The 288358-nt window shown below is 40.0% G+C and overlaps 2 protein-coding genes and 2 pseudogenes across 8 annotated transcripts; 2 read left to right on the forward strand and 2 right to left on the reverse strand.

Annotated features, from left to right (window-relative positions):
* Window positions 1-31498: 31498 nt before the first annotated feature.
* On the forward strand, window positions 31499-164247 carry TMEM178A (transmembrane protein 178A). Of its 7 annotated transcripts, none has more exons than XM_055326939.1 (8): window positions 31499-31573; window positions 53310-53367; window positions 89681-89764; window positions 112862-113162; window positions 113619-114020; window positions 151112-151225; window positions 153664-153801; window positions 163253-164247. In XM_055326939.1, exons 4-8 carry the CDS (start codon window positions 113126-113128, stop codon window positions 163492-163494), a joined length of 933 nt encoding a protein of 310 aa, XP_055182914.1. In that variant the 5' UTR covers window positions 31499-31573; window positions 53310-53367; window positions 89681-89764; window positions 112862-113125; the 3' UTR covers window positions 163495-164247. The 7 variants fall into 7 exon arrangements, with proteins under 7 accessions (XP_055182914.1, XP_055182915.1, XP_055182916.1 ...); XM_055326940.1 differs by lacking the exon at window positions 31499-31573 and adding an exon at window positions 50063-50100; XM_055326941.1 differs by lacking the exons at window positions 31499-31573; window positions 53310-53367 and adding an exon at window positions 58890-58946.
* LOC129510862 (MICOS complex subunit MIC13-like) lies at window positions 32754-33164 on the forward strand (annotated as a pseudogene).
* Window positions 57044-57837, reverse strand: LOC129510741 (microtubule-associated protein RP/EB family member 1-like; annotated as a pseudogene).
* A 16763-nt stretch (window positions 164248-181010) lies between the features above and the next one.
* Window positions 181011-218971, reverse strand: THUMPD2 (THUMP domain containing 2). Its single transcript, XM_055327547.1, has 10 exons — window positions 218841-218971; window positions 209908-210043; window positions 207915-208318; window positions 207025-207102; window positions 204730-204782; window positions 202926-203013; window positions 195507-195578; window positions 194915-195029; window positions 185196-185304; window positions 181011-181836 (listed from the first exon to the last, which is right to left on the reverse strand). The coding sequence occupies exons 1-10, from the start codon at window positions 218964-218966 to the stop codon at window positions 181509-181511; spliced, it is 1509 nt and encodes a 502-aa protein (XP_055183522.1). The 5' UTR covers window positions 218967-218971; the 3' UTR covers window positions 181011-181508.
* Between the last annotated feature and the right edge of the window lie 69387 nt (window positions 218972-288358).

The raw sequence follows: 288358 nt of genomic DNA on the forward strand, positions 1-288358 counted from the left end.
CCAGGATCACGCCCTGGCCTGAAGGCAGTGATAAACCGCTAAGCCACCGGGGCTGCCCCAATTACTTTCTTTTTTAAAGATTTTATTCATTTATCTGAAAAAGAGACCACAAGCAGGGGAAGCAGCAGAGAGAGAGGGACAAGCAGGCTTCCCACTAAGCAAGAATTCTTATGTGGGGCACCATCCCAGGACTCTGGGATCATGACCTGAGCTGAAGGCAGACACTTAACTGAGTGAGCCACCTAGGTGCCCCTATTTTCTTTAATTGCTTTGGCTCTCTCTTCTTTTGGATGTTTCATCCAAGCCCTATCCTTTGTTTAATTATTGGGACTTCAATTCATGGATTTGGTTTATATATCCAGTGCTGCTGGGCCTACTTCCTATTGTTGGTAATGAAACCTATGAGATCCTGTATAGCCTTTGAATATTTCCTCCTTTGTAGCATATTTAACTCTCCTGAAATAATTTTGTTATTATTTGGATTCTGTCCACTTCAGGCTTAGATAATGAGTGTACCACCTGAGGAAAGGTGTCTTCCATCTGGAACAATCAGATCATGAAATTGAGAAACTCTAACTAATCATGTAGTGTAATTTCTTAAAGCAGAAATCCTTTCCATATGACTCATGATAGATAAAAATAGCTAATGTTTATTGAGCATAGGTCAGTTACCGCCTTAAGAACATTTACATTTATAACTGCATTTAGCCCTTAACAACCATATGGGAAAGTACAATTTAAGTACAGTTACCATAATGCATTTTATATAGATGAAGAGACAGTGGAATGCCTAGCTAAAGTCATATGAGTGGCAAATGGCAAAGTTAAGATTAAAACCCATTCAGTTTGGCAGAGCCAGAGCTTTTAACCACTGTGCTATGCTATGCCACTTGTGTAGTTAGCCAACATTTACAAGGACATTTTCAGGGATAGGCACTTACTCCACTGTGTGCTGGATACTTGGCCTAAGGTTGTCTTCTGTAATTTCAAGACACATTTCCTAGTTTCACCCTCTAAAACTATACAGAATAGTCTGCTCCAACTTCCATAGACAGCCATTTAAATATTTTCAAATACTAAGAGTAGTTTTTTTTCTATTCATAAAAATAACTTATGCTCATTGTAGAAAATTTGGAAAATTCAAATAGCATAAAGAAAATAAGAATCATTCATAATCAAGGAGAAAACAAATGTTATCTGCCAAGAATCAATTAGGTTTTTGTTGTTATTTTTAACATCCACGGAAATTCATCAAGGGTCCATGTAAAACCTGTGGCCAATCAAAACACCTGGTTCTCAATCATACATCCTTCCATTAAGCCAGATTTTGTTTTTTGTCTTATATAGAATCCTAGATGTAGAATTTTACATTTATCCCTTACAAGCTATATTTTGTTGGTTTGATTTTTTTTCTTATGCCTTAATAAAAACTTTTTGAATCCAGATTCTGCTATCTAATATGTTAGCCTTCCAGTTTTGTGTATTATATATTTTATATTATATATTTTGTATATGACTTTGGTGACAAGGCTTTCTAAATATTTATCTGGACATTTATAAAATGCTGAGTGGGAAAGAGCCCTGCAATACACCCTTAGGGATCTCATGAATCTATTCAGGTTGACATGAATCTATTTATCAACCATTTAGTATGGTTGCTCAAGAAAATTAAAATCCATATAATTTCATTTTCATTGAACCCACATTTTTCCCCCACTACATCTATGACAATTTCATGACTTAATTGAATACATTGCTAAAATTTGGGTACATTTCATCTATGGCATTTCTCAACTTCACTGGTGTAGTAAGTAACTCTACAAGAAAAAGATGTCATATATATATATATATATATATATATATATATATATATATGAAGAGACATATGGAACGAAAGAGAAGAGACATATATATATATATATATATTTTTTTAAGTGAAACTAGGCTGATTCTGAGTGATCACTTCTTAATTTCGAAGTGCTCACAAATCATCATTTAAATACTCCATTCTAGAACTTGCCTGGAAATCACTGGAAGCCAATCTGTTACTTCAGACTTTTCACTGCAGATGAAGTAGTAGCTCTGTGTAGACAAACTGGCCCTGAGTAATATTTAATGGGGTTGAAGAAATGATCCTGTGGGTATATATTGTCTTATTGTTTCTACTTCAGAAGATCAGCTTCCTGTCAACATACAGGAAACTAGAAAGCTGTGGTCTAATAATATAGCCACTGACAGGAAGATTGTTTAGATTGCTCTTCCAGATTTCTCAATTGAATAATGTTGGTGAAGAGTGACTGCTTCTTATTTTATTTATGACTTTGGATCAACTACAAGGCTACCTGATTTTATGTAGCAGATGTGCTGCTTCAATGTTGCATATAAATTGTTTTTTTTTTTTTTTTGCAAGTCAAGTTCTACCTAAATTGTACTACTATGGGAGTTTACTTTTTAAGGCCATCTTGTTGTGAGACATTTGATAAAGTCAAGAATTCTTCCGTGATTTTTCTGTTTGGATTTAAAAACTCAGGGTTGCTTAAAGCAAAGCAAAATTACACTATATTTATTTACTTTTAGAACAGAAACCTAATAAGATTTTTTGTGACTGTCACCCTGAGCAAATAGGATTTGGGAAATCTTGGGACTGTCAGACAGCTAATGCATAAAACGAGAGCCTCTACCCTCAGCCACATTCTCTGGGGCCACCCCTGCAGATGGAAGACTGCTTTCTTTTGATTTTTCCTGACTGATATTTTTCTCATTTTTCAACTCAAATCAATAATGCGAAGAGGATTTTATTGATTCATCTTCTCTGAGTCCTCTTGTCACTCAGGTGGTAGGGGGTGGGGCTGGTGGCTCACTGCTGAGGCTTCTGTCATATCTCTGTGTCTATCACTTGCTTGGCCTGGAGCTATGTGGAGGCCAGAACCTTAATTTAGTCACCTGTGTATCTCTATAAAACCAGCATGCCTCTTGGAAACGGCTGTTCACCACACATTCAATGATTCAGTGGTGACTCCTAAACTTACAGAACCCTACAGCAGGTGATATCATGGGGTCCACCCCATTGCCATCAAGGGGATCATAATGGTTTGGACTGGCTTCCTGCTTCCTGTGATCCCCACCCCTAAACTCCTACAACATTCTGTAACTCCGAGGCTCATTGGCCCTTCACCAAGACTTCCTTCTTTTGCTCTTGTGTGGGGGTGTGGGTGTGGGTATGTGTGTATATATTACTTATAGACATGAATAGTCTGTCTAGATTCCAGGTCAGGTAGTATGCCTTAACCTTAATCCTAACTCATAACTTCATTCCTGACTTTGATTCTACTCCTAAATCTGAAATACTGGAGTCTAGCAAAGACCCCCAATCATAGTGGGCTTTTAACAAATTTTTTATTGTGAATATTATTATGATCTTGACATAGTTAAGAGAGCCAGAAACTAAAACAACCACACATTTTCTACGTCGCATTTCTCAATGAGAATTATGGTTTAGAATGAGCATCCCTTGGCAATGAAAGAGCCAGAGGATTCAAATACTTTCAGTATAAATATTAGTGTTCAGTATGCAACTCAGTATCTTATTGCTATGACAATTAGTCTACATGGAGGGAGTTATGCTAACCTTATCAGTTAATTGGAGCAGCCAATTGATGAAGGCCACATCATTTGCCAATATAGCATATTTACTTTAAAGTGTGTGCTTTTTCTAGTTTTTATCCTCTCATTACTGATTTCATAGGAATTTTATAGACAACTTTAAGCAAAATAAGGTAAATGAATCAATTATTTAACTAGAACCACTAATACCCTTCCTTTACTTTCAGAACCAGTGACATCATTTGTGGGGCCAAGACAAAATGAAAATGCGATAAAGTTCAAGAATTTCAAGATGGTGACAGCAGAGCATTAAACCAAGTGAACACCTATAAAGCCAGCCCTTACTGCTTTCCAGATAGGGGAACTGAGGTCTAGAAAGGCACAGCAAAATGCTGCCAAGGTCATAGCTGATGAGGGCTGGCAAAGTGGCTCAAACTCTGTCACTGGAAGCTTGGTGACTGCTCTCTGTTTGGCTTCCTTGGGCTTCTCCCACTGCCCAGCATCACCACGATGTGGCAGCTGGGGGAACATCACCTGTGCTGTGAACGGGAAGGTCTGCTTTTGCCATTTTTCTTTGGTTGTCCGACCCTTAGCCTGCTGTCTTTCCTACCTCCGCACCTGAGCTTATTTGCATATGCTATTCCTCATGGTCAGCATGACCTCTTCCAATGGTTTTCTTGAAAACTCTGGGGAGAAAATTTCTGAAATGCTGGTGGAGTGAAAGCTAAGTGGGGACTTTCTGCAGACTGGATTGCTCTCCTTGGCTCCGTGCCAGAGAGGCCGTGTTTCTTCACCCTGAGTTCTCCCTTCCCAAATCCCAGCCTAGACGAAATTCTAAGGGCAAGCCTAAAGGTCTTTGCTAAAGCAGCCTTATCAGAGGCTCCTAAGTATGCTGTATGCTAAGAAAGAGGGGGGAAAATTCCATTGTGAGAATTTTTCAAATAGAAAATACCATTCCGGGATCCCTGGATGGCACAGCGGTTTGGCGCCTGCCTTTGGCCCAGGGCGCGATCCTGGAGACCCGGGATCGAGTCCCACATCAGGCTCCCAGTGCATGGAGCCTGCTTCTCCCTCTGCCTGTGTCTCTGCCTCTCTCTCTCTTTCTCTCTGTGACTATCATAAATAAATAAAAAATTTAAAAAAATATTAAAAAAATAAAAATAAAAATAAAATTCTTAAAAAAAAAAAAGAAAAGAAAAGAAAATACCATTCCTTCCATCCTTAGGAAACCAATTCCCAACCTCCTGCCCTACTTTACTTCATCCCCATCGTGAATTGAACATGGCTGTGCCAGAATTCCGAGGACTTGAGAATTTGATAAAGAGTTCTATTTCCTTCTTTCTCTCCAGAGGGACTCCACAGTCAGGGGTTAAAGGAATTCAGACCTCTTTAGTGTGCCAAATTCCCCCAAGCCCTAGACATTGCATTAACGGCAGAATGTGGCCAAGCCAGTCCTTTTGAGGAGGCCCTGCTGCCTTGAGCCCCACAGCTACACTGACCTAGGCTTGCATCTAGCCCACTGTTTTTTTACTTTATTAGTAAAATTCAGGCAAGTCTGAAGAAACCCTTGATTCAATGAAAACAAGAATAGCTAGTTATTATTTTTTTTTAAAGGAGAGGGAGGAGGGGGAATTTCACATTATCCCTACACAACAGATAAAGAAACAGGTTTAGGGGCTCCTGGGTGGCTCAGGTGGTAGAGTGTGTAGGACTCTTGATTTCGGCTCAGATCACTATCTCAGGGTCCTGTGATTGAGCCCTGAGTCAAGGCCCCCTGCTAAGGAGGGAGCTTGTTTCTTCTCTCTCTGCCCCGTCCCCGCCCCCACGCCCTCCTACACTGCTTGCACTCTCTCTCCCTCTGCTCTCTCTCAAATAAATAAAATCTTTAAAAAAAAAAAAAAAAGGACCTTATCTAGAAGCAGGTAGATAAAATAAAGGCACACTGGCAGGCATAGGAACACTTTAATAATAATATAAAACAAGCTGATAAGGGCCAAATGCAAAGTACAGACTGCTTCTTGTAGCAATGAGTAGAATGAAAGGATCAGGTCAGTTAACCAGGGAAGCTTCCTGTAGGAGGTACCTTTCAAAGCAGGGTTTTGAAGGTGGTCTGGGGGAGGGGAAGTGCCAGGGGAAAAGGAAGGAGGCAATCCCTCTGGGGACTGAGAGGATGATTTGGATTATCTAGTCAAATCTTCTTTCCCCCTCAATTATTGTATTTTATCTTTCACATGTATTTTTGGCTATAGTTTAAATGATTTAGACCTCTCTGTCCGCATACATCTGATCTCTGAGGTAGCCTTGGTTGGTTTTGCAGGTATTTATAGTTACATTATAAAATATCTTAAAAAAAATAGAGTTGGGGCTGTATAACGTGAAATCTTAACTCTGGATAAAAATGCCAAGATGTGAACTCTGCTGCCTCCTTTTAGTAATTACTCATTTCTGGCAAAAAAGCAGATGGCTTAATTTACCCCGAGGACAACTTAAAAACACTATTGCCAGTTAATTCACTCCCAACCCTGTTCCCCAAATAGTTATTTCTCCTTTTCTCATTTGAGTTCTCATTTAAAAAATTATCAGTCTTTTCTGATTCGTGGTGTGTAGGCATTTTCTTAATCTGGATAAAGTTAACCCTTTCCTCTAAAGGCATATGTACTTTGTTCTCTCTGGGAATGTCATGCATGGAGAAGGCCAATAGATTACTCTTTATAAGTGGACAAATTACATCTGCATTCTGTGTATATCTTGATCAGTACCTTCTTTATAGGCAAGCAAAAACCTTTCTGTATCTGTTGATACGTACATCAGTTAAAGCAGGAATTTAGATAAATGTTCACGGGATTAGAAGTCATTGAGCTTCACAGATCTGATCCGTAAGAGGGGGTGGAGGAGACCTCCTCTTGCTTCATAGAATCCGATTGCTCCTATTCCATATCATCTTTCTAAGAGGATTTAAAAGTTGGTTTCAAACAGCTGTCAGAATGATTCCCCCCTTTCTTAAGGCACTCATTAGAAAATAAAACCAGATATAATTAACAAACAAACAAACCTATCTGCCTGCTGTTCTGACTTGTTATAATAAGTGTTATTTCTACTTACAAACAGTTTCCTGTCAGCATCCTGCTGTTTCTTTAATAAGACTTCTGCACTGGGGAAGAAAAAAGCTCTGCATTAAAATTAAGCGTTGACTTGTCGTCACTTCTCTTCCTGCTCATCTGCGTTGAGATTCAATTTGCTTCGAGGTTGAAAGGAACTAAAATGTCAAAATCATCACGAAGAGAGAAGAGAGACCTCTCTGCTCCTAGAGTTGGCTGAAGGATGGGGCTGCCATCAGGCTCATGATAAACACCCTGTTGCTTCACTCCTGGGCTTGGTGGCCTCTGGGGCCCCCAGAGTATGGGAAAATCTTTTCAGGTTCCTGGGATTGGTTTTCCAGATGGATGATGACGTTCCAGCATCCTTGAGCAAGTTCCAGGGGCCCATGTGAGTGGGTAGATCCAGAGGGCACTTTGACCCTGAAACTGTGGGTTTGGTCAGACTAGGAGGCTGAATGGAAATAACTGGAAAGTGGTTGAGGTGGCCAGTTCAGCAGCAGAGATAATGCTATGTGGTCAAAATGTCGGGTATTATGGATTTTCCAAACTAATATTTTTAATTCTAAGAAATTGTAAACATATCCAAAGAAGGTAAAATAGGGTAATGAACTACCATAGATCCATCACCCAGTTTCAATATTTATTCATGCTTTGTTTAACTGATACCCCCACCAACTTCCCCTCACTGTATTATTTTTGAAACAAATTCAAGGCATTATATCATTTCATCTATAAATATTTTAGTTTGTCTCTCCAAAAAATAAAGACTCCTTTAAAAAATATATATATATAACCACAGTACCATTAGCATACCTAAAAATAATTAACAATTTCTTCCTACAGTCAAATATCCAGTGCTTAAATTTCAAGTTGTCTTATAAATGAATTTTTTAAATAGTTTGGTCAAGATTCAAATAAGTCTTGTTTGATATGTTTATTAAGTTTCTCTTTCTCTCCTTTTTAAAATAAATTGTTCATTTTGGAATAATTGCAGATTTACAGAAAAGTTGCAAACATAGTACAGAGAGTTCTCATGTACTCTTCACCCAGTTTCCACTAATGTTCACATCTCACATGATTACAGTGTATTTGTCAAAACCAAAAGAATAACACTGCTCCATTACCATTAACTAATCTACAGGCTTTATTGAGATTTCCCTAAGTTTCCTCCTAATGCCCCTTTCCTGTTGAAGGATCCAATCTGGGATGTTACTATGTGTTTAGTCATCATATTCCTCAGACTCTTCCAATTTGTGACAGTTCCTCCATCTTGTTTTTTATGACCTTGATATCGATCAAGCATTTTGTAGGAAGTCCCTCAGTTGGGATTTATTTGATGTTTTCTCACTATCAGACTGAAGTTATGGGTTTTTGTAAAGAATACCACAGAGGTAAAGTGTCTGTCTCATAGGCATTATATATCAGTATGACTTCAAGTCTTTTTTTAGGGGGCCTCGGTGGCTCAGTTGGTTAAGTATCCAACTCTTGATTTTGGCTCAGGTCATAATCTCAGGTTCGTGATATCAAGCCCGACAGCAGGCTCCCCACTCTGTGGGGCATCTGCTTGAGATTCTCTCTCCCTCTGCCTCCCCCACTCTCTCAATAAATAAATAATAAATAAATAAATAAATAAATACATCTTTAAAAAATATGACTTCAAGTCTCTTTTTAAATTTTTTTTATTCATTTCTCTCTCTCTCTCTCTTTTCCACTGCAAATTACTTGCTGAGAATCTGTAAGTTTTTGGGTTTGTAGCTGTTGTTTTATTTTGTTTACAATAGAGGGCATGGCCACTTTTTTGGCTGAGTGATGGAGGCTTCTGCCCAAAGCCCAGGCTGCTTCCCAACCAAACAGTTGCCATCTCAGCTATTCCTGTTCATTTCCTTGTTTTTTTTTTTTGTTTTTGTTTTTGTTTTGTTTTAAGATTTTATTTATTTATTTATGAGAGACACACAGAGAGAGAGAGAGGCAGAGACACAGGCAGAGGGAGAAGCAGCTCCCTTCAGGGAGCCCAACGTGGGACTTGATCCTGGGTCTCCAGGATTACTCCCTGGACTGAAGGTGGCAATAAACCACTGAGCCACCTGGGCTGTTCTTCTGTTCATTTCCATCCATAACATCACAAGACTGGGTTAAATAAAAGTCTGGGTTACTCTGCTGATTTTAGGTAGATGCTGGAGAGAAGGCCTGAAGAAAAAAAGACATCCTTAGCAGGAAATATATTAAAAAAAAAATTCATTGAAAACTATTTCCTGTATCAGTGAAAAATTTAGATAAGCAATGCACACACACCACACACACACACACTAGAAGAGGTATACAAATATATTATTGTTATTAAGAAAGAGAAGAAATACAACCAAGTTTTAGATAATGCTTATAACGAACAGCCATTAGAATATACCCAAGATGATTGAAATCTGGTTGACATTGGCGCTGGCCAACCAGAGTCCTCAAGTTTTCCTCTGGCACGATGCTAGCACAAGTGAACAAAGAAATAATAATTGTCTCCCTCTTGAACACAGAGCTTTCCATTTTACCACGTGTCTTTGCTTGTATTACTTAATGTCATTGTGAAGTCTTTGCAGGTCAAACAGGAAGCATTGCCCTTCCCCAGATAAGGAACTCACACAGCTGAGAGAGACCTTGTGACTTGGTCACAGGCTAGTTACAGATGGAAATGAGATTAGAAAGCAGGTGTCCTTCCTTTGCATGCTATTATCAGGTAGATTTAGATTAATGTCATCCAGGATTGACCTTGGAGGACTTTCTACTGTGGTATCAAATATCTCAGTATGAATACTTAAAATTAGAATTTAAAATTAGAGCCCCCAGTTTCTCATCGTGAACAGTCCAAATGTTGATGTAGAGCACCAGATTTGTGCTCTAAATTGGGTTTAGTGTTGCTATATTGATAGATATCTTACTAGTAAGCCTGGGTGGGCCGGGGAACATGCCCCATTTTACCCTGACTAGAGAGGGTCAGGCGGTAGCTCTGGAAGACCAATTGCTGACAATGGATAGGGGAGGTATTCCTAGGTTCTGAGCTTCCCCAGGGCAGGGTCACCTTGGAGCCCACATACCTTGGCTTCCTGGGAACAGAAAGATCCTTCTGAATCCAGCCCTTGGTGGTCCCTGTGGGCTCCCATCACAAATATGAAAGGAACAGTTGCAAAGCATAGAAGGCAAGGGGGTGGTGAAGTAGAAGAGTGATTCACTAATGCCCTCCTGGAAAGAAGAGCTAGCACTTAAATCTTACATATATCTAAACATCTCAGACATAATTTCTGCCTCTGGTAATGACGATGCTAACACCAAAGTACTATGGGAATGGTGGCCCCTTGTTAATAGAGAAGTGACTATAATGAGGGTGCCCGTAGGTACAACTGTAGTTTCACAAGTGGGGCTCTGTTGCTCTTTTGTCTTGCTTGGTCCATGGGCAGTGCAGTTTAATGATGCTTCACACTGAGTATGCCTCAACCATGGTATGGTATTTCAAGAAGATTCTAGTTGGGCTTCTGGATTCTTGGGCCATTAATATTTTTAATGGTGACAATAAAAGCTGGAGGAACTCCAGTCTCAGCAAGGGTTTTGGAGAGGCTGTGTAATAATGAGGCATGCAGAACCCTGGGTGGTAGGGCCTCCGGGCTCTTGCTCTGCTCTTGGCTGGCTCTGTGTCCTTGATCTTGCCACTTAGCCTCACTCTCTGCATTCCAGTGGAATATGCAGATAAAGCTCTCCTTGACCTGCCTAATAGGAAAGTTTTCAAAAACAGTTGATTGGGAGCATGGAAGGTGGGGGAAATTTGAAAGAAAGAGAAAAGGGGAAAAAATTACATTTTGGAAACAAATTACTTAATAACAAGCAGCGACAGAATGCCTGCACATTGGAGTTTTATAGTCAGAGTGAAGATTTATTTGGCATTTTGAATTTGTTTTCTCAGTGAGCAGAGGCTATTTGAGGGAGTTGAGAGAAAGGAGAAATGGGAAAGAAATTTAAAATGCCAAGAATAATCTGTGTAGAGGTCTCTACCAAAAATTCTACTGATGCACAAGTCTTCCTACTAATAGAAAAAAAGATCTTTCTATTATGATTACTCACACCATGTCTGCTTTCCACGTTGTTTTACAATTTGAGTTTCTTTTCCCACCACATTCTCCCAGCAATTGTCTAAAGCTCAAAAAGCAAAACTACTTAGACTGTTGGCCCTCTGAAGCCTTAGAACCATGGATGACCTAATTTTTTCCTAAGTCCTATTACTGAGCCTGGGTGTCTCAGCTTTTTAACCTTCCAAACCCTGGCTTATCTTGGGGACCTGATGAAACACTGTGCCTAAGAATAACTTGGTGGTTTAAAAACAAACAGACTAAGTCCTGTGTAAGCCACCCATGAAGGGCATTTCTAATTCTCCCTTGGAAGCTTGATCTTGGATCAGAGTCACTTGTATTTCGGGGTCACCTGGTGAGATTAGTTTCCCCTCCACCCCCTTTTGTCAGAATCTTGCTTTCTCTGACCTTTCTCCCAGTTTCAGAGGTCACTTGAGTCAGGGCAAAATGTGGACACCCTGGTGAATCTGGCCAGAGAATGTTGGTCTCCCTGTAGCTCCAGGTACTGAAGGCTCTTGGCTGGAAGAGAATGCTGTTAACCTCATAAGGACCAGAGGGACCATAATTGCTCCTTCCTCTCATAGACTAAGCCCAGATCTTGCTGGGCTCAGTGGTGAATACATCTGCAGTATCTTAACAATTGCCCCCTCTCAGTGTTGCTTGTTCTATTATTGCTTTTGAGGACACCGTCTCTGACTAGTCCTGCCTTGTCCCACTGGAGGTGCAGTGGGCAGTGTGAAGACTGGAGAAACATTCTTGGTCATGGTTCTGCCACCAGACCAAGGCCTGTGTCTGTCCCCAACTAAGACTTTAGTTATAACTTTGTTCCTAGTCCTTGGCAGGGTTTCTGCTCACTGACAGGGCATTTTGCATGAGTGGTTCAACTTTCTAGAAGATTCAGTGGTGACATGTTATTCCCATCTTGAATCAGTCTTAGACATTTCCTCTTGGTTATACACGTGCTAAGGAAGTGGCATGGAGAGAGAAGGGTACTGGAGATCGGGGCTCTACACTAACCTTACCACCTGCTTAATGACTTAGGAAATATGCTTTAAGTTCTGAGAATATTATTTTTCTTGCTTGTAAATTGAGGGAATTACACTAAGATGATCTCTAAAGCCTATGTTATAATAAATAGAAAATTGATTTGGTAAAAAAAAGGCTAACACCTGTAGTATTCTGGTAATATGCTATATACTATGTGTTCATGTGCAAATATATAGGTCTGAGAAACAAGAAATTGATAGAAGCAATTTCTTACCTATTTTTTCTTCTGCCATTCTTACCTTTATTTTATTTTTCTTTAAAGATTTTGTTTATTTGAGAGAGAGTGAGAGCACAAGCAGGGAGAGCTGCAGAGGGAGAAACAGGCTTCCTACTGAGCAGAGAGCCTGATGTGGGGCTTGATCCTGGGACCCTGGGATCATGACCTGAGCCAAAGGCAGATGCTTAACCGACTGAGCCACCCAGGCACCCCAGAAATCGGTTATTATTGATGGAGTTTGCCTACTTAGTATACTATAAGGAGGGAAAACTCTTCCTGTGTTGGCCTGCTGGGTTTAGGTTTCTCAAGCCCACTAGTGACTATTTTATCACTTCTAAGTGAAATCAACATTGAAAATTGAGTGCTCCAACCATGGTGATTTGTAAGGGGTCAGCTATTATTAAACATTAGTGGCAATTTACCAAAATCCTTTCTTTCTGAAAATAAGTTATACAAAACTGTTATTTATTTATGAGTTTAAGATAGAAAAAGAGATGGAAGTACTGCTTTAAACCAGACGGAGTGTGGGCAGATGCTGGCCAAGATTTCCTTCCATACACGGCCCCTTGCAGACTAAGCATCCAGCCTCTGGGGCAAAGGCAGGCAATTGTGTTAAATCATGCAAGATGGAGTGGCAGTCTGGTGAGGCACGTAAAATGAATTGAAAGCAGAGAACTACTTATTTGTCAGTAGCAATCCATCCCAGACATGAAGGCTGCAATGATAAAGAATGAGGATTCATTCTTATAATATACTCTCCTACTTCAAAAAACTTTTTTCAAGAAGCACAACACACATATTTCAGCTTTTTACAATTTTCTAATTAGTATTAACTCATCAACACAGCACGAGTGAGTTTGGAGTTTTCAGCCCAGCAAAAATGCAGTTGCATGAGGATCTTTATAAGCCTCCTGTAATCTCCCCAAAATGTCCAAGATTACCTTTCTCTTCACTTTAATTAGAAAACTGGGTTGCAGATCAGAACAGGGATATAAAATTGACTTTGTCTCTCTTCCTCATTTTGTCACCTGGAACAAGTCAGTTAATCTGTTTGGACCTCAATTTTGGTAACATACCATCACACGTTTACATCTGTAAAAAATGTCCTCACTATTTCCTTAGGTGGGAAAAGCAGATATAAATAATTTATTTATTTATACATTAGGCAGCTTTGCTACAGAAACAATGGTCCCCAAATCTCAGGGGCTTACAATAATAATTTATTCCTCTTTCATATATATGTTAATGACTACAGGAAGCTGCGTTTTGGCTCCTATTTCTTCTTATTCTGGGACCCAAAACAAGACTGGCTCTGATCATTTTGAATCCCTACTCCTGGCAGAGAGAAAGAGTAAGTTCACGGGAACATGCAATGGTCCTCAAACTTCTGCTTGGTTGTGGTGTATGTTATGTCTACTCATAGGCCATTGGCCACGGTAAGCAAAGCAACATATTGAGTATTATCATGCGGTGGGGATAGGTAGCTGCTTACCACAGAAGGCATGCAAATAATTTGGCAACTGGCTGATTGCCTACAGAAATCATTTCTCCTACAGTAAAGAGGAATACATAAGAACAATAATATGATATATCACCATGTATTTATCTGTAAATAGATATATGCATAAAGTCTGAGATGTTATTCATTGAAATACTCTTAGACCAGAAGATTTGAAAACATATGTTCACACAAAATCTTGTACATGAATGTCCACAGCAGGATTATCACCCCAAAGGGGAAACAATCCAAATATTCATCAAAAAATGACAAATGGGTTGAAAAATGTAGTATATCTATACAGTGGAATGCTTTTTAGGCATAAAGAAGAATGAAGTACTGGTACATGCTACAATGTGGATGAACCTTGAAAACATGATGATGAGTGAAAGACTCAAGTCACAAAAGACCACATATTGTAAGATTCCATTACAATGAAATGTCTAGAGTAGAGCAATCCATTGACAGAAAGTAGGTTAGTGGTTGCAGGGGCTGGGGGGACAGAGGATAGGAAATGACTGCTGATAGGTAATGGGGTTTCTTTGGCATGATGAGAAAGTTCTGGAACTAGATATTGGTGATGACTGCACAACCTTGTGAATATACTAAAAACCTCTTAGTTGTTCATTTTAAAAGGTTAGATATTATGGTGTGTGAACTATATCTCAATTTAAGAAGATTCACAGAAATTATTGGATGGTGAAATTGTAGAGAATTTTCACTTCTTCATGTGTTCATTCCTAGACAGCCTGAATTTTTTATAATGAGAAAATATTATTTTTATATTCAGAGAAAAAGAATGAAGATATTCTAATTGGGGAAAACACAAAAATATCAGTTGCATGAAATAAAGTTCCCTTGCATGCAATTGATGTACCCTAATCTCAAGTACTTGCAAGTTTAAAATGTAAACCATCCATGAGTTAAGCACTTAAAACAAATTCATCACCTTTTTCTATAATTAACCTGGAGAGATGTGATAGCAATGATGGAAATGTCTAAAATCAGAAAAAAAGTGAAAATTGGATTAATAAGGGTTATTTGTGGTCAACGTCAATCTACCTCATAGAGAAAAATGGTTTTCCAAAGGGTCAGAGTAGGTCAGGAGCACAATGATCTCCATATTCTTGCTTCTCTGCTGGGGAAAAATCAAAACCACAGCTTCACCTTTTGGTTCTACCATTGGAAAAATTACAAGTTTAATTAAGTCTTTTGGCCAAGGGTCCATTTTATTCTTGAGTACATATGAAATGAATACCCTAGACAAGAAACAATTTTTTCAGGACAGAGATCTGGTGGTAAGGGGTTTCCAGAGTACTGAATTAGAGACTCAACTCAAAATGTTCAACCAGACATCCAAGTGTGGGATGTCATCCAGCAGGTGAGTATGAGAGAATAAGCCGTATTCAGTGCCCAATATTAAGATCAAGCTGAAGGATGCAGATGTGTGATGCAAGCATCTCGTTTACCACCCCCCCCAACAGGAATTCCTCCCCAGACTCAGAAAATGCCATTGACCCTGTACATCCAAAATCGTCTGGAGAATCAGTGGCAAGCATGTCTCCTGTAGTCTGTCATTCTCAGTATTGAAGGAAGTGAGTGAACAATAATCAAAAAGCCACAAAGTCCACCAGCTCAGCAGGCATGAAATATATCCTATTGAACAGGCAAGGCCTCTGCCCGCAAGAGATTTATAGTACAATATGGCAGACAAGAGAGGCCAACATGTAATCAGCAGAAAACTAGTACTCAGAAAAGTTGTACTTATATGTAGTGTGTATGAGCACCTATTTCTAGAAAGTCCACAGCTTAGGTTCTTTACAAATAGTACACCATAAATGTAATTCAACCAAACATTACTGTTAGTCACAGCTTTGATCTGAAAGGTCAAAGGAAACCGAAAAAAAAAAAAAACCCACAAACCCTGTGACTTAACAGAATTTTGCTAAGTGTTCTTTGGCCAGGAGCAGTCATAAATGATGTGGTGATGTAGCCTATTACTCATGATTTATAATTTGAAAAAGGAAAGGGCAAAGAAGTTGTTCTTCCTTATAATTCTGGCAAGAAAATACAAGGTCTTGCTATGCCCTTCCTAGGGCAATTTCCTGAAGAACAAAACCAAAACCACAAATAGCGCTGCAGCTCAGACCATTTTTACTGGCATTACCCATAATATTATGCTAATTATAATCTGCAACGCAGATTACATTAGCAAGGTGTAACAAGAAGCAATCAATGTTTCTAAAGTATGTTTTCTCCTTAGCCCTGCCTGACACTGTGCCCCTGAGCCTGCCTAGAGCTCTGGGTCTAACATTAGAGATGGCAGGCAGGGACTTAATATGTGCCTGATTGCCAAAGCTCTGCTAATAAGCACCAATACTCATCTGCACAGAATCTGTATCTTATATTGTGTATGAAGTACAAGTCTTTGGATTTTGATACTAATCTGAGAAAGTGTATCATCCACAGCTGGGAGAGTACATGCTGATTTTATTCAAGCACCTTGAGCTGTGCCCAGCATATAACAGGTTCTCAATAAATGTGTATTTTAAAATGATGAATGAACTACTACTAGGGCGCATTATATTAGAGCTCTCCAGAGAGACAGAACCAATAGATTGTGTGCATGTGTGGGTGTGCATACATGCCCACACATAGTATATATTTAATACACACACATAGTATATATTTAAATATATTTATATATAGTATGTGTACACACATACATATGTGTGTGTATATATATGTGGTATATATATATATATATATATATATATATACACACATATAAATTAGTTTACATGATTATGGAAGCTGAGAGAGAAGTCCAGACCAGGAGAGCTCAAATATAGTTCTGATCCAAGTCTGAAAGCCTTGAGAAGCAGGAGAGCTGATGGTGTAAGTTCCATTCCAAGTCCGAATCTGAAGGCAGAAGATCAATGTTTCAGCTCGAGGGCAGTCAGGCAGAGAGAGAAAATTTGTTCTTACAAAAGCTTCTTTTGTTATGAATGACATGCATCTGTGAGGTTCAAAGTAAAATGTGTGGCCTGTGGCCACAGATCAGAATTTCTTGGGCATGAAGCTAATTGTCACCAAAGGATTGACTTGGTGTTCTGACAGCATTCGGTGCCTGCCTGATACACTTGATCAGTTCCCTTCATCATCAGCCACCCTTTAATACATGGATAATCAAACCGACATCCGAGTGTGGGATGCCAGGACTCACACAGCAGACAGGCAAGAGGTGGCATTGGAGCATGCAGGCTACATCAGAGAGCAGAGAGGCAGAGTGAACAGGAGGCCAGGGTTAATGGGTAGCATCTCAGCTAAGAATTTTCTTTTCTTTTTTTTTTTTTTTTAAGATTTTATTTATTTATTTGACAGAGAGAGATAGAGCACTGCAGGCAGAAGGAGAGGGAGAAGCAGGCACCCTGCTGAGCAAGAAGCCCGATGCAGGGCTCGATCCCAGGACCCTGGGATCAGATGCTTAATCACCTGAGCCACCCAGGTGCCCCTCAGCTAAGAGTTTTCAATTAGAATCACCTGAGAAGGTTCAAAAACTACCCATGCTTGAGACTTTCTCCTGACCAATTAAATTAGAATCTCGTGGGAGGTGGGAAATGTTGGAGCCAAAGCGCAAGTATTTTTTTTTTATTATTCATTTATTTAGTCACAGAGAGAGAGAGAGAGGCAGAGACACAGGCAGAGGGAGAAGCAGGCTCCATGCACCGGGAGCCTGATGTGGGACTCGATCCCGGGTCTCCAGGATCGCGCCCTGGGCCAAAGGCAGGCGCCAAACCGCTGCGCCACCCAGGGATCCCGCGCAAGTATTTTTAAATGTTCCTCACATGATTCTAAAGTGAAGCCTGGATTGAGAACCTCTGTTCTGGGCTGTCCAATCACTTCTTTGTTATAATAAACTGCAATGGATTTTACTTGGGAATACCTGTTCAGAATAGAGGTTCTTAAACACGTCTGCATGCTGAAGTTGCCTGGGAGCTTCAAAACACCTATTCCTGGGTTCCACCATCACAGGTTGTGTTTGAATGGGTCTGGGGTATATAGCCTAGGCTTTGGGATTTTAAAAAGATCCCCCATAAATGCATAATCTCTAGCCCCACTCCAGATTTACAGAATCAGAATTTGTATTAAAAATAATATGATTGTGGTAAAATATATATAACATAAAATTTATCATCTTAACCTTTTTTTTTTTTTTAAATTTTTTTTTTTAATTTATTTATGATAGTCACAGAGAGATAGAGAGAGAGAGGCAGAGACATAGGCAAAGGGAGAAGCAGGTTCCATGCACCGGGAGCCTGACGTGGGATTCGATCCCGGGTCTCCAGGATCGCGCCCTGGGCCAAAGGCAAGCGCCAAACCGCTGCGCCACCCAGGGATCCCTCATCTTAACCTTTTTGAAAAAGTTTTGAGAGAGTAAGTGGGGGGAGGGGGGACTGTGGAGCCCTTCACCCGTTCTTCCCAAGACCCTGAGATCATGACCTAAGCTGAAGCCAAAAGTTAGATGCTGAACCAACTGAGACACTCAGGTGTCCCCAGTCATAACCATTTTTAAGTTCACAGTTCAGTAATGATTTAAGTACACTCACACTTTTGTGCAACCAATTTCCAGAACTCCTTTCATTTTGCAAAACTGAACTCTATGCCCATTAAACCACAACTTCCCATTTCCCTACCCACTCTACTCCCTCAAACCCTGGTAATCACTAATCTACTTTTCCTCTCCATAAATTCCAGGTACCATGAAATTCTGTGTAAGTGGAATTATATAGTATTTGTGTTTTTGTAACTGGCTTATTTTACTTAGCACAATGTCCTCAAGGTTTATTCGTGTTGTAGCATGTGTCAGAATTTCCTTCCTTTTTAAGTCTGAACAATATTCCATTGTATGTATAGACCACAGCCTGTTTATCCACTCATTTATTGGTGGGCATCTGGGTTGCTTCCACCTCTTGGCTTTTGTGAATAGTGCTGATAAGAACGTAGGTATACAAATACTTCATTGAGACCCTGCTTTCATTTCTTTTCAATATATCCAGGAATGACTCGCCATACTGTTTTCCATAGTGACTACAGCATTTTACATTCCCATCAACAGTGCACAAGGGTTCCAACTTCTATCTTTGCCAATGCTTGCTTGCTTGCTTTCTTTCTTCTTTCTTTCTCTTTTCCTTCCTTCCTTCCTTCCTTCCTTCCTTCCTTCCTTCCTTCCTTCCTTCCTTCCTTCTCTTTCTCTTGTTCTTTTATTGTAGCCACCCTAAATGTGTGAAGTGCAGAATCTGCATTTTTAAGCAATATTTATTTGAGGGGGGAGAGGGAGAGAGAGAATCCTGAAGCAGACTCCCCACTGTGTGCTGGGCCCAACCTAGGGCTTGACCTCATGACCCCGAGATCATGACCTGAACCAGAAATCAAGAATCAGATGCTTAACAAACTGAGCCATCCAGGTGCCCCTGGAATTTGCATTTCATCCACATATGCAGGTGACTGTGGTTATAGTTTGAGAAAGTGCTCTACTGCCCAGGCTGGTTCCCTGGCTAGCCTCCCTCACTATGCATTTGCTTATATTTTGTACCATTGACCATGGTCTTGTGTTCTCAATGTTTATTTGGCTTTCCAGTTTTCTACAAGTAGCCATCATGGCTTAAACCTGTTCAACCTCTATTGTTCATTGGCAACTTTGTAAAAAGTACCCTTCTGGCTCAGATATAGAGAGTTTAAATCCAGGGGGAAGCTGAGTTCTGTTCCTGAGGTCTCATGTGGTCCAATATAAGGATACAGAATATGAAGAAAGAGTCCAAGTAGTCCAAAGTAATAAAAAGGAAGCCTAATCTTACCTTATCATCACCAAACAATATAAAAAGGAATCAAGACCAGAACACCTAACAGCATTTCTTAAATCCCTTTATCTTTTCTCTCCAATTCATCCCAATTTCTTTCTTTTTAAATATTTTATTTATTTATTCATGAGAAACACAGAGAGGCAGAGACATAGGCAGAGGGAGAAGCAGCCTTCCTGTAGAGGGCCTGATGTGGGATTTGATTCCAGGACCCTGGGATCATGCTCTGGGCCAAAGGCAGACACTCAACTACTGAGCCACCCAGGTGCTCCATCATCCCAGTTTCAAAGTACTCCCCCCCGCTCCTCCTCCTCCATCTCTCTCTCTTTTCTCTATCCTGCTCTCCAGTCCTCTACTTATTGGTACATCTGCCTAGTCCCTTTTGTAAGCAGATCCCCTCCTTAGGACTTTATCTTTTCATTTTCCAAAACAGCATCCCCAAGTCCTGGAACTGTCTGGGAAAGCTGCCTAATTCTTCAAGGGTCAGGGAGGAGGCAGTGGGCAGAGAAAGATGGCATTTTCCATGTAGGAGGGAGGAGAGGTGAAGACTGGAAACTCTCATATGTTAATGGCTAACTTGCATGTTTTTCTTCTCTACTGGATTGTGAATTCATTGAGGACTTTCTGTTTTCCCACGTGTATCTTCTGTCATAGTCAAGTTTCTGATTCACAGTGACCATTCAGATATGCATGACAGCTGACTTCTTGGTGACCTAATCCATGTGTAGGGGAGGAACAAAATTCTCTTTCTCCCTAAGCACTTAGATTTTCTGGCTGGGGCTCTGCAAATTAGACTGACAAAAGAAGGATTAACAAGAGAACACAAACAGAAGTTCACTATCATGCATTTGCATATATGTGGGAGCACTCAGAGATGAATAACTCAAAGAGGTGGTTAGAACTTGGGCTTATATAGTATCTTTTTTTTTTTTTTTTAAGGAAACTTTTCTTTTTTTAGAGAGAGTGAGTGTGCATGTGCATGAACTGGGGGGTGGGGGAGGGACAGAAGGAGAGAGAGAGAAAGAGAGAATCTTTTTTTTTTTTTTTTTTTTTTTTTGAGAGAGAGAATCTTAAGCAGGGTCCACCCTCAGCATGAAGCCTGATGTGTGGGGCTCAATCTCATGACCCTGAGATCATGACCTGAGCCAAAAAGAGTCAGATGTTTAACAGACTGAGCCACCCAGGCACCCTTGTTTTTAGAGAAGTGATAAGACAAAGGAAAGGGATTTTGTGTTTCTAGGGCGGGGGGACACATTGTGGGAAGGTAAATATATAGGGGAACTAATAGAAGACAAGGGCTGGTTAATAAAGTTTGTTATATGGATCCTTCTCCTGGCTGAGAAGGGCCTAGAGCTGGCTCCAGTAATTGAATTCTATCTTTTCTGGATGAGAGGGAAGGGGGGTGTCTTTATAAATTTATGTCCTACTTTTAGACAAATAGGGGAAGGACTGAGACTTTTCTTGTATTTACTTCTTCTTGATTGCCTTTAGCTCAAAATAATATGTCAAGTGGCTTATTTTGAGATGGCATATTCTTTCCACGGATAACCTACAGGCCAGGTGTTCATTATGCTGAAAAAGAGTTCCATGATACTCAGGTTATAATATCACCTAGGATTTACTCCCTTCTTCCCTGATGCCACAGAAATAGAACTTCCCAAGGGCCCTAATTGCTCTTGTAGCCTCCAGTCTGTACCTGACATTCTCAACAAGACTCTTTGATGGAGGTGATATTTTGAAAATCCAGAGACCAGCAGGTCCCTTTGGAAGTGGTATTTCACTGCTGTTTTCTCATCTGTAAAATCAATGCTTGTTTCACCCAGAGCTGGGTACAGATCTTCTCTCTTATGCATAAACAGTATATTCTCTAAATTGATTCATCACTCTACACCCTGGCTCCTAATGACAGATGGCAGTTTTTCCTTGTCTTTCTTGCTTTTGAACATGGACATTAATCTGTAGACTAAATATTATGGAAAGTGCATGGACTGTCTCTGCAGCACATGTGTGACCTTCTCCTGTGGTCTCAGGAAGCTACACCTAGGAAAGAACTTTAATATTCACCGCCAGAGTAAGCTGTAAATCTCACACTGTTGCTAAACTTGTAACATTAATCTTTCTGTGGCTCTGGGCATAAAATAATAAGGAAAATACCACAACTTACTACAGCTAGTCAATGGGCTGATAAGATGGATGCTGTTGTGTTTCAAAATTGTGCCAAGTTTATGTTGATAAAGTGACTTTCTTTTGGGAATCTAAAAAACAGTGCCTATGGTTCTAATCCTATATGACTCTGACTTTGTCTTAGATTTACATAAAATAGGAAATTGGCCCAATATGGCCTCATTCATCTTCATAATTCCTCTACTGATGAAATTTATGGGGAATGTAGTATTACTATTCTTTCACTACTAAGGTCTAGAGAGCTTAGGCTTTCAGTCAAACTAGCAAATTCTGTATTGGTTCCAGAACTAAAAGAAAAGGAATTGGCCTGTGGCTATACCTACATAAAAACAACAACAAAAACAAACTTTAAAAAAATTGCTATTGCATGATTTTGTTTATCAAAGGCAGTTGAATCTCACAGACTTAATCTATTCAGGGATGTAATTAGAATTGACTTGTCAGTCCCATGGAACAAATGGTCAATTCATCCCAACCACCACTTTGGTGGATTTAAAAAAAAAAAAAAAGAAAACTTAGAGGAGGGGATCCCTGGGTGGCGCAGCGGTTTAGCGCCTGCCTTTGGCCCAGGGCGCAATCCTGGAGATCAGGGATCGAATCCCACGTCGGGCTCCCGGTGCATGGAGCCTGCTTCTCCCTCTGCCTGTGTCTCTGCCTCTCTCTCTCATTCTGTGCGACTATCATAAATTTAAAAAAAAAAAAAAAAAAAAGAAAACTTAGAGGAATGCCTGGTTGGCTCAGCACTTAAAGCGTTTGCCTTCAGCTCAGGGGGTGATCCTGGAATCCCAGGATCGAGTCCCACATTGGACTCCCTGCATGGAACCTGCTTCTCCCTTTGCCTATGTCTCCGCCTCTCTTTTTCTCTCTCATGAATAAATAAATAAAATCTTAAAAAAATAATAAAAAAAAACCTTAAGAATGTTTGATTCATCTACTAACTTGACTGCATGTGGACCAGCAGCAGGTGATTATAATTAAGGTCTTTTTAATAGTCTTTGAGAAAATCTAATTCTAAATTGTGATTCTTGGTCATTTATTAAGTAGGAAAGGCTCGAATATCCCCCAGTCCTTTCCATATCCACTGACTATGGTATGTATTTTGACATGGTCCAGATTTCTGTTGGGAATTTTGTTTAGCCATTAATGCAGGAGACCTGAAATACTAATAATACACAAGATAGAAGTTCATTTTTCTCACCTGTAAAAGACGCAGAGCATTGATATAGCTCAGAGGCAGGACATGGGGTGCTGTCCCTGTCTGATGAAAGCAAATTGCTTCTGGTATTTTAGGCTTATTAGGATGAGGAAAAAAAACATTTGTAGACATAGTAAGTGCATATTAGATGGTCAGAATGGTGTCAATTTGCTCCAGGACAGATAACTCTAGGAAGAGGAGCAGGAACAGAAGTTAGTAATTAAGATTTTGATAATTCACTATCATGCTCTAAGATCCATCTGTTCACTGCACATGTTAAGCAGGTGAATTAAATGGGGACATAATAGAAATCACCACCCTTCAATTTTCTTTGATGATGACACTAATTCCCAGAATTCTCTTAAAAAACACAGCATTGCTTTTGGGTTTTTTTGTTTTGTTTTGTTTTTTAGGTGGGGGCAGTCCCAATAGTGCTTAATTTAGATCAGGAAGCCACTTTGAGGATTCTGCTATTTACTAAACTTCTCCATTCATACTGTAATTCAGGAATGGGGGCAAACAACCAGGGGTTGGATCAACAGAAACTTTGTGCCCATCATGAAGTAGACTTGGACTCAAATTCCATTATAACTGGATCCCTCAAGATAAGGCTCCGCTCTGAGTTTGTGTGTATGTATGTATGTACAGAAACGGTGATGTTCTGGATCATTGGGGTTTAGCACAAATTCAAGGCCATGTCCAATAATTTGTGAAAGGTGTAGGAATTTCCCTTTCTCTAGAATACAATTACCCTGGTAAATGTGTGCAGGCACTTTTGGTGAAGGGGTAGAGGAAGATTTTTCTTTCTTTTTTTTTTAAAGGTTTTTATTTATTTATTCATGAGACACACACACACACACACACACACACACAGAGAGAGAGAGAGAGAGAGAGAGAGAGAGAGAGAGAGGGAGAAGCAGGCTCCATGCAGGGATCCTGATGTGGGACTCGATCCTGGGACTGGATCCCGGGACTCGAGGATCACTCCCTGGGCCAAAGGCAGGTGCTAAACTGCTGAGCCACCCAGGGATCCCCTAGAGGAAGATTTTCATAAAGGTTTTTATTATGTCCTTCCTCAAAGTTTCTCCCTTTTATTTACTGAATTGAGAGTATTGATATTAGAAGACAGGCCATGCCTCTCTAGTGGTGATTTAAGCTGGATATGATTACTTAAATCTAGGTTTTTTCAGTTATACAGGTCAAGTACATCTTTCATAGGTTGCCCATCCAGTTCAGTTTTAGAAATACTGTGATCAATTAGCCACTACCAAAATATCTCTGCAAGTCAAATCATTCTTTTTTTTTTTTTTAAAGTAAGCTCTAGGGATGCCTGAGTGGCTCAGCAGTTGAGCATCTGCCTTCGGCTCAGGGTGGGATTCCTGGAGTTCCAGGATTGAGTCCCACATTGGGCTCCCAGCAAGGAGCCTGCTTCTCCCTCTGCCTATGTCTCTGCCTTCTCTCTGTGTGTCTCATGAATAAATAAAATCTTAAAAAAAAAATCAAATAAGCTCTACACCAAATGTGAGGCTCAAACTCAGGACCCCAAGATCAAGAGTCCCATGCTCCAGTAACTAAGCCAGCCAGGTGCCCCTCATTCTGTTATAATCTCCGCATCAAGTCTATTTCTGGCAGTTAAATCCTACTATGTAGTGTCTGTTTTTCTGGGCATCCACTAACCCTACTGAAATTAGGGAACTTTTTCAATAGCAGTATCTCCTACCTTCATCTCTGGAGTACAGAAGAAATTCAACAAAGCACCCTTCGAGATTCTGGTTCTCTCTTCATTAATGTTTTCCTCAATGCCTTAAAAAAGGGAGTGTTCTTCAGACTTAATTTGGGTGTATGTTAGATGTGTGTGATAAATCCACTCTAACATTCTTATCTCTCTGAATCTCTAGAGTTTACATTTCAACTTCCTTCAGCAATAGGCCATATAGTAGGATCCAGGTTTCAGTCAACTAAACAGGTTAACAACTGTCTTGAGCTAAGAAAAATGAATCTAGAATCTCTAGTTTAGTATAACTGGGCCAATAATTTGGCCCATAAAATTATGTTTCTGGTGGAATACCCAATATAGTCTCCAGATTTTTGTCAGTACTAGTTTTAGCAAAATCTTTCAATTCTTTTGGCATGTGAATCTTTCCCTTCCATGTTTGACTTTAAATTGGCCCATAGAAACATGCTTGATCTGGAACTAATTTTAAGTCAGGTGGGAATGAAAGGTCACAGGTGTAGGGCATGAGGAGAGCCAGAATTCCTGTATAAGATAATTGCCTCAAATGAGGTTAATATAAGGTCTTCAAAAGGGCTGGACTAGTGTCTTCAGCTATGGGAGGTCGGGGAGAGAGACTGCTGCTTTCAGTAAGGGAGATGTAATGGGGTTTGAGGGTACTCAGAATCATCTAGATCTTCCCAAATGCCCTCATTCCCATATAATACCCTGACTTTCATATCAGGTATGTAGTAGGGATATAGTTCACCTACATTGAAATTCAATAGCTGGCCAAATCTTACTCTGCCTTTGCTTTTTGGCCATGCCAGTCCTGTAGCTATGAGATAAAAAATTATTTTAGAGGAGTCCAAGAAACTCCCTGTTTCTCTAACAATATCTTGGTCTGAGAATTTTTATTCTTTAAAGCCTGTCTTTCCTTTTAGAAGATCACCCATGGTAATTGAGGCAGCCATCCCAACCCATACTTCTTTTATTCCTTAGCACTACATAATGGTGTCTGTGGGGAAACAATCAAAAGGGAACCCCAAACTTTGGCTTCAGTAAATACTTATTCCAAATGACAAAAGGTAATCATTTAATTTGCTGTTCTACTACTTCATATATCATGGGTTACTAGGGTCCTGTCATTTAATAATACTCAAATAGGGGATCCCTGGGTGGCACAGTGGTTTAGCCTTTGGCCCAGGGCGTGATCCTGGAGACTCGGGATTGAATCCCATGTCAGGCTCCCGGTGCATGGAGCCTGCTTCTCCCTCTGCCTCTCTCTCTCTCTCTCTGTGTGACTATCATAAATAAATAAAAATTTAAAAAAATGTTATAATAATACCCAAATACCTCAACCTGACTAGGTCAGATAGCCAATCTAAGCTTCATGTCCTTGAAGTTTGTTGTTCGCAATCACTTTCAGTTCAATTTTTGTATTGGTCAGAGTTCCTTAGATGCCGTCAATAAATTTACTCTGTTTACTTTGAGCAGAAAGGAATTTGTTAAGGGATAAAGAGCTTAAAGAATCATTACAAAGGTTAAAGAAACAGACTCTAGGTAATCTTCCAGGAATAACCCTTGTGTGCACTTCCACATTCCAAAATAACCTTCCAAGGGAGCTGTAGCATCTGCTATAATCAGGAAGCCACCATCGTGCTGGTTCCAGTTCATGCTAAAAATATGAGTCGAAATATGCCCTGCCTCTTTCCTGTATAAACTTTAGTTCAGAATCAGTCCAACACAGGTGCATCTAATTGGTAGAACCTCAATCACCCCAGGCACCGTAGCACAAGGAAGACTGGGAAGTACAACCTTTTATTTATTTTTAGTTTATTGTTGAGAAGGCAGGATCTATAGAATGGGGAACTACCAAAATGTTAAAAAAAAAAAAAAGGGCTCAAAATATTTCTGGACATCTGGTAAGGAGGCTGGATAATAGAAAGGGGAGAGTGATAGTAATCTTCTTGGGTTGGGTGATAGGTCCATGAGTATTCATCATTTCCTACTTTATAATGAATGCATACATGTATTAGTTTGGGTTCTCCAGAGAAATTTACTGTAAAGAATTGATTCATATGACTATGGAGGCTGAGAGTTCCCAAGATTTGTGGTTGGCAAGCTAGAGACCCAGGAGAATCAATGATGTATTTCCAGCCTGAGTTTGAAGGCAGAAGACTGATTTCCAGCTCAAAGAAAAGCAAGCAGAGAGAAAGAATTCTTTTACTTTACTCAGATCTTCTAGTGGCCCACTCACAAGGAGGAGGGCGATCTGCTTTACTCAGTCTACGGATTCAAATGCTAATCTCACTCAGAAGCACCTTCGCACTCCTGGAAATAATGTTTAACCTCGTGACCCAGTCAAATTGACACATAAAACTAACTGCCACAATATATGTTACCTACTTTTTAAATGTAGTATATTAAATAATGTTTTTTGGTGTGAGATACAAAAAATGATTTTTTAAGTACAAATGATTGATATTCACTATAAAACTTAAGATTTTGATTGAATTTAAGTGCAAATGACTGAAAAGAGTAGTTCTTTAAGTTGCTATTATTTGGATCTTGGTTTGAAGGAGAATGAGTGGGTTGTTGAATGAAGTTTGGAGAGAGCGAACTTCATTCAGGTGTTTGTGAAGCAGAGAGATAAAGAAAAGAACGGGGTTTTGCAGCTCTAAAACAGATTTCTGCTATTTCACATTTTGCTTGGAACTGCTCAAACTCCTAGCAGTTTGCCTGAGACCTTTTTCCTTTTCATTCTTCACCTTGAGGGATATTGGAATTTTCAGGTGCCTAAGAGATTGTTAGTTTGTTGTGTATCTATCACTATGCCCTCTTTTCATTTTTTAGTATACATGGTAGGACTCTGAATTAAAAACTCACCCTTCCGAGCCCCTCTTTCTGGTTCTCTGGGTATTAGTTCACACAGTGTAAAAGCACAAGTCGGGTTGTGTACTTCATTATCTGCTGCTATTTATTTCAATCCTGGATTGGAAGAGTCAATGAGCAGAAATTGCATGAGGGAACTTTCTTCAAACCTACAGTTTATGAATAATGCATAATTCTCTGTGACTCATCAAAAGCAATGGTAAACAAAACCCAAACAGTTGGCCACCTCCTCAGCAATCCACAGACAGTGGTCCCACCCCTTACAAACTGTGAATAGCAATATTTGAAGGTAGCAATGGAAATCAGTGGTGCTAGTTTATCTTTAGTATCGCCCATATGTTTATTGGCACACAGTTAAGTCAGAAAAGCAACTGAGCGCAAAGACAAAAAGGTGTCCCGACGACTAAGGTATCTAGAGTTCACAGGATGTTACCGGGATCATTCCCTACTGCACCCCACATAGATAATTTTCCCTTGATCTCTTCCAGCTAATAAATTGGAAGCAACACCAACTTTGTAGTCAGACAGTCTTGGGTTCAAATTCTGCCTCTGCTACTCATGAGCTGTATGTCCTTGGGCAAGTTACTTAGCTTCTTTCATCTTAGTTTCTTATCTTCCATTCACTTTGGTCTCCTTTCAGTAAGAAGGGAGAATAGCAATCCTTAATTCTAGACACTCAGGGCTCTTAATTATAAGCAGCAGCAGCTGACTCTAGCTCATTAAGCAGAAAGGATATTGGGTGGCTCCCAGAGCAGGTGAGGGGGGAGGCAGGCTTGAAGCTAAGCTTCTGGGATCAAGGCCTGAAACTGCTGTAGGAGTGACCCAATAAGGAAGCTGCTGACCCTTATTTCCCTAAGAGCACAGCTTGGCTGCCAGGAACTCACACTCTGCTGCAACTCCGCCAGCACTGATATTTCCAGGCCAGGAATCTATTTTATTTTATTTATTTTTTATTTTTATTTTTTTAAAGATTTTATTTATTCATGAGAGACACAGACAGAGAGGCAGAGACACAGGCAGAGGGAGAAGCAGGCTCCATGCAGGGAACCTGATGCGGGACTCAATCTTGGGACTCCAGGATCAGGCCCTGGGCCGAAGGCAGGCACTAAACTGCTGAGCCACCCAGGGATCCCAGAATCCATTTTACAACAACTGGTACTGGAGAAAACTGGGTGCCTCTGCCACCACCCTTGTCAGCAGATGGGTTCCAGGCATCACCTCCTTCCTCTAGTTCATCAGTTCTGATTAAACTGTTGCCTGGGCACATCTTAGTGATGGATCCTAGGCTTCATGCCTGTGTTCTAGCTGCCAAGGTCTTTGGGGAAGCAAATTTTTCTCACTTGACTTTAGGGAGGCAGAGCTCATAAGGCAGGGAATTCTCCAAACATGGCAAAATGCATAAGAGATGTGAGAGAACTGGAAAACATGACATATATTATCTATCAAAGAGTTGTGAAAATTGAGTATGTTAAATGTCTGGTCTGCTTCTGGAGTTCAATGATTTGTTTGTTTGTTTCCTGTTCTTCTTTCTTTATCAGAAATATCTATTGGCTCACTGGCTAAACTCCCAGGTTGGGTTCTACCAAGGCAGGATTTGTAAGTAAAGTGAAATGGAGCCTTTGACTTGGGGTGGGGTCTCTATTTCCTAGTGCTGCTCCCTGGATGGACCTGACCTCTTTTTTTTTTTTTTTAAGATTTTATTTACTTATTCACGAAAGACCCAGAGAGAGGCAGAGAAATAGGCAGAGGGAGAAGCAGGCTCCCTCAGGGGAGCCTGATGTGGAACTCAATCTCAGGACCCCAGGATCACGACTTGAGTCAAAGGCAGACACTCAACCACTGAGCCACCCAGGGGCCCCTGGACATGACCTCTTGACCTTACCTGCCCTGACCCTTACCTTCCCTGACCCATGGGAGCTGCTCATCCCTTGGTTACATTTGACCTTTCAATTCTTGTATCTTTTGCTTGCTCATGACCACAGCAACCCAATGACATTCTCCACCCCACCTCCCATTTTGTGCTAATATCTTGGCCTCTTGGCTCACAGATTTTTAGTTGATAACGAATCCTGCTACCAACTGGATTCTTTCCTTGTCCTGACTTCTGGACAGTTAACATAGCATTCTTACATATTTTTTTTGATCATTGAAGGAGACTTTCTACAAAATATTTGGATCTTTTAAACAGTTCTTTTAGGTTCATATGAAATAATTTTCCTATCTCTAATGAATGAGAAATGAAGAAAGTCTTGAGTAGGAATGCAAAAAGACAAAAGAAACAGTTACAGAATGGTTTCCCTGTCACTCACCCCAGTTTTGTATTCTTCCTAAGAAGTAATTCATTAGTACTTTGTATACAGAGGGGGAAAGAAATCCAAAACAACTTGTTCCAAGACATAAGCTAGTGTCTTTCTTACTGATAAATTTCCCCAAACCTTCTCAAGGCAGACTCTGCTTTCTCTTTCATGCCACTGCACTTGCAGAGTTGCCAAACTTCTTTCCAACTAAAACAAAGGGCAGCATTCTCCACATTATCAGCCTGGCATCTGGCTATTGGGACTCTGTGGGCTAAGAGAATGCCTTGAGGAGCTGGGCAGAGAGCAGTATGATCTTGTTCTGCCATCATGGCTCAGGGAGCCAGGAATTATTTGTCTACAGTTATTTATTCCAATTGTCCTGGTATCTCACAACTTCATTTGACAGTCTGGGAAATGTTCTGCTTAATTGGCTGGAAATGTCCTTAGAAGTCCTTAAGCCCTTTGAATCCTGGGATATGATCTAGAGAAGTATATACAAGCTAGTATGAAAGATGATTATTGTTCTGAGTTGTCTTAGCACAGTGACTGGCCCTCAGGATAAAGGCAATAGAAGTTATTCACTATTTTGCATCATAGATCTCCTATGGCGAGCCAAGAATTCCACCAGAGAATGTTGCAAAGACTTATGAGACTTTTCTTGCTTAATTGCATTCTCAAAATAACATATTGTTAGAGACAGAGAACATCAGATAAAAAATGCTAGCATATCTTTAAGAAAAATATCTCTAAATGTGGCCCCATCCATTCACAATGGTGGGATAATTGGACCTAGAGTCAGACCACTTGGAATCTCAGTTCTGCTACCTTTAGAAGAGCATTTTGGATGAGACCTTGGTTCCACTATTATATAACTGCTTTATTCTATAAAAGTGCTTGGGTGGCTCAGTTGGTTGGGTGTCCAACTCTTGGTTTTGGCTCAGGTTATGATCTCAGGGTTGTGGGAGTGGCCCTGGGTCAGGCTCCAGCTCTGTGGGGAGTGTGCTTCTCTCCCTTTCCCTCTCTCTCTGCCCTTCCCCTACATGAGTGTTCTCTTTCTCTTTCTCAAGTGGATTTTTTTTTAAAGTGAAGGACATAAAGTGCTGAAGTACCAGAATCCCTTTCTAGCACCTAAATTAACTAAGATTCATTAGCTTGTTGGCAATAAAGGCCCTGAGAAAATAGGAGAGACAAAACTCCAAAGAAAGAACATGGTTCCAGAAAGGTCTAGCGAATAATAGCATGGAAGTGGCAATTCCAGTCGCGATGCCGAACTTGTGGTATTCTGTTGACCATGGAGCAATAGGAGGTAACTGGCATAGACAAAATTATGGGATCCTCAAAGAGAAATGAAAAACATCTCTCAGGAAGACTCCATCTACTATTAAATTTTGTCTACTACTCTCTGCCTGCTTAGCATATTTAGTTAGGCAGTAGAAGTACTAGTGGCAGATACAAAAAAAAATATGCTATTGATGGGGTAGGAATGAACAACAGGTTTATTTACAGCTAGTTGATATTATGCTGAAGGTTTCTGTATCACAGTCCTGTTGATGAGGGAGGAAATCCCAGACTTGCTGCCAAGTTTCATCATGGGGCATATGGACCTTATGCTTTCAGGTTCAGTGATCTTGGTCCAGCTGCAAGAATAACTTATGCATGAATTAGCAACAGAAACAGTAAAGCTATTGGCTGAGGACCAGGTGGATGGCAAGCTCTCTGCCCCTTGATACATATCTTGTGCTTGTAGTGTTGGTCTGGTTAATTTGGGCAAATCTGTCTCTGGCCTCCTGAACTCAGCTTCTAGAGGCTTAAGGCGCCTGTTCCATTCATCTTGCTCTGGGTCTGTTTCTGACAACCAGATGTAAGTACAGTCAATGACTGGTCAGAACTCTAATGCTGTGTTGGGAGTATAGGTAAGATAACTGCATTATTATGTTGTCCTAGCAGAGAATGGAAGAACAGAAATTAGCTTTTTATTCACCAAGTCCATGAGAAGGGTCAGGTCCAGAGAGGGGGTGTGAGTTACCCAAGATCACTTGAAAGAATGTCTGGCAGAAATGGGAACTTTCCAAAAAGGAATTAAAAATGAACAGTGGGCATGTTTATTACCTTTCACCATCAGATGGAGTTTGTTCACTAAACTATTATTATTAAAAAGGGAATAATTATCTTCCAGATGTTTCCAGGTTTAACCCACTGAGCGAAGACCATATTGCCGATATGCAATTTTACAGAAGTTACGGCAGAAAGATACTTATTTTACTAGTTTAAGACAGTGCTAGATTTTAGGGAAATACCATTTTGTTTTGAAGGGACAGTGACGGTTGTTTATGCACAGCAAATTCTTGCACCCTGAAATACTGCTTTGTACTTCCTGACTGTCTTCTTGGGCTGCCTGTGACTCACAGTATAAGAATCCTTTAATTATTCCGAAAGTAGCTGGCTAGCGGCTGTATTTTTTTCTTCTGTCTTTCCATTTCTCTCTCTCACAGGGTGTTGCTTCTCCATGTTGGAAGCGTTCTTTTCCATTAGCTTCTCCCATTCCATACAGCCCTTGGAGGTGTAGACATAGGGCATGTTTCTTTGCCTGGGAGCAGGGCGATTGTTCCTCTGCAGATCTGAGAGGGAGCTCCAGCCTTATTCCCAGTCCTCTGCTAGGATGGGGCCATAAGAGAAAATGAACTAGGGCCAGGCTGCACCTTGGTTGTGGCTTTTATTAGCTAACCTTTGTCTTTTTTCCTTTAAATAAAGTCCATTTTGGTTTATCTTTGCTTTTCGGTTTTTCTTTTCTCAATAAGGATCCATTTTGAGACACTGTTCTTTTAACCAAGAAGATATAGTTCTCTGGCAAATCAGACTTCCCATTCTTGACAAAAGGGGCCAGACCCTTCCTTTCTCCTTTCCTTATGTGTCTTCCTCTCCTAGGCCAGGCAGATTTACAGAGAACTCGATTGGTTCTCAGGAAACATTCTTTCATTCATTCAAGAACCACTTACTGAGGGTGGCGAGTCAAGTGTCCTCATGTGCAGAGCACAGTGACCATGGTGCTCTGAGTGTGGTCGCTGATGAGGTTCCTCATTAAGGGCAGTATGGCTGGGGGTGCCGCTTACCTGGTTTATGACCAGGAGTTGCTGGGGCCAAGCAACAAGAGCTAGGCTATTCTTCAGAAGGCTGAGGAGATAGTCCCTCCAGGCATGTACCTGTTCAGCCAGTATATGTGTGAGTAGACTGGTCTGAAGATACCCTAGCACCCAGCTCCTCCAAAATGTAACTTTCACATTTGCGACACCTGGAATTCAGGCATCATTACAGTGATGTCGGCTCTGTCGGCGGCCCCCTCTAAGGCCTGTGAGTACTTCAAGCAGGGCTGGGACCACCTGAAAGAGGGAGCCAAGGAGCCTGTCAGAGAAGGCCACCTGTCCCAGTCAGGAACAGGGGCAGGGGCAGCATAGACCTAGAGACTCCAGACTGGGACTGGGATTCCACTCCCAGGGCAGTTCCTGGCCTTGACATCCAATAAAAGACTTTTTTTTTTAAGACTTTATTTATTCATGAGAGAGAGAGATTGAGAGAGAGAGAGGCAGAAACGTAGGCAGAGGGAGAAGCAGGCTCCATGCAGGGAGCCTGATGTGAGACTCAATCCTAGGACTCCAGGATCATGTCCTGGGCTGAAGGTACGCAGTAAATTGCAGAGCCACCCAGGCATCCCCAGTAAAAGTCTTTGGAAGTGCAACCCCTCCCCCCCAACAACAACAATAACAAAAAATCCCCCCAAACTTATTGAGGGTCTGCCTTAAGTAAGCTTAAAAAATGTCCAGTTTACCCAAGTCTGTCCAGGTTTAGAACTTAAAGTCCTAGAATGCAGGAAACCCCCAGTTTTGGGAAAACTCGGACAGCTGGTCACCCTAACCCTGAACAGAGCACTGTCTAGGAGCTTGGTATATAACTCGCCATCAGCTTCTCATGTACTCAGCAAAGATGAGAGTTTCCAGATTCTTATAGAGGAAAGCATTTAATTAGAACTGAGGACCCTGGGCCCTGGGCCCACTGCAAAAGGGGCAGAGCTTAAGGGCAGATCACTGAACTTCCGTTTCCTCCTTTGAAGAGTAGAAACATTGGATTTGGTGTTCTTTGACTTTTTTTTTTTTTTTTTTTTTTTACAACCCAGATTCTACAATTCTATTTCTAAAGGAGTGTGATGAACCAATTCACACTAATTCGTAGTCCAAGATATGAGGCAATAGGTAATAAGGTTTCGTTGACACTTGCTGATGATGCTAACGTTTACAAAGTCCTTATTCTGTGTCACATACATCCATTATTTTACTTTATCCTCACAACTTTTTAAAGATTTAATCTATTTTAGAGAGAGGGAGGGAGGGAGGGAGTGAGAATGAGTGAGCAGGGTAAGGGGCAGAGGGTGAGGGAGAGAGAATCATGAATAGATTCCAAGCTGGGTGCAGAATCCAATGAGGGGTTTCATGAGGGGCTTGATCTCATGACCCTGAGATCATGACCTGAACCAAAACTGAGAGTTGGAGGCTCAACTAACTGAACCACCCAGGCATTCCAAGGTAGATGCTTTCTTTATTTTCATTTACAGATAAGGGGCTCAAGGCCAAGAGAGGATAAGAGCATGCCCCAAATCACACAGAAAGTTGTGCATCAAAGATCAGAACCTGGGAGGTCCAGTTTCCCAAGCCCAAACTTGAACTCTTGCTCTCACTGGGTAGGGATGTGTCAACAGTTGAAATGAACAGGCTAATTGTTTCCCCTCGAGGGACTGGAAAGAGGAAACGGTGGCTATTTGGAATGAGGTCTTCCCATTTTGGGCTCAAAAGGTTATGGTCCCCCAGAATAGAGCATGGTATTTGAGAAATTAGTGTTCTTAGCTCATAGCAAGGCCCCTCCATGTTCTTTAACACAAAACAAAGGGTGGTAGAACGAGTGGAGAATTAGAGCATCCCCATGCCCCACTCCTCCTTTCCTATTTTTGGAGGCTTTAGGATGGTTCTACTCCTTATAGGCTCTTGGTGAAGCACTTAAAGTGCTGTTAGCAAGGCTCAGAGGGTCACTGTCAGCTGCTCCCACTGTTTCTTACTATTGGTCTGGAAAATGATTCTGTTTAGATCAGGCTTGCCTAAAAGTGTGTGTATGGGTGGGGAGGAGTGTAGGAACATTCTTAGTAGGCATGCTTCTTCCCTTTCTTTAGAAAGGATGATTTGAAATACAAACAAAGTAAGTCTGTGGGGTCACATTCACAGCAGCTGGCAGAGTTTCACTTAATTAAACTACTGTGATTGCTTTATTCAAACATTTCACTTGCCCCATTCCCTTCCTCTCTGACTCCTTATGAAGGCAATGCTATTTCATTGGTGGGGGTGGGGTGGGGATTAACTGCTGTTAGTCTTTAAGACCAACACTAATTAACAACATTTATTTTACTGTGGTTGTCTATGTGAAAGTATGCAGAAGTAAATTTATATTCTGAGAATGTGACCGCTTTGGACTGAAAAAATGCCATTAAAGGGAATTAACAGTTCCTCCCAACTCACCATCATCTGTTCTAAATTCCCCGGCGAGTTGTGAAGCACCAGGACTGGGGGCAGGAAAGGAAAACAAGGGCCAAAAGCTATGGCCAATTGAGCTGCCAGCTACCAGCATGATCATCCTAAAACCCAGCTCTGGCCCACTTTCTCTCCTGCTGTAAAACCTGGGACAGGTATCCTGCCTGGTGGGTCAAGGTGAACTCCATAGGCAGGCACAGAGAACATTCCACTATCTGGCTCCATCTCCGTCCTGTCCATCCCCCTGCACTAAGCACCCCATGTCCAGGCTCCAATCCTAGTTGCCCCCATCATTCTTTCCACACTGAGGTTTTTCGTAAATGATTCCCTTTTCCTTGAATGCCTTCCAGACCTACCACACCTCTGCTACAGGTGACTTCCTTTCATGCTTTTAGTTAAAGACTGAGGCTTGCCTCTTTTATGAAGCCTGTCTGCATTCCCCCTGATTAAGTCTCTCCCTTCCTTGTTCACCTGTATTATTTTGTACATTTTGATTTGAGCATTTGTCAAATGTAATCTTTATTGGCATTGCTGTCTCCTCCATCAGACTGTGTCTTATTTATCCGTGTTATCCCCTTCTAATTGCAGAGTCTGGCATAACATTGCACATAGGAAGTACTTAATAGATGCTTATTGAATGAGTACATAATAACTCTTACAATTTTATCGGTTAACACTGTGTGTTTACCATGTGCCAAGCATCGTGTACGTGTTGCATATGCATGTGTTTTGAAAGAGAGAAAGTGGGATGCCTGGGTGGCTCAGAGGTTGAGTGTCTGCCTTTGGTTCAGGGTGTGATCCAGGGGGCCCTGGGATCGAGTCCCACATCGGGCTTCCTGCATGGAGCCTGCTTCTCCCTCTGCCTGTCTCTCTGTGTCTGTGATGAATGAATAAATAAAATCTTAAAAAAAAAAAAAAAAGAAAAGTTTGAACGATCTGGGTCATGGTCCTTCAAAAACCGTAATATCCTGTGTGAGACAACGAGTTAAAGAGCAAAGCAGAAGAAGCACTGCAGAGATACAGGTACATGGTTCTTTAGAGGAATGGCAGTTGCACTGGGGCTGGAGTGGGAAGGAGGCACCACAGACCGAGTGGCATACGAAAGGACATTGACAGACATGGAAATAGTAGAAGAACGGGGGCATCCAGGCTGAGGGAACAGTATGAGCAAAGGAATAAGGAATAAGGGCATAGTGATTTCCTGGGAACAAAGGTTCTGAAAGTTTTGTTCTCACTATATGGGGACTGCACACTTTTAAAAAATCTGAAATAGGGATCCCTGGGTGGCGCAGCGGTTTAGCGCCTGACTTTAGCCCAGGGCGCGATCCTGGAGACCCGGGATCGAATCCCACGTCCGGCTCCCGGGGCATGGAGCCTGCTTCTCCCTCTGCCTGTGTCTCTGCCTCTCTCTCTCTCTCTCTCTCTGTGTGTGTGACTATCATAAATAAATAAAGATTTAAAAAAATCTGAAATAAATCCCATTAATATCAATAAGTGCATTTTCCCTAGTTGCCCAGATTTGCATTCTTTAAGCAGGAGTGGTGATTAATCATTTCTAAATTGCTCAAGGATATGAAGCAGGGTGCTCAAAAGTCTTTAGCAGCAGGAAATGCTTGTTGCAAATAAACTGTTTACAATTTACTTTGTGAGCATCATTTTTGTTGGGACCACGCAGCAGATAACAGTAGCAGGAGGTGTAAACCCAGTTCTAACGGAAGCCCAAAGTAAATGTTCATAGCCATTTCCTGTTGCAAAGTTTTAATAAGCTTGGCTGCAGTTCTAGAGACTTTCAATATAGAGTCAGGAAACACAAAGTTGGATAATACAGTTGCATTTTTAAAATAAGAAACAAAAAAAAGAAGAAACAAACTGAAAATTTGTCCCTTAGCATTCCTTTATGAAAAGAAACATTTTAAAATCAGATACAATACTAAAACCTACCAGAAACTATGCTTTGTCAGTTTCTAGTTTTAGGATGGAAGGTCTTTCTTTCTTTCTTTCTTTTCTCTTTCTTTCTTTCAAGATTTTATTTACTCATGAGAGACACACAGGGAGAGACACAGACATAGAAGGAGAAGCAGGCCCCCAGCAGGGAGCCTGCTGCAGGACTCAATCCCAGGACCCTGGGATCATGACCTGAGCCAAAGGCAGATGCTCAACCACTAAGTCACCCCGGTGCCCCAGGATGGAAGGCTTTACATTTCCTAAGTGTATGTAGTATGTGGCAGCAATGACCAGTTTACAGATAGACGTTAGAGTTTACATTAAAAAGTTTTTTAAAAAAATATTTATTCATTCATGAGACACACAGAGAGGGGGTGGGGCAGAGACATAGGCAGAGGGAGAAGCAAGTTCCACACAGGGAGCCTGACGTGGGACTCGATCCCGGGACTCCAGGATCACACCCTGGGCCAAAGGCAGGCACTAAACTACTGAGCCACCCAGGGATCCCAAAAAGTTTTAAATTTTATTTGGGACCCATTATTTTCAACAATATGTATGAAGTCCCTGGCTGTTAAAATATGCTGCTTATAATATGCAGCCTGTTTAAGCAGTATTTGGTAGATATACTTCCTGCATTCTAGATATTACTGTTAGACTCTGTGGGGTTTATGCATTCAAGGATTCGCAGGTGGAAAAATAAAGATGAAGAGACAATAATGATCTCTTCCATTTTCTCTGCACCCTTTAAAAGTCAACATACTTTCATATTCATGTTTTCAGTTTTCCATAATCTGGTGAAGTGAAGAGAACATGAAAAATGATCCTCACTTTATAGATATGGAGACCTAAAGGCAGAAATGATAGATAAATCTCAACCCATACACAACTGGTTATTGCCATGGAAAGAGCCAGAACTCTTGCCTTCTGACTTCTTGTACATTGCTACACTATGGTGCTCATGAATAAACTGACCCCATGTAGAGTGTTGTAGAGATGCGGAGCAAGAGTAATATCTAATTGCCATGGAGACCAAGGTAAAAAAGATGACAATTCCATGGTGGAAAGCAATGAGTCAGAGGAAGCCTATAGTTCATCCATAAGGACAGAGGCTCCCTACAATCAATATACCTGATGCTCATGCAATAGACATATTCTCACTAAAATTTGGATTTAAAAATCTCCTTGTCTTTCATAGGAAACCAAACAGCATCACATACCCAAGGCGGTAGATAATAATAGTAATAATCATAATGAACAGCTGTAGAGTGCTTGATCTATGGCAGGGACAGTGTTAAGAGCTTTATAGCCACTGTGTCCTTTATAACAAGCCTGTGAGGAAGGTGCTATTACCGCTCTTGTGTTACAGAGGGAATCGAAGCTGACGTCGTTTGTCAAAGTTCCACGACTCATAAACCACAGAGCTGAGAACTGAACCCAAGCAGCCTACCCCCAAAGCCCACATGTTTCCGTGACATTATTCCAACTCCTACATGTCAGCTATGATGTCTCTGGGGTGAGGGAATGAAAAATATGCAGGAGTGGGGGTTGAATCTGACCCTGAAGATTGAGTTCAAGTGTCAGATAACACCTGAAAAGGGAAGCCCTCCATCACAGGATCTCAGAACCAACCAAGGCTTCTGTCACTTGGGTTCTCACTCTAACACTGTGTCTCAGTGAACAAATCTCTTACCAAGCAAGTAAAGAGCATCAAAGTGTCAAGGACCAAACTGGTTCAAATGTTTTCCCACCTCTGTTTCCTTTTGTTCTCTAGGAGTTTATTTCTACTTCTTTGGTTCTGTTTCAGGGGTAATTTTCTAGATCTTGATTTGGCTGCCAGTAGAATTAGGTTTCTATCATCTTGAATCTTTAGCATGTTTTTAAACTTTTTTATTCTTTAAAGATTTTATTTATTCATTCATGAGAGACAGAGAGAGGCAGAGAGACACACAGGCAGAGGGAGAAGCAGGCTTCTCTCAAGGAACCTGATTTTGGATTTGATCCTGGGACCATGGGATCACGTCCTGAGCCGAAGACATATGCCTAATCACCGAGCCACCCAGGCGTCCCTGTTTTTTAACTCTTAAAGAATCACTCCTTTTGAGGAGGCAAAGAATGTATTCCTTAAATATGAGTGTGATGGACTGAATGTTTGTGTCTTTCCAAAATGTTTGTGTTGAAACGCTAATCCCAGTGTGATTGTATCTGAAGGTAGAGGTCATGAGGATGGAGCCTTCAGCAATGGGATTAGTGGCCTTTTTTTTTTTTTTAAAGATTTTATTTGTTTATTCATGAGAGAGAGAGAGAGAGGCAGAGACACAGGCAGAGGGAGAAGCAGGCTCCATGCAGGGAGCCTGATGTGGGACTCAATCCCGGGACTCCAGGATTATGCTTTGGGCCAAAGGCAGGTGTTAATCCGCTGAGCCACCCAGGGATCCCGGATTAGTGGCCTTTTAAGAAGAGCCCAGAGAGCTAGTTAGCTTTCTTTTCTGCCATGTGATGATACAATAAGAAGTTAGACATCTGAAAACTAGAAGAACACCCTATCAGGACCTGGCCATCCTGGCACTCTGATCTCAGACTTCCAGCCTTGAGAACTATGAGAAATAAGTTTCTGTTGTTAAGCCACCTAGTGTATAGTATTTTGCTATAGTTGCCCAAACTGTCTAGGCAGTCAGATATGTAGGACCTTCTTTCTCAGAGGGGAACACTTTCTGTTCATCTCCATATCCTGCCTCCTTTCCCAAAGCTTCTGTAAGAAGCAAAGCCAAGCTGTCCTCCTGAGAATCCATCATTTACTCTCTAGGGACTTGACCTGTTCCTAGTGAATCTCAAAAGAAATGCTATGCAGCAGCCCTTTGAAATGAAATGCTTTTCTATTGAACCAGAAAATAATCACATCCTCCCATTTACTCTTTAGGGTACAAATTGATCTGACTTGATTTGTCAGGGAGCCAGAACTGCAGGCAAATAGACGCCAGAGAAATCAACCAATCTTTTAAGCCAGCAGTAATTGTTCCTCCTGTCGGCTGGCTAAATGACTTGTATCTGGAGGAGATGCTCAGAATGAATCAGAATGCCCGAGGTGACAGAAACACAGAGCATTCCAAAGTGGGCTTTAACAGAGTAAGTGTTTCTTCATGTCTTACAAGGGTTTGGTTTTGTGTTTCCACCCTCTTTACCTCTTATCCTGCCTCCTGGGGCTAGTGTCATTGGGCAGAAATCAGAGGCAATGCATGTATATAATAGCAAGGAAAATTATTTTGTATGAGGATGAGAAGACATGAGTAGTGGCGTTTAATCCGAGGATGTGTTTTCTTGTATCTTGATCATGAACAAACCCAGGAAGTTCCTTCAGAACAGGTACCATAGCAGAGGGGATTGAAGTCCCTTTGCTGGTAAGCTGTCCATTATCTTTAAATTAAAAAAAAAAGGGGGGGGGAAAGAGTTTAAATACACAAGGGAACTGTGAAGAATATAACCAATATTCATGTGCTAGTTACTGAGATTTGCCATTTTCCCATATTAGCATTGGTTCCCTACCTCTCTCCTTTCCTTCTTCCTTCTGTAGAAATAAAGTGTAGCAGCGTAGCCAAATCTCCGTATTTCCACTCTACTGTGTTATTCTTTTCTCTTTCTTTCCAGAGAGAGCTGCTGAATTTATCTTTCTTGTTTATTAAAATTACTTTTACTATGTAGAATATATACAGAAACAATATATAGTCCTCTTTGGGGATGAGCCTTTAACAGTACTCTTGTGGTTTTCCTATAAGCATCTTTTAAAAACTTTTTTATATTTGATGTTATATTGCAATTTATCCATGCTGATATCAATAGATCTAGTTCAATTATTTTAACTGCAGTATTGTATTGCTTCCCAAATTTATTTCATATCTCTTCAGTGTACATAACCTAAGAGTGGAATCGCAAGGTAACAAGGTAAGCTTTTCTTCAATATCATTAGCTATTGACAAATTGTTGACCTGGCACAGTTTGTATGGCATTCTCGTAATGGTAGACTAAAAAGGAATAAGCCATAGGAAGTCAATATAACAAGATGTAACAAAAAAACTAGCTGAATCGGGCCAACTGGGTTTATTCTCTGTAATGTGATCCATGATATATATGGTTATATTTCCCTTCTTAATTTTTTTTATTTATTTATGATAGTCACAGAGAGAGAGAGAGGCAGAGACACAGGCAGAGGGAGAAGCAGGCTCCATGCACCGGAAGCCCGATGTGGGATTCGATCCCGGGTCTCCAGGATCGCGCCCTGGGCCAAAGGCAGGCGCCAAACCGCTGCGCCACCCAGGGATCCCTCCCTTCTTGAAATAAAAATATAATACAATCTGTATCCTACTTGAGGTAAAATAGTGTCTGGATTAGCATATATAGATATTCTCTCTAGATCTATATATGATATTTCTATATATTCTATCATGCATAGAGAGTAGGCAAGTAGCTAGATAAGAAGTCCTAAATTACCACTCTGAGCTCCAAACTTTCACTCCATATCTTGACCTTCAAACGTAGTTGAAACATCTACCCAGCTTGGGAAATAAGCTTCATTTTGCACATAACCTAAAACACCTGTAGAAAACCAGCTCTTCAAAAAGGAAGGATGTCAAAGCACCTGGATGAGATCAGAACATCTGGTGCAGGTCATGGGACTCTAACAATCAGGAAAAAAAACCTGAAAAAGGTCTTAATTTCATTGTGTAACCAGACTGTGAATCCATGTTCAGACATATTCCCATTGATGGTACAGATGGAGCCTCATCTGCTCACACTGGACCTCAACTCCTCCCCAGAGGCTTCCCTAGTTATCCTGAGGAGGCCCCAAAGAGATGGCATATCTTGGCCACTCATTCTGTGCATTGACTCTTTTTCAGGGGCCCTTACCCTTGTGTTGAATGGTTGGGCTCCAGTGAGAATGGGACCCTAGTAAGCACAGCCATAGGTTTCCCTTCTGAGGAAGACAAAGCTGCTCTGTCTGCATGCCAGAGTTGGGGCAGGGTGAGGAAGAGAGGAGAGCACTGTCCCCAGCTCTGTGTCCTGGGCTCTGAAGCAGCATGTGTGTGCCTAGATTTCTTCAAGTTCCTCCTTCAGCTTTTGGCACTGGTTTTTTTTTTTTTTTTTTTTTTTTTTAGAATCAAAATGAGTCCTTTGCAATGGGTTTGAAGTTAAGAGTACAGAGAACACTGCCCCATCCTTGCCATTGTCACCTTGCTTTCCTTTCTCTTCTCTGAGGCATCCCATGGCAGCATTCTAAATCCCAAAGCCTGCAGGCATAGTGCTTCATGACAGTGGGGAGATGGGACCTAGCTTCAGTACCTTCGAGCATACCAAAATCTTTGTTCTAGTACAAGCAAGATGCCCTGTTATATTAGTGTCACTAAAGATCTGAAGAGGCCTTGGGTGGGGGCATTCATTGTTTTTCTCACATGGCAGGTAGCAACAGAAGCATGTGCAGAAACCAGACTTTTGAATGGAGAACAGAGCTGTAGACACACAGAAGAAAAAGCTTAATTGAAATTAAATCAACTCCCTACTCACCCCCGCCAACATTACTTAAAATATGTAATCACATTTCAAGAGTCTTTATCTATTCAGGCAGCCCACCTATTTTAATTATCTCATATTGTATAACAAACCATCTTGAAATGTAGTGACTTATTATTTCCCACAATTCTGGGTTGGCTATGTGGCTCCTCTGCTGTTTTCACCCAGACTCACTTATGTGGTTGTATTGGACTGGGGGACCAAGGTGGCTTCATTCATATTCTGGCAGATGGTCCTGGCTGTGGGCTACAGTGGCTTATTTTTCTCCATCCAGCCTCCCCTCCTAGTTGGGCTAGACTGGGTTCTTTACATAGTGTTCTTAAGGCAGTGTTTCAAAAGGGAGGAAGCTGCAAAGGCTTCTTGAGGGCTAGGCTTTGGAATTCCTCTGCCACATTTGATTGGTGAAAACAAGACACAGGGCCAACCCAGAGTCAAGGCAGAGAAGCAGCCTCCACCCTTGAAGAGAGTTGTTACACAGTATTGTGGCCGTATTCTTCAATTTACTATATGACTCAATCCTTGCTATGGCATCTCTGTTATTGTTCTACTTGAGTAAGATTAGTGACGGGGTCCTTATTTTTTCCTGAGGCAACCTGCTTCATATAGATGACCCATAGTCTTCTCCCTTTAGATGAATACCCTCTTGGTTCAAACTAAGCATCAGGGTCCCATGCTTCTTTAGCAAGTACTGGGGAAACAAAATATTTATTGGGATGAGTAAAAGGAAATTCACATTTAGGATATATAGATGGAATGACTTTTTTAAAATCTAAGTTCTATTTGAGCAAGGTATGCCTTTTGTGAGAAACAACCTCATTCTGAAGGGCTAAATTGGGCCATTGTGGGGCTGAGGGGAAATAAAATTAATGAGCTGACTGGGGCTGTACCTGGCTTAGTCTTGAAAGGAGAAGGATAAAGAGGGCCCTCGAGGATTCTAAGTTGTTCAGCTTAGTTCACTAGAGCAAGACTGAACAGATAAATTAGTTGAGGAGAAAGTCCGAGTCAGGAATAAAGTGTACCCAGGGCTATATATATATATATCTCAGGAAATTAAGTATTGTCATAAGTAGTTACATGGCATGAAGACACAGGAGAGGCAAGAGGATGCCGACATGGTTTTGGTCTAGTGCCTTGTTACTCCTAGTGTGCTTACTGGGCCACCAGGAGAATCTTGAGCCCACCCTAAAAACCACTGAATCAGAATCTGCATTTTAACAAGATCATCAACTAACTCATATGCTCATTAAAGTTCAAGAAGAGTTGGCCTAGAGTCTTCCTGATACCATTAAGTCATATCCCATGTGAGGCCCCACATAAAGCTGACCTTTCTTCCAAAAAAGAACCATGTTTGGTACTAACCAAGGCTTTCTGGGAATAGAGAGGGTCCAGTCTTACTATGGGCATTCACAACATATGACTCTTTTCTGTAATCCATTGAAACTCTACTGGAAGCCATGGACCCTCTCCCCAGAATGTACACACACAACCATATACACCCAGAATTTCATCAAATTTGTGACTTCTCTGAAGCTTTGGTCTTGGGAGCCAGGATCAAGAACTTATGCTCTGCAGCGGGTGAGAAAGGGTAATTATTGCAAGCAGGTCCTGATCTGGTTTGAGTACCTACTGGCAGAAGGGGTGGAACCATGGAGGGATGGGTCATGCAGGGTTCTCACCAAGGTGGAAAGTGGCTAACATGAAAAGCAAAGGACAGGCACCAACTGTTTACAGAGCTAAAGAAACTGTGTTTATAACACATAGTTTGCCAAGGAGGTGAGAGTGAACAGATGTGTCATTTGCAATTATTCCTAAAGATGTTAATTATTGCAAATGAAATCTCTGATTAGGGTTCTAAAAAAAGAACCCCATATATTATGGGGTGTTAGATGTGCACAATCAAGCATGCTTGCTGACTGTTCCTCCAGGTAATCACTGTTGGTGCCAGACTCCTCACCTGGGGCCCTTGTTTTAAATGTGGCACCCTGAGAGCCGGAGAGGGGTTCTGTGAAGCACTTTCCACCTGCAGAATGTTAAAGCTGGAGGTGATCTCTGCGATCATGGAGTACAGCTCTGTCCTTGTAAAGAAACAGAAACTGAGGCCCAGAGAAATGTTGTGACTTGTCACTAGTAGAGGGAGGATCAGAGCCCGTCTTTTACATCTTTCATTTGCTTTTCCGTGCCTTGTTGTGTCAATGGGGACATAAATCAATTACCAATTTTCTAGTCAGAGTCTACTCTGTGAAGTGAGGGCCAAGGGAATGAGATGAACAAAATATCTCCCTAACCCACTCAGGGTAGGCATGTAAGCAAGTGCAGAGGGAAGGGGAAAGTGAGTAACTAGAATAATGGAGGGATTTATATTTTAAGGTGCACTGTTCAGGAGAGGAGCCACTAGTATTCTGCAACTCTTAAAGTTAAAATTAAATAAAATTCAGTAACATTTAAAATTTAGTTGCAGTAGTCCCATTTCAGATACTCAGTAGCTACTTGTAACTAGTGCTTCCCATACTGGACAATGCAGAACATTTTCATTACTGCAGAGAGTCCTATTGGGTAGGGCTTTCAAGAGCCTAGTGTCAGGTTTTCTGAGTCTGAATCCCAGTTCTACCACTTAGAGTAAAAGTTTCTGTGTGTTATTTAATATTTCCAAACCTCAGTGTCCTCATCTGTAAAGTGGGCACAAGCATAATATGTGCCTCAGTGGTTTGCTGTGGAGATCATGAATGTAGAAGAGACAATGTGTGCCAAGTGCTTAGCAAAAAGCAGCTTCTACTTATTAAGCACTGAATAAATGCCATTATTATCCTCATGAAGCATCTCTGGATCCTACATGATCGCCTGTGTTTGGGGCACCTGGCTGGTCGGTCGGTAGAACATGTGACTCTTGATCTTGGAGTTGTGAGTTCAAGCCTCATGCTGGGTGTAGATATTACTTAAAAATAAAATCTTAAAAAAAAATGCAAGAAGAGGCAACTTGTTTCCTGGTAGAGAAAAGCTTGCTTGCCCAGGGCACTTGGGACTCCAAGAAGCCTAAGTAAGTCATGGTTGGGGTCATAGTGGAAGGAGGTCAGGAGCATGGAGGTGGAGGCTGGGAGAGGGTGGGGTGGGGTGGGGTACGGGAAGGTGATCAGGGTTCTGGGTACAAGGAGAAGACGATGTGGTGTGATTTGTGAGGAGTGGCAGGCAGGGAAGATCACTCGCTTGGTAGAGTTGTCAATGTCTGGCCCCGCAAGTGCCACGTGTGGCAGAGGCATCAATCAGGTGATGCAGCTGTTTCCAGACTCGTGGCCTCCTCACAGGCATTGTACTAACTGCGCGCCTGCTTGTCCACAAGAGGGAGGCAAGGGAGAGGAGACAAAGAAATCCTAAAAGTCCAGCTGGTTCTTTGCCAGCAGCTCTGGTCAAAGGTTGGCTGTGGAGGAAAATGAAGTTCCTGATTAAAATAAGACTGCCTCTCGTGAAAGCTAGCAGGTCTCAGCTGTGTTCTCCTGGAACCCCTTACCTCAGGAGAGACGCTTTTTCCCCAAAGGTGGTCGGTTACTCAGAAAGTCCTACTTCATGGCCTCTCTGGAGGGCTGGGACCATTTTCACACATGGCGGGAGGCCGTGCCAACTTCCCAGCAACCCTGGAGACGGCCTCCCGGGGCAGGACGCAGGACGCGTGAGAGAGGTGGCAGTCATCCAGGGACCTTAGCCACGTGGCCTGCCACTCCGCAATGTCGATGGCGCTGCCAGGGCTCAGAAAGCATTGTGTGAGGCCTGGGGCGAAGGCATTAAAAAATAATTCTCTCTGCCCGAGGGAATTTTCATCTAATTCAGGAGCTGGTGAGCCAAGGGACAAAGGGGACTTCGGGTGGCCAAAGAGAAAGAGCATGGCGGCAGGACCAGCAGGTGTATTTTATTCCCTGGCCTGCCATTAATTAGCAGCATGACTTTGTGCCAGTTACTGCAGTTCTCCGGGCCTCCTCGCTCTCATCGTGAACCAGAGTAAGCCGCCGGACTGCGTGATTGTAAAGTCCTCCATGTCTAGACCTCTGGGCTTCCAATTCAGGTGGGGAGTGGGGGTGTCTCTGCCATGAAGGGAGAGGTCTTCCACTAGGGTTGGGATTGACCAGGTAAAAGTATAGAATGTCCAGTTTCACATGAACAATAAATTTCTTAGGGTGTGTCCCACGCAATATTTGGGACATTCTTGTACTGCAAGGTTATTTGTTGGTTATTTGAAACCCAAATTTGACTGGACACTCTGTATTTTATTTGGCAAACTGCCTTTCACCAAATATGTCTGTCCCTCTCACTGTGTAAGGGGTTGTTTCTGCCTTTCTCCATCCTCTTACGGGGAGCTCCTTGGCCACTGAGTGATGATAGCCATGACTTGTGATAGCAAGACCTTTGGCTTCCACTTAGGCGTTCGCTGCCTGGATAGAAGAGCTAAGGGCTCTCTTCCCCTCCCTCTCTCTTGAGCAGGGGAAGCAGCACCTCTCCCTTTTCCTGCTGCCTGCTGCAGACCTCCATCCTTCTGATGGCTGAGAGAGTGGACCTGCTGTCAGTTCTGAGGGCTCGGGCCCAAGGTTTGGATTCGGGATGGGAGCAGAGGCACCCTTTGTCCTAAAGTTTAACCTTTTCCCCCTTTTTTTCTCCAATCTAGCTTTTACCAGTGAACTCTGCATTTGGGGTATTATTGGGTGCTTGGTGGCTTAATAATAAGCTGATGCTTCCCTTCCAACTGGGTCAGTGCATTTCTATGTTCTCCTATTTGACCTAAGAGGGAGGAGCTTTGGGACTTAGGTCCCAAGCCCCTTACATCATTGTTGTATCTATGAATCGGACTTATTGGCCTATTGAGATCCAGCCTCATTGATGGTGAAAAAGAAAAAGCGAAGTGGATGACATGTGACATCATTAGGCTGTGGTAGAAGGAAAGGATCAGATATAGGTCATCCTGGCATGTCTTATTTACGTATAGAAATGATCTGAGAGATCTATATTGTAAATGACAGCTTGCTGCATCAAAGAAGGTGGGGAGGGCTTTAGGCTGGTTACCCAGTCCTGATGTTTTAGCTACAGATGTTTACCTGAGATGGTTATCAAAAGGTACCTCTTGAGATCCTTCACCAGCGGAGGCTGTTGTTATAGCACTGGGATTTTCATAGGTTGGGCTCTTATTTCTTACCTGGACCTTTGCCACACAGCATTGTAACTGCATGCCTCCTGTACTTGGTTTTCTTAAACACAAATCTAATTATGTTACTATGCTGCCCGAATCTTACTCTTTTCTACAGAAGCAAGTCCAAGCTCCTTAGCATGGTACACAAACCCTTCCCAGGCTGCTATAACAGTATTTGAATCCCAACTTTTCTCTAGCTACCATCTCCCCGCTCCCAGGTGCTCTGGGTTGTAGCCCAGATAAACTACCAGCTGTCTCCTGAACATTCTCCTTACATCTCCAAACCTTTGCACCTTTTGGACCTTCTACTTCTAATGCCCTGCCTCTTTTCTCTCTGGTGAATGTTGTCTTTTGAGAATTAACTCAAATGTCAGCTCTCCAAAGCTGTCTCGAGTTTCTCCTCCCCAGCCAAATATCCATTCCCTTCCTCTGTGGTCTCAGACTCGACCACGTGGCATTACAACCACTGGGCTGCTGGGTGTCTATTTCTCCCTCATGTCTAGGAGCTCCAAGAGGGCAAACATCTTGTATCATCCATCTTTGTATCTCCCTTCAATGTCACAAGCCTCTCCTATTTCCTGTATGTGACAGTGCCTGTCACAGAAGGGGTGGGGCATTCAATAAATAATCATTTCATGCATAAGAACAATAGGCTATGGCTCACAGAGCTGATGTTTCAGTTGTTTTAATTGTGCGATGTGTGTGAATTGTCAGACCAAATAAATCTTCAGGGTGGAAATGACTGCATTGAAAAGTTAGTATAGGAACATACTGCAGCCCATAAAAATCCAATAGATACAGTAATTTAAATGAGGGATATTAAATCTTTATCTCAAGGCACAAATCAGAATAGAGCCACAGCATGATACACTTTTAATAGACTAACATTAGCATTAGTATCAGCATTCAGTAATCCTTCTTCCTTTGGGGTAGAGAATGCCTATTTTGGTATCAAACCACATCTCATCAACATATACATTGTGAGTATGACTTACAGAAGAGATTTTTTTTTTTTTTGTCATGTGAGATCCAATGGATCGGCAAAACATCTCTGTTGGCAAGTACCTCGTGAGAGGCTGTGAGACTGATCCGAGAGTAAGGGGGTATTTATTTGGTACTTTGCCTAAATGAAATTTGGAGTGACACTTCTAACACTTTATTTTCTTCAATACACACTGCATAAATTTAGCTTTCAAAGTCTGAAGATCTTCAGGGGAATCAAATTCTGAAGATCTGCAGGGGAAAAATTAACAAAGCTAGAAGCACTGTAAAGAGCACTGGACTTGGAGTCAAGATTCTAGTCCCAACTCTGTCACTAACCAGATGAAAGAGGATGAGGAGGGCTTTAGGCTGGTTACCCAGCCCTGACATTTCTAGTTATAGATGTTTATATGAGATGGTTATCAGAAAGACCTCTTGAAATCCTTTGCCAGTGTGTGGCAAATGTGGCAATGAGTGTGGTCCTGGGGAAGTGACACAGCCTCTGAGGACCTTAGTTTCCCAATCTTTATAACACAGGGGCTGTACTAGTGACCTTTGAAGACATTTCTCTGCTCTGTCATTTTGATCCTATGTGGTCCTCTACAGGGACAGGTTGACCATGAACTTAATGAAACTTAAGCTTCAGGGATCTTTGCTTGCATAGTTCCTTCCAAAACCCCCAGGAGGGACCCCATCAAAGTTTTTACAAGGCCACATATTTTTATAAAGTTTCAAAAGTAAGATATTTTGACTGAAATTGGTTATAACAGCTGTCTTTTTCTACACCCCACCCCATCATTACAATTCCCTAGTGTTGGGGGGCCTTGAAGTGACAGCAGGCATTTTTTGGGATCCAGATAAAGGGAATGTTGGGATATGTTGATTTTGAGTTTAATGATACGTCTTTATATAGTCTGTAGTTACTTCTGGATATAGTTACACTGTTGTTTGCCATTCTCATGTAGGTATAGCTTCCAGAAATATTTCTACCACCTACTGTGCTGATTTAGTCACCACTGTGGCATGAAGATGCAAAGCCACACACAGTGTCATGGAATGAAGTGATTCTACAATACTTGACACTGGAAGCATGTGGGGAATGGGAAGAAAACAATGTGCAGGGCTAGAAGCTAGTCTGCTGAAAATTCTTCCAATAATCAAATATCTAAGGTAAATAGAGAATTTGGTGCTCCCCCCCCCGCCCCAGAAATGTTCTTCCACCAAGAATATACTTAGTAATGCAGCATATACCATTATAAACACACAGTTTTCTCTCTCTTTTTAAGTGCTCAAAATAGAATTTACCAGAATGCCTGTGTATGTAGGAGCAAAAACCTTTAATAGTACTACAAATAGTAAGTCTGTGATGTTGCAGGTTTTATGCATCTCAAAAGGAGTCTTAGCATATCTGACTTATCTTGTCTAGGTGAAGTCTGCTGGCTTCAGATGAAATAGCATGTAATATTGATACAGTGCACTAAAAAGCCCCAAAGAGACAAAGGTTCTAGTGACAGAACTCCTATATTTATCAGTAAGGCAATTGATATAGTAGAAGAGTAATTTGGTTATCTTGTTACATAGTTCAATATATTGTAGAGACGTAATTTGGTTATCCTATTATGTAGTTCAATATATTATAGAGACAATTTAAAAATGTATTTGACATACTCTTGTGGATGTCTTAATTTCAGATTAATTTTGTTATTTTTTAAAAAAGATTTTATTTATTTATTCATGAGACAGAGGAGAGAGAGAGAGAGAGGCAGAGACACAGGCAGAGGCAGAAGCAGGCTCCAAGCAGGGAGCCCGACATGGGACTCGATCCTGGGTCTCCAGGATCAGGCCCTGGGCTGACACTAAGCCACCCAGCTTGCCCTAATTTCAGATTAATTTTGTGTCAATTTTCAGAATGGTTGATTATACTAAAATTCAAATATGAAGGAAAGAATGTATACTATTGGAAACTGAAAATCTAAACCATGAGGGAGAACACCAACAGAGACTTCAAAATGTTTCTTCTTTTATCACCACAGAAGCTAAACATTTTGATACTTAAATCATAAAGACAAGGGGCACCTGGCTGGCTCAGTTGAAAGAGCATGCGACTCTTGATCTTGGGGCTGTGAGTTTGAGTCTCACATTGGGTGTCAAGATTCTACAGTAAGTAGATAAAGAAGAATAAAAAATCATAAAGACAAATAGGAGCATGAGAGCAAAGAAAATATAGATAAAATGATAACAGAAGAAGGAAATTTATGTGAATCAGGACATTCCAGACAAGGAATAGAAAAGCAGAAGGAAGATGAAGGTAATGGTCACCACAAGGACACGGACTACAGAAAGGTTAACAAGTGTCATTGATACAAAGGGTATTTAAAATTAGTGACTGCACAAGAAACCTGAAATGCCATGACTCTTCTAGCTCACAACTGAAGAAAACTGGATAGAGCTTATCCCAGATTTCACAAAACTCTAAAAATTTGACATGACATTGTAACAGGTTGGAAGTTGAGAAAAACTTTTCTAAGCGATCAATAATTTGGTCCACAAGAAATGTTTTTTTAAAATATTTTTTTGTCTCCCTACAGACAGAAAGATGATAGGAAACATTGTTTAGCATATAATGAGACAGCTAAAAATTAAAAAAATATTATAGATGTGTGTCATCAGTTCACTGGTAAACATCTTTTGTCATTCCCACCCCCCCCCCCCCCCCCCGCTTGCAATCCTGTGATGTTTGCGATATTTTCAGCACTGGGAAATTAGTATTTTATTATGATTCCTTCCTTCCTTGTAAATAAATATTCAATTTGCACTCAATATTTGTTTGTGATTTTATATTCTCTTTTGGTGTAAAAAAAAAAAGTTTTCCCAAATGATACAAGCTTTAGGAACCACAAAACCTGGATCTGTTGTTCCTCATCTGACAGCATCCTTTATAGAGAGCAGTGCTTCTCAAACTTTAATGTGCATGTGAATTCCATGGGGAGCTTGTTAAAATGCAGCTTCTGAAATTCTGCATTTCTAACAAGCTTCCAGGTGTGATCTAGGGAGCTCACTCTGGGAATCAAAGATCTAGAACGTGTTCTTATCTGGCTCTGCAGATCTCTTGTGCTGCTCTTTGAAAACATGGGTGCCCAGGCCCCTACCCCTCTAGATTCTTACCCAGAAGGGCCTAAATTGGGGCCCTATGGTTGTATTTAAAAAAACAATGATACATTCCACAAGGAGAGAAAGAGGCCCTTTCATACACTGTTGGTGGGAATTCAAATTGATACAACCATTTTGGAGGTTGATTAGGCAATATCTTCCTGGAAGAAACCAAAAGGAAGTCAGCTGGCAAGGCTGTCTGGGAAAGGAGGTTTATAGATTCCCACTCCAGGATCACAAATCAAAGTATGGACTGATTGGCTGTGAGCAATAGATATATGACTAACACAGGGTACACTTCCTGTGATCTTGTAGTTCTAGGAATTTATCCTAGTAATATTTATATGTATCAAGATACATGCTTAAGATTGTTCAATCCTATATTATTTATGATAGGGGAAAAAGGCAGCCACTTACCCCTGCATCAGTAGATCACACAAATTATGGAACACCTGTACAATGGATAACAATAGTTAATATTAACTAAACAATTACAATGTGCCAGACATTGTTCTAGGTTATTTATAAGTATTCACTAAATTAGCCTTCACAACTATCATGTTTCCATTTTACAGAAGATGTGATTTATATGTATTGAACACAGAAAGCTGTCCAGGGATATAATAGGCACAAAACATGTAGCAGAATATTAAGTGTAATATATTATGCGTTGCCAGCATAATGTACTAACAACAAAAAGTAATGCATTCCATTCTGTTGCACACTCCCTGGGAGATAACTACTGATCGAGCACAGAAATAAAAGGATATTCAGTTACATCAAACAAGCTGTTTTCGTGCAATTTGGTTAACTGGTAACACTCTCAGAAGAAGACAAAATTAAAGCGATTGGGTGGATTGGATGTTTTAGAGTATTCTATTGGTCAGTGGTCAAACAGGTAGGCATCATGGGTGATCGTAACATTAGGGATGACAGGAAGAACTGACCTACAGATGTCCCTATATCTTGTTTCTTTTAGTGCACGTACCAGGGAGACCTCTCTGGCTTTTCAGCTCACCTAACTCTTTGCATTATGCTGTTTCACCAGTGACTCCAATTCCTTTTCTTTTAGTCCACAGCAAGTTTTTTGTTTGTTTGTTTTAATATTTTCAGCACTTTACAATGGGAATTTTCAAACAAACAGAAAAGACAAAAGAAATTTACAGGGGACACTCATACATCTGCCACCTAGATTGGATAGTTAACATTGTACAACTCTTGCTTTACAGTTCCTGTTTCTCTCTATGCATCTGCTGATCCACCTGACTATGGGGATGCATTTCCAAAGTAAGTCACTGACCTGAGTCTGTATACTTGCCCCTAAATACTTCTGTGTGCATATCAATTGGTATAGTTTAATATTTGTTTATAGTTCTTTTTCTTTCCTTTTAAGGTAAAACTGATACACACAAAAATGCAGAAATCTAACATGTACCATTTGATGATTTGTAACTAATGCCTACATTTGCTTAACTCAAACCTCTATCCAGAGAGAAGTTTACCATACCTGAGAGTTCCCTCTTGTCTCTTCCCTGGGGCACTTCCCCACCTCTGTATTAATTCCTTCCAGGCTCTGTTTGCTCTGATTTTTTCCCCCACCACCCTTGGCTATTCTAAAACTTCTATGAATGGAAAGAAACAGTATGTCTTTTACGTAACACTTCTTTCTCTCAGCAGAGTGTTTTTGAGATTCATCTATGTTCTTGCTTGTGTTTATAGTTTGTTCCTTCATGCTATTCAGTAGTATTACATTGTATAAGTGTAGCACAGTTCATTTTCCTACTAATTGATACTTGGGATCTTTCTGATTTTTTGCTCTTGTGATGAAAGCTGCTCTCAATATTCTTATACAAGTATTTTTGTGGACACTTTCATTTCTCTTGGGGAAAATACCTAGAAATGTAATTCCTTGGTCAATAGGATATATATGCTGAGTTTATGCATCCTGAGCAATAATTTTGCAGAAATGATGCTTGTTCTTCCCAAAGCCTCTCACCAGGAGACATGTCACCTCTTCCCACCACTAACCTAGACTCGATCATGTTGTTGTTGAGTCTCTCCACCTTAAAGTCAACATTCTGGCTTTGTAATTGATTAGTGTTTTATGGGGACATATTCCAAGATTAGTCAATATTTTATTCTTTATTAAATTTCTAACTACCTGCCTTAGCATCCACCATTGACTGAATTGACCAACTTTATGAAGGTTGCTACATAGTGAGTCGCTATTTCCGACATTTCTTCCATTTTTATTAGTTGGCATTCTAGTAGAAAGCTTTTCCCTCAACCATTCATTCATCACGTATATGAAAATGCATGCATGGATTCCAATTTTATTAGTGGGTTGTAATCCATCACTACTATTCTTGTTTAAGTGTTTACTTGCCCGAAATTTGACCCTGTCATGCTGGCTCCTGTGTTCTTTTGGCATATCCCCATTGTTCGTTGAGCATTTCCTTATTTTCTGGCATAAGATGATATTTCAGGTTCAACTTGAATTTTTTCTGTTGTAGCCCTGGAATCAGCCATTTTCTCAAGGATATCTAGTTTCTTTTAATAAAGGACATTTAGATACCAAGATTTTGGCACTCAATGTGTTAATTGGTAATGGGGTGTCACTGCTTTTAGGCTTACTCAGTGGACACAGATAGTAAACATATACTGTAATATATAAATGTGTGTATATGGATATATATGTATACATCAGTTTCTATTTCTATATCTGTGTATCTGTATATGTTTACATACACACATGCACAATAATAAAAACATAGGTTCATACTGATACCTCAATTCCAATCCAACACCTCACAGTTCTTTCTAAACTTCCTGTTTCGATGTTTATAAATATCTTCTCTGGCCATGAGAATATTGGCTCATATGATACTCAGTGTACTTACCTATTTGCTCAATCTCCCAACCACACCAGTTGTCTCTTCTGCTCAGCAACCCCACATCCCACACCCTTCTTGCCTGGGGCCTCACCCCTCCCTGCCCTGAATCTTTGGTCTTGGGGCTACCTGTCCATGCCTCTGTATGGCTTCCTAAATGCTTTCCCCCCCCTCTGACTTCAGTCACTCTGCTGACTTTTCCATGCTGGGAGTGGAAGTGAAAGGAACTTGGTACACGTTTTGGAGGTAAAAAATGAAAACGAACAAACCCATCCTTGTTGCATGTGCAGTAGTTCTCTATTTCCTAGCTCCTAGTCCTGAATTTTTGGTCTTTTAAACAGTAAGGGAAAGATTGAATGTAGCAAGTTACAGTTTTATTTAAGGTCCCAAATAAAAGGCTTTATATCAGGCTATCAGAATTATAACCTGTGCCTGCTGTGGAATCAGCTCAGAATCATCATGGTATTGCCCAGCGGGGGCTAATGGTGTTCTGTAACAAGAGAACGTGCTTATGGCCAACAAAGGGGTTAATCAGTTATAAGGAATATCAGTGGAGGCCTCCATTTGTTGAAGTGTTGGCTGTCCTTGGGTGAGCACAGCAGAGGAGGATCCCAGCTATTCCCACCAGTCCTCGGCATCTGCGAGGTCTCAGCTGTGACAAGCTCACAGGCACCAATGTCAGGCTTTCACCCCCTGACTGGAGCTTCATGGGTGCTTTCACATCAGTCTTTGGTTATCACCTTAGGGGAGAAACACTGCAGTAGTTAGTTTCACATTTTTTTATTTTATTTTTTTTTTTAGTTTTTTTTTTTTAGTTTCACATTTTTAAGTCAGAGAAATAATCTGGCTTTTGGGAAACAATCTGAAAGCACTTTCTGGAAATTGCAGGAGGTAAGCACACCTGAGTGCACCAAGCACCATGCAGGTACTGGCTTTTTCATTTCTAGCTCAGTGTTTACTCATTGCCCCCACTGCATTCCCTGCACTCACCAGAAAGCATAGATTTTTAGCTTCGTATAGATCAGATTGCATGAAGCTGAGCACTCTCAGGGTCTGCCTTCATCTCTTGCCACACACTCCCCAATAACCAGGGAACCCCCTTAATCAACTCTGAGGTATGCTTCATTTCCTGACTTGAGGAAGCCCATGACCTAAGATATGGAGGGCAAATTTGTTTCAACACAAATACCAGCTCTGATTGTTAGTATGGGCCTGAGAGGGCTATATGGTAAAGAACTTTGATGCCTTTCTGGGGCTCAATAGGAAAGAGTGCTATAATTGATTAGTGATGTCTGCCATGAGCATGGAAGGGAGGAATGGGTGAATGGACACCATATTTGCCATGTCTCTCCTAGGATTTAATCTTGTATAGCAGAAGATAGGTAAGATGCTCCTGCCCAAGGGAGTTAGGAGTAATTTTAAAACTGATTGGTATTATGTCATGTTTATCAACCCTGTTTATTTATTAATATTTTAACACATGTGTTCTCTGATTAATCACAAGAAAAGAGAGGAGAAAAATAAATATTTATTGAGCATCTACTAATTGTCAGTTACTTCTTTTAGGAGCTTTATTAAATATATCTCGCTATATATCTAAAGCAATTTTTTTTTACTCTTAAGGCATTTATTTATTAAAATGTTCTCTGCCAAGATTTCACATTAGCTTAAAATTCAAATTAATCTTTACATTTCTCTGTTGAGGACTCCACCTCAGTGTATGACATAAAAGCACCTTCTCCAGCAGTGAGTGTTACCAGCGTCCACACAGTGAGCCCCACAGTCAGCCTCTCTGTTCCCCGGGTGACCCAACTAGATGTTAATACTGCTCTGCTACAGGGTAAAAGCTCCTAACTCAAACTCATTGGAAAACGGGTGAATATCAGTGGAAGCCTCCATTTGTTTAAGTGGAAAAAGGGTGAAGCTTCTGCAAGGTGCACTTTAAGAAGCGGTACTGTTTACTCATGAAAAGAAACCAGTGAGTCCTCTAAGAATAATAAAAGGAGACATTTTACAGTTAAGCACATGATTTGGAGTGAAGAATTCGGATGTTGCTCTGCTGGACCAGGCTGTTAATACTCTTCTTGTTCCTCCTGTGGGCCCCCTTCATCAGGTATCACAAAGCCTTTGTCTGTGGCATTAGAGAATGTCCACGATCCTCTGCAATACAGGGTTGTTTTCCCCTTCGTTCTCCTGGCAAATCAATTCAATGTTTCTTAGTTTTCCAAAGTAGAAATCTCTTCCTCCAAGTCTTTGACAGTAAGTTTCAATACATTGACCTGCCGCATCAATTCAGCTGCTTTGTCATCCCCTTTGTACACACCAGGATTCTTTGGCACCACACCCGGCCAGCCTTTAGGGTTGCAGTAATTTTGTGTGTTGCAATGGGCCTCTATGGGGCTGCACTGCTAGAGCTGAGAGGTTTCTTTGGTTTGTTCAGAACTAGAGCAACAAGGGAGGGAGCCACTGCAGTTTTTTGACCTTGTCTGGCAGCTACAGGGTCATAGTCTTTTCCATCATAGTTTGCATCAAAAAACTTGAACCACTGAACAAATTCAAAATTGTCCTGAAACTTTCCTTTTACTAACTTGTCCACAGGAATTATTTTGTCAACACCCATTCTCTTAAAACCTGCTTGTAGTATTTTAAAGTTCTGGAGGTATTCATGCTCTAGTTTAGCCTGGAATTTCACTTTCTTCAAGGCAATGGAGCCAGGGATCAGCAGGACCACAAACTGACAATAGGCAACCCCTGAGCACAACTGTTCTTTGTCAGATTCAGCTGCAGAGACTCATTGATACAGGCCAGCATGCCATGTCGACTTGTTATCACTGGTGATGGATGCTGAGTGTATGTTCACTGCCATCTTCAGCTCTCAGTGGAACCGCGTCTTTCAATTCCATCTTTGTCCTATTTAAAGCAATCCTGTAAAGTCAGAATATTACTCCCTTCCTAAAAAAATAAATTAAGCCTCAGGGAAGTAAAATATTTACCCTACACCACAATAGAAAATTTTGAATCCAAGGATGACCCTTATTCTGATATACTTGGGCAGTGGTTCAATATTGGGAATTTATTAGAGTCTCCTGGGGAGATTTTTTAAATATTTGAAAATACTGATGACCACATCTCATCCCCAACGAGTTACCTCAGAATCTCTGAAGTAGGGGAGGCTCAGGCATAGGAATGGTTTAAGAAATTCCCCAGGTAATTCAATTCTGCAGCCAGTGGGGAGAACTGCTATGCAAAGGGTGTAGGAAGCAGGATAATTAACATTTACAGGATGCCCACTCTGAGCCCAGCTTTTTCTTTTTTTCCCCAGACTCTAATTTAACTCTCATATAATTCCTTACAGGAAGCATCATTAGCCCCATTTTATCTATAAAGAAAACCGAGGTTCAGAAAATCTAAGGAAATTACCAAAAATCTTGTAGTAGAACTGGAATTTGAATGCAAATCTGTTTGCTTCCAAAGCATTTGCTCTTTGGTTAGGTTTCTTAATCCAGGCTTCACCCTTAATCTAGTGTTGAGCAAATCTGGATACCATGTAGCTTTCAAATTTGACTGCAATCTGTCATTCATAGAATATGAATGCTGAGGAAGCATTCATAGTCTTAGCATTGTTTTCTTTTTCTTTTTTTTTTAATGTTTATTTATTTATGATAGTCACACACAGAGAGAGTGAGAGGCAGAGACACAGGCAGAGGGAGAAGCAGGCTCCATGACCGGGAGCCCGACGTGGGATTCGATCCGGGGTCTCCAGGATCGCGCCCTGGGCCAAAGGCAGGCGCCAAACTGCTGCACCACCCAGGGATCCCTTAGCATTGTTTTCATGGTAGAAAATGCAAAGGCCCACCCTAAAGTTACTACTTTTTATCCTGTAGGCTTTGGGCAGCTCAGGCTGAGGCTGGTTCCAGACCCAGAGGTCCTTTGTGGTGACCTTGCCTCCCTGAAGGATCTCTGTGTCTAGGTCAGGTAAGTTTGCAGTCCCCTCTTTCATCCCTAGGCAGATGGAAGAGATGCACTGTGGCCTGAACTCCTAAACCTGTGAGTCCTGGGCACCTGTGTTTCTGTTTTGGCTATTGTGATGTCACACTGACTTTAGCTCCTTTGGTTAGAATCATGTCTCTCCATGGGATAATTAAGCAAACCATCAGAACCTTAGATTGAAACAAACCTCCAGCTTGATCTAGTTCCAGCACCTTCTAAGGCAAACATGTCCTCTGTGGCTCCATCCTCAGAAAAGAATGCAGATACTGTCTAAATGCTTTCCAGAGGGGCACCTGAGGGCCTCAGTAGATTAAGCATCTGCCTTCAACTTGGGTCAGGATCCCAGGGTCCTGGAATCAAGCCCCACATTGGGCTCCCTGCTCAGTGGGGAGTCTTCCTGTCCCTTTGTCCTTCTGTCTCTCTGCCCTTCTCTGCTCATGCTCTCTCTCTCAAATAAATAAATAAAATCTTAAAAAAAAAATGCTTCCTGGAGATGAAACAGCTCTGTGCTCTGTGATTCACTGGCACGTTGTTAGGCAGCCCAGCAGCTCAGAAACTCTTTCAAAATTAAGCTTATATATTGCTGTCTATAATTTTCAAGTCCCTCTGCTGACAGATTTTCCTCAATCTTATCAAAGACTGATTTCTATCAGGCTGATCCATCGACAAAGTCGTTTATGTGAATTAGGACAGCCTGAGCAAGGTTAGTTCCAGGCAAACATAGGAGTCTCCAGAGAAGCCTGTTTTCAATGTCCCTAATCATGCTTGCCTTTAGGGGACTGTCCTACTCACTCTCTCCAGTCAAACTTTTCTTCCTCCATCAGAATCCCTGTTGTCAGGAGAAATCTGGAAACTCAGCCACCATTAGGTGTAAGTGATGGAGAAAGCATGACTGCCCCCTCCTCAGAGCATTTACCATTCAGTAAGGATGAAGCCTTACAAGGTTTGATGTAAAGAAACAAATTCAAGATGAACTCTAGTCATTAGACAGTTCGAGGGAACATAGCTTCCCAGAGCTTCTGATACCCTCTCCTTTTTTTTTTAAGATTTTATTTATTTATTCATGAGAGACACACACACACACATACAGGCAGAGGGAGAAGCAGACTCCATGCAGGGAGCCCGACTGGGACTTGATCCCCCATCTCCAGGATCCGTCCCTGGGCCAAAGGCTGCGCTAAACCGCTGAGCCACTGGGGCTGCCCATATATCCTGTAGGTGAGTCTCCACCTGGGGGCTGCTGTCTGGCCCCACGCTGCTCTCTGCTCTGTGAACACTGGTTGGTCTTGTGGGAAGTTGGAAGGGAGCATAGGTAACTGTGTTATCTGAGATCAAAGTGCACTAGAAAGTGGGCAGTTTGCTAAACTTAAAGCCTGGTGGGATTTGAATAGCACCCTGGGTTTGACCGATGATCTGTTTTAATTCTCTTCTCAAAGATGGTCCCTCCAAAAGTGCCGGTTGCACTTTGCCATTCCTGCTGCAAAAACAGGAGCCAGCGATTGTTTGGAGGGCAGTCTTCTTCAGAACACGCGGCTGTGTCTCTTGATGCAGGCAGAGACATTCCTTAGAGGGCTTTCCGTTCCAAACAGACAAGGCCCCAGCCTGCCTTCCTATCAGATGAAAATCTCAGCCTGCAGTGGTTGAGGTACATGGATCCTTAGCCCCGAGGTACAGAGATGGGAGTGTGCGTTTTATTTATTATTTACCGAGAAACCTGTCCAAATACTGCATTTTAGGAACTGGTAGGAAACACCAATGAAAATAAGAGCACCAAAGGCATAACAGAGCCTTTGAAAGCAGGACAGACTTTCCTAAGAGCCTACCTGGAGTCTGTGGGTAAGGCAGTTTGTATGCACTACACTCTCATCCTCACGAATCAATTTTTAAACTCGGTTTAGACTCTGGGAAGCAGTGAAATTGGGGATTTCAAATGAGCCTTGCAGTCCAGATGTGTCCATAATAGAAACCACTGGGCAGTGGGGCATAATTAACAACCTCTCCTTCATTGAGACTGCAGAATGGCATTAATTTTGCCAACTGGGCTTGACGTGAATTGGCTAGAATGTCTGAGTAGATTTCCAGCTGCTGCTCATGTAGCTCTGGCTTCCAGCACTATCTGCATTCCAAATAAAACGAGGCCGGAAATAGATGTGCGATACATGTTCAAAGCTATTTTTAATCAATGATCACTTAGTTCGCTGTGAAAGATTATCAGCAGGTCACAATCCATTTCGGATTTTGCTGTGTCCTGCAGAACTGATCTAAACACACAGTGACTTCGGTTTCCCCTGCGGTCCCTGTGCTCCAACAGCTCTGGGGATGGGGTGGGAGGAGGGCACTGGCGTGGACAGCAGTCACATAGATGTGTTCACAGTTACAAGTGCCACCGCTGGAGGGCCATTTACTTGGGCTAAGGCCCTGTATAAGTTTGCCCTGGTCCCATGAGAAATTTTGTCCAGCAATCATAAGCCCAAGGATTCTTTCCCCTTAACATCCATCCTGACACTCCTCATGTTATTGTCCAACCAGCCAATCAACTTCAGTTCATGGGAGAACTCAGAGAGAAATGTTTATTTCTCGTTGCTAACCCCTGTCTAGCTGGGGGGATGCTGAGAGCAGCGTACAGTTCTTTATAGATACTGGAAGCTCGAGGCTTCTGCAGGGGTGGCTGCCAATATCATCCACGAGCTGTTGTTGTTGTTTAAATAATAGCACCTTAACATTTATTCAGCATGCTTACTGTTTGCAAGCAAATCTATAATCTCATTTGCAAAAGGCATTTACATAGTATGAATACTTAAATACTTATAATTGGGTATTAATTTTGTTTAACAGAATATGCTAATATTATTTTCCCCTCCCCTATTTCTTTCTGTTCTTTTTCTATAATGTGTCCTTTCTGATCCAGCTCTTCTGACATTTTTTTTTACACCTGTGTTGGCAACTGTATTTCAGTTTATCCCTAGGACTGTTAGTCTTGGTGCTTTACCTTACTATTTAAATAAAAAACCAACCTCTGTCTTTTACCCATAATATTCATTTTCCCCCTCATTTTCCATCTGCCCCAAATATTAATTTGTAGTTTCCCAAAATATTGCCATGGCTTATTTAGAGTTTAGATGTGACTTCATCTCTTTTCAAATAAGTTCTATTAGTTATATTTCTTTTCTACTTTTTTTTTCAAGATTTATTTATTTATTTGGGAGAGAGGGAGAGCATGAGAGAGAAGGCAGGTGGGAAGGGCAGGGAGAGACAGTGAGTGTTAAGCTGACTCCCCGCTGAGCGCTGAACCTGATGCCAGGCTCAATCTCACAGCCCCAAGATCACAACCTGAGCCGAAATCAAGACTTAACTGACTGGCCCATCCAGGCACCCCTCTTTTCTATTCTTGAATTTTATAAGGATTGATCTGTCCATCTATCAAGAATGTTTGATTGTCATGTCCCCAAAGGAAGTGGGTAGGATCCTGGAGGTGAAACTGGATTTCATATATACTTTTAAAAAGCCATAGGGTGGCCCGGGTGGCTCAGCGGTTTAGCGGTGCCTTTAGTCCAGGGCATGATCCTGGAGACCCGGGATCGAGTCCTGCGTTGGGCTCCTGCATGGAGCCTGCTTCTCCCTCTGCCTGTGTCTCTGCCTCTCTCTCTGTGTGTCTCTCATGAGTAAATAAATAAAACCTTTAAAAAAAGCCACAGGTAGGGTTACTTCCTATCTCAGTTGCCTGGGACTGTCCTGGTTTTAGCACTGAGCATGCCAAATCCTGGGAAAACTGACAGTCCAGGGAAACTGTGATGATTGATTGCCCTAGCTCCTAGGGTGACCTCCATCAGAAAAGGAGAAAATGCAACTGATCAAGAAGACAGATTTGATGCCTCTAGTGCCTCTTTGTGCCTCAATTTCCTCGTCTGTCAATTTGAGTTCATTAGTTATTGTGAGGATAAAGTCAGTTATAACTGCTGAAGAGCTTAGAATGTGCCTGGCACTTGGTCAGGGTTTCACTGAATATTAGCTATTACTGTGCTGTTTATCTTTTCTTTTTAAGATACTATTTATTTACAAGAGAGTGTGAAGGCATAAGCAGGGGACAGGAGCAGAGGGAGAGGGAGAAGCAGACTCCTTGCTGAACAGGGAGCCTGATGTGAGACTTGACCCCAGGACCCTGGGATCATGACCTGAGCCGAAGGTAGAGGCTTAACCAACTGAACTACCCAGGCACCCTGTTGTCTTCCTCCACCAGAACATAGGCGGTATGAGAGCAAGGTTTGTGCTGAGTGCCTTCCTTTAGCTCCTTCAGACCCACACTGCCTTCTCCAGGCTACACACTGACCCAGCAGAGTGGCCTATAAGGACTCCATCAATAGTGCTTGCTTCTGGCTGCAGGCTGGGTCTTGCCAATGTGGAGCGCCAGCATGAGGTCAGAGTGAGGGGGAGTGAGTTGGGGAATTTATTCCTCCGACTTCTTCCGTGGGGTGGGCGGTCACACCAGGATGACTGTTGACTTTGATTGAGAATCACAAGCCTGTTAGGTGGCCTCTCCACAAGCTCTCTCTCCAGGCTCCACTAACCACTTCTTCCCTTTGCCTCTTCAGGTCCAGTGGTGTCCACTGTGACCATCCCCTGCGGTTCCTCTACACCCTGCCTCCACCTTCTTAAATCATCCTTGTGTTAAAGTCCCCTCAAATTGTCCAGTGTGAACGTGTCATCTGATTTCCACCAGGACCTTGAGGATAGAGGGCCCTGGTTTGTTCCTGTCCTTCCCCAGAGTCCTGGCAGAAAGTAGAAGCTCAATAAAGTTCTGTGGTGTGAACGGAGTCAATGAATGAACACACAAACAAGTGACATCTGAAGGTTGAGAAGGTGGTAGCCTGTGCAGTAAGGTGGAGGAAAGAGTTCAAGAAAGAGACAGTATTGAAAGGTTGGGCAGAGACAGGAGGGAGCGTTTTCAGTAAGTAAAAGACATGACTTATGGCCGAATTGGGAGGCTGTGAGTGAGAGCTGAGGCTGAAGATGAAAGAAAGGGCAGGTTCTTGCAGCCCTTCTTTGTGTTGAGGACTCACAACCTCTTCCTGAGGGCAATCAAGAGGGAGGAAGAGAGGAAGGTTATATGATGGGAGGTATAATTTTTTTTTTTACAAAAATTACAAACAGATGGTATGAATCTTTTCTAGAAGCCCATTGTTTTTATAATAAAAGCATTAATGCAAATCTGAAAAATATAAAGAGAGATATGTCACCTGAGGTTCTAAAACCAAATGATAGTCTTTGTGTGGTTTGTAGAATAGTGACCATCACAACAGCTGTCTTTGTTGTAGTGCCTGCTAAGGGCCAGGCACTTGGTGGGTGATTTCTGCGTAATGACCCATTTAGTCCTCATGGCAAACCCGGGGCATGCAAAGTATTAGGGCCATTACGTATCAACATTTAAAATACAGAAATTCGGGGCACCTGGGTGGCTCAATCGGTTAAGCGTCTGGCTTCAGCTCAGGTCATGATCTCAGGGTCCTGGGACTGAGCCCAACATTGGGCTCCCTGGTCAGCAGGGAGCCTGCTTCTCCCTCTCCTCCCCACTTGTGCTATTTCTGTCACTATCTCTGTCTCTCTCAAATAAATAAATTCTAAAAAAAATAATAAAATAATAGAGGAATTCTTCAGAGGCACCTGGATGGTGCAGTCAGTTAAGCACCTGCATCTTGGTTCTAGTCCTGTCATCAATTCCAGGTTGTGAGATTGAGCCCCATCCCTCTCCATGCTCAGCGGGGAGTCTGCTTAAGACTCTCTCTCCCTCCTCCATCCCCTCCATCCCCTGCATGCTCTCTCTTTAAAATAAATAAATACATCCCTAAAAGTAATAAGATGTAGGAATTATTCATATTTCTCATCTGTTAACCTGATAGTGATGTTTTATATGACTTGGTCTTTGAAGAAACGCAAAACTTTTAGTCTTTCCAGCACAGCGAACAGTCTAAATATTGGTAACAAATGTCATCACTGAATGACACCAACTATTGTTTTCAACTTTTTGTTTTATAAAATTTTATTTTATTCTTTTACAAAGATTTTATGTTTGAGTAATCTCTACACTCAATGGGGGGCTCAAACTCACAACCCCATGGTCAAGAGGCACAGGCTCCACTGACAGAGCCAGCCTGGTGCCCCTAACTCATTGTTAGCAGCTTAGACTTACAGAAAAATTATGAAAATAGTGCAGAGACTTTTCATATACTTTTCACCCACTTCTGCTGATGCTCACATCTTACATAACCATGATACAATGATCAAAACTAAGAAACTGACATTGGTATATCATTAACTGAATTGCAGATTTTATGCAGATTTCATAATTTTCCCACTGTGTCTTCTTCCTGGACCAGGAGCCAGCCACTAATTCATTGCATTTAATCTTTAATGTGAGAGTTTCCCAGCCTTTCTTTGTCTCCTATGACTTTAATAGTTTCAAAGAATCTGATCAGATATTTTACAGCCTGTCCCTCAGTTGGGGATTTCTTCATGTTTTCTCATGATTAGATTGTGATCATGCATTTTGGGAAGGGGCCTGCAGGGATTATATACCTTTCTCAGTGCACCATATTGGTGGGTACATGAGTCAATATATTTGATTACTAGTGATATTAACTTTGATCACTGGGTGAAGGTGGTGTCTGCCAGTTTTCTCTACTGTAGAGTGACTATTTTCCCCATTGTAATTAATAATCAGTGGACAATATTTTGAGACTATATGAATATCCTGTTTCTCTTCACTTTTACCCACTAATTTGGGCATTCATCAGAAGATCTGGTCTGTAGCTATTACTATTGTAGTGTTCTAATGGTGATTTCCTATGCCCCTGATTCCTTAAATATTTTTTATTTGGAGTTCTTTATTTTTTGTTAAAGATTTTATTTATTTATTCATGAGAGACACAGAGAAAGAGGCAGAGACATAGGTAGAGGGAGAAGCAGGCTCCCTACGGGGAGCCCGATGCAGGACTCCATCCCAGAATCCCAGGATCATGATGTGAGCCAAAGGCAGATGCTCAATCACTGAGTCACTCAGGTGCCCCTAATCAGAATTCTTCTATAAGGAAGAATTGTCCCTTCTCTTTTTACTTACTTATTTAATTTATATACATCAATATGGACTTTTGAATATTTACTTTATTCTTTGGGTTATAACCCTATACTATAATCATTTATTTTGTTATGTAGGTTGATCTAGCTTTGGCTACTGAGAGCTCTTTTAGATTGGCTCCTGTGTCCTTTTGATATACCTACATTTTGTTTTTGAGCACTTCCTTATTTCTGGCACCAAAAGATACTTCAGCCAACTATGTTTTTTTTTTTAATTATTAACCTTTATTTTTTAGAGTAGTTTTAGGTTTATAAAAAAAGTGAATAAAAAGTCCCATATGTCTGCCTCAGTTTCCCCTATTATTAACATCTTAATTGATATGGTGTATTTGTTATAACTGATGAACTAATGTTGTTCCTGAAGTCCATAGTCCCAATTAGGATTCACTCCGTGTTGTACATTCTATGAATTTTGACAAGTGCATAATGGTATTAACAATTACAATAACACACAAAGAAGTTTCACTGCGCCAAAGTCCCTGTGCTCAATCTGTTCGGTCCTCCCTCTCCCTACTCCAAACTACTGATTACCATTGATCTTTTTACTGTCTCTATAGATTTGTCTTTTCCAGAATGTCATATTGTTGGAACCATACAATATGCAGCCTTTTTAGACAGGCTTCTTTCACTGAGGAATAGGCATTTATGGTTCTTCTATATTTTTTCATGGCTTCATAGATCATTAAGAAGTTTTATTTCATGAAATATATAGATTCTTGCATGTCATGCAACATTTACAAAAACTTTCCATGTACTGGACTATAAAACAAGTCTCAATAAATTTCAAGAATTGGTAATCTACAGACCACATACTTTAAGTACAGCACAATCAAGGAATAAATCAATAACAAAGGATAGCTAAAGGGAAGATACCAGGCTGGAGGAAAATGAAATATTAACTAACAGTATTTCTGAGAAGCTGTAGCTATATTGAGACAAGCTCAATATCTTTGGTTGTGCTTGTGGGCTCATCTATATAACTTGCCTGATCCTTGATCAGGAGTTCCCTGAACTAGGCTAATTTTGGCCCTCTCCCAGGATTTCCCATAACTTAGGCAAACTACCTAAAGGTGACCCTTCCCTCAAAATCTCTAAATTTCAGGATTTTCTTTTCTTTTACAAATTATCCTAATATCCACATCATTTTACCTTCCCGAAAGTAGCTATAACTATTGGGTCCTCCAAGCTTGTTCTGGTCAGACTGAATCTGGGTAGTCCTTGGGCTGTTAGTGGTGTCCTGAATTTAATGTAATAGCAGAAAACAGTTCACTGGGTTATACTGGTCAAGGTGTCAATGACTTGTACTACTCTGCTGTGTGGCCGGGTCAGAGGTTGTATTACAGAAACAGAAATGTAACTCATTTTTTATTGCTGTGTAATATTCCATTGTATGGATGCACCACAATTTATCTGTTTACTTACCAAAGGACATCTTGAATGCTTCCAAATTTTGGCAGCTTTGAATAAAGCTGCCATAAACATAAGTATTCAACTCATTTGGGTGAATACCTAGAAGTATGAATGCTGGATTGTAGGGTACAGCTGTTTAACTTTGTGAGTAACTGCCAAGCTATCTCCTAAAGTGGCTGTATAATTTTGCATCCCCATCAGCAATGTAGGTGAATTCCTATTGCTTCACATACTTGTTAACATTTGGTAGTGTTGGTATTTTGGGGTTTTAGCCATCCCAATAGCTATATACCAACTGTAATATTTAACCAGTCAAATCCAATAACACAGGCCATCTGAAATGTATGATGAAGTATGTGACTTGAGAATTAGATTTCTAGAAATTAGGAAAGAAGCCAAGCAAAATCAAGGTTGCCAAAAACAAAAGGAGGAAGAAGGTTCACTTTAGGATGACAAGATCAATGTGAAAACACAAATAAAACTTAATTCCCAATCCTAAGGTCAAAAGTGAGGAAAGGGGCTACACCAGTATTTTTTTAGTATCTGGACATCTCCTTTATTACATCTTAAATTTGGTTATTTGGAATTCTTCAAGTACATTTTTCAAAAATAAATGGATAGTGTATTTTATGATCCTATGAACATTGGGAATGCCCTCAAGCATCAAAGACAAGTATTTCATAATGATGGAAAATCTGTTGTGTTTTAATGCTCAGTGTCATGATTTTTTTTTTGATTGAGGAACATTTACTACCCTAACCCATGTATTTTTGGTGCAATTATCACTTTAGAGGGAGTACACACCTAGACCTGGTTAGTTGTGAAAACTTGTCCACAATGATTGATGCAAATGGTGGGCCCCAAATAGGGCCAATCAAAGCCCTTGAATTAAGTTACATGTATGGATTTGAGCCATATGGATGTAGGGTTGGGATGCTAGTGGCCATATTTCCTGTCATGTGAATAGTCCATCTATAGCAAGACAGAATGAAATCACCATAAATAAAATGAAACAAGCAGGTCTGAGAGATAAAGGGAAAGAGACAGAAAGAGAACAAGCTGGAGGGAAAAGAATGAGAACCCAAGAAGGGTCCAAGTGAATTGTTTGAAATCTTTGATCTAGTTATGTTTGAAGACTAATTCTTGGGTTTTCCAGTCACACAAAACACAAATTTCCTTTGTTTGTCTTAAGATAGTTTGAGTTGGTTTTTTGTCTTTTATAACTATAAAAAGACATAGAATTGGTACTAGAATAAGCTATTGCTAGGTACAGGTCTACCATAAGTGGCATTGGATGGAGAACACCCTCCGTACCTAGGGCTGGAAAGTTGACAATCTTTGCTGTGCTCTTCTGAAACATATGGTTAAAGGGTCACTTGTTATTTCTTTTGACTCAGACGACATGTCTGCTGAGACTGAAGCTTTAGAAGAGTCATCAAAATTTTAGGATGTTGCCTGCTTCTTGCATATCTTTCAAGAAAAGAAAAAGCTTAAGCATAAATTGGTCCCTCTGAAAGAAGGAAGGAAATAGTACATAACTTTGTTAAGAGATGCCTTTCCCCTATTTGGATGTGAGTGGTAATCTAAGACTGCTGTGGGTCAGATAATCAGGCACCACATGGAACTACAAAAGCCAATAACCCTGCCCCAAGCTGAAGTTAGTGTTGGCAGAAGTGGGGAGATGGGAAACAGTAGGGGATATGATGGGACTCTGGAGGAATTTGAGAAATCTGGAAGCGTGATCCTTCAAGCCCTTCTCCCAAACTCTCCTGCTGAGCATTTGCTGGTGGTGAAGTAATAGTTCATTCCCTAGTAAACAGCAAACCAATGGCTTCAACTTGGGCACAGCACTGATTAGCTATCACTTAGCTGAGGAGTCGTTTAGATGAGAGCTAAGACCTGCTGCTAAGGGACAGATATGCAAAAGAGTCTATTCTGTAATCAAGGACACAATAAGACAAGATTTCTGGTTTTCACTTACAGAAGTAGGCTCCAATAAGTAGATGACTAGGGTTTAAAAAGTATTCAATTGCCAGAGAAATGATAACCTCAAAGAGCTTGGGATTGCTAGGTTTTAAGGCAATCCCCAGGTCCTTGTAATAACATCAAACATAAAAGGGACACTAAGGGGCAGGAACTCCAGAAGAATTTTTGTCTTGTGTTCATTTCAGGCATGCCTTGGAGAATGATGAATTTGGGTGATCTGTCTACAGGGCAAAGCCTGAGCAGTCAGATTAGTTTCACTGTCAAAATGTAAGTTATTTTACAGCATATGGTACATGCTGTGGCACATGTCATGTCAGTCTTTCTGAATAGACCTTTAATTGAAGATATGATATTCCTTTTACTCTGTAAAGGAGGTGTAGGGGATCATTACATGGATCATTTAAACTGCAGGTTGTTGGATCAAGAGGAGCCATATCTGGATGTCAGAGATGTGTGCATCATCCAGAGTTCCGGGACATGAAGATGTGATGCTGGCTTGTCTCTCTTGGGAGTAAATGTAATGTCAGTTATACATTAGTTGGACAAACATTAGGTGGAGGCACTTTTGAAATTATAAGTACAGAAAGCAAATGAATAAATAAATAAAATGCAGAAATAGACCAATAAATACAGAGAACAAACAAACTGATGGTTGCTAGAGGGGAGGGAGGTAGAGGAATGGGCAAAATGGGTGAAGGGGATTGGAGGGTACAGGCTTCCAATTATGGAATGCATAAGTCATGACGATAAAAGGCATAGGGAATATAGTCAGTGGTATTGTAATAGCTTTATATGGTGACAGATGGTAGCTACACTTGTGGTGAGCATAGCATAAAGTATAGTATAGAGGTTTTTGAGTCACTATGTTGTACACCTGAAACTAATATCACATTGCATATCCTTAATCATTTTATACATTTTTTTACATTGTGGAATGAGAATATTTTGGATATATTGGTTAAATAAAGTTTATTATTAAAACAAATATATGGGATTAGATGGGCAGTTTTGTGTCTCTTCTTGTCAGTTTAATTTCTCTTTCTACCCACTGGGTATGGGGATGCTGTGTTCTTACACATTTTAATTGCCTATCTATTACAAAATACATTTATGTGATTTTGAAGAGAAAGTGATGATTCATATAAGAAGAGAATGTGAGAGTTTAAAGGGATGAACTAGTTTAACCCACCATCTCCACTTCCATTCTACTGTTAAGGTCACAGTGCTAAGTAGGACTGGGGCAGGAATAATAATAATCATAATGATGAAGACCAAATAGTACTGGCAATTTTCACAAACACCATTGCATTTAGTGTTCACAAAGATCCTCTGAGCCTCCTGTTATTATTATAGCCTGTTTACCAGTGAGGAAATTACATTTTAGAAATGTCAAGGTATTTGTTTAAAAATATTATATTAAATCTCTAAACTTCCAATCCAGTACTTCCTCTATTACTCAAAGAAACCTCACTGGTTTTTGTCCACTCAATTGAGTTCTAATTAAAAATACTTTCCAAATTTGTATCTAGGATTATCTTTTTAAAGATTATGGTGAAATGCGCAGATGGTATCTAGCACCAAGATCTGATTTCCTATATTTCTTATAGTCTATATCACAAGTGATATTTCCCATGCTCCTTGATATTACACTGCCACGTGTTATTGTTGTCTAGTTTGTGTGTAGTCTGAGCAAAACCTTTTTCCCTGCCCAAATTCTAATAAATTTCTTTTGTGCCCCCTCTTTGTGACTTCTCTTAAGTTCACCCAAACTGTTAGCTCTTTCCAGCCTCTCCCTGGCAGATTGTCTATATCATGCCTTTGGCTGTTCTTGTCAGCCATTGCAGCAGAATTTGTGCAAAAATCTTGTAAACAGTGTCTTACAATATCATGGCCTCTGCTATTAATGCCTTCCTTTTTTTTCCTTTTAAAATGATGTTCAGACCCTTTGTTTTATGGAGTGGACCATTTTACCTTTCTTCTATGTGCAACTAGGCTTTTTTTCATGAATTTACTAGGAGTCAGCACTGAAATTTTCACAGTCAAAGGTGCTGTTTAAATCCCTTGTTCCTTTGGTTTCCATTAGGATTCCTAATGGGAGCTGTGTAATGTTGAACATCGATCATGTCAAAGAGTTTGGGCCCTGCCATTTTCCAGTTGGGTCACCTGGGGCAAACTTTTCCAACCTCTAAAACAGTATCATATTGCATATACCTACCTAGCAGGATTGAGAAGATGGAATTAGATGAGAAACCAAAGTGCCTAGAATTGTATTTGTTAAAACAAAATGTTGGTTTCCATTTTTATTATTTCTGTAAATAATTCTTTCTTAGGTTGCAGTTTCTCTTTGTTGTCATGTTAACTACTTAGTCACATGTCACAAACTCACCAATGTCTTCTCTCTTTTGAAGCATTTTAAGTCACCATTTTGTTTGTGCCTAAGCTCTGTATTTCTTGAGCATCTTGATCCATTTGTCTTTTTAATCATTTTTCTTCATTCTTTTTCTGAGAGTTTTAGTCTCTGGCATCTTTAGATTGGAGAAATGGTCTCTGCAGGCCACTCCTCTACCATTTGTTGCATTTCATATTGTAATAGTACTTGGCTAACTCCACATATCATCTGATACATCAGTCCCCAAAAAGTCATTTTGTTAAGATAGTGGAAAAATTGATACCCATCACTTTATAGTGATATGTTCTATTGGCTTATTGCCTGTTTTTCACCAAGCTCTTAGAAAAATGCATTCACATAAATATTAAATTATGTATAATTTATACTAACTTCATAGACTTTGACTGATGATTTCTTTTTTTTTTTTTTTTTGACTGATGATTTCTAATCCCATTCTTTTTAGTTGTGGGGTGATCAAGATCCTCTTCCAATTCTAATGCTTTTTTTTATATTCAGGAAATTCACCATTTAACAAATATTTATGTATAATAACAACCTTTAACAAATGGTGGTATTCAGGGATGCAAAGATAAATAAGATTGTCCATCCTTTAAGGAATGCATAACAAGTAAGTTGTCCCGTCCTTAGCTCTTTAAAAGATATTTATATTCTCCCAAAACTGAAACAGTAAGAAGTAGAAAATTTGAACAGACCAATCACCAACAATGAAACTGAATCAGTAATTAAAAAAACTCCCCAAAAAACAAAAGCCCAGGACCAGATGACTTCACAGGTAAATTCTATGAAACACTTAAAGAAGAGTTAATGTTTATTCTTTTCAAACTATTCTAAAAAATAGAAGAGGAAAGAAAGCTTCCAAGTTAATTTTATAGGGCCAGCATTACCCTGATACCAAAACCAGATAAGGACATGACAAAAAAAGAGAACTACAGACCAACACGTCTGATGAACTTAGATGCAAAAATTCTCAACAAAATATTAGCAAACTGAATCCAACAATACATTAAAAAGAATCATTCACTATGATCAAATGGGATTTATTCCTGGGATGCAAAGGTGGTTCAATATTTACAAATCAATCAATGCGATACATTATATCAAGAGAAAAGATTAAAACTATATGATCACTTCAATAGATGCAAAAAAAGCATTTGACGAAGTACAACATCCATCCACAATAAAAACCCTCAGTGAAGTAGGTTTAGAGGGAAGATGTCTCAACATAATAAAAGCCATAAATGAAAAATCCATAACTAACATCATACTCAATGGGGAAAAACTGAGAGCTTTCCCCCTAAGATCAGGAACAAGGCAAGGATAGCCACTCTTACCGCTTTTATTCAACATAATACTGGAAATCCTAGCCACAGCAATCAGACAAGAAAAAGAATAAAAGACATCCTGACTGTAGCATTCCAGCTGTTCTCTCTTTAAATCTCAGACCGAATTCGTAGGTTTTCAGGATGATTTGAAAGTTATCTAGGTAAGTTGGTGGGGACAAGTGACTTGGGGACCCTACTCTTCTGCCATTTTGCCCCACCCCAAGACATCCTAACTGGTAAGGAAGCAGTAAACTTTCATTATTTGCAGATGACATGATACCATATGTAGAAAACCCTAAAGACTCTACCAAAAAACTACCAGAACTGTTAAATGAATTCAGTAAGATCACAAAATACAAAATCAATATGCAGAAATACATTGCATTTTTATATTCTAATAATGAAGTAGCAGAGAGAGAAATTAAAATGATCCCATTTATAATTACACCAAAAAGAATAAATTCCTAGGCATAAACTTAACCAAGGAGGTGAAAGACCTATACTCTGAAAACTATAAAACTCTGATGAAAGAAATTGAAGATGACACAAACAAATGGAAAGATAGTCACGTTTATGGATTGGAAGAACCACCGTTGTTACAATATCCATACTACTCAAAGCAATCTACAGATTTAATGCAGTCTATATCAAAATACCAACAGTATTTTTCACAGAATGAGAACAATCCCAAAATCTATATGGAACCCCAAAGACTCCAAATAACCTCCAGTTTTGTTCTTTTTCAAGATTGCTTTGGCTATCACAATTCCAGACTTCAAGATATACTACAAAGTCTTAGTAATCAAAACAGTATGGTACTGACACAAAAATAGACACATCAATCAACAGTACCAAATGGAGAGCCCAAAAATAAACTCACGATTATATGGTCAATTCTTTAACAAAGGAAGCAAGAATATGCAATGTGGAAAAGACAGTTTTTTTAACAGATGGTGTTGGGCAAACTGTACAGCTGCATGCACAAGACGGAAACTAGACCACTTTCTTACACCATATGCAAAAATAAACTCAAAATGGATTAAGGTCTTGAATGTGAGACCTGCAACCATAAAAATCCTAGAAGAGAGCACAGGAAGTAATTTCTCTGACATCAGCTGTAGCAACATTTTTTAGATGCCTCTCCTGAGGCAGGGGAAACAAAAGCAAAAATAAACTACTGAAACTACCTTGAAATAAAAAGCTTCTGCACCATGAAGGAAACATTCAACAAAACCAAAAGACAACCTACTGAAAGGGAGAAGATATATGCAGATGACATATCTGATAAAGGGTTAGGGTCTTGGCACAACTTGACACAAAAAAACCCCAAATAACCTAACTAAAAAATGGGCATAGGACATGAACAGATATTTCTCTACATGAGACATACAGATGGTGAACAGAGACATGAACAGATGCTCAACATCACTCATCATCAACTAAAAGCAAATCAAAACTACAATAAGCTATCATCTCACACCTGTCAGAATGGCTAAAATCAAAACCACAAGAAACAAGTATGAGTGAAGATGTGAAGAAAAAAGAACCTTCATGCACTCTTGGTGGGAATGCAAACTGGTGCAACCACTGTGGAAAACAGTATGGAGGTTCCAGTATGATCCAGTAATTTCAGTATTTACCTAATGAATATGAAAACACTCATTCAAAAATATATATGCACCCCTATGTTTATTGCAGCCTTATTTACAATAGTCATATTATGGAAGCAGCCCAAGTGTCCATTGATTGATAGTCATATATATATATGGACTTCATATATCTTCATATATATATACACACACATATATATATATGGACTGTGATATATATGTGATATTCCATTATATAATGGAATATTACTCAGCCATAAAAGAATGTGATCTTTCCATTTGCAATGACATGGAGGGATCTAGAAAGTATAATGCTTAGTCAAGTAAGTTAGTCGGAGGAAGACAAACCTCATATGATTTCACTCAAATGTGGAATTTAAAAAACAAAACAAAGAGAGACAAACCAAAAAACAGACCTTTTTTTTTAAAGATTTTATTTATTTATGCATGAGAGACATAGAGAGAGAGAGAGAGAGAGAGAGAGAGAAAGAGAGGCAGAGACACAGGCAGAGGGAGAAGCAGGCTCCATGCAAGGAGCCCAATATGGGATTCGATCCTGGGAATCCAGGATCACACCCTGAGCCAAAGGCAGATGCTCAACCACTGAGCTACCCAGGTGTCCCCAAAAAATAGACTCTTAACTGTAGAGAATAAACTGATGGTTATCAAAGGGGAGGTCAGTGGGTGGATGGGTGAAATGAGTGAAGGGAATTAAGAGTACACTTATCATGATGAGCACTGAGTAATGTATAGAATTGTTGAATCACTACATTGTACACCTGAAACTAATGTAGCGCTGTATGTTAACTATATTGGAAACTAAAATTTTAAAGTGTAGTATATTCTTTTATTTTTTTAATCGTTAAACTTGGCTTCTTACATAAATGATTATATAATCCTACATCCTTGGAATAATTTTCCCCATCAGGATTATCCTAAGGCTTATATATTAAAGTGAAAAAAAATGATTAGTGGGTTCCCAAAAGAAGTGGCTTGTGGTTTGGGTATAATTTGCTTACAATTTACATGAGCCTATTTTGAAAAGACTTCTTGGTTTCAGGTTAAAACACTTTGACTATAATTGAGAGTAGATTACTTGCTTTATGTCTGGCTGCCATAATTTATATAGATTGATTCCTCCAGAAACATAGAGCCAGAAGTGAGTTGACAGTTAAATGGAACAGAGAAGAGAAAAAAAAAGTCTCAAGAAATCTTTTAAAATAGTAGTGGCCCCCATCTAGAATAGTCCTCTCCTCTGCAAGAACTTTTGCAGTTAGTTGGAGTACAGTGTGACCAGGGGAGGTCTAGTCTGTGAATTGACAGTTACTCCAAGTCTGCTCCTTGCTCAGTTATTTCCTTTACTGGTCTTTGATCTAGAACACGGAAGAACCCCTTGTCAAAATAGAAAAGTTTAGCCACAGAATTGCATGGCTGTCAGGGAAATACAAATCAAAACCACAATGAGATACCACCTCACACCAGTGAGAATGGGGAAAATTAACAAGGCAGGAAACAACAAATGTTGGAGAGGATGCGGAGAAAAAGGAACCCTCTTACACTGTTGGTGGGAATGTGAACTGGTGCAGCCACTCTGGAAAACTGTGTGGAGGTTCCTCAAAGAATTAAAAATAGACCTGCCCTACGACCCAGCAATTGCACTGTTAGGGATTTACCCCAAAGATTCAGATGCAATGAAACGCCGGGACACCTGCACCCCGATGTTTCTAGCAGCCATGTCCACAATAGCCAAACTGTGGAAGGAGCCTTGGTGTCCATCGAAAGATGAATGGATAAAGAAGATGTGGTTTATGTATACAATGGAATATTACTCAGCCATTAGAAATGACAAATACCCACCATTTGCTTCAACGTGGATGGAACTGGAGGGTATTATGCTGAGTGAAGTAAGTCAATCGGAGAAGGACAAACAGTGTATGTTCTCATTCATTTGGGGAATATAAATAATAGTGAAAGGGAATATAAAGGAAGGGAGAAGAAATGTGTGGGAAATATCAGAAAGGGAGACAGAACATAAAGACTCTTAACTCTGGGAAACGAACTAGGGGTGGTGGAAGGGGAGGAGGGCGGGGGGTGGAGATTAATGGGTGACGGGCACTGAGGGGGGCACTTGATGGGATGAGCACTGGGTGTTATTCTGTATGTTGGTAAATTGAACACCAATAAAAAATTAATTTATTAAAAAAAAAATTGCATGGCTGCAAGAGATCTATCTTAGAGACCATTATACCACAGAGGTTCTTCAGCCTTTTCAAATGCTAGAACCCCTTTTCAACCTCAACATATCTTGGAATCTCATTCAGTAGGACTTACATTATAGCAGCCATGGATCAGAAGGTACATAATGACAATATTCTCCTATGAATTCAATAATCATTTACATGAATTTAAACTTTATTAATCAGAACAGCAATTACAAATATTTGAAGCAAATAACTATCCCTACATGAGTGAAGCATGCAGTTTATTTCATCTAGAGTGTACAAGGTGGACACATGGAGGAGAGCCAGGGATTTAGAGGCCCCCCAAAGTGAGACCTGAGTGTGTTGGCAACCACTGATCTTTTTTTTTTTTTTTTAAGATTTTATTTATTTATTCATGAGAGACACAGAGAGAGAGGCAGAGAGAGAAGTGGGCCCCTCGCAGGGAGCCTGATGTTGGACTCGATCCCAGATTCTGGGATCACGCCCTGAACTGAAGGCAGACACTCAACTGCTGAGCCACCCAGGTGTCTCACCACTGATCTAATCTAATCACCTTTTAACAGACAAAGATAAATGTGGTTCATGGATATTAAGTGACTTTCCAAGAACACAATTAGCTGGTAGCAGAATCCAGTTCATTGACATCTTTTCCACTCTACTGCGACTACCTTAAACTTTTCTGGAATTATCATTCATCCAGATCAGCAGAGAGAAATGTCATAAATGAACTAGTTCAGTACCATGCACAGAAGGACATGCTCCTATAACTTAAGAACAGCAACAAAACACCTTTCAGTTTATTGGATTATGTATAGAATTCTTGCATAACGTGTCTCGCTTCACAAATATTTCTCAAGGGTTGCAAGGAAGTCGAGATCTGTGTTAGGTACTTTTTAACGATAGAGTAAATTTAGGAAATATTGAATTTCTGGCCACAGATAATACCCTCCTCCAAAAGCTGAGAAAATTTTAAAAATCTTAAATATTGTGGACTTTTGGCAAGGAACAGGCCCAAAAATCAGCAAAAGTGGACATCCTCAACTTCTGCCAACTAGGGAGAAGCAGTTCTGGATGCCGAGTTGAGAAAAGAAATGAGAAAATTCACCAGCCAAATAATGCACTACATAATTGGCAGACTGAGGAGGAGGACTGTGTCAAAGATATTAAAAAGCCATTCAATGTTAGAATGACTTGATTCAGCTGGGAAAAAATGAGAAGAACAGTCAATATTTCTTAGATATTTTTAATATTTAGATACAGAGAGTGTATCAAGAGTAGTCTGGTTTCTCTGAAGCCCAAGTTTTCTCTGAGAGATTGATAGGAGGAGGTGAAAGATGCTGAACTGCACACAGTTTAAATCCATTCTCTCCCTGGATGACCTCTTACTGCCAGTACTGCATGGTTTAGAAAACTGTTGGGTTCAATAGATTAGCTTTGGGCCTTTCCTGATCTGAAAGGCCTTGAGGAGTCTGAGTAAATTCTGATTTCCGTGATTACTTGGGTCATCTTGGGGGTAGATCTTGCATGGTCCAAACATATCCGTTGTGTGGATACAGTAATGCAGAGAGAGTTCATTCAGTTGGATTCAACAGTGTCTTAGGGAAGGTCAAGACTGCTTACCTAGATGTTATTACATGTGTCTATTTTCCATAGACAGAGCATCTAATCTTATGAGAAGAGGTTGCCCTCCTCATCCTGAGTTAATGATTTAACACTGTGAGTTTCATAAAGATTCTTAGGGGGAATAGATCTGAACATGAACAAATCCATTCCCACCACTGGAAGCTGTAACTCAACCTGCATGTCTTTGGGGGGATGGCACATCTGAGTCCTAGAGAAGCAGAGAGTAGATATAATTGGTGTCGACAGAAAAGCGGTACAAACAGATCACAATTAATTCTGTAGCCTCTGCAGCTGATTATAATGAAACTAGGGTCCGGGAAAGGCCGCTTTGCAGCCACCTTCCCCTACCCTGTCATTCCCGAGACTCTCTGGGGTTGTAGGGAGGAGGGGCCGGTGTTTGCCTGTTTGCAGAATCCTTTCTCTCTTGCGGTTCACCCTCCGTCAGAGCTGCAGTGCTGGCAGCCGTCCTGGGAAGGGCTCTGCAAAGTGGGCTGGGGAGCTGGAGCATTCTCACCGCAGGCAGCTTCGGTTGCCGTGGTGAAGTCCCCACGCAGCTGAAGACTGGTTCATCTGCTCCTGGCTGGGGAGCCCCGGTGCTCAGCCAGGCGTGGCCCCTCACGAGAAACCGGGAGCACTAGCAAGCCGGTGCCCGCTTAACTGCGGACCCTGAAGAAGCAGCAAACAAAATAGATGGTTGTATTCCCATCTCCGGGAGGACTCATTCTTGCAAAAAGAAAAAAGAAAAAGCAGTCACAGGAGAGTTTTCAGCGTCAGGGCCCTGGGGCAGGAATGGCAAGTTAGGAAGCAGAAGGGCAGAGGGAGAGTGGAACAGAGCCAGGGGATGGGGGGCAAGTGGGGAGACAGATCCTTAGCAGTTGCCTTGGGTGGAGACAATTGTCTAAAAAAGATTTTAAGGATGTAGCCTTATGCTGTGCCAAAACCTTTCACCCCGCTCCTTTATGAAAATCACTAAATATCTATATTCTGTTCTTACCAGAGTAAGAGCCAGGAGCCACAGGCAGATACTGAGCCACTGAAGCGTGGCTGGTCCAAATTGAAATGATGCCTGGGATTTTGAAAATTTTGTATGAAAAAAAGACTATAAAATACCTGTGTCATGGATAACTTTTTACATCAAATACTTGTTGAAGTGATACTATTTTTCATATATTGGATTGAAGTACATTCTTGAAATTAATTTTACCTGTTTCTATTTTTTTTTAAACATGTAGCTACTAGAAAATTTAATGTTGCTTCTGGGGCTCACATTATATTTCTTTTTTTAATAAATTATTTTTTTATTGGTGTTCAACTGACCAACATACAGAATAACACCCAGTGCTCATCCCGTCAAGTGTCCCCCTCAGTGCCTGTCACCCATTCACCCCCACCCCCCGCCCTCCTCCCCTTCCACCACCCCTAGTTCATTTCCCAGAGTTAGGAGTCTTTATGCTCTGTGTCCCTTTCTGATATTTCTCACACATTTCTTCTCCCTTCTCTTATGTTCCTTTTCACTATTATTTATATTCCCCAAATGAATGAGAACATACACTGTCCTTCTCCGAATGACTTACTTCACTCAGCATAATACCCTCCAGTTCCATCCACGTGGAAGCAAATGGTGGGTATTTGTCGTTTCTAATGGCTGAGGAATATTCCATTGGATACATAAACCACATCTTCTTTATCCATTCGTCTTTCGATGGACACCGAGGCTCCTTCCACAGTTTGGCTATTGTTCACATTATATTTCTACTGGATACAACTGATCTACATCATCCTTCAAAGCTTCTGGGGTTAGATTTGCATGTACTTTGGATTGGTATGGGCGGTGCTGCAGGGCTGTTCAAGCAATCCCTCACATCGGTGTCTACGGATGACCAAGGTGGAGGGTAGGGTGGGACTCCATACTTCTCAGGCTCCAGAAGGAGCGTTTGTTGGCAGTCTTTGGTAGGCACGCATGTGTGCTGAGACTAGCAGGCACTGAGAAAGATTCAGAATCAGAGAAACATCCAGGAGAAATGGTGCCTGACTTAAATACGTCAGAAGGAGTCTGAATTTTCCTGCAAGAATGGAACCAGGGTTAACAGAGAAAGCTCAGAGGTCAGGGGGTCAGAAACAGAGGGGATGTCAGAATGAGCACTGGAGAGAAGACGTGGCCTTTTGGGTGAGTGTGACCACATGTGTCATGCCTCAGTGAGGACAGCTGGGAGGGAGGAGGAAGAGGGAAAGAGAGCAAAAGGAAGAAATAGAACTGAATTGAGAAAAATAGCCGGACAGGACTAGACATGGCTTGTGTGGTTTCTAATCGATGTTGTGTTTGAAACAGCTTGAGAAATGACCGCCCCACGGAGCAGAAATCTAAAACCACCACAATCTAAAGAAAAACACAGGTTTCCTAAATGCTCCGTAGTCACAGCCTTGAGTTTATGTGTTTGGGGAATGGCTTGGAAGCTGCCCTAATTCTTAAGACAAGACTGAGGAGGAAGGAGCGCTTGAGTAAGGGGTGAGGAAAAATGACTTCTTAGAGTCCTCAAGGTCTACAATGGAAGTTTCCTTTAGCGCTCTCCAAAGAAGGTCAGCCAGGGGGGCCTATGTCAGGGGGCCCTGGCTACATCCCTGGCCAGGTATTGGTACGTAGCATTGTGTGTAACTCAGCTGTGCAGAGCACAACTAGGCCCTTCACATAACCAGAAAAGCGTCCTTCATTTCAGTTTACTGCAAGAAAGGCACTCATTCCAAAGACTTAGTAGAAACACATAAAACCCTTCAATGGAGTTCAGCCTATGCTCTGAGTTTGAACAAATTCAGTCCAATTTCTTATCCTATAACTCCTGTGTCTATGGAACTGGGCAATGAAAATGAATGTTCTAAATAATGACCCAAGGCGCTGCGAAAGCCTGAAGTGCCTCACAAATCATCAAAGGAAGATTAAATTATGTCCTGTACTTACCAAAGCCAAAAAGTGAACTAATAATATATTTTAGAAACAGTCGCTCTGAGAGCTGAAACTGAAAGTGTGGTAGTGATTAACCTCAATTTAACTAGAACAGCTACGTAACCAAAAGGCTCCACTATTAAAGCTTCCCAGTTAATTGATGATTCTTTTGCATATTGATAACAGGTATGTGTTAAGTTTTCTTTGAGGCAGAATTGTTAACACCACCAGCCCGGCTGGACCAGTTGCTTTGGTTTAGTGGGACTAGTTAGAAATCCAAATTCTCAGGTCCCATCCTAGACCTACTGAATGGAATTAGCATGTTAGCAACATTTCCAGGGAATTCACAGGCATACTGAAGTTTGGAAAGCACTGGTGTAGGGGGTGATGCTAACTCTTAGAAGGGGAGCAATCTTTCCTTAAAAGGAGCTACAATAAATGCTTATTTTAGGTTCTAGGGGCTATGCTAAGAACTTTACATGACTCTTCTAGTTTTAACCTACTTCAACAGCTGGATGGATGGTAGTATAGAAATTAATCCCATTTTACAGATAGGAAACTGAGATACAAAACTATTGAGCAATTTGCCCAACTTGCACATACTATGTCTTAGAACAAGGATTCACATCTAGGCTACTACTTGTTGGCTTTATAAGTATAGGTCATTATTTTGTCTTTCTTAGGTTTTGAGCCATCTATCTACAAGGTGGGCATATATGGAATTCTGTTGGTCTGACCCCCATAAGTTTTCTTTATCCTCTTTAAAAAGCCTGGAATTTTTCTGCTTGATGTCCCCATAGAATCTAGACAGTGGAATGACATTCAGTACTCACTCAATTAATGGTATAATCCTGGCTGGAGTGCAGGCTTTCATATTACAATAAAAAATACATATCGAAAAGCAAAAGTGAGATAAAAAATTGATCTGAAATCCCATCTTTCAGAAATAGTATGTTAAATTTGGAGGTTTATTCTTACATGACTCAAGATAGCTTAACTAAAGGGGACTTACTTGGAAGTAGGGAGAGGAGGGAGACAATGAAACCCCTCCTTCTACCCATCAAAGTCATGAAGCACACATTCTGTTTCCCTGTTCTATTCCTCTTCTTTCTGCAGACAAGGCTCTCTGCTTCCTACTCCATTGGCAGGCGAATGAAGATGGCCAATAAGCCCTGATTTGACAACCAGCCCTTCAGTTCATATGTCAGCAATCATTTGTGAACGTGGTCTTTGTGTCTCTTCTAAATTGCTAGTTAGAGATTCTAGGATATTAATTGGGTTTTCACATAAATCAGCCAAAGTCAAGTTGTTATTAAAACAAGGCCACCATTTGGGGCACCTGGATGGCTCAGTGGTTGAACATCTGCCTTTGGCTCAGGTCATGATCCTGGGGTCCTGGGATCGAGTCCCACATCAAGCTCCCCACAGGGAAACTGCTTCTCCCTCTCTCTATATCTCTGCCTCTCTCTGTGTCTCTCATAAATAAATAAATAAAATCTTTAAGAAAAAAAAGAGATTATATTGAATTTTAAAACACCACCAACATAAACATGCTAGTATTTCCATAATAATTACTTATTTAAAAAAACCCAAAACAAAATGAAAAAAAAAAACAGGGCCACCATTTAAAAGGGATTGATAGGGATTGTCAGTGGGGGGTTAATTCCAAATCATGGATCATGGACTAAGCAACTGTGCCCAAATATGTCTGATAATTGTTTGATCTGAAATGAGATCATGCCTCCTGTAACTACTTTTTTCACTTAATATTTTGCCAACATATTTCCCTGTCTATAAATATTGTTGTACCTCATCAGCTTTACTGATAGTACAGCATCCAGTGTATGCATCTGCCTTAGTTTGCTCAACTACTTGCTGTTGCTGGGTATTCTTTGCTCCATGTATTTGCCATGAACATGAATGTTGTTATGAACACTCCTGTCAAGAATCTTTTTTTAAAGATTTTATTTATTTATTTATTTATTTATTTATTTATTTATTTATTTAAGACGCAGAGAGAGAGAGAGAGAGAGAGAGAGAGAGGCAGAGACACAGGCAGAGGGAGAAGCAGGCTTCATGCAGGGAGCCCGAGGTGGGACTCGGTCCTCAGGTGTCCAGGATCACACCCTGGGCTGAAGGCAGCACTAAACTGCTGAGCCACCTGGACTGCCCTGTCAAGAATCTTTGTGCCCATTCTTAATTATTTTTTTATGATAAATTCTTAAAAAAGCACAATGGCTAGGTTAACAAGCATACATTTTTTAAAGGCTTAAAAACACATGCTCAAATTACTTTCTGGGGAAATTGCACTAGTTCATACTCCTACCAGCAATGCAGTATACCTTCTTGCACCCTCACCAGAACTGAGAATTATTTTTTTTTATCTTTGCCAATTTGATAGGCAAAAACTAAGCTCATTGTTCTTTTAATTTGTGTACTTACTGAGGTGTAACAATTTTTCATATATTCATTGGCCTTTTGTAGTTCTTATTTTGCAACACCCTTCTTATAAAAAATTTAGCTGTACTTTATGAAAAAGATTCTAGCACTTGTCATTAATTGTTGCTTGATCTTACTCTAGCTGTAATTAGCGGTCTTCTTTATTTGATTACCCCCACTTGAAGATAACCTAGCATCACATTTTCTCTCTTAGGATAATATTATTTGAGTCTTAAAATAATACATAAAGCTAAGCCTGTAGTTTGCTATACATCACTGTCCCATCAATCCTTTTTTTAAAAAAATATTTATTAATGGGAGATAGATATATAGAGAGGGAGGCAGAGACACAGGCAGAGGGAGAAGCAGGCTCCATGCAGGGAGCCTGACGTGTGACTCGATCCCAGGACTCCAGGATCAGGCCCTGGGCTGAAGGCAGCGCTAAACCTCTGTGAGCCACTGGGGCTGCCCTGTCCCATCAATCCTTTATGGAAGTGAATTGATCTTCCAATCTCTGTGATAAAATGACTGAGACCAGAATCCCCAGGTGGTTTGTAATGGTGGCATTGGAGTGAAGGGAGAAGTGAGAGATGCCAAGTTCATCTACTCCCAAGGCAGTTAAAGTTATTAAAGGAAGAAAGTTTTTCTTATCACTCTAATCTCTAAGGATGGAGAAAGAAATCTGTATGGAAACCTATGTCTTTTTCCTAAATCCTTGCTTTACATCTGGCATTGAAAGAATGCCTCTTCCTCTTCCTCCTCCTCCTCCTGCTCTTCATTCTTCTTCTTCTCCTCCTCCTCCTTTTCCTCCTTCTCCTCCTCCTCTTCCTCCTTCTTTTCCTCCTCCTCTTCCTCCTCCTCCTTCTTTATCTCCTTCTTCTCCTTCATCTTCTTTTAAGTAGGCTGCATGCCCATCATGGAGCCCAACAGAGGAAATCCGGAAATCAATAGATCAAGACCTGAGCTGAGATCAAGAGTTGGGTTCAGCTAATTGAGCCACTCAGGTGCCCCTAATTTTGAGTCTTCTTAACAATTACCTCCAAAGACTTTGAGATGACTTGGGATAGAGGATTCCCAAGATATCTGACTGTGGAGAGAGTAGGCTTATTGAGAATCATAGGCCAAGACATTTTGAGAATGACTTGTGGGATGGTAGAGCTGGATGCACAGATCAGAGATGTCCTTCTGTATAGGAAAGATCCTCTGTGGTTTGAGTCAGCAAGGGTTCCCAAGCATCTCTTATGATAAAGACCTGATGCATTTACGACAGATAGACAATTGCGGGTTCTATCTGAGATCCATTGATTCAGACTTTTCAGGTGAATATTTGGATGATTCCACCAACAGGGAAGTTTGGAAAACACTGATTTAGAGGGTCTGAAGGAAAATCTCTTGTAGGAGATAGTTTTTAGGATGCCCATCCAGATTATAAGATACCAACTAATACAACTCCCAACCATAAGTGGGACCCTAGAATTCATGTTTGAGCTATGTCACCCCCACATCCCTGGCTATGAAGGGAGCCAGGCTGTGCCAGTCAGATTTTCTCTCCACAAACTAGAAGTGGTTTTTAGGGACATGTGGTATGTCTCTAGAACTGTAACATGGAGTCTTAAGAACATCAGATGACTTTATTCTTCTGTGTGAATAAAGAAGCAGTTAAAATGGTCTATAGGGAAGAGAAGATGAAACACAGAGTCCCTTTTGTCTTGAAGTAGCTTGATTTGCTTTCAACACTTGCATCCCAAGACCAAGATGTTCTAATATATATACTTTAAAATCACCTACACCTAACTAAAATTTTAGCATTGAGAATCAATTGGAGTTAGTTAATGGCTCTTGTATTTTAAAAATGCACATGTTCCTGCAAAGATTAAGGCTCATAATTTAATATAAATTACTTTAACTAGATTACTGCAAACTGAGGGATTAGGAGTATTTTTTGTGCATAGGGAATGCAAGTGAAGTGGGGAGGGGCAGACTAGATGAGGAGCCCCAGTACCAGTTTTAGAGACCAACAAGGGAATATGAAGATTGGCTCTGGTCATTTCTATGTGCCATTTACACCTTTTCTCCTCAGGCTGGTGAGTGTGCAGGTATTTCCAATTCAGCTGATCTGTCCACCAGCATGGATGTCAGGTGGTATTTAGGATCTGTCAGATTTAGATTTCTGTGGCTATAAACAATTTCTGGTTAGGATTTTTGAATTGAAGCTTAAAAACATGAATGGGTTATTTGAGGAGAACTCAACATGTTCGATAGAATTAATTCAGTGTTCATTCCGCTAGTCAACTCATTGCACAACTAGTCATGTTTAGTTCTCGCCCAGAATACAAGTGTAAGACAAATTTTTTCCTCAACAGGGATTTAGCAATGGTTCCCTGACTCCTAAAGCTGGGTGCATATCTCTCCTGGGCATCATGATCTATTGCTCCCCTTTGTTCATCATGGAAGGACTCATGGATTCCTTTGGGAAGCTGTCTCAGTGTTCCGTTACAATTACAATTTCTAGACTTACCTATGGAGTCAATGAGTTATTAAACCACGTGAAAGTTCTCTTTTGCTTTCTGAACATTTAGTCTTCTTTGATTCGACCGTTTCCTGTTTCCCCCACTATTTTCCTATTTATTATTTTGTGTATGGAGCTTGTAGGAAGGGAGCTCTTTATTATCTTCCAGGAAGGCTTGCTGTTGTAAAAGGAAATACTTGATTTCTCAGGATTTCTTTGAGATCCCTCATGCTGCTCCTCTTTAAGGGAAGTCCCAAATGCTCAGAAGGAGGTGAAACCACTGAAAGTTGAGATGTCTGCAAACTTCTTAGGATCTGATGCACTTCTGCCTTTAACTTTGAATTGCCGCCACAGTGATTCATTTTGTTGTTTTAAAGGTTTCCCTTCCTTTGCCAGGGAGGTCATTTTGAATTTTACTAGAGGGTCCTGAGGAGCTACAAGTGTGAGCTTAGTCTAGGTTATTTGATATTTACATTTTAAAAAAGATTTTACTTATTTATTTGAGAGAGACAGAGACAGAGATAGAGATAGAGACAGCAGAGCAAGAGAGAGAGAGCATGAGCTGGGGGGGGGGGAGTGGCAGAGGGAGAGGGAGAAGCAGGCTCCCCACTGAGCAGGGAGCCTGATGAGGGACTCTATCCCAGCACCCTGGGATCATGACCCAAGCTGAAGGCAGACACTCAACTGACTGAGCCACCCAAGCATTCTGATACATTTACATTTTTATCTGATGATCTGGGAAAAAGATTTAGAAAAGGAGTGTCTGAAGGCTGGTCCTGGAAGTCCACGCCTAGATCCCTGGCTGAGTTCACAGGGAAAGCACATGGCAAGGAGGACATAGTGGATTTCTCAGAACCAAAAGGATCCTGAGGCTGCATTCTGACTGAGAATGGCTGGCTCTGGCTCCCTGGCACTAACTCTTCAGCTGAGGGCTGGGAAGGCACACAAGAGTGAAGCTCAGATAATCTGTGTTTTCTCATTACCCTCTTAATGTGGGGTATAACGTAATGTGTGATTTGCATGTTTAATAAATTCCTTTTTCTTAATTCTTATGTAGGTTTTCAGGGTTCTTTGCAAATATGAACTCCCAATCTCACTGCATCTGAATGGTGTTTCTCCTATTTATGGTTGGACAAACAGAAGCATAAAGACATACAATGGCTTGTCTGAGATCACCAAGTTAGGGAAATAGGTAGAGCTAATAGACTGATCATCTTTTAGTGCATGCCTTGCCCTGCCGGTCTACCCTCACTCTCAGTCTCAACATGACAGCTGCCGTTCACAGCTCCTTAGAAAAAGGGAAATTCAAATGCAGATGAAGGAAAAGGAAATTGTTTCAGTCCAGCATTCTCTTTACATTTCATCCAAACCTGGGCTGTTGGACTAGCAGCACCCACGTGATTTAATATAGCCATGATTAAACTAAGTCTAAAGAAAAGAGTGTATGCACAGTAAACTAACACTAATGCATATTTGGGGAGAAAACTGCTGACTTCAGTGAAATATACATTTATTTCAACCACATGAACTTAGAGGGACTGCTGTTTGTTTCTTTCTGTTCACTGAGGGATTAAATTGAGTTTAAGCAGCCTGGAACAGTTTGATGACTCTTCCTTTCAGCCATGGAAGGTGCCAGGTGTCCTGCCTCTAGAATCTGACATTCCCATCGGTGAGGATAACAACCCACAACTGAGATCCTTTGGTTCTTTTTAGGCCCGTCTACAGACTGATTTATGTTAGAGTTGTCAGTGACATGAGAAATAAATCAGAATAATGCAAAGCTAAGAGCATGAGTTTTGGAGACAAATGGTCTTAGGTTTGGATTCTGTTACTTAGTGGTGATGTGATTGGGAACTCACTGAGCATTACCTTTCAGGTGATGACTAGACAGTGTATAATAGGTGGGTAATAAAAATGATAGTAGTAATGAGGATAATTATTAGAGCAGCTACCATTAAATGAGTGCTTACTACATACCAACCACTGCGCTAAGTGAGCTCACTTTATCCTCTCAACAGGAGATGGGTAGTGCTAATAAATAGATACTTTACCAATGTCAGTTGCTTTCTTCCTTCACTGAGCAAGTATTTACTGAGTGCTGGTTACAGGCAGACATTGTAGAGGTGTTAGTGATTCAATGTCAGCCTGTGACTGCTTCTCTCAAGGCGCTCTCATATTCCTGGGGGAATGGAGAAGAAAACAAAGGAAATACAATGTGACAAGGACTATCAGGGAAGCAGATGGAGAGGAGAATATAAAATAGACTGGGAGTCAGGGAAGGCTGGACCCTCAAGGGTGTGTGGTCAGAGAGGTGGCTGGATCACAAGAGGTCATATGGGCTTTTAAGTTCAAGTCCAGCACCCTCTGTTAATCCCTGTTTCCTAGTCGGGCATCTTCATTGAGACAAGGCTCTGGAAACCTTCCCAAGGAAAAGACTGCTTTAAGAAGAAAAGAAGATATTGAGAAGTTTTCAAATTCACACAGATAGAGTAGAACAATAGACCCCTTTGCCTATCCCCTAGATTCAACAGTTATCAACATTTTGCCACCTTAACTATGTGAAAAGGGCAATTTTAATGGGATGTGCTTCTGTCACAGGCTCAGCTGATGATTCCAAAGAGACTGAATAGATCCCATGTACATTGCCTCTTGTTCTATATCCCTAAACTGGATCCTCTCCTTCCTCTCTGGGGAAGACAGCCCTTGATTCTAACAGGGATGTGAGATTGGGACCTGTCATGGCGATGGTACTCGGAGAATAAAACAGCTTGTACATATGCTGGAGTAGCAGCATCTCCTTGTAAACTAAAAAGAGCATTATTATTGCTGTGATCAGATTTGCCTTCTACATATATGGTGCCTCTTTTTTTTTTTAACATTTTTTAACATCAGTCCTAATGCCTGGTTTGGTGAACAATGCCTAATCATCACATGGTCGGTGTAGTACGGCATCTTTAACACCAAGATTGGACACAATGGGCATCTTAGTTAAGATGCTAGACCTCATCAGGTAACTGTTGTCACCCACATCTATTACTTTGCAATCTTCTGGTGAATGCTAGATCTGATTGAGAAAATAGATTTGGACTTTGTCTTTTCTTCTCTTTTTTTTCATTTGTCAGTCTTGGTCCCTGGAATGGAGTCTGTGACAGGCTGCATGCCCTGAGTGGCGATTTTGAAGGCAAGAGAAACAACAACAAAAAAATGTGAGTGCTTCGACTACTAACCTGGGGGATTTATTTCGTGGTGCATTTTTTGGATTATAAAAGAATTGATTGAGCTTATGAAATAAGAGAAAGTCATTCTGGAAGGGAAATTCTTTTTAGCATTCAGTAAAGAGATTGACAGAGGTTTACTTCAGTTAGAGTAGGACTGCTTTTGTTAAAAAGGTAGTGATTAGGTACAGGAGAAAGCATTTTGAATTGTCAGATAAGAATCTTAAGTTTATGTCCCAGGCTCTGCCTTTGAGGAACCAGGTGTTATTTGGCGAGGCACTTCACACCTCTGGTCTCAGTTTCCTTACCTGTAAAATATGCAAGATCCTTTTAGTCTCTGATATTTTGTGGTTTTAAAAGAGTTTAATGCAGTGCAGTGCTTAAAAGCAGGGTCTTTTGGAATCAGATAAAGATGGGTTTCAGGGCTATGTCAGCTGCTTGTTAGCTGTGTGATCCTGAAAAACGTACTTAACTTTTCTGTTCTTCATTTCACCATCTGTAAAACTGGTACAATAGTAATAGCTACAGCTCAGACTTTTTGTAAGATTAAGTGTATTGTGCTTAGCTTAGAGCCTGGCACATTTAGACTCTCCACAAACGGAAGTTATTACTATTATGTGTCTTTGTTACCCTTTGTATCCTATTCTACCTAAATAATCAGAGATCCAGAAAGAAAAACAAAAGCCCTCAACAAGATATTACAGAAAGATGAAGCAAAATACTTGTCACTAGCTAGCATCATTTTCACAAGTATTTTGCCCTGATACAGTGCCAGCCTACATGAAGAAAGGATGCATTATTAGCTCAGTGTCAAGTATATGGTTTGTTTTAAATCTCATTCATTGCAACAACCTGCCAGAAATTCAAGCTGTGTTACCTGTTCATCATGTCCTTCTTTCCTTGTGCTTTGCAAAAATCCTCTCAGATTTGGAATTCGGAGGTTGGTGCCAGTTTTTAAGGTTGCCCTAAAGTCAGGTTTCTCTGTGATCTTGTTTGGTTCCGATGTGTCCACACAACCTCAGATTCCCTGTGGTGAAGTCTGTAATCAGTACAATTCTCCTTTTTCTAAAAAAAAAATTTTTATTTGGAAGACTGTTTGAAACTGGGAAAATGTGCAGATGTTTGGATAGTTACTTGAAACAAATGAGCAAGCAAACAAATAAGAAGAGTAAGTAGTCTGGTTTCACTTTAAAAAATAATAAACTCGGTTAACTTATGCTGAATGCCCACTATGTGCCTGGCAGTGCTCTAAGCTCTGTGTGTGTAATAATTCATTAATCCTCACAACAGCCAGGCGAAGTGGATTTGATGCTGATTCCTGCTCTGCTGGTAAGAAAAACCAAGGGACAGATAGGTTGAGTAATTTGCTAGTCAGACCACTAGTACGTGGCTAAATTGGGACTTAATCTCTTTCAGCCTGACCCCAGAACCCAGTTCATATCCAGTAGTTTTTGAATAGCACAAGATACTTGTAATAATTTTCTATTGTTTTATTAAATATTGAACTCAAGAAAATTAAATCACAGCAGACTGCAAATATAATTCAAACTTTTATTAAATGTCAGAATATCTGATCCTTGGGTACATTTTACTTCAGGGCAATTATCCAGGTTGGAAGCATATATCTAAGTATTTGCTGCCCCGGTTCTTGCATTGATGTCGAGTGGCATGTCAGATTCCACAGCAAGGAGAACTAACTCACTGACACACACTCCTGGGAGGATGCCTTGAGATGTGGATGTGTGGCTGCAGATGTTACCTTCTAACCAGGGGACCTCTTCAAGCCTGGATGTTGCCTTTGGTTGACCTTCCACTATTGAGAAAGTTGTCATCTGACTTGGGGCTTGTGAGTTCTGAAACGGAAATGGATTCTTTTTCCTTTGGCAAGGTGCAGGCACGCTGAAAGAAAGTAGATGCATCTGGTTTGTGAGTAAATTTAGAGCTACTCTCATAACCATTTTCTGTTTAGTTTGGAAAAGCTAAAATTTATAACTACGCCACCTTTTTTTCTTCTTAAAAGTTCTCTCAAACACAATTCGTTTTAGTGGAAATAGAAGATCTTTCTCTGCCTGTCTTCCTGTACTACAAATAGTCATTTTTCAAGTCTGTGTCTCCTCCAAGAAGTATCTATATCATTTTCTTCTTGTGACCATCTTTTTTTTCTTCTCTAGCTTCTTCCTCCTTAACTCCTGAAAGCTGGCTTTACTAGGGTCTCCATTCTACCCTCGTGTCTACCTCAATTCCACAGCCAATTCTGGCAGGAAGTGTCCTGGAACTAGTTCCCATTCCCAGCCTTGGTGTCCTATGACATGGCCACAAACGCGAAGCCCCAAGCTCTTGCTTATCATCCCAAACCCACTAGCCTCCTCTCACCTCCCATCAAAACTGGGGTTACCCTAAGAATCTCTTGCTACAGGTTCTTCCCTTTGGGCTGAAGCTCTGTGTATCCACAAACTCTAAACCAGGGATGACTTCACAATCTCTTTTGACAACTGTGCCTCAAGCCTGAGTCTGATCCTTTCTAAGCCCAGAGCCAAAGGCAAAGTATAAGCTTGGGATGATGGACTGAATACTGTTGCCTGTGGGGGAAGTTATGGGAGTAAGTCCTGAAGACAAGCTTAAGGGTGCATGATGCTCATGATTCCAGAAAAGCAGTTTAAGCATCTTCAAAGGAGGAGGAAGAAGAAATGCCATCAGCCTAGAGGTGAGGGGTGGGTTACTGTGCAAAAATACAGATGTACAGGGTGCCCAGGTAGGAACTGGAGCTGAAATGCATGGCTGGGAAGCACCCAGGGCAGGCAGGGCTCTAGCAGAGTGTGTGATGGGAAGAGGGGATCTTGCAGGCCCTGGGGCCCCTGTACCTGCCGTGGAGGGAGCACTGTCACACTGGACTCAGAAACCTCGAGTTTGCAGCTGGTCTGGCTTTGACTCTGCTTCACGATGCCCATTCCTGCCGGTCCTTTGCTGCCAAGGCCCCAGCAAGCCTCACTGCCTGCCTAAGTCTGGGCTCTGTCCCATTTTCAGTTTAATAGAATTGATGTTACTCAGCGCTCCCAAGACACATGGCATTGCTCTGTTTGGCTCAGGCCCTGATTTCAACAGAAGGGGAAAAGAAAAGAGAACTGCCAACAAGGCCATTTCCTTCAACTGCAAGTACCACTGTACTTCTTGCTTCTTCTGAGTGACAAGCCTGAAGGATACTGAGTAGGGTTTTTGAATTCAAATATTTTATGTTCTCAATCGATCACAACATATCAATAGTAAAGGGAAGCGATCATCTCTAATTAAAGTCAGTAAGTGTTTGTCAAACATCTAGTGTTTATCATTATCACTTACACATCCTAACCTAGTTATAAAAGTCATGAAGGCTCCAGATTATGCCATTAAATCATCTCTTGGATCTAGAAACCTAACTAATACTCCAGTATGGTTCATGGATTTAGAAGTATAATGACTCAAATTATGCCAACTGAAAAGAAACTACACAGAGAACCTTTATTGTAGTCTTACTTTCCAGCACCTGTCTTTCAAAGAATTCTAACTTTAAGGTTTCAAAGTTCTGGGAGTACTTATTGTTATAACTAGTAATGAAATCACATGCACATGGGTGCATATGCACACACACGCACGCCTCTACCTCATGTTACTAACAAGTTGGATCAGACAAAAAGCTAGCCAATGAAGCTGGCTGACCAGCCCATACACTGTTGGGCAAATTGGATCAAGCCACAGAAAAGTAGTCTCAAATAAAGTGCATGATTTAACATAATTTACTTTCTCATAGTGAGAGGCTCTGTTGAATTTTCACACCCCTGTGTCTGATGTCTGTTCATGAAATATATTAGTCTACTTCTCAAAACTTCCCTGCTGGTGAAAGACATGCATTTATTTTTTAATACACTCTTAATTTTGGGTCTATAGGAATAAACTATGCCTCTGGGAAAGAAATGCATTGCATGGATACACTTTGTGAAGGTAAACACACAGAGGCATTCTGCTTTCTGTTAATTAATGATAGTGATGCCAAGTTTTTATAGGAAACCAATTTTGCTTTTGAACACCAGGGAAACCTTTGAGCATAAGAAGCGTTTCAATTTAGCAAAACTGTAGCATAGCCCAAAGTCCAAATGTAACAGGTGAATTATAGTTGATCTAGAAAATTGGATGCATTAGGAATTTGTCCATGAATGTCCCATAAATACAACTGGACTCCTGAAAATATTGCCTTGAGACCGAAGATAACTCCAAAAATTGGGATTTGTTCCAGCATTTTCTCAGAAGTTGAAGTTCAGATGCATAGGCTGGGACTGTGGGAGCTGAGAGAAGCTGTGTGGTGAATAGTCCCCTGAGTAGAACTGTGCCCTGGGTGTGCCAGAGCCTCACCTGGCTGATGAGGAGATCAATAGTCCACCTCCAAATGGTGAATGAGTCTGACCTTATTGCGGAGTGGGAGTTTTGGTGTCCTCTTGATTTTATTCATTAGGAAGTTATTTATGAATGTTCACTAACTATGATGTGACCTCCCTGGTGTATTTAAAGCAACCCTAGGCTGCTGTTGTCAAAAGCTTTATTATACACACAGATGCCTTGAGTCGGCAGGAACGTGGAGTTTGACAGGGACAGGCACATGATATGAGGGCTGAGTCACTCTACAGAGCACGCCAGATAACCCCTCTTATGCAACGGGCTCTATTCTAGTGCTGCTACCAACTCTGTACCATCTAGACTGCATCAGCCTCGGGCTTGTGCACAATTGTCTGCCTGGAGGCGTAGCTGGTGAAGAAGGAAAGATGAAAGTCAAGACGGTTACTTAAAGCAAAACCACAAAAGTCTGGGTTCTCTGATTCCTCCCAAAGGGTTTATCCTTTGACTTACAGGGTCAATTTTACAGAGATACTCAAACAAATGTCCACAAATAGATATACCGTGAAGCTAATTATGGAATCATGTGTAGGAAGGACAAATTGGAAACAAACTAAACGAGAGGAGGCTGCAAATGATGCTGTAGCCATGCAGTGGAGTACTATGCAGCTGTGAAAAGCAAATATACATGGAAACAGATGTCCATGTATATTTTTTAAAAATGTGTTTTATTTTAATTCCAGCATAGTTAATATACAATGTCATATTTGTTTTGAGTGTACAATATAGTGATTCAACATTTTCGTATATTACTCAGTGCTCAGCAAGATAGGTACTTGCAAATGGCAAGATTTCCTTCTTTTTTATGGCCGAATAATATTCCATTATGTACCTCCTCTTCTTTATCCATTCATCTGTCAATGGACACTTGGATTGTTTCCATAATTTGCTATTGTAAATAAGGCTACAATAAACAGGAGTGTATATATCCTTTTGCTTAGTGTTCTTATATCCCTCAGGTAAATACCCAGTAGTGCGATTACTGGATCATATGGTAGTTCTATTTTTAATTTTTTGAGGAACCTCCATACTATTTTCCACAGTGGTTTACCAGTTTGCATTCCCACCAACAGTATGCATCCTCACTCACACCTGCTGTTTCTTATACTTTTTATTTTAGCCCTTCTGCATGTCCACCATAGATTGTTGAAGGAAACATACCGAAGGACATATATACATATGTATCATATGTATGATTTGACCCTATTTCTGTGTCTTAAAAACTATATGCTTATAACAGTGCTGCCTTTGGGGTTTGGAGCTGGGGAAGGTGAGGTAGGGATGATCACCTTAGCTTTCCGCATTTCTGTATTGCAGGAAAGTTTGCAATTAATATGTATTACTTCTGTACCTAAATACATATTTGTAAAAAGAGATTAAATAATTTAAAAGGTTTTCAGTCAAGATTCCCAAAGTAATCCTGGGATTACATAGTAGCCAAAAAGAGTAAATCCATAATTACAAACAGAGGTTCTACAGTCGCTCCAGGCTACTGGTCGAAGCATTTCATCCCAGTGTGTTTCTAGAATGAGAGTTCTGTTTTCTGAGAGAAGATAGAACTATAAGTCTAAGCTCTTTATTGATCTGCCCCCTTTATTCTCTCAGCTTAATGATACTATTAATAATATACATTATTCATTTCCTAGTTTACAGTTTACACAGCACTTTCCACTCTTGAATAATTCAACGAAGCTGGGAAGGGATACTATGATCCATATTTTCAGAAAAAGTAGTTGAGGTTTAGGAAAGTTAGTTGACGTGCTCTAAGTCACACAACTAGTTTGAGCAGAATTGCAGTAGGAGTCAGATTGGGATTCTATCCCGGGTCAGCCATTAATTCTAGATAAATCACTATTTTTCTAGGTCTCACGTTCCTCAACCAGAAAACCATGTTGGGGAAGTGTTCAATGTATAAAAGTATACCATGGGGATCCCTGGGTGGCTCAGCAGTTTAGCACCTGCCTTTGGCCCAGGGCGTGATCCTGGAGTCCCAGAATCCAGTCCCACGTCGGGTTCCTTGCATGGAGCCTGCTTCTCCCTCTGCCTGTGTCTCTGCCTCTCTCTCTCTGTGTCTCTTGTGAATAAATAAATAAAATCTTAGAAAAAAAAAGTATACCATGACTTAAATGAAACCAAGTAAACACTTCTATTCCCCACCCCAAATTAACTCTGGAACAACTCCATGGATATGTTCAAAGATACTTCTGTTATAAAAAATGGCAGACATTCTTTCTCTTAGCATACTGAGGTATAAGTAAAGATCTATATATTTGTGAAGAGATTTTTTTAAAGATTTTATTTATTTATTTGAGAAAGAGAGAGAGAGAGAGAGTGAGAGAACATGAGTAGGGGGCAGGAAGAAGGAGAAGCAGGCTCCCCGCTGAGCAGGGAGCCCAAGGCGGGCCGGATCCCAGGGCTGTCTAATTAATTAATTAATTAATTAATTAATTAATTAATTAGGAAAGGCTTGTTTATATTTTTTTTTCTTCCAAGACCACAGCCCTGTGAAAAAAGACTGGTATGGTGAAGCCAATAGATCATGAGATGACTGCCATTGAAAAGATTGTTATTGGCAGTTCCCAAGAGGAGGGGTTATGCCATTCCATGGGGGTGGGGGCATAGGGTAGCACCAGGGCCAGTCAGGAGGTAGAGGGAATGAGGGGAAAACACAGCTTTTATTATGGTTTCCACTGGAAGAAACAGGTGAGGCTGGATAAAGGAGTTTAGGATTGGCTAATTGTAATAATTCCAGTGAGTCTGGGGTAGAGGGGCTGTCCCTAGTTGTCTGGTACCTGGCTCTGGGGTGATGAGGGCAGGGGAATCATGGCTCACCATGTGAAAGCCCAGTAAAGAAGATGGTTTAGGTATGGCTTGGCATTGGTTGGTCTGCCTATGAAAGGCTGGTGAGGTTTTTACTCTCTAGGAACTGGTTAGCCCCGGGAGGGGCAGTCTCTTCAAGGTCAACAAAGCCCCAGAGGTCAAAGCATCAGAATAAATATGTGCTTAATATAGACTGATATAAATTAGGTTAACCTCTAAAACAAGCAAAGAATTGGCAAACAGGAGTGCTGATAATATTAGATCTGTAACATATCACTCTGTATAATGTGTGTTAACATATTACTCTTTCATTGCAGATCACTGATTTGGCATTAGTAAATATGGGAAAAGCTTATTTATTTACTTATTAATTTACTTGGAAAGCCTTGTTTATATGTTTTTTTTTCTTCCAAGACCACTAGATTACTTTGTCATGTGAGATAGCTTGTTTTTTTTTTTTTTTTTTTCAGTTTTCCTGCAATCAATACAATTTCCAGGTGGCGGTGGTTTCTTAGTGGTGGGATTTTTCTGGCCTCTCCACTCCACCCCCTTATACATACTCACATACATTAACTCACCTGTCTAGATGAGAGGTAGCATATATTTATAAATGTATGAGAGTGTGTGCAAGTTGATATATATACACACCTCTCACTATCTACCTTTTATCCAGGTACCAAAAGATAAAATATAAACCTTAATATAAGTACCATGGAATTTCAACAAAAAATGCATCTTAAAGTTGCAAAAGATTTATCACATTATTGCCCCTTTGCCCTTGAGCCCTCGCCCCTCCACTTATCTCATTAGAGAGAAAAGATCCCTGAAAAATGCACAAATAAACACACATCTTTATTTTTTTAGGAATGACTTATGTAACAATATGATCAGGATCAATGAATTTGTTTGCTGTAACTTGTGGTACCCTTAAGCATCAAAAATTAGCCCACATTTATTGTTGAACATTGGTTTCATTTTTACAATGAATGATTAATGCCACTGACTCTATTCTCTTCGACACCCACCTAGGTGGTACATTCTCTTGAACAATAGTGAGTCAGGGTAAGTCACAGAGCATGAGGGGTCACCTATTCACCCCCACCCCCCGCCCTCCTCCCCTTCCACCACCCCTAGTTCATTTCCCAGAGTTGGGAGTCTTTATGTTCTGTCTCCCTTTCTGATATTTCCCACACATTTCTTCTCCCTTCCCTTATATTCCCTTTCACTATTATTTATATTCCCCAAATGAATGAGAGGCCAATACATTGGTCTATGTATTGAGGATTTACTTCCACATAGACTGGCAAAACAATGTTTATATACAAACACCCTTTTTAACAACACCTATGCCCATTTTCTGGTTCAGTCAGAGAAGCATCAGGTTTCTGGGCTCTCTCTGCTGGAAGAGTTCAAGTTAATCCTAATTTCTTTCTTTCATGACCTCATTTATGGCTACACAAACACCCTTCTTCCAACCCCCTACTCAGATCTCCTCTCAAAATGGTGCTAATTAGGCACATGTAGCCCAACTTTTAATAACTAATATACTTTAAAAAATTTTTTTTAAAGATTTTATTTATTTATTCAGAGAGAGAGAGAGAGAGAGAGAGAGGCAGAGACACAGGCAGAGGGAGAAGCAGGCTCCATGCAGGGAGCCTAACGTGGGACTGTTTCCTGGGTCTCTGGGATCACGCCCTGGACTGAAGGCAGCGCTAAACCGCCGAGCCACCTGGGCTGCCCAATATACTTTTTTCTTATCACAACATCATTAACAAGGGAAATAAGTCCTAATGCCTGAGCAACAGAGACCAGGCAGGTATAATTTAGTTTCAGTTGAATCCTCCTATACTCTATGACTAAACCCCAATTGTGTTCCTGACACTTTTCAACTTTTTTAGTGTTAAGAATATAAACATTCTTTGGTTTCTCCTTCCTATTTTCTTTTTTTTTTTAATGATAGCTTTTTTTAAAAGTTTTAATTATTTTTTATTGAAGTATAGTTGACATACAAAATTTTATTATAGGTGTACAACATGGCTATTTGACAGTTACAAACATTAGGAGATACTCACCACAGTCAGTGTAGTTAATATCTGTCACCATACAAAACTATTTCCTATTTTGTTTTTTGTTTTTGGCTGTTTCTCCGTAAAAAATTCATGATCTGTCCACATTCCCCTGGGTTTATTAACTTAGCTCCTTTTATTTCTACTGGTTACCCTTGATGTCTTTCTTTCCTACTGTACAATAAATTCCTCCTCTGGATCAATACTGCTCACCCAGGATATACCTGCCTTGTAAGTAATTCTCAAAAAACTTGAGTTCTTTTTTTGAGTCAATGTGTAGAGTCCAAATGCAACTGCTAGGGCCTTGATAACTTGGGTTTAGGTAATTGGAGCAATAGTTACATAGGCTTCATTCTGTTAAACACCAGGTAGAAATCCATGATGATTGAGTTCAATGTGAAGCTGAAAGGAAAAAAAAAATCCTCCCAGCTGTTTGAGATGGGAAACAGCTCATGGTTCTGTACACATCTCAAGAATTCACTGGATGCATCTTTCCTGTGATAGTAACGGACAATTGTTTGCACTCAGATTTCTCTGTTGCTTTCTGGAGCATCGGCTATCTTTACTGTCAAACCTCTCCTCTTCCTGGATGGCAGTGAGAGCACCACTTTGGGGGAGGGAAGGAGTACTTAGCCAAAATAAATGCCTGAGAAAAAGGGCTGCCTGGAGCTCAGGGGGATTGACTCAGACATTCAGGCTCCAGCTGTTAGGAATTTTAATTGTCATCTCTTTTGGACTTCAGTAGACTCTTGGAGCATGGTCAAAGAGGAATCTGGGTAAAGGAGGAGAGGAAGAGGTGGTGAGTCCTAGGCTACCTGTCTGAAAACTGTATTAGTTTCCAGTTGCTGCTATAACAAATTACCACCACTTGAAGGATGCAAGACAAAACAATTTGTTATCTTACAGTTCTGTAGGTCAGACATCCAGAATTAGTCTTGCCAGGCTAAAAAGCCAAGTCATTGGCATGGCTGTGTTCCTTTCAAAAAGCTCTGGGGGAGAATCTGTTGTGCCTTTTTCAGCTTCCAGAAGCTTCCTGCATTCTTTGGCTTGTGGCCTACTTCCTCCGTGTTCAAAGCCAGCAACAACACATTTCTCTAACCCGACTCTCATTGTACACATCTCTCTGATTAAAGCTGCGAAAGGTTCTCTGGTTTTAAGGATGCATGTGATTAGATGGGACTCCGTTGGATAATCTAGGATCTCTCCCTATTTCATGATCTTTAATCATGTCTGCCAAGTCCCATTTTCCACGTAAGGTAACATAATCATAGGTTCAAGAGCAGGGAGAATTACTCTGTTCTACCAAATCTCAAAGTTTATGTCTTCACTGAGATAGAAAAAGGAAGCTTCTACCTTTAGACTTCTTTTTTGTCTCCCTCAGGCCTACTGGGGTATACATAGATCTAAAAAAAAAATCCTCTATTAGATCTCAGATCAGTCTGTGACAAATTAAATTTTATTATAGGCAAGAAATAACAATATTAATTATACCACTTTTTCTTTATTCAAATTATCAATTTAATTTCCATCTTAGGGGTAACTCTGGTCTCTCCTTCTCCATGTCTTTCCTTCAAACATACATGAGCTTTGTTTACCTTCAAAAACTTTAACCTTTCTGACCTCTAGTTATAGAATGATTCCTCTCCCTCCTTTGACTGCCAAAGTTCTACAAAAATTAATCAACATATGTTACCTCCCCACCCTCAACCTCTTCAACTTCTGTTCATCCTTCAGACCCCAGAAGTTTTATTCCTGCCTTAACCTCTCTATTGACACTAACCTGCTGAAGGCCCCAGGGATAATGTCACTGAGGCCCCTTTTCTCCCTCCTACCGACTGCTGGGTGTTTCTGCAATTCTTGATACCACTGAGCAGGCCCTTCTTGAAATTCCCTGTCCTTGGCTTGTGTGACTCTCCTGATTCACTCATAGCATGCTGCCAGACCCTGGTTCCTTGTCCTTTATCTCTTCTTGGCCTCCAGACACAGCCCCTGCTCTCCTTGTCTACACCACCTCCCACAGATTTCTCAGCTTAGTCACCTCTAACTGGATACCTGCTAAATCTACTTGTCTAGCTAGCTGGTGGACATTTCCATACAGATATTCTTCTGTCCTCTCAAACTCAAAAGGCCAGAGCTTAGGCCTCCAAATCTATTCTCCCTTCGGATTTATTTACCTACTTGCTTAGTTAAATGTTGTTTATTTATTTTAGTCAACAGATCCATCATTGTCCTTGTCATCTTGGCTTGAATTTCTAGCATTTGTGTCTCTTTCTTTCCCCTTTGACCTATTCACCATTTTCATTCATAATGTTTCTGGCATCTTTTCCTTTGTGTCCATTGCTACCATCATGACTCTCGTCATGCAGGCCTGTGGGATCTAAAGTCTTCACTATTTACTTCACTGCCAGTGCTAGAGTAATTCCTAATCTCCCTTTTTCATCAATCATTCTACTTGTCTTCATTGCCTAAGATCTTGGTTTTGTTTAAAGCCTCTACAGTCTGAATCTAATCAATATTTCCAAATTTATCCTAAACTTTTCATCACAAACTTTCCATTTTAGCAGGACCAGGATGCTTACTGTCCCAGAAACATAACCTTGTTCGTTACTATATCTGGGTGCACGTGGTTTTCCATCCCTGAAATATTCTCTTCCTCTCTACCAATTTACTCCCATAGATCTTTCAAAGCTCAAGTCCCAATTTCCTCATCAGTACTTCTTTGGCCATCTCTATTTATAAGATTTCTCCTTCCTCTGAACACATTAACATTTTCTGAGCATAATATAGATCAGCAGAGAACTTCCATAAGGTCCAATCATCCACCCACCCATCTTCCTGCAACTGTCATCTTGTCCTCAATTCCTTCCACTGTTACTAGGGATGAACTCTGCATTCACCTACCTAAGACAACCTCTCCACTTATCTACTATAGGCCATTCACTGACTTTACACCAGCAATTCTGCTTCTCTTTTCGGTATCAATTTCTCCATCCCTCCTGGATCATTTCCATCAGCATACAAACATGCTGTTATCCTCTCATCTTTAGTAAAACAAACAAATTTTCTCTTAATCCCTCTTCCACCTCTCTTAGTATCCATTTTTTTTCCCCTTCACTTCATGGCAAAATTCTTTGGAAAAGTGATCTATTCCTGGCCCCAACTTCTCTCCTAGTCTCTCTCAAATGCATACCACTCAAGTTTATATCTCCATCACTCGGCTGAAATTTAAGGTCCACTTTATTAAGCTTTATTAAGGTCACCAAAAGCGTCCATTTTGCTAAATCCAATGCTCAGTTCTCTTTTTCCATCTTGCTTGTCCAATCAGAAGCTTTGAGATCTTGGTGACTGTCCCCTATTTGAAACTTTCTTCACTTAGCTTCCAGGACTCCACACTCTCTTATCTCTCTAGCTATTCATTTCAGTCTCCTTTGCTGGCTCCTACCCATCTCCTTGACCTCAACTTGTAGCAGTTTTCCCTTCTCAATCCTTGACCCTCGTCTCTTTTCTCTCAACACTCCCTACCTGGGCAATATCATCCAGCCTCATGGTTTAAAAGTACCATCAATATGTGGATCCTGCTGGCTATCAAATTGGTATCTTTAGGGGTGCCTGGGCAGCATAGTTGATTAAATATCCAACTCTTGATTTCAGCCCAGGTCATGATCTCAGGGTTGTGAGATCAAGGGGGCATTAGCTTGGCACTCAGCATGGAATCTGCTTGAGATTCTCTCCCTCTCCTTCTGCCCTTCCCCTGCCCCCGTTCATGCATACTGTCTTTCTCAAATAAATAAATACATATTAAAAAATTTATATCTTTTGCCTGAACTCTTCCCCTGAGCCTTAGAGGTGTATCTTTTAGTTGCTCACTAGACATCTCCACTTAGATATCTAATGGGCATCTCAAACTTAGTGCACCCCAAACTGGGCTCCTGAAGTTGTCCCTGTTCCAAATTGTACTTTCCATAGCCTTCCCCATGTCTGTTGATGACAGCTCCACCTGGTCCCTTTCTCACACCACACATCCACAAATCCTTTTAGCTCTACTTTCAATATCTATCCAGAATCATTCCACCACTTCTTGTTCCTCTACCATTATCATCTATTCCAAAACACTGTCATGTCTCTATTAATGATACAAATAATAGTTAAGAGTGCAGGCCCTGGAGTCACACCATGCAGGCTTCAGTCCTGGCTCTGCCACTTACTAAGGGTACGACCTTGGGACAATTTTTGTCCCTACTCTGTGTTTTAATCTCCTCATTTGTAAAATAGGGATAATGATAGTACTACTACTACTACTACTAATTATTATTATTATTATTATAATGACTAAATAAGAAAAAAATATAAAGTGCTTAGAAAGTATCTAGCAAATAATATGTGATCAACAAATGTCAGATGCATACTATTATTCTATAGATCTTTATGGAACTCCATGATAATACATAGAAAGTAGTAAGCAAGGGGCACCTGGGTGGCTCCATCAGCTGAACCTCAACTCTTGATTTTGGCTCAAGTCATGATCTCATTGTCCTGAGATTGAGTCATAGGTCAGTTTCATGTTCAGAGTGGAATCTGCTTGAGATTGTCTCCCTTCCTCTGCCCCTCTCTGACCTCTAAAATAAATAAATAAATAGAATCTTAAAAAAAAAAGAAAGAAAGAAGGTAGTAGGCAAGAAGATCAGGGAATTGTGGAACTGGCCATTCTCCTAAACATGAGCCTTCCAAATCCTTAAATACCTGAACCCACCAAAGCTTGGGAGTTATTGTTCCAATCAACTCTGACCTGTGCCTACTGCTTGGTATGTTGCTTATTTTGTGCAGCTTCTACCTACAAATTTTTAGCATAATAGTACATAGATAATATTTCTTGATTGTTTACTATTTGTTATTGCCCTCTCTTTTTCCTTTGTCTTGAGAGCAATTTCTATAGTTCCTCTTCTTCCAAACTTCATTTTAATTGCCAGGAACTGGACAACCCCGGTGGCTCAGGGTTTAGCACCACCTTCAGCCCAGGGCGTGATCCTGGGGACTCGGGATTGAGTCCCATGTCAGGCTCCCTGCCTGGAGGCTGCTTCTCCCTCTGCCTGTGTCTCTGCCTCTCTCTCTCTCTCTCTCTCTCTCTGTGTGTGTGTGTGTCTCTCATGAATAAATAAATAAAATCTTTAAAAAAATAATTGCTGGGCACCTTAGATAGTGGTGCCCTTAGTTCTGATGCTGGCTATGTTCCGGGTTGATCTCCCCCTTTCGGGATTCCATGTCTCGTTTGCTGTCATTGCTACCAAATATAACATTTTAAAGGGTGTTCTACAAACCCAGTTAACAATTCTGTCATGAGAGCCATTTTAAGTTCTCATTTTATTGACACAAAGAAGCTGAGCTTGGTGAAAGTGACTGATATGAAATGGAAAACGGTAAGGTGCTGAGTAAGAGTGGGAAAAGTAAGTAATTAAAACTATCTCCACAAAATTCGGGACCAAGAAAATAGACTGTAAAGGAAATTGTGAAATTAAAGAATTTCCCTAAATATCCAGAAAGCAACTCCTTGAAATTGGACTAAGATTCAATGTTTAAAAAACTTCAGGAGTTTCTTTTAGCTAAATACCAGAATTCTTAGGAGACAGTCCCTTTCTGTTGTGTTTTTGTTTCAGTGGGATTCACAAGGGCACATGGTAAGCTGGCTGGAAAACACTAAGAAACATCCCCCCTACTGCCAACCCCCTCCCTGACTTGCCACTCACATAATCCAACGCTCTTGATCACATACAGATTGCAGACACCAAATAAATTAGGCAGATGGAACTCATACATCAAAGCCACCTACTTGGATTCCTTTTTGGCCATTGGTGCATTTCCTCTCTCTCTTTTTTAATCAGCCTCATAAATCTGACCCTGACAAGGTCCTTCCTCTCCATACCAGTAGTTGGAGGTGAGATGGTAATTTGTCCTCAAGCTTTCATTTGCTTCTCCACTTGAGTGACCCTCAATGCCACGTGGCATCCATTCATTACAGGGGCTCAGGTGCAGCTATGGGGAGGTATGTGCCAAGTCCTACCAAACTGGTGACTCCTTCCAAAAGCACAGGATGGTTCTCCAAGCACCATGCACATCAGATGATTACACTCCACAGTGTAGGATGAAATCCTTGGCATACTGACAGCCATAAAGAATACAACACAGTGTTATGTATTCTTCAGAGTATCTCATTCCTGATAGCTATTCATGGACTGGCTAATGATTACCTGGACCCAAATAACTCTCTCAAGAGGTTTATCCAAAGCAAGAATTAAAGGTAAAAACAGAGTTGTCCAGGATGGTGGCCTCTCTGAGGTAGAGGTAAACTTGTGCTAAATTCACCATTTTCAGGAACATTCAACTCAATCTTTGTCTCCTGGTCTTGAGAGTGTGAATTTGGAACACTGACCTAGCTCATGTGTCCAAGTTTGGATTTCTCATTGTTTGTGGAGAACTTCCTTCTGACTTCTAGCAGCTGCATGTGGCTGAGCCTTGAGTTCTGGAGTCTTTGCTTTTTTCTCCCTGTCCTTATAAGGAGTCTGTCTCTTTTATTTCTCTCCTCCAGATGCTATCCACAGCTGACTTAGTGTCCCCTTGCCCTCTCTGGGTTTCCTCGGCCCCTTGCATAGGGAGGGGAAAGTCCAGACACTCCCTGTATTCTCCTAACATGATTGGTACACATAGAATGCAGTAGCCATGGGCTGTCATTTCTACAGAGGCATTTCTATCTAGTCCATTTAAAGACCTTGAGAAATGGAGATACCTTATCGTACTCTGGCAGCTTATTTTGGCTATTCACAAAATAGCATTAAACCTCTTTTATGGGCTCATAACAAAAGAGTCTATTGAAAGAGCATAATGGTTTCTCATACTTTTGAGTGCCCATTATTCCACCAATACTACAGACAATTTATGTTTTTAGGGGTCTTATAGTAGGCCTCCATTCTTTTCATTAGGGCACAATCCTTGGGAGAGTGATGGCCTGTACTATACCTAGGATTATGACTTGCAAATGTGAGCAGCCACCAAATATTATTGTTGGAGATGATAAATGACAACAGGCACCATTCATATCTCGAGCATTATTAGAAAGACTTTACATTCACTAGGTTGGCAAGTGTTTCATATTCCTTGTGGAATTCATTCCTAGAGCAGCCCTAAGAATACTACTACTTGGTTCCCCATTGCACAGATGAGGAAACAGAGGTTTGGGAGGCTAAGTAAATCTCTCTTCCTCACACACAAAAAACACGCTAGAATTTGAACCTGAGTTTTTCTGACTCCACATCCCAGAATCTGTATTATCTCTCTTTGTGTCAGCATAGCATGTCCCTGGACTCCCCTGCTTTGGTAGGGAGACATGCTTTGTCTTGGTGCTTGAGCACCTAAAAGGAGGCTTTGACCCAAATCTCTCAGTTCTTCTAGCTACACTTTCCCTGAAGCAATTTCATCCAGTCCTGAGAATTTAAATATCAACATACATATAACACCTACATGCTGACATCTCTAAAATCTAAATCTTCCTTCCAAAATCCTTTCCTTCCTCTCTGGCTCATATATCCGACTGAGATTTCTAAATGGCATCTCAAACCTAACAAGTCCAAAACAGAATTTTGCCTGACTTCTCGTACATGATATCACGGTTCACGCAGACCAGAAACGGAGGCATGGTTCTTGATTTCTCCTTTCCCTCCTCTGGACTCAAAATAATTTTGTGGCCTCAACCTCTACCCACTTCTCTGTTCTACTGCTGACTTTTTAGTCTAAGCGAATAATACCCCTTGTCTGGACTATTGTAACAAACTCCCAATTGGTTTCCTTATTTTCGTACCTGCCACCCCCCAGCCCCAATTCATTTTTCACATAGCCTTCTGAGTGACATTTAAAGCATGAATCAACTCATGCTCTTCCCTGCTTAGAACTCTTCAAGGGCTTTCTTTCAACTAAAGTCCAAACTCTATAGCATGGCCTTTAGGACTACATACAATCTGGCCCTTGACCAACCTGCGCTGAATCTTCTACCACTCACTGCCTTATTTCCTGCTCTTAGCTACAGTGGTCCCTCTTCAGTTCCTCCGTGGTACAAAGCTCTTTCATGCCTCTGGACCTTTGCATTTGCTATTCCCTTCACCTGGAATGTTCTCCTCCTGGCCCACGGGTACTCAATAAATGTTAACTGAACAAATGAGAACAGCAGATTGCCTCTCCTACAAGAATAATATATACAATGTGAAAAAAAAATCATGTCATTAATAACTTATTTAGCCGTTTGTATTTATGACATATAAATTATATGAGCTTCATATAATTTGGTTATGGGTTTTCTGAAGCACATTTATATATTATACGAATGGAGTAGGGAGAAGGGAGTGGGCACAGGGGTGGAAGAAAGCATATCTAACATGTAGTAGTCATGAATCCTGCAGAGAAGATGTTCATATCCATGTTTTTCCAAACTTAGGTGATTTGGGGAGGTTAGGAAACTGGCTAAGAGTTAGCAGGTAGGAAGCAGTAGTCTGGAAATTATAGGTGGTCTGACTCCAGCACCTCTGTGTGGTTCCCAGATCCTGGGGCCTTCGAATAGACACAGCTGAGAGAGGAGATTCAAGGGTAAGAAAAAGGGGAGACCCGTGGAAACGCTAGCTTTTTTGTTCACGTGGGCAGCATTACAGGCTGCACTGAACCCCATGAGGAGACTGAATATCTCAGATATAGCCAAGTCTATGCTGGTTGTCAAACATGGCCTGAACGAGCTGCATTAGACCTCGCCTTCAGAACCTGGTATCCACACACACAGATAAGGCGGGGAATGCAGTTACGTATGGCAATTAATAAGCCACCATCTGCTAAAGCATCCCACTCCGAGTGGGATTTAACATGGTTATGGGTTTCTCTGAATGTGTGTGTGTGCGCGCTTTTTCCCACCATATGTGTTTAAAGGCTCCAAAAAGGAAACAGCTTAATCCAGGAATGTGAAAAAGAATGGTGACATTCTGTGGTGTGTCACTGAAATGAAAAACTTATCAGGCACCATCTATTTTGGGGGTTTTGTGGTATTTTGTGGTTTCAGGCTTCGAGTTAGTGACAAAATGGCACTGCCAAGATGACTTACCACATGCGTGGGGGAGAGAAGAGCACTGTGGTAGGCGCTCCTTCTAAAATTTCCTTTTGGCTTTGCCCTGGACTGAGTTGACACACATATAGAAAATATCCTTTTTCCTCCAAGGCCTAACTGAGAAAGCATCTATTCTACTTGGCTTACCTATATTCTTCCCAATGGAAATTAATCCCTCTGTACTACGTTTTCCTGTGGGAGTCTCTGTGATCGCACTCATCCCAGGCAATCCTTCCTGGTAGCCTCTTGCGTTTCTATCTTCCTCTTCTGCTGACCTAAAGTTCCCTGAGGGTTACAGGCTATGCTTTTTTTGTTTCTGCATAAGCCAGTGGGACCTAGCACAATTACTTACTTTGGAGGTACTCCATATACGTTGTTGAATGAAAATAAAATTGTTTCAAGGGAACAATTTAGGATGGTGACTTTAACACAAGATACCTCAGTCATCTGCAGAAATGACATATTGTAGATTAACAACATAATCGACTATGTCCTTCCATTAAATGCTAAAAATGTGTGATATTATTAAAAAAATAGCCCCATTTGTTATGAGAGCTAGGGCATGGTTTTGCTTAGACCACACATGGTGGGAATGTGAAATGGTGCAGCCACTCTGGAAAAACTGTGTGGAGGTTCCTCAAAGAGTTAAAAATAGACCTGCCCTACGACCCAGCAATTGCACTGCTGGGGATTTACCCCAAAGATTCAGATGCAGTGAAATGCCGGAACACCTGCACCCCGATGTTTCTAGCAGCCATGTCCACAATAGCCAAACTGTGGAAGGAGCCTCGGTGTCCATCGAAAGATGAATGGATAAAGAAGATGTGGTTTATGTATACAATGGAATATTCCTCAGCCATTAGAAACGACAAATATTCACCATTTGCTTCAACGTGGATGGAACTGGAGGGTATTATGCTGAGTGAAGTAAGTCAATCGGAGAAGGACAAACAGTGTATGTTCTCATTCATTTGGGGAATATGAATAATAGTGAAGGGGAATATAAGGGAAGGGAGAAGAAATGTGTGGGAAATATCAGAAAGGGACACAGAACATAAAGACTTCTAACTCTGGGAAATGAACTAGGGGTGGTGGAAAGGGAGGAGGGCGGGGGTGGGGGTGACTGGGTGGCGGGCACTGAGGGGGGCACCTGACGGGATGAGCACTGGGTGTTATTCTGTGTGTTGGCAAATTGAGCACCAATAAAAAATAAATTTATTATTAAAAAAACCACATGGTCTAAATTCTCTGGAATCTAAATGTTTAAAATAAGGGAGGATATTGCTTTTGGTCTCAGCACTGGGGCAAAAAAAGGGTTGAAAGCTTTTTAGAATATTCATGGTTAGCATGGGTCGCTTAGCATAGGTATGCCAATAAATCATTGCCACAGCTCTGTGATAATTGGAGATCTCTGTGTGTGTGTGTGTATGTGTGTGTGCGTGTGCATGCACAGACATTTTATAAGGAAATATTTATTTAAGAACTTCCTGTCAAGAGAAATAAAATGAATGTCACAAAGCACCTAGATATTATGATAAGTGTGTTTGCAGAAGACAAAAGTATTTTGTTTTCTAAATATTTAAACATGGCCAGCATGTCAGTTGGGATGTTTAAATGTTATGGGAATTAAGAAGGACTCTAGAGTGATGTAACGGATAATTCTCTCCAACCTAGAAAGGAGAGTTGGAAGCTGAAGGATGACATAATCAAAGTAATATTTGAGAAAGAGGCATTTGGCAACAGTATCCAGGATAACTGCAGGCAGGGCTGCTCCTGGAACCACAGGGGCAAGGGGAAGCTGTAAGAATAACCACATGCAAGGCGGTGGAAGCAGAGCCATGGCAAGTGATAGAAATGTGGAGGAAGGATTCGGTCTGAAAGACAGTTCAAAGGAAACCCCCCCCCCCATTATTTTTGTGAATGTGATAGATAAGTCTAAAATCTTGAGTCTGGGTGACTTGAATGACCTGTCAACACCCAGAAAGGAGAAGTGGGGAGGGGCAGCTGGATGTAAGGAACTACAAGAATTTGCTTTTGGACATGCGGAATTCAGTAACGCGGTGAGACATCTGGATGGCAATTCCCTGTCTCCGTCCCTGTCCTTTTTGGACATGGTGGTTTCCTGACAGATGCGCTGGGGCTATCAGATCTGGAGATGGCAAAGAGAAAATTTAAGACAGGAGAAGAGTCAGCTAAGTTTGAAAACATTGAGGTCACAGCACAGCCATGGCTGAGACAGGCCACTCTGTGCCGGTTGGATACCTCACCTCCTATCATCCTGACTCTCTGCCAGCCTAAATGCCCTCCCTCATACACTGACTGGATTCGGGCTTACGCTTCTGCTTCTAGTCATCTGCAAGCGTTTAGCTTGTCATCAGGCATTAGAACATGTCAGCTTTATGATTTAAAAATGTAGAAAAAAGTTCTTATTTTACAGTGACCCAAAATATTAAAGCCTCCAAGCTTGTGAAGTAGATATATACATCAAAGAGGTATATTCTGACTGTAATGCCAGTATCTCTGATCTAATCCTCTTGGTAAAGTTTAACTCATCCTTTGGAACTAACTCAGAAGTCTCTATGTAGCCTGCCTGCCTCCCCAGGCTGTTAGTTTTTTCATTGTCCACGTTCCCACAACACTGTTCTTATTTCTGCTAGAGCACATGGAACAGTTGATGTGACTGTCTCTGGCCACTAGACTGCGAGCATCTTGAAGATGGAAACTATTCACTCATCCTCGGATCCCCACTCCCCTAACAGAGTGGGGGTCAGTGGGTGATCCTTCATTGTCGGAAATATCCAAAAGAGAAATTTTAAGAACATGGATGGTGCAACGTGCAGTTGCCGTAGCAAAGCCTGTGTACACATCATATGTCACATCCCTGCCGATGCTGTTAAGGCTGCACCAGCAGAGGCAGTGCTCTCATTACATGCTGCTGGCCCATATTTGTAATGTGTGACATTTTTTATGAAATACTATCAAGGGTAATCCATCATAGAGTAACCTTTAGATTATATGCTGAGACTGATCTTAAACATAGACATAAATGAACTTCAAAAATAATGCTATTTTCTAAGAAGGGTATGATCAAAGAGTTGTGGCTAGGAAAATAAAGCAGAACATTATGCTCTTTAAAGTCAAACGAAAGTGCCTGAAAAAGAGGTTTCCTTCTGTCTACTCCAGTGGGGGACGGGGTTATTGTGTGAGGATAAGCAGGTGACTCTGAAATGTGGCGGACTATTTCTTGTAGGACAAGTGTATGAAAATGTAGATGAGTTCTCACCAAAGGTTTGATCACCCTTGGGGCTTGCAAGGTTTGTAATCACTTTGTCTCAAGAAGTGTTTTTTGTTGTTGTTGTTGTTGTTGTTGTTGTTTTTTAAATAAAAGGACACATGACACCTTGAGTGAATTTCAGATGTCAATTGTTGGCTTACAGTTAAAGGCATTTATCTCTGCATATCCATAAAGATCTAGGATTTTACACACATTTTATAGGGTATAAATAAAAGAAGGCTTCTAAGTCTCATCATTTTTGCGTAAATCCAGATAAGACTCCTCTGATGAGCTTAGCGTTTCCTGTTAAGGAAAAGCTTATAGGTGAGAGAAACACTAAAATTATAATTCTTTGTCTTCCTTAATTAGACTAGAGCTCCCCATAGATCTTGCTGAAGCTGTGAGAAAATCCAAGCAATAATTCACATTGTCAGGTCAGCAGATATGGGCACAGGGGTCCAACATGATGGAAGGATTTGCTTAGGTGACCTATCCATGAATGGCTCAGAAGAGGTACACAACCTTCACTGGAAATATATGCTCTGAAGATGCCGAGGCCAAACAGCAATGAAAATAAATCCCAGCAAGGTTCTTATTCCACCTTTACAGATGTCATTCCAGAGGAAGTGTATAAATCCCATTAATACCAATTGATGTGGGGCACTAATTAATAAGTTCCATTAAATCATGGAGTAATGACATTTAGCATCTAATGAATGCCTCATAATCTCTTGATCATTAATATTTTATAGCATAAGAACACAAGAATTGGCATTGTGGGCTCATGCAGCATGGTTTTCTGTCTCTGACAGGGCCCCAAGGGCATTAAGTGGCACAAGGGTATTGCCCCTGTGTTGTAAGACTACACAACATAAACGGTTGAATCTTTCAGTGACCCTGAGTTCTAACATTTCCTCATTTTAGTAAATGCGAATCTGTCATTCTCCTAATTAACATCTGTGGACTGCTAGTGCCCTGGAAGAATAGAAGGGAGCTAAGATGCAGACTTTGCTGTGTAGCATTGCTTTCTTGTTGACCCTCCCATTGCATGCAAGAAACTTGCACGGGAGAAAATCATTACTTTGACTTATTACCGGGGGCTTTCTTTATTCAAATGCAATAATCACCTCACAGAGCAGGTGCCATTGCAAGGGTTTATTGATCCTCTGCTCTTCTAGAAATTCCAGGAGGCCGTCACTCACTCCGCCGGGAGACAGAGGTGGTCAACAAAAAAGAACTCAGTCTCAGAGAAGGCTGAAGGGAAGTGGGAGAAAACCCCTGTCCATCGTCGTCGTAACGGTCCGATCCGGTGACATTCGGTGCCTTTTTTTTTTTTTTTCCTCTTCTTCTTCTTTATTTCTTTTCTTTTCTTCCAGAAGAGGGGCTGGAGGAGAGACAGCGCTTAGAGGCTGCAGTGGGCAGGAGGGAGAGGGAGAGAACACCACAGAGAGCTGGCCCAGGGGTCTGGGAGGCTGCGTCCTTCAGGCGTCCAGAGAAAGGGTCTGCGGCTCCACATCACGGTTCCCAAGAGTTAAATTTCACCAGCAGCCGGGTCTGGATGGGATCGCTTCTGGGCGCAACACGGGACGCTGATCACAATCAACTTGGACAAGTGACAAGACCGAGTCTGATGCCGATGGATGTCTTTTAAGGTCGTTGGAGGCAGCGAGCTCAGGGGTAGGTGGAGAGGAGCCTCGAGTCCAGGGCCGGGCTATAAAGGGACGCGGAGTCGGCGAACAGCGAGACAAGCCCCGAGTGGGGGCAAGAGAGGAAGGAAGAGTTGGAGAAAAGTAGGGGGAAGTGGGGACAGGGTTAGGGCAGAGAGGGGAGAGGAGAGAAAGTGAGGGCGGCGGGGAGGGATTGAGAGGAAAGGGGGCTCGCGGGAGGGAAGGGCGGGCGGCAGGCTCGGGCGGTGCAGGGGAGGCTCGGGCCGAGCGGTGGGGGGCGCCGGGAGGCGGGCGAGGGGCTGCGCGGGGGGCGCTCGCGGGGGGCGCGGCGGGGGGCGCGGCGGGGGCCGCGGAGCGGGCCGGGGCGGCGGGCGCGGGAGGGCGGCGGGGGCAGGTGGGGGCGCGCGGGGGGAGCGCGGCGCGGGGCCGAGGCCAAGCGCATTGTGTCTGGCGGCGGCGCGGGAAGCCATGGAGCCGCGGGCGCTCGTCACGGCGCTCAGCCTCGGCCTGAGCCTCTGCTCCCTGGGGCTGCTCGTCACGGCCATCTTCACCGACCACTGGTACGAGACCGACCCCCGGCGCCACAAGGAGAGCTGCGAGCGCAGCCGCGCGGGCGCCGACCCCCCGGACCAGAAGAACCGCCTGATGCCGCTGTCGCACCTGCCGCTGCGGGACTCGCCCCCGCTGGGGCGCCGGCTGCTCCCGGGGGGCCCGGGGCGCGCCGACCCCGAGTCCTGGCGCTCGCTGCTGGGGCTCGGCGGGCTGGACGCCGAGTGCGGCCGGCCGCTCTTCGCCACCTACTCGGGGCTCTGGAGGAAGTGCTACTTCCTGGGCATCGACCGGGACATCGACACCCTCATCCTGAAAGGTGAGCGGCCGCTGCGCCCTGCGCCCTGCGCCCTGGGCGCCCCGCGGCCACCTCCCCGCCGCGGCCCCGCGCCCGCGCTCCGCTCCCGCTCCCTCCTTCATCCTTTCTTCATGTCCCTCCCCTTCTTGCCTCTCTTGCCCTTCTTCTTTCCACGACGCTCCTCTTCCCTCCTTATCCTGCTCTCCCTCTCCTCCGCCTCTCGAGTCCGGGCTTTAGCCGAGCCCCCCGCCCCGGCCCCCAGCTTTTGTCCGCTCCTTTCCTTCCTTTGACTCCTTTCCCCCTCTTCCCTCTCTCTCTCCCCGCGTCCTCCTCTGTCTTTGTACACCTGCCCGACCTGGAATGCATGTGTAGATTTTCTTGACGCTGCTCCCCCACGGAGGGTGACAATAAAAAAAATTAAAAAAAAAAAAAAAAAAAAGACCAGACCTTTCCCCAGCCGGGCACCTCTCAAGTTGTGCTTTTCCTTTTAGAAATACCTTTGGAGGAAAAGCAGTGCAAGCCTCCGAAGAGGAGGAAAGAGGCTTTTTCTTGTATTGTGCAGATGTTGGGGTTAGATGGGACTGGCCTGGCCATCCCAGCCTGGCCGGCTAATGGGAAGCTAAGGAGGCCCCAGACCTTCTTCCCGACCCCAAAGTGCAGGGTTTCCTGTCGATTAGACGTCAGATAGCATTATTTCATTGGTGAGGCGCTTGAGCACAGGTAGGACTTGCTTCTAACCTTCCTGATCGCTCCACCCACCATCCTCCGTTTCTAGGCACACCGGGGTGAGGGCAGGAGCGGACCTGCCCAGGCCCTTTAAAGCACAGCTTTCTGGATTTGGCATAGAGTCTCTCATGTCTGTGATACCTTGTAAGGTGGCTTTTTGTTGTAGTTGTGGTTTTTGGTACTGAGTTGTAGAGCATTAGTTTGCTTTTCGGAAATCTGTGCAACACCTGGCTTCCATGCATGTAAGCAGAAGTTTGATTTTTTTTTTTTTGTAATCTCATTCATGTAAAAATATGCAAGTGACAATCCTATTGGTGAAGTTTCCTTCTAACTTTCAGAGCTCCACTCTTATTATAAATTATTTTTCTCTGAAAGGAAAAAAAAACCCACCCTCTTTCCCTTGGACTCATTATTGCAAAAAAAAAAAAAAAAAAAAAAAAAGAAAAATCACTACATTTTAGTATTTAGTAGCCATTTAGAAAAGCCAACGAACAGACTTGTGTGGAATTACAGCGTGGAATGGAATTACATAGAAAGGAGGGGGTTAATAACATTTTGGCCTTCGGAGTCTTGTTAGTTGGCATATTCTTCATTTCTCATACATGTCAACTTCCTCCTTCCCATGGCTAGCTCAGCTGGGGACTGCCATCTGAAATCTGTCTGTGCATGGAAGGACTCCAGCACTTTTGGGGAGGAATAAGATACAGTAACCTTCCTTTGGGAAGTACATCTTCTTCTTTCTTCTCCTAACTCACATCCAAATCTGATTTCACCTCATGAAGATGCTGCATAATTAATTCTGATAGTAGCATAGTACATGAACAAACTGTAAAAGCTGGATTTGGAGGCTCAGTTATGGAATGCTCATTTAGGCAAGGCAATTTTGAAAGCTAAGCAGCATAGTCTGTCTTTGGAAGCGACAGAGCTGCATTGCCTTAGACTCTTTCTATGCCTACAGTAGTTGATTGCACGTAAATTGCATATAGTGGAATGCCTGAAACAGCAGGGCAGAGCCTAACCCAACAACAGGAGAGGGGCCCCCACAGGATACTGCACATTCCCCACCTCTGGAAGTGCCCTGGCTAGCTGAGGTGCCCAGCTCCGGGGTAATCCAGAGCCAAATATCCTAAAAGTAAACGGACTTTAGAGGCCATTGAATCCCGTCTCCCACCTATTGTTCAAAATCCCTTCTACATTCTTTCTGGCAAATGTTTGTCCAGCCTAGCACTTCTATAAGATTTCTATACTAATTAAAATTATAATATATTTCTTGTCATGAACACAGTGTTTTAGATTAAAACAAAATCACCTTTATAACATTGGTGGTGTTTAGCTAATCCTTTGTGCAGAACGGTAAAGGGTTCTAGGCTATAACCAGAAGACATGGACTCCATTGCTGGCTCTACTGCTCAGATGCAGTGTATCCTCCAAGAAGTGTCCAGACCTCATTGGCCTTCGGTTTTCTTATCTGTGGTATTAGGAAAGCTGACTATTCTTTAGGGAATTTTCTAGTTCTAAAATTTAACATTGTTATAATAATAACAGTGTAAATTTAGCTTTCTGGGAAGTTAATGAGCTGACATTATTACGACATGAGGAGTTGGGAGAAAATGACAGCTATCAGTAGATGATAGGATCATCATTTGTTGTTTGGGAGACGGCCAAAAATGCTTCAAGTACTTTCAACGTTGCAACTAACCTACCTTGGGCTAGTTACATAACTCTTCTGGCTCTCCATTTCATCACCTATGAAATGAAGGGGCAAAATGAACAGCTTAAAATTCTATAATTCTACAAATAGTTTGATTTTGGCACCCGTATTAGGTAAGCATTATTACCTTTGTTTTGGCATCTGACGTTCGTGGCTGCGGCGTGAATTTCTTAAATGAGTCACATGTATCTAGCAGTTGACATCACATCCAATTTAAAAATTTAAAGAACTAGGGTCTTATGGTCTACTTTTACTTCCTTCTCTTAATTATTTTGTTGATGAGTTTTAACATTTAGAAATCGTAGTCATGAGAAATGAAGAAAAATAGACTTAGATGGGGGAGGTAGGTGGGGAGTGGGGTGGGGTGGGTACGGGCCGCAGAACCACCTGGGATATTTAGTGAGCTTTGGAGAGAAAAAGAGACGAGCTGTTCCTCATAGGACTTAGAAGGCAAAACCCGGAGGTGAGTAAAAGTTGCAGAGAAGAAAGTGTGAGTTGATAATATGGAAAACATTCTCACTGTTGGAATTGTTTGCATTTCCTGTTACTGGAGGCCAGGCAGGTATTTCTGAAAGATGTAGAGGAGACAGAAACAGTCAGTCTAAACGATGAGAAATTAGTTTTGAAATGGAATGTATAGACTATCTCATCTTGATCTACTTAAGGAAAATCACAGAAAAACATTGATTTCGATGGGACAACTATTTGGGAAAAAATCACCAAATTCTAAGTGTCACTCTTCATTATGACTCTAGTTCACTGCTAGCCCCAGAGTGACCCTAGGTCTAGACTGGACCTCCAAGCAGGACCTTCAGTAAGAACAGTGGTAAATTTCTTGATAAATGCCTTGAAAACCAAGACTAGAACCCCGTGCTCCTCTGCCAGGCTGACAAAGGACTTTTTGCCAGCCCAGTTTGACTACAGTTGTTTTTCCAGCTGCCAGGCCTCTTAACTAGCATTGCATTGGCCAGTCCACATATCTCTCTCTTGCCCACTGGGATAACTTGCAAAGGCTTTAGAGATTTTAGGTTCATTCACTATTTCCATCGTTTCCTATCCAGTGCAGTAAATGCCAATTGCAATAATGTGCAAGGTAATGAGGAAGACGTGGCATGTGGGGTTCTTTTGGGTTTGAGTTGGTCAGTTGACGCTAAATTATTCTTCCATACAATTCCTTCTTGCAGCTGACTTTTGCTGCTAAAGAAGCTGTACTGGTCAAAGTAAGTAGTGTATGCAAATGAAGTCATCCTCCACTTAGCAATTAGAAGGATAGAAAAGTTGAGAGAGCCTAGTTACAGGAACTTGAAAGAATGGACTTAAAATGTAGAGCTTCAGGCCTCCCTGTGCCACTGGGACTGTTAGAGGTTTGAAAGAAACTGCACATATAAAAGTCACAGAAAGTCAGTAAAGCGGGTGGACGTGGCGTGGATCACATAAGAAGCCCAGGGAATGAGAAAAAGGTGACCTAAGGATAGGTTCTCCATTCATTCATCTGATTTATTCACTCAACGAATACATATTGGGTGTCAGGTATTGCTCTAGGTGTAGAGGATACAGGAGTGCATACATGGACATAAGTGTCTATCCTCCTAGAATTCATATCAAGTGGTGGAGGAGTTCTTTTCTAGTGGGTTACATGGGAACCACCCGTAGTAGGTTGTGGGAAGAGCGCTTGGAGAGGGCTGCTAGCACTGGTAGGCAAATGACAGAGAATACGGTGCAAAGTGATGGAGTGCTCTGCCCTTTGGGGGACGCCGGCCCTTCTGTTCCAAGTACAGCTCTTCTGTTTAAACTACTGGATGAACATTCAAATAGGAGGACAGATGGAAGGAGACTCAGTTGGAAACATTATATAATGCTTCTCTCAGTTACTGAAAACACTGATTTTAATAAATAAACATTGATGAGGCTTGTGAATACATTATGTAGAACTTTGGAGAAACTAATTTTGAATGGGAATTAGTCATTGAAATTATATCTTAAGTTCCAACTGTTCTTACTAGCCCTCCCTTTAATTTTCTAAATTTTTTAATTAAAGTTTTTCATTAAAAACCATTAACATTACATTTCAAGTATATGTACCTTGTTGATGTAAATCAAATTTTAGTATTATATATTGCCTGCAGTAAACAAAAGGAAGATTCATGTTGCAGTGTTTTGTTTTTATGAAATTGAAAGGGGTAGGATTTCAGAAATGTGAAGATGATAATTCTGTATGCATATTGTTAACTTGTATAAATCATTTGGGATTGAATTCTTGAAACTTGAAAAAAACATGTTCTTGTGGTTTCAGAAGCATTTTTCATCTAATGAGGTAAACAGAGATATCAAAGACAGTAGGACACATATACTTTGTCATTTTGTTCTGTGTAAGAAAAAGAAAGTAGGAAAATTGGTAGGAATTCATTGGATCTGTTCTTCATTCTGCTAATGATTTATCTGTTTCCCCTGTTGCTTATTTTCCATGAAATTAATAGTCTGTACAGGACCCACCAAGTTCTACCTGACACGAAAATAGATTGATGCTCCTCTTCAGCTCATTTGTAGACCAAAGTATCATTTGTGTTAGAATAATTATTTCCCAAGAGCAGATTATCTAGGAAAGTTGAGAGGCTAGCACTGTTTCTCCTCCCCGACCCATTAGGTCACATATGGTTCTCAGATCTTGTGTTGAACCAGAAGATGCTGCCGGCAAAACGATTCCTTAGTTTTGGGGGTGCTGGGGATATCATCAAGACTGTCTTTTTCTTTCTTTACTCTGAAAGCAAGTGGTCTCCGAAATTGTTTTGAGAATCACTGTATATAATTTATATTTATTCATTTTAAAGTTATGTGCTTGGACCATCCCAACATATGCATCATAAAACACAGATAAAAGCAAATTTTGAAGGAATGTGGTAATAGATATCAACAGAAGTTCAACTATTTTCACCCTACATTCCTAAAGATTGCTTGTATACCCCCTGGCATGTGCATACTCCACTTTGAAGAGTGCTTCTCTCACTGCTCATTAGCAGAGCCAAGTTTCTCATCTGAGCCAAGAAAGGAGTGATTTTTCCTATCCTGGCTGAACTTTATTACTTTATTGGGGGATGTGTGTCTCCCAGTACACTGTTATGTCACACACATTCATCTTGCACAGGGGAGAGAAGACACATTTTATTTCTGTATCATCTCTGATACCAGACACAGCATTAAACGAGCCCTTTTTAATTAAACAACTGCCAGCTCATACTACACAACTCTTAATGACTAGATTTGTGGTTTTGTTGCAAAGTGTTTTGAGGCTGAACATAGCCAAGAGTAGCACTCTATGATTCAACACATTCTATTGCTAATGATCCTGAAGGTTATCTTGAATAGAAATGAAATTCTTACTTACCATTCTACTATCGAAAAAAGATACTTGCTTAAATTCTTTCCATCTATACACAGGAATTGTTTTTAAAAAGTGATTTATAAACACAAAAGTGGATGAGCTTTTAAGTGGTTTGGGATCAGAATTGGCAAAATCAATGACCTTTTTATTCACCATGTCTCATGGATAACATTCAGCAATGGTTTTGAGAGGAAAAAAGGAAGAGTTTTTGCTATGTCATGGAAAGTTCACATCCAATTATATCCAAGTTGCTGTGATTTTTTCCCCTTAGCTACTGATTTTTCTTCTCCAAAGCTCAAAAAGAGCCTTCAAACTCTCAAACCTCAGGCCAACTACTGGTAATTGCAAGTGTTCTTGATTGCCTTAGAAGATAAGCTTTTGTTAGGGGAGCATCTGGACGTTAAGATCCATTGAGGGAGAAAAGGAGACTCCCCAGTGTAGATGCTAAGCTAGAGACCGTCAGGAGTAGGAACATTGAAGGAATTTAGGCGGGGGATGGGGTTTCCCAACAGTTAACCAAGAATGGACTTTCCTTCCATCTCTGTTATGCCTGAAGGGCAGATTTTTGATCTGTGACCTCGGTGTGGCTTTCTCCGGTTTCACTCGGCCCACCTTTTTCCAGTTCACCTTATCTTTCAGGGAGCTTCCACTGTCCTTTCATACTCAGTGGTGTGAACATCTGTTCCATTTTGTGGTACTATCTGCTGGCTAAAAGCATCAGATTTGGTCATTCTCTTCACTTGCCACCCTCTTGCAGAAGCAACTGGTGAAATAGAAAGGAAAAGTTGAAAACAGCCAAACTGGAGGATCAACAAGTACTTCAAATAGGAAATATGTCTCCTTTGGAATAAAACATTAGCTCAACATTCGGGGGCAGTTCAGCTAAGATCATTTGAACAATGTAGACTTGCTTTAGGTTTAAAAAATTAGTTTTCCGGGATCCCTGGGTGGCGCAGTGGTTTGGCGCCTGCCTTTGGCCCGGGGCGCGATCCTGGAGACCCGGGATCGAATCCCACATCGGGCTTCCGGTGCATGGAGCCATCGGGCTTCCGGTGCATCGGGCTTCTCCCTCTGCCTGTGTCTCTGCCTCTCTCTGTGACTATCATAAAATAAAATAAAAAAAAAAAAAATTAAAAAAAAATTAGTTTTCCTACACTTACTATCTAAAAAAAAAAAACAAAAACAAAACAAAACCCACAAACCACCACAACATTGATATTGTCTAAAGCCTTGCACAACTGGTTGTAAAGATCTTTATCAAAATAAAGGCATCTGTAAATAGAAAGTGGGCTTTATCTTCCAAAGCTGATAAAATTTATGACAGTTTATTTTTTTCACTTTCTTCTAGTGTTTCCCTGTGGTTAAAAGTGATTGCAATGATTAATCTATTTTACTGCAAGTTTTAACTAAAAGGATGTAACTGAACTTGGAGCATGAGAGACTCAGCATCCGTGTCTGAAGCTGACAGCCTTTGTTTGCTGCAGGGTAACTGGAGACTATATGCTGTGCTCCATCTCTCTTGAAATTCAGCCAGATAAACTGATTGCAGACCTAACAATAATGTCATGGGGCACCCATCAGAGAATGCACCAGCAAGTGAGAAAAGGGGAGCAATACGAACCGCATTTTAGTTTCTGTTATCTTAAATTGCTGAGGACACATGGAATTATTTCCTATAACTTGCTAGGTGTCCCCCAGGGTTCAGACTTTTTGATATTTTGTTTACAGGTAAAAATCAATCAACTAATTTCTCCTCTAAGGACCTAAAGGATGTGCTGTGTTCCCTTTTGGTTTTCTCAAGTAATTTGATACTAGATAGGTATGCAGAGAAAAGGTTCCAGAAATATAAATGGGAAATTCTGAACGTATTGATAATTCCAGAAGGCGTAATTGTCTCTTTGCAACAGGTCACTCAACTGCAAATCAACACTGATGCTTCCATCTGCCAATAAGCACTGACGTGCAGACTTTGGGTCTGTCACAGTAGAACAGGCAGGATTGGGAGAGTGGGGGAGTGGGGAGGGCTCTATTTGGCTTGGATCTCTTTTGTTTACATGTTTAGGATTTTTATTTGGCGTAGGGGATGTGAGCATTTGCTTCACTCAAGGATCAGTCAACAAATGTTACTGAGTGTTGGAAAGGACACACTTTTGAAGATAAGAGGCTGCTTAGTGAAAAATATGGGTGCCATGTCCTCCTTTCTTGTAGGATTGTACTTTCCCTTAACCATACCCAGAGTAGTGAGGAAGGAGGTCTGGGTAAGTGGTCAATTTCACTTTAGATGCCATTTCTTAAATTCTCACAATTTTGAAAACTGCTTACAGTGATGTTTACAGTTGTCATGGAATTTTAAGCCCATACATCCTGTTAAGTTAAATGGTACTCAATGAAGTTATCGTGAAAAACAACAGAACTGATCGCCTGTCACATGATTGAGAAATTATGAAACTGATCATCGCAGTGACCGTTTGATGTCGCAAGAGACAACTGAAGGGGAGAAGAAACCAAACATATAATTGAGCCTAGGCCAACTGAAGCTCAGTGTTTGTTTTATGCCAGTGATGCTTTAGAATCCCTTGTGCTGGGTCACTTCATTCTTTGCACATATTGTAGGAGACTGGGTGTTCAGACAATGGAAGTATTGGTTGAAGAAGCTGAAACTCACAAGTACTAGAAAAATAATGAGATAAGCTGAAGTAAGGAGTGGCAGGAAAAGTGACAGTGATGGCTAACATGAATATTTCTGAAAAATACTGTCTTTTGTTCAACTGTGGAAACAAAACAAAAGACACAAGGAAAGCATTTGCTATTCAGTAGTAAAAGATAAAACCCAGCCAGAAGATGTCCGCCGAAGAAGCATCAAAGTCACATTGTAGTTCTTTCCTTTCCTTTTTTTTTTTTTTTCTCAAGAGTTACCTTTTCTTTCTGGAGGAGACTCAGCTTGGTAGGAGGAAAATGGGTGAGCTCATGTAGAATCAAAGATCCATAGAGTTGAAGGGAACTTTGAGCAGTGATTCTCACCCTCTTTTTTTTTTTGCTACGAAGCCCATAACAGAAGATTTTCACATCTGCTGCTAGCACCTATCAGTTCCTGGCATACCAGTTCAAATTCCCTCCTTTTCTTTCTGAAAGCTTATTTTCAGAACACCTGTGAGGGAGGGGCTGTTGTAATCAGCATCATTTCAAATTTGTTTTAATTTATAAAACAGAGTCTACCATTTGGCTAAGGGAGGCCTTCAGTCTTATATAGAAGAAGCTAAACAGACAGCAGTCTGATGGGCAGTGGGGATGGGGGCTTTATCTACATTGCATAGTTTTCAGGTGTGGACGCTTGTAATGGGAGCTGATGGATATTGTACACATTGATGGTTTGGTCCCCCAAAGTCATCCCCAGGCATCACCACTGATTTGGAAAATTGGGAGCCATATAAATAACTCATTACCTGTTCATCTTCAGAACTGGTCCCAACATACCTGAATTGGGAAAAATTTTTTAAAGTGATAGGAAAAAGAGTATAGAAGGTCGCAGTTTTGTATGCCCTCCAAGTGCGACATAGTTATTGAAATAAATATATCTGAGAGCCCCTGAGAGGCATTAAACAGAGTTGTTCCCTTGTCTCTAATCCACATATACAGATGACTCTGCAGTAATATTTTGATATGCCATGGGGGAAATTGAATGCTTCTTACTAATAGGCCCCAGATTTTCATTTTGGAAATTTGTGGCATGGGTACTTTTTAGAGCATATTTTTATTTCTAAATGATAACAGAGTTTTTGTTTTAGCATGCTTCTAGTTCTATTTACAGGTTAAAATGGCAGACTTCTTTTTTCCCTGTGGCCAAGTGTTCTATATATGTAGTTTTTCTAGAGTTGTTTTTATTTCTGAAAAGGCCAGGTAGAGCAGCATTTCTGATTAGGTATGAAACATTATAATTTGAGCTGTGGGTCTAATTTTTTAAAATGCAGTTAATAAAGCACTTGACAAACATCTACTTACATAGGTGGATTTATCAGTTAAGGATCTCTTGGTGCCAAATAACAGAAAACCCAAATAAAAATGGCTTAACCTACAAGGAAAATGTGTTATCTCCCATAACAAGATGTCTGGAGGAAACCTGTTCCCTGGGCTGATTAAAGATTCAGTGCTGTTGGGCTTTAGTAGTCCCAACATGGGTGTTTTTTGCCTTCGGGCTTGTTTCTTCCTGGTCACAGCAGTGCCATGAGTCACTTCCTCACACAGCTGACAGTTCAAAGGCTAGGAAGGAAGAGAGGCCATGCCCCATTTTTGTGAATCTATTTTATAATAAGTGTAATTTCCCAGAAGTCTCTGAACAGACTTCCCACTGGTCTCATTGGTGAGATTGTTGTCACATGACTATTCCTAAACCAATCCTTGGTGAATGGAATGGAATTATCATAATTCCCTTAGACCAATTAATTTTTTCCCTGGTCCTGGTGAAGAGCCCAGTCTCCCCAGGGAAGCATTAGCTGCCTGACAGATGAGACCAAACAAAATTTGGTCTCTGTCAGCTAAGGAAGTGTGGACATTGTATATACAACCACAGTGCATAGTGGTGGTGTCTGGGGATGACTGGAGGACCAAATCATTCATGTGTACAATATCCAAACTCCAAATGGCAGTCCGGTCCTCCCTGTGGTCATTCTGTAGGTAGATCAGGACTGAGAAGAGAACCCAGATTTTCTACTAGCTTTTCCAGATTTACTATGTTCTCTTTATCTATCCTGCCCTGATGGGCATAGGGGAAGAAAAACATCTTTTTCCTTTTACACTCCAGCTTCTCTGGTTGGGACCTTATAAAACAGAAGACAGATTAACAAAAGAAAACAAATAGAAGTTTGAAATGTGCATGGTGCATATATTTGGGAGCACTCAGATAAGTAACTCAAAGTGGTGGTTAGACCTTGGGCTGAGGTTTGGCGCCTGCCTTTGGCCCGGGGTGCGATCCTGGAGACCTGGGATCAAATCCCACATCGGGCTCCCTGCATGGAGCCTGCTTCTCCCTCTGCCTGTGTCTCTGCCTCTCTCTCTCTCTGTGATGACTATCATAAATAAATTAAAAAAAAAAAGAACTTGGGCTGATATGGCATCATAACAAAAGAACAATACATTTTTAAGAAGAGACCATACAAAGAAAAAGGACTTTGAGCTTCTAGGACTGACAAATTGTGGGAAGGCAAATATATGAGGGAAACCAATGATAGATAATGACTAATTTTAGCAATTTTTAAAATGTAGATTCCTTTGGTACTGTCTCTGGAATGATATGAGTCTAGAGATGCCTCTGGTGATTAGCTTCTATCCTCTCTGGTAGAGAGGGGAAGGAGGAGAGCAGAGAAATTTTCTTATATCTACTTCTTCTCAATTGCCTTCAGCTCACAATAATCCTCATGAAAAAGTGGCATATTTTGGGGCAGCATACTCTGCTACCTTTCTTGGGCACTTGGAAGTGCCTTGAAAGCCTGGTGCTTTTGTGAAGAGCTGGTTGTGGTTCTTTAATCTCGAGTGACCCAGGGACTTCATGATCGTTTCTAAGGAGGCTTATTTATAATTGCACTTAAAAAAATGGAATGTAAAATGTTCAAAATAGTGCATTTTAGGGGATAGAGACATATTCTAAGGTCTGATAGTGCAGTTGCTATAAATTTCATATGCATTGGGTTTGGTGAGATCAGGATTTCAGTGCTTCCTGGATGTACAACTTTATTCCCCTACCCCACCAACACACAGAGAAGGTCAGTGCGCACCAGAGAAGAGTTCTGTGGAAATCATTATTCCGAATATGCCTGACCCCCACCCCCGAGCCAGCCTGGTTTATAAAAGTCTGTTCACCCTACAATATGACTTGTTTTAATTTCCCGTAGGAAAATAACAGTGACGATAATATGTTTCATTATCATCCCTTGACCGGTAACTCACTGACCATTATTACAAACTACTAAGTGCATCTATCACTATAACAACTTGAGAAAGAAAATTAGCAGATCCTCTTGCTGTTGTCTATGTCCTGATGTGTTGGTAGAAGCACATGCTCAAAACCTGAGAAACTAACCAATTCTAATTTGAAGAGATGCCGCTTTACTAGTGTCTTTATAGGGCTTGAATAATCCTTGAAATTTCTGTGAAGAAGTGTTTGCTTTCAAAATTGCAAAGCTGGTAGGCCACGTGAGGAAGCAATTGTTTGGCCATGTATGATCTTGGGTTTGGAGGAGGGAGTAGAGGGAGACTGTGTTAGGATGAGCCCCAGTCATCTCAGCAGGCATGTTCAAGCTGACCCACCTCAGTGCACCTCACATTTTCTGATGGAATTACTATGCTCCTCTTGGATGTGTCATTCGAAACTGAGAGACCTATTTATTAAAGCTTGATACCTCTTTAGAGCAGGAATTTCAAAGCAAGAAAACAATCTGAACCATTACAGATGGGCTGAGCTAGCAGGATTTTAGCACAGAAGCCTCAGAAGATGGTGTAGAGCCACAAGGTATGTGGGTGGACATATATTTGGACCACCAGATTGCATGCCAATTTGTAGGTTCAAAAAAAAAAAAAAAACAAGAGAGCAGGCAGGAAAGAAAAGAAAGCAGGAAGGGACAAATGAGCAGCTATTTGGTGAATCTTTGGAGAACAACCATCTCTATGGGCATCTTGTTTCTTTAAATATAAAAAATTAGTACATTTATTTATCTTTCTAAAATCCAATCTTATCATGTCTTAGCTTTTAATAAAAAATCTCTGTCTGAGGGGTTCTTCAGTAAATTAAACACAGAATTACCAAATGATCCAGCAATTCCACTCCTAGGAATATACCCAGAAGAATTGAAAACAGGGACTCAAACAAAATCTTCTACACGAATGTTAATAGCAGCGCTATTCACATGAGCCAAAATGTGAACACAACCCAAATGCCCATCCATTGATGAATAGATAAACAAAATGTGGTATATTATATAATGGAACATTATTCTGCCATAAAAAGGAATGATTTGCTGCTAATCTTGAAACCATTGTGATAAGTGGAAGAAGCCAGACACAGAAAGCAATGTATTGTATGATTGCAGTTATAGAAATATCCAGAGTAGGCCAATCCATAGAGAAAACAAGGATGGAGGAATGGGTAGTGACTGCTTAATGGGTTTTCTTTTGGGTTGATAAAAATGTTCTGGAAAAAGTGGGAATGGCTGCACAGTGTACTAAATGAAATTGAATTGTTCACTTTAAAATGGTTAAAATGGTAAAACACACACACACACACCACACACAAATCTCTGATGGTTTCCCACTGTTCATGGCTATACGTATAAACTTCTCAGCAGTTCATAAAAGGTCATAAAATAATTTTCACTGTTAGCTCCAACTATCTTTCCGGTTATATACCTGTCCACTCCTCTGAGAAATCAAAGGTCAGGCTATACCAGCCCATTTGCTGTTCCCTCAATACATACGCCCTTCACTGTCTGTATCATTGCATATCCTGTTTCCTCCGCTGGAAATACCATGCCTTCTTGTCCATCTGAGCTCTCTTTCTTGAAGGCTTGATACCTCTACCTAAGTGTCATACTTAATTCCTTGACTCTAGCCTCAGCCCCTCTGCAAGGTTAGCTGCTTTATTAGCTGAGACCCCAGTGTGCTTTATACATACCCCAAGATGGTACTTCCTACATTGTACTGTGGTTTGTTTCCTTGTTTTGTTTTTTTTTTCCCCTACCTTAAGGCCAGGGACAGATAGTACCCAGCGTAGTATCTGGCACATGGCAATCTTTCTATAGAATGGCTGTTGAAAAAGATTACATTGGCTTGACTCATATTATGGTCATCCTATCTGGTTCATTTTCTTCTCGCCCACTCCATCATTTTTTGTTCAGTTCAAGGATAAGGAGAAGGGAGAATTATTCTCAGTTTTCAAAGCCTAGGACTCTAATAATTAATTCAAAAAAGACAAAGTCCTTGGCATTTTTAAAAAGTAGTGATAGTAGTGGAGGTAAAAAAAAAACGTTTATTTATGCTATGCTTTTATTTTTGAAGTGTTAAAAAATCAGTGTAAAATTAACAGAGTGCTTCTTTATGGGGGATTTTCTTTATAAATGTTCTTAATCCTGAACTAAAGGATTGTATTATTATTGAGGTTTTCTTGTCTTTCTGCTTATCTCCATGGGAAGTCTCTGCTTCCAAGGAACTGTTCTGTTGTCTCTGTTCTCTCACAGGACCTAGTAGGGGGCTTTAGAAATATTAGGAATTCGGTACAGACACAGTGTTTTGCAAAATATTTCTTTGTACAGCTTGGTATATTAAATACACTTTTTTAAAAAAAATAAAATTGTTGCAAGTCCTGTTATATACTTCCTTTGGCCAGAAAGCAGAACGGCTGGAATAAGGTACAGAAAGACTCTTGGTTGCTGCCCTTCATCTGTCTCTTCACTGAGCTGTTCTGCTGTGTGGGGCTCATTGCTAGGGAGGCTCTCCAGCTGCGGGTGAATTGCATGGGGTGCAAGAGTGCTCTCCTCTAGCAGAGGTGGCTCTCCAAGAGACCAGTGGCTTTGCTCGCCCTCTGAAGTGATTTCCCTCCCAGCAAGTTTATTTTGCAGTTTTCTGAGGAGACAGAGGAGTCAAGAGATGTGGGGTATCTTCTCCAACCTGTTATTAACTCACTACGTGACCTTGGCCAAGTCACCTCCTCTTCAGAGCCTCATTTTCTCGTTCGTAAATAGAGATTGGATCACTATAACCTGTTGGGTCTCTTTCAGCATTAACTGGCTGTAATTATAGGATGCCCAGAAAACAGTGGCTTAATTAACTCTGCAAAGTATAAGGATAGGAAAAGGTCAGTTCTTTCTAGAAGTAGGTGAGCAGTAGGACAATCCAACTTTGAGAGCCTTTTCCTGTTTTCAAACTGTTCACCTGTATGTCTTTTCTTTGCTCTTTTGTATGTGACAGGCTTTCTTATTGCTTAATTTTCTTTTATGTTTCCTGAGGATTTCAAAGGAGAAAGCGGGACTTTCTATATTGTTCCAGGGATTCTCTTCTGTGGGAGCAATGTTTGCCATTTGGTTGGAAGAATTCAACTGTATAATTTTTTTTTCTTCTTAGATTATTTCATAGCGAATTGGTAATAATAAGGTATATCTGGTTTTAGGGACTGGAGTCAGAGTTTATAGTAGAGAACAAAAAGGAGTACCCTTTAGAAAATTGCATAGTATAATTTAAATTTTGCCTTACTCGCTCATTTTTAAATGTCTTTGAGGAAGTTTTGAAAAGATTTTGATGAAAGAAAAAATCATACACCTTTTTTTGTTACTACAGGAAAAATTCTAGCTTTATTCCTTCTTTGCTTCAAAGAGTATTTAATACTCATAATTCATGTGAAGTCAATGAGGAGTCTACAATTATGTGTTATGCTTCATTTTGTTCAAAAGTTTTAAAGGTATGCTTTCTGAATTTAGTTATCCATTGCATTAAATACCTGGAAGTTATATTTGATCGGTTTAATTTAATTCATATTTTGAATCCTGACTATTCATTTTAGTTTCTTTTTCCCCCTCACATAATATTTTAGGTGGCTTGCCACATACTGTAACTGGAGTAATAATTAATTTTACTGAAAGCCTTATTCAAAAATTTTGAATGTGATATGACTTCTGTTGACTCCAAGTTTCCTCCTTTACCAAGGAAAAGATATATCTACATAATCTCTTTCGTCATCCATGGCACTGATTACAATGGCTAATTGTAATTAGCCTCTCAACTTCCAATCCTTGATAGGACCAGTTGTTTTTACTTAAATCCTTCCACACAAACCAGAGACTGGGTAGGCAGGCCAATCATCAACCTTGTCTCCATCAGGGTCAGGCTGGTGCTTATCAAGAGAGCCAGAGTGTGACTTCCGGAAGACAGACTAGACTGTATGTTGTTTAGGGTATTGAGGTAGTACATCTCCCCTTGTCCCTGTCATAAGCATTTGGTTATTTGGAAAATGTACTTAGAAGATTATCTAAGAGCAGGAAAATAAACCTGTGTAGAGAAAGTTTACTAACCTACCCTGAATGGTGGTGGGGAAGATGGGTGAGAAGCAAGTTCATAGAGAAGGAGAGGAGAGCCATCCCATAAAGGTCTTAATTTTGGTCTCTTGGTTTGGGAATATATTGCTTAAAAAGTTTCTTCATTCTTTGGGGATTTTGTTTCTTCATTTCCTTTTACAAACGGTAATACTAGGGAAGAGGCTTACACAATCCGTGGGAGACTATGAACTGGGTAAGTGAAATTTCTCTGTAGTAGCCATATGATGAGGCATGAGAGACTCATGGAGTATTAAAGAAAGCACCTTGGGGATCCCTGGGTGGCGCAGCGGTTTGGCGCCTGCCTTTGGCCCAGGGTGCGATCCTGGAGACCCGGGATCGAATCCCACGTCGGGCTCCCGGTGCATGGAGCCTGCTTCTCCCTCTGCCTGTGTCTCTGCCTCTCTCTCTGTGTGACTATCATAAATAAATAATAAAAAAAATAAAGAAAGAAAGCACCTTAAATGGACACAGCAGATTCCTTCCACATCACTTAAAGCAGCTATTCACAAGGAGAAAAAGGACACGTGTTCCCTGAGTAAGCGTGTGTGTCCAGGGGAATGACATTGAAACTGCTGGCAATTACCATTTGTGTACAGAGGGGGATGTGTCCATGTGGTTGGGGGTTGGTGTGTGTGAGGTGAGGGATGGGGGCTGGGGCCTGAGAGGGGGAAGACGCAGAGACCTGGGCACCAGGAATTCCTGGCCTACCCCAGGCCCTTCCTGCTGCACGTAGGACCTTGGCAAGTCGCATAAACCTCTCTAGATCTCTGTTGGTCATTTTTATTTTATTTTGTTTTATTTTAAGATTTTATTTATTTGAGAGCACCAGCAGGGAGGGGGGAGGGGCAAAGGGAGAAGCAGGCTTTACACTGAGCAGGGACAGCACCCCCCCTTCCCCTCCCCCATCCTCCCACCCTCCTACTCTAATGCCTCAGGGCTCCATTCCAGAATCTGGGATCATGACCTGAGCTTAACGGACTGATCCACCCAAACACCCCATCTGTTGGTCATTTTTAAAGTGAAGGGTGGGATTTCTAAGAGTTTTCCAAATTACTACATTTTATGATTTATTTAGAGTGTCAGGAAGTCAGAGTGAGTTTTCCAGATAGCTAAAACCTACCTTTCTGTGCATGTTAATGGATGGATGTATTTATTCAATGCATTATGCACACCCCTGCCCTCTGAAACAGAGAGCACTAAATTTAGCTTTTGCATAATGATTCAGGTTATCATTCAGGTTATCATTATGAACGATGACATAATACTTAGGTACCCTTAGAGAATGCAGAGGTGTGTAGAACTATGTGTCTCAAAACTAAATAACATAGTCTACTATTCTTCAAAGAAATTGTGCTTTCTCTGATTTTTTGTTTTAATGCTTGCTGTTTTTCTAAATATCTCTTCCTTTTTCTTCTGTTGCCTGCCTCTAGCTTCCCTTTTATATATCCCACTTTGCTGTTTCTAATGGGCTAGAACACAGGGCTGTAGATGAAGCACGTAGGAATTAGGCCTGAAGTTAGTGCAAATAAATCCTGTAGGTGAGGTTTCAGGAGGGACTCCTGTGAGTGAAGACTGCGGGACTTGGTTGTCATTGCTGTAGGCTTTTGGGGGTTCTTCTGTGTTGCAAGGAGCAAATTTTGCAGAAGTATAGTCTGAAGTACCACTTACTGAACGCTGTAAAGTTTGTGACCATTCTTCCTCCAGAGAAATCAAGAATGGTGACAGGGCAAGAAGGCCAAGAGGGCTCAGAAATAGAAAGAGGTCACTGAGAGGACAGATGGACAGACCTGTGAGAGTGTCCGGATGATCGACAGACATGGCCAGATCTCCTTTGTAGGGCATCCCACACAGTCATTCTGGGTCACAGCCTTGGCTTGCCGGCCATTCTCTACCATGACAGCCCATTTCTGCCTCCTTTAGATAACGCAGATACAGGGAATTGGCAGTGGCAAGGCTGAATTAGGACCCATGGATGCTGAACTCCTAGTTAATTGTCATCCTATTGATCCTCCAGACCACTTGTCCCAGATTAAGAAAATGTAAATTGGCGATTCATTTGCTGTGTATTTACATGGAAATGCCACTTTATTAGTTTGCAAAGTACAGTAGCTTTCATTTCAGCATAAATTTGGACACTGACTAATTTGCACTTGTTTGATCTTGCAAGCTTGGCAATTTTGGGAAACCTCCTACATCTCCCATCCTCCCTCCTCATAATCTCACCTCACCCATCCAACAAAGCCAAGAATGTTGCTTTAGGCTATAGGAGCCATATTAAAAAATACTGCTGGGTTTCTTCAAGCTTTTCTGATGTAAACTAATTAATTAATTAATTAATTTTATGTTTATGTAACTCCCGAGGGTGATAGGGAGGTGTGGGGGAAAAAGCCAGGAGACCACCAGTGATTAGACCAATGGGACTGTATGTGTCATCCTTTTCGGCATGGTAGTTAAGTGTGCCACGATTGTGTGCCACCTATGTTTTTTTTTCTTCCTTTTTAACAATCAGCGTGGGTGACTATGGGAACAGTCTGGAGGCACCTTCTGCTACTCATGCTGACCCCTCCTCACTTTGAGAAAAAGACTGTCATTCTTGATCTTGGGATTCTGGAATTATGGTCTCTGTAGCAGTATAGCCTACGGCCTTATTTATCCAAGGCTTCAGATTGACTTCTTCTTTATTGATTTGGGCTGCTAATCATGCAGTCTGTTGGACTGTTTCTAATTATTTTGGCTATCTTAATTATTGGATTGTGCATGATCTGCTCTATTCAAATAATTTCTCAGCAAAAAGAATTGAACCAACTCAAGAGTGTATACACATCTACCTGGTTCCTATCTGCTCTGCCTCTAGCCCTTGTATCATGTTAAATGAATCAGTTTTGCCTCCCCCTTTTTAATTTTCCTCTCTGTGAATACAGAGAGAATGATATTATCATGTGGCTTGAGATTTAGGGTCACTGGATATCAGGCACTAGCCAAATGTAAATCTTCACTACCAGTTTGATTGGACCATTCATGCTGACATAATTATGTTGTTTAAATCTTTACATTTGTCTTCTTATGAACTTTCACAAGCGTGTGCTCATTGTGAAAAATGCAGAAAACTGCAGAGGAAAACAAAAATCACTTATAACCCTGCAACTTAGTTAAATAGGCCTGTGAAAGTTTGATTTCTTTTCGTCCAGTCATATATACACAAAGACATATTTGAGACAACACAGTGTATACTGCTTTGTATCCAGTGTTAAGCCACAAGAATTTTGCAATTTTCATCATTTTTAATATATGCATAGTATTTTAACGTGTGGATGCCCAAACTTGTAGTTAACTCCTCTTTCCAACTCTCATCTGTCCTCATATCCCTTTTTTTTCCCTACTGATAGGATCATGTATGTGAAATAAAACTTGATCATATCGCTGGCCTGCTTAAACCCTTCTGTGGCTCCTGATAACTTCCCGGACGAGGCCAAGCCGTGGGGGGAACGGCACTGGGCTGCCTGTTCTCTGCCAGCCTCCCCTCTGGGCTCTTTATCCTCCTTTCTCTCCACTTCATGCTCTGCAACCCTGAACCTCCATCCTGGCAGTCCCTGGAAACGCTCCTTATCTCTGCACTTTTGCTTTTACTGTTCTTCGGTCTGGAATGTCCCTTCCTTCCCCTAGTGTCACCACCCATGACCTGGCTGACTCAGACTCAGTTTTAAAATTCACTCTAGGATGGCTTCTCTGACTCCCCCTCACCGGGAGTGTGCTTCTCTGGGCAGTCCTGAGGCAGCCTGTTTGTATTTCCACCACGTATGTGACTCCTGGCCCCCTCCAATCCGTTCTCCACGCTAAGGCAAGAGGGAAGTGTTTTTTTGCTTGTTTGTGTCAAAAACAAACAAAACAATCAATTCCGATCACATCATCACATCATCAATTCTGATCATTTATAATCTGTGGTGACTTCCAATGAGGCTTACAATAAAGAGCTTCAGGCTTCCCATGGTCTAGCCCCACTTTCCTTTCCAGCAGTGTCTTTTCTGACACCTGCCCCCACTCTGTACCCCAGCACCACACATCTTCCTCTTCACAGCCCTGTCTATGCCCTTGCTTCTGCTCCACAAGGATATTCCTGCCTATTCTTGAGAACCCAGCCTTGATGGACTGCCTCCACCTTCTCCTCATGGCTCAGGCATCCTGTTCTATGGTTTCAGAGCCCTGTGTTCTCCTCTATGTCAGAGTTGTCATCTGACATTGACTTGTGCTATTATTTCAATAATGCCAGTGTTGCTATTTCAATAATAGACTCTAAGCTCTCTGAGGGTAGAGCCTCTCTTTGTTTTCATTCACGTTACGGGTGGGATTGAATCCAAAACTGGGGGGAAAAATCACATTGTCTGACATCTGAGGTTAAACAAACTTCAACGAATCAGGCTAAGACCAGTTCGGTTGGATGTGACCTAGTGGGCTGTACAGGACCTGCGGACAAAAGGTAGTCGGTCACGTATGACAGTGTCTGCTCTGTTATAGTCCTTGGAATCCTCTATGGAATCAATAGTAACAGCCCCACTTTACATATAAAGTAAGACTCAGAGAATATTTTCATAAGGGTAGCGGCGGCAGGGACATCACTGAATGCTCAGCCGGCCTCCAGGAGCAGGAGGCGATGTGGAATGAAGGGCAGGGCAGGGTCCAGGCTGTCTACTAAGAAGTGATGGACCTCCTGGTGTACTGTTGTGAAGCCCCACGTGTTTCTTTGTGTGTCTGAGGTTGCATTTGGGCAGCTCGCTGGCTCATCGTGTGGTCTTAAACCAGTCAGGCAGCAAAGACGTGCAGCCAGAGGCAGGGAACGCTTCAGAGGCTGAATTCATCTCCGCACATTTGTGCCCCTGGCAATTAATTGTGTCCTCCCGGTCTATTTGCTTGCCCTACGCAAGTGGGCACGGCTGTTGGCCAAGGTGCCAGGGCCCTCAGAGGGCACCGTGCCAAGCTGTGGGTAGGAAGTCACCTTTAGGTGCCAAGACTGGGAAAAACAGGTACTCAGGAGCCTTTCAAGCTAACAGGTGGTCCTTCCACTTCTAGTCTAAGGCTTTTTAAAGTCACCCCCCCTGAAGAGGCCGAAAACATTGGGGTCCCTGGAACCTTGAATATCTTGCCCTAGGCTTTGAAAACTCAACAAAGGCAAAACAGAAGTCTTCTGGGAAAGGAGAATAATCCAGAAAGGATGTTGCCAGAGTTAAAAGAAAAAAAAATTTCTCCAGGATTTTCTTAAATTAGGTTTTCCTTTTAATTACCTAGTTATCCTTCAGAAACTTGGAACAGTCCCATTCCTTATCAACATATTCCTTGTCAATTATGCACAGGCTCAGGCTTCTGGTGCCGAGGGTGATGCTTAAGTACAAGGCAGCTGGAAGTTTTCCCCTTGGGTTGTGGGGAGTGTCAGGAATGCTAATGTGCTGCAGCTCTGGGCTGAGCTGGTAGCTGAAGGGGAGGCCTCACTGAGCACTGGGCTTGGGGGCAGGGCAAGGAGCAGATAAGAGGCTCTGGGTCTGCACAGCCACCCCACCTCCTGTCCCCAGCTGTGGGGGGGGGCAGGGTGGCTGGCCCCACAGGGTGAAGTGGGGGAGCTGGGCATTAGTCTTTAATTTTTGTGATTCTCATGGACCCTGCCTTCTCCCCGGTTCTAAATATTATATTCTCAAACAGAGGATTGAAGTGATGCTTAGCAAAACCGCTTATTGGCACTTTTTTTTTTCCCTGTCTGGCTGTCTGTGTCATTCATGCTGCCTGATGTAAAATTAGGGCTGGAAACATTGTGTGGGCATGTTCTGATGAGGTGTGGGCTGGAATGTGGTGGGGCGCGTGTGTGATGAGATTCAACACGATCAGGGGTGAGGTGCAGCTCTGGACGATTTGTGAGTTATCTTGTCCTCTCCTCTCCGTGTCCTCTGAAGAGGCTTCTTACGACTGCAGGGGATCAGCACAGGAGGTCAGAAAGAGAGGTACAGCTCTGCTTCAGGATGTCATTGGAACTGGACTAGAAATATGTTTGTGTTTTGGGCTCAGGCACCTGATGGTTATTTTGGTGGTTGGAACTGTGTGGGTAGGTGGGTGAGTCCTGGGAGGAGGAGGAATGGGGACTCCACTTTGGAGTGTGCATCTGTGAGGGCGGGCCCTCTCTCCCTACGCAGAGATTCCCAAATGGATGGCAGTTCCAACTTGGTCAAGGGGGAGGTTTTCCCTTCCTATCTTCACTTTAGGTATTGAATGCCAACCCGCCAGTCTGGGGCTCAGGTGTGTCCTGGGCTCTGGGGTTACAGAGAAATGCAATCTCTAGCCTCCGTGGTCCTCCCCCCATCCCCACCCACTTGTTCTTTCTCCTCTGCTACTCCTGTGCCCCCTCCTCCTGTTTTTCCTCAGCCTTAGTCAGGGGTTTTAGGCACCTGACCACCTCCTCAGCAAGCAGGGAAAGAAATCTTTGCCTGCAGAGCTTTCCACAGTGGTTTCCTTGAGTCTTTCTGTTTCCTTGTGGGGAGAGGGCAGTGTGAGAGCAAAGGGGATGGAAATAGAGAAAGAGTATTGTGATAATCGCAATGCCATATGCCAGCCTGCTTTATGCTTGTCCCTTTAAGAGGACTAATTGGGCATCATCAGGTGTAGTCATAGTGATTCTCATCTGACAAAGTCTGTTAAGATATCCAGATTGGCATTGGAGGGAGATGCAAATTCAATACCAGCTCTGTCACTTGTTAGCCATAGGCCTTCAGACAGTTTATTTAAACTCACTGAGCTTTAGTTTCCTCCTCTTTAAAACAGAGGTAATGATAGAACCTATCCCATGAGGGAAATGTGAGTAGAACTTTGAGCATAGAGCGTGGTATATAGCAAGGCTTCAGTAAATTATTATCACAGCTATTTAGTTATGTGGCGTGGGCAAGCCACTTCAGTGATCTGTACCTTGTTCTTTTTTTTTTTTAATTTGTATTTATTTATTCATGAGAGACACACAGAGAGAGGCAAGCTCCATGCAGGGAGCCCCATGTGGGACTTGATCCCAGGACTCCAGGATCATACCCCGGGCCAAAGGCAGGCGTTCAACTGCTGAGCGTCCCTGTACCTTGTTCTTATTTGTAAAAGGAACAGAATGTCTTCCTTATGTGACTTACAAGGATGTGTGGCGAGGCATTCTGAACATAGCATGACATACTACATGATAAATAAAAGCATGCTTATCATTTTCCTATAACCACACTAAAGCAACTCTAGTGGTCTCACAAGTGTGCTTGTCTGGCTACAGATTTCTGTCATGACTTAGGGATGCCTATGGAGCTGCTAGAGGAACCAGCACTCATGGGAAATAGTGGGAAAGGTTGCCAAAGGCAGGGGGTCTTTCCCAAACTGCCATCTTCCTACTGCTGCTCCAAATGGCTTTGGGATTTGTCTTCTTCCTAACAGAAGTTTCTTGCCTCTGGAAGGTGGCGAGTGCCATCCTCTGTTCTTATTGCAGTGAATCCTTGATAATTCATTCAATTTGGAGATTTCATCCCCTTTCACTTCTTGTCTCTGGTGTCCGCCAGGCCACCTAACTATGACCAGGCTGGAGAAGGGAAAGGAAATGAAATCAGACTTGTCAGTTGTGCTTGATCATGGCTTAGGCTTGATCATTACTTAGAAAAAGTTGAAAATATTGTTTCAAATCAATTTATATTGTTTTTTGAAATTGATTTCAATAGCCTACCAAAGCCCAGGAGTACAACTCTATCAATTATCGAGCCAGCAATAGAACAGGCGCTCTCTATAGTTCCTGAAGGCTGGCTCTAAAGGGCTCTTAGTTTCCATTTATCTTGATATGTATCTGTGACACGTCTCATCATAAATCCAGCAGCCCATCTGGTGAAGGGGACACAAGAACATTGTTCATGGTAGCAAATATGTTTAAATTTTTTCACAGTTTGAGCAGAGCTATTACCCTTGTCTATACCATCATAAATTAGCTCTACCAAGCATTGCTTTCCTAATCTCCATATACACTAGTAATTAGTCAATTCAGCTTGATCCAGGGTTCATTTTCATAGAGGAAACAAACTTCTGAAACTGTAGCTCAATTAGAAAGATTCTATCCAGCCACCTGGAATGGGCCAAGAGTGCGTTGTTTTCAAGGATAATTTGCCCTGAAACACTGCCAGCCCTCTCCAAAATGGGCAGTCTTTCTCCAGTAAGCTGCTCTTTTCTGAGTTTTTGGGAAACTGCTAAAGCCATCAGAGTTTATGGGTCCCCATGTGGCAAGTGGGAGTTCTCTCTCTCTCTCTTTCTTTCTCTATCCCTCTATCCCTCCTTCCACCCTCCCTGTTTCAGAGTCATGGGTTTCAAGTTGTTAGTTTTTCATTTTTGTGGAACCATATTCTAGATTCAGAAAGTAGGTCCTCTGTCTAAAAGACACTCCCTCAATAAATGTTTGTTGAATGAATGAATAAATGAATGAGTGAAAGAAAGAATAAATGATGAGATGATTGACTTGGTGGTCCCTGATTTTATACTGATACTTGGCCCTTAATTTTTTCCCAAATGCTGGAAGTGAGGATGTAATTACACATACCACAGTCCCTTGGGTCAGGACTCACACTTCACTGGTCCTACTTATAAAGAGAGCAGGAAGAGGGTGTGAATGGACACTGTCCCCATGGACCAGGCAGTTAGGACACTTGACATATGTTATCTCATTCGGTCCTCATAACAATGCTGTAAGACTTTACAAATGAGGAAATGGAGACTCAGAGTGGTTGAGTGTATTGCTCTAAGTCAGCTGGTTCCAAAGCCAATATTCTCCTTTACACTTTAATAAAAATTATTTATTCATTTGAGAGAGAGAGAGAGAGCATGAGTGGGGGAAGAGGCAAGTGGAGAGGGAGAAACAGGCTCCCCACTGAGCAGGGACACCCCCCTCCCCCCGAGATCATGACCTGAGTCGAAGGCAGATGCTTAATTGACTGAGCCACTACCCAGGCACCCTCTCCTGTATACTCTTGCATGCTGCTTCTCGTAAGCACATATTCAATGTAGAAAAAAACTCATATTCTCAAGTTTCTCCCAATATTTAGGAGTATACAGGTTTAATCTTCCAATTAGAAAAAGTCATATTCATTGATGTCTATACTAACTGAAGAAGTCATACTGGAGAGTGAATAAAGCTTAGATTTGCTTCCTACACTGACTGGACATCTTCCAGAATCCAGAGGATTTGAATTTCAGGTGTATATTAACAACAGCTTTAGATTTATGTTACTGTATTAAAGCAGGCTTTGTTCGAACTGTATTGATCTCTCTGAGGTCAGCCTGTCATGACCAGAGCCAAGAGTAACCAGCAACAACTGTCGGTCTGTCCCTGTTACATGGTATCCCCCGAGGGGAGGAAAATACCACAGGGTACTAGTTGGAAGAATCCACAGAGCCAATAGCTGGATTTGGTTTCACATGAGTCAGGGCCTGGGAAGAAGATATGGGATAGGGTGTCGGTTCTTGCCCGTGGCTGCCTTCTTGCCAATGGCATAATCATATTCGCCCTGCCCACATTGGCAACTATGAGTGGAGAAGGAATAGAACCTATCTCCTGCTGAGAGAGAAGGTAAAGGCAGGGAGAGAGAAGCAGAGCACACTCCCCCCGTAAGCCACGTAAGATCACATCCTCTTTAATCTCCAATCATGAATCCCTGTCCTACCAGCGAATCACCAACTGCGTACCATGATGGTTCTGAGAAGTGGAGAATCCCTGGTTTTGATTTTTCAAAATTGTATTACTTTTTATTATAGCTATGACATAATAACTACATTGAGGGAAATTTAAAAATGAATTCAGCCAACTGGTGGTCATCACCGCCTTAACCCCATGACAGTTTCCACTCGTGCCCGGGATCATGCTGGTCTGAGCACTGTTCTTTCTGGTTTGCTCCACTGACCATCCCTACCCCCTGCCTTTTCAACTTCCTGTGATGATGTTTACTCTCCCTGCAGTATCTGTCAGGCTGTCATTGAACCCTCCCTCTTTGGCCCCTAGAGATGATGTGTTTACAGTACAAAGAACTCACCAGAGTCTTGCCTTTTAGGAATAGTCCAGTTGTCTGGGTTTGTGCAGATAAATAAAGTAGCAGTAGCAGTAGTAGTAATAATAATAATGACAATGAGGAAGCTAACAGTAACAGTATGATATGTCTCTTTTAAACCTCCTCTGAGATAAAGGGACTACCCCTGTCCATATATTACAGCTGAGGAAACTGATGCCCAGAGAGGTTAAGAAGCTTGCTAGGGACACCCAGCTAGGGAATGGAGAAGCCAGCGTGCAAATCCAAGCTGTTTTGCTTCCCAGAGAATATAGAGTGAACACAGATACAATTTCACACAAGTGAGAAGCTGATTCTCCATTATTAATAAGAAACAAGGATAGCAGAACAAGGTAGTATGTTGTGGAGAGAGAGTCGAAACATGGAACAACTTTCACACCTCTCAGGCACTTCCTAGGTTAAACACTTGCTCTCAGTTGCTTTTACTGTATTTGGAGTCTTAGTCACCTTCATCTGGAACTTTCTCCTATACAGTGGCCACCAGCCACATGAGACCCTTGAGCATTTGGGATGAGACTTATAGGGAAGGATCTGGCTGTAAGTGGAAAACACCAGGTTTCAGAGATTTAGTGTGAAAAATGTATGTAAAATATCTCAGCTAATAGGGGCACCTCTTCGGCTCAGTCGGAAGAGTATGGGACTCGTGATCTCAAGGTGGTAGGTTCAAGCCCCACTTTGAGTGTAAAGATTACTAAAAAAGTAAAACGTAAAAAAAAATCTCACTAATAATTTTCAAGACACTGACTGTATGTTAAATTAAAATATAATACACTTAATCTTACCTATTTACTTTTATAGCATGGCTATTAGAACATTTAAAATTCTCTCTATGCCTTGCAAATTCTCTATATTTCTACTGGACAGTGCCACTCTACGGTCACTAATTTTGTCCCTCTCTCCTCTAAATTCTGGAGACATGGTGATGGGTTTGCCCTTGAGGCTTGACTTCAGGATTGGTTTTGGCCATTTGAGGCTTAAAAGTCAGTGTTAGGCTGCTAAACTCACTGTATTTGGTTTATTTACCTAAGGGAGGGCTGTTCGCATCCTTTAAAGGAGGTGACGAAAAAAACCTTTTTGTCTGCTTAGCACCTGATTCCCTCTGAAATTAAATCCCTTTGATGAGGACATGACAGTTACCCTGCCCCGTGACCCCAGGATGGATCTTTCCTTTCAGACCAGGATGTGTGCAGGTAGAGCTGGTGGGAAAGAGCTCTTTATTTTTCTGCCTGTGGGCCAGTTATGGAATTCCAAGTTGCCTTTGAAATGTTTTAGGAAACAGTGCAGACTGTTCACTGACCCTTTCATCTGGCGGAGAACCCGAAGCAACAATTACACTGCCGTTGTCAGCAACTGTTGCTGCCATAGCTCTTAAACCTCAGGGATCCAGAAAGAAGTCACAGCCTCAGTTCTTCAGGAACTTGGGACACGCCAAGGGAGGCAGACTTTCTGATCTATTAGGAAAAGACTGAGGAATCGGGAGCCAGATTGGGAGGCTCAGCCTCTGACATCACAACAAAGCCAGAGAACGGAGTGAGGGGCATGCACTGCTGTGTTCCTTCGAGAAGGCATTTTGTATGAAGGCATTGAGCCTGGAGGGGCTTAGGAGGTTTGAGGTTATGCCAAGGTGATGGCCGTATGGCTCTACAAAGAAATGGGCTGACTCTGCCAAGGCACATACCTGGGAGGGGTGGAGCTAGCCCTGGGCACCAGATACAGTGAGCATCAGTGAGCTGGGGGGTGGGAGGGAACAGGGATAAATGATGGGTTGAGAGCCTGCGTTTGATTACAGGGAAGCCAATGGTATGTTCTTGGATAGAGGCAAGCTAGAGCCAGATGATGGAAACCTCAGGCTTTACTGCTCTTGGGGACTACCCTCTGCTCCCCTGCTTTTTCTCATCTTCTGTTTGCCCAAGTGTGGAGGTTGGCACATTAGCCCAGCATTAAAGCTATTTAAGAGACAGTTATGTGACATTTACTCTGTGCTGGGTACTTTATTTTAAAATAAATACATAATTCTACAATAAAGACATAATTACCTTATGGGCAGTAAAACTGGGTCCCGCTTATAGCAATCAATTTAAAGAAACACATTAAGTATGTGATACTGTAAATGGTAGGTGGATATAGCAAAAATCTTAAAGGCTTTCATATTCTGCATTACAGATGGGCCACCGAGGCTCCAGAGGCTCTAGATCTTCACACAGCAGATTTATCCAACAGTGGCATGAGGGTGGGTTGGAGGGTGGAGGGAACAGTGGCAAGGAGGCCAGTTGGCCAACAATCCGGGAGTGAAGTGATGGGAGTTTTGCACTGAGCATGAGTGGAGAGAACACGCCAGAGCCCTTGGTTAGACCACTGTTTAGGCAGCTGTTGCACGCGTCTGTTTATCTCTCTGTACACCTGGCTTAATCTGTGAAGCACATTGAGGGTGCAGACTCCTAGCGTGTGGCAATAGTTCTGTGTGGTAAATGTGAGTAGGTGCCAAGAAATATTTCATAACCAAATGCTGACATTCATCGAGTTCTTCGGCTGGCTGTATCTCATGCTAAGTCCTTGAGTGAACTCTTTCATTCCTCACAATAACAGCACACACTACCTGCTGCTCTTTCCCCTCTTTTACAGATGAGGGAACACAGGCTCAGAGAGGTTAAGTGATTTGCCAGAAGTCACACAGCCAGGATTCAAATCCAAGTCTGAGAGCAAGGCCTTTAGCCACCACACACATTGTCTCATCATTGACTGGTACTGTGACCTTTTTACAGCATCTTCTGCTGTTTCTCCTGTTTCTCCCTCATTTCACCTAGGGTATGGGTTTCTGTAACCCAGCTTAGAATTTGATTCATCTGTCTAAGCACCAGAAACAATAGAAATTCACCAGACCCATGCCTAACCTCCATGCGGCATATTTATGTATTTTCTTCTGTGGTTTATATCATCATTAAAGTGGCTCTACTTGGCCCTTTAAGAAGCTAATTAATCACTAAATATAGATCACAACTTGTTCTTTTCAACCCTCTGCGTGTTTCTTCGCCCCATTGTGTGATGCCATCTGGTGCTATGAGCTCATGCTTTTTGTGTTCCTTTGCAGGGAGCCAGATTCATTGCTCTAGATGCCCAGAAAGCCAGTTAATTTCAAAGTTTGCATGCATGGCTTTGAAAAAAATTTGAATCTAATGCCTCCTTGTGGATTTTCACAGTATCACTCTTTAACACAACATTGCATGGAACGTCCGTCTTTACCGCCATCCACGTTAGACGTGCACACTGGTCTTTTCATCATAAAGGACCTAATTTGTCTTTGGCAAGCTGTCAAGCAACTCCAGGTCTTTTCCTGTGTGATTTTTGTCAAGTTTCGTTTTGTCAGTTTAAAGTGTATGCTGTAGGAAGCCAGACCTTCGTAATATACTCACCCCTTCGGGTCTATTGGACTTTCTGCTATGGCAGCAGAACAAGTGCATCAAAGAGCTAAGGCCGGCCTCTGGCCTGCTGCTGGTCTGTCCGGCTCCCGCCGTCTCTGATTCTGCCTCGAGTCTCTAATCGTCTGTCAAGGGCGCAGGAGCGCTTGCAAACTCCGCTGAGATGCCCTGGGCTCACCCCGGGCCGCAGGCCGGGGGGGGGGGGGGGGGGGGGGCTTGCTGAATGCAGCCCGTTACCCTGTTACCGCACAGTCCAGACCTAGCCACCCTCCACACCTCCTTTCTCGGCTCATTTCAGAGCGCTTGGCAGTTTAAATTTAGCCTGGGAGCCTAGTGGGAAGGAAAGGTAATTTGGCTCCCAGCGCAGGGCTTACCTCACTCCTGGCGCAGGCCGGATGCCCCCGGGGAAGCAAGGGAGCCCTGGCCCCCTGCTACCTCCTTCCTTCCTCCTGGGATCGTACCTGTTCCCAGCAAGGGGCTGAGGCCATGAGCCCCGAGAGCCCCGCAGCGATGTGAAAGGAGCCATGCACGTCCCTAGCGGGGGTGTCCTAGGGGCAGCCCCAGTCCATACCCCGTTCCCAGCACTGAGCAGCCTCTGTGCGATGCAGGTAGGATGAAGTCACCCAGTCAGCCCCAGAGCCCATGCAGGCGCCAGATAACGTTATTGAGAAGCATGGATAATGTATAGATAATTCGTGATTGTCTCAATTCGTAATCAGCTTTGTTTCCACAAGAGCGTATGTTGTTACTAAATTGATAAAATGTGTTTTTTCACTTCAAATCGATAGTTTTGTTTACTAACGACAGTTCTAACCACTGACAATTAAGATGCACTTCAAAAGATTAAGGATTTTGAATTTTCCTGAGTGAGTAGTATGCAAAGTTTGGGGAACAGGACACGTGTTACTACTTTGCAGTATTATGGCCTCAGGCTACTTACTTAACATCTCTGAACTTCGGATTTTTCTACCTACTTAATGGAAGGAATCATACTTTTTTTTTTCTTAATGTGGTTCATGTGGTTGTAGATGAGTATCAAATAGATTTTGTCAAAGGCTTTTTTTGCATCTATGAGATGAATTTGTGGTTTCTGTGCTTTATTCCATTGGCAAGGTCAATTATATGAATTGATTTTCATATGTTGAAACAATTTTGCATTCATGACATCAATCCCACTTGGTCATGATGTACAATCCTTTTTATATATTGCTGAATTCAGTTTGCCAGTGTTTGTTGAGGATTTTTGCACACCTCTTCATAAGGAATATTTTCAATTATTCTTTACTTGTGATGTTTTTGGGTTTTGTTTCGGGAATAATACTGGCCTTCTACATTGATTTGGGAATTCTTTTTTTTTAATGTTTTATGAATGATTATTAATTTTTTAAATATTTGGTAAAATTTACCTGTGAAGACATATGGTCCTGGACTTTTCTTCATTGGAAGATTTCTTTTTTAAAGATTTTGTTTTTAAGTAATTTATACCCAAGGTGGGGCTCAAACTCACAACCCCTAGGTCAAGAGTTGCATGCTCTACTGACTAAGCCAGCCAGATGCCCCATCACTGGAAGATTTTTAATAAATTATTTACTAACTCAATTTCTACCTATTATAGATCTATTCAGATTTTCTTTTTCTTCCTGAGCCACTTATGGTGGTTTGTGGCATTCTACAAATTTTCCACTTCATCTATGTAATATAATTTGTTGGCATATAATTTTTTTCATAGTATTCTCTTAAACTTCTTTTTCTTTCCATAAGATTATTGGTAATATCCTCTGTTTTATGCCTGATTTTAGTTACTTGAGCCTTCCTTTTATTATGGTTAGTATAATTAAAGATTTGTCAATTTCATTTTTTTATTTTTTAAAAGATTTTATTTATTTATACGTGAGAGACAGAGAGGGGGGGGGGGAGAGGCAGAGACACAGGCAGAGGGAGAAGCAGGCTCCACACAGGGAGCCCGACATGGGACTCGATCCCGGGTCCCCAGGATCAGGCCCTGGGCTGAAGTCAGTGCTAAACCGCTGAGCCACCCGGGCTGTCCTCAATTTTATTTTTTATTGTTTTTTAAAGATATTATTTATTCATTTGAGAGAGAGAGAGAGAGAGAGAGAGAGAGAGCAGGAGTTGGTGGGGGGAGGTAGAAGGAGGCAAAGGGAGAGGGAGAAGCAGACTCCCCCCTGAGATGGGAGACCAATGTAGGGCTTGATCCCAGGACCTGGAGAGCATGACCTGAGCTGAAGGCAGACATTAACCATCTGAGCCACCCAGGCACCCAAGACTTGTCAATTTTACTAATCTTAGTACTAATTTTTGGTTTTGCTGATTTTGCTATTTGTCTATTCTCTATTTCATAATTATATAATCTTTTTTCTTCTGCTTAGGATTTAGTTTGCTTTTCTTTCCTTAGTTTCTTAAGGTTAACAGGTTATTGATTTGACACTTTGTTTTTTAATGTAGGCATTTGCAGCTATAAATTGTCCTCTAAGCATGTTAGCGGCATCCCATAAATTTTGGTGTGTTGTGATTTTGGTGTTTGTTTTCACTAAGGTGCTTTTAAATTTCTCTTGTGATTTTATTTTTTGACTCACTGGTTGTTTAGGAGTGTGTTACTTAATTTTCACAAATTTGTGAATTTCTCAAATTTTCTTCTGTTATTGATTTCTAATTTCATTGAAGGATGGTTAGAAGACATACTCTATATGACTTTAATAATTTTAAATTTATTGAGATTTGTGGTCTCTCCTGGAGATTTGTGGTCTGTCCTGTATGTGCATTCAAAAAGAATGTGTATTTTGCTGTTGTTGGGTAGAGTGTTTTATAGATAGCTATTTCTCTAATTGTTTTAAAGTGTTGATCAGGTCTTCTGTTTCCATGTTGGTCTTCTGTCTAGTTGCTTTGTCATGTTTGAAGGTGGGATAACGGGACACCTGGGTGGCTCAGCGGTTGAGCGTCTGCCTTTGGTTCCAGTGTGATTCCGGGGTTGGGGATCGAGTCCTGCATTATACTCCTTGTGGGGAGCCTGCTTCTCCCTCTGTCTGTGTCTCTGCCCCTCTCTGAGTCTTTCATGAATAAATAAAATCTTTTAAAAAAAATGAAGGTGAGATATTGAAGTTTCCAACTATTATTGTTGAATTGTCTATTTCTCCCTTCAGCTTTTGCTTCCCATATTTTGGGGGCTCTGTTCGTGGGTAGGTGCATATCTGTTTATAATTTTGTAAATTCCCAGTGGATTGACCATTTTATCATTCTAAAATGTCTTTGTCTCTAGTAACATATTTTTTTCTTGAAGTTCATTTTGTCTGATGTTAGGACAGCCATTCCTATCTCTCTTTTGGTGATTGCATGGTATATATTTTTCCATACTTTTACTTTCAGCTTATTTGTGTCTTTGAATCTAAAGTGTGTCTTTTGTGGACATCATAAAGTTGGATCATGTTGTTTTATTTATAATGCTAATCTCTGTCTTTTGATTGGAATGTTTAATCTATTTAAAGGGGATCCCTGGGTGGCGCAGCGGTTTAGCGCCTGCCTTTGGCCCAGGGCGCGATCCTGGAGACCCGGGATCAAATCCCACATCGGGCTCCCGGTGCATGGAGCCTGCTTCTCTCTCTGCCTGTGTCTCTGCCTCTCTCTCTCTCTCTGACTATCATAAATAAATAAAAATTTAAAAAAAATTAAAAAAAATTTAATGTAATTCCTCATAAGGGAGGACTTAGGTCTGCCATTTTGCTCTTTTTTGTATGTTCTTCTACTTTTCCAGTACTATCTTCTTCTGTTAAGTAAATGTTTTCTAGTAACCTTTTAAATTCCCTTTCGTTTTATTTTCTATGTATATTTTTTGTTATTTTCTTAGTGGTTATCTGTGAATTACGATTAACATTTTAATATATAACAATCTGGTTTGGGTTAATACCAGCTGAATTTAATTTATATATAAAAGCTTTGCTGCTTTACAGCTCCATTCCCTCTCCTGTCCTTTGCACAGTTATTATCATACAAATTACATTGTATGTTCCTCAACACAGATTTATAATTATTGGTTAATGCTTTATATCTTTTAAATCAGATAGGAGGAAAAAGTTACAAAACACACAATACATTTATACTGTCTTTTATGTTTACCCATGTCATGACCTTGACAAATAGTCTTTTTTTTTTTTTCAAGTGGACTCAGTTACTGTCTTTTCATTTCATTCACATTCCCTTAGTCTTCATTATTGGACAGATCTAGTGACTAGTGACTTATTCTCCCAGTTTTTGTTGAGCTGGAAATGCCTTATTTTTCCTTCATTTCTGAAGAATGACTTTGCTGCATACAGAATTTCTGATTATCTTTCTTTCAGTGCTTTGAATTCATCATCTCCCTTCTGCCTTCCATAGTTTCTGATGAGAAATCTCTTCTACTCTTTTGAGGAACCCCTCTATGTGATAAGTTGCTTTTTTCTTGCTTCTTTCAAAATTCTCTCTTTGGCTTTCAGTTTGGGTGTGGCTCACTATAGAGTTTATCTTATTTGTAGTTCATCAGATATAAGGATGCATGTTTTTAATCATATTTGGGGAATTCTTGACAATTATTTCATCAAATATTCTTTTTGCCCCCTTTTCTCTTTTCTCCTTTCTGGGATTCCCATTATACTCACATTGGTATGACTGGTGGTGTCTCACAGTTCTTGGTGGCTCTGTTTATTTTCTTTACTCCTTTTTCCTCATTTTCTTTAGACTGGATAATCTCAATTGACCTATCTTCAAGTTTGCTGATTATTTCTTCCACTCCTCTAGTGGACTTTTCAGTTATTTTTTTTCTTTTTATACTTTCTGTCACTTTACTGATATTCTCTCTTTGGTGAGACATCATTCTCATACTTGCCTGTAGTTCTTTGGATATGATTTCCTTTAGTTCTTTGTACATATTTTAAGCTGCTGATTTAAAGTCTTTATCAGATAAGTCCAACATCTGGGTTTCCTCGATGATGGTTTCTACTGATGGACTTTTTCCTTACCCTTGGGCCATATGTCCTTGTTTCTTTGTATGTTTTGTACCTTTCTGTTGAAAGCCTAGTATTTGGGCGCCTGGGTGGCTCAGTTGGTTAAGCATCTGCCTTCGAATTTGGTCATGACCCTGGGGTCCTGGGATCAAGCTCCGTGTCAGGTTCCCTGCTCATCAGGGAGTCTGCTTCTTGCTCTCTTCCCTGCTCATGCTCTCTCTTGCTATCTTTGTCACTATCTCTGTTGCTATCTCTCAAATGAATAAATAAAATCTTAAAAAAAGAAAACAGTATTTAAAATAATATGAGGTAGCAACTCTAGAAATTAGATTCTTCTTCTTCAGGGTTTGTTATTGTTTTACATTATTGCTGTTAGCTTCTGTTGTTAAAGAAAGAAGTATCTTTCTTTAATTCTGTAAAGTCTGTATTCTTTGTCATCTGTGACCCCTGAAGCCTCTGCTTGACTAGTTTCATGTGAAGCTGATGGACAGAGATGTCCTTACTTGCCTGGAACTAAGAAGTCCCAGTCTTTGCTGGTGGGCTCTGTGTGTATGTTGGGTTAGTCTTAAACTCTGCCTTAGTCTTCACTCCCTGATTACGTGGAGTCTCAAGGTCAGCTTGAGGATGACTATCAAGTGGAATGACAGTTTTGAAAAATACAGATGCAAGGTAATAATACATTTGCAGTGTATTATCTGCTAGTATTCTCATAGCAGATGGTTTGTTCTTCACAAGTACAGGCATTTTATGGCTTATAAACATCTAACTTATATGTAAACACTTAACTCATATGCCTTAGACCACATAACCGATTCCATGGACTCATGTTGAAAAAAAACACAGAGTACAGTATAAGAGCTCTGAACTTTGGGAGAATCTGTGGTTTCATGAAGTAAAAAATTAAAATCTTCCCCAAAGCGGAGAGTGTCTTGGGCAGGGTTTCTAGAAGTGAGATTCAAGGACAGCCTGCCTCAGAATTACTTGGGATGTTTGTTAAAGTTCAGCTTCTTGGCTCTGTCCCAAATCTTTTGATTTAGAGCATTTTTGGGTGGGTCCATCCAGGAATCTATGTTTTTAACTAGCTACCCATTAATTCTTAATGAATACTGCTGTGTGAGAAACCCTTTAAAGAAGATAATCCTAAAGGTGCCTTCACATCAGAGATGGGCTCATGATACAGACTGTGCTCAAATGTGAATTTCCCCCTTTTAATGTCTGATTTCTAAAAAATTCACTTTATTTCTATAGTTCATCAACTCCCATCAATTATTTGTATCTATGAGGATTTTTTTTCCCTTTTTTTTAGTTGCTGCTAGCATTATCATAGGGTTGAGGCTGAATTATGGGACTCAGAAGATTCCAGGGGAAAAATCAGCCCATATTTATTTATGCAATAAAAGGATAGGTAGGGAGGGAGGGTAGGAGAAGGCACCAGATAAAGCAACGGGTATATTTGCCATTTCAAAATACTGTGCCTAGAGCTGGCCATGCAACCATAAAAGGTAGGGAAAGTTTTTTTCTTTCTCATCTCTACTTTTTTCCCCCTCTTCTCTACCTTTAATATTACTCTTTCTCTTGGCACCCAGAATTTAGGTCAGTAAAATTTGTATTAAGGAAATACATCAAATGAACAAGGGGTGGTGGAAAGGGAGGTGGGTGGGGGGATGGTGGTGACTGGGTGATGGGCACTGAAGGGGGCACTTGATGGGATGAGCACTAGGTGTTATGCTGTATGTTGGCAAATTGAACTCCAATAAAATCAATCAATCAATCGATCAAAAGGAAATACATCAGCTGCCTTGGAGTTAAATAGGTTCTTGAGGTTTGTCTGGTGACTGAATCACACCTAAACCACCAACTTTAAAGGTTGTCTTTATGGAATGGTGTCTTCTGGTTCCCAAATAACACACTTCCGAATGAACTTTTTGATGCAACTTGTTTGAGAGTTTGAGATTGGGTCAAGTTCAGGCACATGTAATTTATCCGGGTTAACTTAAAATTTTAAGTTCATTTCCCCCAGCCATCTGTATACTTTTAGGCCATTTCTCCTTGCCTGTGTTTTGTGTTTAGTTACTATAAATTCAATGTTGAAAAACAATTAGAAGAATTTAGATCCTTATCAATTTTAATATATTTAAAAGTGAAACCTGATTTAAAAAACTATTTCAGGGGTGCCTGTGTGGCTCAGGTGGTTAAGCATCTGTCTTCAGCTTAGGTCATGATCCCAGGGTTCTGGGATCAAGTCCCATGTTGGGCTCCCTGCTCACTGGGGAGCCTACTTCTCCCTTTCCCTCTGCTTCTCCCTCCTGCTCTGCTCTCTCTCTCAAATAAATAAATACTTTTTTATTTAAAAAAATATTTTATATCATGTTTTAGGTTTTTACTGTTCTGACTTGCCTGTATTATTGAGTCATTGAGAGATTCCTATCCCTTCCCCCCATTCAACCCAGTTTAGGACACATTACTCTGCCATAGGTCTCCGAAATTCTATTACACATGCACAAACTAGGGACGCCTGGGTGGCTCAGGGGTTTGGTGCCTCCCTTTGGCCCAGGGTGTGATCCTGGAGACCCAGGATCGAGTCCCACGTCGGGCCCCCTGCATGGAGCCTGCTTCTCTCTCTCTGCCTGTGTCTCTGCCTCTCTCTCTGTCTCTCATAAATAAATAAAATCTTTAAAAAAAAGCACAGTAGTAAATCACATTTCTTATTTCCTTCAAGGTATTGCGCAGAGATGCACGGCTATCAAGTACCACTTTTCTCAGCCAATCCGCCTACGAAACATTCCTTTCAATTTAACCAAGACAATTCAGCAAGATGAATGGCACCTGCTTCGTGAGTATTTCTGGGAAAGGGTCAGAGAGGAAATGGTGTCTTTCTGAACAAAAAGTATTCCCACCAGCCCTCTCAGGTTTGAACCGAAAGATGTTATGCTGATCACTTGTGGGCCTCTGGGCCCAATCTGACTTGGTTGGAGACTCAGAGAGGCATTTCACTGTGCTGTGGTCACAACTGCGGTCACAACTTGTTTACAGATCAAATGTGTGAAAATCAGGCCTGAGGCTGTGTGAGATAGGACAGTGTGTGTTTCTGCCCTGGTGGCATCTGTACACAAATGGCCTCCTGCATCTTTCCTCTACCAAGTCATCGGTACAAGGACCTGCTCTGCTACTGGTCTTAGTAAACCAAGGAGATTATACTTTAGGTACTCTCAGTTTTGTTTTGTTTATCCAATATTCATTTTAGCTACTATGTCTATCTCAGATCTTGGTCTTTCCACTAAAATATCTTTATAAGTGTATGTTGTAATTTTCCCAGAGGATGTCTGTCATCAGAGGATATCTTGACGATGGGAACTACTCTTTTTCACTGTCAGGAAAAATGTGAAAATCTAGAAAGGATCATGCAGTGACACTAAGGAGAGATGATATTTACCCGAAAATTGTTGATTCATGCTGCCTACTGATGGATGACTCAGGAAAGCAAAATAGTAGACCCTAATCAGAGGTAGACATTGTCATTTTTTCTAGTGAAATAAGCAGGAAGGACATTGGCGATTGTGTTTGGTGACCAAGGACACTGCAGAAAACCAAGCAGAATCTCATTTGGTGAGGAAATCTCTGCAGATCAAAAGCCTCTGTTTTGAATTACAAACATGAACATGGAAGCTCTTGTAATACTGCTATAGTAGAGGTCTTACGTCAAACATTATGATTGGCAAATTTAGCACTTGGAAAGTCATTGGCTAAAATGTGGTTTATTTCTTAATAGTATGAGTTCCTGAAAATTCTTTCTTGTTGGATGATCTTAACAAGCATTCTGAGCAGATCTGAGTTAGAGTTTTATCTTAGTGTTTTTATGTCTGAATTCTTTATGAGCATGTTTGGAATTCTTTGCCTTAATCAACAGTCCAGAAAGCCACGTAGTCACTGGATTTAAGTGTGGTGAGAAAAGGTCAACATAGAAACCTGGGAAAGAACATCACCTCTTTACTTGAGGAGTTTGTGGCTTGCTGTTGCCGAGTAAGACAGTATTTGAGTTCTCTTTATCTTTTTTGAGGTTCTTATAGAAAGATAGTTCCTGCATTTGCATGCATAGCTCTTTCTAAGAAAGTCACATTTGGGGAACTGTACCATGTTTACCAGATAAGCTTAACATGTCTGGTACTAATATAAATCCTATGTGAATTTTATCTGAACCTTGTGCCTTTTAATGGTTGTAGACAATAGAATTACTACTTAAACCACAGGGAATTTAGGAAGTTGAGATAACATATTATGACATTTCCCCTGCTTAGATGTGGATGTCACAAAATGACTTATCCCCTAAACATTAAACTCAGCCCCTTTAAATGATCTCTGCTCCTGACCTGTAGTCTGAGGTGTCTACACTTCCTCTTCTAGGTAGTAATACTCTGTTTTCATATAGATGCTCTGAACTGAAATGAGAAACCCCTTTAAAAGAAAGGAATGGTCCATGTGTTCCCAGAGCTGTTGACTGGCTTCTGGGGCAGCAGATCTATGCTTGGGCTCTATTGTTTTAAGAAGAAACATACATATTTATCTAACAGTTTTTAAAATTTGATTCATTAAAAAAAAAGGAACCAAGAAAATAGAAGTAAAATAGCAGAGGGTGGGCAATCAGAGTGCTGCTTTAGGATAGCAATCAGAGTGAAACTATGTCCAGGTACATGTAGTTGGTCCATCTCTTGTTTGCCTCAGTTGTGGGGAGGGAATGGGCTTCTGACCCAGGGATCATGATTGTGCCTTTGTAACAGACAAAGACAAATAAAATAATTGGTACCTGTGGTGCTCAGGTAAAACCGTATTTCACTGCAGCATACTTTATGTAGGCTCTTTCTCCAAAGCCAGATTAAGTGTAGCCACTGCAGTGGTGGTAAGAGGTATTCTCATTGCTCTTCTAAGGAAAGTAAAGATATTTCTCATCCCTACCTCCTTCTCCATTTACTAAGTAACTTGCTATCATTACCTAAGTTGGCCCTGGCATTGTCCTCTGGTCTACTCTCTTCATGGTACAGACTTCTCTGTGGATTCAGAGAAGGTAGACTCTGGGCCCTGAATTTGTTGGATCCCATCTGTCCTCTTGTGGAATGCCTGGGGAGAGACTTCTCAAACCACCCCAGCCCCACAGACCCCAAGACTGCCTGTGCCACTTACTAGTTTTTTTAGTGTATACAAAGCTCTTCATTCTCTAGTTTTCATTAACTTTGCTGTTTCTGCTTTTCATTTTGAATGTTTGTGTTTCGAGAGTAGATTTGAGAAGAATCACTGCTGGCTTCCTGGGCATGGCTGTAGCTGTCCTGCTCTGTGGCTGCATTGTGGCCACAGTCAGTTTCTTCTGGGAGGAAAGCTTGACCCAACATGTGGCTGGACTCCTTTTCCTCATGACAGGTATGCTGAGCACCTCAGACATCTCTCCGGGCGAAAGTGAAGGCGGCTCTGCATGGGGTAGCTTCGCTCTGTTAATTTTGCTTTCACTTGTGAAAAAAGCAACCAGAGGTCATTTGGCTTTGGTGGGTAATACCGAATTTAAAGAAAACATCAGGGTTAATAATACAGGCCTGGTTTCTCCACTGTGGCCCGTTGGAAGGCTGGATGGTAATGTCTTGGGTTTAGTCTCCGTATGAGCCAGCTCTGCTTTTCCTGGCTCTGTTTCATGCCCTGACCCTGGCCCTGGCCCTGGCCTGGACTCTTGGCTAACACTGGCCACTGCTTATCAGGAGCCCACAGAGAGAGAGTGATCAGCACAACCACCTCCTGGGTTGAAAGTCAACTCAAAGTACTTCACTTAGTGATGGCACCTTTGAGGTCATTTTTACACACAAAACGTTTCATTCATTTTACTCCACAGGTAGTTTTTGAGGACTTACTATGTTACCAGGCACTACTTAGGTACTAGAGACACAATGAATAAGGCAGATGAAATCCTTCATTTTCTGACGTGGGGAGACAGAGACAATAACTTGTGATAGTAATTAAAGCTGTGAGGAAAACAAATGAGGTAGAATAGGGGCCTCGGGGAACACCTTGCTGAGGTGGCGATTTCCCAGCTAAATTGTGAAAAGCAGCCAGCAGTTGGGAGTGTGCTACAGGGTGAGCCAAGCCCTATAGGCAAGGATGGGTTGGTATTTTGAGCCACAGAAAGAAAACCAGTGTGGTTGGAGTGCAGGGAGAAGAAGGATAGTACCTCTTGAGGTAGGAGATGCAGCCAGTGGTTTGGATTTCAATCTAAGGGTAATGGAAGCCACCAGAAGGTTTTGAGCAGAAGAGAGACTTGATCTTAAAGCAGGAGATAGGAAGAGGGTTGGTGTGTGGAAACAGGACTGTGGTCTTTTTGATCAGCCAGTGGAAGTTACTTTAGTCTAAAAATGGAGTCAGGAGCTGAGTTGACAGCTAACACTGACAGTGGCTACGGGGAAGAAATCTTTTTTTCCTTTGGCTCCTTCACAAAATAATTAACATGTTAGTGATTAGTGAATGCCAAGTGAGCGGTTTCACAAGCATACTCAGTATCTGAGCTAATACGACTTTGGATATGCAGCCATCTTGAACAAGCCTGTTTCCTCTTCTCTGGAGTTCAGTTTCCCAAGTGGCCATGACGGGTTTTGCTAGCACTTCTCACTTACTGGCCGCTCACTTGCTTATGCCCTCCTGTGTTAACTGTACTTGCCAACGTTGGCTGACATCATTTTCTGTCTGTCTGTCTTTAGGAGTTGACAGGTAGGTGGCGCCTTGCTCTCTGGTCAGCCGGATCTGAGGCCTAAGTAACCCAAGACCTAGAAGGGGCCCTTCCTGCTAACCACCGTGGGTGCCTTTCCCTCCCTCTGAGTAACGTGGGTCATTGTTGTAAGCACCCTGACAGAGTATTCAGAAATTGGAGGGCCCCTGAAGAGACTGAACAGAAAACCAATGTAAGCTTTCCAGACTTTGGTGACTGCACCAGGACTGTGGCACAAGGAGGCTAAAATTCTAGTTCCTGAGGTTTGGGAGGAGGATTTGAACCCTCAAGACAAGACATTGGGTCCCTCATGTAAAAAGAAATTTACAGAACCAGTGGGTCAAGACAGCAAAGAAGCTGAGAGGATTCCTTTGAGTCTCTGCTGGGGCATAACGGTCATGAAAAATCTTACTCATTTTCTTCCCTCCTTTTGTTAGTTGAGGCCCCATTTTCCTGACTCTTGCTCCTGTATCCATCAAAGAAGCGCAAAGTCACTCCCCACAAACCCTGCAAAGGCCCACATCACATCCCCTTGTCAGGGAAATGAGGGGAACTATAGACAAGCTAGCCTCAGTGATGGTTTTAAAACATACTTTAATATGGGTAACATATAAATAATTTAGGATGCTCTTAGATATAAAACAATTATCAGCTGTAAAATAAATCACTGGACCATAAAAGCCAGGGCCAGTGAGAGTTCCTGAGAAGGCTGTAAGCTGGTCTGTTTTTAAATGAGAGGAGAGTGGTTGTTGAGCGCTAGGGGGGCACAGAGGAGAGCTCGAAGCCAAGTACCCCACCTTTCCCTGCTGAGCCCTTGTTTCTGAGCCACACATGGACTGTAACTCCGAGCCAGACTGGCTCAGGCATCCTAAGGATTTATCATCAAAAGCCCCTGTGCAATTGTTAAACAAAAACAAAACGACCAAAACAATAGCCATTGTAACAAAAACCCCACAACTACCAAAAAAAAAAAAAAAAAAAAAAAACAAAAAACAAAAAAAACCCCCCAAAAAACAAACCCCAGACATATACACTTGAAGTTTGATGACCAGTCCTGAAGGACTAACAGACACAACCTAACACTGTTTTGCTTTCTTTGCTTTTTGGTTAGCTAAGCCACATTTTTGGAATGAAGGGAAAATCCTCTTGTACATCCCACCACCTGACAATTTAGGTTGTTTAAATATTTTTCTTATTCTGGACCAAATCTCACTGATGAGTTTGCCTCATTTGAAAAAAAAAAAAAAAGATGCTTGCAACCATTAGTCTTCCAGGTTTCTATCTAATACCGGCCATAAGCTTTCCTGTGTTGTTAGGCTGTTCTTCTACTCAGTTGCTTTCGGCGGTACCGCGCGGCTGCATGCTCTTGCAGGGGATGGAAATGCTGTGAGTGTTCATCGTTCCCTGACCTCCCTGACCGTAGCGTTTGGAGAGGTTTGTTTTCTTTTTTTGCCGTTTCAAATACTGCCTTTACCTCTCCTTTGTAAATACCGATCACTGCGTGAATCCATTGCCTGAGATGAATTAGCTGGAGGATGTTCGCGTGTGGTAGCAGCAGAGGAGAGCAACTAAGGGTTAAAAGAATTGACTTTAATGAAGCAGAAGTGTCTTCAGCAGCCCTTGTCAGCATCTCTCCCACAGATTTCTGATGCTAAACTTAGCCGCTTCTAATGCGCTGGCATCTTCATTCTCCGCCTGAACTTATTAGCCAAACCTTCAATGAAGAGCATCAGTGATGTGACAGTTTGAAATGTTAAAATGGAAACTTTGAAACAGTGTTCCTCCCTCTGCCTTATTGCTTACAGACAGCTCTTGATCACCCACATGTGGGCCCCGCAGTGCTGGGGCTCTCCCCTTCCTCTCCCCTGTGGCCTTTCAAAGGGCCTTCCAGCAGGACCTGGGGTGGACCTCACCACCCCTCGGGGCCCCATGTGTGGCCCTTTGACTTTGTGGCCTCCGAGGTGACAGACAAATGACCCAAGAGGCACAGGTGGAGGACTGAGGGAGTAAGACACCTTCTAGCTCCCCTTCTGCTCCTGGGCTGCTGTGAAAGTCTATTGCCATCAACAAAGATGGATTGTATTAGACTGCCATGGTGGTATCATCATAACGATTATAATTTCAGTATGTGGGCAGCCCGGGTGGCTCAGTGGTTTAGCGCCTGCCTTCGGCCCAGGGCGTGATCTTGAAGACCCAGGATCAAGTCCCACGTCGGGCTCCCTGCATGGAGCCTGCTTCTCCCTCTGCCTGTGTCTCTGCCTCTCTCTCTCTCTCTCTGTGTGTCTCTCTCTCTCTCTGTGTCTCCCATGAATAAATAAAATCTTTAAAAAAATAATTTCAGTATGTGTAGAAATATTTGAGAGGGTTCATTTATTTAAAACAAAAAACACTTAGGTTGCTATTGCTTTTGTTTTATTATCTTTTAAAATACTAGGAATCTCAAAAATTGGTTAAAGCTTGGGCCTCCCTTCATGGGGCCTCACTGTCCACTGGATGCATAACCCCTCACTGGGAGGGCTCAGAGAATTGTGACAACAGACAGAAAGATGACAGGGCCCAGGCTGCCCAGCAAAGCACAAGGACCGTCAATGCCCGTGTTTGGTTATCTCTTCCTTTACTTCAATGCATTAGAAAGTGAAAAAACAGAACCAAAAAACCATTGTAGTAGATATATGGAATTGTCTAGGTTACCCACTGATTATGACCTAAAACCACAGGTCCTTAGTGCCTTAGTTGAAACACTGGCAGCCAGCTGTGTTTTGGAATTCAGGGTTTTTAAGTTTTCTTTTAGAAGGGCAAATATGGTGCATAGATTTTAGGTTATTTAACACCCTCAGCAGGATCTGAAATCAAGTCCATTAACATTTCTGCTGCAAAACATATGAATATTCACACGAAGTGGGATCAATAAGGACTATAAAAAGCCCATGTCACATCAGGTCAGGGTTTGCATGAAATAAGAGTGCTGCCATCTTTTAGAAGAAGATTGGATGTTTTTTCAGATTTAATAATTGCAGATTGTGCCTCTTCTATTTTATTTTTTTTAAAGTTTTTTCTATTTCTATTAGTCTTGTCCATTCATTTAGGAATGGCTCTTTGAGCAATCTGTGTGAAAGTAGCATGAGGCATTTTTGCTGGAAGAGCAAAGAGACCAGAATGATGGGCAGGCCATCTTTTGAAGGAGTGAAGAAAAAAAAAAATCAATGTTTATGCCTTTGGGTGTTGCAGTTGTGTTATTTATCAAGCGGGCTAACCGGGGTGAAGCCGCTCTCTCTCCTTTCACACTGTGAAAGCACATCAAAGGAGGATGGTCAGAAGGGTGGGCCCAGTTCCCCTAATTACAGCTCGCCAGCTGGCCACAGGCATCTCAAGGAGTTCAGGGAAGGAAATTGGGTTGATGATCTGGGATGGCTGCATAAATTTACTTCCATCCTGCTCCAAAAAGATCCCTTCCAACCCTATAATTCTGCAATATCCCTGTATCTGCTAATTAAGAATATTGGTCGAAAGCTTTTTAATATAAGAAAAGGAGTTGCATACAGGGCTTTTCAGAACCAGTAATTCTTCACTCTTTTGAAGATGCTGCCAACAATAACCATGAGCTATAGCCTGAAACCCAAGAGCCTCTATCCCCAGGCACCACCAAGCTGGGCTGACGAATATCAGTGGTAGCCACAGGGGACTCCTGACTAGTCAGGGAGTGAGTCGAAAGGAAGGAAAACCTAGGAGAAGAATGAGGGAGAGGTGACCTCTCTTTTCCTGAATCTTCAGGAAGGACCACTAGACTTGGAACTTTTTGAGGGCAGGGGTGGTACCTTATTAATCTTTTCAACCCCCTGCCCCATGCCTTGCAATAACTAGATTGCTACTGACAAATGTGTAGCATGATCTGCAATAACTTGTTCTCTGGGTAAGTTCTGCATGGCATAATTTGGGATAACCTGGTCCTTAGGTTGGTAGAACTCAATGTGTTGTAGAACTCAGTTTTGTTCGGTAGGTTTTGTTGACTCCTTGCGCTCAGCACTATTACACTCTGTGTGGAACTTTAGTCTAGGAGGTGTCTACTACCTTGCCCTGAGATGTGTGCTGGAAAGTGGAATGGAAAGACACATATGGGGTTCCTGATCACAGCAATATCAAACCAACCAACCAAACCATATCAGACCAACTAGGACTCATGAAATCATCTCCAAGATGATCAAGAACTGGGGTGGGACATAGTAGATGCTTGATAACTAATTGCCGAGTAGCTGATTAAATAACATTTAAAATAGTAAAACCTTGCTAAGACCTATAAAAGAAATAGAAATATACTTTATACATTGACTACACACACATACGATGCTTTGGGCTGAGTTGCATCCCTCCCAAAATTCCTCTGCTTGAAGTTCTAACCTCTAGCAACTCACAATGAGACTATATTTGGAGATAGGGTCTTTAAAGGGGCGATTAAGGTACAGTTAGGGTGGGCCCTGATCTGATAATATGGCCGGCGTCCTTATAAGAAGAGAACATTTGGACACAATTACAGAGGGAAGATATTGTGAAGATACAAGTAAAAGACCACATCTACAAGCCAAGGAGAGAGGCCTTGGAAGAAACCAGCCCTACCAGTAGCTTGATCTCAGGCTTCTAGCCTCCAGAACCATGAGGACATTTTTGTTGTTTCAGCAACCCAAGGTTCTGGTACTTTCAGATGGCAGCCCGAGAAAACACGTGAGCACTGTGATATGTGCGTATGGAACTAAAATACAATTTCACAGTATCAACCTAAGACTAATTATCCAGCTACAACAAAGATGTTTTCTTCATTTAAACCATACTTGGTGTCTTTGAAGTGAGGATTTTTTTTCCTTTTTAAAATATCTTGAGTGGGGTAGGCCTCTTTCACAAAATCTTGTTGGGCACATTGGAAAGGATGCTTTCTCTCCCCTCAGTATGTCTCCTGGTAATAATCAGAAACAGGCCCATCCATCCCACAATACTAGTTGTGGCAGCTCTGTGTGCAAACTCTGAGAGATGTGAGGATCTAACAAGAGGAAGTCTTGCATGTGCTTTTTTGTTAATCTTTGCTTTCTTCTTTCTGAGAGCAACTGCAAAAGCATCTTGGAAGAATTAAACATGTCACAGAAAGGGCATTCCTGTGAGAGCATCTGTGGGAAAGGGGAAGGGCAGACGGGCGGGCATGTTTGTGGGCTCCTAATAACCCTCCCTGCCAACTAAGCAGAGTGAGTAAAGGCAGCAGAAAATAAAGAAGGCTTTCATGAGAGTTTGACAAGTGCTCTCTTCCAAAAAGAACTTAAGCCGCACAGAGATACATATTTATCACCATAAAATAAATATGAATAAGCGATACAGAGAAGCAAAGGAGCAATTAGGTTTACAAGGCAAGCTAGATCCAAGGTGGTGAGGTCAGGAGCCAAAAGCATGACATGAAGTGCCCAACTTTTGCTCATGGTGAGCCACTGATTAGCTTTAGGGAGTTTCAGCAACTCAGGAAGAGACAGAAATTCCTAGCAGTGACATCATTCACGGTGTCCATGAGGTCTACAGACGGAAGGCACAATCGTTCCTGACATTGAGGGCAGAGAAAATCATCCTCTGTTTAAGTCCTCAGGTTATCTTATTTCTTATAATCCTTTTCCATTCCGTGTGAACTGGTGGAGTTATGCTCAAATTCATTTCACTGAAAGCAACTTTATGGAATTGGCAAGGGAGAGGTGCTAATAAAATCAACGTTTAGTATAAAATCAAAGGGAGCAGATATAGTATATACATGGCATTATTCTTCTTTTTGGGGGGTGGGGGCGGGGGAATGTTCTTGCTCCATGCCTCATTTTGGAATAACAGAATCACAGAAATTTGACACCTTCAGCGTTTTCAGTAACCAAGTCTCCCATTTCTTCCCCCCCTTAGATGAAGAAACTAAGACTCAGAGAGGTTAGGTAATTTCAAGGTCGCACAGTGATTCGTAGTAGATCTGGGGACCAGGATCTCAGCCCAATGCATTTGGGCATCGAAGGATAATTAAAGTCCTAGTTTGCACTCGAGTTTTTAGAGGTCATTAAAACAACATTACTTGTAAAAAGCCTTGCTTTTAGGCCTTCAGCTCTGTGCAGACAGTGGAATGCAGAAAAGGGTTGTTTTTCCTGTGGTCGGGTCATTGTTCTATTATTATATTTTACCTGTTGATACTCCAGAGATCAATTTTTTCTAACTGCCTTGTTGTTCTTTTATGAACATTCCGTAGAAGGACTTGTCTTTGTTGTGATGCCAGTGAAAACATCCATGTAAATGTAAGAACATTCGCTCTCCATGAGTTTTGAAAGAAGCAAAGGAGTATTATTTTTTTGACCAGTCTGGTCCTTTATGAAAGAATGATTTCTGTCATGATCTTTGGACAGCTCAAAGTGATATGTTTGCTGTAATAATCTGGGGCAGGAAGTCAGAAGATAAGATTTTATCCTTTTTGGAAAAAGAGAATTACTTTGGATTTTAAAAACAGAATTAGACCAAGAGAAGGAAATATCAAATTATCGCAGATCAAATGTCCTTTTAATTGGAAACATTTCTTTTTCTAAATGCACATTTGGGAAGGGATTCAGGCTATGTGCCCTGATGCCATTTGGGTGCAGGCCGAGTTCTGGCACTTAAAATGGCGTGAAGGTCATCTTTATTTCCTCCCAATGGCTGCCTGCTCAGAGTTTAGTTTTCTGTTAGTGTTTTTGATCCCCAGAGCTCTATTAAAAATGATCAAGGGGAATCTGTTACTTCTGGTAGTCCCCAAATCTGTGTCCCTCTTACCTATGGAGATGCTCAATGCATCCCCAAAGCAATAGTCTAGCAAACTGGTGCGACCTCCGTTGTATGCTGGGATAAACCAAAGTATGAAGAAGAGATCCACAGGACTTGGAACAAACTGGATGTTCCGAGACTTCACTGAGTGTGCCTTTCTGTTTTTATTACCCATCTCCTGCAACTGCCTCCCTCTGATCCCTGCCTATCCATGGCGATGGAAAAGAAGCATCTATATCCTTGGAGCATCACTTAAGTACTAAAAATACTGTTTGGGGGGAATTTTTATCAGAGTTCTGATTTTCATGTTCTGGAAGGACAATTAATTATACATACATGTGTTGGTACAAAAAAATAAAATTGATCTGTCCATTTTATGTCACCCAGATTGTCTCCTATATTCTGAATGGTTGAAGTACATGATCTCCTTACTTAGCTACTTTAGTCAATTCCAACATCCTGGATTTAATTTGTATCATTTAAAAGCTTTTATTCAGGGGCACCTAGGTGGTTCAGTTGGTTAATTGACTGACTCTTAGTTTCAGCTCAGGTCATGATCTCAGGGTCATGAGATCCAGCCCTGCTTCAAGCCCTGCATCGGGGTGTGTGCTCAGCGTGGAGTCTGCTTGAGATTCTCTCTCTCCTTTTGCTCCTCCCCCTCCTCTCTCTCAAATAAATAAATAAATCTTTTTTAAAAAAATAAAAGCTTTTTTTCATTCATTGAAAAAACCCACAATGATTTGTTGAAGCCCTAGTATGTGCCACACTTTGTACCTTAAAACATAATTTAGCACATGAAAAATTCATTTAAAGTATTTACAGGGAACATGATAAATACTAATGATGACGGCGATTGAAAAGGACAATGGGCTCTGTATGATGTGGAACTACATAAAAATGTGTCAAATCAGGTATAGAATAAGGGGACACGAAGACTGTTTTATATTAGGTTTGAGTGATTATAGAAGATCTTTTCCTTAAAAATAGTTAGAATTTTTATTTCATTGTTTTAAGAACAAAAACCAAAAATAAATTCAAATATGCATACCATTCCAGCAGGATAATCCTAAATAATTCAAGTTATCAGAATTTTCTCCTGTGTTCTTTATTCTTATACCTTCAATACGTAGTGTACAGTCTGGCACATAAGGATTTTGCCAATGTTTGTTGAATGCATTCAAGTTAAAGTGCAAGAATTAGAGATCCTTTACTAACTTGGGAGTGACCGCCTCATCAGGTGACCTGATTTTCACAAAGGCCTGTCCAGCATTTGCCTTGTAGCAGGCAACACTGTAACCAGCCATTCTCTTCTCTTTGCATTATTTTTAGGGATATTTTGCACCATTTCCCTCTGCACGTATGCTGCCAGCATCTCCTATGATTTGAACCGGCTCCCGAAGCTAATTTATAGCCTGCCTGATGATGTGGAACACGGCTACAGCTGGTCTATCTTTTGCGCCTGGTGCAGTTTAGGCTTTATTGTGGCAGCTGGAGGTCTCTGCATCGCTTATCCGTTTATTAGCCGGACCAAGATTGCACATCTAAAGTCTGGCAGGGACTCCACGGTATGACTGTCCACGCTCAAGTTCACTACTCGGTGGCCCATCCACAGTGTGGACAGCTCCTGAGAGGAACGTAGTGGAATTCGAGTTGAGATCCCAAGCACAAAACGGTCTTTTACATTCCAACCTGTTTCCTGCCAGCCCTTTCTGGATGACTGATAGAAAATCATGCAAAACCTCCATACCTTTCTACGGACAAGACTACTGTGGATTCAAGTGCTTTAATGACTACTTATGCTTTGACTGTGAGAAATAGGGAGCAGTGCCATGGGACATTTCTAGGTTTAGAAAAAGAGGAAATTGCAATGGGAAAATTTGTATGATTGCCATTTATTTCAGAAAGTTTGTATATAACAATTACCTGAGAATCATTTCTATTTGCAAAAGGATTCATAACAAAGCGAGTATAATTTTCTTGTCATTGTACCATGCTTGTTAAATTTTAATGCAGTATCTTCGGAACTTGTCCTAATGGTGTCTTGTTGTTGTCGGCACCAAATATTTGTGCATTTTTTTGTGGATGTTCCTTGTCACAGGAAGATTCCTCTTCTGTTGCCTTATTTATTTATTTTATTTATTTATTTTTAATTGACGTCTCTTCTCTGTCTTCGTACTGGAATCCAAATCCCAAGGAGAAAAGACCAACTGTGTAAGAGCTAATCAGTGACACTATGCAGCATTGTTTGATGTCTTACTTGTTGTTTAACCTCTGTCTCTTTATGTTAACTGGATTTCTGCATTAAATGACTGCCCTCTTGTTAATTTGGCTGTGGTTTTTTTTCAGTGGTGGCAATGGGTCTCCTTAGCCATATGGACAGAGGAAAACTATTGTTTTTTTTAGTAAGACTCTTACTGAGCCTTACTAATGGTTTCATTTCAATTAGGTTGGTTATCAACTTGCTGTTGACAAAAGATGTCATTTTCAAACGCCTTTGAAAACCTTACCAGAGTATTTTAATTTTCCTTCTCTCTCTTCCTTTACCATCTGCTTGGTATAGTTACCTGGTGCTAAGGCTACACGTTCTGTCTTTTGTTCCTGGATCTCCTGGGCCAATGGGTTTCAACCTTGGCTGCACATTGAGAATCACCCAGTGAATTCCTCAACCACACCGAAACAGGGCCCCTCCTGAGACCAACTGAATCAGAGTATCTGCAGCTGGGCACAGGCCTGAGCATTTTTGAGACAACATCTCAGAAAGTTCTGATGTGCAGCCGGATTGAGAGCCCTGTTCTGGGCCAGAGCTGCAGTAATCTCCTTAGCAGTTAACATTTACTTAGCACTTAATGTGTGCCAGTAACTGGGCTATGTTTTTTCCAGGTATGATTTCATTTAACCTTCTCAAAAGCTCTATGAGACAGGTACAATGATTCCATTTTTATACGGAAGCCAAGGATCAGTTACAGAATGTTTCCTTCATTTTTTCTCAATCCTTTTCTATTTCAGGGTATAGGACAAAAGTTAAAATCCTTCCATTGTGTTTCCTTATCTTTAAATAGAAGGGTTGGCACTAGCTAACTTCGAAGCTTTTCCTTTTAACTCCAACACTATCCTGTTCCCTACACACACGGTATGATAAAGATGCTCTGTTAAATAAGGGGAGATGCCACATTCAGAAGCAAGACATTGGTTCAGATTTTAATCTCATGAAAAATAGACTTTTTCTTTATTATAAAAAGTGATTTAGTACTTGTGAAGGATAATGATAATAATGATAATGATAATCTACCCCCCCCACACACAAATAAAGCCTGACTTCCAAACGACAGTGTCCACATATTATCACATGAGGCTTTTGGAAGAGGTTAAATGACTCCGGTGACCACATGAGCTCCTAAGAGCCCTGGAGAGATTCCCCAGCAATCTCTCAGGCCTGTTTAATAAACCCATTCCTCGGGGTGAGATCAGAGACATACAGAAAGGGGAATTATTTTCATTTATTACTTATGTGGGAAATTCTCAAAGCAGGAGAGCTGTTTCTTTGAAGTCTTCTTTAAAGATCCCCATAGAAGATGTCAAGACTCTTCAACATTTATATTCCAACCACCAAAGCAGTGTCTGAGTGAGTGACTTTTGAAGTTTCTGAGAAGCTTCCCAGGGATTTGAGGTGAGAATGGAAGAAAGCGTTGGAGTGACAGAGGTTGAAGAGTTCACACACCAGAAAGATGCCCGGAAGCCAGGGGAGTTCAGTTACATTCAAACACTTGCTGGCAAAAACAGAGCCTTCTTGCCTTCCAGCCAAAGCGAGCTCAGAGCAAGGAGCAATGTGCCCAACGTTCCTTGCTTTTTATTTACTGCTATGGAAGTGTGAGCAAATGTAGCCATAGTCCAGTTTCGGGTCCGTAGTCCTTGGGCTTCTGTGAGGGCTGTTTTCTTAATTGGCTTATAAATGAAGGATGATTGAAATGGCCATTCAATACTGCCTGGAACAGAATAACTTATTGAGACAATCTGTTTGTTCCTATGTTCTCTCTGTCCACCTTGTACCTGCATGCCATACCCAGACTCTATTTCCTTGCCTCAGGGATTTTTCTTCAGGGCAGAAAGCAGAGGTGTTTGAGCTCATTGAAGTGAGGAATGCAGTGGATCCAGAAGGAAGGATAGGCTAGAGGACTGACTTTGTGGGCTCAAAGTGCTCCAGGGCATCCCAGAAACTGAAAGAGAAAATGATGGCAATCACCTGGGCCATACACTCCCTACAGGTATCAGGACCCCAGAGAGGACAGCTGTGTGCGGCATCCTGGGAAACTGAGGCCCTTGGAACCATGGGCTTCTCACTGGCAGCTAGTCTGACCCTGGGAAGCCCCAAGGATATTGGCACAACTGGGTGTGAGTGTCCCCAATAATGAATGATGGCTAATTTCCACCCACTCCTGCAAGATAGGGCTTTGAATAGGAAGTAAGTGGATTTACAGAAAATTTGGGATTGTAGACTGCGTCATGTCTATTTACCACATATATATGTTATATATATACATATATATAACTACTAAAAAAGCGAGCTTTATCCAAAACCTTGTGGAGACGATTATAAGTCCCTCAAGCCCTTCCTTTTAACAGTGTCATCCTTAGTTTATTTGCAACATTAGAACTATTGCAGCCCATTCTGAGGGAACCCTAAATCCTCTATCATTAGAGTACTATAGACTTTTGATAATCAAGACTCCAAGATGTAGGAAACTTACACAGAATGTAATTTCTCCACCAAAAGCCACTATATCTTTCAACAAATATTTATTGAGTGCCTACTAGGTGCCAAGCACTATTTTAGACTCTTAGGAAACATCAATGAAGGAGAGCAAAGGTTCTTGCCTTTGTGAACCTTACTCAAGGAAAATGCAGTAAAATACAAGCAAAAATTAAAGTCACCCTTTCGAACCCCAAATGATTTCATAGATCCAGGGTTATGTAATTCAATACAGTTACTAAAATAAGTTTCTTTTAAACTATACTTTCAATGGCTGTGCATTTCACTTCATATCATTCTTATTTGAATCTATCTTCAGTTACATAAAAAGTACACCATTAACTTTGGGGGGTGTGTTGTGGCCTCTCAAAGATTTCCCATTTGAAATTGAAACCTGAGAACAAGGAGGGTGTACTGCACCGGTAGACCTCAATTACCTGAGCTAAGGAACCCACGTTCTAGGGCCTTTAAGGTTACCTGAGCTAAAGATGAAGAGGAATCTAGGCTCCTAAAGACTCAGAAGGCCACAAGGTCAAAATGAACTACACCATGAAGGCCCGTGCACCTGGGATGCTAATGCCACCTGGCCAATAGTCTTTGCTCAGGCTGTTTTCCCTGCTGGGACTCCCACTCCCACTCTGCCTGGTGCAAGCTGACTTTTCTTTGTGCCTCGGCTTCATTACAATGCTCCTGAAGCCTGCCTGTTGCCAGTTATACTCCGCGTGCTAATCACTTGTTCACCCCTTAACTGGGTACAAACCTGTGTCTTGTTTGGTCTCCAGTGCTCAGCCTAGGAACACAGTAGGTGCTCATAAATCTTTGCGGAATAAATGCATGAGAATTCACAAAGATAAACTTTCATCTTCCCTGGACAGAAGTGGCTCCCTTAGCACCAATTGTAAGGGAGCCCATCAAAAAATATACGGTAGTATAATAGGCTAAATGGAATGAGAATATAGCTTGGCAAGCAAGTAAGCCTCATTAGAATAATTAAAGGGACTATTAACCCAAGCCAGCCCAGACATAACTTGAAATGTGTTATGAACTAAGTACTATGGAACATTTATTTGATGGCTGAAACAATATTAAGTTAGTAACCTCAATATGGTTCTACACCTCAATTTAAATCTTTCCCATTTATATGCGGGTATGTTTTAAATCTCTAATTGGAATTCTGAAAGGAATGCTTCAGAAATGACTTCGTTTGAATGCAAATAGCTATACTGACCGAGAGCCCTTTTTAAATTGTATAATTTGAGTTTCTCCAGGACCTTGTCCTTAGATTGGAAGGAGAGGAAGTTCTCTTTGCTTCAGGACAAACACAAATGCTTGAGGATGCTCAGGGCACCCCATTCATTGCATACTGGGAACGTAGCTATCAATATCCCCCCTTTCCCATATACAACCTATATTTTGCCAGCCTTCAAAGCAAGATTTCTACTTATTCTAAAACCTATTAGCATATGTCTTCTTGTAGCTTCCATAAAAGGAAAAGAAATTGGTTGGCTATAAGCTACTTTTCTGTTCTTATTTTCTATTTTTTTCTTCTCATCAGCATGTACTGTAAAATACTGCCGGCTCTCTGCTTTCTCGGGCTGTGCTTGGGCCTCTCTGCAGACAGAAAGTGAGAGAAGACCACGAGGCTGGAAAGGCGAGAACAAGGGGGTAGTAGAGCCGATGAGATCGTAGGGATAGGACAGAGCTATGTTGGCCACCCTAAGGATGCTGGGTTCTACTCTGGCCATGGAAAGCAATGAGAGTGTTTAAGGAAACACAGTGATGTGAGCTGATTGTAGTTTTAAAATGTCAGTGTTGCCGCTGGATGGAAGATGGATTGGAAGAAGCCAGTGGAGGTGGAGTGTTGCAGGAATCCAGGAGACAAAATGTGGCCTGGACCAAGAAGGTGTCTGTGAAGATGGAGAAGGAGGGTGGAGCTGACAAGACTTGCTGGTACAGTGGATGGAGACAGGAAATAAAGGGACATCATCAAGGATGACAACTGAAGCAGTTTTTAGAGTTAGGTTATTTACTTAGGAAATTATGATTCTGAATCAGAGAGAATAAGGATTTGTATCAAAAGAGGAAAGAGGGATCCCTGGGTGGCGCAGCGGTTTGGCGCCTACCTTTGGCCCAGGGCGCGATCCTGGAGACCCGGGATCGAATCCCACGTCAGGCTCCCGGTGCATGGAGCCTGCTTCTCCCTCTGCCTGTGTCTCTGCCTCTCTCTCTCTCTGTATGACTATTGTAAATAAATTAAAAAAAAAATTCAAAAGAGGAAAGATACTAAGTGTCTTGGTAAACCCTGTGTCATATAGGATGGCCTTTATCGTTAACTGAGTAGAACCCAGGGCTGAAAAACTGTGGGTGAGAATATGGTCCAATGACCCCAGTGCACCTTCTCCCTAACTGATCCAACTGCCAGCTTCATCCTCTTTAATTTCTAGTTGTTCTCCAGAAGCTGCCTATGCCAGCTGCACTATTCAGTTTGAGTGTGAATTTGTCAATTAGTGAGGACTGCAAACATTTCAGTCCAGCCCCAAAGGAAAGCATGTCGTGATTGTGAGTTAATGGAAAAGATAGATGTCACCCACTGGCCTCCTCAGCTTACGTCATACCTGATAGACTATTGGCCTGCTTTTGCTAAGTTCCTATCATGTCTTAAGGCTGGCATTGCCAACATTCATAAGATGCACAGACCACTGCCCCATGATCTGCTCATTTTGGATGACCAAGACTTTGGTGACACCACTGCCTTCAGTGTGGGTTGTGAGGATGGATGAACTGCAGCCTCAGCCTCTTAGGAAATGTCTTCAATCTACTCAGGATCCTAGAGGTAAATTCCCCCAATATCTACATAGAGGTAGAGTGATACCCTCTGGGAATTCTGGAGAGTACATGGAAGCCTTACTAGAACAGGCTCATGGAGGATCCACTAGATCTGGACAAGAAGGGCCTGGGACTCCTTTGACTACCTCCCCAGGACACAACAGGCACCTCACAATCACACCAGATGTCAAGATCAGGGTGTTTAGTTCTTGAATCAAATAACACCTTTTTATTTTTGTTCTCGTGGCTTTGCCTGCCAGACAAGTTGACTGTGATGAGCACATAAATCTTTGCTTTTAGAAGCTCACCTGCACTGAACTTCACTCAGTGGTAGCTTCGGGGGGCTTCAAACTCATTCCCCACGTATAAAACACACTCTGCCTCATCACACTTGATGACACTGTTAAGCATAAGAGCACAAAAGGAACCCAGAAAACTTAGAGATCATGGAGGTTTTCTCATTTCTCTTGAAGCTCTGAGTTTCCTTTTATTACCTCTGGACTCGAGTGGGTGCTCACAAAACCACCTCTCTCTTTGAAGCACTTGATTCTAAGAGGATGGTGCTGGAGTCCCATTCCTATTGGTTCGGAGGTCTCCTACATTCTTGTAAATGTTAGATATAAATAAGAAGTGGAAAAGGAAGCTCCAACTCTCAGAATCCTCTCTCCTGTCTCTTGGCAATGATGAGATGCCACATGTGGGACGGACTCGGCACTTCCTCAGTGCCAAGCCATGTTCTTTACAAACTTGATCTTGTTGTAATTGCCTCTACTTCAGAGCCGGAGAAACTAAGGCTCATAGAGGTTAAATAACCTTCCCTAAGATACTAAGTGGCAGAGCCAAGGTTTGGATTCTGGCCTCCTCACTCCAAAGTAAGTCATGTTCTTTCCACTGTCCCCACACAGCATCCACATCCTACCTGAGACCCAGCACAAACACCAATAATGCCTCTCTAACCATATCTGAGCTTATTTCCCAGATGACATCCATCTAGACAGATTAACATTCCCCTTGTTTTTCATGGTTTCCCTTGGAAGTTACTGCTCTGCAGTTTTTTAAGTTTATTTATTTATTTTTTTGAAATCTCTACACCCACCATGGGGCTTGAACTCACGACCATGAAATCAAGAGTCACATGCTTTTCCGACTGAGCCAGCCAGGCGCCCCTGCTCTGCAGTTTTTAATCAAGCAGCTGCATTTCTAAACCAGAGCACATAGTGCCCTTTGTAATTCTGTAAAGAATACCAGGCCTATTTTTATAAGCACAGAACCTCTCCTTACTGATTGACCTCCAGGAGCCCTGTCCTCTGCAATAGCCTAAAGGTATGACAGCAATTTTAATTACCTTCTTGGCACTGCCCCCACAGAACATTTTGAGAAATTCCCATGTTACCAGGGCTGCTCAAAGATTAATATTTAAGTGGGTAGATCCTCCTTACTTTGTCCTGTGAAAGCATCCCTGGTGGCTTTTTAAAAATTATTCAGTGAAAGCAATTACTCAGAAAAGAAGGCTATATAGTCTTGTGGTTAGAGACAGGCTAGGAACTCAGAGACTCATGACTTTCAGTCTTTGTGACTACGTAGAAGTGCATTCCTGAAAGCCAATCATCTCTCCTGGACCTCTGGAGACATTCAGGAGCTGATGGGCTTTCCAGGGATACGGGCCATACCACACATCCAACAAGCCCAAGAAATACTTTGAACAGCTCTACAAACTTGTATATTCTATTCCAAGTTGAATGTGAACTGATCTTTTGTAATGTGAACTGAATTTAAAAACATAGAGTGTAAATTACACAATGACATGCAGCTATCTGATGCTGAGTCAATACAAGGATATCTTCCAAGCTTCTCATTACGCATCAAGGAGGGTACTTCATTTTCTGTTTCTTGTTGAGAGATTTGTCCCTGTGCAGGGGCTTCAAAAAAAATGGCAAGACAGTCTTAGGACATATGTGGGGGCTCTGGCTGTCATCCCTGTTGACAGTGGAGGAAACAGACTCCAGTAACGTAAAGTCTCTTGGCCAGTCTCTCCAAGGGGTCTCAGTTCCCAGCAAGTGAGCTGCCTCGGTTTTGAGTTCCACATATCTAAGTATCTGTATTCCTGCAAACACGTTGATGAAGCCCTAGCCTCTGCTTTATATGCCTCTGTGGTGGCTACAGTAAATTGCTATCATGCCAACATGTTTCTCAAATAAAATGGACCTGGGAATTGAAACTAAACCAACTGTGAAAGGTAATCTGGGGGAGATAACATGAGTGATTAATGCAGTATTGATTCAAAGGATGAGCCAGTTCTTAAACAAAGGGTTTTCCAAATAAAGCAACAGTTTAAAGAGTGTTCACAGGAGTGGGGAATGGTTTTCAAGAGAACTGGAGCGAAGTGAGGGAAGAATGTGGGAGGCGGAGTGAGGTGGGTGGAAGGGCAGAGCCAAGAGAGACACATGGAGCCAAGCCAAGCAGCACAGGTGGACACCATCTTCTCTCAGCCTTGTCCAAAACACCCGTTACTGCAGGGAGCCAGATGAGTGAAGAATGCAATGGGTTAAGATGGAATTTAGTGTAATTTCATTATTTTTAAAGCAATCAGCCTGCCGGTTTGTGATACGCCTACATAATCAAGAAGGGTGTCACAGAAAATGTCAGGCTTTTACCTAGGAATGTTTGAGCAGCTGGTTTTGTGTTGCATGATTCCATACAGCCCAGTGACACAAAGGAAAAAAAAAGTCTTCCTTCAGGGAATAACAGTCAAAATTCTTTTCCCTTTGTGACATTGGAATGCATGGATTTGGTTGAAGCAAAGGAGAACTCAGTCTAGCCTCCTGGAACTTTCTGGTTTTGTCCACTTGGTTTGCAGAGGACCATGAAAGGTAACCTGCATGTGGTCATTTGTTTATGAGATCTATACTGAGTGACTAGTATGTGCCAGAGACTAACTTTGTTGCAGGGGATCATCAGTGAGCAAATCAACAAAGCCACTCCCCTCAGGAGCTGCAGAGATAGACAATAAGCAAACATGGCACTCGTGCTGGGGGTAGATGCTGCGGAGAGGAATAGGGTCGGCGAGGAGAATAGTGTGAAGCATGAGGTGGTGGCTCATGTAGATAGGGAGACCAGGGATGACCTCCCTGATAAGGGTACATTTGAGCAGAGGGCCTGGGCGAGGCAGGTGTGGGAGGAAATGTCCCAGGAAGTGCAATGACCTGAAATGGGACGAAGCTTTGCATATTCCAGGGTCAGAAAGGGGGGAGAATGAAAGAGAGTTAGAAATGAAGTTGGGGGGCAGATCGGGACATGAAGAAAAATGAAACTACTTTGGAGGGTTTTGAGCAGGAGAGTGGTATAAACTGATTTACACAAGAATAAAAACAAAAAACTCCTGACTCAGTGAATTATTTTTCCTTGGTTTCCACGTCAATGTCAAGAGGCCAGTACAGGGCACTGGAGGCACACAGCAGAACACGTGGTTACTCTACCCACTCTAACAAGGTGAACTCAATCTCATAGTGTGGAGGTTTCCAGAGCAGAGTCGCAAAAGGGTGCCAGAAGCATGACCACGAAGTCGAAGTCGTAGAAATAATGAGTAAGAGAGAGGGGGATGGCGGGGAGGGGGCTGGGAGTAATTGCTCCCCTTTGTTACACCCTTGTGAAGGCAGATACTTGCTGAAGGAACTTGATGAAAACTGACAATATTAAATGATTATGGCATTCAGGTGGCAAAATTATACTTCAAATCTGATTCTCTTGAACATAATAAATTCATGGAATTTAACTGAAAGACAAAGAAAACTGAGCTCTTCTTTAAACTCCTAACAAATCCATTGCTTGTCTCTCAAGCATTTTCCTGGACTTCCTTCATCCCTCTCAGTCAAGCTTTTTCAGAGCGTGGTTTCATCCCTCCATTTCCAGAGGTCAGAGATAATCCTCTCTCCCACACTCAGACTTCTGGGTTGGTGACCCCCCTCCCCACCCCTGCCAAAACCCCCTATCCCCGTCCCCACCTGCCGTTCAGGCAAGGCCAGTCTACCAAGGAGCATCCCCTGAGCCTGACACATAGCAGGTATTCAGTAAATGCTTGGTAGCTCAGTAGATGAGTGAAAGAACAGGAAAACAGAAAAAGCTACATGCACTATAGGAAATAGTGTTGGTATAACAGGCATAAAAACACTCGCTTGAGATTTCTTAACCACTAGGATTGCTCTGTGAAGACCTTGCATCTCACCTAACTTTAGCTCAAAGGCTTTCCTGCATGGCTCTTTGAACAGTTGTATTTACCTCATTTCCGAGTGAGTGGTCCTCTTCAAAGTTAATATATTTTGAATCCCCAGTGAGACTTAGCTTTCTAGGTTATAGAGGAAGTAGGTGTCCCTGGGCAGCTATCTGTCTCTTGCATGGTTTTCTGAGTGTCCCTTTGATTCACTGTCCTCAGTTTCACAGGCATTTATTTGTCACCCTCCAACAGGAGCCAGTGCAATTTAGCTCAAGAAATATTAATCGTTCTTATGGGCCACACCCTGTGCCAAAGGGAGGGAGATACTATAAAATACTCCAAGTAGAATATAACCTTAAATTTTAAAAAATCCTCAAAAAGCTTTATTGCCTTATGCATTTGATATTAAAGATGTTTCTAGCAGAACTCGAAACCCTGATTTAATTCTGTGAAATACACTAATTAGAACCACTGCCTCTTATGATCTCTACCGCTGTCATTCAAGTCAATGAAGAAACACATTTTTCTCTCTGTCATTTGCTGCATCTTGGTTACACACACAAAGATGTCCACCCCCACATGCATTTTTTTTCTTCGAAAGATGAAAGTAAGGCTTCAGCACAGAATAAAAAAGACCTTATTGTTCGAAACCTTTGAGGCCAAAAACATTAAAAGTAATTTGGGGAGGGGCAGCAAAAAATAGAAAATTGAGACCTGGAAAACATGGCAAAAGGGAAAATGCAAACCATATGGAAACATTCCAGTGAGATTGACACAGGCAGTGCCCGTGTGTCTAAGCACCACAGGAATGTGCTTAGAAACCTGGGTATGTGGGACAGGGTTCCCAGGTGCAATCAATAGTCCACTTTAGGTAGTGTAGAAGAAAGGGAGTTTATTTTAAAATATTTTGAGGTGCTCACAAGGGCCAGAAAATTTGTCTGGTTGGCTATAAAGCTGGGAACACCATCCAAACCCTATGATGGGATTGTTGCCACGATGACCCATTGCAGCCTCTGCTGAACACCCACAGTGCAGCTTACACCATTGACGTTCGACCCTGATGCTTATTCTGCTGCCCTTCCAGAAAGTGGGTTCCATTTTGGTGCCTGCTTAATGAGAGGTGGTAGGGTAATAAGTACCCCTCCCACTTTCACCCATTGGTCTCTTTATTCTGATTTTGGGAGAAAGAGCACCATCTATTGGTCACTGGATCATAGCACACACAGCATCCTGCAGGGAGGCATCTCACCCTCTCAGGGAATTCTCTCTGCTGGCCCCATAACTCAAGTCACAAGGCCTTCTGTTCAGGTGGTGGGGTACATGGTAAGAAATCCTATGAGCATAGGCCTATGGTCTCACTTATATCACTGAAACTGAACTCTGGTGAGCATTGTTGCACGAAATAAACAACCACAAGTAGTTTGGTAAGTCCATGAAAGGTGCTCCTGGCCTGGAGAATCCAAACCTAGAATGACTGGTTATTCCACTGAGGACAAATTATTGCCCTCTCCACAAGGGAAGGGAAGGGAAGTAATTTTCCTCCTGAATGTGGTATTATAATAGGTCTCAGGGTTGGTCATGCTGCTGAAAGTTAATCAGCAGTGGCAGCAGGCAGTTGGTGACAAGTCCTTCATTGGCCCAGTACATTATCTCTATTCCTGAAACCACAGCCACCTTGTCCATGAGGCCATCGAGCAAGAGTGGCTAGGGCCAAGGGAAGACACAGGGCAGACACCTGTGTCTTCGAACCTGTGTACTTCGAACCTCCTCCATGGTGGTAACTCTTGACCATTTCGGTAGGACACAAATATCATGTCATTGACCGCCCTTTCAAACTGGTAGCCCCTGCCATGACGTGGTGAAATCTACCTCTCAGGCTCTCTCTCTCTCCTTCCAGGCAAAGTGTACAACGTAGACCATGGTCACGAGGGAGGGTTGCAGCGCAGCAGGCAGCAGGCACATTGCAGGATAAGGTGCTGGCTGCTCCTGTAGCTCACAAGGACCTCCAGCCATGGAGCTCTGTGCTGATAAAAACCGCGTCCACCTGATGAGAATGTGCTGGTGGGCTGGGCTCACTGAACTTGGGCTTGGTGGATCGAATCACTCTCGGTTCGAGATGGGCAGTTTAGGTTACATAGTCATCCTAGTATCCTGTGGTCAAGCCTTCATTTGCCAGCCAAGAGTTCTTTCTAAAAGGAGAATAATTACTTGCACAAGGGAGCTTGGCTTTGCTCCAAAAGCTAAGCGCTTACAGCTATACTTCCCCTATTAGGACTTGCTGTGGGCCTGGATCAGCTGGAGAATCCTCTCTTGCGTAAGCCTCCATTAAAAGTAAATGAGTCAGAGCAACAAACCCACAGGTGACATAGATGCCTTCTGATGCCAAGGAATTCCATCAAGCATCTGTGCTTCTTTCTTCTTAATGGCACTAATAGTTGCAGTTCCTACAGAGGAATTATTGCTTTTGTTTGGCTATTTTGGTAGGATTGGGGGAGCCTGGGGAAGATGGGATCTTGGTCCTCCTCTAACAGACACCCTTACTCCATGGTTTAGAAGCCATTGTGGGGATTCTGTGTTTGCTGAGGGCACCATTCCAGGCATAAAGTCTGGGGGGAATTACCACATAATTTTTCACTGAGAACACTGAAGCAGTCAGAAGAGAACTTGCACAGTCTACCACCACCACATCCGCCCACCTTCCAGCATCTGCTCCCACTTACAATCTGTTCTACAATGCGTGTTTCTGTAATAGGCATTAACTCAAATATTATTGCTAGGTGGGGGGGGGGATGATGTCACTATAAGGTGGAAATTGGGTCGGTTCACAATTCCGCCCCCAGCACATTAATATTATGTGCCACCAGATAAGAGCAGCTGAATGTGAAGACACTAATGGAATGAGCTGAATGAGCAGACTGTGAAGAGTAGGGTAGTTTGCATGATGCCTTTTCACTGCATCTTCTTATCTATTCCATTGGGCCACAGGTTATGTCCTGGAAGTGTTTAGTGTGTATGTAGCAGCTTCTACCCTTCCTTCTACCAAATTCTATCAAGCTGCCTTTGCCCTTTTCTTCGAAAGGTGAAATCCTTTATTTACTGAAATACAGTGGAGTCTTGAACAACATGGGTCTGAGCTGTGGAGGTCCACTTTTACAATTTTTTTAAAAGATTTATTTATTTACTGTGCACATGGGGGTGGGGGGAAGGGGAGACAGGGAGAGAGAGAGAATCCCAAGCTGACTCCAAACTTGGGTGGAGCCCAATGTGGGGCTCCATCCCATGACCCTGAGATCATGACCTGAGCAGAAATCAAGAGTCAGATGCTTAAATGACTGAGCCACCCAGGTGCCCTACGCACACCCCCCCTTTTAACAGTTGGCAACAAAAGCCACAAGGCATTTATTTATAGCTGCCTACCTCAGTCTCCACAGGACCAAATCAAAGGTGAAGGGTGCAGAGGTCATGTCTGCTGCCCTCTCAGTACCTGGTGAGGCCATTCGGAGCCATGAGCAAACCACAGGGGCCCAGGACCAGGCAAGGCCACCTGTGTGCTGACACGGTGGTTGGGTGGAGAGCTTGTGTGGGCAGGCAGGAGGCTGGGCTCAAGTTGAAGGACCATGCCCAGAACGCAGGGGCAGTGCTGTAGCCAGGTAGCTCTGAGCGCCCCACCTCTCAGTCCTCCTGGTGCTGCGAGTGGCCATGGGCCTTGAGCCTCAGCCAGGCCAGGCGCAGACCCCTCCCTGTGGCCAAGGGCTGGAGGTGCACCTTCAGGCAGACACGCAGCTGTACTGTGCTAGGCTGATGCATTGCTCACAAGGCTCTGCGACTGTGCCATCCCAGTGCAGGGGGGCACTGCTGCCGCTGCCCTTGCCCTGCCCTCTCAGTGATAGACCTACAGTGCAACAAATGTATTTTCTCTTCCTTGTGATTTTCTGAGTAACATTTTTTCTCCCTAGCTTACTTTATTGTAAGAATTCAGAGTATAATACATATAACAAAATATATGCTAATCGACTATGTTATTGGTAGGTCTTCTGGTCAACAGTAGGCTGTTAGTAGTTAAATTGCTGGGGACTCAGAAATTATGTGTGGCTTTTTGATTGTGTGGGGGTCAGGGCCCCTTAATCCCCGTGTTGTTCAAGGATCAACTGTATTTATTTATTAGGAATGTTAGCATGTTCTTTTAAACTATGTTAATTGGTGTTTTTGTTAGTATGCAATTTCCAAAGTTGGACAGGTTTGGAATGGTCTGTCTGGTATTTCTTCCGTAAATTCTGTTATTTTTAGTGCATGAATTTGAGAATGAAGAATTTTCAGGGGCACATTTATCATGTTATTGCAGAAATGCCTGTTGCCACCTTCCCACTCGTAACCATGGAGAAATTATTCATGCTCTTATCGACCGCTAATTCCCCCACGTGTGGAATGTATTCCAACCCCCTTTTCAAGGACACTGCTCCAGCACTTATCCTTTTCCTACTTCATGAGTTTTTTACCTTTCCTGGAACATTCTCTTCAATATGAAAAACATACTGCTACTTCTTCCATCTTAAAAAAAAAAAGTCATTCTCTTGATTCCACATCCCTTACCAACCTAATAATTCCAGTCTATGCTCCCTTTTTGGCAAAACTAGTTGCAATGCGAGTTTTTTGTACTCTTTACCTCCAGCTGTTCCCCCTATTTTCTCTTAATTCCAATCCAGTGTGGTTTTTGCTCCTTCCCCACTCCAGCTAAACTCAGATGGTCAAGGTCATTAATGACCTCATTGCTAAATCCAAGGGTCAATTTCCTTCCTTCCTTCTTTCCTTCCTCCCTCCCTTTCTTTTTTCCTCTTTTTTCTTTCTTCTTTCCCTTTCTTTCTTTCTTTCTTTCTTTCTTTCTTTCTTTCTTTCTTTCTTTCTTTCTTTCTTTCTTTCTTTCTTTCTTTCTTTCTTTCTTTCTTTCTTTCCTCTTTCTTTTTTTCTTTTCTTTTTTAGATTTTATTTGTTTACTCATGAGAGACACAAAGAGAAAGGAAGAGACATAGGTAGAGGGAGACACAGGCTCCTTGCAGGAAGCCCGAAGGGAGACTCGAGGACTCAGGGACCACTCCCTGAGCCAAAGGCAGACACTCAACCACTGAGACACCCAGGTGCCCCTCCAAGGGTCAATTTCTAGTCTTTTTTTTTTTTTTTAAGATTTTATTTATTCATGATAGACATAGAGGGAGAGAGAGAGAGAGAGGCAGAGACACAGGCAGAGGGAGAAACAGGCTCCATTCCGGGAGCCCGATGCGGGACTCAATCCTGGGACTCCAGGATCGCGCCCTGGGCCAAAGGCAGGCGCTAAACCCCTGAGCCACCAGGGATCCCCCTAATTTCTAGTCTTTATTGTATCTAGCAGCATTTAATAGATCACTCCCTCCTCCGTATCTTTTGCTCATTTGCCTTCCAGGCAACCACTCATTTTCCTCCTGTTCCCTTGCAGGTTCCTTCCCTTTTCCTGACCTCTTAGTGTTAGAGGAACCCGGGGTTCAGCTCTGTATCCTCTTCCTTCTCCTCCTCCATTTAGTCCTTTGGAGATCCCATTCAGTTTCATGGCATCAATATCCTGAAAATCCCCAAACTTTATCTCCAGGGCAGAACTTTGTCTTAAACTTCAGACTCATGTATTCAATTGCCTACTCAACTCCCCCACAGGAAACGTTTAATGCACATCTCAAAGTCAGCAAGTCTAAAAATGAGCTTTTGCCATCTCACACCCAACCTGCCCCCTCCGAAGCCTTTCCCCCATCAGCTGATGGAAATACCCTGTTCAGGGGGCTTGACTAAGTATCTCAGTCACTCCTCCCTCCTCTCCACATATCACACCATGCATCAAACACATCTGCAGATGCTATTTGAGAACTGAAATATATTCAGAATCCAGTTGCCTCTTACTACATCTACTGCTACTGCCCTGGGGGCAAGCTACCATTTTCTCTTGCCTGGATTATTGCAAAAAACTCCTAATTGGTATCTCCCTCTGCCTGTATCTCTGCTTCTTTGTGTTTCTCATGAATAAATAAATAAAATCTTAAAAAAAAAAAGGATTTCTACTTGTTTAAACACGTATAGTAGTTTTAAGTCAGTCCTTCTACTGATCTTTAAGGTCCTGTTTGGTCTAACCTGCCACTGCCACCTGCCACTCATTTCCTTTTCAACCTCTCCTTCTCCCCCTCACTCTGTTCCAGCCAGATTTCCTTTCTGCTCTTCCTCAAATACATAAGGCATGCTCTTGCCTTACGACATTTGCAACTGCTTTTCCATATGCCTATATTCCATATACACTCTTCTGTGTCCTTTAAATATTTGCTCTAATCTCACATTCTTAATGAGGCTTGACCTAATTGAAAAATGCAAAACAGTTGTATACCCATCCTTCTGTGTTTCCTGATCACTATACTCTGCTTTCCTTCCCTCTACTCCACACTTACCACCTTCTAACCTGTCAAATAAATTATTCTTATGTCTCCTGTCTCCTGTTTCTTATCTGTCTCTCCTATGAGAGTGTTTAAGTCCTATGAGGGCAAGGATCTTTGGTTCATTGATGTGGTCCAAGGACCCAGGACAATGCTTTGGCAGATAATAGGTATGCAATAAATATTTGTTGTATGAATACATGACGAGCTCAGTTCCCACTGGGATTACCGTGAAGTAGTATCTGAGAGATAAAAATCCCACTTATCACCTGTGCCCCACTAGCCCCTCACTGATTAGTGGATCCTGATACTGGGCCAAGGTTACATGCCAGGCCCTAGCTGGAAAAGAAGTTTTCAGCTTCTACTCTGGAGAGGTGGGATTCACAAGGTGAGAAATTTCCCAAACATGGAAACATTGTTCAAATAGTACTAAAACAACCAAGAAGCCAAGTCACTACTTTAGAGTATTGAAAAAATGAAAATCATATTTCCATCAACTTCCTATTTTCTTCTCAGTAGTAAACACAAGGAATGCATTTAATTTAAATAAGAGAGAGGTGATAATTTATTAATGCTTTTATAAAAAGAGCAAACTGGGATGCCTGGGTGGCTCAGTGGTTGAGCATCTGCCTTTGGCTCAGGGTGGGATCTGGTCCTGGGATTGAGTCCCACACCAGGTTTCCTGCATGGAGCCTGCTTCTCCCTCTGCCTACTGTCTCTGCCTCTCTCTGTGTGTCTCTCATGAATAAATAAATAAAATCTTTAAAAGAAAAAAAGCAAACTTTATTTTCCATCATGTGGATGATACTGGCTTGATTCATACTGTTATCATTCCTATTAATGTTTTATAATATAATATGGGACATATAAAAGATTGCAATTAAAATTATTTTTATTTCAATGGAGAAGAAAATTACAGATTTAAAAATCAAGTTTAATATCAAAAAAGTAACACATAAAAGTTTCTATATTTAGAAAAATCTGATTGTTTAAACATCATCAACCTTGTGATGACTACAATATACTTTATATCAACCTCTGAAAACCTCTGTTCAAAGCTGTAGCTTCTGCTCAGAAATAGTGCAGGCAGGGCAGAACTTTTCATGTTCCAGCAGAATACAAAGTTTAAGAGTCCTTTAGTATAAATATTCATTCATTGGCTTTGGTCAGCACTTTTAGCTCCTAGAGTATAAAGCTGGAACTCACTACTCAGAACCTGCGTCCAGCAGCCACACCTCGTGTCCTCAGGGGAGTTTGTTTCCTTGGAATTCTGTGGCCCTATTAAGATCCTAAAACAACCACATTCAATGTTATGCAGCTGCTGTAAAAGGATTTGAACCTGGCTTACAGCAGGCAAGTCTGCTAGAGTCCAAAAGAGTGGGACTTCCTATATTTGTATATGAATGCATCTGTCCTTCCAAGGCTAACTTTGTAGCATTCTACTGGCACTAAGGAGCCAAATGGTAGCATTTTGTCTAAGCCCTCCTGGTTACTGGCTTCAGATGAAGATGACACTGTCTCTGGTATGCTAGTTTTTTCTCCTGGATTCAAGCACTTTTTGATTCCAAGTTCATCTGTGGTCATTCTAAGGTCAGAATTCAAAGGGATGCTGCTCTGTTCACAATCTTGAAGGCGCCTGTGGTGATCTTCGCTGAGCAACAACACAATGGTTCCACCAATGTGGAGCACTCTGAGGAAAAATGGTAATTGGTATGAGTATTTCTTTCTTTTTAGACAACAAACAATCCCACTTTATTTAAAATATTTGGTGTTTTAATTTGAAATTTAATTTTATCTATTTAAACACAAGGATTTTGATAATTAGGTAGTATCTTCCATAATGCATATTCATTATAGTAATTACAGAATCACTAGCACAAATCTGCTTTAATTATCTATTTTTACTCTACTTAAAAGGCAAGCCTCAAAGTAATTCATAGTCACATTCTAATAAGTGACTGTACAAAGGAAAGACAAATGAAAGAATCCTAAAGAATCAGCATATATTAAAGGTAGTAGGATGGTGGCAGAAGAAAATCACCAGAAGGACTGAGGAAAGGAACAAGGGAAGGACAACAGGGAAGACCAGGAAAAGAAGGGAAGACCCTGAGATGCAATCACTTGAGCAAATTCTGCAGAGCACGTCTGCGCTCTGAGTTGCTGAAGATATTCCTGAAAGTAGGAGAGAGGCAAGTAAATTCAAGAGGGTGGCAAATGCTACCATCCAGGGAAAATCCCAGGTGCCCTGGGAAGGCATTAGGTGAGTCCTGAACCTGTGCTTCGAGATAAGGACAAGCAGGAATGAGGCAAGCCAAGTGACAGTGAGGGCCCAGAGCACTGGCAAGGAACTGGAGGCAGAAAGGCAGCAGACAGGAAGAAGTGAGGAGGAGGCACTGAAAGGAATTCAGCAGGAGGGTGAGTCAGAGGGGACAAGGGGAGGGAGGCAAAGAGCGCTGTTTGATGGTGCTGAGGGACCTAGGGAACAGGGCAGGGTAAATGCCCATCCATGGTTGGACAGACAGCCTGGAGGCCAGGAGAAGCCCAGGGCTCCAGGAAGAGATTTCAGACTTTCAACAGGACACAGCAGGTAAAGCCACAATGGTGGAGGATCTCACGGTGTGTGTGTGGTGGTGGTGGCAGTACCGAGTGAGAAGAGAGAGGGGACCAAGGTACAGAGACTTCATGTTTAAGGCAGGAGGGAGGAGGAAGGGTCCCTGAATCATACTGCTAAGAAAGAGTCTGGACAGTAGTGACAGCAGGGAAGTCAAAGGTGTACACTTTCCAGAGGGAGTGGTCTCAACAGTGTCTAATGCTGCAGGACTAACAAGTGGCTCGGATTACGAGGAGTTATTAGTGAACCTAGGCACAGCAATCTTAGTTGAGGACAGGAGCAAATGTTGCTACCAGAATCTAAGGAGACTGGAAGGTGAGGAGTAGAGATGTCAAGCTTAGACTATTCTTTCAATAAGTTTGGTTGTAAAGGTAAGGAAATAGAGTGACAGCTCAAGGGCTGAGAGTTACAGGGAATTTCTCCCACACCTGACAAAGATGTCAGGAATGCAAGTAGCTTTCCCTCATCTAAACAATCAATGTCAAGACAAGTTAGCCTCTAAATTACACTGTAGTATGCTACACCGACTATATAAAACCTCAAACGATATAAAAAGTAAAAAATCAAACCACAAAGGCTGTGGGCAGGTGTCAAGAAGACATGGTCATGAAAGTTCAAATATGTACACTTTTTTTTAAAAGATTTTATTTATTTAAGAAAGAGAGCATGAAAGCGAGCATGAGTGGAGATGGGGAGCAGAGGAAGATGGAGCAGCAGATTCCCTGCTGAGCAGGGAGCCCGACGCGGGGCTCCATCCCAGGACCCTGAGACCATGACTAAGCCAAAGGCAGATGCTTAACCAACAGAGCCACCCAGGTCCCCCAATACATACACTTTCAACTGATCCTACTGAGGCCTTCAAATTAGGGGGGGAATCTTGACTATCTTCTGGAAAGTTCCAGGCTAAATGTAAGTCATTACTCACATGTATTAGTATTTCACCATGAGCTGAGTTGGCTTCATAGTATGGCTGATGACTTGCCTAGTTAGGCACAAAGGCTGTGGTTATTAACTCTGGCTGCATAACAGAATTAGCCTGGAAGTGGTCAAGAAATACATTCACGTTCTACTCCAGGCCAATTAGATTGGAGCCTTGTAGGGGAGGGGTAGAGAATGAGTGTCAGTGTTTTTCAAAAGCTCCTGAAATGGGGGTCCCTGGGTGGTGCAGCGGTTTGGCCTTTGGCCCAGGGCGTGATCCTGGAGACCCGGGATCAAATCCCACGTTGGGCTCCCGGTGCATGGAGCCTGCTTCTCCCTCTGCCTGTGTCTCTGCCTCTCTCTCTCTCTCTGTGTGACTATCATAAATGAATAAAAATTAAAAAAATCTTTAAAAACAAAAAAGACAAAACAAAACAAACAAACAAACAAAAAAAAACAAAAGCTCCTGAAATGATTTTAATATCATTTAAGTCAGGGTTGCAAAATCTGCTTGAGGGAAATGTGTTATCAGGCAGAAGGGAGCACAGGAGCTCTGGAAATGTCTGAATTATAGGTGTTGCCCACAAAGAGATCTTACATAATATGTTAAGGGTGATGTGACTGTGTGGCAGGAGAAGTTGCTCAGAAATGAAATAATCCAAAAGAAGTGTGGAGCATCCTAGTTGGGCTTACACTTCATGTCAAGCTTTAATTCTCCTTAAGGAATGCCAGCCTTGACACTGAATTTTTTCCACCCAAAACCTATGGCTCATTTTTTCTAGTGGTGACATTATTTAGATACATAAGGCTCCTGAACATTTATATTGTATTGTTCTACCAAATGCCCAACGGAGACATTTAACTAATTGACCTCTTCATCCTATCTTTTGTTCTTCCGTATGTTCTAGGTTCTCTCCTTTACCAGCTTAAGTGATCAGAAAAATACACACTCAGCACTCACTGTTTGAGGCTCTCAAAGAAATACTTTGAGTTCTATTCCCTGAGGCAGACCTTAGAAACTACGACATGGATAACACTTCTGCATCTTCATTTTAAAATCAGCAGCGTTGTAACCTGTGTTACTGAATGTTCCCTATGAGGCTTCTGCCATGTGGCTCAGCAGCTGTGATCTTGAGGAAAAGTTCATCTTTCCGGGTCCCAGTTTCCCATCTGTAAAGTGTCTGGGATCAACACATAGGAGGCAGGGTTCTTGTGAGGTTTAGAAGTAAATACATAAATTACCTACCTTGGTGATTAAAATACATGTCACTATTTCAGATACTCAAATTTCAGGTAAGAATTAAAAATTGGAATCTTTTTCAGAATAAAACTTATTCTAGTGCAAGTTGATACAGGATAACTATTTCAATTATAAGCTTCTGGTTTGAAAACTCAAAATTAAGCTACAAAAGCTCTGGGAAATTACTAAAATGCAATCAAATCTTAACTGAGGAACTCGGATGTATTTTGCTTATATGCTCAATAATGCAAAAATTATAAAAGTAAACTCAACAACTTACCTCTCCATTTCTTGTAGAATGCTTTTGATGTCCTTCCTTAACTTAAACTTTTTCCCAAATGGAATGTCAGAAATAATAATATCGACACTCTCTGAGGGCAGTGGCAATTCTGGAATACAGAAACCAAAGAATCCTGTTACATTAAGTTGAGATATTTATAACTTAAATATGAGAAAACTGAATATTCAGAATTATTTTTGCATATTAAATAAAATTTGGGGTTGCTAACATTGTGTCCAAGAAACTACAAGTTTCCAAAAGGGTTTTCACTAAAAAAATAAATGATAAAGTTGTTATATTCTGTTTTTTGAAAATTGGTTTTTCTGTTATGATAAAATGACATAAATTAAGCAGAATCTTAATCAGAAAATTGAACTCTCTAAACATATTACATGACTAGAAAGTTGCCAGATCCAAGAAGAAATACATTAAATTGTTTAGAAGAATTTTCTACAAATTATATCCTGTAACTTTCATTTCCCTCTTCATATAAAATTTTGCGTGTGTAGATCTCTTTGCTTTTAAGGGAGATGATCTTAGCTTTCACTGAAATTTTAAAGGACACCCAAAAGTTAAGAACATCTACTTAAGACCTAAGACCAGAGAAGAGGCTAAACAAGTCAACAAAATGAATATTATCACTAAACAAAATTAAATACAGTGTTTGATGATTAAATCTAACTTTTTTCCTCATCTTTACATTTCTCAGAAATTAGATTATCAGAAGGTAATACACATAATCTTAACTTCAACATTTCCTTAGTATACTTTTCATTTTCTACTTATTTTATTTCCTACCCACCATGTAAATTAGATATTCATAAGGTCGATATCCCAACTTTCATTTTGCATAGCATCTAATTCTGTAAAAATATTAAAATTAAAATAATCTTTACTAATTTGAATAGCATGTAAATTTTTGTTGGCTGGAAATTTAAAACCAAAGCAAAAAGTCCCATTACCTGGGAAAGTCTAATGAACACTTGATAAGCTCTCCTAGTTTTAACCCTTGCTTGAGATTAGTAGAAGAAAGAATAAGTTGTTAGAAAAAGTCTCAGGGTAATATTCTTTTAAAGTCAGGCAGGAATTATTTTTCTGAGTAGTATATTTTTGTAAAGATTTATTTATTTATTTTAGAGAGGGCGTGGCACAGTGGGAGAGGGAGTCAGGATCTCAAGCAGACTCTGCTGAGCATGAAGCCTAATGTGGGGCTTGATCTCATGACCCTGAGATCATGATCTGAGCCAAAACCAAGAATCGATTATTCATTCAACCAACTGTGCTACCCAGGTACCTCCAAATCATATTCTAATTTCATGCATTTAGTTTAACGGTGTTGATATAGGACATGTACATTTAAATACTGTTTCTATACTTTTTGCTGAACTACTCAAGGCAATGTACAGTGAAGGCAATCATGGTTATCGGATGTTTTATACATGAGAAACCACACAGTAGTTTACTCTCGAGTTTGAGCCCATGCCTTTCTTTTATGCGCGCGCTCTCTCTCTCTCACAGACACACACATATTAGCTGCCCAATTTGTTCAGGTTTGGTAACATTTTTTTTTTGTCAGTCTCTATTTTTGTTTGCAACTATCCTACTCTGTATTATATAATTGGCTGAACTGCTTAAAATAATTTTAGAAGTTGAGGGAACAAAGCTAACAAAATAATCTTTTCAAAAAGTTCTGGAACTAAGCAATGCTATCTTCTAATAGAACATAAAATAAGCCGTTGTTGATGTATGTGAGAGGGCAGGCAAGCCCTGGTATCAGACAGCTTGTATTTGGCTCTGCTACTAACTAGGGCGGGGGCTCTGGGAAACTATTACGTTAGTTTCCTCGACCGTAACGTAGGGTAAGAGTACCTATCTCAGAAGTTTACAAGTGAGATCATTTACAGAAAGCATTTAGAACAGTGCCTGGCACAGAATGAGCACTCAATAACAGCTCTTCTTGTGGTTATTCTGTACAATGTCCTCTCTGGGTGTACGGGCAGATGACAGCCAGGTGGAGACCAGTGGCCAGAATCTTTCAAAGTAGCTCTGCAGAACAGTGCTCCCTTATCCCGGCTCCTTAAAGGCCATGCAGGGCAACTGCTTCCAGGTGGGCCTCTTTCCTACTCTTCCTCCAGCACTGGTTCTCAGAGCAGCAGTATCTCCTGAGCAGCATCATCAGGAGTTACCACCAGCAGCAGTATCTCCTGGGAACTACAAATGCAAATCCTTGCCTCCTTCATCCCAAATCTACTATGTAGTATGTATCAGAATCGACTGAAGGGCTGGTAAAACATAGCCTGTTGGCCCCACCTCCAGTTTCTGATGAGGAAATTCCTGAAATCATGAGCACCTGACCCATAATTTTCAACACTGTAAAATCTTTTAAATTATTAAATGCTTTGAGCTGCCTGTGAACAAAGAGTTTGTCTGTAACTAAGGAGATAAAATTCTGAAATAGAAGCATAGCTCAAAACAAATATGTAAAAATCATCTTTTTACAACTCTACAGGATGATTCAAGAACATTAAAATAATTTAACATACTGATAAGTCTTGAACAAAAGAACCGCTCTATTTCTCCCTCCTTCCAGGAGAAAAATGGGTAAGAACTACTTAAAACTCAGGATTACGGCTCTGATATATTTTCCTCCAATAGGTTTCAAGAGCCTTCAAGGTATCTTTTTGTGCATATTTAGACAAATGACTAAATAAACTGAGGTCTTCTACAAAACTGCACATACTCTTCCTGTTTCTTTCCTCATACTTTCTACTGTTCAATGTTCTTTCTACTGTGTAGGTTTATACATTTGTATTCTGTCCTTGGTCTGTAACTCTCATAGTTGTTTAAAATCGGTTGTATTTTTAAGTTGATTCAGTCCTCATGACCAATCACTGTCTTGGCTTTCTCTATTCTTGTTGATTTTTCTCTTAGATATTTGGATTTTATTAGAAATTTTCCCCTGAAGGGCTTTTTAGTGAAATGTTGCCTGAACTTTTTTTTTTTTTGAGACTTTTTTATTTTTAGAGAGAGAGTGAGAAAGTACGTTCATGAGGGGTGGGGGGGGCAGGGGAGAGGAAGAGAATCTCAAACAGACTCTGTGCTGAAGGGTGGTGCCCCATGTAGAATTTGATCTCACCATCCTGAGATCATGACCTGAGCTGAAACTGAGAGCCGGACTCTTAACCAGCTGGGCCCACCCAGGCACCTTGCCTGAACTTTTTTATATTTGAAAATGTCTTTGTACTAAAATGACATCTTAGATGGGTATATTTTTGGAGTCACACTTGGCGTCAGAAACCTTGTAAACAGCCACTATTCTATTGACTATACTTACTTATACTGCTCTATAACTTCCTGTTTCTTTCCATTGTGGCCAAATTTTGAAGTTTATTGTATGAGATTATGCCCTTTCTTTGGTTGCTACTGCTGATTTTTTTCCTTCTATTTTTACTATTCCTTGCAGAAGGATACAAATCCTTCAGTAAAGTTTCACTCTGTTATCTTCATCCAGAAGCTCATAATTAGTTTTAAATATGCAAAGTATAGTTTGGCATCTGGAACTGGTGACCTTTTAATTTATAGTCCAAACAGGAACATTTTCAAGAACAAGATGATTAGGAATAAAATTACATATTTTTTGAAATATTTATTGTCTGACAAATTGGTTTATTATTATTATTTTTTTTTAAATTTTTATTTATTTATGATAGTCACACACACAGAGAGAGAGAGAGGCAGAGACACAGGCAGAGGGAAAAGCAGGCTCCATGCACCGGGAGCCCGACGTGGGATTCGATCCCGGGTCTCCAGGATCGCGCCCTGGGCCAAAGGCAGGCGCCAAACCGCTGCGCCACCCAGGGATCCCCAAATTGGTTTATTATTATAGTGGACCAAAAAATAGTATCTGGGCACACTGAAATAAGAAAACCCACAAACTTTTAAGATATTAGCATCAAAATTAACAAGTAAAATAATTTTTTGTGGTCTGTAATCTTATACTGATTAGATTCTTGGATGTATCAATCTCTAATCCCATGTCATTATGGATATTTTTCTGAAGAATGTAGTATTTGTTTTTAATACGGACTTCAAATTTTTTTTCATAAAATTGCCTGCTATTCTTCAAAGTTTCACTTTTATGATTAATAAACTCTCTATAGACCCTAATATTTTTATTTGAGAAAGTGTTTTCTTTATAGGTTCTAAGGTAACAGAGTCATAGTTTCTAAAGTAACAGGAGAGCTCAGAGAAAATTCTAAGTGAAGGATACTCTTAATTCTGTTTCTTTCATAGGGAAAGTTTAATATTTCAGCCCCCCAGTTCAATCTCTCCATTTAGAGAGCCTTTGACAAACATTTTCACAACACAAAACTCAAGTAAATTGTCTCTATTATTCTTTTAATTGGTTTACCAATGTAGAGGCTGCAGAATCTAAGCCCTTCTCAATTTGATTCCATTCTATTCTAGAATATACGCTTATCCAATCAAAGAAAGCCATTAGAAGATTCTTCCTATAAGATATCCAAGGTGTATTCGTAGCATTTCAAAATTAAATTTTGTGCATGACTGACCTCTCACTGTTTCAATTTGTTCATTTCTTCCTTGGTGTTTTTAGTGATTTTCATGTCCTCCTGCTGCCAGCTTTATTTTCCAAAAGTTGCAAAAACTTATGTTTTTGGGCACTGCATTTGCAAAATTCTTTGATTGTAGATTTCCAATGGATTTTGTAAAAAATGCAACCACAATGAGCCTACTGGCTTATTTTAAAAAACTTTATAGGACCATTATAGAATACTTTGGCTGACCCACAAAGTGATTCCTTGAAGGCTTAAATATTTTTAAACCTAGCTGATGATGGGCAAGGAAATAAAATGTGTTTTGTTATGTTGAAAAATTTTTTTTCTTTTGCAACCATCTTCATTACAAATAATTTGCAGGTCAGTTATCCCCTATATATTTAAAAAATGGTTTTTGAAAAGTTTATTATTTTGATAACCTAAGTTTCTATTTCATTTATCATCAGTGCTTGTTTGAAGGTAATTATGAATTCTGTGGGTAGCATACCAAATTCCAAGTACATTTCTGCTTCATAGATTTCTTTAGTAGAATATTAGCTACCACTAAGTACTGCATAAACAGACACACGTGCAGTTCTGAGCTGAATTTACTATAGCACTACAATTATGAAAGACATCATCTTTGACAGAAAAAACTTCCTAAATTTCCAAGAACTGAGAAAAAGAAAAGCTAAACCATTATTGGAACAGATTTAATGGGTTTTCTTTTTGAAACATTTGATAATACTGAAACAAAATTGGCAACATTTAACTCTGCAAAGGTCTTCTACTAATGGAATCAACATATTAATAGATATGGCTCCATTTTGTTTATGTACATAAGAAAACTTGGTATTGAAAATGAGCAGAATTAATTTAGAATAATCATTTGATCTAAATGAAAAGTGATGCTTCACAGAGTGATAGTTAAACGCATTTTCTTTAGCTGCATTTGATAAATAGCTGTCTTTGGGCTCAGTCTCCTTAAAATAACTATGTTTTGGAGTAAATGCTAGATGCTCCTATAAACAGATCTGTTTCATTTGATAAGTGGGATCATCATGGTCCTCACAGTGATGATAAATGTCAACAAACATTTAGCTTGAGTAATGTGTTCATCAGCTTTCTTTAGAAATGGAAACTGTGTTAACTTTCTCATTAAACATGTGCTTTTAAAAACTTATTACTACTGAGTTTGTTATACAATATAAGTGTTATCAAATAATAAGGATTGATACCATACAATAAACTGTAAAGCCACTGAACCAAAAAACACTCAGCTGTCTGTGGTAAGCTTCTTATTCCCTATTTCCACATACTCCATGTATAACTAACCCATCACTTCCCACTTTTCCTTCTGATTCCCCAAATGGGTAGCCCAGCAGCTTCATGAATCTTACATAATATGGCATGGGCCACAAGACATGTGGCTGGAACACCAGGCCAACAAGAGCAGGACAGGTATTGGAGGAAAACTTACAGTGTTACGAAAGAAAATGCAACCACCACATTATGGGCAGCTGATGCGTGTATTGCAAAAAGCATGCCTTACTCCTACAAGAGTTGAAATGAAGGACATCTGAGAACAAAGCACAAGCAATAAGCTTGTTATAAACTCTCACCGAAGTGATGTGTGGCAGACTATATAATGTCTAGTTGGAAGGAATGAAAACATTCCTTTTTTCACCTGTCAACAATTCTGTCATTTTAATTAACTTATACATGTGTTTCTTTTGCTGAAATCTGTATGTATTACAGCTCTCTATCTTATCCTAGGAATGTACGTATACCTGTAGATTAACAAAAAACAAAGCCTAACCAATGACTAATTAGTTCCTAAGATAGCCTGTAACATAACATTCATTTGGTTCCACAATTTCATGATAATTAAAACTTAGGAATAAACACATGTAATTTCTGCATATTAAAGGATCATCTCCTTTTATACCAGTAGAAAGTTACAAAGTAAACTTCACTAAAAAAGTAGAAAAAATAGTCATTAAAGTACACAAAGAGAACAAAGATAGTGATTCTGTAGAAACAAACAATGATGAGAGTATTACTAACTTCCTAGACATACCCATGTTTACAGAGGTCTTTAATTATGCTGTGTGTTAGGCAATAGACTCAATGTGTGTATGTGATAAATCCCTATCACAGGCTCTATGAAGTAGCGATTATTTTCATACTCTAGATGATGAAATACAGAGGTCCAGGATTTTGGTGAAGGCCATACACTGGACAAACAATGATGGAGCCAGGATTTATACTAGGTCTGTTTGACTCTGAAGTCTATGTGCTCTTACTATAGTAAAAAAGGGGTGGGATCTCTACATCTGTCAATGTTGAATAAGAGACTGATTCATGGGTCTCAACATTCTAAATTGTGTTTATGATTAAAGCTTTTAAAGGAGAAACCAATTAGTGAAGAAAATAAACACCTGGACCTAGCTACAATGTCCACCTCTAAAATAGAGAAGTATAATGAAGGGCTAATTATTAAATAGTTAAGATGGGGCCCCATGGGGATCCCTGGGTGGCGCAGCGGTTTAGCGCCTGCCTTTGGCCCAGGGCGCGATCCTGGAGACCCGGGATCGAGTCCCACGTCGGGCTCCTGGTGCATGGAGCCTGCTTCTCCATCTGCCTGTGTCTCTGCCTCTCTCTCTCTGTGACTATCATAAATAAATAAAAATTAAAAAAAAAAAGATGGGGCCCCATGTACACAAAGTCTAAATGGTTCCATCTAGACTGAAATTTTTAAAACGTTAGGATGATGAAGAAATTTAAAATAGATGGTTTATTGTTTCCTCCAGAAAGTTACCCTGAAAACAATTCGCGAAAGAAAAATCTACAAATAACATAGCGAAATATATTTTATCTCAATTGTAACTAAGGAAAAGTAAGTTTGAAAAATGTATCAAATTTATAGTTATTTATTTATTTATTTATTTATTATTTATTTATTTATTTTTAAAGATTTATTTATTTATTCATTCAGAGAGAGCGAGAGAGAGGCAGAGACACAGGCAGAGGGATAAGCAGGTTCCATGCAGGGAGCCCAATGTGGGACTCGATCCAGGGTCTCCAGGATCACACCCTGGGCTGCAGGCAGCGCTAAACCGCTGCGCCACCAGGGCTACCCAAATTTATAGTTTTATTTATTTATTTATTTTTTATTTTTTTCCAAATTTATAGTTTTAAAGACTGCAATAAGATGATGCTATGAGCCTCAACAACAGTTTAGTGAAACATGTCCTGATGGCTGCTGCTGGCCTGGGGTAACCTAGCTTCTATTCTTGAGTACTCTGTTCATCCCCATGCCTCTCTCCCTTCTCTATCTATACTCATTCCCTAGGTGATCTGGATTTAAATGTCACCTATACTGATGATGCCTCCCCTCTCCCCTAAACTCCAGATTTGGGTATGGGGCTACTAACTTACCATCTTCCTCACTGGTGCCTAATGATCACATGGAACTTGACAGGCTCCAAAACTCCAACTTGCTCCCCAGCAGTTCTCCCCAACTTAGTGATGGCAACCCCACTTCCAGCTGCTCAAGCCAGGAAGCTGAGTCATTCTTGCTCTCTTCCTCACATGCCACATTCAATCCAACAACAGATCCTGCTCGTTCTACCTTCAAAAAGTATGCATCAGACCTCTCCTCAACACCTCCATGAATAGCACTTTGGCCCAAGTCACCTAATTTCATACTGGATTATTGCAATAGCCTGTAACTGGTTTCTTTGTGTCCTGTCTCCATCCTCCCTGCTATAGTCTATTCTTAACATGGCAGTTAGAATGATCCTTCCTTTCTTTGGCCACCTGGAGCCATAGAGAACCTTTTGTTTTTAACACTTAAGAAAGAAAAAACAACAATTGAGCCCCTTGCTTATTTTTAAAGTAAAATCTTTGGAAGATGTCCCCCACCTGAAGAAAGATAAAAATGTAGTTGGAAGAGCGGCAGAGGCCAGACAGCTCGGTACTTCCTTCCTGATACCTCTGAGGCACTCTGGAGATTATAAAGGGTTTGAAAATCCATTACTCTGCAACAATTGATGAAACCATCCCAGTCTTCTTGAAAGTACCCCCAAAACAGCTTTCTGAAAGAAATTAGAATTCATGAAAGCTGATTTCAGCCTCATCATTCATCGGTTTCCTCTAGAAATTTGTCTTATGCATAAAGTCCAATTAAAACCTTTGACAGAAAGGTTGAAAAAATAGTTGTTTGCAGCAAACAACTATGAGATTCAACAATACAACGTCTTCTTTCAGGCTGCTTTATTATGTTTTTATGCATAAGTTATCCTAATATTTTCTTGATATTCTACTACTTTTCTTCTATAATAAAAATTTTTGAAACAATATTTTGTTCCTACAGATTAAAGGTTAAACACTGGGACCGACTACTGACTATACACCCTGTGTCAAGAGAATACCATTTTCTTAGCTGGCAATTGAATGTGCTCGTTTTTAAGGGAGAAAGATGTACTACGGAAAAAGGAAAGAAATAAAGAATGCGAGACTTGTCTAAAACAGTCTAAATACTATGAGTCTTAGGGAAATATGATTTTGATTGGAGACGGCACAGTTGATTTCTTGTCATGTCTGTCACTGCTGATCCCCCATCAGTAAAAAGGGAGTAACAGTTTTCCTCTACCTCACTGGGGGACCAACTGTTCTGGTTCTCCCCAGGCTTTCCAGTTTTAGCATTGGAAGTGCTTGTTTAACAAACAGGTCTGGTTGGTTACCTTATTCCTATGTATCACAGGAACACTGTCCAATGTGAGGCAGGGGAAAGGTAAGATAATTCACATTTCAGTTTATCTGGAAGAAATCCAGAGTTTTGTTATTTTTATTGTACTGTCTTCTTTATTTTATGCCTGTATTAAGTGGTCCCTGGTTATGATGTGAGAAATGGTTCAGAGACAATAAACTCATCTCAAAAAGGTACTTTCACTTAAAAGCTTAGGGAGACCAAATAAAGGTTGTTATTAATAATGAATCTTTTGAAAAATAGGTTATAATTAAGGATTAGGCCCACAGATATAAGGTATAAAATATTTAACCTTTATATGTATGGAAAGTGAATTTTGTTTACTATTATGATTCTAAATATATTTACATATGTTCATTTTCCCAAATGTTCGCATTTTAGTATCTTACCTATAACAGAGACTTTTAGTAACTCAATTTTATCCTTTAGGCCTGCAGCTTTCAGATTGTCACATGCACCTAATAACTGGGAGTCACTGGCATCAGCACCTACATAATATACATCCTATGAGGAAAGAAATTCATATTTTAAGTGTAAATAAAACTATTGGCATTTTACGTAGTTAAGAAAACCTACTTGCTTCTTCTCAAATAATGAAAATGAATTTAATAGATTTGTTAATTCACTTTAAAACAAATTTATAGTATTTTTAAAAAATGATATTCAATGGCAAAAAATTAGAATTGTTAATTTTTACAAACTATGTTTTACAATAACAAATGTCCAAAGAATTTGTGAATTAGCATAATCTGTCATGACTAATCACTGAAATTGTTCATTTTTCTAAATTTGTCATATTAAGAAACACAGCAATTTAATTAACCCTTCATAATCTATTTTGACAACAATAAATAGCAACTCATATATAATCAAAGCTAATAGTCCTAAAAAGACAATCGACTTGTAAATAACTGGGAATTGAATATACACCTAATGATTAAAGTAAATATATTGCTTGGTTCGTCAAACTGTAGAACTTACTGGCCATTCTTTAGCAGCTTCCAAAAGTATTGTTCCAAGTCCACACATTGGATCTAAAACAAATGCACCAGCCTACAGACAGAAATATTGATTTGGTGTTATTCAGCCTATCATAAATATGTATTATAAAAGAAATCTAAAACTCAAGGAATCAACATTTCAAGAGTAATGAGTGCTTTTGCACTTCATTAGGAATTTCAGGTGGCTAAAGCCATAAGGCAGGTGTATGAACATTAGGAAGGTTTCTGGTGTGGCTAAATTGCAGTGAGTGAGAGAGAAAATGTGGTGTCCACATTAGAGGTAGCTAGGTGAGTCGGTCAAGATGCACTAGGTTATGCTGCATGTAATAACAATCCCTAAATTTTAAAGGCTGAAAAATACACAGCTCATGCTACATTCCTCACAGATGGGCATCTGGTGCTTCTGCTTCTTACTCTGGAAGCCAAACTCATGAAGTGGTCACCATCCAGAGCATTGCCATTATTGTGGCACAGGGGAAAAAAGCATGACAAATTATATATTAGCTCTTAAAGATGCCATCCAGAAGTGAGACACATTACTTCCACTGACATTTAACTGGCTAAAGTATGTTAGTCACATGACACCCATAAATTGAAGGGGCCAGGAAAGTGTAATCCTACCTGTGCCTGGGAAAAGAGGAAATTTGGAGAAAAAACTATTCCCATTATGGAGGAGTCACATCATGTCACATCTTGTAGGTACTGCAAGGATTCTGGTTCTATTAGGAAGAATAGGAAACTACTGGGGGGTTCTAAGCAAAGGAATAACATGATATTACACTTCAGTGGGATCACTCTGGCAGAGTGATCATTCTGCAGAGAATGGATCAGAGAAGGGTAGGAGTGTTAACAGAGAGGCTAGTTAGGGGATACAAACAAGAAATGATGGTGACTTGCATTAAGAGTGGTATTGGTAAAAGTGATGAGAAGTGGAATGTTAAAAATGGCAGTGATAGGAAAAGACTTTGTAACCTGAGCAACTGGCAGAGCTCCCTGTTACTCAGATGGGAAGAGATGGGAAGAAGCAGCTTTGAAGGAGACAAAGAGTATAGTTCTGGACATGTTAATTTTGAGCTACCTCTTAGATGAAGTATAGACGTCAAGTGATTTGTTGAACATATGGGTCTAGAGTTCAGGGGAGAGGTTCAGGCTACAGATATAAAGTTGGGAACACTAAGTGTTAGTCATAAATGATATTTAAAGCATCAGAACTAGATGAGTCATCTAGAAAGTGAGAGAAGTTAAAAAAGAAAAGTCTTTGGGTTGGACCCTGGTGATCTCCTAAGTATAGACGTTGGTAGATGAAGATTCAGCAATGCATACTGACAGCAGCACATACTGATGTAGGAGGAGAACTAGAGTGGTGTTCCAAAAAACAGTGGAAAAAAACGTTTCAAGAAGAAGAGTGATGACAGTATCAAAGTGCTAAGAGGTAAGTAAGATGAGCAGTGTCAGTGGAGTGCTAGTGATGACAGCCTGCTGGAAGTGGGCACAAGAGAGAAGGAGAAGATAGGAAGTACCGACGCCAAATATGGACAACTATTTTTAAGAGTCTTTCTGTAAAGGGAAGCAGAGAAGGAGCATGTGGGTTCAGGAAAGGGTTATTTTTTTAGAGTTTCAAGATATTAAATCAAGGGTACATGCTGCTGGGAATGTGCAGTAGAGAGAAAAGTCCTGAAGTAGGCATGAGGTAATAGAATCCAGTCAGCAAGTACTGGAGTGAAATAAGGACAGTTCACTTATTGTGATGATGGTAAGGCAAAGTATGTGGGCACAGATTCCAATATGTTGGTAGATTTGGTGAGGAGAACATGTTGAAGTTTTTTTCTGATTCCAATATTTAAGTCAAATAAGAAGCAAGAGAGTGAAAAGTGTGGGTAAGGAAATGACTGTAATGGTAGAACATAGAATCCAAGCTGTGAATGAGGGGTGAAGACAGGTGGTGAATAATGGACAATGGTAAGTAAGGTCAACAGACTAGAGGCCCCAGGGGTTAAGGAACTGTGTGGTAAGGTGCTAGAGGAATTGAACAGGAAGGAGAAAGAGGCTGAGAACAGGATTCTTGAAATTGATATTTTTGGAAGGTATATCCCTCAGGGTCTAAGATACAACTAAGGTAGATCATTAGAGGTAGGGAAGCCAAGACACTAAGGGATCAGGTTACAGAGTGGACATTGAGATCCTAAAGAACTAGGACAGCAATAGTGTCCTACACTCCTGTAGAAATGACAGGAAGAGAGGTCTGCATGTGACTGGATAGTTTCAAGGCATGTTCTTCAAACACACAGAGAGGTTCTGGGTAAAAGGAACAATGAGGAGCAAGCAGGACACCTACCACCTCTAGCCCCATGGTCCCTTGAAATGTCTACAGAGGAAGCAGAGTGCTCAGTGGAGAGCCCGGTTTCAGTCAGAGCCCGAGGGCACTTAATGGAAAGAAACATAATGTCTTTCAGGGAGAGAGAGAGAGAGAGAGAGAGAGAGAGAGAGATTGATTTTCCCCTGAGCAGTAATTCTAAGGAGAGTAGCCGATGGATGCCCCATGAAGCGATGGTTAAGTAAAAAGAATAATGATCTAAATGACAATTTAGTTAAAAATAACATGGTCTGAGAACTAATTTTTATTAAGATCCTAATATGTAGCAAATACTGTGCTCTTCCTCCTCTCAACTTGGTCCATGCTCCATGATGTGATCTGACCTTAAATATATTTAGTATCTTTATGTTACACAGGACTTTCTCTAGCTATGACATCTGGGTACACAGGCAGAAGCAGACAAGTATTTTCATGCCTATATTAATAACTAAGACTTGCAGAACTTGATTTTCCTTGTTAGGATATTTAGGAAGGAGAACAGTTTGTGGTAAATGTGAAAAATATCTAACATCCTTATGTTTAGATTTCATTGTTAGTGGCACTGATATACCCAAGGTTGGATACTGGGATAATTTACACTGTGGGTCTTTATAATGAAGAATATGAGGACGAAACACAGGCAGGGACAAGGGGGGTGGCCCGCCCTAAGAGGAAACCACCCTTAAAAGGATTTTACAACACCCTGGAAGGGGCCCTCCACTCTTTCCCATGTGATAGGTACATGACAAAAACCTGATTGGGTGACAAGAGCACGGAGGGTTAATCGGATTAAAAAACCTCACAAAAACTCTCTTGGGTCCTTTCCCTCTTTGGGAGCTTTGTACTCTCAATAAACTTTGCTTTATTATCACTCACTCAATAAACTTTGCTTTGCTGCCCACCACTCTTCATCTGGTCTACCTCTTCATTCTTCGAAGTGGAATGACCAAGAACCACGGATACTAAAGGAAAAGAAATCCTGTAACAAATACTAAACTCCTCCAAAACTACTGTGCTGTGCTACTTCTTTCATGCTTTAACAGACTTCCTATGCTGGTGGTCACATTTAGAGAAACAATCCTTACTCTAGTTTCTAACAAGGCAAACTCACAATAAGGGAAAATTTTATCAAACATTACTTTGGATATTTTAATTTACTTTCTACTTTTCTGACAAATGGATGTTTATGTCAAGATGAAGGTAACATTTCAAACTTGTATAGGGTGGTTATATAAATTTATATTTATATAATACATATATATGTGTGTATGTGTATATATATATAGTTATATAGTTATATAAACTGTGGTGAGATCACTGGCAGTTTGGTAACCATAACTCTCTCTCCCTAGACTAAAAGAAATTTGGAACTAAAGATTAAAATCAAATAAAAAAGGAAAACATGGATTCTGGGAACATGATAATCTTAAAGTAGCTTTTTCCTTTTCTCTCAACTCTAAGCTATTTATTTCCCCTAAGCCCAGGTGATGCTCAGACATACAGGCAACTAGTGCTAAGAGAAAGCCCTGGGCTTCATTTGGGACCCAGAAGGAACTGGTATGAGGCCTCTCAGCCATGGCTGGGTGGGGGATTAGAGACTAGCACTGAAGCCCAGAAGGGAAAATCATTGGAATGGGGAGAACCTGGTCTTCAGAGATCTATAGATCTGTAGGGAGACCAATAAATAGAAAAGTTTTCACCTATAAATAAAAAGTTTTCAGCCTGGCTGACAGATTCTCTTTATACTGTCAAGCCCAGTGGCACCAGAGATCCATTGGCCTTCTACTATTAATAGGATTTTAGCCATTTAAAATATTTTAATAACCACAGTTGAGTCCCAGTGAGCCAAAGAGAAAATAACAGCACATCTAAAGGGCAGGGTAGCAAGAGAATAAATAGGCAGAATAATCAGAACATACATGTAGTGAAACAGAACTCCTGGAGAAGATAGATAAGTATTTGAACAAAAAAATTAAGAGCTTCTAGAGGTATTCAAATGTAATGTGTACATGCACAAAACTTTTCAAAGCTAAAAAACCATGATTTTTAAGCTAAAAATTCCAATGAATAAAGTAGAACATATCTCTATGACTCTTGTTATAGCTTGGAAAATAATGTTCAAGAATAACTCAAAATGCAGATCCAAAATATAAAGAGATGGAAACCATGTGAGAAAGGACAAGCAACTTGGAGGACAGTTCCAGGAAGCCTAACTTGTTTATGATCTCAGAAGCAGAAAAACAAAGTAGTTTATAGTAAAAGTCACTAAAGCAAGACAGTTGAGTCAATAACAATTACATAAATAGTGAAAGATAGAGTGCCTGAGCCAGAGAAATAACAGTAACTTTTATAATTATTATGTATTCCAAATAATTATTATAACTATAATTATTATTGCCATTGCAGCAGCTAATACTTAAACACTTTCTATATAACACGCACTGTTCTAATCACTTAATGCTACTTCACTTAATCCTCACATGACCCAGGAGCTTTTTTTTTTTTCCTAAAGATTTATTTATTTTAGAGAGAGAGTGCATATGTGGGGGCTGGGGGAGGAGCAGAGGGAGGGAGAGGGAGAGAACCTGAAAAGCAGACTCACTACTGAGCAGGGCGGTGCATCGCGAGGCTTGATCTCACAACCTTGAGATCGTGACTTGAGCTAAAATCAAGAAGCTGACAATGGACTGAGCCATCAGGTGCCTCTCCCCCAGGAGATTATTATTCTTATCTTGCAAATGAGAAAATGAGGCACAGAGATGTTAAATATCTTGCCCAAAGTTTCCCAGCAAGTAAGTGGTGGAGCCAGAATTAGAACTCAGGCAGTCAGATACACCAAGTTCTGGGTTGAATAAAAAACACACATATGTAAGTATATTCTGCTAATATTTCTGAACTTCAGAGGATTTTTTTCTTTCAAGGTTTTATTTAAATTCAAGTTAGTTAACATATAGCGTAGTATTGTTTTCAGGAGTAGAATTTAGTGATTCATCATTTGTATATAACACCCAGCACTCATCACAAGTGCCCTCCCTAATGCCCATCCACGTAGTTTCCCCAACTCCTGAACTGTTGAGAATTAAAGAGAAAAGTCTTACACGCATCCAAGCAGAAAGACCAGGCAACTATAAAGGAAAAGGAAAATCACACTGGCATGTACTGTTTATCTAGAACACAGGAAAGTAAATGGCAATGAGACAGCATCTACAGACCTTGAGGGAAAGGGATCACCACTCAAGATTCTTACATCCAGCCAAGATGGGTATTTATCCCAGGATGAAAAACAAATTTGAGGATATATAGGAATTTCAGACAATGCATTATTTGGATACCACACTTGAGGAAATTACCTTAGATAAGACTTTAACCAGCCAACAAAGAAACCAGAGCAGAGACCTCAAATAGGGAAAGACAAAGTGAAGAACAGTGGGGAAGAGTGACATACCTTGTGGTATGCCTGTGTGTAATATACAGAAAAGTGTGTGTGTGTATACATAATTACACCTCCGTGGTTAAGGATGGGCTGTTAAATATAAGTGCTAAATAAGAACTTTTGCATCAGAAGGGGCATATCTCGGGGAAATTTTGACACATGGTAAATAATTTTGTTCAATCTAGTAGTTGGGGGTTGGGAGTGGAGGGGTATAAAAATGTTTCAAAGGTCTCATTACAGTGAGGAGTCAAGGTGGGTTAGGAGCAGAGAAGAAAAGCCCTCTAGAGGTCTCATGATAAGGAAGAGGGTAAGTTTAGAGTGTCTTGGTGGTGAAAACAGTGTCTTGACAGAGTAAACAGCTGATATCTTGTTTTAAAGAAACAGTAGAGGGATCCCTGGGTGGCGCAGCGGTTTGGCGCCTGCCTTTGGCCCAGGGTGCCATCCTGGAGACCCGGGATCGAGTCCCACATTGAGCTCCCGGTGCATGGAGCCTGCTTCTCCCTCTGCCTATGTCTCTGCCTCTCTCTCTCTCTCTCTCTGTGACTATCATAAAATAGAAAGAAAGAAAGAAAGAAAGAAAGAAAGAAAGAAAGAAAGAAAGAAAGAAAGAAACAAACAGCAGAGTCCCATGTGCTTAATCAAGAGAGGTGGGAACAGCAACCATTAGTAGAACAGAACAAAAAAGTATAATCTCCAACCTCAAGGACAGTAATGAAACGATTATCAAGTAACTTGATCAAACTGGCAAAAATAAAACTAAGAAACAATATAAGAAGTAATAAACAGTAAATAGAAGGAATATAATCAAGTATGTCTGTCATAATACTAAATTCTCTCACTGGCAGACAGAGACCATCGGAGTGGTTAAAACAGCTGTGTGTTTATAAAAAAAAATTACTGAAAGCACAGTTGAAAATAAAGCAGTGGCAAAGAAATGCAGCAAATGCAAGAAAAAAAAGGAGTAAAAATATTAGTAAGACATGAAATTTAAGTTTAAACTCACTAATCAAGATAAAGAGAACTTTATGTTACAATAAAAAGGCACAATTCCCGATGAAGCAATAAAAGTCATTAAACGCGCATATACCAAACTAGACAGCAGCAGACTAAGGCAACAACCAGCAGAAGTGCAAAAAGTTAAAAATATAAATACAGTAACATAATGAGATTTTGAAATACCTCTTTCAGAATTGTGCAGTTAGGAAAATAATAATATAGCAGACATTTCTTGACTAAAAAAAAAATTATTTTCTTATGTCCACAGAACACTTATAAAAATTGATCCAGATCTTGGTCACAGAGAAAAACAAAATTTAAGAAATAGAGGTTTTATAGGCCACATGATTGTGACATAAAAGATTAGAAATAATAAAATGTAGCTATCTTTGAACTCAGCTTTTTCATAGTCAAACAAAATACTCTCAGAAGTTCAACATATATAAAAGCATATCGCTGTAGCAGTTCATAAATATAATGGCAACAGAAAGAAAAAGATAGAAAAAAAGAGAAATGAAAAGAAAGGAAAAGAAAGCTAGCAACCAAGATGTCCATCAATCAGTCGATTATTATACAAAGTACCTTGTTATTAATAAGAATGCAAACATTTTCCTTACCTTAATTTCAGCGAGAGAGGCCATTGCCCATGCAATGGTAGACCTCAGGCCTGCTGTCTTGATGTAAGCTCTGCTAGCTAAAGGAACCCTACAAAGAAAAGTAACAAAGTAACACCCAGTATTACTGGATAGTCTAAAGAAGATCATGATATAAATAAAAATGATTAACCTGTCCATATCAACATATTCATCTAAGAATCCCCTCAATTACAGAATAGTTTAGCCTTATTAAAAAATACTTTCTCTAATTGGCACCTTGTCTAACCAGCCAGTGTGACACTTCAGAAAGGTAAATTTGTGGGGTGCCTGGGTGGCTCAGTCAGTTAAGCATCTGCCTTCCACTCAGGTCATGGTCTGAGAACCCTGGGATAGAGCACTGTGTCACTGGACTCATTGCTCAGCAGGGAACCTCTTTCTCCCTCTCCCTCTACCTCTCCACTGGCTTATATGCTCTCTCTCAAATAAATAAATAAAATCTTAAAAAAAAAAAGGTAAACTTGTTAGACAACTGAAATTTAAACTCTTAAGAAGTGTTTGACTTATAACAAATCTAAACTCATAGGGAAATCTCTCTCAAACGTTAATATATTTTTCTGCTTTCTGATATGGAATACACGGGAACTTTTCTTGCTGATCTGGAGTCAAGAGGAACATATTGTTCTCTGATACAGATGTAGTATGGGAAGTAGGGCTGAATGGATGCTAACCCTTGAAATCTGTTTTCTAGAAAAAGATTGCTTTTGTAAATTTGCTCTTTGCTCATTTGCATCTTTCTCAAAAGATGAAATGAAGCATGACATTGCATTGTCTAAAATAATTTATGGAATGAAGAGCTGAAGTAGACATCTCTCAAATGAGTTCACTGGCCTCCATTATGTATTACTTCATACTTCATCCTCTACCTCATCACTGCTACTATCAGTGTTTCCAGATTTGATGGAAGTTTTCAAAATATTATTTCTATCTTTCTAATGCAATGAACAAGCAAGCTTGAGAAAAGCTATTACAATCACCCTAACCATTCCTTTTTTTACGTTCTGGCTTATAGATGCCTAGATGTGAGCTCAGAGCAAATGGGGTATTCTTATTGAATTTTTATAATCTTTAAAAATATTCCATTTTTAGAATCTAGAAAAAGGATATCTAAATTACATTATAGTATGTAAACAAGGATGTACATATAAAATGTTTTGAAGATACCAACAATATTTAAATGCTTTCAAGGAGCTAGAAATCACTATTTTCATCCAGCTAGCTCTTTCTTCCCAAAGCATCTAGAAAAGTACCTGTTACATGATGTGTCCAACAAATATTTTGGAATAAGGAAATGAGTCATTTGCATTTGTTATCATATAGTACCCTGCAAGATTAGAGAAATACCTGAAGTAGATTTTAAATACTGGAAATACTCTCCCACAATAAAAGAATAATGACAATAAAATTTATAGAATGTTCAAATGTGAATTTTAAGAACTATGTTTCTATTTTAATAAAAACTCCAGATGCCAACAGACTAAGGGCCTGTGAAAATCATTTAATAATAGAAATAATTAGATATAATTTTCAGGATGAATCATGTAATCAGTGAATGATTATAATCAAATCTTTTATAGCTCTAACTGGCCAGATTAAATCATATGCATTAAGCACCAAGAAAACACTTCACTGGCTCAAGTAAAGAACCCAAATGCTTTGCTTTTAGCCCCCTCTGGTATACTGACATTTCATATGATAAATAAGAGGATAAATTCTTACTTTTACAAACTCTAAGGGACAAATCTGAAGCTTAGAGAATAAGATCTACCTGAACACAGGGATTCCCACCACAGAGTAAACATCATTTAGATGTATGAAGATCTGAAAGAACAAATAGATGTTAGAACAGAACAGGAAATGCATTACCACATGCATTGACAATTTGAAAACTTCCATTTTGAAACTATGTTTTATTTTTAAATTTTATTTTTCTAATAATCTATATTTTAATAAAAAAATCTAAGGCCCTATTTGTCATATATGGAAAGATGTTCCATAATACTTTTTCTTGAGCAGAGAAAAAGTAAATTTTTAGTACATTCCACTGAAAGAGTCTGAGTATAACTCAGAATACAGGGAATATGGAGAATCATGTTCTGAAGAGATCTTGAGTTTTTTCTTCCCAGAGATTCTCTGAATTATCATCACTGGATCAGACTTTTCAGCACTGTGGGTTAGAAAAGACTTCCTAAAACCAATCTTAACTCCAACTTCAAACAAGACTTGAGGTCACACAGGACCATCACAGGCTACACATATTTCCAGGGTAACAAAATTTTCTTCAGGCCAAAGATATCATAGCAAGGGTGACCTTTTCTCTATTTTCTGTAGGTGAGCTGCTTCTTCTGTACTGTCCTTCTGTTAGGCCATTAAGAGGATTTAAATGTCTCAAGTTATAATTAGTAGCTCAATTAAATTTTAAAAGTTAGAATTTTACTTTAGTAGTCTGATGAGTTCATGGAATATTCTGACTCAATGTTTGAACTCAAGAGCATTTGATCTCTGATACTTTGACTCCAAGGTTATTTTTACTATATAGTTTAATCAGAATTACTTTAACATTGACAAATTTTTATTTAAAAAGAATGATCTGGGATGGACTCCACTTTGTAAATTTAAATCCTTGATCATCAAAGCTAAGCTTTCCAATTTTTTGCATTATTCATTTTAGCAAAAGTATTTATCACGATTCTTTTCTAATTAAAATCGATACTCAGAAAATACACTGATATTTTTATACTCAAATGTTACTGAGACTAGCTTCTCCCACTATAAAATTTTTTCTCTTAATTTTGCAGAATAAAATTTTTTAAGGTTTGAGTCTTCTGTTAATTTTGGTCACAAACTTTACGGTACGATTTTACTGTTGTCAATTATGCTAACAGCTATTATTAATTACATGAAATGGCTGATAGGAATTAAATGAGCTATATTTATTTAGGACCTAAACTATGAGAAAACTAATTCTGAGGCAGTGATATGGGGCCAAGGAGAAATGGGGAGATGGGAACCAGCAGAGCACAAGACAAGAGAAATGGAAAGGGGAGACAGAAGGAGGACACTCTCATGTCAAAACATTCTTGGGGTCAAAATATTTTTCATGACAGTAATGAACATACATCAAACATTATTTTGGAAAAGTGAAAATACCAAATGGAAAACACTGAAAAATAAAACAACATAAAATTCTGATATGGCTAGCTATTATTCCATTTAAAGGTATGGAAGAATAAATTTATGAGTCAATGAATCATGAAAATGACTAAACTGTCAAATTTATCAGATGGTTTTCAAAAAGGTGAAAAAAAATATTTTTAAGACTTATTTGAGAGAGAGAAAGAACCATGAGGGTGGGGGGAGGGCCAGAGGGAAAGGCTCTCAAGCACATTCCTGCTGAGCACAGAGGACCCTGAGATCATGACTTGAGCAGAAATCGAGTCAGACTCTTAACCGACTGAGCCATCTAGGCACCCTGTGAAGAGTATTTTTAATACTAGCTTTGGTTTCCCCATATAAGTGTTTACTTTGTTCCAATGAAAAATCTCATGTAACCTCATTAAGTTAACTTTGAAAATAGAGAAAAAAAAAGAAAAACATAATCCCAGAATCCTAACAAAGCCACTATAAACATACTACTGAATTTCCCAGAATCCTAACAAAGCCACTATTGCATACTACTGAATTTTGTGTGGACCTTTTGGTTTTCTATTCATTTGCTTATTTTTTTTTATCATTAGCTAGAATTTTTTATTTTAGACACTTGGTACATATTATAGTGATTGCAGAGAGGATCTCTGAATCCTTATAATAAATTTTTAAAATTCAACTGTGACAAAACAATTCCATCCCAAAACATCTTATTTGGATAAGACATTTTCAACAGCGAAAAATACTGGCAAAACTATCTGTACTTTTCTACTGCTAAAGAGAAAACAGACTGCTAGATTCACGTAGACAAGCCTTTTAAAAAAAGTCTGAAGCAAAACTGAAAAGTACAATACAGATAGTTGACATTGTCTTTAAACAATTAGGTTATAGGCATATAAAATAAAACATTCAGTACCTCTAAATTTGGATTCCTCAAATCTGCTTTCCATCCAAACTGTTTCATAACAGCAATTCCAATTACTCTTCCTACCTCCTGAAAAAGCAGAAAGTTATAGAAAAGAATACTAAAAATGAAAATTTTACATTTAAATGTAAGCAAAAACTAAGACAGCATGTAGGAAAATCAAGTCAGACTATCTGGTAGTAATTTAGGGTTACAATATTAAAATATGACACGTGTTTTCTGTTCAAGGCAATAATAGGAAATAGATGTGAGATGAAAGATGGGCTATTTGAGCTACTATAATCTGCTATATTTAGAAACTACCACAATGATAGTGTTAGACTCCATCTTTAGGGTCTGACTTTGAGGCTGGCCAAACAAGGACCAAGACCTGTGCTCTTATATTAACGAACTTTGCTAGGGCCAAGTGCTAAAGTGTTTTGAAGGAAACTGTGGTGTTTGCTTTCCCCTAGATAGCTGAGATTTTGAGTGCATTTGTGTATTTGCATCTGGGTCCTTGACAATCATACATACAAGGTATAATGTAGAGCAACCATCTAATAAAACCAATATAATAAACACAGAGCTGAAGAGAAACCCGAGGATAATAATAGTAGGATTTCCCAATGTAAAGAGTACCTATGAGTTTAAGGAAACTTTGAGGGAGAAAGTAAAAAAAGGAGGAGGCCATTACATGGAATGGCATACCACTACTCTTAAGCATCTGAGGTAAAGTTAAAAAGGAAAATGCATTTTTAAAGAGATTTAATTATATGAAATTAGGCCTAGTTATCTGCCAAGGCCGAGTTATCTATTCTGTGAAAGACTGTCCTCTCATTTTAAATCTAAAGAGTGGTTAATTCTTTTAGAAAATGGAACTTCATCCTGGGAGGTAAGTGTACCTGTGCAGTAAAGGTCTTTGCAATAGCTCCACTGCAGCGACAAGAAACTCTGAAAGTCAAGTCCTTCTGGTTTTGGGTATCTGCTTTTACCACATCATTCTGAAATGCTTCTTGAGATTTTTCTCTTTTAGTGAGAAAATCTTGCTCCGGTGTTTCTTCTTCTATTTCCTTTTCCAGCTGGCATTCCCTACTCTCTTGTAGCTCTTGCATTTGTTCTGTTTTTAATTTCTTAGGATTGATGATGTCATTTTCTTCTACTTTTCTTTTCAGTGGGTTAGCATCTCTTTGAGAAAGTTTACCTTTTTTTGTATCAAGTTCAAGAAGATTTTTCCAAATTGAAATGGCATTCAACCAACTTTCTGGATCATCGTTTACAAGGTTTTGCATTTCATTAAATATTTTTCCTAAATAAATAAGATCTTAGTTTATCCTATATTGAAGCTTTAAAGACAGTCTATTACACATTAATCACCCCTAAATTCCATTACCTCTATTTCTTTAAAATAAGTTTTACTAAATTGCTACATGGATAGTGAGTTTACCTTCACCTGGATTTATAGAACTTAACATAAGGCTATTATGCAAAATAAAGCTCATTCTTATATTCCATACTTAACATCAACACTATTTTAAAATTCCTATAGAGTTATCATATATTTTAGCAAGATCATTTGTCCTATGATAACATATATCTATACCTTCAATATACGCATAGAGCTAGAGTATGTATTGATTTTTGAAATAATGCTGATTTTGCTTATAAAAACTAAGTAAAAAAACAGAATAAGTTGCAAAACAGAGCTCAGAAACAGACCAAATGAATACTGAAACTATCTTAGACCATACAATATAGCATGCATCCTAAAATGAGTTTCCAAAAAGTAAGATTTTAGATACACAAACCATTCATAACTGAGGGACTGCCAGCATGCTCAATATAGTATAATATATATATTTTTAGGATTTTATTTACTTATTTATGAGACACACACAGAGAAAGGCAGAGACATAGGCAAAAGGAGAAGTGGGATCCTTGTGGGGAGCCCAATGTGGGACTTGATCCCAGTACCCTGGGATCATGATCTGAGCCAAAGGCAGACACTCAACCACTGACCCACCCAGGTACCCCTGGTATAATCTTTTTTTGATGAACAAAGTTTATCAAGTTGACCCAAGAGTAATTACTATATCCTCTAAAGATGAGAATGTGTGGAATATTGGGATGAAATTATACAGACCCCATGGTATAACTCCTTAGGATTTGTTTGCTTTGTAACAAGTTTTCTGACCTGTTTTGATTTCTTGCCATTTGTAACTTTATTGACACATTTTTAGTACAGACCAAAATACAACATGATCTCTTGTGCACAATCAATAATTAAAACTAAGTTTAAGGCCATGTCTAGTCTAGCAGTATCTGACCCTTTTTTGGTGCTTCCATTAAGATCCTTAAATTATTTTAGTAGCATAGTTATAAAATTAGAGAGTGGAGAGGGAATCTCTTAAGCTCCCTTTAACTGTAATGCTTTATAAATGGGTATAAATTTATACAAAACCTTAAATTTAAGGCCCCTTAAGCAAGAAATTGTATTACATAGTATTTTTTCCAATTATATATAACTCACTGGTTAAAATGTATAAAGTGACAGTTTTGATCAACTTATTAAAACCATGCATTCTGGGTTATTACATGTTCCTAAGTCTAAATAAATGCAATGACCTATGTATAACTAGAGAAGGTGTCTGAACATCGAAGATTTGTGATTTAGGATACTAACGCTTAGAAAATAGGTAGCAGATTACAAAGAGACACAATTAGGTGATAATATGATTAACATGGTGATAATATTCAGGAAATACAGAAAATACATAATTAATGATCCCACAGGTATGAATGAATCTTCAAAATGTGCAACGTACAAATTAATTATCAAGCAGAAGACTGTAATATACAGAATATCACGGGGGTAAAGGCAACAGGTATATACCGTACCTTTATTTACAGAAGGAACATTGAGTGGAAACTGCTTTTTAATGAGCAAAAATAATCTTTCTGCAGATTTTAATTTTTTCAGCATATTTAAGTCAGAACAGGTGGTGAAGAAAACTTTTCCTGAAATATATTCAACCTAAAGACAGAAAAGATTAGTCCTGTGTCAGAGAAAGAATCATTTCTTTTCCTCTCTTAATAGATTAAAAGTGTCTACATTGACAATAAAAACCACCATTTCTTAAATATGTACTATTTGTCAGACACTGTACTAGGCACTCTGGATACATTTTCCCTCTTATCCTTTTAACAACCTTCTAAGATAGATTTTTATCACCCCCATTTCTCAGATTATGAAACTGAGGCTTAGACAGTGACTAAGATCATAATCTATATCAAGGTACCTTGTGTAAAGTGTGCGTGTGTGTGTGTGTGCCTGCACAGGCACAGACAAACCAGGTGACTGGCCCAAGGTTAACATCATCAGTAGGCATTTATTAAACACTTACCTCATGGTCTACCGGGAAGCATATATTATATATTCTAAAGTTGAATGATAATTTATATATATGTATATATATATATATATATACACACATATACACACACACACATACACTGGCATACAAATTGAAATGTAAAATTAATAATAACTTGAATTTAAAAAATTTAATATAATAAATGCACTGATAAACTGCAGGTACAAGGTATAATAAGTAGCACTGAATATGGAACTGTCATTAGTAAAAGTCTCAGGAAAGAACTCTGGAGGATTTGGGAAGACAGATTCTGACATTCTAACAGAAGAACAAGGTGCAGAGGTGGGAGTGACATCCTGGCTGAAGTAAACTGTAAGTCAGCATGGCAAAATTTGCTATGTTATGCGGATTGATAGTATCAGGTGGATGCATAGCATAGCTCAGGCCAGTCTGATAAATGGTCATGGAAATCTGAGTACCCCAGATGGTAATGGTCAACCATTATAGACTTTTGATGAAAGCTGTGACAGCACTGAATTAGCTAGCATAAAAAATTACTTTAGAAGAGGCATAAAGTACTGAGTGTAGATTGTGATGTTGGAGGAAAAAGTAGATCACTGAGGTAGAAATAATGAGATACTTGGCTGTGGAACTAGAAAAGGGATAACAGCAAGAAACATGCATCACACACGAAAGAGGTTTTGGAGACAGGATGGGTATATGGTAAAAGCCAGAGAGGAAAGGAAAATAAAAAATAAGACTCACTGAGTTTGTAGTGAGACTAGACTATAGTGAGTCTAGTGAGGTATGGCAAATGGTGCTCAATACCAAGGGGAGTCCTAAAACTTTTGGGTTCAACCCAACCCTCTCAAGCTCAGGATGGATGTGGATTATCTTAAAATTTTCCTTTTAGTGGTGGCCATGGGCTAATATGGTTCTACTAATATGGTTATCTACTAGAACTGAGGTAACGGGGAACTTGGGGTATCCCATATATTTAGGCAGTTCCCATCCAACAGCAACTTGAATTCCAAGTGTTTTTGTACTTTTGATCTGATATGGTCTAATCAAGCTTTTGGGATGGTAATTTCTGGGGTTATCATTCTAGCTTGATTAAGAAGAATCTCTGCAGAGGAAGCCCTAAACTGACATCAACTAAAATCCAAATACTTCATTATAAGATTAACAAGTTTTAGGGATCTAATGTGCAGTATGGTGAAAGTTGCTAACAGATCTTAAATGTTCTCACCCCCAAAAAGTGATAGTAATTGTGTGACTGGATGGAGGTGTCAGCTAATGCTATGGTGGTGGTAATCATTTACAATATATAAATGTATCAAATCAACATGTTGCACACCTTTAACTTACACAATGGTATATGTCAATTATATTTCAATAAAGCCAGAAAAACAAATAAAAATAAAACCCACAATGGTATATGTCAATTATATTTCAATAAAGCCAGAAAAACAAATAAAAATAAAACCCAAATATCATAGGTACCAGCAATGTAGATGGAGAAAGCAGGGAATGAGAAGAATGTTTAGGAATCAACATTTAAGGGGATAAGGAAATAAAATAAGAACTTCTAGGTTCTAGAATTTACTTCTTTCTCATTGCAAAGGTGACATTTTCCCACAAAAAAAAAACAAAACTAAATATATATGTTAAAATGCTTAGAACTTGAAGGCAGCCCAGGTGGCTCAGCGGTTTAGCGCTGCCTTCAGTCCAGGGTGTGATCCTGTAGACCGGAGTCCCACATTGGGCTCCCTGCATGGAGTGTGCTTCTCCCTCTGCCTGTGTCTCTGCCTCTCTCTCTCTCCTCATTCTGTGTTTCTTGTGAATAAATAAATAAAATCTTTTAAAAAAATAAATTGCTTAGAAATTGAAAATAAAAGCAGTAAATAAAATAAACTTGAAAATAAAGTTTTAAAAAGTAACTTTAAAAAGTTTAAATTTGGGGCAGCCCCGGTGGCTCAGCGGTTTAGTGTCCCCTGCAGCCCAGGGTGTGATCCTGGAGACCCAAGATCGAATCCCATGTCAGGCTCCCTGCATGGAGCCTGCTTCTAACTCTGCCTGGGTCTCTGCCTCTCTCCGTGTCTCTATAAATAAATAAAAATTTTTAAAAAAGTTTATATTTTATGTTACCTGACATAAAAATATAGCTGATATTAAAACCCCCATAAAACAAGTTGACATGAAATACTTTGCCAAGATTATGGGGGAAATGAAGTAAATATTTTACAGAAAAGTGTATGGTTTTAAGATTCAAGTCCTATAAACAAACTTATGCAAAAATCTAGACCAGTGATTTTAACCTAGTCAGTGATCTAGATATTAATTTATAGTTATTTAACTGTAAAATGATCTTATCTTTTCCTACTTATTTGAATATGAAGGGAAACATTTTATCTTGATCTTCCTCTAAAAACATCATTTGGGGGAGGTGGGAAGAACAACACAACAAAAAGAAATGACTGAAAATCAAGTTAATTAAAAGGAACTAAAAGATTTACTATATTTGGAGAATCAAACCATAAGAATGTTTTGAGGCATTAAAATGCTAAATACATTTTCCAAACCAAAACCAACATTATTCTCTTTATTTAAAAATTAAGATAAGGCCTGCATTCCTTTTACAAGTAATAAGCATGTGATCAGAAGTAGTTCACTAAATTACAAAACAGTCACTACAAGAATCAAATAATCATATACACAAAAGGACGATAATGGTTTACCTTTGGTGAAGATAAAGTATTATATCTTAAAGCAATAGGGAGAATGAATTTTGGTGCTTATGAGTTCAAAAACTGCTGAAGTTGGTGTTAACTTTTTTCTCTGTTTATTGCTTTGTTTATCTGATCATATTCAATTATAATACTTAGGGGAGAAATGTGGCATTTTAGGATATTTCATCCTAATATTTGTTACTTGAAAATTTATTTATTATATACAATCTGCTTTTTCCATTTTGGAATTAAATCATAACCAAGTGTCTAAAATCAGCTGCTTTCATGTCTAACACTTTTGAAGATGAAATAACAGTCTTATTAAAGTAAAAACAGTTCTGTTATCAGCTAGTATAGCTAAGGAGTTACCATTTTTGCCCTTCTTTTAAAATTCAAGCATTCCAGTCTAACACAAAAATGGGAAGCTTCAAGTCTAGGCAAAAACATGTAGAAAAATAGAGAGATATCAAAGTTCTCCTAATTCTACAGATGTAATTTAGTTTTAGAATTAATTTTAAATTGCTAGGTGAAGAGTTGAGGTGGCCCATGAGCTTTTTTGATTCATTTCAGAAGAATTAAAAATATATTTTACTTAATTAAAAAAATTCAATCTACAAGAAAAGTTGAGACTCTTAAAAAATCAATCTTATACAATTATCTCATTAAAAAAAAAACTATGAAATAACCTGATTATCTGGTTAGATTCTACCCCACCACCGTCTATGACCAAGACTCCACTAAAAAATTAAAAATCAGTTGTCTTCTTAAGGTTCAGGACCCAAGTTAAAAAGTCTTTGCTATGTGGGTTTATAAAAACCAATTAATCCACTGACAGGGCCTTTTTGGCTAGCTGGCATCAGGTATACCTTTATTATATTGAGTGTTATCTTAAAAACATTCTTGCTATTATCGTTATAGTAAATAACAGTATTAAATACATTAAACACCGTTATAAAATAAAGCTTGATTTTTCCCAATATATTTCTTTAAGATAGTCCAGATAAAATAAATATATAGTATGTATGTATATAAAATATATTATACATATAAAAATGTATAATTATACAATATAGATTAAACATTTAAACATATCCAGGAACCTATAAAGAAGTTGGCTCCACCACCAGGAGGAAAAATAAATCTAATCTGAATCTGAACAAACTCTAGATACAACTTACAAGATTCCAATTCACAGGAAAGAGAGGACAGAGAAACATGCTAAACTACCCCATGGAGATATAATTGGCATTACCTAGACCAGTGGAAACTTCAATGGTGCTATCCAACATTTGGTGATGACTAAAATGTTCTATAACCTGTGTTCTCCAACACAGTCACCACTAGCACATGTGGCTTCTGAACACTTGAAATATGACTAAGAAAGTGAATTTTTAATTTTAATTAATTAAAATAGCCACCACCTCCTACTGGATAGCACAGCTGTAGACTAGAAAGGGGCCAGAAAATGATGCTTGGTGAGATAAGAATGGTCTTTACATTTTTAAAGGGATATAAAAAGAAACAATAACAACAAAGAATATGTAACAGAAACCACAAAGTGATCCACATATGTGATCTACAAAGCATAAAATATTTATTATCTGGACCTTTATTTATTTTTTTTAAATTTTTTTTTATTTATTTATGATAGTCACAGAGAGAGAGAGAGGCAGAGACACAGGCAGAGGGAGAAGCAGGCTCCATGCACCGGGAGCCCGATGTGGGATTCGATCCCGGGTCTCCAGGATCGCGCCCTGGGCCAAAGGCAGGCGCCAAACCGCTGCGCCACCCAGGGATCCCTTATCTGGACCTTTAAAGAAAAAGTTTGACGACCCTTGCTCTATCTAGACTATAAACAACCCTGCTTCTTTAATAATAAATTGCTGGGGGAAAAAAGAGAGGTGTAGGGAAAAATCTATAGATTAAAAGGACTTAAAATTTTTTTTTTTGAAAAATAAAAGAGACTTAAAAGATTATCAATCATTATGTGTGGCCCTTACTGGACTCCTCATTCAAATACACAAACTTAAAAACAAAAATGGCGTTTTGAGACAAGTTGAAATTTGAACAGTGATTTGATAAGAAATTATTTTTAGACATGATGATACTATCTATGGTTTATATTGTAAAAAGAGCCATTATATGTATTATCTCTTCTATATTATACCATATATAAGTCCTCTTCTTTTAGATATACAGTAGTCCCGTTATCTGTGGTATCATTTCCTGTCAATAGTGTAAGGTCAATAGCATAAGGCCATGTCATAATGCCTACAATCATAGTCCTGAAGCTCCACCCCCCCTTTTTTTTTAAGATTTTATTTATTTACTCTTGAGAGACAGAGAGAGATGCAGAGACACAGGCAGAGGGAGAAGCAGGCTCTCTGTGGGGAGCTCAACGCGAAACTCAGTCCAGGACCTGGGATCACGCCCTGAGCAGGCACCAACACTGAGTCATCCAGGCGCCCCTACCACCTTCCTTCTGAAGTACCATCAGAGTCAGTCAATAGTAGCCTAAGGTCACGCACTTCACTTCATCTCATCACTTTGTCATCTCACATCATCATAAGAAGGGTGAGTATGGTACAATAAGATAATTTGAGAGAGAGGGCAGGAGAGTGAGCAAGAGACCACATTCACATTTTTTATTACAGTATATTTATAATTGTCCTATTTTATTATTAATTGCTTACTGTGCCTAATTAACAAATTAAATTTTGAGTACATATATTTAGTAGAAGACAGTATATATAGAATTGGTACTACCCATGTTCTCAGGCATCCACTAGGGGTCCTGGAACGTGTGACCCAAGGATAAGGGTGACTTACTATATAGGCAAACATTTACAGATGAAGTGATATTTTGAGTTTGCTTCAAAATAACATGGAGGAGTATTAATGGATCAGAATTCACTATGGGATTGTGCTTGCAGCCAGTCGATGAGTACGTAAGATTCACACTATTCTATTTTTGTTTGAAATTCTCCATGATGAAAAGCTATACAGAATACACAGGATGTTTTCTATTGGAAGCTGCATGTTGGAGGAAGCACCTAAATCAGTGACCTGAGGGGAGAAGAGTTTGCAAGTTAAAATGCAAATGACTGGGCTTGTGTACATTCCTACTGAAAGAGAAGTTTTTGGGGGTGGCCACTGGGCCATGCATTTTCAAAAAGCACCCTACATGACTCTTAGGTTCACTAAAACTGGAGAAACACTGATTAGAAAGGTGTGATTAATTTGTAAAAGTAAACAATCACTTCTAAAATAATTTGTTTTGTAAATTCAGATTTTACAATATTAACTTTCTTGCAGCAAACCAGTTTCTAACAGAGTCTCGTTACTGCGTGAATGATTTTAAGTATTCCTGTGTAACTCACTCATTGGCAATATTTACTGTTCACCTATTAATTGCAAGACGTTGTGTTATACATGCTATGGATCTTTACCTCAAGGATTGCTTTAATCCTTTAAAGTAGGTATTATCATCTCCATTTTATATCCAAGGAAAGTAAGACTCAGAAATTTGAGTGTAGCCCAATTTAAAAGAAGATTAAGATTTGAACATGTCTTTGGCCTCTAAAGTCTTCATACACTCTTTTCCATGCTGTTACAAAAATGACCTACATGCTTTGGGGCAGTTCCCCACTATAATTTAATGCAGTAGTAAAGCACATGGCTTCAAAGCAAGAAAGATTCAGATACAAGTCCCAGCTCCACCCGGTAGCATCAGTTTTCTCTTTACTTCTTTGTAAAATGGAGGGAAAAATGACCTATCACATAGGATTCTTTTGAGGATTAAGTCGAACCCAATGTACATAAAAGCATCTGACACACTTTAAGTGCTTTATGTTAGGCGCTATCATTATTCTTTCAAAATTGCCTTAACTTTGAGAGTTTATATTAGTGAAACTGAGATGGAATTTCAGAGGTTCTTTGTTCAGATCCCAGTTCCAAGTATATCCTTAAAACATACACAATCAAAATACGGAAATTCCAAAATCTCTTAACATTTAATTCCTCCCATTGCCAATAAGTCTATCCCTCTAATTAATTGAAATTGGCTTTTTTTTTTTTTTTTGCTGTGATGAGCCCCCTACTCACCCCCCACTGTGCACTCTGTATCTCCTTTTGTCTTTAGAGAAGATGGGGAACAAGCAGAGAGGATAATTTTTCTAATTAGACATACTCCAATTGGGGTAAGCCTTCCATTTTTCATACTAAGAACTCAAAGTTAACATTAAAAAAAAAAATCAGTGCAGCATGATGTAATGGTTGCACAGTAGTCAAGGAACTGGACCCAGGTACCTGGCCTGTCCGGGTTGGACATGATTATATACTTATACCTAAGCTCATGGACAGCTTGGGTTTGAATCCCAGGTCTGCCACTTTACATGACTTGAATAATTTATTGGATTTACCTGTGCTTCATTCTCCTTTTCTGTTAAATGTAGAGCCTACCTCATATGGTTGTTGTGAAAACTAAGCAGGTGAATTCAGAGTAAGGACCTAAGAACGTGGGCCTCACACACAGTAAATGCTTCATGGATGTCAGCAGTTCTTATACTGTTGCTTTTTTTAGATTATCTACATGCAACACTCTATTAAATTCTGGGACCCAAACCACAAATGGATGGTAATGTAAGACTGATGCCATTTTTTTTCATGACCCCCTCCCTGTTATCATCCACGCCCCCAACTCCCTCACCGCAGAAAATCCTTTTGTGGCTTCCAGCTCTGCAGGGCCTGCTAGAGTGGCACGGTCAATTTCATTCAGTAAGTTTTCCTTTTCCTAAAACACACATCATTCACACGGTCATAGAGAGCCCATCAAGTTACTGGAGTCTGTTTCTACGACATCTGTTCCCTCCGCTTTCATGAACCAGCTCAGCATGTTCTAGAACGGAAACTCACGTGGAAAAAACCTCGTTCATTTCATTGAAACGAACAGAAAATACCAGCAACTGTCAACTTCCTCCAGCAGTTGGACTATGAGGCCTCCGAGACGGTATCGCTTTTGTAGCTACTGTGAATCGGTGTTTTATTTTATTTCTTTAAAGATTTTATTTATCTATTCATGAGAGACACAGGCAGAGGCAGAGACACAGGCAGAGGGAGAAGCAGGCTCCACGCAGGGAGCGCGAGGTGGGACTCGATCCCGGGCCTCCAGGATCACGCCCTGGGCCCAAGGCAGGTGCTAAACCGCTGAGCCCCCCGGGCTGCCCTGAATCGGTGTTCTGGGTGTACCTGACGTACCCTGTGTCATACAATCCTTCCAACAACCCTGTGAAGGCAACCCAGCCATGGTCAGGAACCTTGACAGGGTCAAGTGACTGAGCCTGAGGATGGCATTTGTATTTAAAGGGTGGAGGAAGGCTTCGGACTCCGACAGATCTAATTCCAACCACAGGCACTGTCCTCCTTTACCCGCCTTTAAAGCATCCGAGGAAATAACTTGCCCCAACCCCCTCTTCTAGTAAAACGACGGGCGTGAGAGACGCGCGGTAACAGGCGTGGAGGGGACAACGACTGGCGGTTCTTTCCAGCAGGCATTAAAGGATGTGTCAGGACTCCGAGGCCCGGGGCTGTCGCCTCTGCGGGTCCGCGGTTTGCGAGCTGGGGCCTCGCGTCGCTTTCCAGGGTCTACACGGGCCTCGGCGCGGAGGGAGCCCGGGCGGGTGCAGGGCCGCCCTCCTTCCAGCCGGGGCGCGCAGCCAGGCCGACTCACCTGCGTGGCCGCCAGCCGCGCTCGCACTTCCCGCATCAGGAAGGGCTCCAGGCCGCGGCCTGCGGTGCAGAAGAACCGGGCGCCCGCTGCAGGCCGGGGGCCGGCATGCGCCGGCGTCGCCGCCATGTCGGCCTGCGCGCGGCCCCGCCCCTCGGGGGTCACGTGGCCCGGGCGCGCGGCGCGCGCCTGTGAGGAAGGGTCACGTGACCTGGGCGCGCGGCGCGTCCCCGTGCCCCCCGCCGCGTGCGCGGGGGCGGGGGGGTGCGTGGGGGGGTCTAGTGGGGCGCCCGGCGAGCGCGCTGGGAGACCACGGCGTGGGGGGGGGGCCTGAGGGGGGGCGTCGGGGGCCGGTCCCCTGGGAGCGGGGGCTGTGGGTCTCCTGTGTTAACTGCTCGAAACTTGCCTGATTAGGCGTCTGCAACTACTTAGACTCGCAGATGGATGGGATACAATTGGGACCCGTTATCGGATCTATAAAAACGACTTGTGCCATCTGATCCATCTGCCTTATTTTTGAGATTGAGGAAGTTGACCCCTAGGCAGGCCGAGGCACGGTTAGTGGCACAGCTGAGGCTCGTCTCGATGCCCAGGATAATGAGCTTCTCCCGTTTCTCCCAACTTTCCCCTCTCCTCTTCTCCATCCTGTCCCACTGCTCTCCTCAGATAAGGAGCCCTCTTCCGTCTTCACCAAGAATCGGGCCAAAGCTGGGAATCCTCGGGATCAAGAGCAGAAATCGCCACTCTCCAACGGAATGTCCTTATGTTCACAAAGCAGGTCACAGGGCACATTTCTTGCACTATTAAGTCAGCCACCAAGGTAAAGAACGCACCATCTAGTTTGGGCCATAACTAAACTGGCTCTCTTAACGGTGTTTGAAGAGGCTTCTTTAATTTTGAGTTTTCGATTGGCAATGAAAATATTACTTGGGAGGAACAGAATCCGTATTACAAGGTGACAGCATTACATTAGTTCTGTACGTATACGAAGTTATATAGCGTCGTATACGTAGTTACATGAAGTCATATAGAGACTATTAAACGAATGACTATCTTTCTGGCAAGTACCTCTCATGTGCTTCCCAGTGGGACCTAGGCAAGTAACAGGTACTCCCTCTTTTCCTCCCCACCCCGCCCCACCTCTTGGTCTACTGGGACAGTAGTAAAAAAATTCTTATAGAATCATGTAATAACACAAGCATTTCAAGCTTTTGGTCCTAAAACTTCTCAGATCCTTTCATTCTGGCAAATTCCTCCCTCCCTCCCTCCCTCCCTCCCTCCCTCCCTCCCTCCCTTCCCTCCTTTCCTCCCTCCCTTCCCTCTTTCCTTCCTTCCTTCCTTCCTTCCTTCCTTCCTTCCTTCCTTCCTTCCATCCATCTCTCTTTCTGCCTCCAGACTTACGTTCTCATTCTTTTGGCAGTTGACATAGCTCATCCCAACTTCTTTATGCTTTGGGATTCCTGACACTCAGGTCTGTTTGGGGAGACCCTTGGGACCCCCTTTAGTACTTTGTACATTCTGTACCCAAGATGGTGAGCACGCAGACATAGTTCAACAAATACTGGACGGCCACTCTCTGCCAGACCTCCTGCTAAGTCTTGAGGATACTAAAATGAGTAAGCAAGGGTTTGGACTCTAAGGGGTTTAGAGAATGGTGAGATTGATTTAGTGAGGATGCACCCAGGATGCTGTGGCAGTACAGAGAGGCAGCAGAGAGGGCTTCCTTATGAAAATGACTCCTGAGCCAAGTGTTGAAGGTTGTATTAAGTTAAGTGACTGTGGAGATGGAGGGTAGGAGTGGGGGTGTTAGTACTGGTGTAGCCTTTCAGGTAGTAGGAGCAGCATACATAAATGTGACAGTGTGTGTGGTTGAGGGGTTGGGGGCAGAAGGGCCACATCAGCAGGTAGATGTTATTAGAGCATATGAGTTAGGAAGTTGATAGAGACAAAGGTAAAGAGGTGGGTAGGGGTGATGTTATGGTGGTGCTGCCCATGGTGGATGAAGAAATGACTTTTCTAGTGTAGGGCTGCCTGGCAACATGCTTTCCTGGACAGAACCACTACTGAGCTGAGGCTGTAGTCCTATAGAGCCAGTCTTCCCCTTATATCCTCTTTCCCCTTCTTCTGTTGTCTTTCTGCCACCAGGAGCATCTGGTCAGCAAGGGCTAGGGGCTAACTCTTGCTGAAGCTGGGGGTTGGGGGCAAGTGCATTTGCTCACCTTTGGGCCTTGCTGCAGCACAGAACTTCCAAGAATGCCTTTCACATGGTGCTTGAGATGAGGTGAAATAGGGGAAGTTTTGCCTGTATAGGGAGAAAATGATTTTCTGAGAGGAGAATTGCCTGGGATTCTCTTCTCATTACTCAAATACTCTCTCCTCCATCATTTCTGCTTCTCATTAAAATATGTCTCTACTGAAAAAGAACCACTGATCCCTATAGATATTTAGCATATCCAGCTGAGTTTTGCTGTTTCAATATTACATATTCAACAGGTAGGAAGTTGGCAGTTGGCAGGAACAATTTTACAACAGATATGCAATTAATGGGAGCATTTTAGGAATTTAGGGCATGATTATTTGCTTCAAGATCTCCATATTTTGGTGCAGTTGGCAATTACTTTAGTTCTTAAAAGCATTTGATATAGGGGCACTTGAGTGGCTCAGTCAGTTAATTGGCTGACTCTTGATTTTGGCTCAGGTTGTAATCTCAGGGTCGTGGGATTAGGCCCCTTAGGCTCCAAACTTAGTGTGGAGTCTGCTTGTCCTCACTCTGCTCCTTTCCCCCTTAGTACACTCACATGGCTCTCTTTCTCTTTCTCTAATAAGTAAATAAAATCTTTGAAAAAAAAAGCATTTGATATATGTACTTAGATATTAAAATGCAAATTCTTTAGGTTGTAAGATCCTTGAGGATGGGGGGCAGTCTGGGTGGCTCAGCGGTTTAGCACCGCTTTCAGCCCAGGACATGATCCTGGAGTCCTGGGATCGAGTCCCACATCGGGCTCCCTGCATGGAGCCTGCTTCTCTCTCTGCCTGTGTCTCTGCCACTCTCTCTCTGTGTCTCCCAAGAATAAATAAATAAAATCTTTTTTTTTTTTAAAAGATCCTTGAGGATGGGATGACCTCATTGATCTGAGCATCCATAACAAGCACACTAGCTTGCCTGTGGAAGTTTCTCAGTCAATGTATGCTGAATTGGATGGAATATAACTAAATGGAAGGTCACTCACAGAAGAGGTCCTCGGAGGGATTCCAACAACCACCACACCAGCAAGGGCCCTTATAGTGAGATATGGGGATATGAGGCTAATGGAGAACATTGAGGGGATAGAAGGACACCAGAGATAACCTTCTTCATGATTTTGTCTGCTACTTCCCCTCCTTCCTCAACATCCTTTTAATCCACCCCACATACTTTATTAATAATGTTCCTTAACTAGGAATACTTGTCTGAATGACCTTTGGGGTCTTTTCAAAATGTCATGCTTGCCTATTCCCTTCCCTCACCCTCCATGTTCTGGTACAGTTGAGTGGGGTTGGTGGCGAGCCAGGCTCCTTCTCCCCAAGAGACCAGGAACCATTGCTGCATTCCAAAGGATTCAATTGCCAACTTCTCCAAAATGCCCACTCTTTTCCTCCTCCCAGGCCTTTGCTTATCCTGTTCCCTTTGTCTGGAATCATCTCTTCCATTTCTTTTCTTTAAGGCTGAGGCAGATTGCCACATCTTCCAGAATGCTCTCTGCTGCCTTTCTAAGTTATGCCGCTATTTACGAATCTTATACCTTTATTATTTACTCATTCATAAATATTTATTGAGTCCATATCAGTGTATCAGTTGATAAGACAAAGTTCCAGCCAGTTTAATGGGTGGTAATGGTGATGGTGCTGGATTGCTGAGACACTTAAAGGATGACAATACAGCATGATATATGGTAAGAAGTCCTGGGCCTGGCACATAGTAGGCACTTAATAAATAGAGTTGAATAAACAAATTTATCCTGAAGTCCAGTGAACATTTGTTATGTTGTAGCTTTGCATTTCCCTCTGAGTATTTTTGCCAAATCAGAATATTCTCCATCTCTCTCCCTCTCCCTCTCTTTTTTTTTTAGTTTTAAATATTTTATTTATTTGAGAACGAGATAACACAATCCGGGGGGAGGAGCAGAGGGAGAGAGAGAGAAGCAGACTCCCCACTGAACAAGGAGCCCAACGTGGGGCTCAATCCCAGGACCCTGAAATTATGACCTGAGCTGAAGGCAGACAGTAACTGACTGAGCCACCCAGGTGCCCTGATTCTCCATCTTCTGAAACTCACCTCCCCATGGAGATACAGTGAACTCAGCCTGGGGTAGTAACTTTAAGATTTTATATATTTTTTAGAATTTAATGGAGTTATGACATTGTAGTGAAACCTCAGATACAGACAGAGAAGTCTGTTGGACACATATATTCCAACCAAGTTGGTACAGATTGTGGAAGAATCAACATATTTTTATGTCTGCAACTGCAAAAGCAATTTGAGAAAAAGCTATTGGTCACATAGTAATCATTTAAACCACTTATATGCACACAGGAACTACTTTGAATGGTGCTCCTTTAAATATACAGTTAGAAAATTTAGCAGAAAATTACTGCATTGTGTATGTAAATACTGCCTGTGGAACATTATTTATTCATTAGTGTTTATGTCACTGCAGGTTTAACGTAGCATTAAAATTCAAAAGGTGCAATCTCCATGCCTTGATCTAGAGAGACAATTCTTTTATATGTATTGTCTTGCTTTAGTTATGCAGAGCATGAAATTATTGTTTCATTATTATTTTGATGCACAAATAGACTCTAGTATATCCAGTGCTTTTGGAGAAAAGTGTGACATGCATTTAATGCATATTTCAAAACGTTAAGGTATTTGATGTGATTTTATTTGTTTAAATATATTTTGAGCTCATAAAGCTGCATTTATATCTGATAAACCCTTATAATGTCCCAGCTGGAAGAAGGTATGGAAATTATTTCTTTGATACATTTGCTGACTGAACAAATGACTGAATATACAATTTTCTTCAATTTACTTGGATGAACTATATTGCCTAAATAAAATAAAGCCATTTTCTTCTTGCAGTTATGTTCACCTCACTCAGACTATTGTTTTAGTATTCATTTTCCTTGTGCTGCATTTATATGTATATTTACTATGAATTATTTTCCATTAGAGGCTTGTTATTACCAATTTTCCTATTTCTTAGTACAAGGAGAGCCCCAGAAATGTACCAAACTAGCTAGGAATCCCATATTTTGATATTTCCCTCTTTCATTTTCTGGTAAGAGTCATTCCTTTCTAGTCAATGGCCATTTATTTTGTCTGTTTTATCAGTGGCAATTTAAACAGAATCACCTTAAAACTCAAATACAATCTACAAATGAATGAAAACAACCAAAGGACCTATTCTATTTCTTCAGAAATACAGTTAGAGAGTACCTTGTTTTAATATGAATGGTATTTGGCAGAATAGAATCTGAAGACTTTATTAGCACGTTGGCTTAATTCAGTCAACTTTTCTGCCATTGTTGGCATGAGAATTGAGAGTGGACTATGGAGCAAGCAGCTTTATTATGTTTTCATCTCTTTCTATTTTTCTTTTTGTTGAAGGGCAAAAGTTTTTCACTGCTCATGGACATTTTATGCTACTTTGAAAAAATACATTTTAGCACCATTGAAAATCTTTTTCTGTTATATGTCCACACACAATCAGGCTTGCCTTTCAATGCTCTTCTTTCAGAAAGTTTGAAATTTAATAATTAAGAATAAACTACTTATATTTAATGTTATGATTTTTTATAATGGCATAAATTACTTGGCTAAACAGAGAAACAATATAGATACAAAATAAAAGCATGCAACCTGCAACATAGGGTTAGGCCATCATCTGGTGTTTCCATGAAATACCTACAGAAAAGGACATAACGCCAGAAATTGTTTGGTACTAGTTGAGCTTCTAGATTACAGGCAGATAATACTTGTATCTTTAATCACGGTATGTTGCTTTATTACCCTGTCGCTCTGATTAACTTAGATGATACAGATTATCTGCCTCACAGTCTTCAAAATCTAAATGTAGCCAGGTTGGGAAAAATCTTAAAAGCTGGCTTCAGAATTCATCTTCGGTACAGGATAGTCTTTAGGAAATTTCCTTGATTGAGGTTAGCAAGGCTTCAAGTCCCTGACCACAGAAATACAGAAGTTATTAAACCATTCTGTATTAAAAGTCAACAGGAGATAGAGAATCTTGTGAGGGGTAAAATCAGATAAGAGAGGGGATGTGTGGGGTAGCAGTGTGGGAAACTGAGTCCAGTAGGGATAAACATCCAGTGAAAGATGGCCTGTGACATGGTACCTAAAGAACTTCTAAGGATGTTCAATGCTCAATTTAAATTAGTTTCTGGTGCTGGCATGTTGACCCTCTTCTGTGACCCCAACTTTCAATAAAACAAATAAACAAAATAGCTTTTTTCCTGAGATATTTTAGGATTCAAAGCATCAGGGTATTGTGATGTGGAGAAGAGGCAGCACCCTTTACGTGGAATATAGGTATCTTTGATCTGAGAAAATTCGGCAGAAGCATAAACTCAGAGCAGAGGTGGTAAAAGAAACCTAAGTGTAAGTATGGGAATGTATGGAGAGGGATGCGGAGTCATTACCGACATAGGATGGGGAATCAGGCCAATTTCAAATGATGGAAGCCCGTCAACAGCTGGGTTCAGCTGAATTTATCCCTCACTGAAACAATAAATTTTATGTAAACCAAGTGTCTAATATTTAAACAGTGGTAGACATTGCAATCTTGGGGCAAACCAAGACAGGTTAACTAATGGGGATTATAGTCAGGGAATTAGAAGTTGGGCCTAAGATTCTCAATTTTATATTTTTTGGATGATCACTGTCTTCTAGTTTCTTTTTTAAGATTTATTTATTTATTCATGAGAGACACACACACAGAGGCAGAGACACAGGCAAAGGGAGAAGCAGGCTCCATGTAGGGAGCCCGATGTGGGACTCGATCGTAGGAATCCAGGATCATGCCCTGGGCTGAAGGCAGGCTCTAAACTGCTGAGCCACCGAGGCATCCCAGTCTTCTAATTTTTTTAAAAAATTTTTAAATAGTACTATCTTTGCAGTGGCACATGGATTAATCACAATAATCAGAATTGCTTAAATCTGTTATCTGGACATTGTATGTAGTTTGTACTGGATGTTATATCGGTTGTCTACATTGGATGTAGATTCTAGTGTGGGTTTCCCAGACATTTTAGGCTGAGCACACATGCTCCTTAAGCTGGCAGCATCCTTCTTCACTGTGGTGCTGAGCTTGGCTTCTTTTCAATGATGAGTTTCTAAAGTTGTGAAAGAATGTGTGTGTTGGAGGAGGGGGAGAGATGCTGTTTCAAACTTAGAGGCTCTTTGTGGACTGCAAATAGCAGTGACAGTTTCCAAGAGTTGGATTTCCTCAGAAGATAGAGCACTTAAAACAAATAATTAGACACCATTGTTAATCCAAACAATTCCAGATCAATGTGACACCCATGTGCTTTAGATACATGGCTCAATGTGGTCAGTGTTTGCTCTTTCAAACTGATTATACACAGAATAAAAACATTCATACACGTAACTTTGCTGAATACTGCACTAGGTGATAACTTGGGAATTCCTTGCTCTTCTTCTTTAAATTATGGTTAGTCTTCTACCCAGATGCCATTAGAGTGATATTTATTTATTTATTTATTTATTTATTTATTTATTTATTTTAAAATATTTTATTTATTTATTCATGAGACACACACACACACACACACACACACAGAGGTAGAGACATAGGTGAAGGGAGAAGCGGGCTCCACGCAGGAGCCCAATTCGGGACTCGATCCTGGGACCCTGGGATCATGACCTGAGCCAAACGCAGAGACCACTGAGCCACCCAGGTACCTCTAGAGTAATGTTTAAATACTTGAGAAAAAAATGTCTCAATCATAAGATAAATCTGGTGGAAGCAAATGCAAGGGAAAAAATGGAGAAAGACAGGGCACAGGTTTAATCTGAATCTAGCTGTTCTAAGCTCACTGCTAAAACTGGATTGCAAGCTGACCACAAATTTCACATTTATTTACATGATTTAATATGGTATTTTTCTTACTATTATAATCATTTCATTTTGACATGGATATGAAAGTAGAGTAGTCTAGGGAGAAAAATTAAAGAAGGAACTAAGGAAAATAAATCTCATGTGAAAAGTTAAAAAGAGTTGACATTGTTTAGCTGCTGAAATGAAGGAAAGCTTAAAAAGTGCCTTAAATGTTTTCAAATATATGAATGGAATCCTTAGTGAGATACCACCCTATTTATGAAGAGCACTGAAAAAGGGCACAGGCTCAACCCTTTAAATATTTTTGAGACTGCTACATCCTATGGTCTGATGTTCTGGCTGTGTGGCCTGCTGATTGCTCTCCTATGATGGTGTCTTCTGGGTGTCCTTGAGGACAGCAACTGATGGTTACCTCTGTTGATCAATTTCTATGCAAGGCGGTGGTCCCACGATCAGATCCCAAGGGATGAAATCACAGGGCAGAGACAGATGGTTACTGAAAAAGATAGTTGGATAGTTACACACTTCCAGAGATTTTGATGAATGAAAAAAAATTCTTAAAAAAAAAAAAACAAAAAAAAAGGAGGAGGAGCACCTGCATGGCTCAGTGGTTGAGCATCTGCCTTTGGCTCGGGTCGTGATCCAGAGGTCCTGGGATTGAGTCTTGCATCAGACTTCCCTAGGAGCCTGCTTCTCTTTTGGCCTATGTCTCTGCCTCTCTGTCTCTCATGAATAAATAAATTAAATCTTTTAAAAGAATAAAATAAAGATTAAAAGAGGAAAAAATTCGTTCTTTATTGGCTTGTGATGGCTATTCCTCTATTAGGATTTATTTACCAGATTGGTTTTTGTTTTGTTTCTGTTTTTTGATTGTGGTAAAAATCATATGACATCAAATTGACCATTTTTAAGTGTGCAGTACAATGTGAACTGTAGTGACATTGTTGTGCCACACAGCTCCAGAACTTTTTCATCTCATAAAACTGAACAACTTCTCATTTCCTTCTTTACTAGCCCCTGGCATATTGGATTTTGGTGGATTCTTTTTCCTTATGCATTTGTCCCCTTCCTTAGTCTCTAAATTATGGAACTTAACCATCTTTTGTCCCCAGGGCCTGTCACTTATGAGGTGCTTAATAAATGTCTGTTGAATGAATGTCAGAAAGAACATGGGAATGAGTCTTTTCAAGTAGAGTTATGGGACTCATAGTAAGCTGAAGGGTGTGGCTGGCACTGTTATTTGCTTTACTAACCCATCCTCTTTATTGCTTCTCTTTTTGACAAAACCTAGATTTCTCTTACGGTAACAAAGTGCCTCTCCTGGTAATGACTCTCGAATGATCCAGCCTGGTTCTCATCCCTGCCTGCACATACAGATTCCTGCTCCCCTCCTATGGTTCTGATTTAATTGGTTTGAAGTGGGGTCTCAGCACCAGAATTTTTAAAACCTCCCACTAAGATAGAGAACCATTGTCAGGCAATCCTATTCTTCTTTGCCAGATATTTGCGTTTCGAGGCTGTTTATTCCCAGAGGATGGCCATGTGACTGAGTTCTGGCCAATGAAACTTGGCTGGGTCTTCTGGAAAACTTTTTGCTTTCCTGATAAAAGAAACAGATGCCAGAGGACTCAATGGTGTAGCCTCTTCCTCTTTTCTGTCTTGAAGATGGATGTGATGCCTCATAGTCTGGTAGCCACCTTGCAACCACGAGGCAGCAAACATTAAGAACATAACCCCAACAAGTTAAGAATGGGGAAGCAGCAAGTTGGAAAAAAAACTGGATCCCTAATAACACTGTTGAACCGTCAGACTACTTACTTTTTCTTGTTAAGTAAACGGTGTCTTTATGTTGTAATTTCCCTAACAGTGGCTCTCCAGTTAATTACCTTACTTACTTACAAAAGCATTTGAAACTGAAACAAAGGGTATCCTAGACCAAACTCAAACCAAATGCAAATAAATCCCCAAGATGAAATGGTTTTCAGAAAATCTGATTAAAACTCTAAAACAATTTGTCTAAATATATAACTGCTACCACAAACATCTGTGATATTTCCCGTAAAATACACTGGGATAAAACGATCAAAAACAGACCATGGTTGGTATAGTATAATTTTACTTAGTCTAGCATTTATGTTTCTATACTTCCAGTCATTAACATAGGCGTGATAGAATGGTATACCTAATCATAAAAGATAATATTAATTCATTGAAGAAAAAAAATATTATTGAGCTTCAATCAGCTCTGTGCCAGGCCTGATTTTAGCTAAGCGTGTGGGAAATACCAGTGAGCAAAACAAGAATTTCTGTCTTTAAAAATATCTCTGTGCACTTATCTTCTGTGAGGGAGCCAAGCAAAGAAACCATTGTCATAATAAATAAGACACATAATATATGAGAAAGTGGGAAGCGCTATTAAAAAAAATAGGAGAGGCTAAGGCAGGTCAGGAGTGCAGGACGGACCATGACTCAATTTTAGGTCAGGTGGAGAGCCTCACTGATTTTACTTTTGATACCTGATATATCTTTACTTAGATTGAAGCATCATTATAGAGAATGAAATATAACCTTAAATACTAGGGTCTTTTTCTGATTAGGTACTGTAATCAATATGTGCTCTGCAAAGGGCCAATGAAGTTTATATCTATTAGCACAGATAAGGGGAAAAGGGTCAATCCTTGGTTTTGTTGAGATTATATGTCCTCCTGTCTGTCTTATATTGTCATTAGACATCTTATGGTGTGTAATTTTTTGTAACCCAAAAGCTGGCATTATTTTCTGTGATTAGAATTACAGAATTAAAAACTACGGTTTTTAAAAATCATAATTATGTTTGTTTTAGGTCCTTTGAATATGGTAACGAACAAGACTGAAAAATTCCAGTTTCACGGAGCTCATTTTCTAAGGAAGTATCTCTCTGGGTTAATAAACATGTGAGAGTTCCCTGCTCCCTTTGGGTTTTGGTCTATTTTAGTAAGGTGCAACATAGCTGATATTGTGGTGACAACATATTGCTCTATTTGCAAATAGAAAAGGAATATAATCAGTACTGGCCATTCCTTTCTGACCTCTGACAGGTGCCGTTCTTGTTACTCTTGAGTCTTTTGCTTGCTTTGGTCAATTTGCAGCAGTTTTGTGAAGTCCCAAGAAAATCCACCAACCATTGATTCAGAGATGGGAAAGAGATACAAACATATATAGGAATTAGTTTCTCATATTTTACCTCAATTAATTGCTTGATACATTTATTAAAAGCATGCACATAAATTACTAATTTTTATGTAAAGCATTTAGAAGGGTTTTTAAAAATTACTTTTGGGACAATGGTAAAAACTAGTATCTAGAGAAATATCAAGATCTCCATAGACTGGGGCTTGAATATTATCTTTTTTTAATTAAAAAAATTTTTTTAAATGTTCAGATTTTTTATCCGTTTTATTTACTTATTATGATTGAATATTTTTGATATTTAATTATAATCAACTAAATATAGTTTTTTTTTAAGATTTTGTTTATTTTTTCATGAGAAATGCAGAGAGAGAGGCAGAGACATAGGCAGAGGGAGAAGCAGGCTCCCTGTGGGGAGCCTGATGCAGGGACTTAATTACCAGGACTTAATCACAATGTGAGCCAAAGGCATCTAGATGCTCAGCCAACTGAGCCACCCAGGTGCCCCAACACAGGAGTTCTAGGGAACTCAGTTGGGAAAATTCTTCATTAGCCACACTTTGGCTTATTTTTTTAAAGAAAAAAAATATTTTTAAATGTACTTGGGAGATAAAGAATAAGCAAACACTAAAAACAGGGAGAAGGCTTTTTTTTTTTTGTAAAAATATCCATGAAAAGGGATATGGTTTCACTGTTAGCCAAACTGTAGCAATGTACGGGAATCCTCAATCCTCTTTAAGGCAACTGATAGTCATAAGATTTTGCTCATAAAAAATTATTTGCAGAACAAACAGAAATCTCAGGAGGTCAGGACCTTCAAGAGATGTGGTCTAGGCTGGCTGATGTTTTATGGCTGCATGGTTTCAGCCCAATTTGGTTTTATGAAGTGAGAGGAGAAGAAAATGTTCTTTTTGGACTGTTCTGTGTTCTGACCGCCTCTCTGAGTTATTGTGATGGCCTTCTGGTCTCAAGTTTTATGGCACCAAATGAAAACTGTTTATTTTACCCAGGCTTCAATGTCTGACAGAGGCAAATCATCCAATCCTGCATCCAGGATTAAGTATAAACAGTATGATACCTGAGCAACAAATTTAAAAAGTAGTAATCATCACAGGAAACATTTTTTTTATAAGTGTTCTCTGTTTATGCCACTTGATTGCATTAAACTAGCACTGCCTACAGAAATGAGATTTTATGAGGTGCTACGATTTTTTTTTTAGGTTCAACACATTCAGTAGATAAATGCCAGAAGGAAATATATATCAAATTCCAAGTTACTTAGTGTTGCTTCTATGATTTTGAAAATCAGCAGAGTTATATATTTGGTACATGGTTAGGACTAATTCAATAAAAATATTTAGAAACCAAATAAATCTTTTTTTTCCCCAATATACTGGCAGATCAGTAGATGAATGTTTATAAACTTGTTCTAATTATTTTTCCTTTGGAGTTGATACTATAATTTATTTAAATACAACTTTTAATTCTACCAGTACATTTGAAGTATAGTGATACAACTCAAGTTATTAATTTTTCGGAGTTTATTTTCGATATTTCTAAATAATTGTCTCAATGAAAATGACAAATGGTGATCTTTATTGCTGAGCCTTGATGAGATAATAGAGCATGCTGCCCTACAAGGTCCTACAGGCACAAGAGGAAAAAGAGGCTTTAGGAAAAAGATGGGCTTTAAGGTTTCCAATACTTAGGAGATTCTCATGTTTTACATAAAAGGTCTCAAGTCACATGAAGCCCATGATACACAATGTCAGCCATGAGTCAATTGGTTCTATTTATATAACTGATAATATTCCCAATTAGAAATTTCCTATGAAAAAGACTCACAATCTTGTAAGAAATTTTATCTAAGATGATGAGTGTACGCTAATCTTCCTCTCTAGACTTCCTTTGTTATAGAGGTTATGTGTGTTTTTTTTTTTGAGTATACAAATTAAAATGTTATCTAGAGGTATGTAATGTTAAACTTTCCCCCAGGCATCATTAATGACATATTTTGGATCCGAGCTCTGCTCGTAAACCAGATCTTTGAATCATGAGCTTTGCAGGCTTTTTTTTTTTTTTTTTGCTCTGCCTTTAATTTTGATGCCTGTTATAAGAAATGGATTCCCTAAATATTGGTGAAGTCTGATAACCCTGTTTCTATATCTCTTCAGCCCTGATAAGAATGAGTTATAACTCGTCTTTTGAGCAATAGCATCATGTTAGAGTTAAGAGAATATTTACTTTGCACTTCTATTCTTAAAATTTATTTCCTACCAGAGAGAACCTTGGCACAAATATCTTGCTTTCTACAGTATTGATCATAAAAACATCTCTGCCTTGACCGTCATTCATAATCATCATTATTATAAGATATTCACAGAACTAAATAAAAGATAGCCTCTTAAACTTGGATTTCCTTACATCTTGAGTCTATTCCACCCTTACTAATGTCAGATGCTTTCCCTGCCGTCTCTCCCACCACCCTTTTACTACAATACGTGGATATTATTAGTTAATGAGAAAATAATGAATAATAGTAAATTGGATTCTCAAAATATGGCCAGCTCATCTGCTAAAATGGGAAAAGGATTAAAAAAACTTGAAGTAATCTCATAGCACATTATTTTTGGAGTCATGGTGGTTTCCCAATTATCAATTGAGTGGTATCCCATTTACCAATAGATATTGTTCAACAGTATCTGTTGAAAACTTCCTCTGTGCTGAGAACTATGCTAATTTCTTTTCATTTACATTACCTCAGTTATTACTCCCAATAACTCTGTGATCAGGTGGGTATTATTATTAGCTCTATCTTGCAGATCTGGAAATTGAGGCACAGAGTTGTTAAGTGACTTCTTCATAGACATACACTGCTAAAAGTCAGAACTGAGAATAGAATTCTTACTGCTCCACCTCAATACCCAGGCTTTTATCAGCTTTCTCCTTCAAGAGATGTGCAATAGGGGCACCTGGGTGGCTCAGCTGGCTGAGCATCTAGATGCCTTTGGCTTACATTGTGATCCTGGGGTCCTGGGAATCAAGTTCCTGCATCAGGCTCCCCACAGGGAGCCTACTTCTCCCTCTGCCTATGTCTCTGCCTCTCTCTGTGTGTCTCTCATGAATATTAAAAGAGAGAGAGGGGGAGAGAAAGAGAGAGAGAGAGAGAGAGAGAGATGTACAGTAGATGCTTCAAGTAACTGTCCAGTATATATTGACTAATCTTCACAGTTGCATTGAGTGAGACATTTTATTCACCCTTACCTCTGCATTCATTTAAATTAGCACCAAAGATCTGTGCATGGCACTGCACACGCAAATGCATTTTCTTAAGGCATTGATTTTCATCTTATTAATTTAGTCCTTATGTTTGTTTGTTCTCTAATATTGTGATTAGGGTTATATTTTAACAGCGGTGTTAATATATATATATATAATATATATATATAATAACAGCGGTGTTATTGTGCAAGGTGAGTGGAATTAGGACTTTACAGTAATGATTTTGATGCACTGTATGGAAGATGTGCAGACTCTCTTCCCTGGGTATAATGCTCTTTTTTTTTTTTAACAGTGGTTGAACTGGTTAATTTTGTTTAAACCTTCTATAGCATGTGGTGGCAAACTTTCCTAGGGGACAGAGTAATATGTAAGGCTTTGCAGGTTATACAGTCTCTGTCATAACTACTCAACTCTGCTTTTGTAACACAGAAACAGCCATAGATGATATATAAATGAATGAGTGTAGCTGTGTTCCTATAAAATTTTATTCACAAATTAGGTGGCCAGTTTGCAAGCCATGATTTGCTGATCCATGTTTTTTTTTACTTTGTAATCTACCTGACCTAACAATTTCTGAATGGTTTGATAAAATTCCTATAAATTCATGTTTTATTCTTGATTTATCTTCTTAAAAACCTATTGGTTTTTACTTTACAGTTTAGAAGAGTAGCAGAAAGTAGAGGTTGAGAATGTAAACTCTGAGTCAGTCTGAGTGTGTTCTGTGTATGTGCCCAAACCCTCTGTACCTCCATTCCCTTCTTTGCTAAGTAAGAGATGATAATGATATTTATCCCAAAGGGGTTGTCGGGGATTAGATGAATTAATACGTCTAATGCTCTTGGAATAGTGCTTGGAATATGATAAGTGCTAAATGAAGAGGTATAATAATTGTATCTTTTTGGTTTATATTCTTTTAATGTGTATCATATTCATATTCATATTTCCCCCTGCTATTTTTTTGGCACTTGAATTACTTTCATCTGATATTAAAATTTCTTCTCTGCTTTTTTTTTTGTCATACTTGCCTATTATATCTTTTTCCTCTCTTTCATTTTCAACTTTTCTGTATTTAAGTGTATCTCTGTTATTTTTGTATCTTGTATTTTGTTTTTATCCCAATCTGATACTCTGTTTCTCTTTGTTGGTTAGTTTTAACCACTTATATTTATTTTACCATTTATATTTATATTTCCTCTGTGCTGAGAACTATGCTAATTTCATAGAGTTACTAAGACCATGTAAATTAAAGGATCTCTTTATCATACTTGCATTTGATCAATTTATTTCTCTTCTCTTTCTTTCCAATGAATAAATCAAATATTCTTATGCTGGTTAGATAGTTACATTTTTAATTTTTATCTGCTGGTTATCTACACCTTATTAAGACATACTCTTATGTTTGTTTTTTCTTTTATAGTTCTTGATTTTATTAATACTTATATCTTGAATACTGTACCCTTGAAGACTGTACTCTGAATCAGATGACCTGAATTCAAATCTTGCCACTGCTTTTTACTGGCTGTGTATCCTTGTAAAGTTTCTTAACCTCTCTCTGACTCAGTTTCCTCACCTGTAAAATGGAAACTTACTTCTTTTTTTTTTAAGATTTTATTTATTTGAGAGAGAGAAAGAGACTGAGAGCACAAGTGTGGGGGAGAGAGAGAGAGAAGCAGGCTCCCCACTAGGCAGGAAGCCTGATGTGGGACTCCATCCCAGGATCCCAGGATCATGACCTGAGCTGAAAGCAGATGCTCAACAGACTGAGCCACCTAGGTGCCCCTGGAATCTTACTTCTGACTATAATCTTACTTCCCTCTTCCCTGAAGAAAGGCCACTTAGTATCATCCTATTTTAGTTCTGGAGTATTACATATATTAATTTTCCCCCTTCCTTCTTCAGACAAAATAAGCATTATTGAGTTATTTGCTTACTCTGATTTCCCTTATATCCAGCTTTATTTTTTCTTCCTACTAAAATATTTCTAAATATTTTAAATACTTCCATTAAAATACTTCTAAAAAACATTCTAAGAGTGTTTTCAGAGCAAGTCTTTGTGTGGTAAACCTTCTGAAGCTTTGCATGCAGAGAATATTTTTATTGCCTTCTATTTAAATGGGCTTTACTGGACTTAAAATATTAAGTTCAATGTTCTTTTCTTTAAAAATATGTTTTCATTGTCTCTAGTGTAGTTGTTGAGAGAATGAATACTCTGAATTTTACTCTTTATAGTTGAATTATTTCTTTCTGGAAGCTTTTAGAATTTTCCCCTAGACTTTGAAGTCCTTAAGTTTTTTCCCCCATCAATGTCTGGATTTTGAATTTTCTTTTCCTTTTCTCTCTTCTGTTTGGCCCTTAGCATGCCTTCTTAATCTGAGGTCTTTTAATTTTGATTCTGGAAACTATCAATTATTAATTCTTTAAATATTTACTTCCTTTTGTTTATTCTCCCATCATACTATTAAGTAGATGGTGACATTTTATTTACATATCTTATGTAGATTCATAATATTCCATACTATCTGTTAATCCATCCCTGAATCATACTAGAATGGTTCTTTCTCTTGGTCTTCAAGCTCACTAAATTAGTTTTCCACTTCATCCACACTATATTTCATGATTCTTCATTGGTTCTTCCTTAAAATTCTTATTCCTGCATCATGTAGACAATATTTGATCTTATGCCTACTTTAAATTCTTTTTAAAAAAGGTTTATTTACTTACGGAGAGAGAGAGAGAGAGAACATGGAGGACACACAGAGAGAGAAAGGGAGACAGAGAATATCAAGCAGACTCTCTGCTGAGCATGGAGACCAATGCAGGGATTTGATCTCACCACCCTGAGATCATGACCTGAGTGGAGACCAAGAGGGGGACACTCCATCCATTGCTGCACCCAGGCGCCCCTGCCTCCTTTAAATTCTTAATCTGCTCTTTTTTGTTTGCTTTTTGCTATTGTTTGTAGTCTTTTTTGTTTTATAGCATTTATGTCCTTCATATGCCATTTTTCCTTCTGAGCTTATATTGCCTGGGGTATTTGCTACATTAGCTTTTAATGAGTATCCAGGGAGAGTAGTCCAAAACTCAGGTCCTGGTTTGTAAACCTCATGGTGAGACTGCTGTTTCCTCCCCACTCACAGTCATAATCACTTTTGATGTCTCTAGGGGTCTGTTAGGAGGTTTATGTTAATTTTTTAAATGCACCTGATTTCTTCTTGGTTGCTTTTTGCTTTGATTTGCTTTTGCTTCTTTAGGGTAAGGTTCAGCAGAGGGAGCTAGCAGCCTGGGCTAGCACAATGTCATGTCACTAGTCTATATTCTTTATGAGACTGCCAGTTCTCAAACTGTATCACGATGTTTGAAAAGGACAGGGTATACTATGGCTTCTTCCCAAATTTCAGTGATTTTAGTAATTGTAGTACTTTTAATAATTAATCTTCTGGTGATTAGTATATAATTGACTTTGCAATACCAATCACTATCTCTGGAGGCTGCTGACATGGAAAGAATGGTGTGCCTGTAGTATATGGACTTGACTCAGCTTCTCTTTTTGTGATGGGCCCAAAAGGGCCAACAACACTCTACTTTCAAGGATATAATTCATGGGCTTGAATGATGATTCTCTGGTTCTACATCCAGTAATCTTTACCAGTCTTGATGATTTACTTTGACAAGACAGTCACATCTTAAAATTTATTTTATTTTAATAAAAAGTTTAAATCGAATTTTATTTCCATTGATTTCCACAAAGTCAAGCAATTCACTCCAGTATTATAAATCCTGCAACTACACCAGATCTGTCAAGCAATAATGTTGAAGAGTGATGCTTTTCCTGTTCTTTCCATTTTTATGAAACTTTCTACTTTTGTAAGTCTTCTGGTGGGGAGGTTTGCTTGAGAGTTCCACAGAGCATTTTAACCACCAGCTTTATAGAACTCATATAATAGTTATCTCCCATGAGGAAAAAATAATTAGATTTAAGATGCAGATTAAATTAATTTAGTTTTTTTATTTTTAAAGGAAATTCCTGTTAAAGTTGTGAATGATAATTTAGTTGGTAAAATAATTTGTGTTAAATCATAAAATTAATTACTGAGGGGACATGTAAAATCTTTCTCTGGAGGTCTTTAAATATAGGATATATTTTTATCTGTTTTAAAAAAATTTTTAAAGACTTTATTCATAGAGACACAGAGAGAGAGAGAGGGAGAGAGAGGCAGAGGGAGAAGCAGGCTCCATGCAGAGAGCCTGACATGGGACTCGATCCAGGGTCTCCAGGATCATGCCCTGGGCTGTAGGCGGCGCTAAACTGCTGCACCACCGGGGCTGCCCTATTTTTATCTTTTTGAGGTAGCTTGTTTAGGAGTATTTTTAAAGATGGAGGGATTGAGATGATATCTTTTCTAACTCTATCTGAGCCCTTTGATTGAAACTGCTCTCCAATTTTAGCTAAAAAATGCACCTTCTTAAAAAGTGCTTTTGTGCAGCTGATATTTTTCAAGGGATGTAGGTTAAAACAGACATATAGCCTTGAAAGAATTATATTTCACTTAAAATTTTGCCCTAATAACTCCCAGAAATATCTGAAACATTCTCCTTACTTCTCCCTAACCCTGGTAGAAGTTTTACAGTTTTCTTAAGATTTACCTTATTTATATATTAAAATAAAGAAAAAAAAAAGATTTGCCTGATATGTACACCCCTTTCCTCTGTCCCGAACCTCTTCTCAAACAAACATGTTACAGTGGCCTAGACTAGAAAAATAAATATTCCTAAATGGTGGGCTGAATTTTCCCTAGCTTTATCAATCATTGTAATATTCTTGACCACTCTTTGCTCCCTCATACATTTCCTTGGGGGTGCGGGGTGGGGGGGTTGTTAATTATTTGCTGGTAAACTTGGGATCCGGAAGTGGCCTGCAGACCCTTCCCCTCCCCTTTCTCATGAGATCAAGTTGCCCCAAGGAAGAATGCATTTTGTTCTGCTTTCCCTGCTGTAAAATTTACGGGGTGCCTTGCCTCCCTCTGTGTCCCAGAGAGGCCTGTGATTGTTCCAGCAACTCCTGTGACTTGCTGAGGAGGGCTTTCTAATTCTGAGATTCTGTCTACCTACTGAAATTACTGAGTGTTTGGATTTAAATCTACAATCTTGTTATGTGTCTTATATTTGTCCCACTTATTCTTTGTTTCTTTTTCTTTCTCTGCATTTTTTTTACCTTCTTTTGAATCTAGTTAGGATTCCATCCTTTAAAGATTTATTATTTTAAAAATGCATTTTGTTTTATCCTGTTAGGGATTATCTTCAAAATTGGACATTATACTTATAATCACCAAAAATATTCATTAATAATTTGTGAAAGTTTAAGTTCATCAAGATTTTTATCCTTCTCCCAGGTAATCCAAGAACCTTAAGAGTATTTTAATTCCATTAATTACCCTCCCAATATGCTATTATTTCCAAGTAATTTTGTTATTAACACTTTAAAAGTCACAAGACATTATTTTTATTTGATACAGCTAATATTCTTTTGTATTTACCCCATATTTTTACCATCTTATTCATCCTTTATCCTTTGCTGCATTTTAGATTCCATCTCAGATCATTTTTCTTCTGCATGAAGTGTATTTTTTAGAATTTCCTTTAACATGGGTCTTCTGGTGATGACTTAGTATTTTTTCCTAACTTGAAAATATTAATATTTTGTCATCATTTTAGAATGATAATCTCTTTTTGAAAAGATATTTTCCCTGGATATAAAATTCCACACCCACACATTGAAGATATTCTATTATTTCCTGACTTCTAGTTTTGCTATTGTGAAGTCAGCTATAATTCTAATTTTTGATGCTTTGAAGCTTTTTTTACTCTGACTGCTTTTAAGATTTTCTTAGTCTTTGTTTTCTGCCATCTTGATATGATGTGTCTAGGTGTAGATTTCTTTTTATGTATCCTGCTTGGGATTTATTTGTTTTTTTTTTTTCAGTTTGTAGATGAATATCTTTCATCAGTGTCAAACTATTTTGAGCCACTCTCTTTTTTCAGGTGTTGCCTCTGATACATCCTCTTTCTCTTTTTCTTTGGGAACACCAACAAAACATTTATTATGCCTTCTCATCATATCCTCCAGATACCCTTTTTTCTTGTCTGAACTTTTTGTGCTATATTCTAGTTTCTTTTGACTTTTCAGTTGAACTTTTAGTCTTTAGTTGACTAATTTTCTGCATGCAATGTATTATTCAAACCATCTGCTGAGTTCTTAATTTTAAGAATTATTTTATTTTAGATTTTATTTATTTATTCATGAGAGACATACAGAGAGAAACAGAGACATAGTCAGAGGGAGAAGCAGGCCCCTTGCTGGGAGCCTGATGTGGGACTCGATTCCAGGACTCCTGGATCATGGCCTGAGCCAAAGGCAGACACTCAACCACTGAGCCATCCAGGCACCCCAAGAATTATTCTTAAAAATACTTCTAAACTTTTACTTATCTTTCTTCTCACCATCTTTGTTATTTCTTATAGTTTTCAGTTTCAGCCTAAAATTTAAATCTTGGCCTTTATTTCTTTCAACATAATACAGTTTTTGTTTTTGTTGTTTGCTTTTTTAGTAGTCTGCATCTGATAATTTCAGTATACCATATATAGTTACCCTTGAACAATATGGGTTTGAACTGTGTGGGTCCACTTACATGTGGATTTTTTTTTTATATACAGTAGGATTTGGGTCAATAGGAGGCTATTAGTAGTTAAGTTATTAAAGGGTCAGAAGTTTTATATGGATTTTTGACTGCACGGGGGTGGATCCCCTACCTCTAGTGTTGTTTAAGGGTGAACTATATATGTGTTTCATTTCTGTTACTTATTATTTATACTGTTTTTTGCTTAGGGTGTTTATTTCCTTGTGTGCTTTGTTATCTTTAAGTCTGTGCTACACATTGTTTCTAAAAGATATTTAGGGAAATATTTTGATGCCTAGGATGATGGTGCCTTCTCTCAGAGGGGACTTTCATCTGGTTCAGCTAGGTGTTTGGGAGTGCTACCTTTCTAAAACCTCTTAATCTTGAATGCAAAGTTTGAAACTGATTGGAGACTAGATTACAAATCCCTGCTCAGGCTGATTTATTTTTAGTTCACATCTATCCTTAGGGCATGTTTTTCATAATTTTAGTTCAGAGTGGAAATTAATTTATCAGAGTCCTATCCCTTGGTGGTATCCAGACTTTGATTTCTGTCCCTCTGGCCTCAAGAGGACTGCAAAATGCAAATGAGCTTCATGTTTTCTTTTTCATCATAGGCAACTGCCTTTGGAAAAAAAAAATGCAGCTTTGAGTGACTGGGCTTACCTTTCTTAGTTCTTGGCTGGTCTTGGCCTAGCAATACTACATAATTTTGTTAAGTTATTTTATTTTATTGGTGCAGTTTTCTTAGTTGTCCTCAGTGAGAGGATTACTTCAAATTACCTAGTCTGCTATTCCTTATTTCCTCAAGAACTTCTTGTCTACAGAGATCAGGAGCCTTGGTCTGCTTTTGTCTGTGACTTTAGCCTGGATAAAGGCTCTGGTGAGGCTATTCTGACACATGCTTCTTAAATTGTATTTGTCAATTGATTATCTAATTAAATATGATGAGCTTTTCTGGGACTTCTCTGTGATATGTCCTTCTCTTTAGGCATTTGTTCCTGAAATAAAAACATATTTCATACTAGGTAAATCTTCGCACAAAATGCTGTTAGCCTGAATTTTTATAGTAAAATGGATAGTCACTGAAAGATTTGAGAAGCCAAGGAATGAGAAAAAGTGGTCGAGTAGGATATGGTTAAGATAAAATGAATGTGGCAGGCTGGAGATCATTGGCTACCTGGGCAAGAGTAATTACTGGTAAGGTGGCAAGAAGAATGAATGGGAGCTCAGAGAGCACAGAGAGCATATGTGGCATGTTTTATAAAAAGGTTGTAAAGGAAAGAAGTAGGGCAATAGAAGAGTCATGAGAACAAGAGATGTCATAAAGATGAAAAAGGTTTCTACACTAAGAAAAAAGACCTCATGAGAAAGGAGAGGATGAAGATGTAAGAGAGATAATTGACAAAATTACTAAGTTAATAAATTTTCAGTTGGTGGTAGGCTGAAGAGTAGAGGTGAGTTGATCCTCTGAGCAGATTTTGACACATCTTCCACTGAGTTTGTTTGCTTCAGGGTTCAGAGCCTTTAGGATTGAACCTGAGTGTAAGCACTTAGAGTAAGTCTTCTTATACATACTCCTAAGATAAGCTAGATATCCTTCTGTATATGCTGCTTCCAATGTACTCTCTTAAGTTATTAAATCAATGAATTTTAATTTACCTATAGTTCTAAGCCCTTCTCTGGCCTAAAGTTGACAATCAGCTTCTCTTTTTATGGTAATTAATCCTTTTTCACTTATTTTCTCAGTTACTATCCATATTGTAGATAATTGAAGTTACCAGAAGTTAAGCTATTTTTCTTAACATTCCATAATAAATGCTTGTGCAAATGTATTGAGTAACGATGGTGACATTTTTCTTTACAGCTCAATAGACTTTGATTAAATTCCACTAATGTTAATTGGACGCCTACTCCACACAAGCCACTGTGGGTGATACAAAAATGAATAACACACAGTCTCTGCCAAATGGGAACTTTCATTCTATGCAACCACTTGGAGAAACTCCTATAATTCTTCCCTTTTATATTTCTTTCATGTAGGGGTGAAAGGTAGGTAGTAACAGATGGAATTTCTCATTTTATTCAGCTTGCAGTTTTGATAATCACCAAATGTGATAATTCTATTTTACATTATAAATTATATCCAAGTCTTATTAAGCCATGTTTGACTCATTTTACACAGGTGGTAGTATTGTATAATAGGCCACCATATTAAAATGCAAATTTGGCTAAAAGATTGTATTTGCATACGGTACTCATTTTTTTTTAATGTTAAAAAAATTTAAAAGCCAGCTAGTTGAAGTTACTGAATACTTTAAAAAAATTGCTCTAATCTCAAGGCATGAGACAGAATAATTAAAATAAATCCTCTTAAATGATTCTACTATTTGCATATGCAACTGTAGATATCAATTATACATCTTAGATTTAATATCATTAAAAGTCATCTCTTGATTCCTATACATCCCAACCTGGTCTTCCAGTTGTCTTCCCAATCTCAGGAAATTCTGTCTCCAAACTTCCCTTTCCATGAGCCAGAAACACTAGTGTCATCTTTCTTCCAAATCCCATATCCAATCCAATTGTAAATACTGTTGGCATTAACTTCAGAATATATTCAGAATCTGGCCAATTTTTACCACCTGCACTTAGGGTGGTGATCTTTGTCCAGGTCACAATTACCTCCTGTCTGACCAGTACATCTGTTTTATAAAACAAACAAATAATTGCATGTTATAAAAAGTATGGATATATTATAATTTAACTATTCTGTTTTTTAGTAGGTTGTTTCTAGTTTTTCTTGTTTTTTTAGTATTTAAAAATTCCTTTATTAATTTAAATTCAGTTAATTAACATACAGTGTATTATTGGCTTCAGAGGTAGAGGTCAGTGATTTATCAGTCTTATATAATACTCAGTACTCATTACATCACATTCCTTCCTTAAAGTCCATCACTCAGTTACTGGATCTCCCCATCCCCTTCCCTTCCAGTGATCTTCAGTTTGTTTTTTATAAGAGTCTCTTATGGTTTATCTCCCTGTCTGATTTCATCTTGTTTTATTTTTTCCTCTCATCCCCTATGATCCTCTGTTTTGGTTCTTAAATTCCACATATGAACGAGATCATATGATAATTCTGTCTCTGATTGAGTTATTTCACTTAGCATAATATCCTCTAGTTCCATTCACGTTGTTGCAAATGGCAAGATTCCATTTTTTTGATGGCCAAGTAGTATTCCGTATATATAACGTCTTCTTTATCCTTTCATCCGTCGATAGACTTCTGGGCTTTTTCCAAGGTTTGGCTATTATAGACATTGCTGCTATAGACATTGGGGAGCAGGTTCCCCTCAGATCACTACATCTGTATCTTTGGAGTAAATAGCCAGTATTAAAGGGTCATAGGGCAGCTCTATTTTCAACTTTTTGAAGAACCTCCATACTGTTTTCCAGAATGGCTACACCAACTTGCATTCTCACCAATGGTGTAAGAGGAGGTTCCCCTTTCTCTGCATCCCCAGCAACATCTGTCATTTACTGACTTGTTAATTTCAGCCATTCTGACTAGCGTGGTCTCTCATTGTGGTTTTGATTTGTATTTCCCTTAGTGATGTTGCATGTTTTTTCATGTGTCTGCTAGCCATTTATATGCTTTCTTTGGAGAACTGTCTGCTATGTCTTCTGCCCATTGCTTGATTGGATTATTTGTTATTTGGGTGTTGAGTTTGATAAGTTCTTTATAGATTTTGGATACTAGCCATTTATCTGATATGTCATTTGCAAATATCTTCTCCCATTCTATTGGTTATCTTTTGGTTTTGTCGACTGCTTCCTTTGCTGTGCAAAAGCATTTTATCTTGATGAAGTCCCAATAGTTCATTTTTGCCTTTTTTTCCCTTGCCTTTGAAACATGTCTAGTAAGAAGTTGCTGTGGCCAAGGTCAAAAAGGTTTCTAACTGTGTTCTCCTCTAGCATTTTGATGGACTCTTGTCTCACATTTAGGTCTTTCATCCATTTTGAGTCTATTTTTGTGTATGGTGTGAGGAAATGATCCAGTTTCATTCTTCCACATGTGGCTGTCCAATTTTCCCAACACCATTTATTGAAGAGACTGCCCTTTTTCCATTGGATATTCTTTCCTGCTTGTCAAAGATAAGTTGATCATAGAGTTGAGGGTCCATTTCTGGGTTCTCTATTCTGTTCCATTGATCTATGTGTCTGTTTTTGTGCCAGTGCCATACTGTCTTGATTATTACAGCTTTTTTTAAAAGACTTTATTTATTTATTCATGAGACACACAGAGAGAGAGAGAGAGACAGAGGGAGAAGCAGGCTCCTCACAGGGAGCCTGGTGTGGGACTCAATTCCAGGACCCCGGAACCACCCTCTGAGCCAAAGGCAGATGCTCAACCACTGAGCCACCCAGGCGTCCCTTATTACAGCTTTCTAAGAGAGCTTGAAGTCTGGCTTGCTTTATTTATTTATTTATTTATTTATTTATTTATTTATTTATTATCTATCTATTTATTTAAAAGATTTTATTTATTTATGTGAGAGAGAGAGAGGCAGAGACACAGGCAGAGGGAGAAGCAGGCTCCATGCAGGGAGCCCTACGTGGGACTCCATCCAGGATCTCTAGGATCATGCCCTGGGCTGAAGGCAGCGCTAAACCACTGAGCCACCTGGGCTGCCCAAGTCTGGAATTATGATGCCACCAGTTTTGAGTTTCTTTTTCAACATCTCTTTGGCTTTTTGGGGTCTTTTCTGGTTCCATAAGATAATTTGTTTTAGGGTTATTTGTTCCAACTCTGTGAAAAATGTTAGTAGTATTTTGACAGAGATTGCATTGAATGTATAGATTGCTCTAGGTAGCATAGACATTTTAACAATATTTGTCTTCCAATCCATGAGTATTGAATGTTTTTTCCATTCTTTGTGTCTTCCTCAATTTCTTTCATGAGTGTTCTATAGTTTTCTCAGTACAGATCCTTTGCTTCTTTGATTAGATTTATTCCTAGGTATCTTATGATTTTGGATGCACTTGTAAATGGGATTGACTCCTTAATTTTTCTTTCTTCTGTCTCATTGTTAGCATATAGAAATGCAACCAATTTCTGTGCATTGATTTTATATCCTGCTACTTTGCTGAATTCCTGTATAAATTCTAGCAATTTTTGGGTAGAATCTTTTGGGTTTTCCACATAGAGTATCATGCCATTTGCAAAAAGTGAGAGTTTGACTTCTTTGCTGATATGGATGTCTTTTATTTCTTTTTGCTGTCTGATTGCTGAGGCGAGGACTTCTAGAATTATGTTGAACAATAGTGGAGATAGTGGACATCCTTGTTGTGTTCCTGACCTTAGGAGGAAAAGCTCTCAGTTTTTCCCCATTGAGAATGATATTCACTGTGGGTTTTCCATAGATGGCTTTTTAAAAAAAATATTTTATTTATTTATGAGAGACACACAGAGGCAGAGTCACAGGCAGAGGGAGAAGCAGGCCTCTCACAGGGAGCCTGATGTGGGACTCAATCCCAGGACCCCGGGATCACACCCCAAGCCGAAGGCAGGCGCCCATCCACTGAGCCACCAAGGCGTCCCACTGTAGATGGTTTTTATGATATGGATGTATGGTCCCTCTATCCCTATACTGTGAAGAGTTTTAATCAAGAAAATATGCTTTACATTGTTGAAACCTTTTCTGCATCTATTGAAAATATTATATGATTTTTGTCCTTTCTTTTATTAATGTAGTATATCATATTGATTGATTTACAGATGTTGAACCGCTTTTAGAGTCTAGAAATAAATCTCCCTTGGACATGGTGAATAATCCTTTTAATGTACTGTTGGATCCTATTGGCTAGTGTTTTGGTGAGAATTTTTGCACCCATGTTCATCAGGGATATTGGTCTGTAATTCTCTTTTTTGGTGGGATCTTTGTCTGGTTTTGGGATCAAAGTAATGCTGGTCTCATAGGAAGTTTTCCTTCCCTTTCTATTTTTTGAAACAGCTTCAGAAGGAAAGGTATTAATTTTTCTTTAAATGTTTGGCAGAATTCCCATAGGAAGCCATCTGGCCCTGGATTCTTGTTTGTTGGGAGATTTTTGATTACTACTTCAATTTCCTTACTGGTTATGGGTCTGTTCAGGTATTCTATTTCTTCCTCCTTCAGTTTTGGTAGTTTACACATTTCTAGGGAATGCATCCTTTTCTTCCAGGTTGCCTAATTTATTAGCATATAGTTGCTCATAATATGTTCTTACAATTTTTTGTATTTCTTTGGTATTGGTGGTGATCTCTCCTCTTTCATTTATGATTTTATTTATTGGATTCTTTCTGTTTTATTTTTGATAAGTCTGGCCAAGATTTTATCAATCTTATTAATTCTTTCAAAGAGCTAGCTCTTAGTTTCATTGATCTGTTCTACTGTTCTTTTAGTTTCTATTTCATTGACTTCTGCTCTAATCTTTATTATTTCTCTTCTTCTGCCAGATTTAGGCCTCACTTGCTCTTTTCTTTCCAGCTCTTTTAGGTGTAAGGTTAGGTTTTGTATTTTAGATCTTTCTTGTTTCTTGAGAAAGGCTTGTGTTGCTATATATTTCTCTTGTAGGACTGACCTTGCTGCATCCCAAAGGTTTTGAACAGTTGTATTTTTGTTTTTATTTGCTTCCCTGAGTTTTTAAAATTCTTTAATTTCCTGGTTGACCCATTCAGTCTTTAGTAGGATGCTCTTTAGCCTCCATGTATTTGAGTTCCTCTTGTGATTGAGTTCCAGTTTCAAAGCATTATGACTTGAAAATATTCAGGGAATGGTTTCAATCTTTTGGTACCATTGAGACCTGATTTGTGATTCAGTATGTGATCTATTCTGGAGAATATTCCATGTGCACTCGAGAAGAATGTGTATCCTGTTGCTTTAGGATGGAAGATTCTGAATATATCTATGATGTCCATCTGGTCTGGTGTGTCATTCAAAGCCTTTGTTTCCTTGTTGACCTTCTGCTTAGATGATCTGTTCATTGCAGTGAGTGGGGTATTAAAGTCCTCTACAATTATTGTATTATTATCAATATGTTTCTTTAATTTTTTTAATTGGCTGCCTCCATGTTAGGGGCATAAATATTTCAACTGTTAGATCTTCTTGTTGGATAGACCCTTTAATTCTGTTATAGTGTTCTTCTTCATCTTGTATTACAGACTTTGATTTAAAATCTAATTTGTCTGATATAAGGATTGCCACCTCAGCTTTCTTTTGATGTCCATTAGCATGATAAATGGTTTTCCACCCCTTCATTTTAATTCTGGAGGTGTCTTGGGTCTAAGATGAGTCTCTTGCAGACAGCATATTGATGGGTCTTGCTTTTTTAATCCAATTTGATACCTTGTGTCTTTTGATAGGGGCATTTGGCCCATTTACATTCAGTGTAACTATTGAAAGATATGAATTTAGTGCCAGTGTATTACCTGTAAAGTCACTGTTTCTGTATATTGTCTCTGCTTCTTTCTGGCCTATGTTCCTTTTGGGCTCTCTTTTCACTTAAAGGATCCATTTTAATGTTTCTTGTAGAGATGGTTTAGTGATCACAAATTCTTGTAGTGTTTGTTCTTCCTGTTAGTTTTTATCTCTCCTATTTTGAATGACATCCTAGCTGAATAAAGTATTCTTGGCTGCATATTTTTCTCATTTAGCACTCCAAATATATCATGCCAGTCCTTTTTGGCATCCAGGTCTCTGTGGAGATGTGGTATGCTGCCAGTCTAATGTTTCTATCCTTGTAGGTTACGGACCTCTTTCATGATTTTTTCTTTGTCTAATATTTGCAGGTTTCACTATTATATGTTAGGGTGTTGACCTATTTGTATTGATTTCGAGGGGGGTTCTTTGTGCCTCCTGGACTATGATGCCTGTTTCTTTTCCCAGATTAGGGAAGTTCTGCACTATAATTTGCTCTAATATACCTTCTCCCCCCCCTTTTCTCTTCTTCAGGGATCCCAATTATTCTAATATTGTTTTGCTTTATAACATCACTTCACTTGAATTCCCCCCTCATGATCCAATAGCTGTTTATCTCTCTTTTTCTCAGCTTCTTTATTCTCCATCATTTTGTCTTCTGTATCTTAAATTCTCTCTTTTGCTTCATTTATCCTATTAGTTAGAGACTCCATTTTTTATTGCATCTCATTAATAGCCTTTTTGATTGCCATTAGATTTGATTATAGTTCTTTTATTTCTACAGAAAGGGATTCTTTAGTGTCTTCTCTGCTTGTTTTCAAGCCCAGCTAGTATTTTTATAATCATTATTCTGAACTCTAGTTCCAACATCTTACTTGTGTCCATACTTATTAGGTCCTTGGTAGTCAGTATTGCCTCTTGTTCTCTTTTTGAGGTAAGTTTTTCTCTTTTATCGTTCTGTCCAGAGAAGAAGAGATGAATGAGAGAATGAAAGACTTAAATGGCAACAATGATGCCAGAGCAATATACACTGATTCAGAAGAGACTCGAAACTGAAAAAAAAAAGATAAAAAGGAAAGAAGAGTATAGACAGACAAATGAACAGAACAGAGGAATACTCTGGATCTGTGTGTATTTTGGTCTGTTTGTTAGAAAACTAGATCCCAAAATTGTAATGGAAAAAAAACTTACATATGTACAAAAAGGGATGCCTGGGTGGCTCAGTGGTTTAACGTCTGCTTTCAGCTCAGGGTATAATACTGGGGTCCAGGATTGCTTCCCACATTGGGCTTAATGTGAGGAGCCTGATTCCCCCTCTGCCTATGTCTCTGTGTCTCTCCTGAATAAATAAATAAAATCTTAAAAAATATGTACAAAAAATTAAATACAATGAAAGGATAGAATGGAACTGTGAAAGTGAAAATGAAAAGACAAAAAAAAAAGAAGGAATATAAACAGATTGGTGAACAGGACAGAGCAATACACTATATCCTGAGTGTATTTTGGTCAGTTTGTTACAAGAAACTACATCTCAAAGTTGTAAGGAAAGAAAAACATATACAAAAATAAGATAAAATACGTTGACAGGATAGAATGTAATTGTAGATGAAGATTTAAAAAGACTAACAAAACAGAAAAAAGAAAAAAGAAAAGAAAAAATCAAATATGATCAGATAGGTGAAGAGAACAGAGAGTTGTCTGTAGAGTTGTAGCTATTCTTTCCTTAGATCTTGGGTTGAGTTCACAGGTATTCAGGATGATTTAATAGCTATCTAGGTGAATTCTTAGGACCAGACGGTGCTAATGTCTCCTACTTCTCTGCCATCTTGGACTTTCTCCCCATTTCTAGTTTTTCCATATTAAAAATAAATTGCATTGAAATAAGCCAGCCACAAAATGTCAAATGCTATATGAGTCCACTTATATGAGGAATTTGGAATCATCATATTTATATATAGAGAATGTAGAATGATGGTTACCACAGGCTGGGGGAAAAGATGAATGGGAGTTTTGGTTAATGGGTACAAAATTTCCGTTTTGCAAGATAATGAGTTTTGAAGATTGGATGCATGACAGTGTGAATGTACTTAACAATACTGAACTCTACACTTAAAGATGGAGAAGATAGTAAATTTTGTTATGTGTAGTTTCCTACAATTTTTAAGAAGATTAAAAAATAGCATGAGGAAAATTCTAACATTCAGAAGCTATGAAAGAGACCGTAAACAAGTTTAACCACGTACAAATTAGAAATCTCTCTAATGACCAGGGAAAGGCAAATTGTTTAACTGAGATATTATCCTCTTACTCTTTGGTAAAAGTTGCCAATACCTAATTTTGGCAAGAGAATAGGGAAGTAGGCATTCTCAAACCCTGTTGGTGGAGAGCATATTAGCAAGGCCATTTGAGTAGGATATTAGTTCATTGATATAAAAATTTCAATGTGTATTAGACTCAGCAAGTTCGCTTCTAATCTGTAGAAATCTGTGCTTATAAAAATCATGTAAAAGACATTAGTTGAAATTTTTCTTGTAAAATTGAAAAACAATACTGAAAAAATTCTTTGTACCACTTTCATGCATAGTTTCAAGTATTTTTCTATGGAGGCACCTGTGGATTTCTGAGTCAAAAAGTTTGTATATTTAAAACATGAGGAGGTACTGCCAAACTTTCTAAAAGGACTATGCCTATTTATACTCATATGAGAGTTTTTGTCAGTTTTCCCAAAATTGTATATGATGAATATTATTCATGTTGCCAGTTTTATAGATTAAAAAAGTGGTGTCTAATTGTTTGATTTTGCATTTCTCTGACTACTGAGTCATATTTATATTTTTCTTGTGAATTGTCTTTTCGTATACTTCACTCATTTTACTGTATTTTTATTGTTTTATAGGAATTTTAAGATATATCAAATCTGGATTTTGATCTATCTATCTATCTATCTATCTATCTATCTATCATGTATCAATCTATCATCTAATTAGTATGAGTCTGTGACCCCACTTAGGTGTGTAAGAACTGCCACAGTACCTTATTTTCTTTAAATGCAATTATATGCATCTCTCACAACACCTTCCCAGAGATGAGAAATGCATGGTCAGTCATCATTTGGGTTCTTCTCCTAAATCTTCATGGATATGGGAAGGTTCTCTTAGGCAGAGCAATATATTTGGCCAGAACTTTGGGCTCTACAATCCATGTGGATATCATTCATATACCTGCTTTTTCAAGCCCCCGCTGTTTTGGCTACTCTGCTGGACTTGAATATAAGATTCTTTTCTGAGATTTGAAACCATTCTTTTCATTCCTCTTTTCAGTTACTTCACTATTTATTTTATTCTCATTTCTTATTTATTTTGTCTTTAGATCTTGAACTCATCTGGAAATCACACATGCCTGCGTGTATGTGTAAGGTCTGTAGTAAGAATCTAAAGTTTTATCTCCTTTTGTATGTCACATTGTCTTTTTACCATTTATTGAATAATCAATCAATTCGGGATCCCTGGGTGGCGCAGTGGTTTGGCGCCTGCCTTTGGCCCAGGGCACGATCCTGGAGACCCGGGATCAAATCCCACGTCGGGCTCCCGGTGCATGGAGCCTGCTTCTCCCTCTGCCTGTGTCTCTGCCTCTCTCTCTCACTGTGTGCCTATCATAAAAAAAAAATCAATCAATTCTTTTCAGACATGAAATACAACCTGTTACAAATACTAGACTGATGAAGGAAGAAAGTCAATTTCCAGTAGGAATAAATGCTCTAGATCTCAGGTAACTTAAAGTGTACTAGAAAAAGAAGAAAAAAGACTACTGGCAGATGTAAGATATATAAACACAATGAACCAGAATCCAAGGAAAAATACCATAAATGGAATTAAGGTGAAATTGAAAAATTGGGAATAATATTTTCTGTTAAATGCTAAGGGGTTGATTTTCTTAACACATAAAAAGATTTTCTACATAATATAAAAAAGATAAGTCATTGGATAGAAAAATGGGCAAAGGGCTTGAAAAAGTAAGAACAAAATCATATAAAGTAAAAATATGTAGATGAATATTTTGTCCACTAGAACACACTCATCTTTTAGGAATGAGACAGTAGTTTTCACCTATCAAAATGGCAAGGTTTAACGAAGGGATAAAACTCAAATTGTTGTGTGAAAAGGTAGTTCAAGGAATATAAATTGGTACAATTTTTTTGTCAGTTTGGCAATATATTTTAAGACTCTTGAAATATACATGTTATTTTACCCAGGAATTTTACTTTTGAAGACATTTTTCCTAAGAAAATAATCAGAATGCATACAAAGATTTATAAAGTATTATTTAGAAGGAGAACTACTTAAGTGTTTAACAACTGTCAGGGGGCAGGTGGCTTTAGAAAAAAAAAGCACATAGAAGACACTGTGTTGTCATTAAATTTCATGCCATGGGGAAATGTCTGCACATACAGCATGTATATTGAAATCATCTGCTGGTGAAATAGTTTTTGTGCTCTGATGTTATTTTATAAAGGAGCATAAGGAGCACTGATAAACATGGTTTAAAACATCTTTGCAAGACTTTGATGCTGTTTGGTTGTGATAGCACAAGCTGCAAAGGGGTTAAATGGATGGATCACTATATCATGGACATGTGTATCTGCTGTACCTGATGATGTGATTTCAGCGTGTGGAGGAAACATAGTCAGACCTAAGTCTTATTCATTACTGAGAAGTAAAAGAAAGCACCCCTCTCCCCAATTAGATCTTCTGAGAAGCCCAAGGTGTACACTTAAAGTTAATGCCCATGAAAGTCATGATAGTGTCAGACCTCTTGCCTTCCTTTTATATGAAATTAACATTTGGGGAACACTTTTCCTTCTTTCTTTCATGGCTCCAAGTGTACAGGGCTTTCTTTACTCCTTCCCAGCACTGTGATTAAAACTCCCATACTGAATTGCTATAAACCCACAGCTACTGTTTTCTATCCCAGAAATAGGCTGAGCTTTTAGAAGCAAACTGCCTGAGACTGTAATTATAGGAAGGGTTAATCATTTAGGCTAAGCAAGGAGACATAAATCTCAAGAAATCTGAAAATCAGGGTCTCCACCCCAGGGGAAGAAGTGACCAAAACTGTGTGGAAAGAATCTTGTTCTGGTGGTTTGGGTGTCAGACTGTGTTCAATAGGCCAAGCACCTTCCACCCACTGCTCTCTGTTTCCTGACAGCAACTATAACCACAATAGGACAGGAGAGGGACTGAGCCTGGAGGGAAAAGATTTTTAAAAATATGCATAATTGCTCAGAACCAGATGTGGTTTTCCCAACTGTTTTGCTCACAGGGAAAGTAAGCTTGTTGAAGTAAGTCGTGTTTGTGCCACAAGATGCCACCCTTCCCTTGAAAAGAAGAGACTAAGATAATGAAATAGAATGCAAGTGTTTTATGAGTCCATTTCTCTTGCTTTTACATCAAGGAGCTTCATCCTGGATGAAGGAAAAGTAATTGCATTTTGTTCTATAACATTTCGGTGCAATGAAAGAAACTAGTGCCTTATTAGCAAACTAAAACTCTTTTATACTGCTGTGGAAACATTACTTTCCCATCTCATCTGACAATGGATTACAACTTGTGCACAAGCTTTATTACTTTGGGTTCTTGGTGTTAGCTTAGATTTTAGTGTATAGTCAAGCTGTGACAAAAGGCTGCAAAATAACATATTGTCACTTCCCATAATTTTAAGGTCCCAATTTCTCCAAGAGAGATGTTTAGTTCTCTTGTCCGTGGAAGCAAAAAATGGATACGGTTTGCTTTTGATCATTGGTGGGTTACTTCTATGAAAACCCACACCTCTCTGCACTCATCAACATGCACTCATCTGAATGCAAAATTGAAGGCTGTCATAACAATGTTTAGACTTGAAAAGTAGAAATCAGTGTAATTCCTAATCAAATAGTCTTTATAGTCTTAGCTGAAATCTATACATATTTATTAGTCATAATCTTTGAATTCAGTTTTCAATTGTGTTGAAGGTAAAAGGTCAAGAATTCCCTGTGTTGCCCTTGTCTTTTGCTTTTTGCTTTCTACAAACCTAGTCCAAGTAAATCAGTCTTCTGCTGCTGTCGATGGTTGGTCCTCAATCACCTTTCAGCATTGGTGAGAAAAACGGAAAAATTTCAATCATTCTTCCTAGAGGGAAGTCAGGAAGTAAATGTGACCTTGAACAGCTCACTTAAAACCAGATGGTACCCCCATTTTATTCGTGAAACAAAGCATTTTACTGACAACTCTCTAAGCTGTCTTTTGTACTTTTGAGGAGATTTTTATGGTACTCTTTCATTAAAAATTCCGATAACTAGGTCAGTAGTGTGGTTAGTAACAGAAAATATTGAGAATTTAAAGGGCTACCAATGTTTATATTAAATTCTGTTGTGATTCCTATAATCCTATTTTCACAAACTAACCTGACTCCTGTAGTAAGGTGCTAATAGCATTGCTATAAAAAGTTCATTTGCATATAGCTATGCTGATTTTTAAGATTGACATGATGGAAGCATTTTATATTTTATTTCCTCCATTTGAATTTTATCATGGAGATGAGACTAGAAAGTCTAAATGCTTGTTTACTCCACATCTAAGAAAAACAGTTCAAACCTTTATTATCTACATGAAATTTCTGGGATTTGTGTCATGTTTGCAGAGTGAACCATTTCAGGCCGCACTAAAGATCAATGTTTAAGTTCAGTGTGTAAGTCCCAGGATGAGTTGGTCATGGGAGAAGCTTGGTGTAAAACTCTACCCAATATGGGCACCTCTACTGGACATAAGAGAACAAGTGGAATGCTACAGAGAGAAAGGTGATGGCTTCTGACAAGTAGGAAGGTGAGGAAAAACGGTGTGGGGGAGGAGTGCCGTGGCAAGACGGGCAAGCCAGGCCGAAAGCTGAGCTGAGACAAGCCCGCGAAAGCCGAACCCTGGACAAGTGGGAGCTTTAAAAATCCATGCCTGAGTGTTCCCTGACTGAAAAGTGCTCAGCAGGGAAATAGGGCAGAATCGCAGGAGGGGCCGTGAAGCCTCAATGTTCCCAGAGACACAATAAGAATAGGGGCGCCTCGGAGAGAGCTCACCACAAACTGAGATGGGATCGTAGTAAAGGGCTGGAACGCCACAACCGTCTGGGGCATTTGGGAGAAGCCGCCGGTTGCATGGGTTGGCACCAGAACTCCCTTTACCCTGGAGCCTGGCAACGGATGGAGGTGGCTGTCCTCCATTCCCTTTGGAAGAGAAGGACCCCCGGAGGGAACCGGACGGTGAGAACTCTCCTGCCACTGGGCGCCCTTCAATCTGGGCAGATCAGTGCACCTATGCCTGCTCCCCGAGCATCTAGGCCAATGCGGACTGGGAGACTGCCTACTTGGTACGGGTGGAGAGCTCTTGGCTCCGGGGCTGGAGATCTGGCTGCTGCCATTTTAATTTTTTTTCTTCTTTATGCCTTTCACCTGGGAGAGATGGGGCTTCTAGGAAACAAAGGCTGCACAGGTCAAATAGCTCACACTGAGCCTAGCAAGGGCGGGGAGCGGGGGGGCGGGGGGTGGGGGCATTTATGCCCAGGCACAGACACGTGAGAATCAGCACAGCAGACCCCTCTCCCAGAAGAACTGCTGGAAGAAGAAGGAAGAGTAAGTTTACTGACCAAGCAGCACTGGAAAGCTCCAGGACTGAGGGCAAATAGTATATAGAACTAGAGGTTTTTTCATAATGATTCATTTATGTTTCAGGTTAAAAATTTCCAATATTTTTTCTCTTTTCCTGTCTTAACTACACTATTTTACCAACTCTTCATTTTTTTTAAAGATTTTATTTATTTATTCATGAGATAGAGATAGAGAGAGAGAGAGAGAGAGAGAGAGAGAGAGGCAGAGACACAGGCAGAGGGAGAAGCAGGTTCTCCACAGGAGCCTGATGTGGGACCCCATCCCGGACCCCAGGATCACACTCTGAGTCAAAGGCAGACACTCAACTGCTGAGCCACCCAGGCATCCCCAACTCTTCATTTTTAAGCTTTTTCCTTTTTGACTTTCATATTTCTACAATTACATGTCTTAGATATATTCTTTATTTTTGGGTTCCCTTCAATGTATTCGATTTAATTTTGGTACATATTCAAGTTATGGATTTTTGTTTTTTGTTTTTTCGCTTTGTTTTGCTTTAAAATGGTGGAAGTTAGTACCTTCTAATACATGAACCAAAATACATCCAGAACCAAGTGGAACACCATGTTTGTTCATTCTGTGAGACTATATTCTCTTCTCCTTCTCATTCTGCCCCCCTCTTTTATCTTGTTTCCGTTTTTGTGGTCGATGTTGGGTCTCTATATAAGTTTTGCTAGTTTATATAAATTTGGAATCGAGCATCTTCTAACATACAGAACAAAATACACTCAGAACCAAGAGGATCACCCTCCAGGACCCCTTGGGAAGACTATATTCTCTCTCCATCACTACTTCCTCACCAACCACCCCTTTACTTTCTTTGTTTTTTGTTTTTGTTTTTTTTTTGTTTTTAATTTTTTTTAACTTTATTTATGATAGTCACAGAGAGAGAGAGAGAGAGGCAGAGACACAGGCAGAGGGAGAAGCAGGCTCCATGCACCGGGAGCCCGACGTGGGATTCGATCCCGGGTCTCCAGGATCGCGCCCTGGGCCAAAGGCAGGCGCCAAACCGCTGCGCCACCCAGGGATCCCTGTTTTTGTTTTTTTTTAAATTTATACTACTTTGTTTTAAAATTTGTTTTTCACTTTAGTGGTTCTTTAGTTCTGTTCTTCTTTTTCTTTTATTTTTCTGGTATCTGACCTCCTTGGAATCGTCTGAGGTGTATTTTACTTAGGTTGTGGTTAATATTTTTGACTCACCTCGCTCATACAGCCACTCTGCACTGGACAAAAATGACCAAAAGGAAGAATTCACCACAAAGAACCAGAAGTAATACTCTCTGCAACAGACTTGCTGGATATGGATTTAAATACCATGTCAGAGATACAATTCAGAAGTACAATTATAAAATTACTGGTGGCTCTGGAAAAAAACGTAAAGGACTCTAGAGATTCTCTTACTGCAGAATTGAGATCTAATCAGGCTGAAATTAAAATTACTTTAACTGAAATGCAGTCTAAACTGGATGCTCTAACTGCTAGGGTTAATGAGGTGGAAGAGAGAGTGAGTTCCATAGAGGACAAGTTGATGGAAAGGAAGGAAGCTGAGGAAAAAAGAGAAAAACAATTAAGAACCCATGAGGAAAGGCTTAGAGAAATAAATGATAGTTTGAGAAGGAATAATGTTCATCTTATTGGGATTCCAGAAGAGGTATAGAGAGAGAGAGAGAGAAAGGACCAAAGTATATTTGAACAAATCATAGCTAACCTGGGGAAGGAAACAGTCATTCAGATCCAAGAGATAGGACCCCCCCAAAATCAATAAAAACCATTTAACACCTCGACATTTAATAGTGAAACTTGCAAATTTCAAAGATACAGATAAAATTCTTAAAGCAGCTTGAGACAAGAGATTCTTAACTTATATGGGGAGAAATATCAGATTAACAGCACCCTCTCTACAGAGACCTGGCAGGGAACTAAATGAGAGGAACATGCAGCCAAGAATATTTTATCCAGCAAGGCTCTCACTCAGAATAGAAGGAGAGATAAAGAGCTTCCAAGATAGGCAGAAACTGAAAGAATGTCTCTGCAAGAAATACTAAAGGAAAGAGGGAGCCCAAAGAAACAATCCACAAAAACAGGGACTGTATACATCATATGATGTGAATGGGCTGAATGTGAATGGGCTAAATGATCTCATTAAAAGATGCAGGGTATTGGAGTGGATAAAAAAGCAAGACTCATCTATCTGCTGTCTACAAGAGACTTATTTTAGACCTAAGGACACCTACAGTCTGAAAATGAAGGGGTGGAGAACCATTTACCATTTTAATGGTCCTCAAAAGAAAGCTGGGGCAGCAATCCTCATATCAGATAAATTAGAGTTTATACCAAAGGATGATGATGATGATAATAATAATAATATAATAAATAATTATATATAATATATAATATAAATAAATAAAAATAAATAAATAAAAATAAAAATAATAGTAAGAGATGAAAAAGGACACTATGTCATACTTAAAGAGTCTATGCAACAAGAAGACCTAACAGTTATGAATATTTATACCCCTAATGTGGGAGCAGCCAAGTATATCAATCAATTAATAACCAAAGTAAAGAGATACATAGATAATAATATATTAATAGGAGACTTTAATACAGAGCTCTCAGCAAAAGACAGATATTCTAAGCAGAACATCACCAAAGAAACAAGGGCCTTGAATGATACACTGTACCAAATAGATATCACAGAATATTCCATCCAAATGCAACTAAATACACATTCTTCTCAAGTGCACATGGAACTTTCTATAGAATAGACCACATACTGGATCACAAATCAGGTTTCAACCAATACCAAAAGATTGAGATTGTCCCCTGCATATCTTCAGACCACAATGCTTTGAAACTAGAACTCAATCACAAGAAGAAACTCCAACACATGGAGGTAAAAGAGCATTCTACTAAAAGATGAATGGGTCAACCAGGAGGGAGAAGAGTTAAAAAGATTCATGGAAACTAATGAAAATGAATATACAACCATTCAAAATCTTTGGGATACAGCAAAAACGGTCCTAAGAGGGAAATATATTGCAATATAATCCTCCCTCAAAAAATTGGAAAAAACTCCAATATACAAGCTAACTTCACACTAAAGAAATTGGAGAAAGAACAGCAAATAAAGCCTAAATCAAGCAGAAGAAGAGAGATAATAAGGATTAGAGCAGAACTCAATGAAATAGAGACCAGAAGAACTGTAGAACAGATCAAACAAAACCAGGAGCTGTTTCTTTGAAAGAATTAATAAGATACATAAGCCCTTAGCCAGCCTTAAGAAGAAAAGAGACTCAAATTAAAATCACGAATGAAAGAGGAGAGATCACAACCAACATCAAGGAAATACAAATAATTCTAAAAATGTATTAAGAGCAACTATATGCCAACAAATTAGGCAATATAGAAAAAAAAATGATGCATTTCTGGAAACCTACAGATACCAAAACTGGAACAGGAAGAAATAGAAAAGCTGAGCAGGCTTTTGAACCAGTGAGGAAATTGAACAGTCATCAGAAACCTCCCAAAACACAGAAGTCCGGGGCCAGATGGCTTCACGGGGGGATTTCTATCAAACATTTAAAGAAGAAATAATACATATTCTACTAAAGCTGTTTCAAAGGACAGAAAGGGAGGGAATACTTCCAAACTCGTTCTATGAGGCCAACATTACCTTAATCCGAGAACTAGACAAAGATCCCACCAAAAAGGAGAATTATAGACCGATATCCCTGATGAACATGGATGCTAAAATTCTCAAGATACTAGCCAAAAGGATCGAACAGTACCTCTTAATAATTCTATTAAGAGAATTATTCACCTTGACCAAGTGGGATTTATCCATAGGATGAAAGGGTGGTTCAGCATTCATCAAACAATTGATGTGACAGATCACATCAGTAAGAGAAAAGCAAGAACCATATGATCCTTTCAATAGATGAAGAGAAAGCATTTGACAAAATGCATCCATTCCTGATCAAAACTCTTCAGAGTGTAGGGATAGAGGGAACATTCCTCAGCATCTTAAAAGCCATTTATGAAAAGCCCACAGCAAATATCATTCTCAATGGGGAAAAACTAAGTGCCTTTCCTCTAAGATCAGGCACATGACAGGGATGTCCACTCTCACCACTGTTATTCAACACAGTACTAGAAGTCCTAGCCTCAGCAATCAGGTAACAAAAAGAAATAAAAGGCATTCAAACTGGTGAAGAAGGTCAATTCTCTCTCTTCACAGATGACATGATACTGTATATAGGAAACCCAAAAGACTCCACCCCAAGATTGCTAGAACTCATACAGTAATTAGGCAGTGTGGCAGGATACAAAATCAATGCCCAGAAATCAGTAGCATTCTGTACACTAACAATGAGACTGAAGAAAGAGAAATTAAGGAGCCAACCACATTTACAATTGTACCCAAAAGCATAAGATACCTAGGAATAAAACTAACCAAAGAGGTAAAGGATCTATACCCTAAAAACTACATTTCCATTGAACAGTCTTTCCTGCTTTGAACAGAACACTATAAGTGTTCTGTAGTTTTTAGAACACTTATGAAAGAAATTGAGGAAGATGTAAAGAGATGGAGAAACATTCTATGCTCATGGATTGGAAGAATAAATACTGTGAAAATGTCTATGCTACCCAGGGCAATTTACACGTTCAATGCAATCGCTATCAAAATACCATGGAGTTTCCTCACAAAGTTGGAACAAATAATCTTAAGAATTGTATCAAATCAGAAAAGACCCCAAATAGTCAGAGGAGTATTGAAAAAAGAAAAGAAACCCTGGGAGCATCACAATGCCTGATTTCAAGCTATATTACAAAGCCGTGATCATCAAGACAGTATAGTACTGGCACAAAAACAGACACATAGATCAATGGAACAGAATAGAGAACCCAGAAATGGGCCCTCAACTCTATGGTTAACCTCATCTTGACAAAGCAGGAAAGACTATTCAATGGAAAAAGGATAGTCTCTTCAACTAATGGTGTTGGGAAAATTGGATAGCCACATGCAGAAGAATGAAATTAGACCATTCTCTTACACCAGACACAAAGATAAACTCAAAATGGTTGAAAGATCTAAATGTGAGACAAGAATCCATGAAAATCCTAGAGGAGAACACAGGCAACACCCTTTTGAACTTGTCCACAGCAACTTCTTGCAAGATACATCTATGAAGGCAAGGGAAACAAAAGCAAAAATAAATTATTGGGACTTAATCAAGATAAAAAGCTTCTGCATAGTAAAGGAAACAGTCAACAAAACTAAAGGCAACCTACAGAATGGGAGAAGATATTTGCAAATGACATATCGGATAAAGGGCTAGTATCCAAGATCTATAAAGAACTTATCAAACTCAACACCCAAGAAACAAACAATCCAGTCATGAAATAGGCAGAGGACATGAACAGACATTACTCCAAAGAAGACATACACATGGCCAACGAGCACATGAGAAAATGCTCCACATCATTTGCCATCAGAGAAATATAAATCAAAACCACAATAATATACCATCTCACACTAGTGAGAATGGCTAAAATTGGGATCCCTGGGTGGTGGAGCGGTTTGGCACCTGCCTTTGGCTCAGGGCGCAATCCTGGAGACCCTGGATTGAATCCCATATCGGGCTCCCGGTGCATGGAGCCTGCTTCTCCCTCTGCCTGTGTCTCTGCCTCTCTCTCTCTCTCTCTGTGACTATCATAAATAAATAAATTTAAAAAAAAAGAATGGCTAAAATTAGCAAGGTGGGAAACAACAAATGTTAGAGAGGATATGGAGAAAGGGGAACCCTCTTGCACTGTTGGTGGGAATGCAAACTTGTACAGACACTCTGGAAAACAGTGTGGAGTTTTCTCAAGAATTTAAAAATAGAGCTACCCTATGACCTGGATATTGCACTACTGGGGATTTATCCCTTAAGATACTGATGTAGTGGAATGCTGGGACACCTGCACCCCAAAGTTTGTAGCAGCAATGTCAACAATAGCCAAAATGTGGAAGGAGTCATGATGTCCTTCGATAGATGAATGGATAAAGAAGATGTGGTACATATATGCAATAGAATATTACTCAGCTATCAAAAGGATGAATACCTACTGACTTGTTTTTCCTAGTATATCCATATGTGTATATGTTTCTTTCAGAGTTTAAAATTTATTATTATTTATTATTATTATTTATTTTATTATTATTTATTATTATTTTTTATTTTGCCTTTTCATTAAAATATAATATTTCTATTAATATATATGATATTTTTATTAGTATGTATATTTCTATATCAATATTGTTTTTCAATTTCATGTTGTAGGTAAATTTTTATTTAAGATTTCCCTATTCTCAAATACTTAGAGTATAACCTTTTTTTTTTCTTGGTTTTCTGCTATGTTACAGCAACTTCTTGATGCACATAGTACTTTTTCTTCATTAAACTGCTTTTCTAGAATAAATTCCTAAGAGTGAAATAAATGGGACATCAGCAATCAAGTGGCCAAATTATGCCTGAATAGCCACATTTGGGGTTCCCTTTTCACCCCCTATTAGAAGGGGTACAAATTGGGAAAGGAGAAGAGATAGGAGAAACACACGTGGATGCAATTTCATCTTATTAGTTCTGCAAGTAGACAATTCCTTTACAAGAATGTTTCAAGTTTCTGAGAGGAAGCTATTTCTATTTTTAAAACCAGTAGTAAAATAACAGGCTTAGAAGTGGATTTTTTTAAAATTCAGCTGAACATGAATTAGGTTCGTAACCTATAACTTTTCTCCATCTCCCATCTCTTACCAGGATGCTACCAGGCTTCTCTGATCATCACGAGTGGCCTCATAACTGCTTCTGGACAGACATGATTGCTTCTTAAGTATGTTTTTTGTGGTTACATTTATCGAAGGAAGCTGCAGTGTGCATCTGTTCATAAACTAATTGTGTGCTGCTCTCTCAGAGTGTTAGAGATGAGAAATTGCTTTGAAAAAATTGTTTCTACAACAAGGTGGTCCAAGCGATAAACCAATACTCAACTGATGTATACATGTCAGTTTTTTTCTTGTGGGGTGGGGGAGAGAGAGAGGAGCAGAAGACAAAGGAGAGAGAATCTTTTTTTTTTTTAAGATTTTATTTATTTATCCATGAGAGACACACACACACACAGAGGCAGAGACAAAAGTAGGCTCCCTGTGGGGAGCCAGCTATCGGACTTGACCCCAGGATCCTGGGATCACCATCCAAGCCAAAGGCAGCCGCTCAACCACTGAGCCACCAAGGCATCCCAGCAAGAGAGAATCTTAAGCAGGCTCCCCACTGTGCATCATCCATCTCAGCTAAGATCATGACCTGAGCCAAAATCAAAGAGTGGGATGCTTAACCCACTGAGCCACCCAGGTGTTTCCACCCAACTGATTTAATAATCTTACCCAGAGAGGAAAAGGAAACCCATAACAAACCAGTCAGGGCTATTTTCCTTTAAGGAAAAAGAAAAAGCGAAGTGTTGGGAAAGACAAATATAATTGTATAATTGTATAATTGTAGTTTACTTTCCTTTTTGACCCTGAGTATCATTTAAAGCTATTTATAATCAAACAAGTACGATAAAATTAAAAGAAATATATAGAAATATAGACTCCAGGTTAGGATTTTCTGTAATTTCTTTGGCTAGTTAACTTCAGCATTATCCAATTCAAATTAGGCACCATCAGGAGATATGTTGCTATTCACAACTCCCCAGGGTAGCTCCTAGGTGACAAGATTAGGCCTTTCTGGGAATATTGTGCTGTGAGAGATTAAGCTTTCATGGGAACTATGAGCTTAAACTGACAATGAAGCAGTATTTCAATAGAGAGGAATAATATTTGGATAATGAGAGGAATATAATTCAACAAAATCCTCCTCAGTGTTAAACATCTTGGTGTCCTAGCTTGGAAAAGCTTCTCTCCTCTTCCAACCAATCTGTAGTCGGGAGTTCTATGAGCATTTCCCAAATTGTTTTCAGAGGGAACACTGGTGGTTCATCAAGGATATAATAGCTGATTTCCAAAAATGAGGTGAAATGAGCTTAGGAAATTACTTGCTATGTACTCCTCCCTCAAAGATCTAGGATGCCTATTAGAACAGGAAGACTGAGACATTTGCAGTAGAAAAACCTATTTAACATATAACTCTCAAAGTATAACGAAAGTCATTTTACACAATCCCAATGAACATTCAGGGAATACCCATGTTTTAAAGAACAACCTATGCAAAACTCTGAGTTAAATGTAGCTCAGTGATAAACAAAAAGGCCTAGAAAGAGTTGGATGGAGACCCTTCCAGACTGTGTGTTGTATATTGTAGCCTTGTAGCTTGTCCTGCTCTCCCAAAACTTCTCTGCATCTGCTGAGTCACTTGGTATGAGTCATCTCTAATTTTCTACAGAGACTTAAGTCTCCTGACAGGAAAATAGAAGTGAAAGGTACAGGTTACTCAAGTTTTATATTCGTTTATCCTTCTAGTTAAATCTTACGGCTTTAGAATCAAAAGGAGAGTGGGGAAGTGAGTTGGCTATAAATACAGTTTCACAGAGCAGGATTTTATCTAATAAGCCACGACTTCTGAACAAAAGGACAGGACAAATCAAGAAAAAAATACATCTCATACACATTGAGAAGGATGTGGTTGGAAGAAGGAATGTTTAATTAGGAGGGCTCAAAATTGAATTGGCCAGTGATAACAGAGACTAGGATGGAAAGATAAAATTGGATCCTCTAGGGGATGATGCAGGGCAGAGAAGGAAACAGCACAAGAGAGATGGTAGTGAATGATTTTCAAGTAAAATTGCAGTTAAATGATTTGGAAATAATATGTATCATTTCAGATGCCTAACTAATGTTCAGACTGCAGAGTAGAAAAGAACATTTAAGTTTTTCTAACAATAAACTTGTTATTTAATTAAATGAGTAAATATTGATTACCTATCATGTGTAACATATTAAAAAGGAATTTTAGAATACAAAGGAAAAATTCTGCTTCCAAAGAAAGAATACTGTACATATTTTAGTGAGAAAATAAAATGAGTACATACAAATAACTTGTATAAGACAAAATACTATCATTTTGAGCAGAAGAGTAATGTGATGAGAACTGTTTTAAAGTTTTAATCTATCAGTGAGGTCCAGAATAGGCTGGAGATAAGGAGACCAGAGAAATAGGAATGGAGAGAAATCTTGATTTTCAAAATTGTAATTAAATCAGGGGTTTAACATGCTTTTTTTCTGCAAAGAGTCAGATAGTAAATATTTTTGGCTTTGAATGCCATATGGTGTCTAGAGCATGCAAGGCCACAGACAATATATAAGTGGGTGTGGCCTTTGTTTTCCTTTTTTTAAAAATATTTATTTATTTATTTATGATAGATATATATATAGAGAGAGGCAGAGACACAGGAGGGGGGAGAAGCAGGCTCCATGCCGGGAGCCCGAAGCAGGACTCGATCCCGGGACTCCAGGATCGCGCCCTGGGCCAAAGGCAGGCGCCAAACCGCTGAGCCACCCAGGGATCCCCTGGCCTTTATTTTCCAATAAAAGTATTTACAAAAAGAAGTGGCAGGCCTGACCTTGTTCACAAGCTAGTTTTCTAACCCCTAAATTAAATAAAGGAAGCTTAAAGTTAACTGCTGATAAAAATATAAAAATCTATTACTATATTATAAGTATATAAAAAAGGTGATCTTTAGAAACATTAGTGAACAAATCAGGGCTTACTAACTGCATTTAAAATAGAGTTATTTGGGGGGTGCATGGGTGGCTCAGTCAGTTCAGTGTCAGACTGGTGATTTTGGCTCTAGTCATGATCTTAAGGTTGTAAGATGGAACCCTTTATTGGGCTCCACGCTCACTGGAGAATCTGCTTGTCCTTCTCCTTCCCCCTCTACCGCTCTTTCTCTATCTCTAAAAATAAATAAATAAAATCCTAAAAAATTAAAATAGAGTTATTTGGGTTTCTATATCCAACAATGGCAGCACTAGCTTGTTATTGACCAATACTTATATTGAAAAAAAACTAGAAAAGCTGAGTGTGTGTGTGTGTATGCACACACGTCAGAGTGCTACCATGACAATGAGCATTTGTAGGGTCTAGAATGTATAGAGGATTAAAATACATGGCAACAATAGTACAAAAGACAGAAGGGGTAAAATGGAAGTAATATGTTCAAGGATCCTGGTACTGTTTAGCAATTGGTAAAACCACAAATTAAAATTAGATTTTAATAAAACAGGGTTGCGTTTGTAATTTCTATGGTTACCATTACAAGAATAGTAAAAGAATGTATTGTGTAGCTGGGAATTGAATAGAAGGAAAAATGAAAAATAAAATACTACTTAATCCAGAGTAAAGCAAGAAGTGAGAAGAAGAAATAGAATAGTTGTGACCAAAAAAAAGTAAATGGTAGATTAAAACCCTCAAATATAGTAATAATATCAAATGTAAACGGACTAAATATACTAGAAGATAAAGGTTGTCTGGATCAAAAAACAAAATTAACCTATATGTTGTTTATAAGAGATACACTTTGAATTTGGGGCTATAGAAACACTCAAAGTAAATGGATACAACAAGTATATATATATATATATATATATATATATATATTATAATTTATTTTTATTGGTGTTCAATTTACCAACATACAGAATAACACCCAGTGCTCATCCCGTCAAGTGCCCCCCTCAGTGCCCGTCACCCATTCACCCCCACCCCCCACCCACCTCCCTTTCCACCACCCCTAGTTCGTTTCCCAGAGTTAGGAGTCTTTATGTTCTGTCTCCCTTTCTGATATTTCCTACCCATTTCTTCTCCCTTCCCCTCTATTCCCTTTCACTATTATTTATATTCCCCAAATGAATGAGAACAAATAATGTTTGTCCTTCTCCGATTGACTTACTTCACTCAGCATAATACCCTCCAGTTCCATCCACGTTGAAGCAAATGGTGGGTATTTGTCATTTCTAATGGCTGAGTAATGTTCCATTGTATACATAGACCACAGCTTCTTTATCCATTCATCTTTCGATGGACACCGAGGCTCCTTCCACAGTTTGGTTATTGTGGGCATTGCTGCTATAAACAAGTATATTTTAAATAGAGAATAGATTGGTTGTTGCCAGAGGAGAGAGTGGGGAAATGGGTGAAAGTGGTCCCAGGCTATAACTTCCAGTTATAAGATGATTAAGTTCTGGGGATGTAATGCACAGTATGGTGAACATAGTTTCTTGGTGTTAAAAACAAAACAAACAAAACAAAAACAAGAAGAGCTCGCCTATAATGACTCTCCCAAACTATAAAAAGTGAATTCCTTAAATAGTCACAATCCAAATATTTAGACCTACATAAAGTGGCAATATCAAATGAATTTGGTCTTTTGAGTAAATTTGGCAATAATCTAGCCAGACTGTTGAGTCAATATGACTTGAAATGTAGGTAGCCTCAAGCTCTTTGTGCTCTTCTGGTAATATTTTCCTTTAATTTTTTTCCATAAAAGGGGGGAACAGGAATCACTCATTATTTTTCCATGAAGGCCATACTTAGAACCTTATTACTTCCATCTCAGCAGGACAGAGCACCACCACTGAGGCTGGCTACAGGAGCTACAAGAGGTCGCTGGGCAGGTATTTGCCATCCTTATTTAAGGCTGTGCCATAACGATTGGTTAGTTTTCTTATGTTTGACGGTATTAACATAAATACTACAGTGTGTGCATGGGAAAATGAATGTATACAGCTTTCAAGAAAGGACAGAGGAACAGCAAAAGTGAGTGCAGACAGCTGCTACATTAAAGGATTGTGGGCTAAAGCCCCATCCCAGAGGGCACGTAAGGTGGGCCTTCCCGCGGGTGTCTAGACAGTAAGGAAATATCTGACAACTATCCCATGTGTGGAGAATAAGTTGACCCCAAGGGAGCCAGAAGTGGCAGTATGTGGCATGCAAGCTTCAGACAGTCTGTAAACTTTGAGAAACAATGAAAAAGGGGTGTGGTCAAAGAGCAAGAATGCCTACATATGTCATGAGAGGCAGGGACTGGGGTAATAAAGTGAATGTGAAGTTTTATTTTGAGTGTAATAATTTTCTTTTCCCATTGGGACTTAGAATGGATCCTTTTCTATATGGCAGCAATGAAAAATGTTAATTTGACATCATTTTTAGCTAGAATTTGAGCTCATTGTCTTTTATCTGGAGCCATCCAGCCAACAAATTGAGCCACCATCGGGGTGTGACTGACTGACTAAACATTTTGTGAGGTATTTTGTACTGTACACATTGCCTATACATATAATTTCATATACTGGGTAGGTAGGACCATTTCATTTCTTAACAACTGATTCTTCTATTGTAGAATATGCCAGAACCCCCTTGCCCCCCACAAAACTATGTTTACATGTGCAGAAGTTACTTAGGAAGCTGTTAAGTACACAGTAATTATTTTGAATCCTTGAAGCATCTGCTTTAGGAAAATCCAGTGCAGAAATACAGAGAATGAGGTACTGAATGTTTTCTAGTTGGACTAAACAGTCATTTAATATGCTTCTCAGTGTGATTGTTTGCTATTAGAAACAAAGTGAGAAAACTGCAGTTATTTATCTCATATATGTAGGCTTAAGGAACCATAATTGTATCAATTGTATCTTACGCTGGGTGTGATCTTCATATATATGCCTTACTAGTCAGGAGGTATAATGTATTATCCTGAGAGAAAAAATTAAGTATATTGTTTCCACTTTGGGAGAAAAATTTTCACAGAAGTTAGAAGATTTTAGGATGGTTTGAGGACATGGAAAGGCAAATCATGGGGATAATGCCTTGTTTCTAAGCAGTATGTCGGGGTGCTTTAGGTTAAGGCAACATTACCCTTCCCTCTGATCTTTTTGTTGTGTGTTCATGGCCCAGTTTATGCTTTCATGATAATATAAATAGCACTTTCTCCTCTTAATGTAAACTAGAACCAGATGTAAAATTTGGATTAATAATGAAGCTTACAAGTTACTGAATATATACCAATTTTCTTTGGTTTATTTTGTATGGTAAATGTTCCCTTTATTTTGTAATTGGGTTTTTTATTCTGTAACTTTTACAGTTGTCTTAAATCTAATATGTATATTGTTCTCAATATATTGGGAAGGTATGTTAGGTCACTTGAGGATAGAGATAATTCTGCATTCCAAGGATCCATGTTATGTCCATGTTTTCTTTATTTTTCACATGGTAAAAATTAGTCAGGTACTGAAGACTAAATATAAGATCTTTCCAGAGATTCATCTGTGTCTAAAAGTAATTTATGTTTTTCCCATTTCCTCTGCTCAAACATTTTTCTGAGATAGCATGAACTTCATTGTATATAGTTGGGAAAGCATGGTTTTTATCTTAAGTCTATGGTTCCTTAAAAAAATAATGGAATCTCCTGTACATTTGGGGAGGTGAGTTTGAATGGCAACATTAGGAAATGTAGGGTTTTTCCTGATTCCAATTCTTAAACATGTCTCAATGTCTTATTGGAAGGGTATATGGATTTGGGGATAAGGTCCTTAAAATACCCATGTATGAATCTGCCAGGAGACAATTATGGTTTCTTTTTTGAACTGCTAGGGAAGGCTTCTTTGCATATGGAAATGATCTAGTGCTGAGGGAAAGTCAGCACATATTCCTTCAGAGGACAAAGACTTGAAGGGTATGAACTAGGTGGTATTTCAGAGATTAGAGTACCTAATTCAACACTAAGACATCCTGAACATGTTCTGTTCAAGAATTTTGTCTTGTACAACATAATTGTTAAGAGAGGGCTCAACAGAACACTTCTAAGGCTCTGAAACACCATTGGTTGTGTTTTCACTTCTTAGTGAGAAGCCAGGAGCCATGAAGGCCAGAGGGAACTGCTAACAAGGTGCTATCCCTGAGAGTAGCTGTTAATTTATTTGCTGGGCTGGGAACTCCCTTAAGAAAGAGATGCTCCCAATTGTTGGCTTAAGACTTGTGGGAAGAGCACAAATTGTTGGACTTATTGTACTCATTACCAAGGAGGCAGTGTAATAATTATCGCAACCTCTAAGTTATTTGGAGGATTTGAGACATAAATGGGTAATAATAGGTAAGGGCTTGAGCGAATTATAGAGTCCCTTAGATTTTTGGCTGTGTGAATGTGGCATTGGGACAGAGAGCTTTCCAGAAAAGATGCTTATTTCTAAAACAGGTGACATATGTTTTTCTTTTGTTTTTAGTTGAATAAGAAAGTCCTGAAGGCATTACCTGTGCTGTGCTTAAGAGGCCCACATTTGTGTGTGTGTGTGTGTGTGTGTATGTGTGTGTGTGCATGTGTGTATGTATGGGCATGCATGTGTGTCTGTGTCTATGTTAGATTTTCTTGGGAGCTCTTGAAACTCTTCTAACAGTGCCCTTTCCCAGAATCTGTTCACACAGCTCTAAGTAAGGGGTTGAATGCAGGTAATGAAGAAACTCCCATTTATAGCTAGAATCAAACTGTTTTGCCACAAGCATAGCCAACAAAATAGCACACTGCTGGCAGAAGACAATCATTGCTCTGATATCTCTTACGCTGCCAAAAATGAAAACACTATAGTAAAACTGCTGTGTGAAGCAAAAAATTTCAACTTTTAGACCTAAACTAATTTATAGGGCACCTGTTCAATCAGAGGTGAGGTTAGGTGAGGTTGTTCATGGTGATAAATGACCTAGCTCTATTATTTCATAATTTCCTATCTGTTTTTCTCCTTATTTGGGTCATACTTCCCATTTGTGTACACCATAGCTGCATTCCCCTTTCCCCTTACCACCTCAAATATCTTTTATGTAGGCTGTTCCCTTTGTCAGCATTTGTCCAAACCACTTTTTCTTCCTTGTTTTCAACCCCTCCATCAAAACATTCCCTTCCTATAGATCTTTCCTATACTGCCCTGATAGGTGGTTGCTTTCTTATTAAGAATTTAAATTAAAAAATGTAAAAAAAAATAAAGTACTCTCACTAGGGAAAAAATTTTCCAAATAGATAGTGTCAGTCACTAAATTTTTTTTTGGAGGAGGTTACATGATCAGATTTGTATTTCAAAAGGATATTGATTTAGATGGGCAAATAACTGGAGGAGCAAGAGTACTTGGAGGTAGACGAGTAAGGAATCTCTCACAGTAGTCTGAGTGAGGGTAGATTGGGTGGGATTGGTGCTGTGGTGGAGATGGAGAGAAGTAGGCAGAAATAGAGGTATAAATTTAACATGAAAAGCATAAATTTAACAAAACCTGGTAATAGATTGGGCCTAAGAGGAGAGAGTGATGTCAGGCATTGGGTTTTAGATTGCTGGCTAGTTCAAATAGATGGATGAGGAGTGATGGAAGAAAGCCAAGTTCATGGTGGAAAATCACAAGTTAATTTCTTTTTAGATTGAGATACTTTGAGATTGTTGAGGTGAAAATGTCAGAGAAATAGTTGGATTTATGCATCTGGAGCTCAAGAGAGGGTCTGGAATAAAGTTATAAATGAGGAAACCAAAGTTCCAAGAAATTCTTGCTCAAAGCCACACAGTTATTGGTGAGGTAGGGGGTAAGGCGGAGGGAAAAGAACCATGATTAAATTTGGGTCTCTTTGCTTCTTGATCAGGCTTATCTTTAATGCTACATAGAGACAAAGAAATGTGGTAAGGTGAGATTATGAGGTAGGATAGTCCCCCTTTGCTGCCCCAGTGATTTTCTGATGATGAAAATGCAAATATTAGAAGAAAGTAGCATATTCATGCATTCTCTTTAGTTTGACTTGCATTGTGAGATTTAAGAGTTTTGCTCACATCTTGATTTTATATTTTCCCTTATATCTGAATACTAAAAACTTACTAACGGATTGGATGTGATGACTCCTAAGAACCAAAGGTATTATTCAATAAATTAATGTAAATAGGTTGGAATTGACTGCAATGTCTTATCAGGTTTTTAAGAGAGGGAAAAATGTTGGTAACTGAAAGATGCCATATTTGAGTCCTTCTGTGGTCTGTTTTTTAGAAGACAGAGAAAGAAGTAGTATAAGAGAAAACTGCAGGAGGGTCACAGTTATCATGAAGATAGGATAGGAGCTATTGGAAAAAGTCTACTGTTTTTATATATGCTAGCAAACAGAGGGCAAGTGTGGCTTTTTTTCAATTCCACGTGTTTGCTCTGAAAGCAGGTTATATAGAAGCAGTGAGCTATTAAATACAAGAGCTTCACATTATTATAATTTTCTAGTACATGTGCACAGAACAGCATTTTTTAAATGTTAATGATACTATTAATTCCCAATCTCTATTTTCAAATTTAAAATCACCTATTCTTCTGCGGGGTTGAAACCTGACTTTCTATTATGTGTCATAAAAACGTCTCAACTCTGATTTGTTTCACAAGGAAAGATGATTTAAATGTTTTCCATTTGTCCTTTCTCCTGTCTCAAAGATACTCAAGGGATTTTTAATTCTAAAATTTCCATTTAAGTTAAGTCTGAAGCTGCATATAGAAGATTGCTGGCAAATTCTCCCTTCTTTTGTCCTTTCCCTCACTCCTTAGGGCCGCATCTCTTACTCCAAGTGTCTATGGGACTAGCCAGGCAAGGTCATGTGTTGCGTCCTCATAGAATGTTTTTTTCTGACCCATTTTCTTCTATGTTCTCATTGTTTTGCTGGGGTTTGCTTTGTCCAACACTTGTTGAAGTCAGCTTTGAAAAGAAAACATTGCAATGTCATTTCAATATATGAAGCACAATGATACAGTAGTTTTGAGGGCTGTAAGAAACACCTTTAATCAGAACCCCCAAGTATCTTCCTTTTGGGTTTTAGCATAATATTCTAAAGTCCCACATTAATTGCTGAGTTAAAGCATGGAAGTGTGTGCCTAAGATTTGACCATTTCCAGAATGGAAAAGTAAGGTATTATAGGACATCTTTTAACCTCTAAGCAGTGGAGGAAGCCAAGACTCGGTTTTGGGCTTCTCGTCTCCATATATACCTGTTGCCTCAGTCTCCTCCACAGACCCTAGGACTTTTAAATAGTCTGTGAGCCAATGATTCTAACATTTTTGTCTCCAGCCCTATCATCTCTTCTAAACTACAAATTGCATCTCAATGCCTGCTTGCCTCTCTGCATAAATTTCTTAATAAGTTCAAATTGCCTTCATGGGCTTCCATCCTCCTAACATGCTCTTTGTTCAATCTTTTCTGTCTCAGGAAATGGCAGCTCTATTATTGCAGGTTCTCAGGCCATAACACTTGGAGTCACCCTTGACCCCCTCATTTCTCTCTGTCCGACTTCCCCTCCTTAAGCAAATCCTTTGGGCTATATTATCAAAGTATATGCAGAATCTGATAATTTTCATCACCTCAACCACATCTTTATTTTGGTGTCCACATGCCCCTCTAAAATTTGGAGCACTATTATCATGGAACAAAAATTAAAAATAGATTGGGTGATGACTAGAAGTCTGATACAGTCTGCCTGTTTGACCATGCAATATCCATACACATTCTTCTTCCCTTTGTAGAATATATCCCCAAGGTAGAGAGCCCCAAGTCCCATCCAGCCTCAAAGTCAGGATTTCTGGGTAATACAAATTCCTTTCCATGATCTCAGATGTGGCTCTTTATGGCCTAGCAATCCATAAATGAAAACACAAGCTCTAGGGATGCCTGGATGGCTCAGCGGTTGAGCATCTGCCTTTGGCTCAGGGCGTGATCCTGGGATCCTGAGATCAAGTACCACATCGGGCTCTCTGCCTGGAGTCTGCTTCTCCCTCTGCCTCTGTCTCTCTCTCTCTCTCTCTCTCTCTCTCTCTGTCTCTCATGAATAAATAAATAAATAATCTTAAAAAAAGAAAAAAAAACACACAAGCTCTCTGCCTCCAAATGACATAATACAAAATGGTAGAGCAGAAACAGATTAACTGGAAGAGAGAAGAATGGAAACTACATCACAGGCACTGGTCCATAGCAATTATCCTAGCACGCTAGGCAGGAGTGGTGCAGGTTGTTTTCCATGGCAGTATGTAGGCTTCTAGGTTAGTTCATCTCGAGCCCCTGGTTCTGCTTTCTGGGTAGAACTCCCTTATCATTTGTCCTCTGTGATCCTTGGCTCTGTCCTGGACTAGAATCTTCCAGGTTAAATCTGAGATCTTTGAAAAGGATGCATTTCTTGGGGGACTCCATGGTGTACAAAGATTGCTTTATGCAGGTGCAAATTTGAGGGCCAACGTAGCTCCAAGAGGTTAAACTGTCATAGACTTTTTATAGGTTAGGCTTAGGGTTTCTATGACTAGAAAATTCTCAGGCTAACTTAGTAAATTCCCAGGTAGTTTCATGTGCAAGTATCCATAGTCAGTCCTTGGCTAGATGTAATTTTTAGGTTGAAGACACTAGTTTTTATTTTTATTTATTTATTTTACCTCCTGGACCCTGTGCTTTTCTCTTCTTTCAATTTAATGTTGCCATCTTGAGACTGAATAAAACAATGGTCTTGGGAGGGAAGGCAACAGTTAATCTGGTCTCTAATCACAGGACTCTATGACCTTTATGTCACCTTTATATGCCAGAGCATCAGTGATCTCTTGGTAAGGCTGCAGCTTTAATAAACTTGCTTATTGTTTCAGTTTAGTATGTAAAAATAGTTGGCTTTTCTGTCCGGCAAGGCTCCAAATTGCAGGCAGAAAGAACATCCATTATAGGGCTTCTAACTTTCTATCTCAGCTTGCAGACTGGTTAGCTCCAGGCTGAGCCTATCTCTTTCATAATCAAGAAGCACAGATTGCAGCATTCTGATTTTTCCCCTGCCATTTCTCTGAATGCTGCAGCCTTGGTCAGCACACACTCTCCTAAAGTATGTAGGGGAGAGTATGATCATAAATCCTGCCACTTTAAACAAGGATACAGCTCTCTGTCCTATTGTATCATCGGTATCCTTTTTACTCTGCCCCACCAGTCTGCTTGGAGCCAGTGCCATGTATTCTAGGTTTGATTCCATGCAGCCCCCGACTTCCAGGCATAAAATTGTGTATCCGCTAAGATTAAGTTCAGCTGAGAATAATAGAAACTCCTGCCTCCTTGCTCCTCCCTCCCCTTCCCCCCATACCAGTGACTTAAGATAGAAACCCATTTCTTTCTCATGTGAAAGTCTGGAAATGGGCAGTCTAAAGTTGTTGCGGCAGCTCTGGCCGCAAGGCCCTCAGGTATCCAGGTTCTTCCCTGCTCACCCATACACTATTCCTAGGGACGGACCTTGTCTTGGTGTGCTCCAGCCATCATATTGACATCCCAAAGAGCTAGATAGAGAGAGGGACAAGGAAGAAAAGAGACAAAGGGTGCATGAAGCTAAAGTTCCTATATGTTACATGACACTTCGATTTGCATTTTGTAGCCAGAATTTAATCATAGCTATGCTAGCTCCAAGGGATGCTGAACAAGGAGAGGAGAGTAGATATTGAAAGACACCTCTACCATGGAGGCCTATTTAATCAACACCAATTAGCTTATATTCTTTCTATACAGCTCATTTCTTATTGCAATATTAAGGTGACTTTCCCATTCCCCCAGCTTTATTGAGGTATGATTGACAAATAAAAACTGAATATAGGGATCCCTGGGTGGCGGAGCGGTTTGGCGCCTGCCTTTGGCCCAGGGCGCGATCCTGGAGACCCGGGATCGAGTCCCACGTCGGGCTCCCGGTGCATGGAGCCTGCTTCTCCCTCTGCCTGTGTCTCTGCCTCTCTCTCTCTCTCTCTGTGACTATCATAAATAAATAAAAAATTTAAAAAAACCTGAATATATTTAAGGTGTATAACTTGGTGTTTTGATGTATTACAGTTTATATAATGATTCTAAGGTGACTTTTCAGATGCAAATCAATGACATTATAAGATACAATAGAAGTTAAGATAGCTAGGAATCTAGATTCCAAAGCTCCATGGTCAGGGCTTTCATGTTCATGTCAGTAAATAGGAACAAAAAATTTTCAGTACTGATTTTCTCACTTTTCAGTTACTTTCCCTGGCAGGAGTTCCACCCCAAACCACCCCCATGAAATGATTTGCTCCAAAAGATGTTGCTAGTTAGTATGAGAACTAGGGCTAGTGCTTGGTTTTTTTTTTTTTTTTTGGTACCTAAAATTTCTTTCCACTATATCATTACGTGAACACCGTATTTATGTACAGAGACACAGATTTGAAGATCTGCATTTTCAAACTGGTAGGTAAATCATGGAACATTATTCTACAAGGAATTAATGGGTATGCTATGGAAAGGAAGTACTATGCTCAAATTTGAGAAAAATTAGTTGCAGAAAGAAAACTGGGATTCTTCACTGCAGGACTTCTGAAGTCTTCAAAATGTGCATTGTGAATCTTTGACATATTTATGTTGCAAATTTATTTAACTACTGAACATTTCAGTCTACACCTTGGTCACATCACCTGGAAAATACAATTTGGGAAATGCTCAGATATTTAAGGAGCAGCTACTTCATAATGTTGGATGCTTTGGAGTCTGCAATGAATAAAACAGCCCCTAATTCAACAACACAAAATCTAACTGGAGAAAGAAACCATGAATATATTAAAAGTGAAATTAAATTATATAAGTTCAAGTAACATAACAATTGCCTAATTTGGGCAGCCCTGGTGGCCCAGCAGTTTGGGCCTTCGGCCCAGGGTGTGATCTTGGAGTCCCAGGATTGAGTCCCACCTCAGGCTCCCTGCATGGAGCCTGCTTCTCCCTCTGCCTGTGTCTTTACCTCTCTCTCTGTGTCTCTCATGAATAAATAAATAAAATCTTTTAAAAAACCCAATTGCCTAATTAATGGCTACTATATGACACTTACTATTCTAGACCCTGGCTATAAAACTGAACAACACACATGAGATCCTTTTCCTTACAGAGTTTACTTTTAGATAAATAATATAGTGACTTGAGACAATCTCATTTTTGGCCAATACTTGTGAAATGAATGGTGTCATTTTCGATCAGTGGACTATACATCCCAGGGGCTGCAGAATTATACAAGATTTATGAGTGACTTTATATGCGTGCCAAGCATTATCTGCAGACTGAATAAATAAATCAAAGTATAATTGTTGTGTTGGAGTCTGCATCATGTTTTAATTTTAAAGAGATGTTCCTTGGGTAGTTGAGGTTACAACTCATTGTTACAGACAGAAGGAGCTATAGATTCATTGAAGTGGGGATCAGTATAATAATGGCACTTGGTTTGGAGGTTAGAGCTCACAATTGGTTTACTTTTGCTATAGGGTTATGTAGGAAAAAATGAATAGACTTTCATTTCATGCTTCACTGGCACAGCAGGCCACATATATCTCTTTTTCTCTCTGTTAGGGTCATAGGTCTAATAGCAGCTTTATTGCAATTGGCCCCATTGCCCATGTCTTTGTAAGCCATTGCAGAATAACCTATGAAAGAGAGAAAATGATCAAAAGTCAGCCTTTCTTCACCCCAGAGTAGAGCATGGGGTTCTCTGCTCTGAACATTCACCATGTTGCAGACTCCTGTTTAAGGCTTATGGGCCAACCTGAGGGAATGCAAGGATAATGTAAGATGTTGGCATCATCATGGGGAGATTGGCAGTGGTGATGTGATATTCATTCTGATGCTGGCATCATGCAGTACTAATATTGTATTAACTTGGGTAATAACTGCAGACCAGGTGTTAAGTCATGGGATGAGGAGCATGGTCTGGTGGTTACTATCCAACTTCTATCCTATATCTAGTCCATTTCAAGAAGAAATGCTTGACACTGGCTCTACTTGAGAGAGTTTGGTTTTGTGGCATGTTAGCTTTTATTTGGGGAAGGCTGATAGACAAATGAGATCCTGGTGAATCATATCCTTAGTGAAACATGAGTGCTCTGAAATCAAACAATAGTATTTATTGATCAGGTGACATGTATCTAGATATAAGGTAGATGCTGGGGGGGGGAGGGACTCGTGTATTGGGGAGCACACATTCTCAAAAATAGATTGCATAGTAAGACTAGGGAAAGGATCAGTGGCAGAGTATATGGGTTGGTGTATAGCCATGTGATGATGTGTGGCAGCAGGAGTCCAAAGAAGGAAGACATTAGTAGAGTGGGAGATTCAGGCTTAGTGGAAGAAGTAGAAATGAAAGATAGGTAAGATTCATCCATAGCATCTGTTTCCTTTTCTACCATTTGAATCAGTGAATTTCTATTCCTTTGGCTACACATCCTTTATACCTAGAGATGGCCATGAAAATACTCTTTATTGGTATTGATGATACTCAGCTCACTTTGTGGCCAAGATTCTGCTCTACTATTCAGGATACTCTAAGTCAAGCAGGTCAGAAAACAGATCAATCACTTCTGATCATTCCCTGTGACTGTCAAAGGCCATCTGTGGTCGGATGACTGGGCATGAAGGGGACTTCAATCATAATGCCCTGTATACTCCTTAGTTATCTTTATGAGGAGGTTGGAGAGTGTGTATTGATGTTGTACACTAAGTATCATAGTACAAAGCAAATGTGGAATCTGTTTGCAGGTACATGACTAGCAGAAGGCAATGAATCCACCATCCACTGTCCCTCTAACGTCACAGTGCTGAGAAGTCTTTCAGAATTACAGTGAGGCTGCTATGCAGACACCAGGTATGGAGGCAGAGAGGGAGAGCTACATCATTTTGTGGCCCCCTGGGGACAATACAGAAGCCTACAAATGATCTATGAGAGTAACAAGGATTCTGAAATAGGACCTTTTAGGGGAACAACAGTGATGGAGAGCCACACCAACATGGAATAATGACCAGCACAACTGTTCCCTCTGATGTTGCAGTCAAAGTTTATTACCAGTTGGTAAACTCTATACACTGCTACATATAAATATTTTTGTAAGTTTCTTATAATTTTTACTGGCAAATGTGCATTCAGTAATCCTGATAATTTCTTTTGTTTCATAATGTCTTGAAATCTTAAAGATTTTCCCTCTTGGCAGTTTGATAGCCAGCAAGACTCTGATCCCCAGTGAAGGCAAAACCCGATAGTACCGCCAAATATTTCTATTTGGATATATTACACATTTCACATCTCTAGCCAGGAAGATATAATTCCTAGTTTATGATATAAATCCTTGCTCAGCTTATGGTGTAAAAACCTTGAAGCAAGAGGCAGTGCAAGATTTTAAAAGTTTATTCTATTATAGTGCTTTCAAAAGTTATCTCAGAAAAGAAATGAATGAAGGGAGATTTTATGATTCATTTAATAAAACAGAGTTGATGAAAATTGCTCTAAAATAATAGAGTTTTCAGAACGTGTAGCTGCAAAGCTAGGAAACTGCAGACCGAGTGTTTAGTGGCAGTGAGTTACCAGTGAATATCAAGAAAAGACTGCAGACTGATTTGAAATTCTGCCATCATTTTTAGAAATCCCATTGGTTTATGATGGAAACTGCTAATATGAGCTGGAACATTCTGGATAATGAATGCTACATAAGGGATGGGGGAAATATTGCAAGGAAAGCTGTTAGAACAAAAGAAATTAAGCAATATTGAGTCCCTCGGCTCACATTCTTGTGCCTGGGGAAAAAATATCACCCTAGACTAAAAAGAATGCCATCCTTGTAGCAGACACTGACGTATTTTAATTTTTAAAAGTTAATTTTTTCCACACTGGGGTAGATTTTAATGAGGTTTACTTAGGCTATAAAGTAAAACAAATAAATGAAGGCAACACATTCTCCCTTTGACTATTCTCAACAGATACACTATATTATTTCGTAATTGACAGTATTAATCACAACATGTCTTATTAAATGTAGCTAATATTTTGTTGTAATGAATTTTTATACATGCGACTCTTGTTCTGGCCACACTCTTGATTTTATTGTCTTAAGCTCGACATGGCAAAAAAGTTTCATTTCTTAGATTGGCACCGACTGATTCAAGTGAATTGACTGTGCAGGGTGTTGAAAAGTGTTCTGAGGCTCCTTCAGGGCTAAGTGGGGAAGAAGAGCATGATTAATTCATGATACTTGTTATGGATTTGGAGGGAGTAGTGGTAGAGGTGGGTGCCCTGTTTTTACTAGTCTTAGAATTTAAAGTCCTCAGCCAGGAATTAAAAAATTATCTCTATCAGATTCTTGATTACTCTGACAATCCAATATTAGTTGAATTAAGTAGATACTAACTTTCCCATGGAATTCTTGAGGGTATCAGGCAGATATAGATTGTTCAAAATACTTAAAGAAACATTTCTCCATTCAGTATCTTTGGGAATTAAAGCCTAAGCACTGATATCATAATAATGTAATTTGAGAACTGAAGAAAGACTTTTAGTAAAATTAGCTCTGTGTGTTCAAAGCGGTCCCTTTTTCTCCAATGAAGGATAACATGTGTGAAAGGAAAAATTAAAATCATCCACATACTAAAGAACAGAGTAAATATCTCATGAACAAGATCTGAATCAGAAACACTAAGTGGTGGTGAGGCTGAAGCCCTAGACTGGAATCAGGACTAGAGGCATGCTTGGTAGCTGGAAGTTTGGTCCCTCTGGGCTGGTGGTATTAAAATTCTCCCAGTGTGGAAAAAGAGTCAGGCTAAACATTTGAAACCAGGGCCTGGTAGTACTTCTACTTCTTACTAAATCTGGTAGAAAAAACCTTGCTGCTGACCAATGCATTAGGCTGAAGCTTTTAAAATCAATGTCTAGGGCAACCCTGGTGGCTTAGCGGTTTAGCACCGCTTGCAGCCCGGGGTGTGATCCTGGAGACCTGGGATCGAGTCCCATGTCGGGCTCCCTGTGTGGAGCCTGCTTCTCCCTCTGCCTGTGTCTCTGCCTCTCTCTCTCTCTCTCTCTCTCTCTCTCTCTCTCTGTGTGTGTGTGTCTCTATGAATAAATAAATAAAATCTTTAAAAAAATCAATCTCTAGAGAGTGACTCAGATCCAGACTCTTTAACAAGAACTGAATCAAGGTGCTCTCTAGATGCATATCTGCGATATTCTTAATAATACTCTGGTACTGTCAGTACTCTAAATTCTGATCTGGGAGTAAGTAACCATGAAAACTCTGGACAGGAAGGGGTAGAGAAGAAGAGAAGGAAAAAAAATAAGGTCCATACAAAAATAATCTAATGAATAAAATCCCAAAGGAAGAGATGAGAAAGGCAGCCAATATAATCAATAATTAGAGATGAAAAAGAGGAATACAACCCACTTGATATGAAAATAATAAAGCAGCTTTAGAAGCCAGCTTTAATAAACACTTCAGTAGTTTAGTAGTATGTCAAGGACTCTCAAGAAGATGCATGGAAACATAATAACACTTACTTTAAAAAATAGAGACAGGGATGCCTGGGTGGCTCAGTGATTGAGCATCTGCCTTTGGCTCAGGGTATGATCCTGGAGTCTGGGATCGAGTCCCACATTGGACTCCCTGCATGGAGCCTGCTTCTCCCTCTGCCTATGTCTCTGCTTCTCTCTCTCTCTCTGTCTCTCATGAATAAGTAAATAAAAATCTTAAAAAAATAAATAAAAGAGACAAATTCTTAAATAAAACATGGAGATACGAAACAATATCAGGTAGATACAAAAATAAATCAATACAGATAGATATAAAAATAAACCAATACAAATATTGGAAATAAAAGTAGTCATTGACCTAATGAAAGAGAGATTTATCAAATATAGAGGAATTCACCTAGAAAGCACATTTTGAAGATATGAAAAGACAGTTAAAAGATATAGAAGACAGGTTGACAAGTTCTGGTTTACATCTAACAAAGGAGAAGGATAGAGGACATAAAAGCAATATTTGAAAGATAATGGCTGAGATTTTTCCAGAACTGAAGACAAAGGTTCTCAGATCAAATAAATAAAAAAAATCCATATCTACCCATATTATTGCTGACTAAAGAATAAAGAAAAATCTTAAAATTTAATTATAAGAGACCAAAGGCAGTTTTCTTGCCATTGAATTTCAATTAGATCAATGGCAAAGATCTCATCAGTAATGAGACACTGAATTAAACTGAAGAACAGTATCTCTAGAGGGTTAGGAAAAAAATAACTGTTAATTTAGAATTGTACACCCTAAATTATTGCACAAAATAAGACTTTGCGGTAACACGAGTGCTAAGAGTTTTCTACTGATGAATCTAAACTAAAGAACTGTTAAAATAACCAAAAGTAAAAGTAAACCCAGAGGAAGGTGTAGAGGCAAGAAACTCTGGTGAACACACACACACACACACACACACAAAATGTCAGTAAGTTTTAAGTATGGACTGTAAGGATAAGAATTAATTTTGGTCTATACACACAAAGAACATTGAAAGTAAAGTGTACATAGACATAATGAGATGGGATATATTTAAAGGAAGAGTTCAAGACCCTTGAAATCTTAATCTTATTGGGGAAGAAGACAGAGATGTTAAATAACCTTAATTTTTAAGTTTTTTGGTTTTTTTTTGAGATGTTAAATAACCATGGAAGTTAGAAGATAGACCAAAACTATCTGGTGTCTAGGAATAACTTCAACAAAACAGGTACATGACCTTTTTGCTTTTGAAGGACATCAAATAGTATTTAATTAAATGGAGAGTTAAAAAATATTTGTGGAGGAGATGACTATTTGTCAATATCAAGATATATCAATATCTTAATACCAATTCTCTTAATTAATCTGTGAATTAAATGTATTTCCAGTGAAATCAAAATTGGGATTTGGGGGTAACTTTGATAAATTAATTTTAAAACTCATATGAATGACTAAAAAGTCCAGGACAAACTGATACTTTTGAAGAAGAGTAGTACATACCAGATATCTAAACTTATTTTGAAGTTATATTTAGTTAGTGAGGTATTGACCTATGGAAAGGCAAATAGACCAATTAAAGTAAGTAGAGAAACCCTAAATAGCCAAAATATTTAAAAAAGACAACTTAGTATATATATGATAGAGGTGGTATTATGTGGCACTGAGAAAAGGATAAGTTTTTCAGTAAATCGTGCTGGTTATGCACCTGGGAAAAAAGTTAGACCAGTTTTTTGTTTAATCATTTATAAAAAATAATCCAGATGGGTTAATGACTTGTGTGTTAAAAATGGAATTTTAAAAGAAGAAAATAGAGGAGACTGTCTTCACAACCTTAGGAATAGAGAATCCTCTCAACATGCCAAAAAACAAACCCGACGGAAAACATTGCTAAATTTGATTCCATCAAAAACATTTTCTTTTTGTATAGAAAACTACAAATAAATTGAAAATACAAGTCACAGTCTATAAAAAGACACACATAACTGAAAAATAATTAGTTCTAGAATATTTAAACAACTTATAGAAATCAATGAGTGAAGAACAAAGATTTCAATATAAAAATAGACAGTGAATAGATAGTTCACAAAGAGTAAACCTGAATGGACCAAAAACAAATGAAAAAGTGCTCACTCTCAGTAGTGATCAAAAATATACAAACCAAAGCAAAATAAAGTACCATCTCATAGGACTGGCAAATATTTTTAAATAGATTTTATTTATTTATTTGACACAGAGAGAGAGAGAGAGCACAAGTGGGGGGAAGAGCAATGGAAGAGAGAAGCAGACTCCCTGCTGATCGTGCAATCCCACATGGGGCTCAATCTCAGGACCCTAGGATTACGATCTGAGCTAAAGGTAGACAATTAACCAACTGAGCCATCCAGACACCCCGGGATTGGCAAACATTTTAAAAGTCTGATAATACCAAGTGTTGGAAAGGATATGAAGTGGTGATGACTCTCATACTAGTGGGAGTGTAAATTGATACAACTACTTCCATGGTTAATCTGGCAATAGCTAATAGAGTTTAAAATATGCCTACTCATTGATTCTACTTTGGATATTATGCAATAGTATAATTGCACCCTAGAGGAACTTTTGCGCATGTGTTTAAATGCATAATCATTTAAATTAAAGGCCCTGTTTGTAATCAGGAAATGTTTTAATAATCAAAATACTCATCAATGGGACATGGAAAAATGAAACATGGTATAAGAATACATGGGAATACTAAAGTGTAGATGGATGAACTGGGATCACATTTATCAATATAGATACTTAAAAGAAAACTTTTGAGTAAAAAGCAAGTTGCCGAATGTTTTATGCAGTATGATAGCATTTCTTTAAAATTGAAACACCCATAACAATACGATTGCGATTACCTCTGGGTAGGAAGAAAGGAAATGGAATGGGGGAGTTGTTAACAGAGGGCTTCAACAATTTCTGCAATATTTTATTTTTAAAAGCAAAATAAAAGAGAGAGACAAAGCAATGTTTGAAGCACATTGGAAAAAGAATGTGTTTATGTGGGTTCATCATTCTTTATACTTTTCCATATATTTGAATTATTTCAGACTTAAAAATTACTAGTAGAATAAAAACAAAATCTCTGAATTCACAAGTTAGCTATAGGATGGAATTTGATGGGTGTCTGCTCTCCAGGATACTACATGATAATTTTCCAGGGATTGTCATGAATCTATTATCTATCTATCTATCTATTTATTTATTTATAAATATTTTTTAAAGATTTATTTATTTATGATAGACAGAGAGAGAGAGAGAGAGAGGCAGAGGGAAGGAGAAGCAGGCTCCATGCCAGGAGCCCGATGCAGGACTCGATCCCGGGGCTCCAGGATCACGCCCTGGGCCAAAGGCAGGTGCCAAACCGCTGAGCCACCCAGGGACCCCTTATTACCTTTTTAAATGAAAAGAATTAGCCTAGGGTGGGTATTGGCAAATTACCCAGGGTCATCAGGGACATATTCTCCTTTACTCTATCACCTCTTCAATGTAGATAAAGGTAACTCTTAATTGTATTTGTAGCCCCAGAAAAAGTACATCACATAATTTGCAGTTTGTGTGTGTGCTTTTACCTTTGACACTTTATGAATATTCAGATATATTTTTGCATCAGTATCCATCCCATCAAGTTATATGCATTTTCCTTATTTTTTTTTTTGGTCGCTTTCTAAAAAATTAAATGTTCTTTGGTACTTGGAATCTGTGACTAAAAATATAATTTTTGCCACTCGGGGGGCAATATTTGCTAAAAATCTTTTCTTTATTAATAATATTAACTTTCCCAAAATTATTCCTAGATATATGTACATAAAGGGTATTTTAAACATTTTTGGAAGCATGCTTTTCTCATATTCTAAGAGTACAAAGTCCGTTAAAAGTATTTTCTTTAAAAATACATTAATTTTTACATTTTTAATAAACATTAAGTGGATGAATAAAATCAGCTTACTTTCTTTAATATATTTCAATATGTAGTGTACATTTTAGAAGTTAGTATTAAGTTGTATAATGTCTCAGAAACATGGAGAAATCATAATTACACCCACACAGGTTTTAGAGGCTGCATGTGAACTGCTTCCCACCTATCTGTTTCTCTGGTGCTGCAGTCTAACTCAGTACTGCTCCTGCTGAACAGGGCTACCTGTAATATCAAGAAAATCATGTATTGCTGGGTGAATTGTATTGGAATGTAAAAGTTCAAAATAGAAACTAAAGAGATGCAATAATTTCATCTTAATATTTCAGGGAAGAAGCTGTGGAAACGAAAAGGTTTACTCTTCACTAAAAGGCCTTATGTACTAGGTCAGTGGATTAGGTACTTTTTTCTTCCTTCAGGAGCAACACAGATATACAACCTTTCTTTTAAAAAATGAAATAATAAGCTTCTTATCAAAAGTCAGTTTGGTGTTTATTCTGATGCACAGTCAATTCAGGGATGCTGATATATTGTGTGTAAGGTAATAATTACTATGTGTGTAGTAATTTTATGTACTTTCATATACTTCGTCTCACATGATTCTAATCAGAAGGGTGTGATTTAGGTAAGCATGTGGAGGAACTAGATTCAGGTCCACGGTTTCTGACTCCAAAGTCTGTGCTCTTTCTTTCACTAGGTTCCACTGTAAACAAACCAAACAAAAAAACAAAAATGTCCATTCTCTAGAAATTTATGTCCATAGAATTCTGAGACAAAGTCCTTTCAGAGTATTATGCTCATGTCTATCTAAGGAAGAAAGCAATTGCTTTTTACTATGAGTATTGTTTTATTCAAGTCATAGGGATGAATTTAGTTACAGCTGTCTTATTATCCCAAAATATTACCCAAATATCCAAAGTAACACTTTTTCTTCTTTTGTACTGTCTTCCAACTTAAAAGGCATTTTGCATAGGATATAATTTATAATTAATCTTTACAACTCTTTAAGGTATATAGGATTGATAAATGTATAAATGAAGAAGCCAACTCCCAAGAAATCCAAACCTCAATTCAGAATATCTTATTTTAAGGTGACTGTGTTTACAAATGTCATGACTTTTTATTTGGAAATTGCCTCTACTTCCTTTTCAATTATTTTTCATTGGCTGATGTTCTTTTAATCCTTTACAGCATAATAGTAGTAGTGACGGAAAAGGCGTGCCATTGAAACCACTGGAAGAGTTGGGATGTGTGTGGTTTGGAGGATTAGATTAAATATGATCATATAATAATTCTATATTTGAAAGTGAAATATGAAGTCATATTTGGAAAATGAAATGAGTGCCCATTATTTTTGTATTAGTAAGCCATGGAAAGGATGTTTGGCAGAGTTTTAAGATGGGATATGGCTAAAAAGGGGGGAGAAATACCATGTAATGAGAGCCAAAAGGGCTATGAAATCAGAGATTTAGGTCTGAATCCTAGCTCCACAACATAGCGGCTGTGTATCTGAAGCAAGTTGCTCAGTTTCTAAGCTTCAGTTTCCTCACTGGAAAATTGAGAGAGTGAATAATAATTATCTTCTAGATATGGTGTGAGGATTTATCAAGTAATATCTACAATAGTTGTCTAGAACAGTGTTTGATCTATGGAAGATATTCAAAAACAAATTTTCTTTCCTTTTTTTTTTTTAAGTTTACTCTTTCACTCAAATAACTGTCTAGTTCTTTGACTTGTCACATCCACTTTGTAGCCCATCAGATGCAAAGTTAGGGAAACACAGATGAATCAAAATAAAGGTGATTTTGGAAGAAAGGAGTCATCATAACACTTTTTTCTTGCTTCAGAACTAGGAGAGGGAAGTGTTTCATTTTGCCTGGTTTGGATTGGGATGACTTCTCTCCCTGCCAAGTCCTTAGTGTGCAGAACGAAAATGCCAGGTGTTGAGCAGGATCCAAGCGGTGAGAGACCAGTAAATGAGAGCCCTCTGAAAGTGCTTTACCTCTTCCAGCCCACTGAGGGGCATTTAGCACCTGTCTGTCTTGTCTCAGTGATGGGAAAGATGCACTTGAAGTTTGAGACTGAGCGTGGGTCCGCTGATAATCCCTGGCTCTCATAACAGCTTTAATGACAACAGTCTTTGAAGGCCATACTTGTCACAAGTGGAATATTTAGAAGTTCCCAGGGCAAAGCTGGTTCTTTAGCACAGCAGATTGGCTTTACAGGGCTACTTGCTAGATGCATGAGAGGTTCCTTCAGTTGAATACAATACACTTTCAGAAATCTCTCTTTTATATATTCACTCCTTTTTTGTTAAAAATGTTGGGTGGGAACTGTAGATTGGGTCTCCCAACATCTGTTTCCATCTTTCTTGTGTGCCATGTATCCTCAGAAGCTGGAAAACTATAAACTTACTTTCCCAGACTTCCTTGCAGTAGGTATTTGGATGTGATTTGGGTTCCACTAACTGGGTGCTGTCAGAGGAGACCTAAATTCAGAAATCAGCTCAGAAGGGAGAGTGGTAGTGTTGCAGGAGGTGTCTGTTGTTCTCAGCCGGTGTGGCATTGCTTCAGGGCCAGCCATTCTAATGGGATTCTCAGATCACCACTGGTAGGTATGACCCAGGAGCCATCAGCTGGAACAGCATCTTCCTAATTCCAGATTCTTGGCTGTGATAGAGATAGAAGTTACACTGGTGGGCAGTTTTGCAGTGGTGTTTTGAAAGTCAGGCCCAGCCTAGTCCCTGTTCCTTTTGGCCTTCCAATAATTTTGTAAGCACCCTATCACTTGTATTAAAATTCTTTCTCCCAAGCATGGCCACAATGACTTTATTATTTACAACTGAATTCAGCGGTCATATTTAACACATTTTTAAATCTTTTTCCTCACCAGATCATATCTTTCACAATTGCAGTGATCTCTGGCAGTAACTCTTATGGGGTAAAAAGAGGGAAGCCAGGTGACATCGTGAAGAGATTGTGAGCTTTGGAGCCGGAACACCTGGTTTTCACAACTGTTCTGCCATTTACAAGTTTTGGGTCTTTGAGCAAATTCCCTTCTCTCTGTGCTGAAGTCTCTTCTTATAAAATGGGAAGAATACTAAATACCTTTTGGGGATGCTATAAGAATTAAATAATATAAAAATACACGAAAAGCATCTTGTATACGGTAGGCACTCAATACATATTGGATCTAATTATAAAAAACTACCCATTATGTATGTGGATACATAAGGTGAAGGTATGAAAGACTGTGAGGATGAGTGTGTGTGTGTGTGTGTGTGTGTGTGTGTGTGTGTAGAAGGGCAGAGGTAGGAATGGTAAGGGGAGGCATGGATACTTAGAAGAGGCATCAGGAAAAGAAACATTTTGAAAGGACTGTTGAGAGACCATTATAATCTGACATTATTACCTCACAGACATTGTCACAAACCATTTTCTTACCAAGATGACATACTTCTCGCACACAGACATGCTCCCTAATACCTTAGATATAATTCACTGGCTTTGTAGATTTGTGAGAGTAGGAACCCTATTCAAATCAGAGTTCCAAACCTTACTTGCTCTGTGATCATAGGTAGGTTACTGAACCTTTCTTTGCTGTAGTTAGTTCATCAGTTAAAAGGGGATGAAAAACAGGACCTATCTTATTGAATTTTTTTGGTTTGAAATGATTTAATATATGCAAGTCATTTAGAAAAGTGCCTGGCACATAGTGAGTGCTCAATAAAGTTACTATTGTTCTTATTGATTAATTATAATTTATTCTCATGAAGTCAGCATGTAAATGCATGTGCAGATGTATAACTTTGTATCTATGTTGGTACATGTGTGCTTGTGA

The sequence above is a fragment of the Nyctereutes procyonoides genome, unplaced genomic scaffold, assembly GCF_905146905.1.
Source record: "Nyctereutes procyonoides isolate TBG_1078 unplaced genomic scaffold, NYPRO_anot_genome, whole genome shotgun sequence".
NCBI classification, from domain to species: Eukaryota; Metazoa; Chordata; class Mammalia; order Carnivora; family Canidae; genus Nyctereutes; species Nyctereutes procyonoides.

Coding starts and splice junctions, on each gene's coding strand:
- TMEM178A (XM_055326939.1), top strand. CDS start 113,126: ATGTCTTTTAAGGTCGTTGGAGGCAGCGAGCTCAGGG. Junction 113,163..113,618: donor TGGAGGCAGCGAGCTCAGGG/GTAGGTGGAGAG, acceptor CGGCGCGGGAAG/CCATGGAGCCGCGGGCGCTC. Junction 114,021..151,111: donor CGACACCCTCATCCTGAAAG/GTGAGCGGCCGC, acceptor ATTTCCTTCAAG/GTATTGCGCAGAGATGCACG.
- THUMPD2 (XM_055327547.1), bottom strand. CDS start 218,966: ATGGCGGCGACGCCGGCGCATGCCGGCCCCCGGCCTGCAGCGGGCGCC. Junction 207,103..207,914: donor CAAAGACCTTTACTGCACAG/GTACACTTACCT, acceptor CTGCTTTTTCAG/GAGGTAGGAAGAGTAATTGG. Junction 185,305..194,914: donor ACTAAAAGTCTCTGTTATAG/GTAAGATACTAA, acceptor TCTGTATTCCAG/AATTGCCACTGCCCTCAGAG.